This window comes from Vanessa atalanta, chromosome 25 (genome assembly GCF_905147765.1).
Source record: "Vanessa atalanta chromosome 25, ilVanAtal1.2, whole genome shotgun sequence".
Lineage (NCBI taxonomy): Eukaryota > Metazoa > Arthropoda > Insecta > Lepidoptera > Nymphalidae > Vanessa > Vanessa atalanta.
Genome location: NC_061895.1, coordinates 7,830,236 through 8,110,509, shown reverse-complemented (window position 1 = coordinate 8,110,509; position 280,274 = coordinate 7,830,236). Strand labels below are relative to the sequence as shown.

At 33.3% G+C, this 280,274-nt stretch overlaps 4 protein-coding genes, 1 long non-coding RNA gene and 10 other non-coding genes across 22 annotated transcripts; 7 read left to right on the top strand and 8 right to left on the bottom strand.

Moving 5' to 3' along the window:
- The first annotated feature begins 6,512 nt into the window (after positions 1-6,512).
- LOC125073759 (chloride channel protein 2) lies at positions 6,513-78,965 on the top strand. Of its 4 annotated transcripts, none has more exons than XM_047684790.1 (24): positions 6,513-6,877; positions 56,530-56,692; positions 57,280-57,402; positions 57,740-57,868; positions 58,487-58,620; positions 59,127-59,283; positions 61,521-61,609; positions 62,137-62,258; positions 62,365-62,466; positions 62,816-62,918; positions 63,072-63,200; positions 66,813-66,975; positions 67,553-67,644; positions 68,256-68,394; positions 73,104-73,207; positions 73,474-73,677; positions 73,756-73,849; positions 73,946-74,084; positions 74,738-74,858; positions 75,561-75,677; positions 76,028-76,123; positions 76,698-76,784; positions 76,867-77,049; positions 77,419-78,965. In XM_047684790.1, the coding sequence occupies exons 1-23, from the start codon at positions 6,809-6,811 to the stop codon at positions 77,035-77,037; spliced, it is 2,847 nt and encodes a 948-aa protein (XP_047540746.1). In that variant the 5' UTR covers positions 6,513-6,808; the 3' UTR covers positions 77,038-77,049; positions 77,419-78,965. The 4 variants fall into 4 exon arrangements, with proteins under 4 accessions (XP_047540746.1, XP_047540744.1, XP_047540745.1 ...); XM_047684788.1 differs by lacking the exon at positions 6,513-6,877 and adding an exon at positions 38,353-38,599 and having other exon boundaries at positions 76,867-77,047; positions 77,414-78,965; XM_047684789.1 differs by lacking the exon at positions 6,513-6,877 and adding an exon at positions 38,353-38,599 and having other exon boundaries at positions 76,867-77,047; positions 77,400-78,965.
- Positions 63,875-63,956, bottom strand: Trnas-gcu. Its single transcript has one exon. It is a non-coding gene; the product is annotated as a tRNA-Ser (tRNA).
- On the bottom strand, positions 65,432-65,513 carry Trnas-gcu. Its single transcript has one exon. It is a non-coding gene; the product is annotated as a tRNA-Ser (tRNA).
- Positions 69,007-69,088, top strand: Trnas-gcu. The gene has a single exon. It is a non-coding gene; the product is annotated as a tRNA-Ser (tRNA).
- Positions 70,267-70,348, bottom strand: Trnas-gcu. Its single transcript has one exon. It is a non-coding gene; the product is annotated as a tRNA-Ser (tRNA).
- Positions 71,768-71,849, bottom strand: Trnas-gcu. Its single transcript has one exon. It is a non-coding gene; the product is annotated as a tRNA-Ser (tRNA).
- Trnay-gua lies at positions 74,529-74,615 on the top strand. The gene is given in 2 exon segments: positions 74,529-74,565; positions 74,580-74,615. It is a non-coding gene; the product is annotated as a tRNA-Tyr (tRNA).
- Positions 78,966-82,121: 3,156 nt separating the features above from the next.
- Positions 82,122-88,091, top strand: LOC125073760. Of its 3 annotated transcripts, none has more exons than XR_007120063.1 (2): positions 82,122-82,214; positions 86,336-88,091. It is a non-coding gene; the product is annotated as an uncharacterized LOC125073760 (long non-coding RNA). The 3 variants fall into 3 exon arrangements; XR_007120062.1 differs by lacking the exon at positions 82,122-82,214 and adding an exon at positions 86,031-86,176; XR_007120061.1 differs by lacking the exon at positions 82,122-82,214 and adding an exon at positions 86,031-86,185.
- Positions 88,092-88,533: 442 nt separating this feature from the next.
- Positions 88,534-88,615, top strand: Trnas-gcu. The gene has a single exon. It is a non-coding gene; the product is annotated as a tRNA-Ser (tRNA).
- A 20,777-nt stretch (positions 88,616-109,392) lies between these two features.
- Trnas-gcu lies at positions 109,393-109,474 on the top strand. Its single transcript has one exon. It is a non-coding gene; the product is annotated as a tRNA-Ser (tRNA).
- Positions 109,475-115,520: 6,046 nt separating this feature from the next.
- Positions 115,521-135,373, bottom strand: LOC125073771 (inhibin beta B chain). The gene is made up of 5 exons (XM_047684805.1): positions 134,993-135,373; positions 121,568-121,674; positions 120,852-121,070; positions 119,938-120,213; positions 115,521-119,538 (listed from the first exon to the last, which is right to left on the bottom strand). Exons 1-5 carry the CDS (start codon positions 135,306-135,308, stop codon positions 119,377-119,379), a joined length of 1,080 nt encoding a protein of 359 aa, XP_047540761.1. The 5' UTR covers positions 135,309-135,373; the 3' UTR covers positions 115,521-119,376.
- Positions 135,374-140,065: 4,692 nt separating this feature from the next.
- Trnas-gcu lies at positions 140,066-140,147 on the bottom strand. Its single transcript has one exon. It is a non-coding gene; the product is annotated as a tRNA-Ser (tRNA).
- A 12,471-nt stretch (positions 140,148-152,618) lies between these two features.
- Positions 152,619-152,700, bottom strand: Trnas-gcu. Its single transcript has one exon. It is a non-coding gene; the product is annotated as a tRNA-Ser (tRNA).
- A 4,116-nt stretch (positions 152,701-156,816) lies between these two features.
- On the bottom strand, positions 156,817-244,662 carry LOC125073802 (ATP-binding cassette sub-family D member). Of its 3 annotated transcripts, XM_047684855.1 has the most exons (16): positions 244,369-244,662; positions 224,146-224,171; positions 180,618-181,033; positions 170,607-170,732; positions 169,708-169,909; positions 169,055-169,286; positions 167,188-167,327; positions 166,669-166,841; positions 165,459-165,633; positions 164,542-164,648; positions 164,283-164,442; positions 163,783-163,936; positions 163,221-163,364; positions 160,420-160,644; positions 160,063-160,188; positions 156,817-158,939 (listed from the first exon to the last, which is right to left on the bottom strand). In XM_047684855.1, exons 3-16 carry the CDS (start codon positions 180,774-180,776, stop codon positions 158,786-158,788), a joined length of 2,277 nt encoding a protein of 758 aa, XP_047540811.1. In that variant the 5' UTR covers positions 180,777-181,033; positions 224,146-224,171; positions 244,369-244,662; the 3' UTR covers positions 156,817-158,785. The 3 variants fall into 3 exon arrangements, with proteins under 3 accessions (XP_047540811.1, XP_047540813.1, XP_047540812.1); XM_047684857.1 differs by lacking the exon at positions 224,146-224,171; XM_047684856.1 differs by lacking the exons at positions 224,146-224,171; positions 244,369-244,662 and adding an exon at positions 205,639-205,778.
- A 1,283-nt stretch (positions 244,663-245,945) lies between these two features.
- Positions 245,946-271,012, top strand: LOC125073664 (guanine nucleotide-binding protein G(I)/G(S)/G(T) subunit beta-1). Its single transcript, XM_047684596.1, has 9 exons — positions 245,946-246,171; positions 262,932-263,048; positions 264,410-264,555; positions 266,531-266,701; positions 266,936-267,058; positions 267,252-267,453; positions 267,945-268,161; positions 268,659-269,662; positions 269,959-271,012. The coding sequence occupies exons 2-8, from the start codon at positions 262,992-262,994 to the stop codon at positions 268,763-268,765; spliced, it is 1,023 nt and encodes a 340-aa protein (XP_047540552.1). The 5' UTR covers positions 245,946-246,171; positions 262,932-262,991; the 3' UTR covers positions 268,766-269,662; positions 269,959-271,012.
- Positions 271,013-280,274: the final 9,262 nt, after the last annotated feature.

Below are 280,274 nucleotides of genomic sequence, written 5' to 3'. Positions count from 1 at the left end.
TCCTATCTTACTTTACAGAGACTCTTGGCGAATAAGAGAGGCGAATATAGATACGCGGACGCCCAAAGTAGCCAAACGATGATCACAACCTCCCATGTAACAAAATTTAACCATTCCGTAAATAGCCAATGCACCACCAGCCATGGGAACTAAGACGTTACGTCCCTTGAGCCAAGAATATTTTTTTACTAAAAAAAAATTGAACCGGAATACCCTATAAAAACCAGCGTTATCCACTCCGTCTTTGCGGGGTGCGTCACGGAATCACTTGAGCATACTGTGCCACCCGGCTTGGTCCTGTAGTTATACTGGCTCAATTACCTTTCAAACAATTTCCTTTTTACATTTCTCTCAAACATTATTAATGTATTTAATTGGTATTTAATGTATTATAGCGAAAGATATTTCATCCCCGTTGGGTGTGCCAGGACTGCTTGTCTTCACATGCAAACTCACAAATAATAATCTAAAAAATCTTGTACCTACATTCATTAAAAATTCGTCATATTCTATATAGGTAATATTGTATTCTTTTCAGTATGTTTATTTCTATTTGTTCATGTATATATTTACTACGTAGTCATTTTTAGATGCTCAAATACACAACGCTTAGTTTAAATGTAAAAAAAATATATTCTAAATAAATAGAATTTCGTTTAAATTTAAATCTTTAATGATGTTTTGTAAAGAAATTCTTATGTGATAATAATATATATGAAATGGCATCTGCTGGTATAAGTCTTATGTATATTGGTTTCGTAGTTTTGTTTAGTTTGGCATTACAAAAAATACGTCATTCATTAAAATAGATTTGGAATCTGCGTCTAGTTGTGGGTAGATTATATCTAGTGCTTTAATATATGTGACAAAACTTACATAGATTTTTTTTTTGATATAAATATCAGACACAGATCTAGAGATAAGGCAGACTAATAGTGAAATATAATATTAAGATTGCTATCGCTTGAATCTAACTTTAAGAATATCGATTTGTGCATTTACATTACATTACATACATTAGCAGCCCGTAAATGTCCCACTGCTGGGATAAAGGCCTCCTCTCCCTTTGAGGAGAAGGTTTGGAGCATATTCCACCACGCTGCTCCAATGCGGGTTGGCGGAATACACATGTGGCAGAATTTCGTTGAAATTAGACACATGCAGGTTTCCTCACGATGTTTTCCTTCACCGCCGAGCACGAGATGAATTATAAACACAAATTAAGCACATGAAAATTCAGTGGTGCCTGCCTGGGTTTGAACCCGAAATCATCAGTTAAGATGCACGCGTTCTAACCACTGGGCCATCTCGGCTCTTTTGTGCATTTATAATTAATTATTGTATCTGAAAATATTTAAAATAAAACGTAAGTGAGAGTTTGTTTGTCCTTCTTCCACAGATCCATAACTTAATAAATTATGTTAATTATTATATTTTGTGAAATTAGAACGTTATGAATATAACAATATTGTAATTTAAATATTTATAAGATTGCAAAGCTTTTTAATTAGCCTAATAAAATGCATGCATGTCCTCAGTGGAAGGGAAGAAAAGGCCTAAACGCCAAGATGGTATTTTTGAGAAATGAGATTTAAAGTTAAATAAGTAAACTTCATTTTTTAATTATACCATTTAGGCGCTTTTCCTTTCCACTTAAAATATTTAGTCTTTAACTAAAGAGCTGAGTTTTTATGTACTTTCTGAATTTGTTTGTATAATTATTCATCTCTTGCTCTCAGGTTTACCCCTCTTTTTAAGTCTGTTACATCGCACTTTTCCAGACAAAAATAGTTTTGTCGAATGTGTCAAAAATACTTTTGAAAGTCTGTATCGTAGTCAACGTAGACAAGATATCAAGTTCAGCTGAGGTTTATTGTCTAGAGAAATAGATTCAGAAACGTATCGCAACCGTTATAATTTAGTAGAATTTTCCCCTTTCCTTCATCGTTGACATGTTTTACTGATAATCCAATAAACTTTATTTATATATTACCGTAATAACATAGTTTATGATATATTTAATATCATTAAGTGTTGAAAACGAATATTATTCAAACTTTATAGCAGTAATTGTATTTCCTAATAATAAATAAAAAAATAAGTTCTTTGTAAATTATTTAAGTATTACTTACTAAACATCTATTAATACACCTATAGTACAATTTTTCTCGCTTGCGAAGTTACGACCATTGTACTCATAAAAACTGTCAATAAATAATTAATGAATATCATTATTACTTTTAATTATGAATTGAGTTTATTTTTAAATTGTGTATTTATAAGAGTTGTACTATAAAGTATGTAGATATGTTATTTTAGTCAATAAATTATTTTATTTGACAAAATGATAAAATATTATAATTATACATGATTTTGTTATATTATTTAAGTTGTTATCGCTCTTGTTATTATAATTTTAGTCTTAGAATTTTAATTGTGTTGATCATTTAAAAATATATAATTCGTTTGATTTTTTTTTTTATTTTCTGATCTCACCATGTACAGTCGGGGTAAGAAAAGGTTCGTCACCTTAAGATCTAGTTTCGTGTGCTCAGTATGAGCGATAATCGGCTTTACCGATCGAGTATGACATATTGCGTCGCAATGTACACTATTTTGAACCTAGTTATCATACTATGTTAGTTTAATTTTGTGTGCAGTTTTCTGTTTAATGCTTTAGTTTCAAAATGTACTAAGAGTTTACGACTTGATAAGGGAATGAATTTGAAAACTGACTCTGACTGTACATACCGACGACGAATCAAAAAGAAAGGTTTACAATACTAGCTTATCATATTTTAACACGAAAAGCCAATTATATGCGTACGCATGCGTAATTACGTACGTAGTTCAAACATGTTAAGATTCATATAATTGTTTTACGATAACAAAGCCACCGACTAAACTGTCGACCGGGCAAAAGTCTGTAGTCTGTTGGTGTCCTAAAATTTGTACACAATCAACGAAAGCCACAAGCGAACTGTTCACAATGGCGGCTACAAATCACAGCATATTTTCAATGATGCTGTTAGTAAAAAGTGCCAATCGCTTCTGCCATCAATCCAGTGCTCGACAAAATGTGGATGAACAGTTACAGACTAATTGTGTTTACCCTCTTTTTTTTTTTCAAATCCATGATTCATTTTTAATTTGATAAAAGTTGTTTATGTGTTGAAGAGGTGCTTTATACAGAAAAGTATTTTCATCAAGACCACACATAGGCATTAGGCACTTCATTTTCTACGAAAACATAACAAATCAAAAATCTGAATTGGAATTCGATTGATAATGCTCTATATATAATTGTTATTAATTGATAATTGTTATTTTGATACGTATTTACTTATTTAAATCCTAAACGATAATAATTGACTATTACGTATCTAATTTTATAAAATATTAATAAAGAAGATCGTAAAGTTTTTTTTTTTTTTGTTATAGCTTATGTCATTTCGAAATTTAAAACAAAATTAATCATTCATTATTCGACTGTAATGATGAGAACGTCAAAAGGCGTTTATTAAAAAACTCAAGGTCTATCATTGAGTAAAAATAACATTAACGTCAAATAAATATTTACTTACACCTTTTAAAAAAGTACTGCTTGACAAAAAACACTTCTCTTATTGTTTTGCTTTTTATTATCCGTTCCAATCAGCTTTCAAAGTGTGTCGGTGTGTTTTTATAAGTTATACTTCTTAAAAACGTTGTGATTTGGAACTTGAACAAATGAAAATGCGTCACGACAAAGACAAAAAAAAAAAAATTATTAAGTTACACTTCTACAGTGTGAAATTCACACATGTTAGAAGACACGCCTCTTATTACTGTAATTAGGGCAGAGTATATTTATATATTGTATATTTTAGAAATATTGGTTTACATTCGAAGATTGAAAGTTAAATCGACAACAGCTACAAACTAAGTATATTAAATAAAAGTGCTTCGATCGCTACAAGCACGTACTTGTTTCAGAATTGCTATCTTTGTTGTGAACCGAGACAACGCGACACCATATTTTTTGTGTTGTTAAGCATTAACACGGTCGCTACTCATTCAACACAAACAAAAGCCTTCTGGGAAATAGAGCAGGTGGCAATGTTACTTGATAAGAGCTGTCAGTAGCTATGATCTAAAATCTTGAATACCTAGTACACTTATGTCAGGCTTATTGAATTATAAAATCGGCACTAGGTTTGTTGTGTATATTCAATTTAATTCTTAGTTTAATGGCTTGTTCTTGTTATGTATATAATTTTAGCAATCAACTGCTTTAAATCACATTTTTTTTATGCCTACATCATAAAAAAAAGTCGACGAAAACATTGTATTCTGCCTAAGTTGAAAATCACTGGTCATTTACTTAAAAACGTATTAGACGTATTGAATTAAGTCTTGCAAGTCTTAAATTAAGCAATGTTTTTATCGTTAATTTGGTATGAAATTACAACTAAAGATAGAAAATGTAACAGTTTGTCGGTTTACTAAAAAGTTAAAATAGGCATGTGCCCTTGTCAATCTTCATTTTACGATATTAAATATCTTTGACACGGTTTTTTTTAGTCGATTTGGTTAAACAATACGTTTTTTTTTTATTAAGTTATTGAATCAACATTTTAAGAATGCAGCGTGTCTCTTTATTGGGAGCATTAACGGTGTTAAAATACTATACTATTATTATAAATGCGAAAGTAACTCTATCCACCAACTGTCTGTCTGTGTAACTGTGTGCTTACCTCAACCGATTGGTAGAGAGTAGTTTAAGTCTCGGATAAGGAACATGTGTACATACTATAGGTTATTTTTTAAACGCGTATGTAAAGCCGTAGGCTAATAATTTATATTTATTTTAGTACGTACCAAACCACTTACCTGTATCTAATATACGACGACAAGTTGACAACAGTACCATTATGTCATCTACCTTCTTAAAATAAAGTTAAAATATAAAACTAATTACAACCTTTCCACCACCGGGAGACCACTTATCGGGCATCCTCAGCTTAGATATCTCCTGTTGTGGCCACGACTATTTGGAAGATCGATAGGACGCATAAGGCAACCACCTTTTGGACTGACAGATCTCTAGGCCAACATGGCCTTGAACTTTTGGGTCAAAATAAATTAACACGGTAACCGAGGCTACTGTTAAGGAATTGCCCGGGTAAGGAGGCTAACCTCGATGCCCGTAACTCATCCTGACCTAGGCCAGGCAGGAAGACCCCACTGTTATAACCTTTCCTCATTTTAGTCCACGTCTCACTCTAAATTCATCACAATAAATAAACACAATTTTTAGTTACGCTTAACAAATATTGTAATTAACAATTTACGCGATCGGACGTAAAACTAATCTAACATACGATAAAGTTACTTCGTATTTAAGTTCGAATTATTATTTGTAGCATTTGATTACGTTTGAAATGTTTTGTTTCGCGTACATAACTAAATCATTTATCTAAATAATTACATAATCACGCGTGATAATAATATAAACAATTTATTGTATGAATAATGACAACTGATACAGATATAAAAGTTAAATAATCTTTGTGATTCAGTAATACAAACACGAACCATTAAAACAATGGTATGAATAACATTTGTTTTAGCAACTATTGTATTTTCACAGCTGTACGGTCACTTTTATATGTGACCGTTATAATTAAGTATAATATTATAGAGACACATCTTCATATTTGTTGAACAAATAATATTATTTTCAATTGTCTCATCGTGCTAAATATACACACTACACATATACAATATAATATAGCGTTATAATATTTGTTTATGATTCTATAACTTGTTAATCAAAATTAGTTAATTAACAATTCGATTCGATAATCACTTAATTCAAAATCGTTGATCTAACTTTTATTTATATTTATAATTATTATTATTGTAACAGTATTAAAACACTATCAGGAACCGAGGCCTAAATTATCTTATTTAATGGTTTCTTTATTTTAAAATTTTAATTAGCTGTATTTTAGTGAGTTCATAATGACTGCATAAAAATAATCAGTCCTCACATGTGTTTTACCTAATAATACAATTCATAACTATTGTTAAAATGTTTAACTTCCGGAGTAATACATCTTGTATGCATAAGCGTACTTATATTGTCATATGAAATCATTATGATAAAATCTTATCGCATATGGACTCTTTTCTATAAACAAAAAAATACAGCAAACTCAACACGGAACGAAACGTAATCAAATCAAGTGATAGGTCAAATATTTAGTTGCGTTCAAAATACGATAACGTTGATACCTACCTAAATGTTAGAGTAGAGAAGCCCTTAACAAAGAAGTCGTAATATGTATAATATTGATAAGATAATCAAAGATTGCAATCAATTGATAAGAAATAAGTTCATGTTCAGGGCCAGGGTCGAGTTTTAGCCCCGTTATGAACTTTGCATGCAATAAACTGTCACCGTCTATATTCGTATTTGTCAAGCAAGTCTGAAGTCACAACTCAGTCACAAGTGTCAGACTTGAGACTCAGTCGGTCACTGGACGGCTTATTATTTGAACGTGTGTAGACGTTTCCTGTAAGCTTACAAGCAATTTAAACGAAATCGAGTTTATTCAATTACAAAATAATCGTATAGCACACTGGACTATGAATGAAACGATGGTTATGTGCGAACTGACGTCGCAAGTCAGAGCCGGTTAAGTTTTTTTTTATTTATAAAAGATTATTCCTAACAAGTGAACAGCGCGCGCGAGTGTTGTGACTTTTCGCATTGTTTAGTGTTTTGGAACTCGATATAATTAAGTGAAGAGTTATTGCAAAAATGAAGGACGTGATCAAAAAAGAAGAAACTTCCGACGATGAATCAGGATTGGGGTATCAGAACACGTTGGTGAGTTTTAAGAATAGCGATACTTTCTATTTTCTAGAAAATTACCACAAACACGCCACTATGTTGTACCGTCTCTTTCTTATGACACCGCCTTCGCTTAAAAATAACATAAACATTTTATTATAACTATGAAATTTACACAATTATGTTTTAATTGCAATTATAAATATGGATACTTACTTAAAAATTAATCTATCAAAATGTTTTTAAATATTTTTATGCATATCAAATATTACACAGCAATGCGTTTAATTCTTAATAAATAAAAAATATATAATATGTAATTTAAAAAAAATCGATTGAAATAATTAATTATATATTTAAAAATAAAGTACATAGATAAATAGCAAATATTAACATTGTGTTGCAACAAGCAATTGAAATACCTTGGTGACACAAATAATTAAATAAATAAACATCAATGATTGCAAAACAAAAATTAGTATTAGTTTATTGATACTATAATTTAATAACATTTCTGAACTATAATGTTCTGAATTTAAAATGGGCATACATATCTTTTTAATGAAAGGAACGTCACTTTTTATTCAGATACTTAATACATTTTTATTTTATCATTTATATTTTTTTATAATCAGTAGTCATTGTTTGAATGTGGTGTTAATTTAAAATAGTATTTTATCCTTGTTAAATTACATTGACACCATTTACCTTTGTTTTTTTTTTTTAAATTCTATTTAAGATGTTATTGCCTTGGAATTCACAATTAATTTGTTCATGTGAAATTCTATTAACTGTAGTAAAATATTAGAATCTGCCCGTATATGTCTTACAGCTTGGTATATACGAAGAAAAATTTATAGAGTTAATACACCACACAGCTTCTCTGCCGCTTTGTGGATCTATCAACCGTAGTACCAATTAAACTGATTCGAAGATTAAAAATGCATCAGCATTCATTACGATCTAGGAGATAAATAATTTATGGATAAAATATATGTTCTATTGTCAATTTAAGATTATTCTTGTTATATTAAAATTCAAATTTGTCGCTTTACATTAAGAAAATATATTTCATTTATAATGTAAGAAAAACATCCGTTTTGACGATGGGGATGATAGTATACAGAAGGTATTTGTGATGTTTTAAGACAAAATATTGACAATTGATTATTAATACTACTTTATAAAGCAATTGCCATCAGATTTGTTTTACAAAAGTTAATATATCTTTTTAATACCAATATAGAACAGTAATTATTCTTTTAATGTGTGATTTTATACGGATAAGTATGAGTGTGTGCATAATGACAATTTCAGGTAGCAGTATTATTATGATTACATAGAAATATGCCACTTCAAAATAATTATATTATAAATGTTTTCAACATGACAATAACATTGATCTATTACATTATTACATATATATCATTTTTAAATTGAATCGATTACCTTAATTGAAAACTAACATCCACTTTATTATTAAGAAGATATAACAAACAATACATGTATGTGTTGATAACTTTAAAGACATATTTGATTTAAAAAATAATAAATATATATTTTCACACCTTTATATTATTTAGTTACATATACAAGTTTATTTCATTTTAAATATAATCATAATTACTTACCAAAACATAAAATTAATTTAAAAATGTGTTTACAAAGAAACAATTAAAATATTTGTTTTTTCTTTATTAATGCCAAATAATCTAAGCTGTTAATTCTACTTAATCTGTGTTATCATAATCCGGTGACTGTTTAAAACTGTCACCTACCACTAAATATCTAGACTAATTAGGTTTTAAACTCATTTGTTTGTTTTCATGTCTAGCTGGATTAGTGGATGCCCTAGTTCTTAGAAAATAGAAGTAGGTTTGACTATTATAGGCGCGTGGATTCGTCTTCAGATATTTTTTTTTTTTGTTAATTTTTTCGTCAGTTATATTACCCTGATCCAAATAGGTAGGTATGTTAACTATGATAAAAGGTGTTACTGAAAACAAAGAGTCATTTAAATATATTATTATTAAACTTTCGCCATCCTGATTTCTTATTTTCAGTAAAACATTGCATAACACTTTAATTTTGAATTTTTCAAAATCTTTTTAAATTTTCGGAGATATTGTTAAATGTTCTCGTTTTCTCTTTATTTTATTTCAATTCGGAATGTTTCTGACTTCTAAGCTATATATCCACCTATGTAAAAAAGTGGGGGGGCACCAAAAATTATATTAGTTTTTTTTTCTTTTGTATGCATAGCACAGATGCACTCAAATGTGATCACCAGATTTAATATTATTAATTTATGATTGTATGTAACATACCTTAATCACTAAATAGTAACAGGGTTCACACTGTACGGTTACTAAATACAAAATTACGTAAACCATGCGCGCGCAACGTGTAATGCACTTCGTACTGAATTCTCAACTAAGAAAATAAAATTTTGAAGATGAAATGAAAAACAATTCAGAAATTGTTGTTATTTATAATGAGATTTTAACAAGTATGTATGATATGTACCATACTTTTAATGCAGGTACAATTAAAAAAATTTGATAAATGTTTTTTGCGTGTTGGATTAAGTAAGGTATTTTGTTTCAAGGAGTATTTACGAGGGGTTTGTTATTTAATATTATTCTGGAGGGTTTTCAAATATGACCGTTCATGAGTTATTGTATAACTGATCATCAAAATACAAATCAAAAGTTTCTATTAGTTTCGATTGGGTGATCGGTAATTACATTTTAAGTCTATTCCACAGTAGCACAAAAGCCAAATAAACAAATTATTGGTCGAGCCGTTTTTCACGTCGAATTTTGAAACAAAAGAAGTTGTTATCGGAACTTTGGAAGTAAAACGAAAGTTTATATAACTATGCGCCACCAACCTTGGGAACTATGCCCCTTGTGCCTGTGATTACACTGGCTCACTCACCCTTCTAACCGGAACACAACAATACAGAGTCCTGTTATTTGGCGGTAGAATATTTGATGAGTGGGTGGAACCTACCCAGACGGGCTTGCACAATGCCCTACCACTAAGCCTACCCTACCAATATAGTTGAACTATTATAAAATCGCATGGCATGCCTAAATCTAAGGTTTATTAATTATCTTTATCCGTTCTTTGATTGGTATATATTATACAAGGGCAATACTAAACTATCATAAGATTATTAGACAAAAGCCAGATAAGAGAAAAACGAATACAAATTCTCATTAGTGCGAAACGACGTCTTTGTTGATATGTCAATTAATAAATAATCATATAAGTGACAGCTCACAGCACTATTGAATAATCAAGCCATCGCAGATGTGTCCGTGGACTTTGTAATTTTTCTGTTTTGATTGACTTAATTTTTTTATGCGTCTGCCTGTTTTTATTTTCAGATAGCGTTACAATACAAATCAATTTAAAAAATAAAAAAATTATTAGTACAATTCAACATGACAATTCGAAAGTGCTTTTATGAGCCTACTTAAAAAAAGAACATTTTGATTTTGACATAGATCACAATGAGATTCATTCACTTAAATAACCTTTGCTTACTATAATAAAATGTTAACTTAAACTACCTAAAAACAACGACAATAAACTCGGTAGGTAACCTATTCTGTTAATCAAATTACATATTATATGTACGAAGTATACAATTATATGTATATTGCTATGTCATTCCCTGTAATCGTGATCGAATATGATGTATTCATCATTCGCCGAGTATATTTTTTATATCATATATCATAATAAATGTCGCACACTTTAACACGAGACCAGCTCAAGTAGCGGTGTCCTATCATCAAATTACAGTAAAATTAACAATAATTTGTAATCCTTCAAAATTTAATTGACACTGTAATCTCGACCGTACCGTTCAATTTACATCGTGTCTTTTTCCATCGCACGTTACATTGGCGTAATATGTCTGTGCCCACGGCCAAATAAAATCCACAAAAAAAAAAGAATTTAATTGTAGCCTATTCCAATCGAAGTAGGAATAAAGGTAAACAAACCTTAGATTTACGTATTTCTTGCGATTTGCTAATAACTCGTCTGTTATGATTTAACTTTATTTATAATAAAAAAAACTATTACACTTAACTACTTATATCTACTTTAATTTTAGTCCCGAAATTCCGATAACAATTTCGTCGACATTCAAAATGCCATTTTTTCGCAAATCCATAGTGAATATCATAGATTAGTCAAGCTCTCGACCAATCATATGGCATCAATTAGCTATCAAATGTTGTTTTTTTGGCCCTTTTCCTGTTATGGTTGGAATAGAATATATGTATTTACATAGTTAAACTAGTACAATCGAAGAAGCAGTAATAATAAATAAATCTTTTTAATTGGTTTCACACATGTGATTTCGTAATAACGCCTGTGTTGCCTGCCTTGTTAAATTATTGGTTAACAATAATAATTATTATTTTTTAGGCATCGCCTTTTGCTCACCTATTGTATGTTCGTTCTTAAGTCTTCAAGCAACCGTCGATAACAATTGTACAGAGTCTCGGCTTATTGATAAAGCAACGCATAGACGTCATTTTTTTATATGTGTTGTTTGTATAACTGTCAAAAAATGTTGTCGCGTCATTAATGTCATTTGTCTTGTTTGCTAACTAATCATTTTCACTCCGACTACGTCGGCATATTAAACATTATCAGAAAATATGCAAATAAAAATAGGAGCAGTAGCTTCTGCGTGTAACCGGTAAAAACAAAACTTTACAAACAAATCTTTGATTATTATTATTATTATACTAAGAACACGCACGCTAGTAAAGTAGCATAACTTTTATCGAGCGTCAGGCGTAGGTATTACGCACAAGACGATAAAGTTAGCTCGTTTCTTTTAGTTCTTATCTAGATATACAAATAATCTAAGATTACTATGATTCAAAGCAAGCTCCAATAAATAATAAATACGTAAGCTAATATCTTCAAATCATATTTAATTAATTATCTTTACAACTGAATAATCACGGGCTTTATATTATTGTAGTAAAAATTATCTTTTTATTCGATTTTATATCGAATATTTTTTGTATACTATGCAATATTTATTATACAATACGCGAACATTACATATTTGTTGTAAATGTTTATGGAGTGTAGACTGTTTGTATCGTAAATGGAGGGAAATTAAACTTATAAATCGTTTAAATATTTCAAACACAATGTCATTATTAACTAAAGTAGTCCTTCAGATTTCTTATATCTACCAAAAACATTGGAGAGGAAACCCACCTAAATGCCACCTGATGATAAGTGGTCACCACCACCCAACACAATAGTGCTGATAGAAATGTTAACCATTCTTTACATTGCCATTGCGCCACCAACCTTGGGAACTAAGATGTTATGTTCCTTGTGCCTGTAGTTACACTGGCTCACTCAACTTTCAAGTTTGATTTGAGTTTGAGTTTGATTATATACTAATGGCACGTTATTCTAATGTATATGATAGTATACAAAAAGGGAATTCGAAAGTTGTTTTATTACCTCTAATTATAAATACGCAATAATTAAATACTCGCGGTTCGTTCAGTGAACCTACTTATGAAAGGAACCCGCCTGATTTATTGCTTACCTAACGACTAATCTTAGACAAATCTAAGACCTCAAGAACTCGTTTATAAGGAAACTGAATAGGTCCAGGAAATTATAATTTTACACTTATGTTTGCTCATGTTTTAAAATCATAAAAATGATTGGCTTAAAAAAATAATAATGTCTTGAAATATTGCGGTCATAGCAGTCATTCGCGGGAGAATCTTTCCAGCTGCTTGGGGTATATTATAGTGCAGTCCTCTTTCTTTGCCCTTATGGAAAGTTCGACATCACTGGAAAAGTTCAGACGCCAATTGCTTCGCATGCTTTCCAAGGCAGTATAACTATTGCCAATTTCTAGAATCCAAACTGCTACCGAAGATATCTCAAGAGAAAAAATAACAATTAATGTTTAATGGCTCGTCCAGGGTTTCCTATAATACAATACCTCTGAATCTGCGAGCTGATAAGCTAGATACTAGACCACCCACTTTAAACAGATCGGTAGGAACTTAATCAGTTCAATAATGTGCAAAATTTCTAGTGAAATTAACAGCTTAGTCAAGTTAATTTACTGGTCCAGCTAAAAAAATTATAACCATAATTTTTTTGGCAACGACTAAATTTCTTCGTTTGGTAGCTATTGCCGAGCTTTAGTGTTACCAATAAAATATTGGCAATAAGAACCATGCTAGTCGTTTATCCAAGTCTTCCATATGGATCACGATCAAATTTCGACCACAGTGCGAACGTTAGTATACCTAAATATACCAGCTTATTTTGTTAAATAAACCCTTTCTAAGGTATAATTCCACTGTCATCGATGCTATGACATCATTATAAATCGAATATAGCTAACGGTAGACGTAGAGTTATGTCTATACGTTTGCCGATTTAATATTCTGTTATTGTTTTTTTATTACATCTGAATGTATAATTAAAGGCTATTTACATAAATTAAATATCGATGGCGATAAGCGTTAATTATTAATGACGATTGCAACGGGATAGTTGGAAAGACTTCCAGCGACGTTTTATTCGAAACAGCATCCTGGCCTCTGTTATCTCTATTGCCACAAGCTTAACGCTAAAATTAAATGGATATATTTTTTGTAAAGAGTAATGTTAAAGCCTTTATCGCATAAATCCTCTAAATATACATATATAAGTATGATATGGGCGCAGACTCAACGGAAATAAATAATCTGATAATAATCCGTCACAAGTAATTAAAAACAAATAAACACCTGACTTTTCGTAAAATAAAACTAATACCAATTGGTCTATGGCTATGTGGTCTTTTGACTAATGATAGTCTAGACTATCGATAGTGGTTTCAAGCAGACCAATATATATATTTAATCCCATTCAAAATGTCGGCAACAATTCAAAGACACATTGTAATTTTTGAAAATAGTACATTGTAATATTTACGAATACGTTTTGCCAAAAAGGAAATTGGACGTCATGGAATGTTATAGTTGAAAATCGAAGTACATTCCATTATTCTTAAAAGTCATGTCATGTTCAATATGGGGTCAAAAACTTCAATAAAAATCGTCGCATTGCAATAATAACCATAATCCTTACACTTATCACAAAGAATTTTTACATCGCACAAATCGTTAGGCACATGACCGGCTTATCTTATAAAGTGTTATGATATAAGTCAATGTGATAGTGTCTTTGATAAGATAAGATTCAGATAATCCGTTGAAAGTCAATGTCGTGTGCCTTGAAGATCGTTCACTTCCTACTGTTTGAAAATAATGTTCAACCATAATTATGGATAGTTTTCTTCAGAAGAATATTGGTTTGATATCTTTTTTTTTATGTAATAGGCAAGTGTACTGGCAAATTGGCCACCTGATGGTAAGTAGTCACCACCACCCATCAACATATACTGTAAATATTAACCCTATCTCAAATCACACCAATACGGCAACATCCTTGGGAGCTAAGATGTTATGCTCACGGAACAAAACAATACATTGCTGTTTAGCGGTAGAATATCTGATGAGTGACTGGTACCTACCCTACCTAGATAGGCTTGCACAAATGCCTATCAAGTAAATGGTTCAAACCCTCTCTGACGTATCGCTAATTTGTCACAGCAACTTCACTGTCGCAATTTCAGATACTTTTTTTTATAAAACGTCATGAAACGCCATCATGTAAGGTTATATGAAACTACCCGTTCTGCGCGATTTTACCTTCTTTTAACCTTACGTAGTATGTTTACTAATTATGAATGCAAATGTAACTCTGTATGTTAATCTGTCTGTCTTTCTCTTTGTTTTTTACGGTCAAACCAAATTTGATCAAATTAGGTATGAAGCAAGTTTGAACTTCAAGGAACATTTGGACAACGACAAGGGCATTTGCCTAATACCTGAAAACCATAATCTGTTGTGTAATCACAGGCACAAGGGACATAAATACATAACATAATCTTAATGTTGTCTTAGATTTTCGCGATTATTACACATTGAAATAAAACTAGTTTTTAACGGATTTAATCGCGTATATTAATTATTTTAACATCCCGACGTTTCGAGCACTTTGCAGTGTTCGTGGTCACGGGCAGACTGACTGACTGAGTCGAGATGGCCCAGTGGTTAGAACGCGTGCATCTTAACCGATGATTTCGGGTTCAAACCCAGACAGGCACCACTGAAATTTCATGTGCTTAATTTGTGTTTATAATTCATCTCGTGCTCGGCGGTGAAGGAAAACATCGTGAGGAAACCTGCATGTGTCTAATTTCAACGAAATTCAGCCACATGTGTATTCCGCCAACCCGCATTGGAGCAGCGTGGTGGAATATGCTCCAAACCTTCTCCTCAAAGGAGAGGAGGCCTTTATCCCAGCAGTGGGACATTTACGGGCTGCTTATGCTAAAAAAAAAATGTAATGCTTTGTGTATGGGCGATGGTGACCACTTACCATCAGGTGGCCCATATGCTTGTCCGCCAACCAATGCAATAAAAAAAAAACCTACCTCTAAAACTCACGGAAAAATATTTTGTTAGGTATTCAGATTAGCTCGTACAAACAAACTCTTCAACCTTATAAAACACTTAGTCAAATATTTTTACGTTACTAAATATCTCAATTCAATATCAATTGATTGATTGGTTCACGAAGTAGACTTAGGTTTTTGATTGATTAATCCTTGGTTTAAATTATCAAATGTTTTCGTCATGATTCTCAATTAGGTCGAAATAATAAAAAAATGACCTAAAGGGGAATCTACAACAAATACTATACATCTATCAACCTACTTATACTCAAAATCAGAACGTGACGTGCTATAGAAAACTAGATTAATTTATACTTTTGTCTTATCTATAACCAGAACAGAAAAAGAAAATAATTTAGTAATAAATAAAGTATCAAAATGATCTATTATTATCTATTTGAAAATATATTTTTTTTTTGCTAACGTTACACGCAGTTATATCTTTCTAAAAATTTGCTATTTTCCTGTTCCAATTCCAATAATAATAATTATATAATTTGCATATATATGAAAAATAGAACAATATGTAAATTATTAACTTATGCCAACCGTACTAAGCAAATTATTATTATAATGCATTTCGTTTCTTTTAGATCTGCTGCGTCGTATCAAGTGAAAAATATTCTATATTTAAATGCTCATTTAACGTAACGTAGTTTAAAGTAAGCACTTAAATCGGCCAATAATATAATCCGAGCCAATCATATATTTTTTTAAATGGAAGCCGATTTATTTCCTTCTCTCTTACACTCGTTTGCACTTATGGCCGAACGGTTAGAAAAACAAGTATACGAATACTGAAGTTTGAATATGGAAATACATACTTTCATAAATATATAGGTATACATGTATATTTATTATAATAAAGAAAGTAAATATACATTTAAAACAAAGAGTTGACTTGCATAAGAATAATTTATATTGAAGGCTTAATATTAAATATTTAATTAAATAAACATTACATTGTATTGTAATTATTTTATTTCATTAAATCGCATAACCCGACTTAACATCTGCATAACAAGCACCAATTTATATAACTAATTAGTATTCATTCAATATTATTTATAAAGTAAGTTTACGAGAACAATATTTTTAATATCTTATCAACTTTACGAATTTAAACTGTTGTGTATGTATTTACACTTACAGTTTTTTTCTACCAACCTCATGTCATCCTTCATAAATAGGAAAATATATATAAATAATATTAGTATTAGTTGTAGTCAGTGGCGTAGCTAGGTGGGTAAGGGCCCCGGTGCAAAGAAAAAGAATCGGGCCCTCGCCCCCTCTTTAAAGTATATTGGCGTTCAAAATTATAGATAGTAATAAAAATGGGATACAGGATACAGTGAGTTGAATATATCATTAGTAAGTTAAATCCATAGTTCATCTCTATTCAAAGCTCTTTTCATAGCTTAGGTTAGAGGGCCCCCAGAGCTCAGGGGCCCTGGTGCACTGCACCACCTGGCCCTACGATAGCTACGCCACTGGTTGTAGTATTAGTATTGATGTATATTCGTAGGTGAGCCTATCGAAGACCGGCCGCGAACAAATTTTAGGTTAATTGTTGGTCATTCCTTAGTGAAGACGATAATCATGGCTGCCGTTTTCTTATGATGAAATCGAAATATCTAACCAAGTAATTGTCATTTTACATGAAGTTTATCAAAAAGACCTGTTAACAAAAGTTAGTGATACTTTAACTGCACTTAAATATATTCATAATATATAAGTAGATTGATAAGATACAATGATATTTGTGTATGTTGGCGTAAAATCAACAAATACTTATTCGGTTTTATCATCTATATAAGCTGGTATGCAACTTTATGCCTCATTTGTTAATGTGTTTTTTTAGCATGGCTTTATTGATTTTATAAATGATTATATCGGGTAATCGAAACATATATGATTTACATTTTGCATAATTTCATAGATTAAATATCACATATAAATCATAAAAATATATATTATATCTACGCCGCAACCATTTTTCCTTAAAAGTCTAAGGGGTAAGTACCGTACGAATAAAATTAACATCAATATCAGATACAGTTTTTTCTGCATTCCTCGAGATAAAATATTCAGCTTGTAGAGGTTTTCCCGTAGCAAAAATTTTATCTTCAAATATATTCATTCGTTGCAATGAAATTAGTTTAAGGGCGTGGCAATATGACAGACACAATGTGGGTAAATACATATCATACGTATTTTTAAAAAAAAATAGTTTGTATTTTTTTTTGCTGTCTTACTCTTTTGATAGTATCGTCGACTCACTCGCACTAAATACTAATGGACGCTGATAAATTTAATGTGGAGGGGCGCGCCGTCGTGAGTGAATAGACATTTCTATACCGTACTATGTGTTTCTTCGTTATTTACTAACGTCATATCTGCTTGTTATAATAATACTTATTAACATATCTTAATATTTAAAACGATTTTCATAAATAAACATTGGAACATTAAACTGACGAATGTTGAGGTCTAGTATGGACTTGACTATACTGATATGGGTCGCCTGACGAGGCTGACCATGAAACTCCCATAGTATTTCCATAAAAACCGAGTGTATTTATATAACTTATTTACATGTATTGGCATGATGACTGATGGCACCACTACCAATAGACATTTGCACTCTAATTCCTTGCATCGCCATTATGACCCTAACCTTGGAAACTACAATGTTATGTATCTTGTGCCTAACACTGGCTCAAAGTTAAATACCACAATCCATACAATCTAGACGAGCATGCAAAGGCCCTCCCCTCTCCCTCCAATATGATATACCATGCCTTATTATATATAATACCATATAAAGAGAGTACAAAGGAAGATCGAGTGATTCAACATCGTATAGAATATCCAGCATTGAACTCAATTAATTGTTCTATTTTAAGATCTGAGTACACGCAAAATGTCTAAATATAAACCGCTACTATAGCTTTCTTGATTCATGAAACATGACACTAAAATCGTAAGAATAATTGTAGGGATTAGAACCATAATGGTATAAGTGACAAAACAAAAATATTTCGATTTGTCAATTATTCCGTATAAGATCTGTTGCCTCGGTTATATTTTCCCTCTAAAATAATAAAATAAATGTAAATTTTTGCTCAATTGTTAATAGTTGGAAAGAAACTGTCAAAGTAATTGACATACGTGTTACGAGTACCATCGATCGTCGATACACCAAAATCATTTGACAACTACTTGCAATATCGTTTACAAGCACGAAAACAGTGCTGAATATCAAACCTTTAAAATATTAATGTTCTGCAATCAAAGTTTACAATAGCAATAAAATAATAATATATATATTTTTTAATTATTTATGCTTTTAAATATATTCTTAATTTAAGCAATTAAAATTTATGAATTTTGTTATTAATTCTCTCAAACTGATTTAGTCTTGTGTTTGAACCATTTTTTATTTAATTTAGCGTGTAACGATAGGGCTTACATATAGGCTGACTATAAAAGCCTCTTAAAAATACTAAAATAAAAAAAATACCAATAAATCAAAGACAAAACGAATGGCGAGGATGGAATTTTCTTTTGTTATCATTGATAGGAGTCTTATCATTTCCAACGAGTTTTTGCGATGGAAATTATGTTTATTTAATTTGTCTCAAGTCTTATAATTTGTCTGGCTAAATATTTTTACAATACAAATGACTTTAGTCATTGTCATTAAGATTGGTCCAAAAGTCGAACAAGGCTATCTAAGCTGCTTTGCGCCATTAAAAAGTACCAATACCCGATTTCCCAAAATACTTTCTTAAAGTCCTATATTAATAAACAAAAAATAGCCTTCCCTCAAAGGAGAAAGAACTTTTAACGTTTGTAATTAAAGCTGTGTATTGATTGACAAACGATCAGGACGTGGCATTCTATAGTCTTTTCCAACACAGGGATTGACGTGAAACTATTGATCGAGAGCTTGAATAAAATCTATGATAATAATTATGGATTTGCGAAAAAGATGTGTGTTCGAAGTCGACACAGCTGTTATCGGAACTGTGAAATGGATATAAGTAGTTAAATGGAACAGAATAATATTTTATATTATTTATTTATAAAGTTGTATTCATCAAGAACTGTTAACATTGTGCAATATAGCTGAGCCATTACCAGATTGCATGGAATCTGCGGATTGTTTGTCTACATTTTTTCTTGGATTCGAATTGGCTATATAGGTGCACAATATAAAAAGTGTAAGTGATGCTAGCTGAGTAATATTTCAATAATAATTCTTCAATATACGTATAGCTAAGATGAGTGTTTAGAACGCGTCCATCTTAATCGCTGATTGCAGATTCAAAACCCAGGAAAGCACCACTGAAATATCAGGGCCTTAATTTTTATTTATCTTGCTCGGCGGTGAAGGAAAGTAGCGTCAGGAAACAGGATACTGTAAGTGCTTAGTATCAATTTAAAAAAATCTGCCACATGTGTATCCACCAATAGCGCAACTGCGCAGCAGCAGTGTGGTGGAATAAGCTCCAAATACTTCTCCTAAAAAGGGAGAGGGCTGTTACTCTTTAATATACAAAACGATGGTATTTGCTTAGTACAAATGAATGCAAGGATGAAATGGATGTAACGAAAAGCTATTACAAAAGTCATGTCTTTTAAGATGTTAATTTACCGTCAAGTGTTTTGTTTTATTTATTTATTTATATGCTCTTTATTGCACACCAATATAGACAAAAATAATAGGAGTACAACAAAAACAAAGAAAAGAAAAATGTACAATAGGCGGCCTTATCGCTAAAACAGCGATCTCTTCCAGGCAACCTTTGGTAGAGGAGAGAGATAGGATGGTAGGGGTGTACAAAGTGTTTTGTTCGTTATTGATGTACTTATAAAAATAATTGGTTTTGAGATTGCCAATTAACGTTTCGAATAATTGGAGTTTTCTGAATTTTCGAAAATTTTGCAAATTCAACTTTGCCGAGCAAGTTAAGTATGCAACCTATTCCAAAAATAAATTTCCTTATCTTCTCTTTATTCTTCTACCGAATTCTATTGATATAAGCAATACATACGAATGTATTTTCGCAAACCGGGTTATTCATACATCCTTGGCACATGAAGTGGAATACGAGTCCATTTAATTAAGAAGCACTAAGTCAAATTTCACTATCGCTCCTTATCTCAAGTGTTTGTGCCACGGTAGCTTATCACGGAGTGTTTTATACTTTGATTATTAATCATACAGCCGAAACATGTGCAACTATATACTAGATTTTTTGAATATATTTTAATGTACTTTTGTTTGTCAAAATCAGGATAAACTTTATTGAATTATCCTCTTTCATGTACTTTTGAATTGTCAATTTAATTTATAACGATTCGATGTATATTCTTCCAAGTAAAGAAGTAAAAAAAATTTCAGTACATAGGTACTGAACAAGGTAGGGTTGAAGCTCGTCTAGGAAACAATTCCCTAATGTTATATATTTAAACATAAATAGTATATAGTACTGACTTCGTTACTAAAATTTCTTATTAACTCCCCTTAAAGTGGTACGTAGGAATAGATTATAAACCCGTTCAAGAATTTAATCTCGATTGTTTTTCCCAGTTATAAATAATAGATAAATTAAATAAGTACATTAAGACATCAAATAAACCTATGTCCGTGTTTTTTTATCAAACGTATCTAACATTTCTTTGATACCAATGGCATACGATTGATTGTTTTTCTAGTTTTATCAGCATTTATTGGCAATGTTCAACTTCGACAGCTCAATGGTATATAACGTCATCGTAATAATTATATCATAACGTATTAGGCTGAGAGCCGAGATGGCCCAGTGGTTAGAACGCGTGCATATTAACCGATGATTTCGGGTTCAAACCCAGGCAGGCACCACTGAATTTTCATGTGCTTAATTTGTGTTTATAATCCATCTCGTGCTCGGCGGTGAAGGAAAACATCTTAAGAAAACATGCATGTGTCTAATTTCAACGAAATTCTGCCACATGTGTATTCCACCAAACCGCATTAGAGCAGCGTGGTGGACTATGTTCCAAACCTTCTCCTCAAAGGGAGAGGACGCCTTAGCCCAGGAGTGGGAAATTTAAAGGCTAGTAATGTAAAAAAAAATATTGGGCTATTGGCCTTTTTGGCATAAGTTACATTCTAAGTTTGAGTAAAACCAAAAAATGCTATAAATTATCATATGGAATGAAATAGTCTTATTTGCTTATATTTATTTGTCCAAAAATATATTAGACTTAACGTCAAGCCCAATTGCTTTATAAATAATTTGATATATCGTTGCACGACGCGGTTTCATCTGCGATAAACATTGTCTCCATTACTGTTTCGGTCCCGCGAGTAGGAACTCATAGTCTACCCATATACTTTACGCAAAAGTTGGGCTATTAAATACAAAATTATTTCTTCAAATTATATATATACAAATCATCTGTACGTGTGTACAAATTTTAAATTTTTTTTGTGTATATTTGAGTGTCCCTGGGTGGTTTTGATTAGACCCGGTAGATGGCGGTACGATCAGGAAGTAAGGATTATTCTTTTTTCATTTGGACGAAATCGGGATTGGCGGATAGCATTACTGTAGAAAAGGGTGACAATCTAAATTAATGCACGTATATTAAACTCGAAACTAATGACGTCAATTATGCGGTCGCTGGGAAGGATGAACGGAGTCCGATTTATGTAAAGATCGCGAGATTTTATCTCTTGTGCTGCAGCTGAACAATGTAATAAAGAAAATGATCCATTGTCTATGTAAATAATTTAAAAAAAGGAATAAAATATAGAAGATTTGTTGACACAATATGTTCATAAAAAAAAAAAATTCATTACTATAACTAACTTTAGCAACTTATTTGTATAATGAAAGAAAGGATTTAGTTTACCATTCCTAACGGGGTTACCAATTTTTCTGTTTAGAAATTCTCAGCCCTGAGTAAAAGTTAGTTGGAGCGTTCGATAGCATTATAAGAGTATAGGCACAGAAAACATTTATACATATAAATATTTATATGTCTAGTATTTGGTCTTCCCTGAGAATGGTGGTTCTAGCCGAAATCGACCAGGACAATCTTCATTATCGGAATTTGTAATATATAACAGACCCAGAATATAAAACTGAAATTTTAGTAATTCTAATGCGAAATGACTCGTCTTTTTTCTAATCTATACTAATATTTAAAAAAAAAAACAAAAATGTTTTTTTTTTTTGTATGTAGGAGTACCCTCCTTAGTTTCTTCGAAACTAATGATCCAATTTCATTTACATATTTTTTTCAGATTTACTCAACTTATTGCTTTTTCTCTTAGGTGTTTTATTTATATAAGATACGAGTTGACGCCTGCGGCTGCGTTCGTGTTTTACGGCTTAGTCGGTGTTAGACGTAGCCTATGTCCTTACTTTGAGTTCAAGCTTGTTTCATACGAAATTTCATCAAATTCGGCTCAGTTGTTTGGCCGTGAAGAGCAACATAGTGTCAGATAAACAGAGTTTCTTTCGCATTTATAATATTAGTATAGAATAATGCACTATTCTTATCTACGAGCAGAGACAGCCTATATTGGTTGATGAAATCATATTATGTAACAAAAAAAACTAAACATTTATTTATATTCGGTCTGTCTTGAGTAATCACTCAAACCGAATGTTCATATTACTTAGAGTGTCAAGGTAACCTGACGGAATTTCAGGTGTTTAAATATTCAAGGTGAAATTCCCTGTAATTTTGTATTTGATACCAATAATGTAATTTAACGATTAATTATCTACAACAATGTTTATGTATTACGGCCATCGCTTTTTTTCATTTGTTCTTTTGAACTATATGTTCTTTTCGTTAAAGACGAGCGTTGCTTTATATCTATATACATATATATAAAAGCGAAATACCACTCAATCAATCAGAAACTATAACACCAACAAACTTAAAATTTGGCAAGTAGGTTCGTTATAGGGCGCAGACATACGCTAAGAACGGATTTTACGAAATTCCACCCCTAAGGGGGTAAATGGGGGTTGGAAGTTTGATTTTTTAAATTTCGCGCGAATAAAGCCGCAGACTTAGCTATCATTGTATAAATATTTACAGCAATTTTTGTGTTAGTTAATTTACCAATAATACCGAATTTATTTATTAAAATTATTTTAATATCGAATTTACTGCCAAACGTCACATTGTATTGGTTTAAATTGTAAATTGTATTGGAGTCAATGTACTGGACTAAGGACTATGTCATATTGGATTCAAAGGTTGGCAGTGTACTGTCTGAGTTACTTGTCGAGTCTTCCCGGTAGAATCTACATTACGAACTGATATTCTGTCAAATAACGATTTAAAAGTGGTTGTAAAATCCTACGTGAATAAAGTATATTTAGATTTTTAATGTTAGGAAAGATATATATTTTGTTAGCGTCAATGTCTATGACTTTGAGGTATTCTATCCTATCATAAAGTATTCTTGTCTAATATATTTCAAGTACATCTTAACAGTACTTATTCCGCTAAGGAATCGATATACAATCATATTTCCAATACCTAACAGAAGAGATGAATTCAGAAATGAACCCGCTACTTTCACATGACTAAGTAACTTGAGTACCTGTTCATGATAGGGGCTTAAATAATAGTTATAAAATTAAAATGAATAAAAAATTATGTTTGCCAGGTATTCTATAAAAAAACTGATTTCCGCAGTTTACCAGTGACACTGAAGTGTAATTAAAACTATTGTACATATTCTTAAAGCGGTAAACGCATACTCCTATACTTGTGACATTTTAGTGCGTTATAGTGATCACTTCCTAACGATAGGTAGTGTTTAATTTTGTGTATACGCGCAAATACAATAATTATATAAAAAATGTGAATTAATTTGTGTTGATCGGTTTGAGCAAAAAACATATCTAAAATACAATGAAAAAAAAGTGATTTTCCTTTAAATAGATGATATAAAAAAAAATAAAAGGCGTTTATATTACCATTTGTATATATAAAGTAAAATTATTTATATTATATCAAAAATACAACTAAATACATACTCAAACATTCGGGGAAAATCTTCGAGTTATATGTAATAGGTAGTAGAAAAATTCCATTTTCGCATTTTCTTTTGAAATTGCCATAGCACTGTGGGTGAAAAAGCCCCGCATCTTATGTGTTGGTTGCTGGTCACGTGTGGCAGAAATATGTGCACATGCATCTTACATTCCTGAGCACGGGATGAATTATAAACACAAATGAATCAATCATCGATTAGGATTCACACATTTTTGCGACTGGACCATCTAGGAACATAATATTTAAAAAGCCGAGCCATGGTGGTCCGCTGGATAATTGCGTGTTCAAACCCAGGCAAGTACCATGAAATTATTTATTCATCTCGTGCTCGACCTAGAAGGAAAACATACGAAGTGAACTTGTATGTGTCTAATTTCAATGAAATTGTTCCACGCGTGTATTCATCTACTTGCAAAGCTTCTCCTCAAAGGGAGTCGAGGCCTTAGTCCAGCAGTGGGACATTAACAAGTTTTCATCCCAATTTTACTTTTTTTTTAAAGTAGTACAAAATATATAATTTTATATTTGGATGAATATCCTCCTCAAAGAATAAGATGGTCATAATTTATCTAAAGTAAAATATAGTCAAGGACGCGACAAATGGTCTAAGTGGACACTTCCTCTTTATGGCAGTTTTATTGCTAGTGCCCGAGGGGATCTTGGGTAAAGATGGCTAGGTAAGGAAAGATGGTGTAAATTAAATAATAATAAGCCTTTATTTGCACATACTCTCTAACAATACCAACGCCAAAAATACAAACATAACTGAAATAACTTATTTTAAAGAAGAAACGAAATAATTGACTTGGTAGGGCTAAAACCCACTCATCACTAAACAGTTATACTTATACATTATAATTTTAGTTTGGAGAGTGAGTGATTCAGCCAACTACAGGCACAAGGGACATAACATCTTGGTTCCCAAGGTTACCAGGTAAGGTACCAGGTTGCATTTGCCAGAACGCCTACCTATATATAATAAAAATACGATAACCATTCAGCTTAAGTCGTCGTTAAAATCCTCATCCATCCAGTCCTCGAACTCCAATACTGATTTTCAGTAGTACAATCAAATAACGTCCACTATTATCTAGGTAAAAATAGGAGGAAGAAGTGAGGAGGGGGGGTAGGTAGTAGGTGTTAGGGTCAATAAAACAGATGAGTAATACACATGTACGATGGGATGATGGTGCAATTACAAAAATAATTGTCATCCTTATTGTGCAGTCTTTAATAATATTAAACTCTTAATGGAAATATAAGAGAAACCAAAAATTGACCTACTAAATTATTTGTCATGCTTGGTCAATGTTTGATCAACCACTCTGTGGAGTCAGCTTTCGTCGGCGATTTTTCTGAACCGATACAACTTGGGAACCTTAAAAAAAGAGCCTACGCCTTTCTTAAAACAACGCATCAGTATTGCAGATGTCCATAGTATTAACTATAGCATAGAAAATAAAAAAAATGTGGCGAGAATGTCTCGCTTAAAGAGCGGCAAGAGAGCCAGTATTTTAAATATCCCATTCCACAAGACAATTGAGCGTCGAAATCAGTTTAAATTGTCAAATGCCAAGTTACCTTTTGTTAAGAAGAAGTAGCCGTCTTACGCTTCTCCACTGCGAAATGATTATATTTTCTATCACTTAATTATTTTATTTATTTATGTATACAACGATTCCATACAATCACAAAGCATTTGTGTTATATTAGTGTATTATATTTATTTATTGATTGCCTGAAATATTTTGCCAAGAACAGTCGTTTGAGTCGGTCAATTTGTCGTTTTTTTTAAAGGTATGTCTTGATGATGATGACCTACCGACTGACTTCGCTCACGACGACAACCCATGTGATAAGTCAATAGTGCACGATATATTACAGTAATGAATTATGTGTTAGTAAACAAACGCACTTACTATCCCACACTCGCATAATTCAACATACATTCGCAAATTTGACATAGGTACGGTACCCCCATAGTTATCAATTTTAGAATGCGTTTGAATGTCCTAAATTTCATTCTCTTGTTCTTTGCTCCAATAATACCTTCTTTGAGCATGTATTTTCATAGTTAAAAATTCAGAGGGAACTTAAGTGTTTTCTATTTGCAAATTTTATCGAAGAACAACAAGTTGCTTATGACGTTTTTTCCGTAAATCTCGGTTTGTAAAGCGATGGTCTGCGCACGCATGCCTAACCGTTTACCGCACGCGAAGGAACAGACATAATGGGCAATTGTCTTGATCGTAAGGGGAGATATGGCTTGTGTCCATTATATTTGAAGATACGTTTTTGATCCGATATATTCTGAAAGACTGGAGTTATTTGATCAATATTAATTTTCTAAAAAGTAAAGCCTAGCACTAGTAGCCTATACCACTTGGTGAAAGCCTGTCTTGAGAAGGTGAAGTTTATTTACCAACACTACACTACGTGGTTTGGTTGTTATGTTTTACCAGACACATGCAGGTTTTCTCACGATATTTTCCTTTACCACCGAGAAGAGCTATCAGCATGTTGGGTTCTCCTACTATTAGTTCTTATATAGTCATTTGTTTATATCATATATCTTATTACTAATATAAATGCGGAATGTTGGGTGGAAATTGATGGATTTTTGTTTCGAAATCACGGTTGAACGGGTCTGAATTAAATTTGGCACAGAGAATAGTAATGGCATTATATAGAGGAGAAATGTTGACAAGCGTCAAAAGATTACTGGAATAAAATAAATTTGATTTGGTTTTTCTATTGACTTGTAATACAAGTACAATAAATAGGTTAAGTATTAAAATAGAAGGTCTTAGTATAATTTTTCGAGCACATTTATTTTAATTGTCATATCATCGTAACAGTAGTAAATTATCGAATCGAGTACCTTCTTGATAACACTTCATACAATTTCAATAGCGTAATAAATAAATTGACTATTGTTATTCAAACTATATAACATGTACGAACGTAGGATTATTTCTCAATTAAGCATTAATAGTGTTCTGTTTATTGGACGGAAATACAAAAATTATTTAATGTTTATTTGATTAATTAACACTCATAATTTGACATTATTTTTTAATGGCTTCAAGCAAATGCTTAAAGTGCGAGATGGTAAACTTTGCACCCAACCTCCTTTTAATTTTTATCTGATATACGGAAAATATTGTTGTTGTCTTGATTATAAAGTTTTCTAATCATATAGTTGGTACTATGAGTATGTCATTATACGTTACCGATTGCTATGACGATCAGTTGAACAGTATAGAAGTTGAAGTCGTCATTAGATATTTTTTCTCAATTAAAAAAAACGTGCATGCGATTCATCGGTCAAATAGTATTGAATTACATTAATCTTAAACAGATATACTACATAGTAAAAGTTTCAAAACAAAAAGTCCTTAAATCCAAGAAAATCCAAGGTCAAAATGAGACCTTTTCTTTTAATGACGTCATAATTTTACTACGTTTTAACCGAGTATCGATAAAATTTCCATCGACCTTGATTGTTTTTTTAAATCGATGCGTTATCTAGATTTGACGTACCTACCTACCTAATACTCGTCACGATTTTGCATCGTCCTTTCTAATGGGCTTACATAATTTGAATGAGTGACGTATAGTTCCTTATGAACTTATACTTAAATTTTCGGGTACTTATTTCGATTCAGGTCTTAATCTACAAATGCATAAATGTAATCCACAAATAAAAATAAACATACGACAAATACACGTACAAGATTTTTTTGCAAAAAGCGTTTAAATGTAGCACTATTTGCTATCAACGAACAATCTATAATTAATACCAAGGCTTACTCGTTGAATAGTTACCGTATCCCGAGACCTAGTTTCAAGATCGCCTTAAGATTAAACTGCTATTACATTATATATCATATTACATAAGTGTTTACGTTCATTTTGCTGTTTTTTCCACAATATCAGTACCCACTGTCATTTCCTATCGGTTACGTACGATATGCATGCAGAAAATCCTTCACCGTGACTAAATTCAATAAAATTTCATATCATTATATTTTTTGCGAATCTTTTATTGGACAATTTGTTCTGTGATTTGTTTAAATGTAATTGAAGAATGAATCATGAATAAAAGCTGCTTTTAATGAAAGCGTTTTGAGGAATAAAGACCTTTCTAGGCTTCTAAATATAATGTTCTATATACAATGTTAAGATGCTTCTTAATATATCGCGTATCGATATTCTTGGCTGTTTCTTCTATATCACTAAAAACTGCATTGTTTGGCAAATGTTAAATATCTTGGGATTCTGATAATGTACTGCTAGAATGAAGATAAAATTTAAAAATTGTACATTGAAAAGGTTTTATTTTGTTTGTTGTGGAATTTCGGCTTAATGCCCAAAAATTTAATAAGTTTATTTTAGTCCAAACCCAAAATGCATCATATGTCTGATCTGTCTCGGTATCTAGCAGCTAGCTTCTAAGGTCGTTGGGGCGTTGTTATTAGTTGTCGGGTTTTTCTGACTAGAATTTCTCATTAGCAGCCCATATTTTGTGAAAGAACTAACGAAAAAACCCTTGAGCTTGTGACTCGCTCCAGGGCGAGCGGGAGAATAAATAACGTATCTGTGTTCGCGCAAACCCTTTTACGGCGTAATCTTGCACAATGTGACATTATCATCATCGTCATCATCACCATAAATATATCTTGTGATATTGTGATTATCGAAATAATGGTAAATTCAATGAAATTATGTGACGTGATTTTGTCGTATCGCTCCATGATGATAAAAGTAATCTTCCCGAAACATGCCGATATTTGATAAATAATTTAAGAGAAGCCCTTAAATTTAATAATAACAATAATATTAAATTAACGGCATCATTAGCAGTAAAACTTATCGACGATAAAAAGCCGTCTGTAAGCAATTTCATTTCATTCTTAGTCTATTTATACTTTCGTTGATCTATTAATTTGATTGGTTCACAAATACATTGCCATCTACAAAAGGATCTCTATCAATTTGTCCTTCAATTATTCGTAGGGCAACACTAAGATATCGGTTTATATCGTACGAAGCGACAATGGGAACGCGGCTACAATCACGGCCGACCTCACTTCCGCACAGCTTGAGATCCGATACAGATCATACTTGAAGAATAAACTTATTGATTTAGACTAGCATTTGCTGGTAGTTCCACATAAGTTAACACGACCATATATTATCTAGCAATAGAGAAATCGTTTTTAATGAAACTAGTGGGAATGTACTATTTGTAAGCATGGAGGTAGACTCTCTTCGCAAAGTAGGTAGGTATACTTACGGTTGCATCACAATATATTTATAACTATGTTATGTATATTCACATTAACATCTATCACTGTGATAGAATCAGTGATAATGATTGTACGAACACGAGACGTAAGGATAACGCAAAGTTTCCGACTCCGCAAAGTCAATAAATCGTTCTTGGGTCAACAAATGCAAGGTATTCGTTTAGGTATACAGTAAATATCCGCAGATATTTTAAACTTTGCCGAGTCTAAATTCAAATCTTTTGTTAAGAAAACATCAATAAATAAGGCTTAGTTTTACATGATTACTATACATATTATATACAATTGTCCAGCTACCATATTGTTTTAAACGTTGAAAAGTAAAAGCTGTACTTTTGATATATTTCTATAAAATGACTAGTAATTTGCAAGATCAACTTAGATGGAAATCTTTTGTCTCGAAATGCATACCTACATAGCTATGATTTTATATCCTTACCTGTCATTTATAACAATTCGTTACTTGAATTTTAATTAAGAGCATACAAAGATATATAATATTATATCCTGCATGAAATTTTTATAAAAAATAACTATATAGACACCAGAAATATATCATAAAATAATAATGTCATGTACTTATTAAATTCGAATTTGATCCCAAGCCTCAATATAAACGGCAAAACAAGATTGTGTATCCTCTGTCAGTCCTCTTATTTAATTTTTTTTTTATTGATAACACTAAAATACGTCTATAACTATAAAGACAAAAGAAAGTTCTAGAAATTTAACTGCTTTGTTAACATTAAATTGAAGCAACAAAAGCGAATACAAATACTCGGAAATGCGAAACGACGAATCTATTTGTTAATACGTCTACAATCAACAATTAAAGTATACAGCCGTTCTGGATATATTCATTAGTTTTTTTTATTTTGTATTCGCTTTTTTTACTACTTTACTTTTTGTAATCAGGTTGATATTACAGAGATAAAAATGGCCTCGTGACCGGGTTTCAACCAACACGAGCTAACAACACTTGACTGATGACTCTTTCTCACTCCTTTAAACCGGAATATAAAGTTCATTGCTTTGTTCCGGTAGAATAATTATTGGATGAATACTCAACCAGGTGTGTCATTGTACAATGTCACAATGTCTTATCACCGATAGAAGTTTGTGTCAGAAAAGTAAAGTAAAGCTGAGTATGTCATACTATATGCTAGACTAACGTCTCTCCTTTTGAGGATATATTTTGGAGTTTAATTCACCACGCTACTCCAATGTGGGTTGGTGGGATACCCACGTGTCAGACTTTTACTTGACACATGCAGGATTTTCTCAGGATTTTTTTCTTAATCGACGACTTCGAGGGTATAAACAGGCAATAACCCTATGAGATGTTGTGGCGCTAACATGGCCTTAGCATCAATAGTATTAAGAGATATTTACTGGCTAGGGGTAAAATAATTAATAGTAAGTAAGAAACATCTTGTAAATATCCCACTTGTAGTCTAAGGCCTACTCACCTGTGAGGAGAATGTTTGGAGCTTATTCCACCACGCTGTTCCAGTGCGTCTCGTTAAAATTAGACACATGCAGGTTTCCTCACAAAGTTTTCCTTCGCCGCTGAGCAGGAGATGAATTATAAACACAAATTAAGCACATGACAATTCATTGGTGCCTGCCTGGGTTTGAACCCGCAATAATCAGTTAAGATTCACGTGTTAACCACTAGACCATCTCGGAAAGAATTAATATTTTTTTATAATTATAGGTACTTTTATTGATTTATGTCTTGTTTTCTACGTTCAATCGATTAAGATTGTACTATATACATCCAATAATTATTCTACCGGACCAAAGCAACCTTAAAATAGTCGTAATAAGTCAAGACCCTCCAACAGCTTAGTTACCCGGGACTTAAAATATAGTGTGTGACCTCAGACGCAGTGGGGTCCTCGCGTTTCTAGCTAAGATGTCGATCATTCTAACTCCTTGAGAAGGGCGGTGTACTTTGTGTCAGCAGACGCAAAAACGATTTCACGGGCTCCGAACTGTGTCGTAGAGATCATCATTACAAAGTTTTTACTGGGCGAGAATCCCTTATAAGCCGGTTTTTCCCCGGTTTTTCTCTGGAAAACAAACGCGTAAGACGATACTGATAAAATAAATAAATAAATAATCGACTCATTGTATTTCAGTTAGTATTTAATAAATTAAATTGATAAGATATTACATAATATAAAAAATCTTATATAATATACATTGCATATATCTAATTGAATCCAGACAATTGTAATCTTTGAAATATATATTGCATATCAATGTTTAGCGATAACTTTATCTGACCTTATACGTGCTCATTGTATTTCGCTGTTTTGATTGATTTTGTAATTCATTTTGTGTCTTAGATAATTAACGAAAATATTAAATTCACGCGTCACGTCATTAGTCTAAATTTAAGGACGATGAAACTGCGAAGCGTAACTTCATACCCACAACACCTTAATAACAAAAGAAATATCTCCTCATGGATATAGATCAACCACTAAAAACTCTAGAGTTTCCATTATCTTCAACTATGAAGATAATTCGTATCTTGAACTTACGGTTAGTAATGCATAGAAATCTTCATAATTAGACTAACTTCTATTTATTTTACCGATGGTATGATTCGAACAACCCTTCATTAGATGGAAAATCTAGGTAGAAAGAACTCATTCATACATTATTTTTTTAACATGGGTTTTTAAATATGACGTTAGAGGCAAAGATAGAAGAATGATAACAGAGAAAGATACGAAACGGAAAAAAGCATATTCAGACAATTAATGAGAGAACAATACAATCAGAAGCTTCGATGTTAAAGTGCCCCATATGCTTATCCATATGCTACCTTCACAATAACAATTAAAGAAAGATAATATTTATATTTCATTGTTGATTTTGTTTACGTTATTCATTTTTTTTCTTTCACAGACGTAGTACCGCTCTCATCCCAGCCAGTACCTTTTTTCATCTCTCTAAAATTAATACTTTGTTAAATTGTAACAATTTTGTAAATTACAAACAAGAATCCTCTTTATTTTCTGCACATTACGGTTGGAGCTCTTCAAAATGAGACCATAACCGGTTTTTTATGTGCAGCTATCGTCCCATAATCACAGGGACAAAAATCGGCTTACACTATTAATATCTATGAGTTATTAAGGATATTTGGGCTTTGGTTAAGCTCGACTTGGTGGGTACCACCATATACTCAGCAGTACTTGGTATTTGACGATGAGTGAGCTGTAACTACAGGCACAAGGGACGTAACATCTCTGTTCCCAAGGTTAGTGGCGCCAATTGGTTATGAAATGGTTAAAATTTAATATGGCGCTAATTCCAATGGGCAGAGGTGATCACTTACCATCAATTGCTCGTCCGACCGACCAACTCGATTTAAAAAAACCGCAAAAGCGTTTATTTTATCTTTCTTACTATTAAAACCGAATATTCCTCTTGAAATAAAACATTAATTTCGGCATAAATTAACTTATCATAGCAAAATAGTTATTTTATTTTTTTACTTCTAAATAGGTATAAGTAGATTCGTATGTTTACACGATTTTTTTCAATCTATACCCTATTACAACTACAATAAGATAAAAACCAAATATACAACATTTGATATCGACGCCGGTCGAGAGCTTGAATAATCTATCACATTCATTATGGTTTTGCGAAAACAGCGATTTGAACGTCAACGAAGATGTTATTGGAACGGAAGTAAAATTAAAGTGGATATAAGTAAATAAGTGGAACTGTGTTGTATTATATAAAAAAGATGGGAAGAGAATAGCTCAAAACGGAAAAAAGTGAAGTGAGATGGAGGAGGCCTATACTCGTCGAGAGGTCCTTAGTTAAAATTAGTTATAAAATCAAATCAATTTTATTCCAGTAAATTTCAAAATGAAGCGTTTTTGAATCGTCGATATTTAAATACTACCACCGTTTCGGAAAGCAGCTTTCAGCGAGAAGAAACGGCAAGAAACTCGCATAGTTGCTCTTTTCAAATAAACAGATTTACATTCCTGTTTTTTTACAATCATTACTGTCCTGTGATGGAATCCGAGCCTAAATCCAGGCGTTTTTTTCTAAAAAGTTTTCTTTTAATGAATAATAAGATTTATTTATTAATTTAGTCTTAATAGACTTTATAAATTTAGTAAATGTTAAATTGAGTATATTTCTTATTATAAACGCGTACATATACCATTGCCCAAAACGTTCATTGTACCGTATGCAAACTGAAAGTAAAGGTGATAAGTTTATTCTTATTTCTTGTATTAATAGTATGTATATCAGCATTTATGGAATATTTTTGTATATTCATCTGTGTAAATATTATATTGTCATAAATATATTGTGAAGCAGCCGTCAATACACCTTTTTCTTTAAAATTTTTGCGTAATTATGTCCTAGGGCTAATATTGTAAATAGTTCGGATAGCTATTTTCTGCAGAATAAATACTATTTCCATATCTGCTGCATTACTCCATAACAACATCCCATATGACACAAGACTGAAAATTACTAAAATAAACTTGTCTAGCAGTACTTATGTCCGTGAGTTTTCTAATTGTTTTAATTGCAATGATACTTAGTTTCCCTGCTACGGCATGCAAATGGATTAAAAAAAACTGTTATTATTATTACTAAAAAATTAAAGAGGCTTAAATAAATAAATATAAAAAGATATATTAATTAAGAACTGTTAGTAGTATACAATAAACAAATAATAATAAATAAACATTGAACAACATCACATACATTACACTGATCCCAAAGTAAGTAGCTAAAGCACTTGTGTTATGGAAATCAGAAGTAACGACGGTACCACAAACACCCAGACCCAAGACAATATAGAAAACTGATGAAATTTTTCTGCATCGACTCGGCCGGGAATCGAACCCGGGACCTCTGGGTACCCCCATGAAAACCGGTGTACACACTACTCGACCACGGAGGTCGCTGAACTGAACAATTAGCAAATCTAAGGGTTTTCTCGTCTTTATTCGTTTTTTCGATTAGAATAGGCTTCACAAATCGATGTAGTAAGATTTAGGTTAATATAACATTGAAGTTAATAATAAATAAAATAATTATATGCCGCTGCTACCTATCAACTTCCATAACGCCTAACCGATCGCCATTACAAATTTTATATACACTAAGAACGTCTGCCGGGTGTTACTAGTATTATCTAAACCCTAAATAAGCTTAGTTTGGTATAGCGATATAAGAAGAACAAAAAAGAGACATAAATTAAACGGAATTAATAAATAATTCTGAACTATTATAAAAAAAACACTAAGTATTTATGGTAAAAAAATAAGTGTATATATTTAAAAAAAAATCGAATATCACGTGAAAATATTCGGGCCCCAGTAATTATCGCGCAATTAGTGCTGGGAATGTCGATTAACATTATAGTTATCGATAGTGGAGGACGCGTTAAAGAGAAATACAAACATTAATATAATATGATGAGGCAATAATGGCAGTTAACAAGACATAAAGTTTAGTACATATTGCATAAATATATTTTAATATAATATAATATTAAAGAAAAAAATATAATATTGTTACAACAACATAATAATCTAAGTATTAAATCCGTTGACGTTAAAATCGTTTCACTCAAACGTTGCTCTCAAATTTAATTGAATTTGATATTTTTTCTAATTTCAAAAAGTATTTTATATTGTGATATAATCTTACTTGTATTATAAAATATATACAACATATATAAATTGCTTATACGTGAAATGTATAGTTAGGCAAGTACAGACTCGACCTAGCGTAGACCTAGCGTCCTTGACTGAAAGTACTTTTAACATCAATCTTGTTAAGATTACATTTTATGACATATTTTTGGTATTAAACAAAATCAATGTATACTTAATTCAAGAAGGCACATACAAGCCCTATTTAATCGTAACTCTACAAAGTTAATTTTAATTTAAATCTACTGTACTGTACTGGGAAGACCTGATAGTAATCATGATAATTGCTCTTTTCATCAATCAAATCAAAGTCCTATACCCAATATAGAAGCATTACACTTACTTGTTGATTGTCAAATAAAACACTGCCACCGGTTCGGAAAACAAAACACTCTGAACTAAGAAGAACCCGCCACAGAAACTCAGTTTCTTTTGTCATTACACAAATAAAATTACATTTAACATATTCGTATAAATATACACAGATAATCAAATAAAACGCCAAAATCTTCTATCATTTATATATTCCTTTACAGTGTTATAATATAACACGTATTTATTAATATGTTTTTACTCTGAGTTTAGTAAAGTATTATACATATTAAACTCATATGATAAGTGATAAAATAATCCCATGAAACGAGTATATGGGATATCCCATATACTGGTTACAAAGTATTAGATAATAAGAGGTTCAAGTTACACTATACATTATGTTAAATATGTAATGACCAAGTGTGAACTATTTCCTCTCGTGTAGCCGCGTCTTAAGTTTCAGATTTTCAGTGCATTTGCGCGGGAGTGGAGATGGTTATGATAGGTCAGTCTACCTGAACCGACACTCCGAGATCGTAGGCTCGGGAGTTAGGAATAAAAAAAATGAAAATAGTGTAATTTTAAAATTAATCGTAATATGTATAGTGTGTTGCTTTACGTGCGATAAAATAATTGTAGTAATCATTCTTACAATAAAATATTTATTTTACGTAAATTTTACATTATATTCATTATAAAAAAACAAATCGAAATTAAAAAACGCTGAAAATTTTCGACATCGATAAATAACTAATATTCTAAAAACAATAGCAAGGGCATCCCTAATCCAAACACAAATGTTTTTCAAATAAAATCGAGTGCTTAAAAAATATAAATTATAAGTGTCGATATTTAGTGAAAAATGAAATTAAAAAAACAAACCCTGGTTTCCGGAGATACGTCGGAGGAGGAGATCGGGCACAGCTACTTGGGGACCTTGGTGAGTAGACATTATGAAAAACTCAATTTCGAACTTCGCTGGTGATATCTACACTTTACATAGTTAAAGAGATAGTCTTTAATTCCGATTAGGTGTCTAATAAAATTAAAAAAAAGATTATAAAATTCTTTATAAAGGGTATAGACTATTTGATTAATAAATAAATAAATAAATATAGAGTATTTGACATCACGGTACGACCTAAGGTGATAAAACCGGGCGGAGTCAATAGTTAAAAAAGTTACAAAATAAAATAAATAGTTTTTAAACTAAAATTTATCTTTATGAAATTTTAAACGATAGTCACTTCTCAGTCACTCAGCTAATTCCTAGTCATTATAGTTCTCTATATTGAAATCTAAATAATTTTTTTTTTTATTAAAAAAAAAATATGGTTAAGTCGAAATATTTATTACATTGGCCGATGTTTAGTTCTCATATAAATCTATTATCACTAAATATTGTGAAACTAAGTCCCCTCACATGAATTCACAATAGATTATTATTTATTAACTCAAACTTCGAAATTAATTATCATAGTTTAATGGTGGTAAGAGGCACCATTGCCCTTAGGTATTGTAAGAGACATTAATCATACCTCATGGGAACTAAGATTTTATGTGTCTTGTGCCTGTAGTTACACTGGCTCACTCGTCCTTAAAACCGCAACAATCAAAAACTAAGTATTGCTGTTTTGGCGGTAGGATAAGGGATGAGTGGTTAGTGCCTACCAGGACAGGCTTTCAAAGCCTAACCACCACGAAAAAGGATGATCAATAATAATGATACATATACATTTATAGATTTATGTTCCTTAGGATTTTGTTTGCAAGAAAAATGTTGTATGTTGAAGGATATACATATGTGAACGATGTTGGCTTCGATCTTTGAAGTTTTTTATTCAACACAATTCCCAAAAGTAATAGTAATTGTTACTTTTATAAAACACTCTGAACTAAGAAGAACCCGCGACAGAAACTCAGTTTCTTTTGTCATTACACAAATAAAATTACATTTAACATATTCGTATAAATATACACAGATAATCAAATAAAACGCCAAAATCTTCTATCATTTATATATTCCTTTACAGTGTTATAATATAACACGTATTTATTAATATGTTTTTACTCTGAGTTTAGTAAAGTATTATACATATTAAACTCATATGATAAGTGATAAAATAATCCCATGAAACGAGTATATGGGATATCCCATATACTGGTTACAAAGTATTAGATAATAAGAGGTTCAAGTTACACTATACATTATGTTAAATATGTAATGACCAAGTGTGAACTATTTCCTCTCGTGTAGCCGCGTCTTAAGTTTCAGATTTTCAGTGCATTTGCGCGGGAGTGGAGATGGTTATGATAGGTCAGTCTACCTGAACCGACACTCCGAGATCGTAGGCTCGGGAGTTAGGAATAAAAAAAATGAAAATAGTGTAATTTTAAAATTAATCGTAATATGTATAGTGTGTTGCTTTACGTGCGATAAAATAATTGTAGTAATCATTCTTACAATAAAATATTTATTTTACGTAAATTTTACATTATATTCATTATAAAAAAACAAATCGAAATTAAAAAACGCTGAAAATTTTCGACATCGATAAATAACTAATATTCTAAAAACAATAGCAAGGGCATCCCTAATCCAAACACAAATGTTTTTCAAATAAAATCGAGTGCTTAAAAAATATAAATTATAAGTGTCGATATTTAGTGAAAAATGAAATTAAAAAAACAAACCCTGGTTTCCGGAGATACGTCGGAGGAGGAGATCGGGCACAGCTACTTGGGGACCTTGGTGAGTAGACATTATGAAAAACTCAATTTCGAACTTCGCTGGTGATATCTACACTTTACATAGTTAAAGAGATAGTCTTTAATTCCGATTAGGTGTCTAATAAAATTAAAAAAAAGATTATAAAATTCTTTATAAAGGGTATAGACTATTTGATTAATAAATAAATAAATAAATATAGAGTATTTGACATCACGGTACGACCTAAGGTGATAAAACCGGGCGGAGTCAATAGTTAAAAAAGTTACAAAATAAAATAAATAGTTTTTAAACTAAAATTTATCTTTATGAAATTTTAAACGATAGTCACTTCTCAGTCACTCAGCTAATTCCTAGTCATTATAGTTCTCTATATTGAAATCTAAATAATTTTTTTTTTTATTAAAAAAAAAATATGGTTAAGTCGAAATATTTATTACATTGGCCGATGTTTAGTTCTCATATAAATCTATTATCACTAAATATTGTGAAACTAAGTCCCCTCACATGAATTCACAATAGATTATTATTTATTAACTCAAACTTCGAAATTAATTATCATAGTTTAATGGTGGTAAGAGGCACCATTGCCCTTAGGTATTGTAAGAGACATTAATCATACCTCATGGGAACTAAGATTTTATGTGTCTTGTGCCTGTAGTTACACTGGCTCACTCGTCCTTAAAACCGCAACAATCAAAAACTAAGTATTGCTGTTTTGGCGGTAGGATAAGGGATGAGTGGTTAGTGCCTACCAGGACAGGCTTTCAAAGCCTAACCACCACGAAAAAGGATGATCAATAATAATGATACATATACATTTATAGATTTATGTTCCTTAGGATTTTGTTTGCAAGAAAAATGTTGTATGTTGAAGGATATACATATGTGAACGATGTTGGCTTCGATCTTTGAAGTTTTTTATTCAACACAATTCCCAAAAGTAATAGTAATTGTTACTTTTATACGTAATTATTTACAATAAATTAATTTATATATAAGTTACATTAAAAAATAAACTACTACTTTCATAAACATTACGGAATTTGTTTATATAATTACCTAGTTGGCCGTCCCGACTTTGTACGGGTTAAATTCATATAGAGTTTCGGACTACATTTCGCCCAAGTTTGAATTTCCAAAAATCCTTTCTTATTGAGCGTCGTATGTCGCGATTTTATTTTCTATGTTAAATTTCAGTCAGTCGGACCTATAGTTTCGGATGATTATTATTATTATTTTTTTTAAATAGAATATTAGCAATGTCCCGTATTAATTAAGGTATTAGTAATATTCCTATTTACCCCACCTTTTAAGCTTATCACTCTTAGGAGTGGGGACGTAGCCCAAGGGGTCAGGATAGATCTTGCCACTTTTTACATCGCTAGGCGGCCCGTAAACCGATGCGCTATTTCTCTTATAATTTTATTTCAATCTCCGTTAAATTGACTTTATCTGTGGGATAATTTTATGGCATCTGAAAGTAAAGATGATTTGAGCATGTGGTCGCCGTGGGTAGTGCGTACATGACTTAGTTTGAAGGTTCTTTCTTCACGCACTCTGTCTTAAAGTATGTTTCATATTTATATTGGTTAAGCATTTTTTTTTAGTAAGACATTACAAAAATACGGTTCCTCATTGATTAAAATAGATGTTTAATAAAAATAATATCAAATATTAACCAAAAATAACTGACTTCCATCGGGAAGTATACCTACCCAAAAAAAATGGCAACGTTCTGAGGCGCCGATCATAAAAAAATAAATACAATCAAATAACCTCCTTTTTTAAGTCGGTTAATAATGTTATTTCAAACGACGAAGCTAGATAAAAGTGGGAGTACTAGGGGGGTAGGTAGGCTTCCATTATTTCCAGCTGCCACGTGATTGTCTATTTGCACAAGCATTAAAGCCGAAGTGCGTTAAATCGGCGGTAATTTGTGCTCTAATGGTACTAATTATAATATTCGACGCTTTGATTGATCATGTGATGTTCAGCAACCGTGTTTGACTTCGACTTATTTGAAATTGATGTTAATTGTGATAAAAAAAAAGTAATTGGATATTGCGAGATTTAGTTTTTTACGTTACAATTGTAAAGTCCTTGAGTTTTATAAATAATTCTTTTGCTGGGCTTAAAAAAACTATTAAACGAAGACTTTCGCGTATTGTGTTTTTTCTGTTTACGATTTCGGTTTTTCTATTCTTGATATACGTGCAGGTGAACTCAGATAGTCTAGTGAGAGACTACTTGGAACTTAATCGAAGATAACCACTTCGAATCTGAGACATAACTGAGTTTTTTTGCTTAAATTGTAAAATAATTTAATATTTTTTTAATAAATTAATCTGGTGCTCACAGTAAACGAAAATATTTCTGATGAAATAAATCATAGTCGGCTCATATTGTGTTCACCAAACCGTACATTTACACGCATTCAAGCAGGAGTCTATAAGATTAAATACAACATTATATAGATGACAAAAATCGTTATTATTATTATAAATACTATAAGTAACTAAAAAGATTAATAACTGAGTTCTGTGCTGGTCAATTCAAATTGATGTATCCAATTTAAAAGCATAACACGTATATCTTAATAGTAACAGGAAGACCTACTAGTTAGGAAAAAAATACCTGTATGACTTATTACATTTTTTTTAAATAAGTGGGGACGATCGTGTTCGAAGAAAGAAAAAAGTCTGAACTATCATGGAATCGAATTTTACATAATTAGGATTTAGGAGGCATTAGGTTTCAGGAGGCAGGTGAACTGCCTCCTGAAACTATTTCCAATAAAAAATAATATTAATTAAATTATAAATTCTAAATAAAATAATTATTTACTATGCACGTTCTAGTCGGTTGTGACCGATACTGTATCGTATGCAAATAAACAATCACTAATTACGTAAACATACAACAAAACTCGTCACATGACTGGAAATGAATGATAATAATATTTAATAATCGTGGCATAATGTATGTACATTAAGTAAAGATATTCCACCGTAAAACACTTAGTATCGAGTTCCGGTTTGAAGGGTCAGTACAACTACAGGCACGAGGGACATAACATCTTAGTTCTAAAGGATGGTGGCACTAGTGATGTGAGGGACCGTTATAATAATCTACAGACGAAGTGTATGAGCGGTGTTGAAGACCATCAGGTGACCAATAAAAAAAGGAACAGTCTCTATATGTTCCCTCAGCAAAGATTCCCCCTCGTTTAACATGGTACCAGATCACATATATATTCTTACAATGAACAGGAATGACGCATATAATTTTTTGTCCATATGTTTAAAATTTATAAATACTTCTGCTAAGATTAAGTCGAAAAATAAAGATATTTAAATTGAATTACGATAAAATTTCATTATTGATTGTTAAACTATTTCTGTGTAGTGACTTTTTAAGAGCAACTGTAAGATTGGCTTATATTTTATACGAAAATTACTCTCGTTACTAAACCACAGACCTAATCGAAACTGAATACAGACATAGACAAATACATCGGGGGATTTACCGAAAAAATACAGGACCTAAACTTACAGGGAACATCTAAATCTCAATTGTTCATAACAAATCAGTTAAAACTACTTATTCCTTGGTTATAATGATTCATGTAAATCTATTATAACTTAAAAATTACTCAAGACCATTTCAGTTTTAGAGGCGGTGTATTTAGTTTTAACGACTCGGTAACCAGTCGAAATATATAACTTACACAGACTTAAATAGAGTAATATATTTAATGGTATACTTTATTAGGCTCATATGTCAAATGTATGTAAAAAAAACTAAGTGCATCGTGGTCTAGTGATTAGATTACATATATAAGTATAGTTCCCAAGGCCGAATTTACGTTGGGTCAAATAATTTAATGGCGTTTTATATCCAGATATCCGCAGCTATGAAAGATACACTCTAATGCACGCCGGTCAAACTATCGAATTATGGCCTCGATATTACCTTTCGTTTACATCTTATGGTTGTTTATGGTAGTAACTATAACTCATCAACTTACTCTCAATCACTTTTGCTCATGGTTGGCATAATGTGTCAACTAACTTGAAAGGATTTGGCAGACTGTAGGGGTACTAAGTTGATACTGGTTGTTAAGACGTTTATATTTTTAATTGCTAGTCTCTCAGAAGATAAATCTACATTACGCGGAAATATAAAGAATATTGGCCATTAGTATTTTAGAGTTTTCTCAGGTCATTTTGTGTTATTAAATAAGATAACTAAGTGGCTATAAAACTACGTATTATACATTCCATCTTCTAGTCAAGTCTATAACTTTCAAGGCCTCGTACATTAAGTTAATACATTTTTTGCTATCGTTGTATTCTTAGTATATTCGATCTTAAACAGCCGTTTCTTTAAACACTACAGGAAATTATTGACATATCTTATGACTATTTTTTTGTAGAGATTAAACGAAATACTGAAATCTCTAAACATATTTAAAGCATTATAATATGTTATGTCCCTTGTGCCTGTGATTACACTGGCTCACTCACCCTTCTAACCGGAACACAACAATACAGAGTACTGTTTTTTGGCGGTAGAATATCTGATGTGTGGGTGGTACCTACCCAGCCGGGCTTGCTCAAAGCCCTACCACCAAGTATCGTCAAAATTTTGGCTAAAAATCTATGAAAACCACATAAAGGGATAGCGATTGACTGTATCGATGTAGCCTAAAATATAATAACTGCTTAATAATCCTTCACCAGACGTTATATGCGATATCGTTATACGCGAGAAGACCGCCATTGTACACCTTTTTTCTTTTACTCTGAAGTCAACTCTAATTTACATGTTAAGCAATATTGTATAAATGAATAAAAATAATAAATAAATAGCATTAGAAGACTTCAGAGTTAAGGATAACGGGTCAGAATATCATAAGAGAAAAATAATATCTATGAGGTTTTTTGTAAATTATTATTTTAAACGCTGACAAAATTTCACTATTTTCTAGTCTTCTGTTCAACCATAAATTAACACAGTTATGTGTTGCTATAAAATGTAATCAACTGAAAATTCAAATTATAACGCTGCTTTACTAAAAATGTATATAAAATTAAACTTCATCTATAAAGTCCAGTAATGAACAAAGCGAGCCAAACTAATACTAGAAAAATGCTCTTTAGGTGTTCACTCGAATAAAATTCAATTATACTTCTTCAAAATCGGAATTTTATGGAGAAGTTTTACCAGGATATTAACCGAAAATATAAAAAAAAAATATTATATATATATTATATTCATACTAGCGACGATAACTGAAATATTTAAAATTACTTTATTTGGTACCACGTAGTTAGTAAAAATCATTTAAAATACAATCCTTATCAAAAGGACAAATTTAAGAGCAAAGTCAAGGCATCTTCGTGGTCACCTCATTATCGTTTCCTCAATGCGGTAATGCTTGGTGTTGCGTGCAGTGCACTGTCAAGAACATTAGACCTGACGAGACAGGGTCACACAGTGATCACAATGCTGAATTGGTTTCCTAAAGCAATCTACAGTTTGAAACCTTGCTTATATATAAATTTCTAAAACATCCATTTTTTATTCTTGAAGTTACGAAATTTTGATAAGTCGAAAAATTTTGATAAACATTCTGCAAAAGAATAGTCAGTCTAAAAACTATAACAGTCTTCAAAAATCTGATATACATTTCTGTTAAGTCATAGCACTTCCTGAAAACTATTTGCTGAATCATATAGGAAGTATTTATTTCGTTAATATTTCTTGAAACCTTCAAACTGTCGATTAAAAATAGGTAGAAAATAGCTGTGTACATTATTTAGTTGAATAATAATTGACTATATAAACTAGTGTAGGACGCTCTATGCCGAAATGGACGGACGATTTAAAAAAGGTGGCAGGTACGGGATAGATACGGGCTGTCCAAGATCGAGAGTTGGCATTCTATGTGAGAAGCTTTCGTCCAGCAGTGGACAGCAAAAGTCTTAAAATAATAATAATAATAATAATAATAACTAAGCTATAGATGTTCTCTATACAATGTCTAAAAAAGATCCACGTTATACAGATCCTGTCGATTAAATGGATTCAGTTGAACTTGAGAGTAATGAAGGATAACACGCGATGTCTGGGAGGCTACCTGCTTGCATGTTTCGTCACTGATGGCTAGGAAACTATAGCATTGTATATGCATTATTAGCTTAGACACTCAAATTGCAAGTTAGGTTACAATGTTTACAAGTAACTTAGAAACAAATAAACTTACAGAACTGTTCTCTGATAAATGACGTAAGTGTTAATACTACAGGATTGGTTCATAATAATAATATTAGAGTATTAAATTATTAAGTGAGCCGAGATGGTCCAGTGGTTAGAACGCGTGCATCTTAACCGATGATTTAGGGTTCAAACCCAGGCAGGCAACACTAAATTTTCATGTGCTTAATTTGTGTTTATAATTCATCTCGTGCTCGGCGGTGAAGGAAAACATCGCGAGGAAACCTGCATGTGTCTAATTTCAACGAAATTCTGCCACATGTGTATTCCACCAACCCGCATTGGAGCAGCGTGGTGGAATATGCTCCGTATGCCTTAGCCCAGCAGTGGGAAATTTACAGGCTGTTAATGTAGAGTATTAAAATCGAAGCGGGATTATTTTTTAATTATAATTTGGAGTATCACTGCCCGTAGAAATTGACGCTGTGGCAAATATAATTAATTCCTCACATCGCCAATACGCTACGCTACGCCACTTTGGGAACTAAGAAATGTCCCTTGTGCTTGTAACAACACTGGCTTACTTAACCTTCAAACCGGAACACAACAACACTAAGTAGTGCTTCTTAGTCGTAGTATAAGTAATAAGTTCCTAACCAGACGGGCTTGCACAAAGCAATTGTGCTCCAAATAAAAAATAGAGCCTAGTTATGGAACATTAATAATGTAGTGTTTTTATTTTATTAAACCTTTAAATGGTAAAAGTCTTGAACATTGAAAAATAACAGGGTAAATTAATATTAACGCATACTCACCATACGCACGTTATTGTCTAAATTCCTGACCACAAGACGTTATTTCCTGCTGACGCATGCGTAGTACAATTTAGTTTAGGTGGTTTAATTGAATGTTTTCCTTGTTTGGGATGAAAGAATGGCCCGACCTCCCGTGTTAAATTATAGTGCGACCATGATTACATTCATAAAGGTATTTTATAAATAATTCGAATCCACTTTTACTCAAAATCCACTCGTTACTAATAATTTAAATAAAACATGAATCAATAGCATACATATGTAATTACTAATTAAGTTCTTGCAAAAAATCATATTGTTATGTTGAGCACGCAGCGTTTTTTAAATAATTTTAACTTAATTTCATCTTCATAGAAGAACTTTGAGACATGATACGTTAAATGTCAGGATCGTTAACACCTGAGCCGTCTCGGTCCCTCATTAGTCAATTCACAGCATCGGCATCCCGTGGGAGGGAAGGATATACGGCGTGATGAGGTAAATTTCACAATTGCTCGAGCAATTGTCTTAAGCCGCTCACACGGTAAAGGATACGAGGCTTTGAAACTCGAGTGTGATTTAATTTAGTCGAGTTTCCCTTGAGTGATCCGGTGACACAATTACAGGTTATAATATTTAATTAATACAATTTACTTGAAACATTTAATCGGTGTTAATAATGATTAAAGCTAAAAGTGCTTTTCTGAATACCGTATTATAATGCGCAACTGTTTGTCTAAACATTTCATCTTCCGTTACTCTCATAATTCGATGGAATGGCATCTTATACGACTGAAAAGAGATCAGGCGCAGGCTACGCAGACGCCGACGCAGACGCCTTCCGAGGTGTGAAACTGTGCCAGTTTTAAAACTAGGATGCTGCTAAGAATATATTGACAGAAAAACCCAATAACAAAGCCGGATTCGCTGAAAAAAACTTCCTTTTTTTGTCCAACACATGACAATCAACCCCCTTAAACGCGAGTGAAGCCGCGGGCGGCAACTAGTATACTATAAAACAATCATTAAGTCTAGACGTTCTATCAACTGGTTTCGATACAAAACAATTACAACGAGATAAATCTTTGAGAATATTAATATACTGTCGTAATATGGTGTTAATTATTTTTACGATAGTACACGTCGTGAACGTGCCGTCTGTACGCCTCGCTAGTCGTGTGGAATGATTATAAATGTTTATTTAAATACGATATTCATAATCTATCAACTGAATTTAATTTGAATCTGTAAAATGAAAATTCTAAAGAGCTCCTATATAATTTGATTTGACGAAATCTTAATAGTGCTTGGTGGGGGGGGGGGGGTGCTCTGCGTAAGCCCGTCTAGACAGATACTACCATGACAAACAGCTTATTTAATATTATTCTGCCAGTGCAATTACAAGCACAGAGATAACATCATCATAGTTCTTTTCGTATTTATGATCTAAGATATGGTTAATTTTCACTATTTTTTTTTTATAAAATAGTTGAAACGGCTATATCAAAAATCAAAATATTTCTTTATTCATTAGGCTTTTACAAGCACTTTTGTATCGTCATACTACAAACTATATTAAGTGAAGCTACCACCGCTACGGAATTTAGATTAAATTATGGTTTTACTATACTAGGTAACACAATTGCCATACAAACAAATAAGCTCGTATTTATTTGTATTTATAAATTTAAATAGATCATAATAAGGTTATTCGTAATTTTCCAATCAGGTGCTTTTACTTAAATAAAGAAAAAACACAAACGTAATCCTTTATAACATTAACACGTTCAAATAATTACTAATAACGTGATATCGTCATCTCCGCATCGACATCTCGGTTATTAAGCAAGCGAACAAACAAATCGTGACTTACAAATTATATAACAACACATAATTTTCACAGCGATCGCAATATGATTGAAAAATACCAAAATATATAATTCTCCTTGTATTTTACAACGCAAACGACAAAATGGTAATGATATATATTGTCAAAAAAGTATCCATTGCAACTAAAAGGAACCAAGTACGGATGTTTGAGGGAGCATTGATTTTCAATGGTAAGTTTTGTGGTACAAACAGTACTCACAAACACATATCAACAAAAGAGATTTTTCAACAAAAAATATGGTTATTTTAGGGTTCCGTATGCAAAGGGTGAAACGAGACCCTATTACTAAGACTCCGCTGTCCGTCCGTCCGTCTATCCGCCTATCTCATGAACCGTGATAGTTAGACACTTAAAATTTTTACAGATACTAAAATTTCAGAAATACTGAAAACAGAATAAAATATATATTTAAGTGGTTACACAACAGACAGGATTATTTCTCGTGTTTATAGGTAATGGTACGGATCTATTCGTGCGCGAGTTCGACTCCCACTTGCCCATTATTTATGAGATGGAAGCAATATTTAAATATTGCACGTGCATCTCATTTGTAAGGTTTATTAATCGAATAACAACAAATACTTACTAAAACGATTTTAGTATTTGTAAAATGTTAAAAAGTTACACTCTCTAAAAAGTTTTTTATACGATGAATAAAAACAGAGGAAGGAGGTTCGATAATCTATTAGTTGCAAGGTAATTCAAGAGTGGATTAGTATTTAAGTCAGTGACAAATAAATTGTTTTATTATAGTAAGCTGTGCATGTGTGCATGTTACAAACTTTAATTTTTCTCTCTTGCTCGGCTTATAATTGTTGTAAGAATGACCAATGTAAAAATCGCTAACTAACTAATAAAATAATAATAAAAAATCTGGCGTTTTATTGGAGCGAATGCTATGTACCTATCTATATATCCTTCACCGCCGAGCACGAGATGAATTACAAACTCAAATTGAGCACATGAAAATTCAGCGGTGCTTGCCTGGGTTTGAAGCAGATACCACACCATGTATTTTTTTATCAAAATGATACGGTAGTAGGTACGACTTGAATAGTGAGCAAGGAAAATTTGTTTCTTCATTTACATATGCAGTCGTGACATCTACGTGACTTTAATTAGGAAAATCGTTAATTGATTCCGCATCCTGTAGTTTAGAGGTTGACATTCGGTTCATTTAAAGGATGCTAGACTTTCGTTTGTTTTTGTTTTTGATTCATTGTTACCGTTAGCTCTTAAATGTACACTACTATTATAAAGCGGAAAAATATGTATTTTTGTGTGTGTGTATGTTTGTAAAGAATAAACTCAAAAACTACTGCGCCGATTTAAAAAAATCTTTCACCAATGGAAAGCTACATTTACCCTGAGTAACATAGGTTTATATTTATTGGTAGAAATTATTAGGGTTCCTTACTAAAACTTAGTAACGTAACCCAAGTCGTAAAAAAGTGCCCTAAAACGACTTTCGTCGCATACGCTGCGGAAACTATTGATGATAGAACAAAAGTATGTTCTACAATATTAAAGAACATATCAATATAAACTTCGTGATACCATATGTCAAACTATTATCGTTGTGTCTTTATAATATTAAAAATAAGTTATAGTGTTGATTTACTTTTAAGTTTTTAAGAAGAAGATGTTATGTTTTATTTTTTTTATTTTTTTTTTTCTTTAATTTTTTTTTTTTTTTTAATTTTATTATGAACCATTATTTTTGTATTCTAAACAAAATGAGCGCGTCTCACCGTCAAGCCTAATAGCTTGGTGAGAACAAACAAAATTGCTAACAATATTGTATTATTACTAAGAAATAAATAAAAAAAAAATAATAATAATAACCACTTTTAACATTTTATAAGTTAATAGAAATACCGACCAAAATAAGACCATGCTATTCATCCTTATATTTAAATCCTTATCCAAATAAATCACATTGTTTTCGAGACTATTTCAATTAATATAGATTAGTTTTTGGATTGTTTAAATCGGTTATTCCGTTCTACAGATATTACGAAGTTAATAAGTCATAGGAATAACAAAAAAAAACTTTTTCCCTTAAGATTAAATACGTTACTTGAATAAACAAAAACGATGAACAAATTCGGATTGTAAGTATAAATATATAATGTGATACTGCATTTTAAAAAGAAATAAAAAAAAAACAGGTAATTATATATAAAAAAAATCTTATGTCCATCCGTGCGATGCCGGGACGGGCCGCTAGTAACACATAAAAATGTAATGACGTCATCGTGTAAGGTTACGGCGTCGTGACGTAGCACGTGGTGATGGACGTCGTTTCGTGGAAATTCGGAATATCCAACGTTGTATGGCCTGTAAGAAACCAATTTTAAGGTGAACATGTACACATTTTCAACCCCTTACGCCATCTCGAATATGTGTGATTACTTTTATCATAATTATATATAAATGTTTTGATTGTGTGTGTTAAGTATTGGTATTGATATTTTTTAGTATATTCTCTTTGGTTCATTTCACATTTGGTCAGCCTTTGCACTATATAAGCAAATATAACTATATGTATAACGATGACGCTTGACGCATATTTGTAATTTTAATACAATTTAAAGTGTTTACTTATCGTAGAATCACTCAAGATTTATCACAGCAATTCCTCAGCTAAACATTTGTGTATAAATAAGTTCCTGCTACAATGCTAATCTCTTGTCACGGAAAACTATTTCTCTGTCTCCAACGTGTACTGCCTAGTTTAAGTTAATACCTTATCAAGAAGTGCATCAGTAAATTAAACTCATCAAAAAATATATTTCAGAATAATAGTAAGCGACTATACAAGTTTATTTTTGTTTCGTTCGTCTATGCTACCTAAATATATATCTATTATAATAATTAGTTTCAAAAAGCCATATACACTACATCGCCTATTAATAACATTTTTTTTTATGATATATGTGGGTGGACTAGCAAATGGGCCACCTGATGGTAAGTGGTCACCACTGCCCATTAGATAATGGCGTTGTAAGAAATATTATCTATTCCTCACATCACCAATGCGCCACCGACCTTAGGAACCAAGATGTTACGTCCCTTGTGCCTGTAGTTACACTGGCTCACTCACCCTTTAAATCGGAACACCAGACGGGCTTGCACAATGCCCTACCACCAAGTATCCAAATAAATTCCATTAAATTAAGATTCCCTATAAAATTTTCACAAGAAACATACACACGATTAAAATTCATATTATAATTTTATACGCACACATACGTATAAAATTATAATATGCATTTATACAGAGGCTGTTTTAAAATTCACCACAAGCGCAACCTTTCATAAATCGAATGTGTCCTTCTGTCATATACGTTGAATTGGACAGGGTCTATAGATTTTCCTGCATCGATATTGCATCGATTTCCCACTAACGATTGAATTATGCATGTATCATTTAAATCGATATGAATACAATAGGTTAAACTGATGAGGTAAATTGAAAATCGTATTGAATTAAAACAGTGGCGTCAGCAGAATTAGGATGAAGTGCAGCGGAAGTAAACGATCTGGCTAAGGACGTTGCATCTGTAACTTAAGGCATTATGTATTGACAAGAGATGATAAGAGAATACTCACGTTATTGGGATAATTGCTAGTCTATATATACCAATTTAGTAGATGAAATTAAAATCAAAATATACTTTATTTACGAGCATTTGGGATCTTTTGAATCGTCATTTAACATGAATTTAAATTTCAAGCTGAAATCGGTATGGAATGTATATTCTACCGAGGTGAACGGGCAAGAAACTCAATAGATACGCTTTTCTGACAATCAAAGATTATTAAATACGATGGTTATAATATTATTTATCCTGTATGGTAATCATCGAATACTATGTGATATAAACTCATTTATAATTGCGTAATACAAAAATGTTAAACGATATTGCATTATATTCAGAGTTCGTCATTTAGTGCCGCTATTATTATAATCGTATGAGAAGTTTTAATATTATTTAAATATTTACATTAAGGCCTTAATTATATATAAATAATAATTAAAAATAGTTACCTTACAAATCAAGATCGCGTGGAATGGTGGCAAAAATGCTAGCAACATTTCCCTATCTTATAAAAGAAGTGAGAAAGAAATAGTATATTCTGTTGCCACATAAAACAGAAATAAACAAATAGGAGCATTTTGAAAAACGAATGGAGCCAGTGTGGAAGTTCCATAAAATAATCTCGTTTATAGGAAAAATGATTATCGTCCAGTAGCAATTAAGTATATCGTGGTTGAAAAAAACTACGCTCAGCGAAGTAAGTCTTACAGCTGCTACAATTTTAGTAAAAAATTCAAGCATTAATTATGAGAATTGGCCATTATTCGAATGATGGCGAAATTCTGTTCTTACAAATATTTAAACTTCTCGAAATAAGAGCTCTCGCCTAATTCAATCTAATAATCTTATCTGTTGTTTGACCATTCTCTGTTAATATTGTAAAATCAAATATTTGCCCATGCCTTACGTTTTCCCAAGGTGAACGAAGCATTTTAATCTGCCAGCTAATCTGGTATTACTTTTAAGTTCTGGTTAAACATTGCCTAAAGCCAATATCTTGTTAAAAACTAGTGACGTAGATTAAATCAATTGAGATAACGCAATTTATATGAACAGAACGTAAGGCCACAGATTCCGAGGTACTGAGTTAAAACCATTGAAAGTCATAAAAACATATGGGGTATTTCTGTCAAGAATTTCTCAGTAGACTCAGGGACTCTGGAGATTGCAGAGATGACACGTCAACGACAAAAACGAATAGCCGTTAGTGCACCCGACCCCTTTTGCGGTCTTGTCGAATTTGCCATCGAATTATCAGAGTGAGAGAATAAAGTGATCGAAATCCGTCAAGAGTATCGGGTATCTTGATGGCGGGAGTTAAAAGACATATACCCGGTAAGCACGTTTCTTCGTATACGGTGATGTTCACTCGCTGTACTCATTTTAAATTCCTCACAAAGTCGTCACTATAAGCTAGAATATTATTGTCATGTACTCTGAGATATTCTTGAGAATAAATACGGCAGGACATTTAAATTATAATAGGACGCTCATAACGTAAGACTATTAGCAGATATATTATAGTAAGTTTTAACAAAGAGCGTCTTTTACGTTTACGACTTGCTTTTTACTGTAGCCTTGAATTAATTTCACATTGAAGTCTTTAATAAAGGCACTACAAGTTATGTAAACAACGATTACAATCGGATAGTAACAGATTGACAATACTTAAAAATATATGTATTGTATAGTTAGACGGACGGGCCAATTACCATAAGGTGGTAAGTGCTCTACTGCCCATAGACAATGGTGCTGTAAGAAATACTAACCATTTCTTACATCGTCAACCAAACTTTGGAACCTAGATGTTATGTCCCCGTGCCTGCAGCCACAGTGAGTGAGCCAGCACTCACCGTTCAAATTGGAACAAAATCAAGTCAAAAATCTTTATTCAATATGGAAGTGATTACACTCGCTTATTGATAGTCAAAAATCTACCACCGGTTCGGAAATTAACACCTCGGACCCGAGAAGAACCGGCGAAAGAAACTCAACGGGATATTTTTTTTTTTTTGACAAGTATAGATTTCATGTTTTCATATACAATAATAATAAACAATACTGCGAACAGTGGCTTGGCGGCAAATATCTGACGAGTGAGTGGTACCTACCCAGACGGGCCTTCACAGAGTCCTGCCACCAAGAATATTTTGTACTTATATTATTTTATAGTCTGTCAATGCTAAGGCTTTCGGTTCATGGTTAAGTCTGCTTCAAGATACTGCTGTAATTCGAATTGGTGGATACGTACGGCTTACATCAAATACATGCAGGTTTCCTCGCCATGTTTCCCTCCAACGCCGAGCATGATATGTGTTATAAACGCTATTAGTAAACGCCGGCAACGCAGCTGCAAGCTCCCCGGTATTGCAGATATCCATGGGCGGTGGTCGTCACTTTCCACCAGGTGAGCCTTTTGCTCGTTTGCCATGAAAATGTGCCTGTAGTGCTTGTGGGTTTTAGCTCATAATCTCCGATTAATATTCAGTTTCGATTGAAGTAATGGTTTAGTAGTTATGAGACTACTAAGAATATTATTAATATTTTCGTATATATATTTGTATAATTTACAAAAAAATCTGATTAAATAATAGTTGTACAAGTCAAAGGTAATATTTACAATTGAAACTCTTCGTGCATCAACCCAATGACATTGGATAATGTTAATTTGTTTAACACCTTCGAAGATCATTGAAACTGTGTCTCTAAGGCTCGTTCACACTAGCAGTCCAGCTTCTCGTAAAAGTTTTATGCATGTTGGTTTTGAAGTCTTTCAATGAGGCGATGAACAAAAAAGCGTGCCCCTACTTGCATTTTTAATTTAGACTATTAAATATAACTATTAAATATTAAACATTAAACGGAATAGACGCGGGCTTCTCAAGATCTGGCGGGTTGGCGTTTTATAGGAGAGGATTTCGTGCAGCAGTGAACGGCAAAAGGCTGAAAGAATATCGTGAATTTTAGTCTCTAGATAAATTTATAAATATTACAATAATAATATATAAGATACTTACAATTTAGTTATTATATCACAGATGCAGACAGAGAACACTATACTTTTAAAATAAATTATCTGTTAAACTTTTTTTTAATAAACCGTTCTAACTGTACCGTGACTAATGCTCCAAATATTACGATAAATGGATTTATAACAAAATTATATACTTCGATAGCCTCATTACTCGAGGAATAATTAAAATATCAAATAATGAAAATCTGATAAGCATTTAATTTTAAAATTTGAATCATAATTAGAGAATGGACTTATTGCAGTTTCTAGCTTCCTTTCTACTTTTAATAAGAAATCAAATAATAATATGTATTAAAAATATTTATCTTTTGAGCGACTCAAAAACACGAAGGCTCTTTAGTTTCCGCGTATGTTTGTGTATGTAATTTATTCTGGAACTATTTCAATTTCTATCCTTACCGCTGTAGTCACTCTTCAACCCGAAATATAGTTATTTTGTTACAGTATATTGATATTTGGCATTAGACTTTTTAGAAAGTGCAGATAGGTCTACCTTTCCTAAATATAGTCCTACGTTGCAAAGGTTTATACCAAATTTTCTTTAAAATAACTACAAGGAGAGAAACTTTCCTGCTTGGAATCGACGATTTTATGACATAGGTAGGCGAACTGGCCACCTAATGTTAAATGGTCACCACCGCCTATAGACATCGGCGTCGTAAGAAATTTTAATCATTCCTTACATCTCCATAATGAGTGGTTGCTACCCAGACGGGGTTGCAAAGCCCTTGTAACTAAGTAAACTAAACGGAAATCCAGAAGTTTTAATTGTGATACTATCTGGAAATAAAAACAATAGGCACATAAATCTACCAAATTCCACCAAACAATAAGAAAATACACTAAAAGCACGAACAGTACTGACTGTGAATCTTATAAGACAGAATGGAAAAAGCACTAAATTTTAATTCAGGTGACATCGTAAAAATAGAAATCTTGATTTTTGAACTTTAGAACCTAAGTATGTTGTTTCAAAATAATAAAAAATTCTCACCTGATGGAAAGTGTAGATGAAGACGAAGGTGTTGGATGCCCATCCAAAAGAAACCTGTTCACTCTACTCTTAAAGGCTCCAGAGTTCAATTCATCAGGAAAAATATTAATATTAAATATTTTAAGTATAATAAAAACAGACATAATGCGGCATTCTGTTAAAATCTTCTATATCCACTTAATAATAGAATCTATTAAATCACAAGGATACATTATAAAAAAAACAATGCAGATTTTAATATTGGTCAATTCAAATTCAATACAAGAACTAAAAAGCGTTAAATTCGTATTCGTTATTTATCATAATCTAAAGCGAATTCAAAAATGCATGCATGCAATTATTGGGAACTAGTTGTCGTCTTCGGCTTCGCTAGGGTCGCTTCATCCACCAAATTTCATCAAATTTGATTCAGTGCTTCAGCCGTGAAAGAGCAACCGACAGACAGATTTACTGTTGCATTTATAATATTGTTATAGATATGTATGTCAACATATTTTCAATAATGACCGGTCCTGCCAAGTAATCCAAGTAAAGTTGAATCTTTGGAATACATGCTGATATCAGTGATGACCTTTAATCGTATTTATGAACGAAACCATTTTCCAAAAAAAAACATAAGTACTCGTAGATAATTGCCATAACGGTACTTTGATTTTAATTATCGTTCTTGGTCTTAGAGCTACTTGCTTAAGTAGCAATCATTTATCTTTCGTAAACACTTGCGATTATCTGGTTCATATCTATAGCAAACAGAGCCTGGATTCAAGGTTAGCTTACATTTCAGCCGCAGTTTCGAAATAATCTTCAGTTAGGGAGAGGAAATTCATACTGACCCTAGTTATTATGCTTATTTGCAAGTTTCTTTTAAATCATCATTAAATTAAATCATTATTCAAATTAATAATGATGAAGAATTAAAGTCATTAATTAATGATAATATGGATTATGAAGAGATAATAGAAAGAGGAAGGCGTGTTGTGGTATCAAATCCTCATTTCTTATATCAGAATAATTTATAATTAAAATTTAAATTGTGATTCAAGAAGAGATGATAGAGGATATGTTTGGTCAGTTTGGACACGTGAATATACGTCGAAGATTGGTTGTTAGTGGGTCCAAATCCGGACAAGTACAACTGCATTTTCTAGTGATTTATTTGTGTTTATAATTTAAATCTGCGCCAAAAAAAAACATCGCAGCAATCTTTAAATTTCGAATGACCCAAACAGAAGTGTATTAACTAGCTTTAAGCAGCATTATGTTAAATGAGCTCCAAACGCTCTTCTCAAAAGAAGATTACTAAGCCTAGCAGTAGCATTTAAGAAACTGTTACTTTCGTAATTTTCGTATATGTTGTTAACAAATAACACGTATTTTATTACTAGAAAACTAATTAATCTCAATTTTGTTTTAGATGTATGGTCGCTACCAACGCGACCTAAGTGAAGCGGCCAGAGAAGAAGCGAGAAGACTCAGGAGGCTTCGGAAAAGAAGACGGAAAGATGACAAACTCCGGCAGAAGGAACTCGAAGCGACGGGCAAACATCGACCTAGAGGGAAATTCTTCAAAGTAATAGGTGAGGCGTGAAGTAATGATAAATTGATAATTGTTTTGATGATGGTGATGTCTTAGTGATCAATTTCGGTAGCGATGGTCATTCTAGAGGATGACCACTTATGCATGGTATATTATATAACTAAAGTGTATACTCAAACACAAGGGCACTATCTATTTCCTCATTCTCGCAATCTGAATAGCCGATACGACCAGAAAGTGTTCAGACGCAGGACCAACTGCTATTCATGAGTGGCGAGGAACGGGTGCGTAAATAATACCAATGTCACAATTAATTCTACTTTTCCAGCGGAATTTGCGACAGAAAACCACTTTTGGATCTTTAAGGCAGTTAAATCTCTAGTTTTCATTAATTATATCTCCCCCTCTCTCACTTTCTTTCTCACTCTCTCTTGATTTAAACTTAATAAGCAACAAGTGACATTGTAAATTGTACCTACACTAAGTTTCAAACAATAATTATTTCAGTTTAGTCTGGTACCTTTTCATACTTATATATTTTAATAATCTTTCTTAACGTCATTAATGTATGAAATGTCTTTTATTAAAATCCTTATGGTAAATGATCAATGATATGAAGTTTGTTAGGGTACGTTTGGAGGCACACTTTCGCGAGGCTCGGTGAAGACTGGGTGTTCCTGGCATTGCTGGGCATCATCATGGCTGTTCTCAATTTCGCCATGGACAAGGGCATTGCTGTTTGTAATAATGGTAAGATCGCTATGTGTTAATAAAGCTACTGACTCATCAACCTATATTGCTATAGTCAAATTATTATAATCACATAAGTTTTTTACTTTAATTTTAATTAAATTTAAGAAAAAATTATATCAATTGATAATTATTAATTACTTATAAATATATAAATCTGCTTAATATTAAATGTTATGGTTAAAAAATATATACTTTTTTCACGCTGTCTCCAGGATAATCAGGTAAATTTACACTCGTACATTCAAAGACTTAATGTTGTAGAATCTATCATATATATAAATGTTTGGGTAAATAAAAATTTCAGCTACAGTCTTTGTAATATTAATATTTTCAGCTCGCATGTGGATGTACAAAGATTTAGCGACGTCAACATTTAGTCAATACATAGCGTGGGTTTCGTTACCCGTGTGTCTCATCCTATTCGCAGCTGGTTTTGTCCACATTGTTGCCGCACAGAGTATCGGTATGTTGTCCTTATTTGATAGTTCTTAAAGTACCAATCTACTTCACACAGCACTTCATGAATGATTACATAATTAGAAACAAAAATAAGACAAAGTTCAACGTATATTTTTAAGCTAAACCCATTTTTCGCATTAATGCAAATATTGTAAATAATGGGTCCAATAGTAAGTCCTAGTGGAACACTTTTTTTTTCGCGTTATTTGAAAAATGCGGCGATACGAAACATTTAATTACTTTGACGAAATAATTTATTAAATTGTATAATTTGATTGTGTAATGACAAAGTTAATTGTTCTGTTAAAAACACTAAATATTCTACCGCCTAGCAGCAGTACTCTGTATTGTTGTGTTCCGGTTTGAAGGGTGAGTGAGCCAGTGTAACTACAGGCACAAGGGACTTAACATCTTAGTTCCCAAGGTTGGTGGCGAATTGGTGATGTAAGGAATGGTTAATATTTGTTACAGCGTCATTATCTATGGGCGGTGGTGACAACTTACCATCAGGTGGCCCATTTGCTAGTCCGCCTACCGATATCATAAAAAAAAAAACTTAAAAATATACACAATAAAAGCGACGAAAAGTTTAATAATGTTGTATATTGTAATTTGTTTAAAGGTTCTGGTATACCAGAGATGAAGACTATATTAAGGGGGGTCCACCTCAAGGAGTATCTCACATTCAGGGCAATGATCTCAAAAGTTATCGGACTCACCGCTACCCTTGGATCTGGTCTACCACTCGGTAAAGAGGTACATACAATAAGTGTTTTCACCCGAAGAATAATTAATACAAATTCAACACAGCCTTCAGTATAAGGAGACAAGTCGCTGTTCAATTTCGATCATGTTTAAAAAACCACATTTTCTTACATTTATAAACTTACTATACTATAAGCATATATTACTTAATATTCAGGATGTTATGAATATGGATTATACCGGTTTCAGATACCGTTACGGATACGAAATTATTTCAGAATATCCGATTGTTTCGGGTGGTTTCGGTTACGAATATTTGATTATTTAGAATATTTATTTATTTTAATAAAAAAAATTCAAGGTATCTGTTGGATTTGATTTGTAGGCAAAATTTTGGTATTATGTATAATCACCGAAAAAAAAATTAAATTAGCTACTCTCTTTAAGTCTAATATCAATGGAAAAACTTTATATATAAAAGATATCGAATTTGATTACGGTTTCGGAGCTCCATAGCATCCTTTATCTCATCTTAATATATATTTTTACTTTTTCAGGGACCATCAGTTCACATAGCATCGATGGTGGCTACGTTATTATCAAAACTGGTGACCACCTTCCAAGGTATCTACAGCAACGAGTCCCGTACCACCGAAATGTTGGCAGCAGCCTGCGCTGTCGGAGTGGCTTCTTGTTTCGCGGCGCCTGTTGGGGGTAAGCGAGTTGACCAAGTTTTATTTACCTATTAAAACTAGTCAAAATATTCTAACATACACTAATTGCTGGTAGGGCTTTAAGCCAGCCCCTTTGTCTGTCACGTACTACCGCCCAACACCAATATTTAGAATTACTGTGTTCCTATTTGAAGGATAGGCCAGTGTAACTACAGGCACAAACGTAACATCTGAGCTGCCAAGGTTGGTGGCGCATTGGTGAGATATAAGCAATGGTTAATATATCTTCCAGCGCCAATGTATATGGTGGCTTCTTACCCTCAGGTGGCGTATTTGCTCGTCTGCCTATCTATGACCTATAAAAAAAAATGTTTTATTGGTTCAAATCATAAACTCTGACACGGAGTTACTCAGTACATACCCTATTTACACTTGTCACCTATTAAATTACATACCATAATTAATTATACCATATTATTATATATAATAATATAATCGAAACTATTTATTTTACATTATTGTTATAATTAGTTAAAGTTTAATTAATAAAATGTCATTTGACACACTGTTTAAGACTGGCACAAATACATTACTTTCATTTTTTTTTTAAAGATTGATCTGTCACGAGAAATAATGAGATGATTGCAAGAGATTGTAAAATATATTTGTTGGAGAATTATTGTAAAACGTGATTTTATTTTGTCATCTTAAACTACTAAAATTACACTACATAATAATATGTAAAAAAAATTAACATGTCATTTATGTTTATCAATTGGGAAAGCAGTAATTACTGTTTAATTATAGAAGCGAATACTTCCAAAGAAGACCGATTTTATTAACGACTGGAACATATGAATTTTATTTTTCTTTATGTCTCATTTCTTTTACATATATTTAATATTAACTCTGGATTATTAACCAAAAACTATGTGCGTCAAACGAAGTCCAGTTGTTGTTGACAAATGTTTTAAGATTCGGACGTAGTATTAGCAAGGAGAACGCGGGGTATATCCAGTAATAGGGTTAAGTACATTAGCTGGCCGTGGCCGAGGACTTGGCTAAGTGGTTAGGAAGCGTGAACCTTAACCGATGATTGCGGCTTAATGTTTGTAATTCATCTCTTGCGGCGAAGAAATCGTGCGAAAATGTACATGTGTCCAATTTCACAATAATTGTCATATCTGTACCAACACGCATTGGAGAAGCTGTATAAATAACGCAATTGTTTTGAAATATTTAACGGCTGTAAATAGCAACAACGCAGTTCCAATTAACCGTGCCACTAGTGCCGTCTAAAACGTTTCAGAAATGTCTAGAATATTCTGGATTTATTTTAAATTATAGATCTCTTCATTAGCTCTTGATTGAGCTATTTATGTCGTGTGACGAATCTTAACGAAGATTGTCATTTGTTTAAAATGTGTCAATTTTATTTAATTATCTTACATTTTATTATACGTAATAAAATAATGAAAATATGCTAAATATATCAAAGAGAATGCTTATCCCTTAAAGAGCTCAGAGATTACTTCAAGCTCATTCAGAAAGGAAAAAAATAATAATAAACACGGATCGTATTAATAGGTTGACACGTGCAAACTTACAAAATAACAATGTACATTTAATGCTATACATAAATATATATCATACATAGAAACATATACTCACTTTTAAATGAGAAATAAAATATAATTATATCATAGTGGTTGATGTTTACGGTTACCACTCTCTCTTCAATGTGTAGCGTCAGAAGAACATTATATATCATTATTAATTCCGAATTTTCTTAGTGTTAATGGCGGCCGTGAATCCCGTGTTTTTTTAGCTCTATAGTCTATATTTCCCGATTGATTAATTAATTATAATTTATTTATTACAACGAACAATTTAAAATATATATAAAAGAAGAACAAGTTCAATGTAAAGTATGTAAAGTACTTGGACTGATTAATTTGCTATGAAACACAAAAAAGATTTTTTCATTTTTGTCTCTGATACAAACGATAGTATACAAAATCTAGCTATAAAAATATAAACATATTTATGGATAAGCTTTCAATAACATTAACGTTTTGCATGTAATATAAAAACATTCATATGCTATCGGTACTTTCGATAGAATTATTGTTAAAAAACCTCAAAAGCGTTTTATTTTTTTAAAAGATTCTAATTTAGGCAACTGTTGCTTCACTTGAATGTTCAAACTTCAGAGTGCACTATACTTATATTTTTGATACAAGAAGTTATACTAATTTATTGTATTGTATATTGCAGGAGTTCTATTCTCGATCGAGGTAACGACGACATACTTCGCTGTCAGAAACTACTGGCGTGGATTCTTCGCGGCGTGCTGCAGCGCTATCGTAAGCAATACTTAAAAGATATTATAAGCACAGGAGAATCAATAAATCCGTAAGGAACAGTGTTGTGGAATACGCTCCAAACCAAACGCCAGAACAAGAGACCCAGTTGTGGGAAACATGAAGCATAGTCGACCTTACTATAAGTTTTAACTTAAAAAATTGCGCATAGTGATTTACTAACTTTAATATTACTATTATAACTTTTGTTACGGGGACAGTAATGTCTCCAGTGCGCTGAATCGAATTCGCAACTCTCACATTGCCAGCTGGCCTATAATGCCGCACGACTGTGATTTAAAGATTATGTTAAGATAAATTAAATTGAATTTCCGTTGTACCTGAGTCTCTAAATGAGGGAATGGAAAGGGCATCTGTCGTTTTGCATAAACAACTGCCCCATAACAGTCTCCCTCACAGGCTGGTTAGTCTCTAGTCGGCTTAAAAAATGTTAGCATAAGTGAATCGTACAGTACACGCCACGTACGGTCAGCAGTGAGCGCGAGTACAGGAGCTTGGTGGCGTTGCAGATGTTCCGGCTGCTGTCGGTGTGGTCGGGCGCGCTGCCCACCGTGAAGCCGCTGTTCCCCACCAACCTGCCGCAGGACTTCCCCTTCGACCCGCAGGAGTTCGCCGTCTTCGTGCTGCTCGGGTACGCGCACGCACACGCACGTACGCACACGCACACGCACACGCACGCACACACGCCCGCCCAGAGAAGTTAAACTGTCGTAACTCATGTCAAAATCTCTCTCCAGCATCGTATGCGGGCTGATGGCCGCCTTTTGGGTGTTCCTGCATCGCCAGTATGTGCTCTTCATGAGGAACACCAAGGTCCTCAGCAGCTTCCTGCAGAAGAAGTTTGTAAAGATCATATAACTAGAAGCTTGAAATTTATATATAACCGCTCATTATATATAAGAAACTATTCGTTAAAAAAATATTTTCATATGACGTAAGAATTAATATAAATAACTCTTTTCTTGAAAAATAATCGAAATCTTAAAAGATAATAATCAGCTAGCAAAGTAACGATTTCAATAAAGAACGAGTTTCAATAATTTTGAGTCACCCATGGCTTTTACACAATTGTTAAACTAAACTACAATCATATTATAAAAAGACATGCTATTGCTTTTAACTTCACACGTTAGAAAGAGACAGTGAAACATTTAATAGTGCTATAATGTTTGTGCTAATTTTTCACAGCCGTTTCATCTACCCGGGCTTCATGACATTGGCTGTGATGTCCATCCTCTTCCCGCCTGGTATTGGCAAATACATGGCAGCTGATCTTGGCAATCAGGAACAGGTATGGTTATACCAAAACGAGCTCTACTGCCATACATAATAGAGAACGCAATGTTCAGAGAATTTCTTCTTATTGAAAATGAATTCTTACATTAACATAATTTGTAAAATTAAAAAAAAAAAAAAATGAAACGAAGGCGTCCGCGTGCCGCAGGTGCTGTCGCTGTTCGCCAACTTCACGTGGTCGGACGAGCTGACGGCGGAGCAGGCGGCCGTGGTGTCCCACTGGCAGACCCCCGAGGTGGACCACTTCGGCTGTCTCGTCATATACTTCTGGTCTATCGTGAGTTTATTTTACTGTAGGGTTCCATAGTCAAATTTGAAAACTACATAAGTTGACTAAATTGAATTCCAAATAAGTAGTATCAAAATTAACAGAAAATTTACCGCTCCATTCTAATAGAAAAAAAAAATACTATTTATTATACTGGCAAACAGCATTCAGCCAGTATAGTGAGCCAGTGTAATTCCTAAAGTAAGTAATAACATCTTCTGGCCTTGGTTGGTGGCGCATTGGTAAGCCCGTATAATACTGCTTATAATTTAACGCATTATTTTTTAGTAGATCTATCGAAGTGAATTTCAGTTAAATCATAGAAATTCTAAACTTACCGTAAGAATATCAACTATTAAAAATGTTATAGTAAGTTGATTCACTGTTCACCATCTTTCGATAGTTTACAACGTCACGAGACAGATTTATTATAAAATAATTCAATAACATTTTTATAAGGATATACTAATATTACTGTTCACCCTTTAATTAAGCTTAAACCATCGCTATATTGACGCTTAATATAACTGTATTTACTTAATTAAGGAGACATACAGAAGAATATGACTAAGGCAATTTCAACATAATTTTTAAACCACCATGATATATAAACAATAACAATCCCTCAAATATCATCTATGCGTCAAATATATTCTAAAAGCCCAATGCTGGGCAAAATATTCCGACGAGGATGGGATTCGAACCCACGCGTGCAGAGCACATTGGATTAGCAGTCCAACGCCTTAACCACTCGGCCACCTCGTCTTGTTGTCTCCTCACTAATACTTTAGTGGTATATTATTTTTTATTACGAACATATAACTTATTTGCTCAACTGTTATTTTAATTGGTAATAATTCTTGAGCAATTATTTTTATGAAGTATTCATTGTCATATTCACTTTATGTGTAGTAAAAATTACTAAAACCACGATATACACATATATTTGTATGTATGAATGAATTGTTTATCTCTTGAATTAGTTAAATATTTTTGTACGCCTAAAGACGATCCTTCCTGCTCTTCCTATTGGCCTATTTTATACACTGACTGTTACGTCACGTTTAAACTACTGAAGCGATTTAGATGGAATTTGGTATTTAGATAGTTTGAGTCCCGGGAAAGGACTACTTTTTTAATTTATCCCTCGAAGGGCTGAAATAGGACGACGGTTTATGTGCTACAGTTAAAGTTTTATAAATTACGCCAAGGTAAAAGAAGTTCAGCTAGTGTTTTATAAAAATAAGTTAAATTTATGTTGACTAGATTTATATTTGTCGAAATTATACGTATACATACGTATATCGTTACAAAATAACTCCCTTATATCCACCACCTCGAAAAACTGTGTTCGGATCAAACTCCCCCGTTTCCAGACTTAGCAAGCTGGTTAATGATTACAGCGACGTATTTGATATTTATGACGACTCAACGAAAAGAATTCGGTCACTGTTAAACACCTTACCTCGGTCACCTTAAAATTGTATTTGTCCGTCTTATGGTTCACTTTTAGTTTTTAATTTAATCTTTTCATTGTTTATTTAATTTTTTTTTTTTTTTGTAACTTTACCTTTTTTTAATTTTTGTTTTTGTTTTTACTGCGGCTCGCGCTGGGAGGTCTAATTTAGATAGTAATTAAGCATGATGTATCTACCTATAAATGTTTGTCACACCTAGTTTTAAGTTATGTGTACCTATTGTATATTTTTCTTACGTATGTGATGATGTGAACAAATGTTGGTGGATCAAATAAATAAATAAAAATAAATTATCGACAACTCCATCTTGTAAAAATTAAGTTAACATTAACATGTTTACAAAATAATAGGTTTAAAGTGGTATTATTATATAAATTATTTTAATTTTGTTGATGCTTGAAAATTTACATTTTAGAGTTGGCATCTTTTTGCTTTTGGCTGGCGATGTTTATTTTTAAATTGATCACATTTTTTTTTGTAACGTTTTATAAATTGTTCGAAAACAAACAAAGAGTTAACAATAAAGTATTAATTGATAGAAATTAATATTAATAAAAAAAAATTAAACGACACTTGACTTAAATTCATACTGTATTATCACAATTTTAATATGAAATAACCGAAAAACCGTAAATCAAAGTTACAGGCTAGGTTTTTATTAATAAATATACATTTCATATATACGGATGACAGGTATACAGTTTATTAATTAATCGCGTCAAATAAAGTACGCAAGTATCAAATAGGATATTAAAAATACACCGACGAGGATGGGATTCGAACCCACGCGTGCAGAGCACATTGGATTAGCAGTCCAACGCCTTAACCACTCGGCCACCTCGTCTTATATATGCTCTTTCAAATTAGAGTTGACAATGAATGAATGATTTTTTTTTTATTGCACAAAATATGCAAAGGTAGACAAACATAATGCCAAAAGACATTTTCTTCACTTTCTCAGTCAATCCTAAGTTAAACATATAATAATTAAGCAAAAATACACAGTAGTACAGTACAGTACAGTACTGTACTGTACTTATATTTTATAAGAAAGAGAAAAGTTATATCAAATCTTTCAATACTAATAAATTCGTTTCTTATAATGCCTAACCGAAATACTTAACCATAAAAGGTGAAACTCATACTAAAGACAGCGTGTACCGGGGAAGGTTTGCGTAATAATAATATTTAATTTTAGATATATTATATACGAAGAACTATATCGAACTTATCGTGACAATGGTATATTCAAATTGTATAATGACAATGGTTTAAGTTGATATTAAAAACGTCATTATTTTAATATTTAAATTAAATTAAAAACGAATATTTATAGGCAAAGACGCATTTTTTTTATTTAATAATTAATTTAAAATTATTAATTTATTAAAAGGGAATATAAGTATATATTCTTAGTTTAACACTTGGCTGTTTGCACTGTTGATTCTGCCGAGAATAACCGTCAAGAAATTATATACCATCATCATCATCCTCCTGCCCTTATCCAAATTTTACTTGGGGTCGGCGCAGCATGTCTTCTTCTTCCATACTTCTCTGTCAGACGTCATCTCACAAGTAACATTCTTTCTAACCATATCGTCTTTCACACAATCCATCCATCGTTTCTTGGGTCGTCCCCTACCTCTATATCCGTCCACATCCATTCTCAAAACCTTTCACACATCTTGGTCCTCAATCCACCGCATAACATGCCCATACTAAGACATTATATATATATATATATATATATATATATATATATATATATATATATATATATATATATATATATATATATATATATATATATATATATTTACTATATATTATATAAATACTATTTTTTCAAAAAAAGAAAACAATGAAAAGTATATCAGTCGCGTTTTAGGGGGTGGTTGTCATATGTTAGAAAAAAGTTGCCTATGTCCTTCCTCCGAGTTCTGAGTGAAACAGCGACAGACAGACAGAGTTACTTTCACATTTATATAAATATAATTTTATTATTTCGTTTATATATTTGTAATTTTTACGTGAGACTACCTGTAAGTATTAGAGCATTTGCGAAGATAAGTTCGAAAAGTTTTGTCTACTGTTGGTTGTGCTAGTAAAATAAATAAATAGATCATCGCCATTTTCGTTTCAGTTCTTCCTGAGCCTGGTGTCGTGCACGCTGCCGGTGCCGGCGGGCATCTTCGTGCCGGCCTTCAAGATGGGCGCGTCGCTGGGGCGCTTCACCGGGGAGGTCATGCACTACTTCTGCCCCCTCGGCGTCGCCTACGGGGGACACATACAGAAAATCTTGCCAGGTCGGTTCACATTAAGCAAATGGAGACCTATATTTGTGAGTTATTCACGAGTTGAGAGACATGTGCGCGTGCGCAGCTTTGATTGTATGTGGTATACAGAAAATAATATTATTATCCTACGATGGTGGAGCTTCACTGCGGAAGAAATCACCTATATCTTAATTAGGAGTAGCTACTGATGATACATATCATTACTAGCTACCTGAATCTACATAAAACTTCTTCGTGAATAATTACTGGGGAAAAACATTCAATGAAATTCATTCGGTAGTTTTGACTTTATCGCGTTGAGACAGACCGACGGGACGTTATTATATATTATGTAGTAATGTAAGAGCCCGTAAATGTCCTACTGCTGGGCTAAGGACTCCTCTCCCTTTTAGAAGAACCTTTTTGGAGCTTATACATGTTCACGATGATTCCCTCCACCACCGCACGAGATGAATATAAATACAAATATTCAGTGGTGCTAGCTGGCTTGAATCCACCACCATTTAAGATGCGCGGTGGCTAGCCAGTGAGCCAGCTGGCGGCGAGTAGTGGGTAGTGGTGGTGTATAAAGTGGTGCTGTCGGCAGGCGGGTACGCCACGGTGGGCGCGGCCGCCTTCACGGGCGCCGTCACGCACACCGTGTCCACCATCGTCATCTGCATCGAGATGACGGGACAGGTAACTCATTTCGATTTTGTAATAGTGGTAAGTGGCGCAAATGGTAAGTATCTGATTCCCGCTCCCGGAGTTGAGATGCCCCCTGTGATGTAGTTACACTGTCTCACCCTTCAAAGATACTAAGAATTGCTGTTGGGTAGTTTAATCAAACTGAATACCTGATGAGTGAGTGGTACTTACCCAGGCGAGCTTATTCCACTATCTCGCTTAAATGTACATTGGTGGACACACATGGAGCAGAGTTTCTTTCATCACCTGCAGGGTTCTGTTATCTTAGATTTATGATTTAATCTACTAATGAGAATATCTTCACAAGATAACTTTTTTTTCGATGTTCAAACCCACGACCTTGGGTTCTGTTGCATTACAAGCTAGCAACTAGACCATCCCAGCAAATAAAGTAGTAATGTAGCTTGCACGGCTCATGAGAACAGATGGGCAATATTTGGGGCAAGTTCGCGCATGTACGATTTCGTCCAATAGACGACAAGCATCGACTGACGGACCAATCGCGTGCGTCGGCGCCCCCGGCTCCTTAATTCCTCCAAAGATACCTAAAAATGTACTGAACCACGACTCATGCCGCTTATTATATCTTTATGTACGTGCAGGTGACCCACCTGCTGCCCATCATGGCGGCGGTGCTGGCGGCCAACGCGACCGCCGCTCTGCTGCAGCCCTCGTGTTTCGACAGCATCATCCTGATCAAGAAGCTGCCCTACTTGCCGGACCTCTTGTCGTCCGCCAGCCGTAAGCACTCGTTTCTCATGACCATCCACCCATAAAAATATATCTCCAGCAAAAATATATATACTAAAATTATAAATACGAAAGTAACTCTGTCTTTGTGTATGTTGCTATTTGACGGCAAAACTCTTGAACCGAATTTGATGAAATATGATACAAGCTTGAACTCGATGGAAGTATAAAGGCTTTTTTTATGCCTAATATCGGGGGACCTTCATTAAACCCCAAATAAAAGCATCTAGTATATATATATATACTAGATGCTTTTATTTGTCGGGGTTTCTCAATATTAATAGTTTTCGCTAGAACTCGTCAACAAAATACAGTAATATCCTGTTACTATATTCGAAGAAATAAACTGTTTAATATTCGTAGCCCTTATATATCTCGCTTTAGCCTGAATGTTAACTGGCGGAGAATGTCTTAAGGAATTAAGGTGCATTTTGTACCAACTATTCTATATGGGTCAATACTTTGTCAATTTTTTTAAATCCGGGCTGTGTTGACCACTTTCCATGACAAAGATATGCTTATTTTAATTATCTTATTACCTTTAAGTATGAATATTTAATTAAAATTAACGCTCGATACGAAAATTGAATATCGTTAGAACAGGACGAGGTGGCCGAGTGGTTAAGGCGTTGGACTGCTAATCCAATGTGCTCTGCACGCGTGGGTTCGAATCCCATCCTCGTCGGTATATTTTGCAGATAGTTTAGATATTTTTTGATTAATTGCGGCTTTTGCGTACAAAGTTGTATCAGCGTTTTTACATAAATGAACTCAGTATTAATAGCTGTGTTTTGTATCGTATATGGTACATGTAATCTCTCATCACAGTCGCGTTGTTCGGGCCTTTCGTGTATGCTTCTATATTTGCGATAATTCCATAAGACATTAAATCTTTCTAGAACTAGTCGCTGTATATACTCCATTCAATCCACATTAATTATCTACTTAGTAATAACTATTACTCGTATAAACATACCAATATCATTTTGTGTAAATAAATAATGACTTAGTTCACCGGATCTTCTGTATTACATTTAATATGAACATTTTTAGACCCGTACGAGAATATTGGTTACAAATCTACGAAGACGCATGCGTGAGTGAGTGCGTTCGCGATAATTTATAATCGACGTTCATTTGTATCGAGTGAGGCTCGAGTTAATGTACAGACAGCAAAATAATACAAATAAGATTGTATGGTTACTTTAAGCTTTATTTGTAGATTGACGTGGAAAAATTCGTGAGAGAATAATCACGAGCCCATGTTCCTTTTAAAGATCTATAATGTATATTTTGATATTTTTTTTTTTTGATACGATTGTCGTGAGCATTCGTTAATCTGGTGCACAACTAAAAATGTTAATAAAGTTAATTTAAAAAAATGAATCTGTTTGAAATCATATTTTTGGCTCCAATTTTGAACTAAATGTTATATGGTGTACTAACTTTACGTACTCGGAGGTAGAATGTCTAAGTCCGTCTGGGTAGGAACCACTTACACATTTATTTTGCTGCTAAATAGCTCTAATTAGTTTTATTGTGTTCCGGTTTTAAGGGAAATGAGCAAGTGTAACTACAGTTGCAAGAGACATCTCATCTTTCCCAAAGTTTTGTTTGGCGGCGCATTGGCGTTGATGGAATGGTTAATATTTCTTACATGGACAGTCTGGCCGGTTGTGACCCGTTGCCAGTCCGCCTACATAATATCAATAAAAAAAGCTTGTATTATGACTAGCATTAATAAGATACAAGTACATAATCTAAGTAGTATATTTTGTGTCATATTTGTTCCACGAATCGCAAAATTTTTTTTATTGTATGTTTAAATTAAATGAACATAGCAACATATACAAAATAGTATACCGACGAGGATGGGATTCGAACCCACGCGTGCAGAGCACATTGGATTAGCAGTCCAACGCCTTAACCACTCGGCCACCTCGTCTTGTTATTATTACACTAATCCAAAAACCGATTTTGAGCATTCGCCTTCGATGGAGTCAGACATTTTTACAAAGTACAAATTGTATAATTACACATTCCGCACTCACTTTTGTAATGCTCGAATCTGAACTGTTATAATACAGACGAATGCTCCCGATAAGGGACAGCCCTTATACATAATAATACCTCAACTTTCCCATATTCCCTTAATTTAAAGCACATGGAAATCGATTTAGCATCTGCATAACTCAATAAACAGCCAACATAGGAATTATTAGTAATAACGCCTTGATTATACGCGTATAAAAATTAAAAATAGTTACTGTAGAAACCGCATCACGACCGCGTGGAACGCGCAATTCCAAAAATGAACCAGCCTTCCTCTCATGCATACCTAGTATCATCTGACTATAAACTTGTCCTGTATATGTTCACGTATTCAGATTCGTGATTAAGATTTGCAGTCAAAAGTTCTATTCTGTAAGATCTCACTTTCTATCTCACTCGTAAAATATTGAAACCGTACTTGCGGTGATACGATATTTTTAGCCAATGTCGCATCTAATATTCTGACAAGTCATAAGTCGCGATTTTGTTCAGCGGCAAATTGAGAGGTTGTTCTTTCATAACAGCTGTAATATTGGATTTGGATTTTCAAATGTAACGGCGCTAGACACGATTAAAAATTTAATGGTTTGAGAGATGGATCTGTATGCATAACATAATAACATAAGCAGCTCGTAAATGTCCCACTGCTGGGATAAAGGCCTCCTCTCCCTTTGAGGAGAAGGTTTGGAGCATATTCCACCACGCTGCTCCAATGCGGGTGGGCGTAATACACATGTGGCTGAATTTCGTTGAAATTAGACACATGCAGGTTTCCTCACGATGTTTTCCTTCACCGCCGAGCACGAGATGAATTATAAACACAAATTAAGCACATGAAATTTCAGTGGTGCCTGTCTGGGTTTGAACTCTTAATCATCGGTTAAGATGCACGCGTTCTAACCACTGGGCCATCTCGGCTCTCATGCCCTGGTTCTGTATGCCTTGTAAATAAATGTGCAAAACTGTTAAGTAATAACTTAAATTGCTGTATAAATACTAGAGGTAAAGGAAAACATCGTTCACTATACTTTCGTCAAAAAATTAAGAGCAAGGGCTACCCAATTTCATACTATTTGCGTAATGCAACGAGATTCTTACGTTCTTCTTTCTTCTCACTTCTAAATTCTCTCTTTTTTTTCGCAAACATAATATTATATACCTGATTTAAAATTGTTTGGTGTTAACTTATGTTACAAACATTGTTAGATATCCTTTGAATAAACAAGTTACTAATATTAATAATACACAAAAAATCAAGAAACATCTTACGTTTACATGGTCAAAAAATCGTAATAAATATAAAATAATATTCCGACGAGGATGGGATTCGAACCCACGCGTGCAGAGCACATTGGATTAGCAGTCCAACGCCTTAACCACTCGGCCACCTCGTCTTGTTGATGTACAGTTAATCTAGTAAAAAGTTAAATTATAAAAGAAGCACTACATTGACTTTATCTTACAGGATATTTTTGATGAAAAAGATTTATTATATTAAGTATGACCATTTAAAATGGCGATTCCAATTCCTTGGGAGATACTTTAAATAATTATACAATTGGTTTTTTTTTTAAATTAACATGGTTATTTTTATTACTAACAGTATTTAAAACGGGATATTTACCATGTTTTTTATTTTTATTTGTTGGAGCTCGATATTTCGACATTATCTACGAATATCTTGTTCACGAGACTGACGTTTGTCTCGTCAGTCTCGTGAACAAGACATTCGTTCCTGTTTTAAATACTGTTAGTAATTATACAATTGATTCATTGATTAAAACAAATATAATAATCATAAAATTATTAAGTGATACCATTTAACAATTATGGCTAAACGTGTTAGACTATATAACTCGAATGTTAGACAGAGAAAAAAATATGTTTTTCACACATCTCTCTCACACTTTAAATTCTTTGAAACAAAATATTTAATCTACTCTTATATTGATTGCAATTAATTGATATGTTAAATGTAGATCTGATTTGTATGTATGCTGTTATATAGTGAGAGTGTATTACGTGCTTAAGACGATTTGTCTACAAATTAAAGTATAAAACGAGCTCAACGTAGTCTTAGACAATATACTTGCACCTGTGCAAACAATCAGTACACTCAAAGATATGTCATACGTTGCCGTGGGCAGTAGACTTGCTGATACATTTTTGATCTTAAGAATAGTAATCAAACCAAAATAAAATATACCTTATTCAAGTAGGCTTTTACAAAGACTTTTAAATCGTCATTTAACAAACTATATTACGTGAAGCTACCACCAGTTCGGAATACCGAGATGAACGTCCAAGAAACTCAGTAGTTACTCTTTTTCACAAAAATATAATGTCATGTCAGTTAAATATAATTATATATGTATCATGTCTGGAAGTCAACAAGTGCTGTATACTATATTCTATATTCCATTCTTTTTAATAACTTTTCTGTAATTTCTCAATTTACTGTTACTTCGGTTCGATGTTCTGAATAGACTCTGTGAAAACTTCTTCGAATATAAATTGAGAAATGGTGAGGTCTTAAAATGGCCAAGGTATATTTTTCCATGTGAATATCATAATAAAATAATCTTTAAGGTGGTTTCCTTATTTATTTATATTTTATTTAAATGTGTTTAATGTGTTCTGTTTTATAGGTATGTACGATATTTGCGTGGAAGACTTCATGGTGCGTGACGTCAAATACATCTGGAATAGAATGACCTTCCAGCAATTGAAGGATATTTTAAAGGAGAATAGGGTAAGTCCAAAAGTTCAATTTTCCTCACAAACCTTTATTCAATAAAGTCGTATTGTTCTTCAAAAACAAAACCTTGCTGACCCGGAAAGACTTTCCTAAAACAATGAAGGTGCCTTTATTAACTTATATTAATAAAAAAACCACTGCGTGGAAACTTGTCAAAAAAAAATGAAAATGTGTAGGATCCAGAGGCCTGCTTACTCTTGAGCGAATAACGCCTTTGTTCAACAATGTTGCTGATATTATTTTTCACTCTTCATTTGCAGACAATCAAGAGCTTTCCACTAGTAGACAGCCCAGCATCCATGGTACTGCTCGGGTCCATTCACCGCTGGGAGCTGGTGAAGGTGATCGAGCAGCAGGTGGGACGCTCCAGGCGTTTGCAGGTCGCGGCTCTATGGCAGAGGGAGGCGGAACAGAGGAGACGAGACGAGGAAAAGCGAAAGACTAGAAGACCATCTAGATTTGAGGTGAGTTCGTCGACTGAGTGATCATCGGTGCTAGATTATATTTTTAAACAGCTCCATAAACGTTGCCGCGAATTTTAGGTCACACCAGCTCCAGACATGCTCCAGGTTCCCGTGTCGGGAATGACCAGGGGAGGTTCGTTGACCAGTCAAGACCAGGGCGGTCTCCTACCAGGTAATACGAAGTTAAATTCCCATATCGAATCTTAACAAAATTTGAAGTCACGTAAGAAGTCGTAAGGAAGTAACAACGGTCCCGCGCCGCCCGCAGCCCCGGGGCAGCTGTTCCGGCCGAAGTCCATCCTGAAGAAGACGAACTCGTTCACGCTGTCCCGCGGCGCGCCCTCCCCCGCGCCCGCGCCCGGCGCGCCCCTCCCCGTGTACTCCACCGTCACGGGCGCCGAGACCAGGTACGCGCGCCCCTTCCGGGGGTAAATGAATGACAATCATTAAAAGAACTTCGACACCACATTATTTACACATTTCCGAGTATTCCGACAGTAATATTGTATTTATAATTCAGGCCGGCACAGTTACAATATTTCAAGCATTTGTCGTATTAAAAAAAAGGTTGATACATTGTTTTTATTTTTTTATCTTTTAATATCATGAAATGTTTTTTCTTCGTGCATCAATCACGTGAAAACTACTGGACGTATCTGATTACTATTAGATTACTATTGGCGTACATCGGTGTGAGCGAGTGACTTAGTGTGCGTGAGACGACAAAAAAGAAGCCATAAAAAATAATGAGATATTATGATATAATACTAACGTACGCCGCTAATTTAACGCGGACGGACGCACGTATAACTATAATAAGAAATGTCGCCAATTTTCCCTTGATTCCAATACCTTCGATAGCTCAGTTGGTAGAGCGGTGGACTGTAGATGATGTAACTGATATCCATAGGTCGCTGGTTCAAATCCGGCTCGAAGGACTTTTGATTTGAAAAGTGTTTTAACAGATTTTTTTTTTTAATTTAAGCACTGGATATGGCTTAAAGTTAATTTAAAATGTTTGGATACCTATCTTAAAGACATAAATATTTTGATAATATAGAATCCGAGCAGCCTTCGAAGCTATTTTCAAGCGGTCGACTTTGTTACCTGACGTGGAGAGTGGGCTGACGGATCAACTCGGCCTGCCGAGGAGTCCCTCCATCAACAAGAAAGTTCAACTGGTGAGCCATTTTTTTTAACCTGAAAACTGAATCTATTTTATAAAATTATGACGATATACGGAAGAAAATCGTGTCGGTTTAACAGAATGAACTTTTTGAACGAGCTCCTTAAAGAGTTTAAGTAAGCATTAAGAGGATATTTCAAATTTATCTCCAAAGGAACTTCGTCATTTCAGATGTTGAAAATATGGTAACCGATATCTAAGCAGTTGTAAATGAGTTAAAGACTTTTTGAAACTTCATTACCTAAGGTGAAAATTAGGATGAAAGCTAGAAATGATTAGGCTTTACAAGACAAATTCTTATCGAATTTCGCCTTTTTTCTTTAAAATCGGTATTTATACTTTCGTTCTGAAAGTCTTAAATTGGGATATAAAATTTGTATGGAAGTTCGTCATTTCTTTGAGTTAAGTACATGGAAATCAGTGTTTAGTTTTTTGCTTATTTTTTATTATATAAATAAAGAACCCACGTTACGTTATTATCCGATGGGTAATTCCATCAGGTTTATAAGTTTCGTTATGTGTTGGTGTTAGCCATACATAGCCGATTTGTGGGACACTTGTAGGCTGATACTTCCCTTAACAAATAGTATTCTTCTCTTTTATCTTTTGTTTTATCTTAAATAGACAAATCCGTCGCCTTACTTAAAAAAACTACACGTTATAGATGTATAATATATAATGTATCATTGTGGGCCAGCCCCGCGAGCGAGTGTGTGACATGTCCCCGGAGGACCAACAGGCGTGGGAGCGGCTCGAGATGGCTAAGGAGGTGGACTTCGACCGAATGCTGGCCGTGGCGCGCAGGCGGGACCTCGTGAGTGTACACACATATCACACACACAGACACACACGTTCCTACCTACACGTATGGTTTGGTGTTTAATTAAAAAGTATTACTAGCTTATTTATTTATTGGCATTTTTGCCATAAATTATGCGTTTTCGATCCGAAAACTTTAACATTCAGGAAGTGAATTATTGTTGAGTGTGTGTGTTTTAAATTGTAATAAACCAAGGCAGTCAGGCAAATTGACCAATGAAACACATCCATAAAGTATTACTGTTAGTATTGCAATAGAATATTTAACCTAACATGTTTATATATATAATATTATAAACTTTATAAATATATATTTTTTATATTTTATCATTTGTTCGTTTTTAGAACTTGGACGATATTGAATATGAAGACGAAAACCTTTATATCTGTCACATCGACCCTGCGCCCTTCCAGCTCGTAGAGAGGACGTCGCTACTTAAGGTAACTAACAAACAATTAAAATGAGTCTTATACAGGAGCTTCTTAGTAGCAATCAGAAGATTAGAAGTTAGGTGTAATAACTCCGGTGCCTCGGTAAACCGTCGGTCCCGCACTTGAAGTCTCTCTGTCGTCAATCTGGTTATAACGTAACGAAGATTGCACGTGTGTTTGCCCACAATTGACCAATGATCCGATTCGGCAAATTATCCTTTTTTTACGTAGCCATTTTTATTTTTTAGTAACATATATATATTATACGACGCGAGGGCGAGGCTGCTTGAGTGTGTTCCGAACACTAATGTCGCTACTGATATTATAAAATTGCGAAAATAAGTTTGTTTACAAAACCCTACGCCATTACGATAGTATCGTCGTCGGTTGGTACGCTAGTGGAAAGTAAAAATTACAAGCAAAATCTACTTAAACAAGATCCTCTACCGCAGACCACTGTATACATCTCAAAGGGCCCCCAATCATTGTTTCGCTTACATGGAACCCCTCTAAGTCGTCGTCGATAGACTTATTTGGGTATCATTGGTATATACCAAGTCTACACTAACGAGGCCATTTGCAGGTACATTCGCTGTTCTCAACCCTAGGCGTGAGTCGTGCCTACGTGACTGCTATCGGCCGCCTCATTGGAGTCGTGTCTCTGAAAGAAGTAGGTGTTTTTGTTTAAAGATTTGAAGCCATCAGAATGAGTCAATGGACCAAATGACTACGATAACATTGCCCGTGCACAGCTCCGCAAGGCCATCGAGGACGTGAACTCGGGCGCGCTGACGCCCCTCACGCGGCCCGAGCCCCCCGCGACCCCCTGCAGCCCCGCCGCCTCCCCGCTGCTCATCAAGGTGCCGCGCTCCGAGCCCGCGCCCCCCTCCGACCGCGACACCGACAAGCTCACCACGCACTGACGCACTACCGGTACGAGTACCATCTAATTTTCAATTGAACACCACGCGTTTGCACACTTTCACGTTCCATAAACATGGCTCACGGCCATAATACCATTGATGAGTTCTAATAATCCATACTAATATTATAAATGAAAAAGTAACTCTGTCTGTCTGTCTTTTGCTCCTTCAAAGCCGAACCTCTGAACCGAATTTGATGGAAGCAAGCTTGAACTTCATGAAAAGATATAGGCTTTTTATGACTAACACCTGTCGACCAATCCCAAAAAGGCGGCCAAAGCCGCGGGCGACAACTGAGCTTATATCTTTACTAAAAAAAAAAAATTATCAAACAAAAAATAATTAAATAAATTTATCCATAGTTTGTTTGTAATAGGTAACAACGACTCGAAGGAGATAGAAGGTAGAAGAACGAGACAGCTATAGTCGATAGTATTTAAAAGACTAGCAAAATCGGAAATGATTGCTACAGTATTTTAATTTTAGTCAACTAACTGTATATATGGTGCTTCCGTATACGAAATAAATTATATTTTATTTATTTTTTAAACCAGTTCAAACTGGTTAAACGCCATCTTGTATTATCAAGGTCACAAAGGTTGTGCCTAAATATAAGCTAGAAAATAATATAGTACAATTGATTGAAACTATTTATTCTAACACCAGTTTTAGTATTATTTTTTTTTTATATAGAGTGTTGATGACGACGCTTTTATTTTTAATTAATGTTAGGAATTATATTTAATATACAATCCTTAAATGTAATTAATAATTAAAATTCAATTAATTTTGGTGTTGCACGATTACAAAATATTTTAACTGGTAACACTAAAATGCTACAGGACATTATATTGAAAGGCGTAATATAATTATTTAAAATTGAATGTTTGTATAATAAATTTTTCTTTGCTTGTGTTGCAACTCTGTATATTTATTTTTGACAAATTTGTCGTCACTGCCGTGAAACATGTATAAAGCCATTAAATTCTAGATTCTAGATATAAGCTGGTAATTTATTTATTCAAAAATGATATTTGCTTTATATTTTTGACTTTTACATAAGCTTGCATCAAAGTTACTAGAGTAGTACCAAATTTTTAGTTGTCATTAGCACTCTAAATTTTCCAAATTATTCTAATCAAGGCTTGTGATTGTTGAACTCATTCCAAAATAATGATTTTAGTTAATAAGTATTGAAAATTGTGCAAAAATATAAAGTCTAAAAGACATTAAAAAATTGTGCCATTCCATTTTCAACTTTCAAGTGAAATTAATTACTATATATATATTTTAAATTAGTTTTAGATTAAATATTTATAAAAATCAATTATAAGGCATTTTTCAGTTGTGTACGAAATCTGTGATGTTTAAAAATATGTAAATTTATCTGCCCTTATGTGTAATGTAATAGTTGTAAAATTTGTATTGTATTAGACGAAAATCTTTGGTTGAACAATAAATATGCATAATTTTTTGACTTTTACAAAAAAATTCTATACTTCGGAATATAATGTGTTTTAAAATAAAAAAATATATAATATATGGTTCAGCTGAGGCTTCCAATGCCTGTTAAAGTTAGTATTTAATCAAATGCATTGCATTTTTAATCTGTAGTTAGCGAAATTTGATTACCATATTTATAAATACAGCGACGGATTGATGTCCAAAATTTAAGTGTAGAATATAACAAAAATAATTGGACCTAAAAAAGAAATTCCATTTTATTTTTAAATGTTTTTATGGAACAATAGTAACCACCCATAATTCCTTGAACCTGATTATCAATAACAATGTATTTAAATTTCGCCGCCTACATCACTTTGAAAGAGTATTAAATATTTAATAATAAACAAATGCGAGGAGCTCGCATTAAGTTATAAGTGTATGTGATCTACTGCTTTGTGTAATAAAAGATGTGTTGTGCGTTACATTGTTTTATTTATTACTAATTATAAGATAATTTTCAAGTCTTAACCAAAATATATTTTATTCAAGCGGGCTTGTCAAGTACTTTTTATCACTTAGAAGTACCACCGGCTTAGAATGTAGATTCTACCAAGAAGTCATAATTATAAAGCCAATCACAAATAGGTACCTTATGGTCAGTAGTCCGCTTTGCTAATAAACATAAACACTAGAATAAGAATTGAAAGGTAGTCTAAATATTTGGGCATATAGCTCAATGACAGTTCAGATGTTATTCCATGAGGCCGTAACTATATCATAACATTAACCCTTAAAACTGAAACTGGTGATCTGGAATCCAGAGAGGCAGGCAGGCAAGCATCTTTCATATTCCTTCACATATATGCCAGCTATAGATAATTATACATTATCATAAAAACTATTTTTGATTTTATTTTAAAATGAAAAGTTAAGTTAATTTAAATATACAAACATTACAATTTTATTCATGTTAGTTGTTTTAAATTTTTCATTTTAAAATAAAATCAAAAATCGTTTTTATGATAATGTATAATTATCCATAGTGGGCATATATGTAAAAGAATATGAAAGATTTGATCACTAAAAACGCATTAATTCCTTACAACGTTTAAATAATTATTACTTCCAGTTTATCAAAATATACACGATTATTTTAAACAAAAATTCTTTTTAAGTTTTACCTTTATGACATACAAATGATTAAAAACTTATAGCAAGTTTATATACTATATTGACTTTAACACAATACTAAACAATTTATTTAATTAAATTATTATACAAATGCACAATAATATATAAAAAATACCAGACTTATAACACTATACTATACAATTTAATTGTCAATTGAGCGGCAAAGCAAAATATTGTTAAAATTTAACATCTCTCTGTCAGTGTCAGTTGTCATTAAAACGTAGCTAGTGATTGTATAAATTTATTTGACTCTAAACTAGTGATGTGCCTTAAGTATACTGTTTTTAAATTGATTACAATTAAATCATATTGTTATCATATACTCGTATATGACATTATGAAAAAAAAAAAAAAATTTTTTTTTTTGGCATAATATTATTCGGTGTAAGTTAACAAGCCTGGTTATTACTTTAGAAAACATTCTAACCAATCGCTTTTAATAATATGTATTTTTATTTCGAATGTGTTGAAAATTAAAACTAAGATTCTTTTTTCACACTGAATACGCCAATAGCATTGAATATGATACGTCTAAATAGTGCCATTTCAGCATCAGTTGATGAGCGATCGAATAATAAAGCCGATTTGTTCCGAAAAAAAATAATAATACTAGCAATGCACCAAATTAATTAAGGAATCACTAATATTCGTATTTACCCCTCCTTTTAAGTTTTTCACTTTTGTTAGGAGTGGGGACGTCAATAGCCCAAGGGGTCAGGATCGATCCTGCGACTTTTTACATCGCAAGGCGGCCCGTAAACAATTCCTCTAATGACGCTTCGAATTTTCGAATTCGATAAAATGCGAATAAAACTTCGAATAATCGTTTTTTTTTTTTTTAATATTTTACTCAACAACGGACATATAGGCCTATAATTACAACAATTGCTTATATTTCTACTTTTAAAAATTGTTAATACCTAATAATTTTAATAAATCAAGAAATCAGCCCGTTTCAGAACACTTCTTAAAAGTTAATGCAATATATATCAGGGATGGGTTTATGGGTTTTATATGAATACGGATATATGAACAATATTTAACCGGTTTCAGATACGGTTACGAATTTTCCGATGGTTTCGAATAGTTTCTGTTGCGAATATAAGATTGCTTAGAAATTGCAAATTATTTGGTATTGGGTACAATCACAGAACAAGCAAAGAGCATTAGAAAACAATTTTAGCTACTTTCTTTAAGCGTACACTACGTGAAAATATAATTACTATAAAAAAACATTTATCAGTTGCGGTTACGGATCTCATCAGATATTCTACCGCCAAACAGCAATACTTAGTACTGTTGTGTTCCGGTTAGAAGGGTGAGTGAGCCAGTGTAACTACAGGCACAAGGTACATAACATTTTAGTTCCCGAGGTTGGTTACACATTGGTTATGTAGGGTATGGTTAATATTTCTTGCAGCACCATTGTCTATGGGCAATGGTGACCACTAACCATCGGGTGGCCCATTTGCACGACCGCCTACCGATACCATAAAACAAATATGTATGTTAATTTCACATATTCGATAGTTTCGATTACGGTTACGGAGTTCCATAACATCCCTGCTATATATCGGGCGTCGTCATAAATAATATTATAGATCAGGTGCATGTAAATGCCTCATAGGACGTTATTTCGGTGAGTATTTTATCGAAAAAAGTTTCTGAAGTATTTGACACTTCCAAATCTAAATAGACATATTGTCTACTTCCAAAAGTTAATTCCATAGACAAATTATTCTCTATAGGTTCACAGTAAACACTGTACATCACGAGTAGTTTTGATTTTATCATCTTTTCCTTTATTATGTATTTCAAAGTAATATGACGGTGGAAGTACCTACATTTTGTTTTTAGATGTAGGAGTTTTATATAAACTGAAAACTGAAGATTCGCTAAAAAACACATGCGCCAGTCACTAGAATCTTATTATTGTATTGTAATTACATACCTATTCCAAACTATAGCACGCCCGTAGCAATACATAATTTTCCTACAACAAACCTTACACGTGGTACGATCGACGCAGCCGATAATGGACTCTCAAGGCGCCGATTCAGCGTTTTTGGGAAACTTTAACACTGAAATAGCAACGGCATAACACTTAGAGCCAAGCTCTTATTTTATTTATCATACACGTAACCTGTTTCTTTAGTGGTTTATAAGTTTTGAGTCGATTTAATGGAACTCGAAGTGATGCGGGGATGCTGCTCGTCTTATTTCTTCATAAGTCCTTTATGGTATAGAAAATATAAGTCATTTCTTTTATTATTATTCGATAAAAACTAATCATTTCCTTTTAAGCGATACGTTTATTTTATCTCATGTTTTAGTTAATTCAGAATATACTTCTCAAGGTTGAGTGCAATTTTCCGAACCGTTGCGAAATTTTAACGATCAATACGCAAAAGCAAATGTCACTGTTAACGACGAGACGAGAGACATTGTCGACATTTTGAAACGTGATTTAAATTAATAAATTCACTGGAAATTGTTTAAATTGCTTAGTATTTCGAGAAGAAGAGTGTTTTTGAAGCTTGGTAAGTGTTATTTCAAAATTTATGGTAAAGTATCATTATGTAAAATATATCGAGTTTTAAATACTCTTTTATAAATATTCAAAATGAAATAGCTTAAAATCTTATTTTTTTTGTGTATAAAAAAACAAATATCCCTTGGTCCACAGACGAAGAACTCACGAAACGACGACTTACGAAGTGAGCAAGGCGATTAAACCGAGTAAAAATCAGAAAATATTATATTAAAATAAATTAAGATAAAGTACGCTTGCGCAATGGCGGTCGGTGTTAACCAAAAAGGAGTGGCACCAGCGTCCGGCGTGATGAAGTATACTATACACGTGAACGAACATTCGAAAAAGGAACCGAAGGAGCTGGTGATGACGATCGGTCAAACGAAGAAAATTATAAAAATTCTATCTGTACAAAAAATTTTTCACGGATTTAAAGCTAAACCAAATTCCATGTAACTCGTTAAAAGGACCCTGGATGTAGGATAAGTCTCTATTTCTGTTACCTGTAAAGTCACAACACTTTTGAATTGAAACACCTCACTCACTGGGATTATGTAACCTTTACGACTGAGATTTCCTTTGTTAGATTTTTCGATGGTTTCCGCTTTAATTGGGACTTTGTCATTGAAGAGACAATGGAATTAAGCTCTACACACACGAGGACACGTCTGTCTGCGCAAAAACGAAACATCCGAACACAAATTTCTAGAAATCTTAACAGTTTATATAAGTTATGCTAAACTATTTTTACACTTGTATTTATTTACGAATTGTTTAATCATTGTATGTTTTATATTGTGTACAAACTATTCTTATGTTAGTGCCAAAATATTAGAGAAAGAACGAATATTTTGAACTGATACGTGTCGAAATACTTTTTATTAAATCAGACGACAGACAGTAACAGCTCGAAATCCCATCTCCCACTGCTGGGCAAACAACGGCTTAGGAGGAAATGCTGCGTTTATTCCACCACGTTTATCTTTATAATTGTTGTCGAATTTCATGGGAAACATCCGTGTGTCCACATTATGGTTTTACCTCAACGCGAATAGAAAAAGGATTGACAGATCTTCTGGGCCATCGCGGCTTCCAAACTTTTTTACAGACGTGATCAAAGTTACGGAATTTAAAGAAAATTGGACGAGGTTTTCTTGAAGTAGAAAGGTTTTTATAAGTTATCGAGTTAAAAAACTAGCAATGCTTGCCAGAATTTGATTGATTTTTGTTGTCGAAGATAAATAAAAGCTTCTTAAAACATCTGTACAATATACTTCTCTGTGTATGTTTATAGAGAATTATTTTATAATGAGTGCCAATAAACGTCATATTATTAGTGGTGCATACTAAGGCCACACGTGGGTATTTCTATAGATTAGACAACTTGCATGATAGAGTCAGTGTTATTGAGTTATCTTATTGTAAAATCTATGTTTTAATATGTGTCTGTATCTGCTCGGAACTAATCACAATAAATGTTGTCTATGAATAATATTCTGCATTTTGTCTGTGAGGAGTTGTTTCATGAGGAAAAACTACACATTTACTTATTTCCTAAAATATACAAAATATTTCAAAATAATGAAATTGAGAAAGAATATTAGTAGGGCTATTTTTTCCGAAAATGTTTCGATTTTATAAATATTTTATATTGAATATAATTGCGAAACGACACATCAAATAAAAGGAAGACCTACATGATATAAACCTACAAAGCCAATGCTACCCCAACCTTGGAAACTATGATATCTTCTCACCTGTAGCCACACTGGTGCACTCACCCTTAAGACCGGGACCCAACAAGTATTGCTGCTTAGCGGTAAAATATATGCTGAGTGAGTGGCAACTACCCAGACGGGCGTGTACAAAGTGCGCCCAAATAAACGAACGAGAAAGAAAATATAAACAAGAGATGGAAGATATAAAGATAGAAAACTGCAGGTGATTTTTATATACAGTTTATGCTATTATGTATCTGTTTTATCCAAATCGATTTACGTCGATACACCAGTTTTATGCTGGAATCCTTTAAATTTTATAACGATATTAGTCAATGTCACATATCACACTTTGACACTCACGCTCGTGTTCTGAGGTGAGTTTCGAGATTATTCTTATAGAATACCTCTGCAATATGTACTTAATAAAAACAATGGATGGGTTAAGATAAGATAAGATTAAGAGTTTTTATTACGGTTCATTTTCAATTTATTAACTTTTTTTAAATATCGTGTTAAAGGCATTTAGTATTATTATGGGCATGTTATGCGGAGGAATGAAGACCATGTTGTGAGGAGGGTCTTGAACATGGATGTGGATGGATTTAAAGGAAGGGGACGACCAAAGAAACGATGGATGGATTGTGTGAAAGACGATATGGCTGGAAAGAATGTTACTTGTGAGATGACGTCAGATAGAGAAGTATGGAAGAAGAAGACATGCTGCGCCGATCCCAAATAAAATTGGGATAAGGGCAAGAGGATGATGAGTTGTGTAACGTATGTATGCTGTCCGTTTTAGACTTACTTACACACAGTGGCACAGAACCTTAGTGTTATTATAGCTATAATAATTAGCCGTGATACACGGTTAGTTGTTTAATGATGTCGCCATTAAATATAGAATTAGTAAATTCGAAAAAAAATTATCAACTGACAAAACGAAACAAACATCGATTCTGTACGATTATCGATTCTGTGGGAATATCGACTCGGTACCGACAGATATACATTACATTTAGGTACAATTTCATTTGTCATGTTGTTTGAACTTATAGCTTTCTGCGGTTGGCAATGATTCTGATGCGAAATTGGACAAAAGTATAGTTATTTCTAACGTATGTAGGATGTGTCTCTTAATACGTAACGGTTGTGTACTCTGCCATTTAATCACAAGACCAAAGACACGGTCGAATTAATAAATAATACACCAGAATATAACAAAGAAATTAATAAACTTATTATTATTAGTATGAAATTTAAAATCGAAATAAATCATTTTATTCCATTAGACATTTTCGTATAGTGGTTTTTAATTTATATTTAAAGTTATACTGGGGCGCAGCAGTGTCTGCATATTGCGTACTGCGTTTGGTGGTAGAATATCTATATCGTGTGTAAGGCCACTAAATAAAATGTACACTATGCGAAAATAAAATTACAATAAAAAAATCGGTTACGGTTACGGATAGAAATTTTTTACTTCCTTTACTTGATGGTAGGGCTTTGTGCAAGCCCGTCTGGGTAGGTACCACCCACCCAACAGATATTCTTCCGCCGAACAGCGGTATTTAGTACTGTTGTGTTGCCGTTTGAAGGGTGAGTAAGCCAGTATAACTACAGGCACAAGGGACATAACATCTTAGTTCCCAAGGTCGGTAGCGTATAGGCGATGTAAAGAATGGTTAATATTTCTTACAGCGCCTTTGTCTATGGGCGGTGGTGACCACTTACCATCAGGTGGCCCATTTGCACGACCGCCTAACCGATACTATAGAACAAATATATATATGGGGCGACGTCATAAATAATGTATTGATCAGGTATATGTACATGCCCCATAGAATTTAATGGAACTCGATGTCATGCGGGGATGCTGCTCGTCTTATTTCTTCGTAGGACCTTTATGGTATAGAAAATAGAAGTCATTTCTTTTATTATGATTCGATAAAAACTAATCATTTCCTTTTAAGCGATATGTTTATTTTATCTCATGTTCTAGTTAACTCAGAATATCCTTCTCAAGGTTGAGTGCAATTTTCCGAACCAGTGCAAAATTTTAACGATCAATACGCAAAAGCAAATGTCACTGTAAACGACGAGTTTGGGGTGTGACACATTGTCGACATTTTGAAACGTGATTTAAATTAATAAATTCACTAGAAATTGTTTCAATTGCTTTGTTTTGTGTGTTTAGATTAAAACTGTGTTTATTTTGGAGGCATTTCCTAGAGAAAAGTGTTTTTGCTTGGTAAGCTTGGTAAGTGTTAATTGTAAATTTGTGGTAGAGTATCATTATGTAAAAAATATTGAGATTTGAATACTCTTTTATAAATATTCAAAACGAAATAGCTTAAAATCTTTATTATTTCTTTTGTGTACAAAATAACAAATATCCCTTGGTCCACAGACGAAGAACTCACGAAACGACGACTCACGAAAGTACGAAGTAAGCAACGCGATTAAACCGAGTAAAAATCAGAAAATATTATATTAAAATAAATTAATATAAAGTACGCTTGCGCAATGGCGGTCGGTGTTAACCAAAAAGGAGTGGCACCAGCGTCCGGCGTGATGAAGTATACTATACACGTGAACGAACATTCGAAAAAGGAACCGAAGGAGCTGGTGATGACGATCGGTCAAACGAAGAAAATTATAAAAATTCTATCTGTACAAAAAATTTTTCACGGATTTAAAGCTAAACCAAATTCCATGTAACTTGTTAAGAGGACCCTGGATGTAGGATAAGTCTCTATTTCTGTTAACTGTAAAGTCACAACACTTTTGAATTGAAACACCTCAGTCACTGGAATTATGTAACCTTTACGACTGAAATTTCCTTTGTTAAATTTTTCGATGGTTTCCGCTTTAATTGGGACTTTGTCATTGAAGAGACTCTCGACTAAATGAGACAACTATTATTATTTTATCATTTTGAATATTGTTCAGAACACGTCTAAACATATTAATAGTTCACAAACACTCGGCTTTTGCAAGCTGGAGTGGACTTAATGGCAATGGAATTAAGCTCTACACACACGAGGACACGTCTGTCTGCGCAAAAACGAAACATCCGAACACAAATTTCTAGAAATCTTAACAGTTTATATAAGTTATGCCAAAACTATTTTTACACTTGTATTTATTTACGAATTGTTTAATCATTGTATGTTTTATATTGTGTACAAACTATTCTTATGTTAGTGTCAAAATATTAGAGGATTAATATCAAAGAACGAATATTTTGAACTGACACGTGTCGAAATACTTTTTATTAAATCAGACGACGGACAGTAACAGCTCGAAATCCCATCTCCCACTGCTGGGCAAACAACGGCTTAGGAGAAAATGCTGCGTTTATTCTACCACGTTTATCTTTATAATTGTTGTCGAATTTCATGGGAAACATGCGTGTGTCCACATTATGGTTTTACCTCAACGCGAATAGAAAAAGGATTGTCAGATCTTCTGGGCCATCGCGGCTTCCAAACTTTTTTACAGACGTGACCCAAGTTACGGAATTTAAAGAAAATTGGACGAGGTTTTCTTGAAGTAGAAAGGTTTTTATTAGTTATCGAGTTAAAAAACTAGCAATGCTTGCCAGAATTTCGAAACTTCGGTTTAGATCAAATCGTTCTATCGCGGCGGTCGATCTTTTTTACATTCGTGATGGAAATGTGTCATCTTTGTTTGAGAGAGATAATAAAAATAAACTGGAGGGGGTTTCCTTGAAAAAGAAAAATGTTTCAAAACCAAGCTTTCGTGTATTAAATTAAAAAAAATATGAGTATGTTATATTATAATGTCACCGACACCAAAATATGCTCTAAATGACAGCTCGGTCCGTTGAGTGGGATTGGTTCGATATTTTGTTGAAACTTTGATTGATTGATTTTTGTTGTCGAAGATAAACAAATCTCCTTAAAACATCTATACTATATATTTCTCTGTATATGTTCATAGAGAATTATATTATAATGAGTGCCAATAAACGTCATATTATTAGTGGTGCACACTAAGGCCACACGTGGGTATGTCTATACATTAGACAACTTGCACGATAGAGTCAGTGTTATTGAGTTATCTTATTGTAAAATGTATGTTTTAATATGTGTCTGTATCTGCTCGGAACTAATCACAATAAATGTTGTCTATGAATAATATTCTGCATTTTGTCTGTAAGAGAAACTACACATTTACTTATTAATTAATTAATAATTTTGTTATTGTCATCATGTCCCGAGAATTTTGTTTATCTGGTATAATTCAAACCCAAGTTATATGGGTTCAAAAAAATTACGAAACTCTTCGAGAAACGGTAGACCCTGTTCGCTTGGCTCTTCTTGCTGGCGGTACTACCGAGAGCCGAGGTTAGAGGTAATGTGTCAATTGTATCAGAAATAGAGTCCATCCTTAGGATCGTCTGTGTACAATTTTACTAAGTGCCTACAATAATAATACATTTGTTAGTAATGAACAGAACAGAAACAGTTTATCTATAAAGTATATTATTAATATATTTTAAAGTTAATAAAATAAAAGTTTAGATTAATTATGGCAATTGATAGGTAACAAAGATCTTTTTTATTGGTGAAGTCATAACAAGACGAGGTGGCCGAGTGGTTAAGGCGTTGGACTGCTAATCCAATGTGCTCTGCACGCGTGGGTTCGAATCCCATCCTCGTCGGTGTATTTTGCGGCAGTATTTCTTAAATATGTATTAATATGTACGCTTTTTTTGGGGCAAACCGTTGAAGTAGGTGATCATAAAATTACTTGGATTTTGAGCGTAATATGCGTTGCGTTTATTAGATTTCATAATTCTTGGTGTTACCCAAAGCATTTCTGGCTTTCGACTTTTTAAACTAATTTACAACATATAATATCACTTGGTGGTTGGGCTCTGTGCAAGCCTGTTGGGGACGGTACCACCCTCTCATCGCATATTCTACCGCCAAAGAGCAATACTTAATATTGTCTTGTTTAGGTTTGAATAGATAGCCAGTGTAATAACTTGCACAAAAAACTCTGAGTTTCCAAAATTGAAGGCACATTAGTGATTTCACTAAGTTATTATTATGTACCTAGGTTGTTTTATGATGTACCCAGGTTTTTTATAATATAGGTGTCAGGTATGTGGCTATGTGTGGTGGTAACCACCTACCATCACGTAGCCAATTTTTTAGTTTGCCTGCCTATTTCAATAAAAAATATATAGAATTTGGAATGATCACCGAGAATCTGTTCTCAAGGAACCCTAAAATTCTCTATCATTCGATCTCTTTTCATGAAGGTCTGGAAATAGGTCAAGGCTGAACACGCAATCTATTAAATTATTCAATATTTGCGTGTGATTTCATCAGCATTTAATTGGGTGTATCATTGGCATTTCTATGTATCATTATTTTCTAAATTATTATTCCGATTCAATCTTCTATAGATTTTTTATTAGTATATGGTTAGGCGGACCAGCAAATGGGCCACCTGATGGTATTTTCGCATAATGTACACTTAAAGAAAGTAAGCTAAGAATGATCTAAGATATGAGAATCAATCAACCCTTTTTTTATTTAGTGGCCTTCCACACGATATAGATATTCTACCACCAAACAGCAGTACGCAGTATTGAAGGATGAGTAAGCCAGTGTAACTACAGGCACAAGGGACATAACATCTTAGTTCCCGAGGTTGGTGGCGCATCCGCAATGTAAGAAATGGTTAATATTTCTTGCAGCACCATTGTTTATGGGCGATGGTGACCACTAACCATCAGGTGGCCCATTTGCACGATACCATAAAACAAATATGTATGTTTATTTCGGATATTCGATAGTTTCGATTACGGTTACGGAGTTCCATAACATCCCTGCTATATATCGGGCGTCGTCATAAATAATATTATGGATCAGGTGCATGTACATGCCCCATAGGAAGTTATTTCGGTGAGTATTTTATCGAAAAAAAATCTAAAGTATTTGACACTTCCAAATCTAAATGTACATATTGTCTACTTCCAAAAGTTAATTCCATAGACAAATTATTCTCTATAGGTTCGCAGTAAACACTGTACATCCCAAGTAGCCTTGATTTTATAATCTTTTCCTTTATTATGTATTTAAAAGTAATATGACGGTGGAAGTACCTACATTTTGTTTTTAGATGTAATAGTTTTATATAAACTGAAAACTGAAGATTCGCTTAAAAACACATGCGCCAGTCACTAGAATCTTATTATTGTATTGTAATTACATAACTATTCCAAACTATAGCACGCCCGTAGCAATACATTCATTTTCCTACAATAAATCTTACACGTGGTACGATCGACGCAGCCGATAACGGACTCTCGAAGTAACTTCAACACTGAAGTAGCGACGGTGCAACACTAAGAGCCAACCTATTATTTTATTTATCATACACGTAACCTGTTTCTTTAGTGGTTTATAAGTTTTGAGTCGATTTAATGGAACTCGAAGTGATGCGGGGATGCTGCTCGTCTCATTTCTTCATAAGTCCTTTATGGTATAGAAAAATAGAAGTCATTTCATTTATTATGATTCGATAAAAACTAATCATTTCCTTTTAAGCGATACGTTTATTTTATCTCATGTTTTAGTTAATTCAGAATATCCTTCTCAAGGTTGAGTGCAATTTTCCGAACCGTTGCGAAATTTTAACGATCAATACGCAAAAGCAAATGTCACTACTAACGACGAGTTTGGGGTGTGACACATTGTCGACATTTTGAAACGTGATTTAAATTAATAAATTCACTGGAAATTGTTTCAATTGCTTAGTATTTCGTGAAGAAGAGTGTTTTTGAAGCTTGGTAAGTGTTATTTCAAAATTTATGGTAAACTATCATTATGTAAAATATATCGAGTTTTAAATACTCTTTTATAAATATTCAAAATGAAATAGCTTAAAATCTTATTTTTTTGGGAATAAAATAACAAATATCCCTTGGTCCACAGACGAAGAATTCACGAAACGCCGACTTACGAAGTGAGCAAGGCGATTAAACCGAGTAAAAATCAGAAAATATTATATTAAATTAAATTAATATAAAGTACGCTTGCGCAATGGCGGTCGGTGTTAACCAAAAAGGAGAGGCACCAGCGTCCGGCGTGATGAAGTATACTATACACGTGAACGAACATTCGAAAAAGGAACCGAAGGAGCTGGTGATGACGATCGGTCAAACGAAGAAAATTATAAAAATTCTATCTGTACAAAAAATTTTTCACGGATTTAAAGCTAAACCAAATACAGTGTAACTCGTTAAGAGGACCCTAGATGTAGGATAAGTCTCTATTTCTGTTAACTGTAAAGTCACAACACTTTTGAATTGAAACACCTCAGTCACTGGGATTATGTAACCTTTACCACTGAGATTTCCTTTGTTAGATTTTTCGATGGTTTCCGCTTAAATTGGGACTTTGTCATTGAATAGACTCTACTAAATGAGACAAATTTTATTAATTTATCATTTTGAATACTGTTCAGAACACGTCTAAACACATTAATTGTTCACAAACACTCGGCTTTTGCAAGCTGGAGTGGACTAATGGCGATGGAATTAAGCTCTACACACACGAGTACACGTCTGTCTGCGCAAAAACGAAACATCTGAACACAAATTTCTAGAAATCTTAACAGTTTATATAAGTTATGCTAAACTATCTTGTACACTTGTATTTATTTACGAATTGTTTAATCATTGTTTGTTTGATATTGTGTACAAACTATTCTTATGTTAGTGACAAAATATTAGAGGATTAATATCAAAGAACGAATATTTTGAACTGATACGTGTCTAAATACTTTTTATTAAATCAGACGACGGACAGTAACAGCTCGAAATCCCATCTCCCACTGCTGGGCAAACAACGGCTTAGGAGAAAATGCTGCGTTTATACCACCACGCTTACCTTAATAATTGTCGTCATATTTCATCGGAAACATGCGTGTGTCCTTTTACATTATGGTTTTCCTTCAGCGAATAGAAAAAGGATTGACAGATCTTCTGGGCCATCGCGGCTTCCAAACTTTTTACAGACGTGAACAAAGTTACGGAATTATTTTTTAATAAAAAACTAGCAATGCTTGTCAGAATTTCGAAACTTCGGTTTTGATCAAATCGTTCTATCGCGGCGGTCGATATTTTTTACATTCGTGATGGACATGTGTCATCTTTGTTTGAGATAGATAATAAAAACAAACTAGAGGTGATGGCCTTTGAAAAGAAAAATGTTTCAAAACCAAGCTTTCGTGTATTAAATTAAAAAAATATGAGTATGTTATGTTATAATGTCACCGACACCAAAATATGCTCTAAATGACAGCTCGGTCCGTTGAGTGGGATTGGTTCGATATTTAGTTGAAACTTTGATTGATTGATTTTTGTTGTCGAAGATAAATAAAAGCTTCTTAAAACATCTGTACTATATACTTCTCTGTGTATGTTCATAGAGAATTATATTATAATGAGTGCCAATAAACGTCATATTATTAGTGGTGCATACTAAGTCCACACGTGGGTATGTCTATACATTAGACAACTTGCACGATAGAGTCCGTGTTATTGAGTTATCTTATTGTAAAATGTATGTTTTAATATGTGTCTGTATCTGCTCGGAACTAATCACAATAAATGTTGTCTATGAATAATATTCTGCATTTTGTCTGTAGGAGAAACTACACATTTACTTATTAATTAATTAATAATTTTGTTATTGTCATCATGTCCCGAGAATTTTGTTTATCTGGTATAATTCAAACCCAAGTTATATGGGTTCAAAAAAATTACGAAACTCTTCGAGAAACGGTAGACCCTGTTCGCTTGGCTCTTCTTGCTGGCGGTACTACCGAGATCCGAGGTTAGAGGTAATGTGTCAATTGTATCAGAAATAGAGACCATCCTTAGGATCGTTTGTGTACAATTTGATTGAGTGCCTATACATTTGTTAGTAATGAACAGTCGTCGGTATATTTTGTGACAGTATTTTTTAAATATATATTAATGTGTACGCATTTTTTGGGGCAAACTGTTGTACTAGGTGATCATAAAATTACTTGGATTTTGAGCGTAATATGCGTTGCGTTTATTAGATTTCATAATTCTTGGTGTTACCCAAAGCATTTCTGGCTTTCGACTTTTTAAACTAATTTACAACATATAATATCACTTGGTGGTTGGGCTCTGTGCAAGCCTGTTGGGGACGGTACCACCCTCTCATCGCATATTCTACCGCCAAAGAGCAATACTTAGTATTGTCTTGTTTAGGTTTGAATAGTTAGCCAGTGTAATAACTTGCACAAAAAACTCTGAGTTTCCAAAATTGAAGGCACATTAGTGATTTCACTAAGTTATTATTATGTACCACCTACCATCACGTAGCCAATTTTTTAGTTTGCCTGCCTATTTCAATAAAAAATATATAGAATTTGGAATGATCACCGAGAATCTGTTCTCAAGGAACCCTAAAATTCTCTATCATTCGATCTCTTTTCATGAAGGTCTGGAAATAGGTCAAGGCTGAACACGAAGTCTATTTAATTATTCAATATTTGCGTGTGATTTCATCAGCATTTAATTGGGTGTATCATTGGCATTACTACGTATCATTATTTTCTTAAATTATTATTCCGATTCAATCTTCTATAGATTTTTTATTAGTATATGGTTAGGCGGACCAGCAAATGGGCCACCTGATGGTATTTTCGCATAGTGTACACTTAAAGAAAGTAAGCTAAGAATGATCTAAGATATGAGAATCAATCAACCCTTTTTTATTTAGTGGCCTTCCACACGATATAGATATTCTACCACCAAACAGCAGTACGCAGTATTGAAGGATGAGTAAGCCAGTGTAACTACAGGCACAAGGGACATAACATCTTTGTTCCCGAGGTTGGTGGCGTATCCGCAATGTAAGAAATGGTTAATGTTTCTTGCAGCACCATTGTTTATGGGCGATGGTGACCACTAACCATCAGGTGGCCCATTTGCGCGATACCATAAAACAAATATGTATGTTTATTTCGGATATTCGATAGTTTCGATTACGGTTACGGAGTTCCATAACATCCCTGCTATATATCGGGCGTCGTCATAAATAATATTATGGATCAGGTGCATGTACATGCCCCATAGGAAGTTATTTCGGTGAGTATTTTATCGAAAAAAAATCTAAAGTATTTGACACTTCCAAATCTAAATGTACATATTGTCTACTTCCAAAAGTTAATTCCATAGACAAATTATTCTCTATAGGTTCGCAGTAAACACTGTACATCCCAAGTAGCCTTGATTTTATAATCTTTTCCTTTATTATGTATTTAAAAGTAATATGACGGTGGAAGTACCTACATTTTGTTTTTAGATGTAATAGTTTTATATAAACTGAAAACTGAAGATTCGCTTAAAAACACATGCGCCAGTCACTAGAATCTTATTATTGTATTGTAATTACATAACTATTCCAAACTATAGCACGCCCGTAGCAATACATTCATTTTCCTACAATAAATCTTACACGTGGTACGATCGACGCAGCCGATAACGGACTCTCGAAGTAACTTCAACACTGAAGTAGCGACGGTGCAACACTAAGAGCCAACCTATTATTTTATTTATCATACACGTAACCTGTTTCTTTAGTGGTTTATAAGTTTTGAGTCGATTTAATGGAACTCGAAGTGATGCGGGGATGCTGCTCGTCTTATTTCTTCATAAGTCCTTTATGGTATAGAAAAATAGAAGTCATTTCATTTATTATGATTCGATAAAAACTAATCATTTCCTTTTAAGCGATACGTTTATTTTATCTCATGTTTTAGTTAATTCAGAATATCCTTCTCAAGGTTGAGTGCAATTTTCCGAACCGTTGCGAAATTTTAACGATCAATACGCAAAAGCAAATGTCACTACTAACGACGAGTTTGGGGTGTGACACATTGTCGACATTTTGAAACGTGATTTAAATTAATAAATTCACTGGAAATTGTTTCAATTGCTTAGTATTTCGTGAAGAAGAGTGTTTTTGAAGCTTGGTAAGTGTTATTTCAAAATTTATGGTAAACTATCATTATGTAAAATATATCGAGTTTTAAATACTCTTTTATAAATATTCAAAATGAAATAGCTTAAAATCTTATTTTTTTGGGAATAAAATAACAAATATCCCTTGGTCCACAGACGAAGAATTCACGAAACGCCGACTTACGAAGTGAGCAAGGCGATTAAACCGAGTAAAAATCAGAAAATATTATATTAAATTAAATTAATATAAAGTACGCTTGCGCAATGGCGGTCGGTGTTAACCAAAAAGGAGAGGCACCAGCGTCCGGCGTGATGAAGTATACTATACACGTGAACGAACATTCGAAAAAGGAACCGAAGGAGCTGGTGATGACGATCGGTCAAACGAAGAAAATTATAAAAATTCTATCTGTACAAAAAATTTTTCACGGATTTAAAGCTAAACCAAATACAGTGTAACTCGTTAAGAGGACCCTAGATGTAGGATAAGTCTCTATTTCTGTTAACTGTAAAGTCACAACACTTTTGAATTGAAACACCTCAGTCACTGGGATTATGTAACCTTTACCACTGAGATTTCCTTTGTTAGATTTTTCGATGGTTTCCGCTTAAATTGGGACTTTGTCATTGAATAGACTCTACTAAATGAGACAAATTTTATTAATTTATCATTTTGAATACTGTTCAGAACACGTCTAAACACATTAATTGTTCACAAACACTCGGCTTTTGCAAGCTGGAGTGGACTAATGGCGATGGAATTAAGCTCTACACACACGAGTACACGTCTGTCTGCGCAAAAACGAAACATCTGAACACAAATTTCTAGAAATCTTAACAGTTTATATAAGTTATGCTAAACTATCTTGTACACTTGTATTTATTTACGAATTGTTTAATCATTGTTTGTTTGATATTGTGTACAAACTATTCTTATGTTAGTGACAAAATATTAGAGGATTAATATCAAAGAACGAATATTTTGAACTGATACGTGTCTAAATACTTTTTATTAAATCAGACGACGGACAGTAACAGCTCGAAATCCCATCTCCCACTGCTGGGCAAACAACGGCTTAGGAGAAAATGCTGCGTTTATACCACCACGCTTACCTTAATAATTGTCGTCATATTTCATCGGAAACATGCGTGTGTCCTTTTACATTATGGTTTTCCTTCAGCGAATAGAAAAAGGATTGACAGATCTTCTGGGCCATCGCGGCTTCCAAACTTTTTACAGACGTGAACAAAGTTACGGAATTATTTTTTAATAAAAAACTAGCAATGCTTGTCAGAATTTCGAAACTTCGGTTTTGATCAAATCGTTCTATCGCGGCGGTCGATATTTTTTACATTCGTGATGGACATGTGTCATCTTTGTTTGAGATAGATAATAAAAACAAACTAGAGGTGATGGCCTTTGAAAAGAAAAATGTTTCAAAACCAAGCTTTCGTGTATTAAATTAAAAAAATATGAGTATGTTATGTTATAATGTCACCGACACCAAAATATGCTCTAAATGACAGCTCGGTCCGTTGAGTGGGATTGGTTCGATATTTAGTTGAAACTTTGATTGATTGATTTTTGTTGTCGAAGATAAATAAAAGCTTCTTAAAACATCTGTACTATATACTTCTCTGTGTATGTTCATAGAGAATTATATTATAATGAGTGCCAATAAACGTCATATTATTAGTGGTGCATACTAAGTCCACACGTGGGTATGTCTATACATTAGACAACTTGCACGATAGAGTCCGTGTTATTGAGTTATCTTATTGTAAAATGTATGTTTTAATATGTGTCTGTATCTGCTCGGAACTAATCACAATAAATGTTGTCTATGAATAATATTCTGCATTTTGTCTGTAGGAGAAACTACACATTTACTTATTAATTAATTAATAATTTTGTTATTGTCATCATGTCCCGAGAATTTTGTTTATCTGGTATAATTCAAACCCAAGTTATATGGGTTCAAAAAAATTACGAAACTCTTCGAGAAACGGTAGACCCTGTTCGCTTGGCTCTTCTTGCTGGCGGTACTACCGAGATCCGAGGTTAGAGGTAATGTGTCAATTGTATCAGAAATAGAGACCATCCTTAGGATCGTTTGTGTACAATTTGATTGAGTGCCTATACATTTGTTAGTAATGAACAGTCGTCGGTATATTTTGTGACAGTATTTTTTAAATATATATTAATGTGTACGCATTTTTTGGGGCAAACTGTTGTACTAGGTGATCATAAAATTACTTGGATTTTGAGCGTAATATGCGTTGCGTTTATTAGATTTCATAATTCTTGGTGTTACCCAAAGCATTTCTGGCTTTCGACTTTTTAAACTAATTTACAACATATAATATCACTTGGTGGTTGGGCTCTGTGCAAGCCTGTTGGGGACGGTACCACCCTCTCATCGCATATTCTACCGCCAAAGAGCAATACTTAGTATTGTCTTGTTTAGGTTTGAATAGTTAGCCAGTGTAATAACTTGCACAAAAAACTCTGAGTTTCCAAAATTGAAGGCACATTAGTGATTTCACTAAGTTATTATTATGTACCACCTACCATCACGTAGCCAATTTTTTAGTTTGCCTGCCTATTTCAATAAAAAATATATAGAATTTGGAATGATCACCGAGAATCTGTTCTCAAGGAACCCTAAAATTCTCTATCATTCGATCTCTTTTCATGAAGGTCTGGAAATAGGTCAAGGCTGAACACGAAGTCTATTTAATTATTCAATATTTGCGTGTGATTTCATCAGCATTTAATTGGGTGTATCATTGGCATTACTACGTATCATTATTTTCTTAAATTATTATTCCGATTCAATCTTCTATAGATTTTTTATTAGTATATGGTTAGGCGGACCAGCAAATGGGCCACCTGATGGTATTTTCGCATAGTGTACACTTAAAGAAAGTAAGCTAAGAATGATCTAAGATATGAGAATCAATCAACCCTTTTTTATTTAGTGGCCTTCCACACGATATAGATATTCTACCACCAAACAGCAGTACGCAGTATTGAAGGATGAGTAAGCCAGTGTAACTACAGGCACAAGGGACATAACATCTTTGTTCCCGAGGTTGGTGGCGTATCCGCAATGTAAGAAATGGTTAATGTTTCTTGCAGCACCATTGTTTATGGGCGATGGTGACCACTAACCATCAGGTGGCCCATTTGCGCGATACCATAAAACAAATATGTATGTTTATTTCGGATATTCGATAGTTTCGATTACGGTTACGGAGTTCCATAACATCCCTGCTATATATCGGGCGTCGTCATAAATAATATTATGGATCAGGTGCATGTACATGCCCCATAGGAAGTTATTTCGGTGAGTATTTTATCGAAAAAAAATCTAAAGTATTTGACACTTCCAAATCTAAATGTACATATTGTCTACTTCCAAAAGTTAATTCCATAGACAAATTATTCTCTATAGGTTCGCAGTAAACACTGTACATCCCAAGTAGCCTTGATTTTATAATCTTTTCCTTTATTATGTATTTAAAAGTAATATGACGGTGGAAGTACCTACATTTTGTTTTTAGATGTAATAGTTTTATATAAACTGAAAACTGAAGATTCGCTTAAAAACACATGCGCCAGTCACTAGAATCTTATTATTGTATTGTAATTACATAACTATTCCAAACTATAGCACGCCCGTAGCAATACATTCATTTTCCTACAATAAATCTTACACGTGGTACGATCGACGCAGCCGATAACGGACTCTCGAAGTAACTTCAACACTGAAGTAGCGACGGTGCAACACTAAGAGCCAACCTATTATTTTATTTATCATACACGTAACCTGTTTCTTTAGTGGTTTATAAGTTTTGAGTCGATTTAATGGAACTCGAAGTGATGCGGGGATGCTGCTCGTCTTATTTCTTCATAAGTCCTTTATGGTATAGAAAAATAGAAGTCATTTCATTTATTATGATTCGATAAAAACTAATCATTTCCTTTTAAGCGATACGTTTATTTTATCTCATGTTTTAGTTAATTCAGAATATCCTTCTCAAGGTTGAGTGCAATTTTCCGAACCGTTGCGAAATTTTAACGATCAATACGCAAAAGCAAATGTCACTACTAACGACGAGTTTGGGGTGTGACACATTGTCGACATTTTGAAACGTGATTTAAATTAATAAATTCACTGGAAATTGTTTCAATTGCTTAGTATTTCGTGAAGAAGAGTGTTTTTGAAGCTTGGTAAGTGTTATTTCAAAATTTATGGTAAACTATCATTATGTAAAATATATCGAGTTTTAAATACTCTTTTATAAATATTCAAAATGAAATAGCTTAAAATCTTATTTTTTTGGGAATAAAATAACAAATATCCCTTGGTCCACAGACGAAGAATTCACGAAACGCCGACTTACGAAGTGAGCAAGGCGATTAAACCGAGTAAAAATCAGAAAATATTATATTAAATTAAATTAATATAAAGTACGCTTGCGCAATGGCGGTCGGTGTTAACCAAAAAGGAGAGGCACCAGCGTCCGGCGTGATGAAGTATACTATACACGTGAACGAACATTCGAAAAAGGAACCGAAGGAGCTGGTGATGACGATCGGTCAAACGAAGAAAATTATAAAAATTCTATCTGTACAAAAAATTTTTCACGGATTTAAAGCTAAACCAAATACAGTGTAACTCGTTAAGAGGACCCTAGATGTAGGATAAGTCTCTATTTCTGTTAACTGTAAAGTCACAACACTTTTGAATTGAAACACCTCAGTCACTGGGATTATGTAACCTTTACCACTGAGATTTCCTTTGTTAGATTTTTCGATGGTTTCCGCTTAAATTGGGACTTTGTCATTGAATAGACTCTACTAAATGAGACAAATTTTATTAATTTATCATTTTGAATACTGTTCAGAACACGTCTAAACACATTAATTGTTCACAAACACTCGGCTTTTGCAAGCTGGAGTGGACTAATGGCGATGGAATTAAGCTCTACACACACGAGTACACGTCTGTCTGCGCAAAAACGAAACATCTGAACACAAATTTCTAGAAATCTTAACAGTTTATATAAGTTATGCTAAACTATCTTGTACACTTGTATTTATTTACGAATTGTTTAATCATTGTTTGTTTGATATTGTGTACAAACTATTCTTATGTTAGTGACAAAATATTAGAGGATTAATATCAAAGAACGAATATTTTGAACTGATACGTGTCTAAATACTTTTTATTAAATCAGACGACGGACAGTAACAGCTCGAAATCCCATCTCCCACTGCTGGGCAAACAACGGCTTAGGAGAAAATGCTGCGTTTATACCACCACGCTTACCTTAATAATTGTCGTCATATTTCATCGGAAACATGCGTGTGTCCTTTTACATTATGGTTTTCCTTCAGCGAATAGAAAAAGGATTGACAGATCTTCTGGGCCATCGCGGCTTCCAAACTTTTTACAGACGTGAACAAAGTTACGGAATTATTTTTTAATAAAAAACTAGCAATGCTTGTCAGAATTTCGAAACTTCGGTTTTGATCAAATCGTTCTATCGCGGCGGTCGATATTTTTTACATTCGTGATGGACATGTGTCATCTTTGTTTGAGATAGATAATAAAAACAAACTAGAGGTGATGGCCTTTGAAAAGAAAAATGTTTCAAAACCAAGCTTTCGTGTATTAAATTAAAAAAATATGAGTATGTTATGTTATAATGTCACCGACACCAAAATATGCTCTAAATGACAGCTCGGTCCGTTGAGTGGGATTGGTTCGATATTTAGTTGAAACTTTGATTGATTGATTTTTGTTGTCGAAGATAAATAAAAGCTTCTTAAAACATCTGTACTATATACTTCTCTGTGTATGTTCATAGAGAATTATATTATAATGAGTGCCAATAAACGTCATATTATTAGTGGTGCATACTAAGTCCACACGTGGGTATGTCTATACATTAGACAACTTGCACGATAGAGTCCGTGTTATTGAGTTATCTTATTGTAAAATGTATGTTTTAATATGTGTCTGTATCTGCTCGGAACTAATCACAATAAATGTTGTCTATGAATAATATTCTGCATTTTGTCTGTAGGAGAAACTACACATTTACTTATTAATTAATTAATAATTTTGTTATTGTCATCATGTCCCGAGAATTTTGTTTATCTGGTATAATTCAAACCCAAGTTATATGGGTTCAAAAAAATTACGAAACTCTTCGAGAAACGGTAGACCCTGTTCGCTTGGCTCTTCTTGCTGGCGGTACTACCGAGATCCGAGGTTAGAGGTAATGTGTCAATTGTATCAGAAATAGAGACCATCCTTAGGATCGTTTGTGTACAATTTGATTGAGTGCCTATACATTTGTTAGTAATGAACAGTCGTCGGTATATTTTGTGACAGTATTTTTTAAATATATATTAATGTGTACGCATTTTTTGGGGCAAACTGTTGTACTAGGTGATCATAAAATTACTTGGATTTTGAGCGTAATATGCGTTGCGTTTATTAGATTTCATAATTCTTGGTGTTACCCAAAGCATTTCTGGCTTTCGACTTTTTAAACTAATTTACAACATATAATATCACTTGGTGGTTGGGCTCTGTGCAAGCCTGTTGGGGACGGTACCACCCTCTCATCGCATATTCTACCGCCAAAGAGCAATACTTAGTATTGTCTTGTTTAGGTTTGAATAGTTAGCCAGTGTAATAACTTGCACAAAAAACTCTGAGTTTCCAAAATTGAAGGCACATTAGTGATTTCACTAAGTTATTATTATGTACCACCTACCATCACGTAGCCAATTTTTTAGTTTGCCTGCCTATTTCAATAAAAAATATATAGAATTTGGAATGATCACCGAGAATCTGTTCTCAAGGAACCCTAAAATTCTCTATCATTCGATCTCTTTTCATGAAGGTCTGGAAATAGGTCAAGGCTGAACACGAAGTCTATTTAATTATTCAATATTTGCGTGTGATTTCATCAGCATTTAATTGGGTGTATCATTGGCATTACTACGTATCATTATTTTCTTAAATTATTATTCCGATTCAATCTTCTATAGATTTTTTATTAGTATATGGTTAGGCGGACCAGCAAATGGGCCACCTGATGGTATTTTCGCATAGTGTACACTTAAAGAAAGTAAGCTAAGAATGATCTAAGATATGAGAATCAATCAACCCTTTTTTTATTTAGTGGCTTTCCACACGATATAGATATTCTACCACCAAACAGCAGTACGCAGTATTGAAGGATGAGTAAGCCAGTGTAACTACAGGCACAAGGGACATAACATCTTTGTTCCCGAGGTTGGTGGCGTATCCGCAATGTAAGAAATGGTTAATGTTTCTTGCAGCACCATTGTTTATGGGCGATGGTGACCACTAACCATCAGGTGGCCCATTTGCGCGATACCATAAAACAAATATGTATGTTTATTTCGGATATTCGATAGTTTCGATTACGGTTACGGAGTTCCATAACATCCCTGCTATATATCGGGCGTCGTCATAAATAATATTATGGATCAGGTGCATGTACATGCCCCATAGGAAGTTATTTCGGTGAGTATTTTATCGAAAAAAAATCTAAAGTATTTGACACTTCCAAATCTAAATGTACATATTGTCTACTTCCAAAAGTTAATTCCATAGACAAATTATTCTCTATAGGTTCGCAGTAAACACTGTACATCCCAAGTAGCCTTGATTTTATAATCTTTTCCTTTATTATGTATTTAAAAGTAATATGACGGTGGAAGTACCTACATTTTGTTTTTAGATGTAATAGTTTTATATAAACTGAAAACTGAAGATTCGCTTAAAAACACATGCGCCAGTCACTAGAATCTTATTATTGTATTGTAATTACATAACTATTCCAAACTATAGCACGCCCGTAGCAATACATTCATTTTCCTACAATAAATCTTACACGTGGTACGATCGACGCAGCCGATAACGGACTCTCGAAGTAACTTCAACACTGAAGTAGCGACGGTGCAACACTAAGAGCCAACCTATTATTTTATTTATCATACACGTAACCTGTTTCTTTAGTGGTTTATAAGTTTTGAGTCGATTTAATGGAACTCGAAGTGATGCGGGGATGCTGCTCGTCTTATTTCTTCATAAGTCCTTTATGGTATAGAAAATAGAAGTCATTTCTTTTATTATGATTCGATAAAAACTAATCATTTCCTTTTAAGCGATACGTTTATTTTATCTCATGTTTTAGTTAATTCAGAATATCCTTCTCAAGGTTGAGTGCAATTTTCCGAACCGTTGCGAAATTTTAACGATCAATACGCAAAAGCAAATGTCACTACTAACGACGAGTTTGGGGTGTGACACATTGTCGACATTTTGAAACGTGATTTAAATTAATAAATTCACTGGAAATTGTTTCAATTGCTTAGTATTTCGTGAAGAAGAGTGTTTTTGAAGCTTGGTAAGTGTTATTTCAAAATTTATGGTAAACTATCATTATGTAAAATATATCGAGTTTTAAATACTCTTTTATAAATATTCAAAATGAAATAGCTTAAAATCTTATTTTTTTGGGAATAAAATAACAAATATCCCTTGGTCCACAGACGAAGAATTCACGAAACGCCGACTTACGAAGTGAGCAAGGCGATTAAACCGAGTAAAAATCAGAAAATATTATATTAAATTAAATTAATATAAAGTACGCTTGCGCAATGGCGGTCGGTGTTAACCAAAAAGGAGTGGCACCAGCGTCCGGCGTGATGAAGTATACTATACACGTGAACGAACATTCGAAAAAGGAACCGAAGGAGCTGGTGATGACGATCGGTCAAACGAAGAAAATTATAAAAATTCTATCTGTACAAAAAATTTTTCACGGATTTAAAGCTAAACCAAATACAGTGTAACTCGTTAAGAGGACCCTGGATGTAGGATAAGTCTCTATTTCTGTTAACTGTAAAGTCACAACACTTAATGGCAATGGAATTAAGCTCTACACACACGAGGACACGTCTGTCTGCGCAAAAACGAAACATCCGAACACAAATTTCTAGAAATCTTAACAGTTTATATAAGTTACGCTAAACTATTTCTACACTTGTATTTATTTACGAATTGTTTAATAATTGTATGTTTTATATTGTGTATAAACTATTCTTATGTTAGTGTCAAAATATTAGAGGATTAATATCAAAGAACGAATATTTTGAACTGATACGTGTCTAAATACTTTTTATTAAATCAGACGACGGACAGTAACAGCTCGAAATCCCATCTCCCACTGCTGGGCAAACAACGGCTTAGGAGAAAATGCTGCGTTTATACCACCACGCTTATCTTAATAATTGTCGTCATATTTCATCGGAAACATGCGTGTGTCCTTTTACATTATGGTTTTCCTTCAGCGAATAGAAAAAGGATTGACAGATCTTCTGGGCCATCGCGGCTTCCAATCAAATCAACTTCGGTTTTGATCAAATCGTTCTATCGCGGCGGTCGATCTTTTTTACATTCGTGATGGAAATGTGTCATCTTTGTTTGAGAGAGATAATAAAAATAAACTGGAGGGGGTTTCCTTGAAAAAGAAAAATGTTTCAAAACCAAGCTTTCGTGTATTAAATTAAAAAAATACCTATAAGTATGTTATATTATAATGTCACCGACACCAAAATATGCTCTAAATGACAGCTCGGTCCGTTGAGTGGGATTGATTCGATATTTAGTTGAAACTTTGATTGATTGATTTTTGTTGTCGAAGATAAATAAAAGCTTCTTAAAACATCTGTACTATATACTTCTCTGTGTATGTTTATAGAGAATTATTTTATAATGAGTGCCAATAAACGTCATATTATTAGTGGTGCATACTAAGGCCACACGTGGGTATGTCTATACATTAGACAACTTGCATGATAGAGTCAGTGTTATTGAGTTATCTTATTTTAAAATCTATGTTTTAATATGTGTCTGTATCTGCTCGGAACTAATCACAATAAATGTTGTCTATGAATAATATTCTGGGTTTTGTCTGTAGGAGAAATTACACATTTACTTATTCGAAAATGTTTCGATTGTATAAATATTTTATATTGAATATAATTGCGAAACGACACACTAAATAAAAGGAAGACCTTTTTTTTTAACGAAGAGTAATGCATTTACATATGCCGCCCGGTCGGGGCACCGGGACGGGTATGTGGCTCACCCGGGAACTAATGCCCCGTACCAGGGCACGCTAGTGCTAATGCCCTGTCCTACCCACTGAAACCATTCTCGGATTTCCACCATGCAGGCCACGGGATCGCCAAGGGCATGCAACCGCGATCCCACCAGTGACAGCCGCCGTACGGCGGCTGAATATTCATGGAATGCGCGCCTAGTGCAGAACACAACACCAGTTTCATGCTGGAATCCTTTAAATTTTATAACGATATTAGTCAATGTCATATATCACATTTTGACACTCACGCTCGTGTTCTGAGGTGAGTTTTGAGATTCTTCTTATAGAATACCTCTGCAGTATGTATTTAATAAAAACAATGGATGGGTTTAAGAGTTTTTATTACGGTTCATTTTTAATTAGTTTCTTTTTTTAAAAATCATGCTAAAGACATTTAATATTATTATGGGCATGTTATGCAGAGGAATGAAGACCATGTTGTGAGGAGGGCCTTGAACATGGATGTGGATGGATTGTGTGAAAAACGATATGGCTGAAAATAATGTTACTTGTGAGAAGACGTCAGACAGAGAAGTATGGAAAAAGAAGACGTGCTGCGCGAAACTTTTTTTATCATCTGACAAAACGAAACAAATATCGAATCTGTGGGAATATCGACTCGGTACCGATATTCATATAGATAGGCAGCATTGCAGAACTATCGATAGTTAAACTATCGATAGTTGACCTCGAAAACTGTTCAAGATATCGATAGTACTATCGATAGTATCGTATTGATCAATACTATCGATACTAACGATAGTATCGCTAGCTCTCTGTAAGCAATACTATTGGTAGTAGCGATACTATGGCTACTATCGATAGTTTTGGACTATCGATAGCCAGCGATTTTTGGATAGTATTGGTTTTTTAATGTAATTAATGTATTCTAATCACTACACTCAAGATTTCTACATTTAAATTTTTACATTTAAATTGTTCATTATTCCTTATTCGGCACAAAAGTCTTAATTCTAAAAACAAATATTGTGGTATATTTAATTTAATTTATTTAAATATACACTATAGTTGTCCTACTAAATTACTTATTTTGAGAAAGTAATACTATCGGAAATGACTGGCTATCGATAGCACAAAACTATCGAAACTATCGATAGTATCAATAGTATTTCTTATGTGCAGCTATCGATAGTATCGATACTATCGATAGTATTGACACGTGACAATACTATCGATAGACTATCGATAGTATCGATACTATCGATAGTATTGACACGTGACAATACTATCGATAGACTATCGATAGTATTGATACTATCGATAGTATTGACACGTGACAATACTATCGATAGACTATCGATAGTATCGCTTACACCTTAACTATCGATAGTCTATCGATCGTCTATCGATAGTGGACTATCGATATGCATCACTACATTAAGGTACAATATTAATTGTCATGTTGATCGAACTTATAGCTTTCTGCGGTTGCCAATGATTCTGATGCGAAATTAGACAAAAGTATAGTTATTTCTAATGATGCAAAAGTATAGTTATTTCTAATGTATGTAGGATGTGTCTCTTAATACGTTACGGCTGTGTACTCTGCGATTTCATCACAAGACCAAAGACACGGTCGAACCAATATACAATACACCAGAATGTAACAAAGAAATTAAACTTATTATTATTATTAGTATGGAATTTATAATCGAAATAAAACATTTTATTCCATTAGGCATTTTCGTATAGTGGTTTTTAATTAATATTTAAAGTGATGGTGGGGCGCAGCGTATTCTATGTCGCAGAAGGAGGCTGCGGATCGGCAGCGGTTGGTGAACGCTGCTGCAGACCCGATCCGCTGAAGAAGACCGGGACTGTGCGCTCCTGCGCGCAGCGTATTCGCAGGGAAAGCGTCTCTCTGCCATGTTTGATCCGTTCATGTGGATAACCACAATTTTTTTATTATCTCTAAATTTAAATATTATGTATAAAATAACTATTCCAATCGATATTTTTTACTTTTTATGTTTATTTATTGGGACGCTTTTAAATCGCGCCTCGTAAACGCACTGACATCTAACAAAATGGAACGGGGAACGCGAATCTAATAATAAAAGACCTATTTCTTAACCGATCATTATGATTTTTTGTATACGCCTAGTTAAGGATACATAATATGACTTAGCATCTGGCTCCTCACGTGAGAGCTCAGCCGCGGCCGAAAATTAGTGGAAATATAAATATGGAACCTACTTTGGAAATATTTGCTTCCGTCGATACAATCAGTTAGCTCTATTTTAATTACAATTTTAAACGAACTGTAATAAATCAATTATTAAACTTTATTTTATTATTTATTGACAGAATTATTTATAATGTTTTTAATTAGTTATTATTGAAATAGTAACGAAACGCAATCAGCTAGATGAGAGTTCGTCGTACTCGACGAAGGAAGGTGAAAAAATGAATAATGTCGAACGTAGGAAAACCAAACAAATGTTTATTTTTAATATAATAATTGATTAATATCTTGATTTACGACTGTCATCATATATATGTTTATATTAAGTATATGTTATACTTGAATTAATTAATTCAAATATTAAAAATAGATTTTTATATTTTGAGGCTTAAATAGACGCATTATATATTATTAATATTTTTTATGATATCGGTTGGTGGACGAGCAAATGGGTCACCTGATGGTAAGTGGTCACCATCGCCAAACAGCCATTGGCGCTGTAAGAAATATTAACCATTCCTTACATCGCCTATACGCCACCAACCTCGAGAACTAAGATGTTATGTACATATACACTGGATCACTCAGCCTTCAAATCGGAACAACAGTACTGAGGACTGCTGTTTGGCGGTAGAATATCTGATGAGAGGGTGGTACCTACTCAGACGGGCTAGAACAAAGTCCTACCACCTGTGAATATGTGGACTGTGAGTTAGCTTTACAAATAAAATATGTTTAATAAAAAAATAAAACACTTACATTCATTGATATATTAAGACAGTTAGAGTTCCATGTAACGGTCAGAATAGTTCTACTAAACTACGTTTTTTTGATTCCTATTAAACTTAACTTTTTTCTAATTTATAATATGTAGGCGGACGGTAAATGGGTCGCCTTATTGCCACTTAATAAAATAAAATAATGGATATTATCGCTGATTAATAAATTAAAATTAATATTAATTTATTATTATTTTAATATTAACAGTTACTACATCGTTTATGGAGAGGAGGATAAAAGGGAAATAAAAGCTGGCGTGCCAGTTATCACATTGGCTTACCCTTCGAGTACACAAGCTTGCTTGCTTGTGACAAAATGTTTTTTTTTTTTTATTATATATACATTGTATGGAGCTTCGTTGTAAATTTTCTGATCTTTAGTAGAGACTAAAGATCAGACTCCGCAATTTAGAGAAATTGCGGAAGTCTCATACTAACTTTCAGCCCCTAGTTTAAGGGATTGAGGGATAAAGGTTTCACGCTTTGTAATAATAATAATATTTTTTTATATTATAGGTGGCAAACCAGCAGGAGGCTCATCTGATGGAATATGACTACCAGCGACCATAGCGAAGAAAGATCACATTGGCGTGCACTTGGAGAAGCCATGTCCAGCAGTGGACGAGTATGGGCTGCTGCTGATGATGATGATGACCATAGACATCTGCAACACCGGGGGGCTTGCAGGTGCAAACTAGTACTAGCTAACATACCAAATTTCAGTATTCTAGGACATTAGAAAATAACCTAGGAGTTTTGATGATCGTCAGCGAGGCAGTGACGAAATCAGGGTTATTTAGATATCAATAAAATCTAAATTATAAGAGCTTTGCTATTAAAACTGTATAGGTTTATTAATTTTGTTATTGTCAACATGTCTCGAGAATTTTGTTTATCTGGTATTCAATTTAACCCAAGTTGTAAAAACCTGTTCGTTCCCTGTTCGCTTGGCTCTTCTTGCTGGCGGTACTACCGAGCCCCGAGATTTAGATGTAGTGTGTCAAATGTTTCAGTAATAAAGACCATCCTTAGGATTGTTTGTGTACAATTTGACCGAGTGCCTATACATTTGTTAGTAATGAACAGAACAGAAACAGTTTATCTATAAAGTATATTATTAATTTATTTTAAAGTTAATAAAATAAAAGTTTAGATTAATTATGGCAATTGATAGTTAACAAAGACCTTTTTTATTGGTGAAGTCTTAACAAGACGAGGTGGCCGAGTGGTTAAGGCGTTGGACTGCTAATCCAATGTGCTCTGCACGCGTGGGTTCGAATCCCATCCTCGTCGGTATATTTTGCGACAGTATTTCTTAAATATATATTAATATGTACGCATTTTTTGGTACAAACCGTTGAAATAGGTGATCATAAAATTACTTTTTTTTTATGTTATTGGGGGCAAACGAGCACGAGGCTCACCTGATGGAAAGTGATTACCACCGCCCATGGACATCTGCAACACCAGGGAGGTTGCAAGTGCGTTGCCTTTGCCTTTTAGGAATAAGTACGCTCTTTTTTTGAAGGTTCCCAAATCGTATCGGTTCGGAAAAACCGCCGGCGAAAGCTGGTTCCACAGAGTGGTTGTGCGAGGCAGAAAAAGTCTTGGATATTGAGCGTAATATGCGTTCTGTCAAAACGAACCCGTAGATCCAATCCATGCAGGAAATTGGCATCGCAGGGACATTAGTTTATAAGTTTGCGGCCTAACCAGCAAGTTATGTGGGAATAATTTCCAGCGGTATTCAGTATTGCCAGCAATAAAACTAATGTCCCTGCGATGCCAATTTTCTGTTATTATTAATATAATTTTCTTTAGGTTTTTCTCATGCTGGAGACAGACTTTCTTCCAAGGGTCCGTAAATTTTCCTGACAGAAATTCTTAACAGCATCTTGTACTTCGATCTTGCACTTTGATTGCTGCCTCAGAAAACGTAAAGCCATTTTCTTGTCAGATTGTTGTCTCATTGGAAGATTACTATAGAGATGTTCTTATAATATGTGTGCACACATTTGAGGAATATATCCCACCTTAACAGTTTTTTTTCTTAAAGTTTCCTAACATATCGCTGCCATAGCGATAAGGCCGTGACTTGTACATTCCTCGTTGATATTCTGTGTTTTTAGTTTCATCGATTTATGATAAAGGTTATTTGTGTTGTGTGTTATATAAAACAAGAATTCCGAATTAAAACTGAAATCTATACGAAAGAGGCCGAGGACCGGAGCTAGTATTGTTATTAAGTACTTCAATAAAAAATAGCTTGTGATAATTAATATCCAAATTAGTTAATAAATGGTTAAAGACATCTACGATTTGGCGAAAAAGTAATTTGGTTTTTTTTTTCAAAGTTAAAGGTTAATTTTGTTTATTGTTTGAAGATAATGGCCACGCCAGCACCTAATGCTTGCGACTATTATTAGTTGAATGTAATTATAAAAAAAGGTTTTATTTGAAACAATTCTAAGGTACACGAACGAATTATTATGCCACGAAGATATTTTTTACAAAATACGTTTAATCCTATCTCATCACCCCTCTCCCCACCTAAGGGAATTCTTTTTAAGTACATCCATCAAATAGAGCAAATATTAACACTATAGTTTTATTAAAATTTTTCAAATTCGAATTTAAATTCCTTACGTAAAATTACTTATTAATCAACCACCAGTTCGGAAAGGAAATTATCCAGATCTGATAATGACTGGCGAATTCTGAAACTCGGTTTTATCTTATTTTATAACTGTGCATAATGTTAAATTTAATATAGATATAGGCAGGAGGTGATCGTTTTATTTCCAAGGTGTGCTATTATCTATATGAAGTCACTAATTATATTATCGAAAGGGTTATTCCTCTGAGTTTCTTCCGCCGATTTATTAGGCATTAAGATTAGCGACCGTGACAAAAAAAGATCATCGAACCTTATTTAAGAAAGAGTAAATGTTCATCAAATTAGATAGGATAGAGACATGGCTTACTTGGTGTTAGGTTAGGTTAGGTTAGGGCTTTGCGCGAGCCCAGACACTCGTCATACTCTACCGCCAAGCAGCAATGCTCAGTATTGTTGTGTTCTAGTTTGATGGGTGAACGTGGCAGTATTACTACAAGAAGGCACCTAAAATCTTACCTCCCAAGGTGAGTGGTGCATTGGCTAAGTACGGTGGACGATGGCTACAACTTACCACCAGGTCCATTTAGACGTATGTACTTTTTATCGATAAAATATAAATAAATGTGACAAAATTAAACGAATTTAGATGAATTTGTTATAGACTTCTTCTTCTATAATCCACTTGGATTGTGGTATATGTTTTTAGATTTCATAATTCTTGGGGCTAACCAAAGCAATTCTGGCTTTTAACTTTTTATTTGAATTAATTTACAACATTTAATATAACTTGGTGGTTGGGCTCTATGCAAGCCTGTTGGGGAATGTTTATGATGTACCCTGGTTTTAATAATATAGGTTTCAGGTATGCGGCTAAGTGCTTTGGTAACTGCCCACCATGACGTGGCCAATTTTCTAGGTTGCCTGCCTATTTCGATAAAAATATATAGAATATGGAAGAATCACCAAGAATCTGTTCTCAAGGAAACCTAAAATTATCTGACATTTGATCTCTTTTCATGAAGGTCTGGAAATAGGTCAAGGCTAAACACGCAGTCTATTAAATTACTCAATATTTGCGTGTGATTTCATCAGCATTTCATTGGGTGTATCTATCTATATCTATATTGGTATTACTGCGTATAATTATTTTCTTAAATTATTATTCCGATTCAATATTCTACAGATTTGATTTGAGTATATAGTTCGCCGTACGATGGGCCACCTGATGGTAAGTGATCACCACAGTTTATAGAAATTTCTTACATTTTCGATGCACAATGTAAGTGTATGTGAAGGGTGAGTGAGCCTGTGTAACTACAGGCACAAGGGACATAACATCTTAGTTCCTGAGGTTGGTGGTTATGTACGGAATGGTTATTATTTCTTGCAGCACCATTGTTTATGGGCGATGGTGACCACTAACCATCAGGTGGCCCATTTGCACGATACCATAAAACAAATATGTATGTTTATTTCGGATATTCGATAGTTTCGATTACGGTTACGGAGTTCCATAACATCCCTGCTATATATGGGGCGTCGTCCTAAATAATATTATGGATCAGGTGCATGTAAATGCCCCATAGGAAGTTATTTCGGTGAGTATTTTATCGAAAAAAAAATCTAAAGTATTTGACACTTCCAAATCTAAATAGACATATTGTCTACTTCCTAAAGTTAATTCCATAGACAAATTATTCTCTATAGGTTCACAGTAAACACTGTACATCCCAAGAAGCCTTGATTTTATCATCTTTTTCTTTATTATGAATATAAAAGTAATATGACAGTGGAAAGTACATTTAGTATTAATTTTATATTAACTGAAAACTAAAGATTGGTTTAAAAAAACTTCTCTTATTCTTCTATTTTTCTTTACCTAAGTCCTTTATGGTATAGAAAAATAGAAGTCATTTCTTTTATTATGATTCGATAAAAACTCATCATTTCCTTTTAAGCGATACGTTTATTTTATCTCATGTTTGAATTCATTCAGAATATCCTTCTCAAGGTTGAGTGCAATTTTCCGAACCGGTGCAAAATTTTAACGATCAATACGCAAAAGCAAACGTCACTACTAAGGACGAGTTTGGGGTGTGACACATTGTCGACATTTTGAAACGTGATTTAAATTATTAAATTCACTGGAAATTGTTTCAATTGCTTAGTCTTGTGTGTTTTGATCAAAACTGTGTTTTTATGGGAGCATTTCGTGAATAAAAGTGTTTTTGAAGCTTGGTAAGTGTTATTTCAAAATTTATGGTAAACTATCATTATGTAAAATATATCGAGTTTTAAATACTCTTTTATAAATATTCAAAATGAAATAGCTTAAAATCTTATTTTTTTGGGAATAAAATAACAAATATCCCTTGGTCCACAGACGAAGAACTCACGAAACAACGACTTACGAAGTGAGCAAGGCGATTAAACCGAGTAAAAATCAGAAAATATTATATTAAATTAAATTAATATAAAGTACGCTTGCGCAATGGCGGTCGGTGTTAACCAAAAAGGAGTGGCACCAGCGTCCGGCGTGATGAAGTATACTATACACGTGAACGAACATTCGAAAAAGGAACCGAAGGAGCTGGTGATGACGATCGGTCAAACGAAGAAAATTATAAAAATTCTATCTGTACAAAAAATTTTTCACGGATTTAAAGCTAAACCAAATTCCATGTAACTCGTTAAGAGGACCCTGGATGTAGGATAAGTCTCTATTTCTGTTAACTGTAAAGTCACAACACTTTTGAATTGAAACACCTCAGTCACTGGGATTATGTAACCTTTACTACTGAGATTTCCTTTGTTAGATTTTTCGATGGTTTCCGCTTTAATTGGGACTTTGTCATTGAATATACTCTCGACTAATTGAGACAACTTTTATTAATTTATCATTTTGAATATTGTTCAGAACACGTCTAAACATATTAATAATTCACAAACACTCGGCTTTTGCAAGCTGGAGTGGACTAATGGCGACGGAATTAAGCTCTACACACACGAGGACACGTCTGTCTGTGCAAAAACGAAACATTCGAACACAAATTTCTAGAAATCTTAACAGTTTATATAAGTTATGCTAATCTATTTTTTACACTTGTATTTATTTACGAATTGTTTAATAATTGTATGTTTTATATTGTGTACAAACTATTCTTGTGTTAATGCCAAAATATTAGAGGATTAAGATCAAAGAACGAATATTTTGAACTGATATGTGTTGAAATACTTTTTATTAAATCAGACGACGGACAGTAACAGCTTTAAATCCCATCTCCCACTGCTGGGCAAACAACGGCTTAGGAGAAAATGCTGCGTTTATTCCACCACGCTTATCTTAATAATTGTTGTCATATTTCATGGGAAACATCTGTGTGTCCACATTATGGTTTTCCTTCAGCGAATAGAAAAAGGATTGACAGATCTTCTGGGCCATCGCGGCTTCCAATCAAATCAACTTCGGTTTTGATCAAGTCGTTCTATCGCGGCGGTCGATCTTTTTTATATTCGTGATGTAAAATGTCTCATCTTTGTTTGAGAGAGATAATAAAAACAAACTGGAGGGGGTGTCCTTGAAAAAGAAAAATGTTTCAAAACCAAGCTTTCGTGTATTAAATTAAAAAAATATGAGTATGTTATGTTATAATGTCACCGACACCAAAATATGCTCTAAATGACAGCTCGGTCCGTTGAGTGGGATTGGTTCGATATTTAGTTGAAACTTTGATTGATTGATTTTTGTTGTCGAAGATAAACAAATCTCATTAAAACATTTATACTATATACTTCTCTGTGTATGTTCATAGAGAATTAGAATATAATGAGTGCCAATAAACGTCATATTATTAGTGGTGCATACTAAGGCCACACGTGGGTATGTCTATACATGAGACAACTTGCACGATAGAGTCAGTGTTATTGAGTTATCTTATGTATGTTTTAATATGTGTCTGTATCTGCTCGGAACTAATCACAATAAATGTTGTCTATGAATAATATTCTGCGTTTTGTCTGTAGGAGAAACTACACATTTACTTATTCCCTAAAATATACAAAATATTTCAAAATAATGAAATTGAGAATATATTATATTATTATATATATATTATTAGGGCTATTTTTCTGAAAATGTTTCGATTTTATAAATATTTTATATTGAATATAATTGCGAAACGACACATCAAATAAAAGGAAGACCTACATGATATAAACCTACAAAGCCAATGCTACCCCAACCTTGGAAACTATGATATCTTCTCACCTGTAGCCACACTGGTGCACTCACCCTTAAGACCGGGACCCAACAGGTATTGCTGCTTAGCGGTAAAATATATGCTGAGTGAGTGGCAACTACCCAGACGGGCGTGTACAAAGTTCGCCCAAATAAACGAACGAGAAAATGTTTTTAGTTTATAAATATTTTATATTAAACATAAATGTGAAACGACACACTTAATAAAAGGAAGACCTACCTATATAATATATATTCTGAATGAGACTAGGTTATGCAACTAATAATTAAAATAATTAATTTAAGCTTTTCCCCCATTTCACTGATACAAAAGATGAAAAAGGATTTGAGTGATAATGAAATGCGAAAAAATTAAAAAATAAGAAATGCATGGACGTAATACTGGAATTAAACAGACAACATAACATGTTTTAAGATGATCTTACTTTGAAAGTAATCTACAGTATTAGAAAATAATAAACATATTAACAGTTCGTTCATTTTTATTAAATTTGGTTTTCAATTACTCAACTTAAACTAATATGTTAAAGTATAATACTTAGGCACTGTCGTGATTGGTAATAATACAACCATTGGGCGTTGTGTTAAGTACAAAAAATCTACACCCACAGTAACAGTGACCTAGGCGACCTAGACTAGGTTAGTGTCATAGCGTATGTATAAAAATTGTCTTGTATACGGTAAACATACTCATTAATTTTGGCAAATATATCATGAAGATTACATATTTCAATAACAGTGTAGTTTAAATAGCATTTTGAAAATAATTTTACTTTATAATTTACTTGACAATATGACGTATACAACCATATTTGTTTTTATAATCTGTGTATCATGTCTTTCTGTCAAAATTGATTGACGTGCATCAATTAAAAAACATAAAAAAAACGTTCTTATAGTCATTGTTAAATTATTTAAATACAACAATAATAAAATTAAAGATTAACAAATTTATATAAACACTCAAAAGGTTATTGGGTTCAAATTTCTCATTTTCTTTTTTGACACTATACCAATATATAACCTTCGTATGTGTACAGAGTAACTTTCGTCCTTACGTAGAGAAATTTTAATAACTGGAACGATCGAAACAAATACATTACATACAACGCGATAGATCATATCGTTTATTATAAACAACGGACTCACCAACTATTAGATGAATTCAATAAATAAAGTTATATATTTTTCTAATTAACATTTTGTTTTTAATTAACATTAATATTTATTGTCAATTATTCTCTTTATAAATGAAAGTTCTTCTTCATAAATTTTTCACAAATTCAATAAAAGGGACGATGTGTATTTTTTTGACAGTTTGCATTAAAACATAAGTAAACAAATTCCCACAAACACACACTACTAAATACTACCAGACTCACACAAAATATATATTTTTTAATTAAAAATACAATATTTTATATAACCACACACAGATAATGTCTCACAAAAGGTAAGATTTTCTTTCTTGTTTTTGCAAGAATGTATTAAGTAATGTTTTTACTTTGTCTTTAAAAATATCTTATTCTTTGGAATAAATTCTTCATTTATCTCATGTAATATACAAATGATTTAATAGAAATATAATAGACGTGAATATAGTGACAGAAAAATCTGCTCGAACAATGGCGTCAGATCAAAGCGAACAAATTATATTTGAAAATATAAGCAGAGCGTTTAATAAATTATTAAACGCTTTGCTTATATTACGTACAATGTTTGGTTATTTTATGTGTATAAGTATCATTATTGCCCGGAGCGGATCCAGGATTATCGTTTGGCTTGACCTCGCTGAGGGTAGCTCACAACAATTTATTTTGCTTTAGACAGTGCAATGTTTGGTAAAAAGTTGAATTGACAATTTTACTTTAAGATTTGTCACGGAACACGAAATAATTGTCGCTATAAATAAATATTTAATACGTAATATTAAAATGTTGTAATAACTGTAAGTATTTGACCTTTAGTACATAGCAATATGTGTAGCAGAATCAGATTTAGGTATTTATACACAAATAACTAGACAAAAAAATTAATCACTAGTTTCACGCCCATAACGTAACACGTCTAGAAAAACTATTTGATAAGTTCTTAAACGAGGTATTTTGGTATTTACTTAGAAATAACATCGCTTATTAATAACTCATTAACTTAAAATCTTTAATTATACTAATTACAATTAACTGATAATTTATCATACTAAAAAATTCAATACACACTTTAATGAATGTTCAGAAATAATAACATATTTAATTAGTTGCGCATTAATAAATACCTAATATATATATATATATATATATATATATATATAATTTAATATAGGTAGATAGACTGACAAATGGACTACATGATGGTAAGTGGTCACCACCGGTCATGAAGTTTGATTCTGTATTAACTATCGCTTAACATCGCTTTGGTAAATTTTATTTTCTCTATATCTGTAATAACACTCGCCCTTTTATTAAAATTAATAAGCATTTCACGGGTACGACTTTCCGAGTTATATAATATAAATCTAAACATATCTTTGCTCTACTTGTGACAAATGTGAATGGATTGTATTTAATTGACTAGAAATATGACAATTATATTTAACCAATATGGCGACGTGGCATAATGTTGTCAAATTATTGTCACCTCATTTATCATAATTAATAAAAGCGTTTAGGTGATAACATTCAGAGTGATATATGTATCTGTGTTAATAGTAAAATTGGTTCTGTATATCTAAACTAATAAGGCATTTTTAGAGATATACACGCCCATTGTTTATCTCAGTATAATTATTTCTCAGTTTAGATCGGAGCTCTTAATTAAATGGTTACTGGTCGACCGAAGTCCTCTTTTTCATCGAACGAGACAAAACTTATCGCTTCAAGTTCGTTAAATTAATGTTGATTTATAAACGTCGATATGCATGTCATTAATGTATACACCTAGAGTATTTATCTTAAAATATAACGGTAAAGGATAGACGTTTCTAGAATTTGAAAAGCAAATAAAGAGGCGACTATTACTAGGCTAGACTATTCCAAGGGGCTATAAACTTAAAAACTGTCAATGTCATTATAATGTCAAAGTCAAAAGTCAAAATATTTATTATCTCTGAAACATTCAATTGAAGCTTGTACCAAACAAAGTTCCTTTTCAAAACAATAACATAAAATACTCTCTTTAAAAAGTAAAATAACAGCCCGTCAATGCTCCATTGCTAAGAAAATGCTTAAAGAATTCGCGTCTTAAGCGAAAGGCTATTTCCCAAATTTGCTCCAAACGCGTTGTTAAATACACAATGTAGAATTTCATTCAAGACAAAGATTACCTCACGATGTTTTCCTTAAATGATTTTAATCATTTTGATTACGGTTATAAATCTTCTTCTGATTTTCTTCAACATTTAATATGGAATAACAAAAACCTGGCTTCAAACTTTGAAAAGAAACTTCGACCTAACATAATAATATTAAATTAATTTATAATTAATTAAATAACGTAAATGCAATCGAATTAATCCTAATTATAAATACATCACAACAAAACATTTAACTATCAAAACATATCGAACAAGCTATATCACATTTAACTTAAGTAGAACTAAATCATATAACACCAAGTCTTATTGACTCACAGCAAGGTTAGTTCATTTCCCCGATGATTATCAGAACTGCGATTCAAAGGGGATAATTATGTTAATATTCTTTCGTCATGATTTATACATCTATTTTGATCGTATATTGTTGTCTCAATCGAAGTAATTCTTGTGTAAACAAATATTAATTGTGAAAAAGATGGTGAACATCAACATTAATCACCAATTTTTCAATTACAAAAAAAAATTATAACATTTAATAAATGATTTATTTGAATTATATGTCTTTATATGCAAAACTTATAGATTTTTCTAACTACAGATTAAGTTATGAAATATAGTTTTATGAATTTAATTTGGCCTCCATCAGAAAACAATTATAATTAGTATTTAGAACATTGTATCCGCGTTAAACTTTTGTGAATTACCATTTACTACATTCTAAGAGGATAGTCACTATCCCAGATTGCTTCTAACTCATTTCATTTATCTCTCCTTGTATTTTCAGCAACACAATATCAGTAAATCTTTTACATCTGCCTAGCACTCAAAATAGTTCCACTTGTCCAATTACGATTTTGATTGGAATAAGTGATTTAATAACCGACTTCATTGAGACAAATATGCAACTTGAAAAAGACAGCAACGAGCTTCTTCAATCAAGTAGCTGATCGTCTTATCCAATTTTTATTTCCACAAGGCCCTTAAATGTTTAGGTCATTGAATTCACCTCACATGCACCCACATGATTCTACCACCATATTTGGTAGAGTCTTCTGCGTCACCGTGTTATTTGAGTCCATGTAGAGTAATTGCAGTGAACTAAATGTTGTCGGAGCACAACATGGCTTGAACTCAGCTTTTCTTTCATTTGATACGGAATAGAAATATTTCTGTAAACGAAAAGAATGAAAATATCAATTAATATATTCAATTCCATCGAATTTTAGGATTCATATTAGGAATATTAGGTTCATATGGATGTTCTTCTTAAATTGTTTAGAGGATTACGAATTTGATTGCTTTTAAATATTCTATAAATGATTGTTAGTAAAATACGAGTTGTATAAGTAACTATTCTTTGTGATAGGATAAGATCAATATGATATAAAATCATGGTTATTTAAAAAAAAATTTAAAATATAAAAGTTAGTATTTATATTTGATTATCAATTAAATAGGACCTTATCCTTCTTCAATAAATTGGCTACTATATAAGTAGTTATTTTCTCATCACAAATATTTTTGTTTTAGCAACCACATAATACACAGTTTATAAATAGTTCACTCACCCTGATAATATTGTGGTGATAGCTATCTGCCTGCGATACAGCTGAAATTGGGGCACAGGTCCCTTTACAAAAGTAAGCGTGATAGCCCGCCGGTCTGATGATCCAGTCATCCCAGCCAAGTTCCTTAAAGCTGACGTAAAGAGGTTCCCTACAACATTCACTGGTGGTAGCTCCACACTCCAGTGTCCTGCCACGACGACGTTTGCCGGCATACTTGGTATATAGGACCAGGAATGGGCGGCGTTTTTCGTGGAAGGAAAGAGGAGCTCGGCGTAGCTGAAACAAACAATAATTATGATAAATTTAGGTTAAAATCTGAGCATCGTGAGTTTGATCAAGATCATCGTTGTACATATGTTAGCTATTAGTATTTTTAAAACACAATATGGGAAGGTATGATTTTCACGTAGCACGTAAAATGGACAAATTATTATGTTAGGGTAGAGAGACTTTGTTCTTTTTTTGTTTTACAATCATTTTGAATCAACAGCGTCGAAAATATTTTATGATTAATTTATCTTAATTCGAAGTAAAAAAATAACGATTTCCTGATCGAAGCTTGGCCTCAGTTGCCAGTTTTTAATGCATCAATTACATATGACCTTCTGAGATTAAGCGCAGTATTTGCAGTAATTGGCGAGGCATAGCAATGTAACATTGACAACTATACTATTTAACTCTGGACTGTTACTGTATTTTTTTTGTTAAATAAACCCTAATATTTTAATGGTCCAGTCGTGAATTCGGAAACGGTAACTTGCCAACTACAGCTGTCCAAGCGACCACCCCTAAATTAACGGTGCAGGCCAAAATGTTTCAGAAACATCTATCATCTAGATCTAAGAAAACCTTTGAACCCTAATATTATGTTTCTAAATTTAAATTTATTACTTGATCGCTGATATTCGACTCACCTGACATGTCCTACAAGCCACGTGTAATGTATGCAACCTCTCCCTCCCCTCGAGCCAGACCCTCACAGCCCAGGCCAACTCCACTCTCACCCAGCCTTCACCAATATCCGTCTCCTTGATTGCAATTGGCTTCGTCTTCTTAAACTGTTGCTGGCTGTCCCAATGCGCTGCTTCAGATATAACGAAGGTTTGATTGTATTCGTCTAGTGGATCACGCTCCTGTGAAAGTTATACGCATGTATAATAAGCTACCGGGAAATATAATCAATTTATCATTTACTAAATTTAAAAAGTTTATTAAGACTTACTATTTAATAAATAAATCTTATTATTCATTAAAAGAATACATTTTAGAAAAAAACGCCTGGATTTAGGCTCGGGTTCCATCACAGGACAGTAATTATTGTAAAAAACAGCATTGTAAATCTGTTTATTTGAAAAGAGCAACTATGCGAGTTTCTTGCCGTTTCTTCTCACTGGAAGCTGTTTTCCGAAACGGTGGTAGTATTTAAATATCGACGATTCAAAAACGTTTAATTGTGAAGTTTACTTAAATAACGTGTTAGAACACACGTAAACATTGGAATCATACATTTAATTCATGTTTCTAGCAAACCGAGATTGTACAAATGGACTTCTGCTATTCTGACTCGCTTGAAAGATAGGCCCTTTATAAAACGTAACTGTAAGCTGTTTCCTTATGTAAAAAAGAATACCTTATAGAACCAGAGCTCGACGACGGTTACTTCTTCCGGCTCAACGTCCGGCGGTAACTCGAACTGCAGACAGGTGAACGGATACCGTCCAGACGTGAGGCATTCACCTGAAACAATAACATTAATCTTTAAGGATTGTAAATTAATATATTGTGCATAAGTCGGCGTGTGTAACCAGGCGGCCAATATGACCTTTTTTTTCGTAGGAAAACCCGTTACGCGTTTCTCCCCACGTGGAAGTGGGGGGGGGGGGCATGTGGGACTCGCCGGTGCTCAAGATGTTGGTATCCCGGTGCACCGGGATACCCACTAAAAAACCAGCGGTAACCCTCTCCGTCTCATCGGCGGGCGCCACGGGAGACTATCGCAGGTTTAAAAATATTGCGTCAAAAATGTTCTCATACAACTACAGACAAAATAGTACACATATATCATTTAAATATCCTCAAATCATAAAATTTACCACATCGAACCCAAAGTTCACAACTTCACGTTTAAGTGAATCCAATAATTGTAGACTCACTGAGACAGTACCAGACAGGACACATTTGTGTAATTATCGTCGCGGGTAATACAAAGCATTACACTAATTACGATATAACTAAACTGCGACCTCACGTTAATTGGAGCAAGGCATGACCCGGGACTGCTCTGTGATAAATACTATCGTATCTCGTCTTATATTAGCGTTTTCAGATTGAATGTACTAAAATTAAGTCTTCATTTGTATTATAATGGCTAAATTTCATTGATGCACAATGGCCTTCTGTCATTGAACGAGAATCTAATTAAATATTATGCTGCTTTAATGCGCGTCCATAAAGACATACGTATGTGGCATAATTCCATTCAAACATACATTTCCTTATGATGTTTTAATTTTTTTCATGATATAGATAAGCGGACGGGCCACCTGATGGCGTAATGGTCCCCACCACCCGTTGACATTAGCACTGTGAGATATTAACCATTCCTTAGATCACCAATGCGCCACCAAGCTTCCGAAATAAGATGTTGATGTCCCTTGTCCCTTTAGTTACACTAACTCACTCACCCTTTATTCCAGAACACACAGACTTGCATAAAACCCTACGACCAAGTTCTTCACAGTCGAGCTCAAGGTGAATTATAAACACAAATAAAGTATATAAAAAGATGAATACGCTACGCAAGCCGTAGCAGTGTGTTGAGTCACGGTAGCGTGCGCAAAGTATCCTATTTTTATTGCCTATCCTAGTGCACTCGATGCTGGTCGGTAACGTATACCGACACCGATACGTTATTCTAGCCAAAAAAGGTGTGACGAAACAATCTCTAAGCCTTTTCCTCAAAAAGGAGAAATGGAAGGAGAGTATGCCTAGCCTATATTGAACTGTTAAATTATATTAGCTGCCGCGTTTGGCTTCAGGCTTCACATTCCCATACCTTCACTGGGTCCATATACAACTTTTAGGACAAGGAATCCTTAAAGAACAAACAAAAATAATGTTTTATTCTCGGCTATTCTCTACTAAAATATGCCTTTGTTATACATATAAACCTTCGTTTTGAATCACTCTGTTTATTGATTAAAGCGCATTAAAATCCATTGCGTAGTTTAAAAGATCGAAACATACAAACGGCTGGAAGCGACTTTGTTTTATACTGTGTAGAGTACATTCTTGGACTTATTTTGCGTGTATCAAAGTTGATTATGAATTACGAGATTTACGCGATCTGTGACTAAACCGTTTTGTTTAATAATAATCATTATCTGTGTAATAAACTTCCTTATTTATCTGTAATGCAAAAAAAAATTATCAGCCTCAGTTATTGTAAACATCGAGTTCCACGTCGTAAAAGCGTGATAACACGAACCGTAGGTAACGAAACGAGATACAAGTCAGGTTAAATAAAATCATGACTTTATAAAACTTTTATGACATTTTTACGCGTCATTTTTTATAGCATAATGTTGAATCACTTATTGTTTAATCCAAACTTTAAATATACAATAAAATCCACACATATACGAAATATATACGTGTGATTTGGATTTTAGCTGATTTATTTAGATTTTTTATTTAGGTGGTTTGGCAAATGTGCTACCTGATGGTAAGTGGTCGCCACTTTCTGTAGACATTGGCGCTGTAAGAAATATTAACTCACTGTAGTTCATATCGTTACCTAATTGAACTTTTCTTTTACGTATTATTATACATCAGAAAAACGAAAAATATTTATAAATAAATTACAGTTTCTTTTTTAATAATTGCAAAATGTTTAATACTTTCATTGTAACCTATTTATGACCAAATAATATATAACAATCAGATTAATTTAATATAAAAAAATACATTCTTATATTGTAACTTAATTATATTTAATAAATATCAAAGACAAACTCGTTAAAAGATTATAAATACATACTTATTTACTTAAGACGAGTAATTAAAATAATTATGTATTGATAAGCTGAGAGCGCGTGAACATTGCAACAGATATTCTGTAAGAGAAAATTTTAAAATCGACGTAGAATCCGGTCACAACCGATCATTTTTATTATATAGGTAGGCGGACGAGCGAATCAGCAACCTGATGTTAATTGGTCACCAACGTCCATAGACAATGACAAAGAAATATTAACTATTCCATACATCGCCAATGCGCCACCAACCTTGGGAACTAAGATGTTATGTCCCTTGTGCCTGTAGTTACACTGGCTTACTCACCCTTCAAACCCGAACACAACAATACTGGATACTGCTGTTTAGCGGTAGAATATCTGATGAGTGGGTGGTATTCCATCAAATCAAACTCAAAGTACGAGAGTATTTCAACAAAAAGTTCTGTTTAACCAAAGAGGTTTTATTGTTCTTAAGCTTTGGATAAATCTAAAGAAATATTGATCTTATTGGTAAATCAAATCATTTCACGTACTGCCTAAGGTATTGTTATCGTGAGGACTAGAACGAATTAATTTTATCGTTATGTAATAGTTTTCTGAAGTGAAATTATTATGCGGAATTGATATTTGTTATCTATTAATAGATGACTTATATAGATGATCTTTTCGTATTGATCTATCAATGAATCTAACCGAAAGCAGAGGTTTTTTCTATTCTTGCGTTTGATTGCTTCGTTGTCGCATACTTAAACAGTAGTTTTACTATAAATGTTTTGGGTGTTACAGCTTGAAAAATCTCATTGAATAAATTTGGAAATTATAAGGAAACCGTTGGTCCTACATCTGTTCCATTTGGCTATAATTCGAGCATGTCGAACTTTTATACTTGGAAGAGTTATTACAAATTAAACGGTCAAGTTCCGAAATATATAATATATACTATTGCGGGATGAATATAAGAAACCATTAGATATAAATTATCGAGACGGGTCGACCTTTTTTTCTCACAAAAAAAATAATTAGACTTGAGGTCGTGTTTTATCTTTGAACGCTGACATGTAGCGCTTGCGTGATTTTGTCTTGGATTAATCCAAAAAGATTCGACGTTAAGGATTCCCTATCATTATTTGTGCATACAATACGAACTTCTATTTTTTAATTGTTTAAAATTAAACAAGATAATATACCAAAAAAGCAATTATTCAAATTCGACTTGAAAACACTTTGGCTAGCAATGTCCACAACCGAAGAACACATATAATTTCATGAACTTTCCAAAATGAAGATATTTTAAGAAAAATAAATTCTATAATCAATTTATAGTAACATTACAAAGATAAATATTGTTTGATAAGACGAGCGTATCCGGTAAATTATTAGTTGTAGTTCATCGTGCCGGGGCAAGAATTAATTTTTTTAATTAGCCTATTTTACGATAAAGTTCCGTCTTACAAAATAACCGGATCTAGTCACGTTTAATGAAAACTCGGTACAATTATCAGGCAACTGATAGCGCTTGAATTTATTATTTTTAGAATATGTAGAGTTTTAACATAAAAATATTTTAAATATAGACACAATATAGACAAATAATAAAAAATATAGCTAATTTATTAAGATTAGAATAAACCGTAGAACGAAAATAGTAGAAATTTTAACAGCGAATCTCATTATATTTGAATTAAAAATGATATTTTTGAATTAATTCAGTTTATTTACTTATTTATCGTGATACGAATTTATTGTTTTCACGTGTAAAAAATTTTAAAAGAATTTTACAGGAAATATATTTCTTGCGAGTCCTTTAACTTCTTTAACAAAACATTGAAGGTTCCGCAAGTATCAATTCTTGGTCCACTTCTTTATATTGTTCATACAAATGAATATTATCCGATGCAAAGAACCTTATCCGGTACAATTTATTTAGCAGGATAATAATAATAGTAATTGACAATCTGACAGGCTGACTATGATGTATGATTAACTATGACTATCCTGAAAGTTCACCCTCAATATTTACGAAGTCGGATTATTAGCTTCGGAGTTTACAACATATATCTAAATTTCCAAACTTTACTTTTTATTATAACACAGAAGAATGATAAATTACGGTTCAAATACATATGATTTTACCCTGTTATAAGCTGTGCATTGGATATCGGGCCTAGTAAATTAAAATTCAGTCGCGTCATGCCTACACTAAAACAAGAGAATATCATTAAAACCAGGGCAAGTTCTCCTAGCAATACTTTGATTGGGGTAAATGCTACTTTTTCAAATATGAGATATTGACAAAATCAAAATATACTTTATTCAAGTAGGCTACAAGCACTTTTAACAGACAGACAAGAGTTCTCTGTATATATTGTTAGTAATTTATTTTTTAATTTGGCAACACAAATTTATTTGCAATTCTTTCTCACTCGATACTTGAAGTAATACAGAGGTCAATATTTTTTATTTCTGTCAAAATATTCAAGTAAATTGTCGGAAAATAAAATGTATAAAAAAATTATAAAACTTTCGTAGTGAAGGTATCGTGTAGTGATCACGTGAGTACGAATACGATGGTGTTATAGTAAAAAAAGTAAAGAAATATTAATATCCCACATTATGGATTACGGATTTATGTATTTTTGTGAAGCAAGTTTTCATCTTATTCACGTGAATAAATGTCATCTAACATGTGTGTCCCACAATTAATTTTATGAATTATAAAAAAAAATGATGTACATGAAAGTTCGATGATGCGGCCCGAAGGAAATACTTTAAACCGATATGAATTAAAATCATGAATGATATCCAAATATATATTGTAGAAATACTGTGAATGAATATATATATATATATTTATATATTGATATAATTAATACGATACGAAAATAATATTATGAATATTATCAACGCCAATTTTTAAGAAATCAGAGTCAAAAAACACATCGAGATGTTTACAAAATATTAAAATATGCGTAATAAAAGAAACCATTTTATATACAAAATCGCATGTACGGTATATAGGTCACGTAGCGTGCCTCTGGTGAGGTTATCTAATTAATAAAAGATAAATAAACTTAATTTCGTTGACTCGTAAACCTACCGTCATTGCGCCCCCACGTGTTACGATCACATTTTATCAGCGTTTTTTTTTTTTTGAATATCTAAATATTTACACAGCGCCATTGTCATATGATTTTATTATCTTTTAATTAGTTTCAACTGTAACATCGTGAACTAGATATAGTTGATTTCAGGCGTAAGTGCGTGATATTTTCTCGCTTATATTGCCTCTCATCATGAAAATGTTCTTGAGCGTTTTTGCGAAATTTTTTCGTGAGCGACCTTAACTTTAGATTTAATTTATTTTAATCCAAAAAGAGCCATTTTTGTATGTTATTACACTGGCTGACCCGCCCTTATAACTGGTAACGGAATAAAGTATGTTGAAGGTAGAATAAAATCGAGAAGGGTCTACAAGAAACTAGTTTTTGTAATTTGTTTCTACGTACTTAAAATTAAACAAACTTCTTGGTAATCAAAGCCATTTTAACATAATGATTTATTACTGATGTCGTCTTGCAGTTAAAATTTTTAGTGAACAAGATCTGTTTGTATATCTCTCTATTATGCTCGTACGACCTTGAACCCCTAGAAGGGATATAAGGTTTTTTTACACCTGGCGATAATTCCCTATAACGCGAGATAATCCGCGAGCTATGTCTAGAAATAACATAAAAAAAAAAATTATATAAATTTTTAACCAACAAGACACTTGATCAAGAAGCACTCATTTTAACCAAAACAATTAAAATAACATGATCAATTAGGTAGAATATTAACAATTAACTTATAGACACTTAATGCTCACACATATCCATTGGTTTCCGACTGGAAACATCGCTGTGCTTTGAGCACAGATGCCCGTGTGGAGAGAAGGTGGACATACATGGTCTCTCTTGAGGTAGACTTTTCCGCCTTCCGCTTTGCCATGGTGTGTCCACTCTTAATTATACGATAAAAGGATCCTTGCCACCATCGCGGAATTAGTCGTAATGATGGTAAGAGACCTAATGGATTGCCATGGTAAAATTGTAATGAAATGCAATAGTCCCCTGGGAACGAGGACGGGTCCTAGTGTGGGACGCGACATGCGTTGACCCGCTAGCCCCGACTCATATCAGAGAAACAATGTTAAGAGCCGGCGCCACTGCGTGGATAACTGAAGCGACCAAACGATCCAAATATTATGTTGTCTTATTCCGAATTATGTTTGTGTTCCATTTGCTGTAAAAACACTTGGACCTTAGAGTAGTAGCGCAAAAAGCATTAAAAGTGGTGAAAAGCGTGCTGGTTCGTTTTGCCCATAGGATCGGAATTGCGAATCAACGGGGAAATGCACGCGGTCAAGATTTATACAACAACTATTTTGAATTCATGTTTGTATACATTTAAGGACTTAATGTTAATAATTCTTATGTAAATAAAGATATGATTTTACGAATTAATATTTACAGATACGGGATTACTTTTTTAAAAATTATGTATATTGTAATAAACTCGTATATAACGCAGTAACATAAATAAAATGGTATATAATGGTAACACATGTGATAAAATATACACAAAATTATTATCTATATTGTTTGACATTTGTGATCTTTGAAAATAACACATTTCTGGTATTTATGTGTTTTATCAGTAAAGAAATTCACATTTTTGCCAATAATATTTCTCCTCTCTAGCAGAGAGCCTGGAGCTTATTACACCACGCTGCTCTTGGGGAAGCCTATTCCAATGGAAGTAGGGAAAAAGATAACTTATTTCCACTTTCATTTTACTTCCAAAATTCCGATAACGTTCAAAACGCTATTTATTCAAAAATCCATAGTGAATCATAGTTATAATTTTATCAAGCTCTCGACCAATGATATCCCTTCAATTTGCTCTCAAATTTTGTTTTGTTTATTTGGCTTTTTTCCGGTTCTTACGGGAATAGAGTATACGTTGGGTAAGTTTAGAAAGTTACTTAAAAAAGTTTATAGTTGCCAAGGCTGACTTTGTTATCTTTTTTTACTCAACCGTTTTTTGCGTGCGTGCCTTTTTTAGTTTCCGTTTCGTAATATATATATATTTATATGTAATGATTGTCACTGCTAATTAAATTAATGAAGTCTATATATAATAACACGCGACACTATTTAATAATTATCTTAATAATTTATACACGTTTAAGTTTCGTAATAAAGTCATGGATTAACCTCGTTGACCTTTTTGGTACTGCTCCGCGTTTTAATTTTGCAGTGTGAAGTTATACAAGGGCGAGTATAAAGACTCAGCCCGAATCAAAGGCTGAATAATTTAGGGGTCGAGAAAACCTGATTGGTCAATAATGTTTAATTCTTATAGGGAACAGAGGGTAACCTTGAATTGTTCCATAAGTCTAGGCCGTCGTATGAATTCAATTTGCCTATATACATATGAACACGCCACAATATAGAGAAAACAATTTATTAAAATGATACACACAAAAATAAATGTTATGATAGTCTAAGGGTCGATTTTGAGCATTGGGTTACAGTACTGCTTCAGTGACGACCAGTCGCTTATACGTAAGGACCGATTTTTAGCACTCGCCTGCCGTGGACTCAGTGGTTTTTCCAACGGACAAATTGTATTATTATAGCTCCTGTACTTTAATGCTCAGTACCTTTGGCTCCCCTTATGTTACAGTCGAATCTGAACTGTTACAAAACACACGGACCTTCTTAATTTATACATTTTTATTAATTATAAACGCTTTAAATAATAATAATAAAAATGCGATAAGAGAAACATTAAAACTTATGGTTATATAAATAATATTTAACGTCAACTAATATATAAATATTTAGTTAAATATGTAAAAGCATAGTTTCGTTAATGAAATTAATTATATTTTTAATTTAGTTTACGTAATATAATTAAACTTTAACTGTTTTATAATATTTTATACGTTCAGTTTTTGTTTTTATTTTTAATCTCAGTTGACATTTGTTTTTAATAATTTTAAGTGGTAACTTAATTGATTTATATTTTACTTAACTTTATTTTTTTACTATTAAGTGTTTCAAAACAATTATTTGTTTCCCAAATAAAATAAAATATACCAACGAAATACATAGTACTAGCGCTATGCACACGCCAACAGTAGAAGACTCGCGGCGGAGGGTATAAAAGAACCTCGCCGTTTGCCGTTACCGAGTTAAAAACGCATAAAACAAAAACATACAAATATATATCCGATCCGTCCGATCTGCTAGTTACTTAGATTAACATGTTAAACATACAATATAATATATATATTACATCATGATGATCAAAGGTCAAATTAATTTTAACAATGCAAGTAAAACGTTAAAAATCTGCTGATATAATATAACCGAACGGCACGTGAAAAGTCCAAGGTTCAATCCGAAATCAGGTGAATAGGTTAATGTTGTCGTTGTACGAAATTATTGCATCATTTTATAATTGTCTAATTAGTGATTACAACGGAACTCTGCTTGCTTGTTATGAAGTAGATCCGAGATGGCCCAGTGGTTAGAACCCGTGCATCTTAACCGATGATTTCGGGTTCAAACCCAGGCAGGCACCACTGAATTTTCATGTGCCTAATTTGTGTTTATAATTCATCTCGTGCTCGGCGGTGAAAGAAAACATCGTGAGGAAACCTGCATGTGTCTAATTTCAACGAAATTCTGCCACATGTGTATTCCACCAACCCGCATTGGAGCAGCGTGGTGGAATATACTCCATACCTTCTCCTCAAAGGGAGAGGAGGCCTTTAGCCCAGCAGTGGGAAGTTTACAGGCTGCTAATGTAAATGTAAATGTTATGAAGTAGATAGGGAGACGTGCAAATGAACCACCAGATGGTGTATGACCGATAACACGCTGTAAGAAATCCCTAACATCGCCAATGCGCCAAATGGGACCTCGGGAACTGATATGTTATATCCCTTGTGCCTGTTTTGGTTTTTGTAAGTTACTAGCTCTCTCTTTCTTCAAACCGGGATGGGTGATGAGTGGGTGGTACCTAAGCAGACGGGCTTCAACAAAGCCCTACCACCAAGCTCTATTTGGTTATCCCTGAGCATAAACTTTTTAACTTGAAACTTCTTAACATAACTTGAATGTTTTAATTAACTGCATATAAAAACCTAAGTACACGAAAAAAATAATCATAAATTCTCATAGTCGGGTTTTTATTTCTGAATTTATTTAAAACATCCAATAAACTTAGGTGGCGTATCAACGCTACCATTACTGCACTGTACTCATCTAAAACTTTTTAATAATTGAACAAAGCTATCAACTTAATAACATATTTTTATATGTTTAGGAGCAGCAGCCCGCGGACAAACATATAACGAACATAATCGCTAAAAGTATTTAATACCACAAAGCGTGTCTTTGATAAGTAATACTATCTTAATGAGTGACTCGCGGACGTCTGACAAACTGTTGATCTTAGAGTTAATGCTGCAGCCACATCACTGCGATAAGGTGAAAATATGCATGGTTTCGATATGTCTTCAACAATCGATTGAAGCCAAATCGCGGCTATCGATAAATTGCTATACATCATCATCCTCCTGCCCTTATCCAAATTTTATTTGAGGTCGGCGCAGCATGTCTTCTTGTTCCATACTTCTCTGTCTGACTTCATCTCTTTCACACAATCCATCCATTGTTTCATTGGTCCGTAAACTGCATCGAAATATTTTATCTGGACAAAATAAGTGCGGTTGTCTACACATGGGCAGTTTGAAATTCGTCTCCGCGACAATGTGACCGTAGCATAATAATACGCACATTTCTTTAGTATTAGTCAGTACGTTTTATTTATCGTAATTACTATCATACCACGCCGGGGGTTGGCACGCCGCTACTGCGTGCTTTGCACTGAGCTATTGTTAATTACGAGTATAATACAAAGTACTTAATTATGCACGAATGTATATTACTTGAAAAGTGCTTGTAAAAGACTACGTGAATAAAGTATATTTTAATTATAAAAGAATTCACATTAGGTGATAATATCCCTACTATCTTAACTCGTGACTCTATAACTTACAATATACAAAGTCGCTTCCCGCTGTCTGTACGCTAAGATCATTTAAATTTCGCAACAGATTTTAATGCAGTATTTAAAACGGGATATTTACCATGTTTTTTTATTTTTATTAGAAGTGTTTATGCAGCAAACGTACGAGAAAGGAGGTAGTCCGATATGGACACTTCTAATGCCGTCAATATCTACCCGCAAACGTCAGTCTCGCGAACAAGACTTTCGTAGATAATGTCGAAATATCGAGCTCCACCAAATAAAAATAAAAAACATGGTAAATATCCCGTTTTAAATACTGTTAGTGCTAAAAATAACCATGTTAATTTAAAATCTTATATAGATTTTAATGAAGTTTTCATCAATAAAAAGAGTCATTCAAGAGGAAGATTTATATGTAAATACATGCATGCGCATAATAGAGAAAAGCCTATAGTTTCAACTTTTCTAACCGGACAAAAAACAAAAATGTTTCTTATGATGCTTGTTTTTCAATTTAAAAGCTGTAGGTACATATGTATGTATGCTGTAGCTCTATAATCCCACGTTTTCCCCGTGTCAATTCGAGAGGGGTAGTTAGTTGTCTATAATAAAAACCTTATTTATTCAAGCGTCTAATTTATAACCTTTTCCGTGATCATGGATTCAAATTCCATATCAAGTCACCAAAAAGTTTGTTGACCTTTTTTTTCAAAATAAAATTTAAAAAAAGTAGGTTAACTCTGTTCCATTTTTATTTGTTTACTCAAAACTCCGTATATATATTTAAACTACTTCCGTTTGGTCCTAAAAAAGTTATACATATCCTTCCTTGGGATTCAAGCTTGTTTCAAACCAAAATGTCATCAAATTTGTTTCAGTGTTGTGTTCAGCCGTGAAAACCGAACAGACAGATAGACTTACTGTCGCAATTATAATATTAGTATAGACTTAATTCTTCACCTTTTTATAATCCTGCACATGGGACGGCAATTTCAACATGGCCGAAGGACATCTTGCCAGAAAAACTTTGACCATGATTTGAACGCAGGCCTTAGCCAGAAATTCGTTATACTAATCAATTATTATCCAAAAAAAATATTTAATTTTGTTTTTTGACATTTTTGAACGTTTTGTGGGATATTGTAAAAACGTATACACATTACATAGATTAAAAGAAAAATGTATCTTGTGTCGTTTCTGCAAAAAAACTTCTATATTTTCATGTAATCACAATACCAAATATATTATTGAGAGTCGTATAAATGAGCAAGGCAAGCCGTATCCACAACAATTTTCTTAACCGCGAATGCCACTAGCTTAGTCTACTTGCCATTCAAACGAGGGAACCATTTCAGCTTTGCATCTATGGTGATACTGAGCATTTTTATACTGTCAATAAAGCTATAATTACCAATACCTTTAAAACTGTTGATAATTAATGCATCGAATGTACAAATAAACAACATACTTCTAATTATTTACTAAATTCCGGTTACAATTAGTGATTACTGAACTTGAAGTTATCTCGTATCGTTATTATTTACTTGTAATTGTATATAAATATACTGAGAATTATGCTTAAACAACATATTACAATATTTACATGTGACAAAATGATTAATAAAATATATAAAGATTGAAATTAAAAATGTACTATTACAGCTTATGACCCAGTGGCGTGGCTATATTATTGCAAGTAATGCGGTCACTTGGGGCCCTAACAAGACGCAACCGATTATTTTATTTCGAAACTTTTTCCGTGGACATTTACATTTTTTTTCAGCCCGATAAGGCTGGTTATAAAACTGTAATGACCGCGTTATATGGCGACCAGATTTTTACTAGCATTTTCCTGTTATTATCCGAGAGAAATTACTAAACTTTCCCATTAACAATTACATTAACATTAACAGCCGGTAAATTTCCCACTGCTGGGCTAAGGCCTCCTCTCCCTTTAAGGAGAAGGTTTGGAGCATATTCCACCACGCTGCTCCAATGCGGGTTGGTGGATCCATTAACAATGCGACGTATTAATCTCAGAAGGCATCCATATCCTGCTCGGCATTGAAGAAAGTATCGAAATGCAATGGCACAGGTCTATTCACCAACCCGCATTGGAGCAACCTGATACAAATGTTCTATTTAATAGGAGTCGTGGGGACTTAAAGGATCTTATAATTTTTAAGCTCCAAGTGCTTTGAAGTTGACATAAGGAAAAATATTTGCACCGCTTGTTCACTTCAGTATTTTCCACTTCAGATTTCCTTTCCCTCAGAAAAAGCGTTGAAACAATTAAAGAACAATAACGAGGGTTCTAGAGGATCAGTACTAAAAAGTCAATGATAACAAGAACCCTTTTAATTGCGCTATTAAGTATATAATCAAGGTAACATCTTGCACATAAGAATTGTGTAATCCAAAGGACGTATTTACGCGTTCGAAACGATGATCCATTTCTATAGTCAAACTGTGTCTAAGATCGCACCGTTATGAAATAAATACTGGTTACCAAAAATAATACCATCATTTGAATTTTTTAAACAATAATAAATATCAACGAGTTTATATATAAAATGCATTAAATGTTTGGTGTACCTAAATGATGCAGATCAGATTATAATTTAATCGTGTTAAAGCTATGTAAAGAAAGTTTGGAAGCTGAATCTTCGGCTGTATTAGACGGATTTGTTAGTTGTTGTTGTTGTTAAATATTACAATGCAATACAACAATATGTATTTTTAGTATAATCTGCCTCAAAATTTTATGTTCCTATAATTATGGCAAACTTAAGCGTCCCTCTTTTACCGATTTAGTTGTAAGCTATGAATGCAGACTGCGTAGGATTGGAAAAAATCTTAAATGAATACTAATGTTTTTTCGTATTTTTGAAGATTTACATTTCTAGAATGCGATATCGTTTTGACATAATAGAAAAAAAGACAATTAATCTTACCTTCTACTGGAAATATAATCTTCTGTTCCGTCCGTCCATAATAATCGTCGAACTCCGGTGGTTTGTCGGACCCCTGGCTAAGCGTCTGCCCCTGTGCCACGGGCATCGGTAAGCTGTTCACCGGCACAGCCACCGTCGGCTTCTTACTCAGCCTCAACTTCTTCAATATCTGCTGCTTAACAAACTCTATCCTAGCCTCCGTCAGCTCAGTGACACTAAGCTCACCGTTCGCACAGTTCGCGCACGCCCCCATCTCGCCTAAACTAGAATAGTTTAAACTGACTAGAATAAAAGACACGATCACTCGCGTATTCATCGCGGCAGATTCCTTCTACGTAAGCAGTTAAAGTACGGTAGAAGATCGAGACACATGCGTGCAGCGACGGCCGGCGCGCGACTGGCGCCCGCGTTGCCTTCCCTCGCTAATATAATGCTCTCACACAAGGGGTGTTCCGTGAGAACGGACGAAAGATATCGTTCAAGCCCAGTATCGGAGGTCACTGTTTGTCGTTCTTGGACAATGGACCCGCGTGATACGAGATCGTAAATCAAATTGTACTAGACGCTAAATGTATTTGTTTTCGAACGTTTTGTGGATGTTTTGGTTTCATATTTATGACTATCAGGCATTCCTGAATTAAAGAATATATGTGTTTTGTTAAAATAGAAAAAACGTTGGACTTTTTCTCCATCCTGTTCTTCAATTTGTATGTCTAAATTACTCGTCTCAATAAAAAGAAAAAATTAGAAAGACCTCTTTGTTTATAGATATTTATAATGGAATATCTTCTTTTTTTAAATCCCATTTTATTGAGGATGTGATCGATAATCTAACGACCCAATTCCTGGCTATTTGCCTCGAGAAATTCGCCAGTTCGTTGAACCGGAGATAACTATTTATTTTTACCGCTTATAAACGACAGGGATCAACATACCACAAACAACTAACCCTATTATCTTTAGTACCTAATTATTTACATTATTTTTATAATTCGATTCTTAACGAACAATTTTTTTTGTTACAGACATTAACCTCACACACGCTTGGTTCATGATCAGGTCTTAGCCTTTTTAGTTCTCTCCCGTGAGTTTATATTGCGTTATATTTAATGGAATTGTCGTCGAAACTCGCCCATTTTTTCACCAAACCTATATGAAACTGCCTCTATATTTCCAGTAATGGTTACATATATTTTTAAGGACATATATCTATATGTCCCAAATCCTACAATCCTCCTTTCGCATAAAGTGCAAAGTGCTTGTATGAATAAAAAAATATATAAACTACAAATACATTATATAAAAAAAAATCAAACTTAAAAATCATTGACGCATTTACAAGCACTGGTTTTTTTATTGTAATAATGCGAAGGTAACGTCAAGCTGAGCCTAATATTTTCTATCTTTCGGATCAATGTTTTTATCTTATATTTATATTAGCAACGAATTGCGGTCGTAATTTGTCAAAGGGGCGTCTTCAAGGTACTATTGATGGTGTCTGTATGATAACAATATAAATATTAGTAGCGTCTTGTAAAGCGTTATTATTGCTGGTAGGGCTTTGTGCAAGCCTTTGAGTAGTTATTATCCACTCTTTCCTTCAGAACAAGTGTCTTCGAACGTCGTACCGTAACGAGTGGTTATCTATTATTATATATAATAAAATGGGGGTGTCTGTTTGTTATATTCAAATAAAACGCTTTTTACTAAATGCATATGTATACACAGTACATACACAAAAATATAATTTTTTTATAATTTTTATCCGTCTGTCTGTTTGTTCCGGCTAATGTTCAAAAACATTAATGGAACGGGTGGACCGATTTTGACGGGACTTTCACTAACTTACTTTTTTGCTTGCCTGGGCTAAAACTCGTAATCTTCGGTTAAAGTTCACGTGCTTTGACCTCTAGATCATCTCGACTATGTTTTTTTTGCTTATTTGCTTTTATTGATGATTAAAATTTTCTGTATGTCATGTTCAGTTTAGTCTAAATTAATTAACACGGACGCCAAGATATGAGAATCAATCAAATTCCCTTTTTTTACTTGATATACCACTAGATATAGATATTCTGCGGGGAGGCGAGACCATTCTTCGCCCTCCTGAGTCGTGCTCCGCCAGCCACGAGCGGAGCAACGCAAGGAAGGGGCAGCGGACGTGCTGCGAAAGCGATCCCGCAGCCTCTCCGTTTCCATGCTGATGGCGGCCATCGCAAGGGTTTTTAGTGGGTACAATCTCATATAACCCGACATCCCCCCCAGGAGTCGGATATCTATAAAGATTGACCCTGCGTCAACAAAAAAAAAAAAAAGATATAGATATTCTACCACCAAACAGCAGTACTGTTGTGTTTCGGTTTGAAGGATGAGTGGGCCAACTACAGGCACTTGGGATACAACATCTTAGTTCCCAAATGTGCTGGCGCACCCGCAATGTAAGGAATATCTATAAACCGTGGTGATCATCATGGTGGTGATTACTATCAGGTGGCCCAACGTCCGCCGAAATATACAAAAAAAAAAATTTATAGAAGATTGAATCGGAATAATAATTTAAGAAAATAATGATACGTAGTAATACCAATGATACACCCAATTAAATGCTGATGAAATCACACGCAAATATTGAATAATTTAATAGATTGCGTGTTCAGCCTTGACCTATTTCCAGACCTTCATGAAAAGAGATCAAATGTTAGAGAATTTTAGGGTTCCTTGAGAACAGATTCTTGGTGATCCTTCCATATTATATATATATTTTTATCGAAATAGCCAGGCAAACCAAAAAATTGACTACGTCATGGTGAGCATTTACCAAAGCATATAGCCGTACACATAATAATAATAACTTAGTGACATCACTAATGTGCCTCCAATTTTGGAAACTCAGAGTTTTTTGTGCAAGTTATTACACTGGCTAACTATTCAAACCTAAACAAGACAATACTAAGTATTGCTCTTTGATAGAATATGCGATGAGAGGGTGGTACCTGTTGGGGTCAACAGGCTTGCACAGAGCCCAACCACAAAGTGATATTATATGTTGTAAATTAATTCAAATATAAAGTCAAAAACAGAATTGCTTTGGGTAACACCAAGAATTATGAAATCTAAAAACATATACCACAATCCAAGTGGATTATAGAAGAAGAAGTATATATATATAACAAATTCATCTAAATTCGTTTAATTTTGTCACATTTATTTATATTTTATCGATAAAAAGTACATACGTCTAAATGGACCTGGTGGTAAGTTGTAGCCATCGTCCACCGTACTTAGCCAATGCACCACTCACCTTGGGAGGTAAGATTTTAGGTGCCTTCTTGTAGTAATACTGCCACGTTCACCCATCAAACTAGAACACAACAATACTGAGCATTGCTGCTTGGCGGTAGAGTATGACGAGTGTCTGGGCTCGCGCAAAGCCCTAACCTAACCTAACCTAACACCAAGTAAGCCATGTCTCTATCCTATCTAATTTGATGAACATTTACTCTTTCTTAAATAAGGTTCGATGATCTTTTTTTGTCACGGTCGCTAATCTTAATGCCTAATAAATCGGCGGAAGAAACTCAGAGGAATAACCCTTTCGATAATATAATTAGTGACTTCATATAGATAATAGCACACCTTGGAAATAAAACGATCACCTCCTGCCTATATCTATATTAAATTTAACATTATACACAGTTATAAAATACGATAAAACCGAGTTTCAGAATTCGCCAGTCATTATCAGCTCTGGATAATTTCCTTTCCGAACCGGTGGTTGATTAATAAGTAATTTTACGTAAGGAATTTAAATTCGAATTTGAAAAATGTTGAGAAAACTATTGTATTACTATTTGCTCTATTTGATGGATGTACTTAAAAAGAATTCCCTTAGGTGGGGAGAGGGGTGATGAGATAGGATTAAACGTATTTTGTAAAAAATATCTTCGTGGCATAATAATTCGTTCGTGTACCTTAGAATTGTTTCAAATAAAACCTTTTTATATAATTACATGTTCAACTAATAATAGTCGCAAGCATTAGGTGCTGGCGTGGCCATTATCTTCAAACAATAAACAAAATTAACCTTTAACTTTGAAAAAAACCACATTACTTTTTTGCCAAATCGTAGATGTCTTTAACCATTTATGAATTAATGTGGATATTAATTATCACAAGCTATTTTTTATTGAAGTACTTAATAACAATACTAGCTCCTCGGCCTTTTCCGTATAGATTTAAATTTTAATTCGGAATTCTTGTTTTATATAACATACAACACAAATAATCTTTATCATAAATCGATGAAACTAAAAACACAGAATATCAACGAGGAACGTACAAGTCACGGCCTTATCGCTATGGCAGCGATGTCTTAGGCAACTTTAAGAAAAATAAAACTGTTAAGGTGGGATAATTTCCTCAAATGTGTGCACACATATTATAAGAACATCTCTATAGTAATCTTCCAATGAGACAACAATCTGACAAGAAAATGGCTTTACGTTTTCTGAGGCAGCAATCAAAGTGCAAGATCGAAGTACAAGATGCTGTTAAGAATTTCTGTCAGGAAAATTTACGGACCCTTGGAAGAAAGGCTGTCTCCTCCAGCAATACTGAATACCGCTGGAAATTATGCCCACATAACTTTCTGGTTAGGCCGCAAACTTATAAACTAATGTCCCTGCGATGCCAATTTTCTGCATGGATTGGATCTACGGGTTCGTTTTGACAGAACGCATATTACGCTCAATATCCAAGACTTTTTCTGCCTCGCACAACCACTCTGTGGAACCAGCTTTCGCCGGCGGTTTTTCCGAACCGATACGATTTGGGAACCTTCAAAAAAAGAGCGTACTTATTCCTAAAAGGCAAAGGCAACGCACTTGCAACCTCCCTGGTGTTGCAGATGTCCATGGGCGGTGGTAATCACTTTCCATCAGGTGAGCCTCGTGCTCGTTTGCCCCCAATAACATAAAAAAAAAGTAATTTTATGATCACCTATTTCAACAGTTTGTACCAAAAAATGCGTACATATTAATATATATATTTAAGAAATACTGTCGCAAAATATACCGACGAGGATGGGATTCGAACCCACGCGTGCAGAGCACATTGGATTAGCAGTCCAACGCCTTAACCACTCGGCCACCTCGTCTTGTTATGACTTCACCAATAAAAGGTCTTTGTTAACTATCAATTGCCATGAATAATCTAAGCTTTTATTTTATTAACTTTAAAATTATTGATTACCTATTGACTTTATAGATAAACTATTTCTCCCATTACTAACAAATGCATAGGCACTCGGACAATCCTAAGGATGGTCATTATTACTGAAACATTTGGCACATTACATCCAAATCTCGGGGCTCGGTAGTACCACCAGCAAGAAGAGCCAAGCGAACAGGGGCCTACTTTTTCTCAAAGAGTTTCGTCATCTTTTTAAACCCATATAACTTGGGTTTAAATTGAATACCAGATAAACAAAATTCTCGAGACATGTTGACAATAACAAAATTAATAAACCTATACCGTTTTAATTCCATAGTTCTTGTACTTTCGATTTTATTATATCTAAAAATAACCCTGATTTCGTCACTGCCTCGCTGACGATCATCAAAACTCCTAGGTTATTTTCTAATGTCCTAGAATACTGAAATTTGGTATGTTAGCTAGTACTAGTTTGCACCTGCACGCCCCTCGGTGTTGCAGATGTCTGTGGTCATCATCATCATCAGCAGCAGCCCATACTCGTCCACTGCTGGACATGGCTTCTCCCATTGCACGCCAATGTGATCTTTCTTCGCTATGGTCGCTGGTAGCCATATTCCATCAGGTGAGCCTCCTGCTCGTTTGCCAACTATAATATAAAAAAAAATATTATTATAAAGCGTGAAACTTTTATCCCTCAATCCCTTAAACTAGGGGCTGAAAGTTAGTATGAGACTTCCGCAATTTCTCTATCTGATCTGATCTTTAGTCTCTACTAAAGATCAGACTCCGCAAAAAAGTTAAGTTTAATAGGAATCGAAAAAACGTAGTTTAGTAGAACTATTCTGAACATTACATGGAACTCTAACTGTCTTAATATATCAAAGAATGTGTTTTATTTTTTTCTTAAACATATTTTATTTGTAAAGCTAACTCACAGTCCACATATTCACAGGTAGGACTTTGTTCTAGCCCGTCTGAGTAGGTACCACCCACTCATCAGATATTCTACCGCCAAACAGCAGTCCTCAGTACTGTTGTTCCGATTTGAAGGCTGAGTGATCCAGTGTATATGTACATAACATCTTAGTTCTCGAGGTTGGTGGCGTATAGGCGATGTAAGGAATGGTTAATATTTCTTACAGCGCCAATGGCTGTTTGGCGATGGTGACCACTTACCATCAGGTGACCCATTTGCTCGTCCACCAACCGATATCATAAAAAAATATTAATAATATATAATGCGTCTATTTAAGCCTCAAAATATAAAAATCTATTTTTAATATTTGAATTAATTAATTCAAGTATAACATATACTTAATATAAACATATATATGATGACAGTCGTAAATCAAGATATTAATCAATTATTATATTAAAAATAAACATTTGTTTGGTTTTCCTACGTTCGACATTATTCATTTTTTCACCTTCCTTCGTCGAGTACGACGAACTCTCATCTAGCTGATTGCGTTTCGTTACTATTTCAATAATAACTAATTAAAAACATTATAAATAATTCAGTCAATAAATAATAAAATAAAGTTTAATAATTGATTTATTACAGTTCGTTTAAAATTGTAATTAAAATAGCGCTAACTGATTGTATCGACGGAAGCAAATATTTTCAAAGTTGGTTCCATATTTATATTTCCACTAATTTTCGGCCGCGGCTTAGCTCTCACGTGAGGAGCCAGATGCTAAGACATATTATGCATATACATATAACTAGGCGTATACAAAAAATCATAATGATCGGTTAAAAAATAGGTCTTTTATTATTTAAAGAATCATAATTCGCGTTCCCCGTTCCATTTTGTTAGATGTCAGTGCGTTTACGAGGCGCGATTTAAAAGCGTCCCAATAAATAAACATAAAAAGTAAAAAATATCGATTGGAATAGTTATTTTATACATAATATTTAAATTTAGAGATAATAAAAAAATTGTGGTTATCCACATGAACGGATCAAACATGGCAGAGAGACGCTTTCCCTGCGAATACGCTGCGCGCAGGAGCGCACAGTCCCGGTCTTCTTCAGCGGATCGGGTCTGCAGCAGCGTTCACCAACCGCTGCCGATCCGCAGCCTCCTTCTGCGACATAGAATACGCTGCGCCCCACCATCACTTTAAATATTAATTAAAACCACTATACGAAAATGCCTAATGGAATAAAGTGTTATATTTCGATTATAAATTCCATACTAATAATAATAAGTTTAATTTCTTTGTTACATTCTGGTGTATTGTATATTGGATCGACCGTGTCTTTGGTCTTGTGATGAAATCGCAGAGTACACAGCCGTAACGTATTAAGAGACACATCCTACATACATTAGAAATAACTATACTTTTGCATCATTAGAAATAACTATACTTTTGTCTAATTTCGCATCAGAATCATTGCCAACCGCAGAAAGCTATAAGTTCGATCAACATGACAATTAAAATTGTACCTTAATGTAGTGATGCATATTGATAGTCCACTATCGATAGTTAAGGTGTAAGCAATACTATCGATAGCCTATCGATAGTATTGTCACGTGTCAATACTATCGATAGTATCGATACTATCGATAGCTGCACATAAGAAATACTATTGATACTATCGATAGTTTCGATAGTTTTGTGCTATCGATAGCCAGTCATTTCCGATAGTATTACTTTCTCAAAATAAGTAATTTAGTAGGACAACTATAGTGTAATGTTGTCTTAGATTTTCGCGATTATTACACATTGAAATAAAACTAGTTTTTAACGGATTTTTAAATAAAATAATTAATATACGCGATTAAATCCGTTAAAAACTATAGTGTGTATTTAAATAATCGAAATTAAGTATACCACAATATTTGTTTTTAGAATTAAGACATTTTGTGCGGAATAAGGAATAATGAACAATTTAAATATGAAAAATGTTGTCAATTTGTGATTTATGAATAAACATTATAAATACTCATAACATTAAAAAACCTTTTAGGAGGACGGTGGCATTACAGAGAGCTAGCGATACTATCGATAGTATCGATAGTATTGATCAATACGATACTATCGATACTACTATCGATATCTTGAATAGTTTTCGAGGTCAACTATCGATAGTCAAACTATCGATAGTTCTGCAATGCTGCCTAAATGTACTATCGGTACCGAGTCGATATTCCCACAGATTCGATATTTGTTTCGTTTTGTCAGATGATAAAAAAAGTTTCGCGCAGCACGTCTTCTTCTTCCATACTTCTCTGTCTGACGTCTTCTCACAAGTAGCATTATTTTCAGCCATATCGTCTTTCACATAATCCATCCACGTCCATGTTCAAGACCCTCCTCACAACATGGTCCTCATTCCTCCGCATAACATGCCCATAATAATATTAAATGTCTTTAACGTGATATTTAAAAAAAGTGATTGAAAATGAAACACAATAAAAAGTCTTAAACCCATCAATTGTTTTTACTAAATATGTACTGCAAAGTATTCTATAAGAAGAAACTTGAAACTCACCTCAGAACACGAGCGTGAGTGTCAATATGTGATATGTGACATTGACTAATATCGTTATAAAATTTAAAGGATTCCAGCATGAAGCTGGTGTATGTGCACTGTAAATCGATTTTCTACATTTCACGAGTGAGATACGAAGTGTATTTGGATAAGACAGATACATAATAGCATAAACTGTATATCAAAATCACCTGCAGTTTTCTATCCTTATATCTTCCATCTCTTATTTATATATCTCTTTCTCATTCGTTTATTTTTGCGCACTTCGTACACGCCCGTCTGGGTAGTTGCCACTCAGCATATATTTTATCGCTAAGCAGCAATACCTGTTGGGTCCCGGTCTTAAGGGTGAGTGCACCAGTGTGGCTACAGGTGAGAAGATATCTTAGTTTCCAAGGTTGGGGTAACATTGGCTATGTAGGTTTATATCATGTAGGTCTTCCTTTTATTTGATGTGTCGTTTCGCAATTATATTCAATATAAAATATTTATAAAATCGAAACATTTTCAGAAAAATAGCCCTAATAATATTCTTCCTCAATTTCATTATTTTGAAATATTTTGTATATTTTAGGGAATAAGTAAATGTGTAGTTTCTCCTACAGACAAAACGCAGAATATTATTCATAGACAACATTTATTGTGATTAGTTCCGAGCAGATACAGACACATATTAAAACATAGATTTTACAATAAGATAACTCAATAACGCTGACTCTATCGTGCAAGTTGTCTAATCTATAGACATACTCACGTGTGGCCTTAGTATGCACCACTAATAATATGACGTTTATTGGCACTCTCATCACTCATATAATATATTTCTCTATGAACATACACAGAGAAGTATATAGTATAGATGTTTTAAGGAGATTTGTTTATCTTCGACAGCAAAAATCAATCAATAAAAGTTTCAACAAAATATCGAACCAATCCCACTCAACGGACCGAGCTGTCATTTAGAGCATATTTTGGTGTCGGTGACATTATAATATAACATACTCATATTATTTTAAATTTAATACACGAAAGCTTGGGTTAGAAACATTTTTCTTTTTCAAGGAAACCCCTTCCAGTTTGTTTTTATTATCTCTCTCAAACAAAGATGACACATTTCCATCACAAATGTAAAAAAGATCGACCGCCGCGATAGAACGATTTGATCAAAACCGAAGTTTCGAAATTCTGGCAAGCATTGCTAGTTTTTAACTCGATAACTTATAAAAACCTTTCTACTTCAAGAAAACCTCGTCCAATTTTCTTTAAATTCCGTAACTTTGATCACGTCTGTAAAAAAGTTTGGCAGCCGCGATGGCCCAGAAGATCTGTCAATCCTTTTTCTATTCGCGTTGAGGTAAAACCATAATGTGGACACACGGATGTTTCCCATGAAATTCGATAACAATTATAAAGATAAACGTGGTGGAATAAACGCAGCATTTTCTCCTAAGCCGTTGTTTGCCCAGCTGTGGAAGATGGGATTTCGAGCTGTTACTGTCTGTCGTCTGATTTAATAAAAAGTATTTCGACACGTATCAGTTCAAAATATTCGTTCTTTGATCTTAATCCTCTAATATTTTGGCACTAACATAAGAATAGTTTGTACACAATATCAAACATACAATGATTAAACAATTCGTAAATAAATACAAGTGTAAAAAATAGATTAACATAACTTATGTAAACTGTTAAGAGTTCTAGAAATTTGTGTTCGGATGTTTCGTTTTTGCGCAGACAGATGTGTCCTCGTGTGTGTAGAGCTTAATTCCGTCGCCATTAGTCCACTCCAGCTTGCAAAAGCCAAAAGTGTTTGTGAACTATTAATCTGTTTAGACGTGTTCTAAACAATATTCAAAATGATAAATTAATAATAGTTGTCTCATTTAGTCGAGAGTCTCTTCAATGACAAAGTCCCAATTAAAGCGGAAACCATCGAAAAATCTAACAAAGGAAATCTCAGTCGTAAAGGTTACATAATCCCAGTGAGTGAGGTGTTTCAATTCAAAAGTGTTGTGTCTTTACAGGTAACAGAAATAGAGACTTATCCTACATCCAGGGTCCTCTTAACGAGTTACATGGAATTTGGTTTAGCTTTAAATCCGTGAAAAATTTTTTGTACAGATAGAATTTTTATAATTTTCTTCGTTTGACCGATCGTCATCACCAGCTCCTTCGGTTCCTTTTTCGAATGTTCGTTCACGTGTATAGTATACTTCATCACGCCGGACGCTGGTGCCACTCCTTTTTGGTTAACACCGACCGCCATTGCGCAAGCGTACTTTATATTAATTTAATTTAATATAATATTTTCTGATTTTTACTCGGTTTAATCGCCTTGCTCACTTCGTAAGTCGGCGTTTCGTGAATTCTTCGTCTGTGGACCAAGGGATATTTGTCATTTTATTCCCAAAAAAATAAGATTTTAAGCTATTTCGTTTTGAATATTTATAAAAGAGTATTTAAAACTCGATATATTTTACATAATGATAGTTTACCATAAATTTTGAAATAACACTTACCAAGCTTCAAAAGCACTCTTTTTCACGAAAACTAAGCAATTGAAACAATTTCCAGTGAATTTATTAATTTAAATCACGTTTCAAAATGTCGACAATGTGTCACACCCCAAACTCGTCGTTAACAGTGACATTTGCTTTTGCGTATTGATCGTTAAAATTTCGCAACGGTTCGGAAAATTGCACTCAACCTTGAGAAGGATATTCTGAATTAACTAAAACATGAGATAAAATAAACAAATCGCTTAAAAGGAAATGATTAGTTTTTATCGAATAATAATAAAAGAAATGACTTCTATTTTTCTATACCATAAAGGACTTATGAAGAAATGAGACGAGCAGCATCCCCGCATCACTTCGAGTTCCATTAAATCGACTCAAAACTTATAAACCACTAAAGAAACAGGTTACGTGTATGATAAATAAAATAAGAGCTTGGCTCTTAGTGTTGCACCGTCGCTAGTTCAGTGTCGGCTGCGTCGATCGTACCACGTGTAAGGTTTAATGTAGGAAAATTATTTATTGCTACGGCGTGCTATAGTTTGGAATAGTTATGTAATTACAATACAATAATAATGTTTGTCGCATGTTTTTAAGCCAATCTTTAGTTATTAGTTAATATAAAATAATTACATCTAAAAACAAAATGTAGGTACCTCCACCGTCATATTACTTTTAAATACATGATGATAAAGGAAAAGATGATAAAATCAAGGCTACCTGGAATGTACAGTGTTTACTGCGAACCTATAGAGAATAATTTGTCTATGGAATTAACTTTTGGAAGTAGACAATATGTACATTTAGATTTGGAAGTGTCAAATACTTTAGAATTTTTTTCCGATAAAATACTCACCGAAATAACCTCCTATGGGGCATGTACATGCACCTGATCCATAATATTATTTATGACGACGCCCGATATATAGCAGGGATGTTATGGAACTCCGTAACCGTAATCGAAACTATCGAATATCCGAAATAAACATACATATTTGTTTTATGGTATCGCGCAAATGGGCCACCTGATGGTTAGTGGTCACCATCGCCCATAAACAATGGTGCTGCAAGAAACATTAACCATTTCTTACATTGCGGATGCGCCACCAACCTCGGGAACTAAGATGTTATGTCCCTTGTGCCTGTAGTTACACTGGCTTACTCATCCTTCAATACTGCGTACTGCTGTTTGGTGGTAGAATATCTATATCGTGTGGAAGGCCACTAAATAAAAAAGGGTTGATTGATTCTCATATCTTAGATCATTCTTAGCTTACTTTCTTTAAGTGTACATTATGCGAAAATACCATCAGGTGGCCCATTTGCTGGTCCGCCTAACCATATACTAATAAAAAATTTATAGAAGATTGAATCGGAATAACAATTTAAGAAAATAATGATACGTAGTAATGCCAATGATACACCCAATTAAATGCTGATGAAATCACACGCAAATATTGAATAATTTAATAGACTTCGTGTTCAGCCTTGACCTATTTCCAGACCTTCATGAGAAGAGATCAAATGATAGAGAATTTTAGGGTTCCTTGAGAACAGATTCTTGGTGATCCTTCCAAATTCTATATATTTTTTATTGAAATAGGCAGGCAAACTAGAAAATTGGCTACGTGATGGTAGGTGGTTACCACCACACATAGCCACATACCTGACACCTATATTATAAAAAACCTGGGTACATCATAAAACAACCTAGGTACATAATAATAACTTAGTGACATCACTAATGTGCCTTCAATTTTGGAAACTCAGAGTTTTTTGTGCAAGTTATTACACTGGCTAACTATTCAAACCTAAACAAGACAATACTAAGTATTGCTCTTTGGCGGTAGAATATGCGATGAGAGGGTGGTACCGTCCCCAACAGGCTTGCACAGAGCCCAACCACCAAGTGATATTATATGTTGTAAATTAGTTTAAAAAGTCGAAAGCCAGAAATGCTTTGGGTAACACCAAGAATTATGAAATCTAATAAACGCAACGCATATTACGCTCAAAATCCAAGTAATTTTATGATCACCTAGTACAACAGTTTGCCCCAAAAAATGCGTACATATTAATATATATTTAAAAAATACTGTCGCAAAATATACCGACGACTGTTCATTACTAACAAATGTATAGGCACTCAATCAAATTGTACACAAACGATCCTAAGGATGGTCTCTATTTCTGATACAATTGACACATTACCTCTAACCTCGGATCTCGGTAGTACCGCCAGCAAGAAGAGCCAAGCGAACAGGGTCTACCGTTTCTCGAAGAGTTTCGTAATTTTTTTGAACCCATATAACTTGGGTTTGAATTATACCAGATAAACAAAATTCTCGGGACATGATGACAATAACAAAATTATTAATTAATTAATAAGTAAATGTGTAGTTTCTCCTACAGACAAAATGCAGAATATTATTCATAGACAACATTTATTGTGATTAGTTCCGAGCAGATACAGACACATATTAAAACATACATTTTACAATAAGATAACTCAATAACACTGACTCTATCGTGCAAGTTGTCTAATGTATAGACATACCCACGTGTGGACTTAGTATGCACCACTAATAATATGACGTTTATTGGCACTCATTATAATATAATTCTCTATGAACATACACAGAGAAGTATATAGTACAGATGTTTTAAGAAGCTTTTATTTATCTTCGACAACAAAAATCAATCAATCAAAGTTTCAACTAAATATCGAATCAATCGCACTCAACGGACAGAGCTGTCATTTAGAGCATATTTTGGTGTCGGTGACATTATAACATAACATACTCATATTTTTTTAATTTAATACACGAAAGCTTGGTTTTGAAACATTTTTCTTTTTCAAGGAAACCCCCTCCAGTTTGTTTTTATTATCTCCCTCAAACAAAGATGACACATGTCCATCACGAATGTAAAAAAGATCGACCGCCGCGATAGAACGATTTGATCAAAACCGAAGTTTCGAAATTCTGACAAGCATTGCTAGTTTTTTATTAAAAAATAATTCCGTAACTTTGATCACGTCTGTAAAAAGTTTGGAAGCCGCGATGGCCCAGAAGATCTGTCAATCCTTTTTCTATTCGCTGAAGGAAAACCATAATGTAAAAGGACACACGCATGTTTCCGATGAAATATGACGACAATTATTAAGATAAGCGTGGTGGTATAAACGCAGCATTTTCTCCTAAGCCGTTGTTTGCCCAGCAGTGGGAGATGAGATTCCGAGCTGTTACTGTCCGTCGTCTGATTTAATAAAAAGTATTTAGACACGTATCAGTTCAAAATATTCGTTCTTTGATCTTAATCCTCTAATATTTTGTCACTAACATAAGAATAGTTTGTACACAATATCAAACAAACAATGATTAAACAATTCGTAAATAAATACAAGTGTACAAGATAGTTTAGCATAACTTATATAAACTGTTAAGATTTCTAGAAATTTGTGTTCAGATGTTTCGTTTTTGCGCAGACAGACGTGTACTCGTGTGTGTAGAGCTTAATTCCATCGCCATTAGTCCACTCCAGCTTGCAAAAGCCGAGTGTTTGTGAACAATTAATGTGTTTAGACGTGTTCTGAACAATATTCAAAATGATAAATTAATAAAATTTGTCTCATTTAGTAGAGAGTCTATTCAATGACAAAGTCCCAATTTAAGCGGAAACCATCGAAAAATCTAACAAAGGAAATCTCAGTGGTAAAGGTTACATAATCCCAATGACTGAGGTGTTTCAATTCAAAAGTGTTGTGACTTTACAGTTAACAGAAATAGAGACTTATCCTACATCCAGGGTCCTCTTAACGAGTTACATGGAATTTGGTTTAGCTTTAAATCCGTGAAAAATTTTTTGTACAGATAGAATTTTTATAATTTTCTTCGTTTGACCGATCGTCATCACCAGCTCCTTCGGTTCCTTTTTCGAATGTTCGTTCACGTGTATAGTATACTTCATCACGCCGGACGCTGGTGCCACTCCTTTTTGGTTAACACCGACCGCCATTGCGCAAGCGTACTTTATATTAATTTATTTTAATATAATATTTTCTGATTTTTACTCGGTTTAATCGCCTTGCTCACTTCGTAAGTCGGCGTTTCGTGAATTCTTCGTCTGTGGACCAAGGGATATTTGTTATTTTATTCCCAAAAAAATAAGATTTTAAGCTTTTTCATTTTGAATATTTATAAAAGAGTATTTAAAACTCGATATATTTTATATAATGATAGTTTACCATAAATTTTGAAATAACACTTACCAAGCTTCAAAAACACTCTTCTTCACGAAATACTAAGCAATTGAAACAATTTCTAGTGAATTTATTAATTTAAATCACGTTTCAAAATGTCGACAATGTGTCACACCCCAAACTCGTCGTTAGTAGTGACATTTGCTTTTACGTATTGATCGTTAAAATTTCGCAACGGTTCGGAAAATTGCACTCAACCTTGAGAAGGATATTCTGAATTAACTAAAACATGAGATAAAATAAACGTATCGCTTAAAAGGAAATGATTAGTTTTTATCGAATCATAATAAAAGAAATGACTTCTATTTTTCTATACCATAAAGGACTTATGAAGAAATGAGACGAGCAGCATCCCCGCATCACTTCGAGTTCCATTAAATCGACTCAAAACTTATAAACCACTAAAGAAACAGGTTACGTGTATGATAAATAAAATAAGAGCTTGGCTCTAAGTGTTATGCCGTTGCTATTTCAGTGTTAAAGTTTCACAAAAACGCTGAATCGGCGCCTCGAGAGTCCATTATCTGCTGCGTCAATCGTACCACGTGTAAGATTAATTGTAGGAAAATGTATGTATTGCTACGGGCGTGCTATAGTTTGGAATAGTTATGTAATTACAATACAATAATAAGATTCTAGTGACTGGCGCATGTGTTTTTAAGCGAATCTTCAGTTTTCTGTTTATATAAAACTATTACATCTAAAAACAAAATGTAGGTACTTCCACCGTCATATTACTTTTAAATACATAATAAAAGAAAGGATGATAAAATCAAGGCTACTTGGGATGTACAGTGTTTACTGTGAACCTATAGAGAATAATTTGTCTATGGAATTAACGTTTGGAAATAGACAATATGTCTATTTAGATTTGGAAGTGTCAAATACTTTAGAATTTTTTTTCGATAAAATACTCACCGAAATAACTTCCTATGGGGCATGTACATGCACCTGATCCATAATATTATTTATGACGACGCCCGATATATAGCAGGGATGTTATGGAACTCCGTAACCGTAATCGAAACTATCGAATATCCGAAATAAACATACATATTTGTTTTATGGTATCGTGCAAATGGGCCACCTGATGGTTAGTGGTCACCATCGCCCATAAACAATGGTGCTGCAAGAAATATTAACCATTTCTTACATTGCGGATGCGCCACCAACCTCGGGAACTAAGATGTTATGTCCCTTGTGCCTGTAGTTACACTGGCTTACTCATCCTTCAATACTGCGTACTGCTGTTTGGTGGTAGAATATCTATATCGTGTGGAAGGCCACTAAATAAAAAAAGGGTTGATTGATTCTCATATCTTAGATCATTCTTAGCTTACTTTCTTTAAGTGTACACTATGCGAAAATACCATCAGGTGGCCCATTTGCTGGTCCGCCTAACCATATACTAATAAAAAATCTATAGAAGATTGAATCGGAATAATAATTTAAGAAAATAATGATAGGTAGTAATGCCAATGATACACCCAATTAAATGCTGATGAAATCACACGCAAATATTGAATAATTTAATAGATTGCGTGTTCAGCCTTGACCTATTTCCAGACCTTCATGAGAAGAGATCAAATGATAGAGAATTTTAGGGTTCCTTGAGAACAGATTCTTGGTGATCCTTCCAAATTCTATATATTTTTTATTGAAATAGGCAGGCAAACTAGAAAATTGGCTACGTGATGGTAGGTGGTTACCACCACACATAGCCACATACCTGACACCTATATTATAAAAAACCTGGGTACATCATAAAACAACCTAGGTACATAATAATAACTTAGTGACATCACTAATGTGCCTTCAATTTTGGAAACTCAGAGTTTTTGTGCCAGTTACACTGGCTCACTATTCAATATAATATGCGATGAGAGGGTGGTACCTCCCCAATAGTCTTGCACAGAGCCCAAACACCAAGCGATATTATATGTTGTAAATTAGTTTTAAAAAAAGTCGAAAGCCAGAAATGCTTTGGGTAACACCAAGAATTATGAAATCTAAAAACGCAACGCATATTACGCTCAAAATCCAAGTAATTTTATGATCACCTACTTCAACAGTTTGCCCCAAAAAATGCGTACATATTAATACATATTTAAGAAATACTGTCGCAAAATACACCGACGAGGATGGGATTCGAACCCACGCGTGCAGAGCACATTGGATTAGCAGTCCAACGCCTTAACCACTCGGCCACCTCGTCTTGTTATGACTTCACCAATAAAAAAGATCTTTGTTAACTATCAACTGCCATAATTAATTTAAACTTTTATTTTATTAACATTAAAATTAATTAATAATATACTTTATAGATAAACTGTTTCTGTTCTGTTCATTAATAACAAATGTATTATTATTGTAGACACTTAGTCAAATTGTACACAGACGATCCTAAGGATGGACTCTATTTCTGATACCATTGACACATTACCTCTAACCTCGGATCTCGGTAGTACCGCCAGCAAGAAGAGCCAAGCGAACAGGGTCTACCGTTTCTCGAAGAGTTTCGTAATTTTTTTTAACAAAATTCTCGGGACATGATGACAATAACAAAATTATTAATTAATTAATAAGTAAATGTGTTATTTCTCCTACAGACAAAATGCAGAATATTATTCATAGACAACATTTATTGTGATTAGTTCCGAGCAGATACAGACACATATTAAAACATACATTTTACAATAAGATAACTCAATAACACTGACTCTATCGTGCAAGTTGTCTAATGTATAGACATACCCACGTGTGGACTTAGTATGCACCACTAATAATATGACGTTTATTGGCACTCATTATAATATAATTCTCTATGAACATACACAGAGAAGTATATAGTACAGATGTTTTAAGAAGCTTTTATTTATCTTCGACAACAAAAATCAATCAATCAAAGTTTCAACTAAATATCGAACCAATCCCACTCAACGGACAGAGCTGTCATTTAGAGCATATTTTGGTGTCGGTGACATTATAATATAACATACTTATAGGTATTTTTTTAATTTAATACACGAAAGCTTGGTTTTGAAACATTTTTCTTTTTCAAGGACACCCCCTCCAGTTTGTTTTTATTATCTATCTCAAACAAAGATGACACATGTCCATCACGAATGTAAAAAAGATCGACCGCCGCGATAGAACGATTTGATCAAAACCGAAGTTTCGAAATTCTGACAAGCATTGCTAGTTTTTTATTAAAAAATAATTCCGTAACTTTGATCACGTCTGTAAAAAGTTTGGAAGCCGCGATGGCCCAGAAGATCTGTCAATCCTTTTTCTATTCGCTGAAGGAAAACCATAATGTAAAAGGACACACGCATGTTTCCGATGAAATATGACGACAATTATTAAGATAAGCGTGGTGGTATAAACGCAGCATTTTCTCCTAAGCCGTTGTTTGCCCAGCAGTGGGAGATGAGATTCCGAGCTGTTACTGTCCGTCGTCTGATTTAATAAAAAGTATTTCGACACGTATCAGTTCAAAATATTCGTTCTTTGATCTTAATCCTCTAATATTTTGTCACTAACATAAGAATAGTTTGTACACAATATCAAACAAACAATGATTAAACAATTCGTAAATAAATACAAGTGTACAAGATAGTTTAGCATAACTTATATAAACTGTTAAGATTTCTAGAAATTTGTGTTCAGATGTTTCGTTTTTGCGCAGACAGACGTGTACTCGTGTGTGTAGAGCTTAATTCCATCGCCATTAGTCCACTCCAGCTTGCAAAAGCCGAGTGTTTGTGAACAATTAATGTGTTTAGACGTGTTCTGAACAATATTCAAAATGATAAATTAATAAAATTTGTCTCAATTAGTCGAGAGTCTATTCAATGACAAAGTCCCAATTAAAGCGGAAACCATCGAAAAATCTAACAAAGGAAATCTCAGTGGTAAAGAAGTTAACATAAAAGTTACATAATCCCAGTGACTGAGGTGTTTCAATTCAAAAGTGTTGTGACTTTACAGTTAACAGAAATAGAGACTTATCCTACATCCAGGGTCCTCTTATCGAGTTACATGGAATTTGGTTTAGCTTTAAATCCGTGAAAAATTTTTTGTACAGATAGAATTTTTATAATTTTCTTCGTTTGACCGATCGTCATCACCAGCTCCTTCGGTTCCTTTTTCGAATGTTCGTTCACGTGTATAGTATACTTCATCACGCCGGACGCTGGTGCCACTCCTTTTTGGTTAACACCGACCGCCATTGCGCAAGCGTACTTTATATTAATTTATTTTAATATAATATTTTCTGATTTTTACTCGTTTTAATAGCGTTCCGTACTTTTGCGAGTTCTTCGGCTGTGGACCAAGTATTATTTGTTAATATCCCGTTGCGTAATATTTGACATATTAAGAAAGATATTGAACAAATAAGCTCAATACAAAAACGAATTATTTTGAGATGGCAAAACATTTTATGCTATTTTATTTTGCACGTTTATAAATGAGTATCAGAATTACAAGATATTTTACAAAACGATACTTCACCACGAATTATCTATTAACACTTACCAAGTAATCTTCAAAAATCCTTTCCTTCGCGATATTCTTCCAAAATAACTATAGTACTGAGTAATTACAACAATTTCCAGTGAATTTATTAATTTAAATCCAGTTTTAAAATGGCGACACGCCTCTTAAACTCTTACACGATTTCAATGACATTTGCTTTTGCGTATCGATCGTTAAAATTTCCCAACGGTTCGGAAAGTCACACTCACCTTAAAAAATATATTATGAATAAACTCAAACGTGACATAAATTAATCATAGTATCACCTAAAATATGGTTTGATTGATTTACACGGTTATACTTACAAAATTCAAAGACACGAATAATGTCATTATAAAAATATTTTATGAAAGTGCTTTGATAAACAATAAAGAAAAATCTTTGAAAGACCTATTATTATGTAATAATAACTAAAAATTTATTAAAACAAAAAATGAAAAATGACTATTTAAAAAAAAAAAATCTTTCAAAGTCACATATCTGATAATATATCCTCATCATATATTTTACCGCCAATAACAATACTTACCATTATTGTGTTCCGGTTTGAAAGGTGAGCCAGTGTAACTACAGGCACAAGGGTCATAACATCTTATCTCCCAAGGTTAGTGTCGCATGTGCGCTGTGAGGACCATTCCTTAATAATATTTCTTGTAGCATAATATATTTATTGCCGGTCCGCTTACCTATATCATCAAAAATAAATATATAATGAGCCGAGAGGGCCCAGTGGTTAGAACGCATGCATCTTAACCGATGATTTCGGGTTCAAACCCAGGCAGGCCCCACTGAAATTTCATGTGCTTAATTTGTGTTTATAATTCATCTCGTGCTCGGCGGTGAAGGAAAACATCGTGAGGAAACCTGCATGTGTCTAATTTCAACGAAATTCAGCCACATGTGTATTCTGCCAACCCGCATTGGAGCAGCGTAGTGGAATATGCTCCAAAACCTTCTCCTCAAAGGGAGAGGAGGCCTTTATCCCAGCAGTGGGACATTTACGGGCTGCTTATGTTATGTTATGTATGTAAATATATAATAACGAAAATCTTATGAAGAAGACAAACAGAATTATATAATTACAGGCGCAACCGAAGTTGGCTGGACTGCAGTTAGTAACACCTGCGCACGCAGAAACTGACTGAACAAAAGTGCATGCTGTACTTAGGGTAGAGTTGCGAAAACGCTCGTAACGTTACTATCGATATATTCGATTATCGATATTATCGATTACGATTTAAGATCTATTTCTATCCTTCATTGCAATATTGGTGTGCAACTGCTGTATATTGTTCAAATAGGTTCATACAGATTGATTTATCATCATATCATATGTAACGAATAACTTTTTATGGGATTGACCTGGGATTTGGCGACCACTTATCACCAGGTGGCCCATTTGCCCGTCTTTAATAATGTAATCGTAAGACCTTTTCTAATATTTCCAATTTAGCTGGGATTCTAAAAAAAAATTGAAAAACACTATTGAAGTTTTTTTTTTATTCATACGTTCGTAACTCGCTACAAAACGTTACAAGGAAAAGTAACGTAAATTTGTAACCTAATCTCTAAGGACTATATTGCTAAAGATAGAAAGAGTAAGGCTGAGAATAGAATGAGATAAATGTAGTTTTTATTATTAATACATAATTACATATACATAAGAAATAGGTCATATTATAAGCAGACTCCGAAGTTATTTGGTTTTTCGTCGACTCAGGAGACGCCCGAAGTTTGTCAGTTGCCATGCGTGGCACCAGTCGAAGATGAAGATAAAATAAATAACACAAAATAATGATTCATACAAACCCCTTTATTTATCATCTAACATCACGGTGTCCTAACACTACAATATTTTACACTTTACAATATTAATATAACTTAAATTACCATAAAATAAATACAAAAAAAATACATTGATATGCATTTCTTAGAAAAATAATAATAAGAAAATATATAAAAGCAAGAAAAATAAATTTAAACAGCCATCTTTGATAATCTCGATCAAGAATACAATTAGAATACACCATACCTCTTTTTTCTTACTTTTAATCACCGATTTATATAACAAAAAAAATTTAAACAAATCTGACAGTTACATAAATAGTTGCCAGTGTAAAAAATAAAGTTGTCATAATTCAAAAACCTTTATTGGTATTCTTATTATGAATTTAAAAAAAAACATTCAAACGGAATTCCACGTTACAATTACGGTATAATTAAAAGAAAAAGTATAAAAAAATATATAATATATCAATTACTGGTATATAGAAATTTTAAAATCTAAAATTATAATTTTCAAAATGGCTTAAATTTTATCAATACTTAAGAATAACATTTGGATCGGATTGTTTAACTTTGAATATATCTCACTTTTTTAATGATTAAATGTAAAGTCCATTGCAATGGCAGGAGTAGCTAAATTAATAAACGACTTTCGTTTTGAATCGACGTGATATAATTGGTCGTGATATATAATTTGTGGTGATCATTATGGAATTATGAATGACTTTTTTGGTTAGTTGAAATTGTAATATAAATAAAGCTATATCAAACAGTGTGTTTCTGGTTCATAATATATTAGAGCAAGTAGCAAATCGTATGGAAAAGTTTAAGATCAAAAAGAGGTTTTTATTATCTAACTCCTTCTGCCATGGGAATATAGAATTTCAGCGGCTCATAAACATTTCAACTAAAATGTAATTAGGTACAAATATTTCTTTAAACTAGGTATTATCATTTAAATATACAATTTTGTTTTTGATACATAATAAAATCCCAGTTATCCGAAGATAAGATCTTATTCTATTTTTATTAAAATTTTATGAAGGGCCAAATCCCGCAGCTAAATTTTAAACCAACACTCAACATATGGAGCTTAAATAATCCACCCTATATCGTAATCTCGGAAAATTGATGATAACTTACGATAATAAAGATTTTTTTATACTATATTTATGCCTTCTGGCAAAACATTGTAATGCAAATACGTGCAGGGTTGACCATTTTCTAGAAATTCGTTTATTAGTTAAACATTCAAATAAAAATATATTTATCTGGTTATTTTAATTGATTATGAACGACATGAGCCACTATATACCACGTTCCTTAACAATTAAAAAAAGTTATTTTTTATTCTAACGGTACATATTGAAGTATGAAATAAAATTTATAGTTAATATATTTAAACTTAATAAATATTTATACGAATCTTTACAATGTAATATCAGTTCTCTTGTAGCATATAAGTATATTATGACCATAGCATTTGAAATTTAAGTTGGTCGTACAGTAATTGAATGTAAAAAAATGATTGAACAAATTAAAAAAAAAAAAAACGATTTCTATATACAAAGAACATGTATTGTTAATGTTTGAGGTAAATTCTCATTCGAATTTTAGTTCAGCGTTTAAAATGAATCATATTTAACGCATCTTACATCTGCTAAACGAAAGAGCATGCTCTTTAAATACATAAACACGTTTCATCTCAATCACGAGGGAACAATAGTTAGTTCAATACAAAGTATCAGACAAATAAATCATTAATACATTCAACATGTTCAAACACTCAGCGTTCAATTTTAAAGACGACATCGTTTACTAGAACTAGCGTCGATGTATTCACAATAGCGCGCATCTCCGCGTACATTAAAATTCTCGTTAGTAACAACGATTCATTAACAACAGTCATTGTTTATCTGTGGCGTCGATAATGTAATATTGGTGACGTCATTTACCGCTCGGGTCGCGTGCCATCGTCACTCGATTGTTTGTTCCTTTTCGTTGTCGGTGGTCGAACTCGTTTCCGTGATTCTCGGCAACGTCGGTGTGATGGCCGACACGTCCTTGTCCAAGGCCCTAAACGACCAGCTCCCCGCTCCGTCGAACTCAAGTACGTGCGTGTGGTATTTCCTGGAAATGTTACGATTTATTTAGAAACTAGTTTAAACAAACGTGTTCGGCAGCGCATTGGCGGTGAGAGGTTGTCATTCTGCTTGCAGTACTGGTATCAATGGGCGATGGTTAACATTTACCTGCTCAGTGGTTAGAACGCGTGCATTTTAACCCATGAATGCGGGTTCAAACCCAGGCAAGCACCACTGAAATTCATGTGCTTAATTTGTGTTTATAATTCATCTCGTGCTCGGCGGTGGAGGAAAACATCGTGAGGAAACCAGCATGTGTCTAATTTCAACGAAATTCTGCCACATGTGTATTCCACCAACCTGCATTGGAGCAGCGTGGTGGAATATGCCCCAAACCTTCTCCTCAAATGGAGAAGAGGCCTTAGCCCAGCAGTGGGATATTTACAGGCTGCTTATGTAACATTTACTGGTCACTTGTTTTTTTTTTAATAAATTGAAAATACTACTATGTATACTACTATACTATTAATTTAGTCATAAATTTCGCAATTTTCTATTTTAGAAGAATAAATTACACATACAAATCTTTAAATGATTACGACTGTGATTATTTCAGAGTGATATCACTTCATCTCAATTAGGTCATAAGAACCAACGAAATCATTTTGTTAAATGCATTATTCTATGAAAGCCTCAACCCATGAGTTCAAGAGGATTTCTAAACAGATGTAAGTATTTTGAAGACTACAATAATATTACGAATGCTATAGAAAACTATTTGGGACTGAATAGCCCCCAAAAAAAGTGCGAGAATTTAATTTTTTTTCTTCAAAAGTGTAAAAAAATATAATTTTTTGAAATTCTGACTTTATTTTAGTTACATGTAGAGCCTCAAGTCTCACAATTAAAATGGCGCTTAGTTTTTTGATTTCAAATAAGTAGAATAGCCGGAATCATGGCAGCAGTGGAGTACCATTTTATTCATATGTGTTCCTGTTGCCATGATACACAATGTTTGTTAAAATAATAATGAAACTGACACAAAATTTAGACATTTTTTTTTTATTTTAATAATTTGTCCAAAAAAATTCCCCAGGAAACATTAAAAAAATAACCTTCACACGACGACCCCCTTAAATAAGTAATTATTGTTTGTAAAGTTTACTCACCACACACTGGGTCGATGCGTGATGGATAGCAAGGTGATGCCCTCCTTGATGGCCTCCTCGTACATGACCACCTCCGTCTCCATCGACACCGCGCTCGTGCACTCGTCCAGCAACGCGTACACCGGCCTGAGGACACGGGGGCTCCGATTATTCAAATACAAGATAACGTCTTTTACTCACTCGCAAAGGCAGACCTTCCCCTAAACCTCGAGGCGAACGGAGAACATAAGGTGCAAACTAAATAAAAGAAAAAAATAAAAAGCGATAGCGGCACCAATGAATACATAAATTAAAAGAAAGATACTAACAAAAATTAACACACAAGTTTGTATAACGAGAGAGAGAGAGGGCGCTCACCGGTGGTAGAACATGCGCGCGCAGGCCACGCGCTGCTTCTCGCCGCCCGACAGCGTGCTGCGCCAGTCGCACACGGCGCGCAGCCCGCCGTGCCGCGCCGCGCACGCGTCCAGGCGCACCACGCGCAGGATGTGCGCCGCGCGCGCCTCGCCCGCCGCGTCCTGCGGCGCCACGCGCGACGGGTACGTGATCTGGTCGATGAGCGAGCCCTGCGACATGTACGGCCTGCGCCGACGCGCGCAAATCACAAATCAAGTTCGAGTAGGCTTTTACAGGCCCTTTTGAGTAGTCATTTAACAAAATATTTAAAGCAAAGCTACATCCGGAACCGGCAAGAAACTCAGTAGTTACTCTTTTTCAATATCTAGAAATACAGTCATGTCAGTTAAATACAATTATATATGTGTGTTATGTCTCCTGCCTGGAAGTCAACGAGCATTAACTCTACGCTTTTTTATCGTCAATATACTCTTGTATCAAATAACATGCCTTCTTTACCAATGTATTTTTTCCAATTGACTTGAATCTATGAAACGGCAAAGTTAAAAATGTCTGCGGAATTTTATTATAGAACCGGATACCTTGCCCCAAGAATGATTTATTGACTTTGCGAAGTCGGAAACTTGGCGTTCTAAGCTTATCCTTGCTTCTTGTGCACATACAATGCTTATGACTGATTTTATCAAAGTGATCAATGCTACTGTGACTATACATAATATTGTTGTAAATATACTGTGACGCAACAGTGAGTATTCCTACATTGTTAAAAATATCCCGAAGAAAGTCTCTAGCTCCAAGATTATAAATAGACCGGATTGCTCTCTTTTGTAAAATAAAAACAGATTCAATATCTTCAGCATTACCCCAAAGTAATATGCCATATGACATAATAGTCAGTTTTTTTCCTGTCTACCTTAAAAATTAGTAAAGTATCGTCAGTAAACAACACTATATCACAAATACCTTTAACATAAAAAGGAAAATCATTTATATATACTAGAAATAGAAAGGGACCTAAAATTGATCGTTGTGGAACACCCATTTTTAACATAAATCCAGAAGACTTTATGCCATTAATAAAAACTTGCTGGACTCTTTGACTTAAATATGAAGCAATGAGATTAAGAGCATTACCTTTAATATCGTAGTATTTGAGCTCATACAGAAGCGTCTTGCGTTCTACACAATCAAATGCTTTAGACAAATCACAGAATACTCCAATAGCCTTCTGTGATTTTTCCCAAGCATCGTAAATATGTTTAAGAAGTGCTATTCCCGCATCAGTTGTCGAGCGACCTCTTGTAAAACCGAATTGCTCACTATGAAAAATAGTATTTGTACCGAAATGAACGAGAAGTTGATTTAAAACTTTTTTTTCGAATATTTTACTTAAAGATGGGAGTATTGAAATAGGCCTGTAATTACTGGGATCGCTTCTGTTTCCAGTTTTAAAAAAATTGTAAAACTTTACTACATTTTAATAAGTTAGGAAATGAACACGTGTCTAAACTCTTGTTAAAAATTACTTCTATATACGGAGCAATATCGTATATGATGTTATTAATTTTTTAATATTGATCGTTTTAAATACTTTTATGATATCTATTGCGGAAACTGTTTCAAATGAACAATCAATAACGCATTTAGAAACATTATTATTTAATAATTTGCATCTAACGTAGATGATTTTTTATTATTATATTTTTTAATAATATATAAAATGACATGTTATTTTATTAGTATATTATTAAAAAATATTTCAAATAAAAATGAAACTTCTAATTCAGAATTTGAGTATCTACCTGTGTTCAATTTGATTGGTATCTTTTCCTTTTTAGGTTTTCCACAAACACTTCCAATAACATCCCATGTGGTCCAAAAAAAAGAAAATATCCCGCTGAGTTTCTTTCGCCGGTTTTTCTCAGGGCTGAGGTGCTAAATTCCGAACCGGTGGTAGATTTTTGACAATCAATAAGCAAGTGTAAACACTTCTATATTGAATAAAGATTTTTGACTTTGACTTTGGCCTTTAATCTATCATCGGAATTTAAGATTTTGTTCTTTATGTATAAAGACTTATAATTAATACATACTGTTTTTAAGGATTTTGGAATATTTATTGACGTATTCTAGGAAGGTTACGTTTCGATTCCACTGCTTCATACCATATAGGTCGTATAATTTATTTCTACTTCTATATATACCAATAGTGGCCCAATCACTAAACTTTAATTTTGAATTATTATATTAATTCAAAAAAATAATTATAAAGTTCATTTGAATCTTGTGCCGTTAGATCTAAATTAGGTAATTTACACGCCACAATTTTTAAAACAATTTAATTCATTGGCCGTTATTGGCTTGTATATAATTTCTTTGTGTTTCAAAGAAAACTTCTGACCACAGTGGTCAGAAGTTAAATTATTTATTACTGACACTTCATATATTTCACAGTCGCAAAACAAATTGTCAATAAACGTAGAAGTATCGTTGGTTACTCTTGTCGGTGCATTAACTCTGTGCGTTAAATTAAATGACTTAAACAAGGTGACCGACCGAACAATCGACGAAGTATCTTTTAAATAGTCGTTAAGACTCCGCGACACCGTCGTGGGCCCCGTGTAGTCGGGTACCAGGCGCACAAAATATTTCATAACTTAGGAAAATATCTTAAAGAATTAGGTCCAGTTTATATATCGCTCGACTGGCCTGATTCCAGAGCGGAATGCCGTGTTGTATTTTAAAAAAAAAAAGGAGGAGGAGCATGTCCTCGTCCAAAAAAGGCGGCGGGCGCGGCTCACCTTTGCGGGATGTAGAACATGACGGGGCGGGCGGCGCAGTGCGGCGCGGTGAGCTCGCCGGCGCAGTGCGCGCACTCGCACGGCCGCGGCACGCTCAGCTGGCCGCCGAACACGGGCCACAGGCCCGAGATTATGCGGAACAGGCTGCGCACACGACACAATTCTCGAGACTCATCATACCCCTTACCCGCTCTGTGCGAGCCCGTCTGGGTAGCTACCAGTAGAATATCTGATGAGTATCAGATATTCTACCGCCAAATAACAGTACACTGTATTGTTGTGTTGTAATCACAGGCACAGGGGACATAACATCTTAGTTGCCAAGGTTGGTGGCGCATAGGTGATGTAAGGAATGGTTAATATTTCTTACAGCGCCTTTGTCTATGGGCGGTGGTGACCACTTAACAATCAATGCCATAAAAAAGGGAATAAATAATAAACGCCGACCAATATAGGACCATTATACTGTTTAGAACAAACTTGTATCGTTCAAAATTAACGTGGAGATAACGGTGACCATAGAAATGTTTGTATTCAAGCAGGAAACAATATCGGTACTCACCTGGACTTCCCGCAGCCGTTGGGCCCGACGATGAGCAGATGCGTGCCCGGCTTCAGCTCCAGGGACACTCCGCTGGCGACCACGTCGCACGCCGGCGTCACGATGGGCACGTTCAGCAACCGAATCGAGAGGTCCGTCGTGTACGACACTTTGCCTGAAATATATATTTCGTTATATTATACCTATTGTTGAGAAGCGAGTTCGGCGTAGAATATGTGTACGTTAAACGACTAACGGTAGAAACGGCAAAGAAAGGTAAATTATTTTATATTTGGTAAATTTATTCTATATTCGCCTTCTCAAGTGAATAAACTTATACTTTTTAAATTACGAACAGGTCGAAAAATAGATCGTACTGTGAAAAACCGGCAGCAAATTCGTGAGGTACTCTCTATCTTCAGATAACACATGGAATGATCATATATGTTTACAGAGCTCGGCGACTAAACACGAAGTTATTAATGTAGTAAGTAATGCTTCAATAAAAACAAGCGACTCACCCATGGGCACGGGCTGGTTGTCGCGGAAGGTGACGGCGAACCCGCCGGGCGCGGCGGGCGCTGCGTGCACGGCGCGCACGCAGCGCCCGCGCGCCACCTCGCCGAACACCACCAGCATGTCCGACACGCGCGTGGCGTAGCCCGCCAGCGTCACCACCTCCTGCAACGCGGACCACTCGTCAGCGACGTTCCGGCGAACCCGAGATGGACGTGTGCCTTGCGAAATAAACGAGCGGGAACGTCACCAAGCCGGACGTACCTTGTAGCTGGACATGAGCCTCTCGATGGCGTCGGCGGCCGAGTTGAGCAGGTTTCGAGACGTCGTCATATATTCCGTCCTAGCGCTGATACCCTCTCCCGCTGAGCCTGTAATGATACGATGAGCTATCGTTCAGAATCCAACTTTAAACAATATTGCAAACTAAATTGAAATGGACCTAAATCATGGAGTTATTGCTTTTATTATACGTAACAGATGTGAAAAAATAAAAGAAAATGGTTTGCTATGTATAACAGGCACGGTAGTTCCTCAGAGGAGGCGATCGTTCCATTCCCATGGTGTGCTATCAATAATGAATTAACCTTACGCACACAAGCGTTCTTTAACTTTTTTTTTAATTTGGCAAAAGAGGCATTTTTAACGTTTTCTAGGAATTGTAAAACCATATGTACATTGCACCACAAAGTGACTGACATTATGCAGTCGAGTAAAAGGAGTAAGAATTAGAGTTAATTTCTTGGAATGAGTATCACACTTTCTCCCATAATATTAAAAAAAATAAGTACTAATAAATAAGAGGTACATACTTATAACAAAACAAAATTTGATAAAAGATTAAAAAACGCCCGAAATAAAAATACCTCACATAGAGTTTCCTTTTAAATTATATACAATTATTTTTATTTTTCGTTATTCATCTACGTATTTCATAATTTTTTGGAATATTAGCTAAAAAATTCGTAAAAATGTACTATAATTTTTTTTTTCATATTAATAATTATTTTTTACTTGGTGATAGGACTGGGGTACCATCCAAGCAACATATATTCTATTACGATTTCCAGTTTGTAGTTGTGTAAGCCAATGTAACTATAGGGACAAGAACTAATTGCCTATCAAGTGGTCGATTTACCAATTTTCCTAAAAATAAAACTTCATAAATAAATATAACTCACTATCGATCCTCGTTCCAGTGAGGATGGGTAACGCCAACATCACCATACCAGTGCCAGACCACACGTACTTCATGCAGAACTGCTCCAACATCACGTACCACAGCTTCTTGTTAAAGACCGACGTCATCTGAGTCACCAGCTCCTTATATGCTGACTGTAGCTGACCGAGTTCCACCTGGAAAGGAGGGTTACCATTTAAATATTAGTATTGGTTATTTCAAAGTTGTGAGTTTTAGTTCTTAACTTTATTTTCTAACCATCAAACTACTAGGACTAAAAAATCGTCGAGTAAAATTAAGAAGATATTATATAATTAAGGACGAACGAGGCTTAGTGATAGGATCAGAAATGAGGAAATCAGAAGAAAGACTAAAGTTACGGATATCATATCTCGCATAGAGCATCTAAAATGGAGCTGGACAGGACACATGTTGCGCTGCAAGTTAAACAAATGGAGCCAACAGGTGACTCTTTGGTATCCTAGTGTGAACACCAGAAAACCAGGGTGTCCAAAGAGTAGATGGAGTGACGATATCCGCCTAACCCTGGGACCATTTTGGACTAGAGTCGCGGAGGATCGAGCTCAATGGAGAGAGCTGGAGGAGGCCTATGCCAAGAGGCACGCCGAACTGCGTGACATTTTATAAATAAATAAATAAATAAATATTGTATTTTTTGGTATTTGTACTGTGGTTCGGAATAAAAGGGCTTTAATAAATAAATAAAAAATAAATATAATTAAGGGGAGATTGATTTCCTTTCACAATACAAGCAAAGTAAAACTTGTAACTGGTTCAGAAGGTTTTAAGTTTCCAAAAAAGCACCACCACCACGCTGTTCCATAACAGGTTTCCTTCGAACGACGTCTCACGACGTTTTACTTCACCACCGAGCATGATGCATTAAAAACACACTATAAACATGTAAAAATTCAGAAGACCAGAGGTATTTTTGGAAAAAAAATATCTAAAGGAAAGGTCTTGCCCATTTAAACGTCACTTTAATTATTGTGTTCGAATAATTTCTCTATTTTGGACTTCGTTTGGGCATGATTAGAGTAATATATCAAGGTCATATTTGATTGACTTTTAACGCAAATTTCTGCCATGTATGGCAAAAATACATACATAACTGCATTAAAATGTTACTATATTTTTTTACTTAAAGAATTAAGAATACATAATTAAAAATACATTTTTAAAATTCTTACCTTATGGCCACCATAAAATGCGACTTCCTCAGCATGAGCTATGAGTCTTGAATGGACGTGTCTCAGATTAGCCTTCATCCTCGCCTCCTCACCAGCTAAGGCTCCGAACCTTGGACTGAGGAGACGCAGAAGCTGACCAGTTAGGCAGATGACCACCGTTGACATACCGGGACCTGTGGAATGTCGATATGATTGGCAAATTTAAGGAGCGTTACTAGAAGTATGTAACATTTTCAGTTTGATTTATTGTTTTATTCTACCAATGAATACGTTAATATATTAATATGGCTTATTGTCTTAAAGATAATATTATTTTAAAACAGTCGCAGGTCAAAGTCTTTATAAATAAATAAAATAAAATAACTTGGTTTTTAATTAATAAAAATCTACCAGCGATAGGGAAAGAAATACTTTAGACCTGAGGAATTGACAAACAAAACTCGGTGAGATGAGAAAATTTTACAATAAAATAACATTATGTGTTTTCGTTTAAAATGAAACTAGTTTAGCAATATTTACCTAAGAAAATATTTCCCTTCATTTTACTGGAGTAACTGGCGAGAGTGAGTACAATGAGAAGTAGATCGAAGCAGGGCTTGGTCAGCGAGCTGTATAAGTGAGCAACTGATTGTGTGAACACTGATACATCTTCTGTTAACCTGGAAGTAGAAATAAGATGGATAAAGTGAGGATTTCCAATGCAAAGTTTACAAAGTCCGATTTGTAATTTACAATTTTCAACTATAACAATGAAAAAACGTTTGTAATCAATCAGAAATTTCATTTACAATAATTTGCTTTCGTTTCCAAAATAGATTGTTTCTTTGAATATTCGTAACAAAACAAAGCCGCACCTGCATTTTCACCGACATTACTCGACCGTTCAATTTACCCATTTAACATACCCACGTGATAATTTTTTTCCCGTAGCTGGTACAAAATTGGTTAATTGTCTTAAAACTAGGACCAAAAAAGTTTTCTTTTAAAAAAAAAAACAAATTCGAGAGACACGTTTCTTTTTGGATTAGATAAGTGTAAGATTGACCACATCAGCATGATATAGGAACAAGTAGTAGAAAATATATGCGAGATAAAATCTAACACTTGTCACCCAACTTTGGCATTCATGCAAAGCTCTAATACCGGCGCTAACTTCTGGGACAAGTTTGCATTTCCCAAGTTTGCTCTTCAACAGCATCAAAGTTGAAACGAGTTTGCGAATTAAATTGTCACCGTGCGGACAGCCGATTTGATAGACTTGGCAATTTAATTTGACAACATGTAAAGAGATTTGATAACACAATAGATGCCAAATCGTTTCGTATGTAATAATGCTGTTTTTTTCTTTTTTCATCTCAAGCAATCAAATCTCCATAGCTGTGATGTGTGATGACGTAATGCCGTTATTTTTTCTTTTGTTGCTTTACGTTATTTTAAGTTAACTATTTTCGTCAGTAATCTCAATCAAAATTTTAGGATTAATAATGACTATAAAATTTTTAATTAATCTCTACTCTTTAAAATGTTGTTGACTGCAGGTCTTCCGAAATTATTCAGTCTTAAACTCTTTAAAGCAATACACCAGAAACATCCAAGACCTTCAGTCAGTACCAATAAATGATCACGTAAAAGTCGTAGAACAAAATCACTTAATAGACAGGTATAAATGAAAGTATATCGAAAACATAACTAAGAAAGTCTGACTTTCACTATTAATGTAAGAGGAAAATAACCAGAGCGCAAACTTTGGCACAACGTTCTTTGATACGAATAAATCTTTCATTATAATATCATAGTTTTAGACAATTACCTCACAGAAGGTTTCTAAATGAAGATACATGTACGGATCCTCAATGTAACGAAGCCTTGAAAGAAATTTTATCAGGACAACATTTTTAGCAAAGCAGAAAATAGTAATATTTTTATACCTCTCACCTACCATACCTCAACAGCCTCTTTGCCTTGTGACTAGATTATGAACCGTCAGACAGGACAAAATTGAATTCAATATCTTATTCCAAGAAACTCTCAATAAAACAACCAATTTCTAAAGTGCCCGAAATTTGGTACATTCTCTTATTACAGTTATCATATGGGAGGCTTGAATTTTCTCAGGATTCAGATTGCCAATGATCCAATCGGTTGCAACCGGTAAAAAGATTGAAGGAATAAATTGTATCATAGTAGAGAATAAATAAGAGGAATAGCACTCGTGTGCTATCTCTTGCGCTGATAACTAATCTTCGTAAGAATAACTGCAGTGATCTAAATTGTCCAGGAGAAAATCATCATCTAATTTTGCAGTTTATAATACGATACTACAGGGCAAAAGTAGAAATTGTGTTAGACAGTCAGTCAAACTGATAGTCTTGTGATAATGGCTTACCTGTGATCTGCGTTTTCTATTCTGGCATCAAGATTGGCCACTCTGTAGTAGGTTTGGTTCTTGAAGTACAGCTCGTAGGCGTGATTCACGAGACGAGTCCTGAAGGCGAGTGCCAGTCTACTCTCCAGATATCTGATCATGGAGTTTATGAAGGTCGCTGGTATTGCGATACCAAACCACTGTATGAGGAGAGCGGAGAAAGCACGTAAATCCTTTTGGACTATGTGTTTTACTGAAACGAGATTTCATAATTTAGTTACATAAGTAATCTCAAAGAATTAATCTTTATTTAAAAAAAAAAAAACGCGATATGAATAGGATTGTAAATTAAGAGTTCTCTATACATGCGGTGGAATAAGTGGTGTACTCACTTATTCCACCACATGTATAGAGTTATAAAGTGCTTACGTAAGTATTAAAAAAATCAAAATAAGACAAAAGTAAAAAAATAAAAATCAGTATCCCGTTTAAGAGAATATTTCATTAATATTAATAATACTCATAACAACAATATTTGTATTCTTGTGAATTGAGTTTTCAATATACAGAGTTAAGGTATAATTTTCAAAAAAACACTTAATGAGCCAATTAAAAACTTAAAACTCGTAAACAAAATTTTATAACACAATTCCAGTATCATAATTATGACTCACCAATAGAACCCTCCAATGAGGCTACATATATCGACAGGAAGGTCCTAGAGAAGAGGCAGACTGTATGTGCAGACAGCAGTGCAACTTCATGGCTGCGGAACCCTGGAACCATGATCTTTGCAAGACTAACCAGCTGTCTGAGGAATTCCAAATTGAGACCTGGTACGTGCTCCTCGACAGATTGTGTTTCATCAGCATCTTCCTGAAATATCAAAACAGAACTCGCTATAATTATTTTTTGGACGTGAAGTTTCTTTCTTCTTCGAGCTGGTGTCAATTTTTTACTCAATAAGAGGCTCAATATTGTATCTAATTACTTTGAAATTTAACAAAAATAGATTAAAGTAAAGAAGGTTAAAAATGGGAAGTACTAAAGTCTGCTCTACTTTAATGGTGAAGATCAGTCCGCTATTTTGTGGCATTGCGATTTTCATTGGAATAAAGCGATGTTTTCCTATAGCGCCGAGTACGTAATATGTATCCGCCATCTTTAAGAATCACATCAATGTCCAATTAAGAGCCACTTCTTCCACCCACTCATCTTCTCGAATTTGGAACGATTGTCAGCAGTTGATTTAATTTCAAGAATAATACTAAACTATTCATCCCTCGTATTTAATTCACCGAATTTTCATGTGCTTAACTTGTGTTTATAATTCATCTCGTGCTCGGCGTTAAAAGAAAACATCGTAAGGAACTGCATGTTTCAAATCCTAATGAAATTCTGCCACATGTGCATCCACCAATCCGCATTGGAGCAGCTCCAAAACCTTCTCAAAGTTAAAAGGCCTTAGCTGGTAGTGAGACATTTACAGGATGTTACAGATGGTACAGGATCAAAACTAGACACGTTCCTTTTCTTTTGCTTTATTACAAGTTCGTTATATTACGTAACTTACAATGTTTTGCTTGTTATCTGTGTCCGCATCCCCCCTACACAGAGCGCACTGCTCGGCCCCACAGCGCCCTCCACACGTCTGCGTCCCACCATTCTCCACTGGTTGAAGCTGACCGTTCTTTGCGATCTGAAACAAATGGGAACTGTTTTAATAACTCTAATATGAATAGTTACATTTATGTCAAAATTCTTGTCGGTTTTTATAGTCTTACATAATTTTTTTGTAGCCCTACTTCACTTGGAATTTTTTGATGATGATTGATGAAAGTGGTACTAAATTTTATTTTGTTATTAATTTCTTCTGATCAAATTAAAAATAGGGATGAACAAAATATTAGGAAAACGGAGACAACTTTTCAAGTCGGTGGTCCGTACCATATGAATCTATTTTTGCAAGCCCGTCTAGAGTATGGGTAGATACTACCCATTCATTAGATATTCTACCGCCAAACATAGTTTTGTTACAGTTTGAAGGGTTAGTGAGCCAGTGTAACGATAGGAACAAAATATATAACATCTTAGTTACCAATATTGGTGAGGCATTGGCAAGGAATGGTTCATATTTCTTACAACGCCAATATCTATGGGCGACCATTTATTGGAATTTTACCAATCACCGATGGAATGGACAACGACGCAATGGAGAAAGAAGACGAGGGGCAACTACTCGCTTGATGTGTCCTCACCAGAATACAGCCATATATATCATTTAAACGATTAAGAAATACTCTGACATTTATAAACGGATATTTAAAAACGACATCGAATATTTTATATAAAATTAATTTATACACTGTACGGAAAAATCAGAATCAGGAAGCAATGTAGGATTGCTATTTGACCTTGAATAATCGACGGTAAAATATTTCATGCGTTAAGAGAGGAGAAAAAATATGCAATAATGTTTATCTTATAGCTAGTTGATGATAGGGCTTTGTGGAAGTCTGTCTGAGTTGGTGATATCCACACATCGGGAAGCGGTTCTACCAAGCGACAGTGCTCGGTTTGAAGGATGAGCCAGTGTAAATTCAGGCACAAGGGACATAACATCTTAGTTCCCAAGCGTGATTGTGTATTGTAGATGTAAGTGTTGGTTAATATTTCTTACATCGCCTATGTGTGTGGGCGGTGGTGACCACTTAAGATCAGGTGACCGAATTGCTCGTCCGCTTACTCATAAGAAAAAAGTATTAACCGTAAATTCGTCTCTGTAACATTCATTTATAAAATACTTGCTGATGGTTTACAAACGTTGTAATGCCTCTTCAAATACAATCCGATACGACTTGCGGTATAATATTATCTTTACTCAAACGTATACCAATTTAATCGGCTCAAAAGTATTTAAAGCGCCATCTATCGGCGAGTTGGAAGAAAACGAATAATATAAAACCTCCTTAGTAAAAAAATATAAATTGTTTCCATTTCTTTCTTAATTGATTCTATAATTTCTTTAAAGCGTTGTTATAAAGGTTTAAACAATAACTTCTTTACATAAAAAAAACATAACGTATCTATGTATACTCTTATATACATATAAGATACAGTTACTTGTTGGGAAGAGCCCGCTAATGGGGTTCGCTAATTATTAAAGACACATGGATGACATACTCGCGCAGAGGACGCAATATGACACCTTTTCATCGCTTAAAAACTATTGCGCGTGTTTCAATAGACAAAGGTGATCTGAGGAAAAATTCTACTAAAAAATTATGAATTACCGCAATCAAATATCAAATCGGAACATCAAAACAAAAAGACACAGTGTGATACTCTTATATTAATATATTTTGACCTATATTCCAGTCGAAGTAGGAATAAAGATAAACAAACCTTAAATTTACGTATTTCATGCGATTTGCTAATAACTCAGCCATAATTTTGCACTATTAATATTTTATGATTAAATATATTTATTTATAATACAACACCATTACACTTAACTAAGTAGTTAAATGTTATAGTATTGTATTATAAATAAATATATATTTTTATTATATATCCACTTTAATTTTACTTCCAAAATTCAACAATTTCGTCGACATTCTGAACGACATTTTTTCGTAAATCATAGACCAATGATATCGCGTCAATTTGCTGATAAATGTTGTTTATTTAGCTTTTCTCTTCCTATAGTTGGATTAGAGTACAAGTAATCACATTTCATAGTATTATATTGGGCGCCAATTCTACAAACAAAATGACACTTAATCGCAATCGAATCAGGCGCACTCGTTGCCATCTAGCCGTTCCTATTCTACAAACAACAATCCAGGTGCGGTTCGGTGGAAGTTGATAGGAAACAGATTCGGCAACGAATCGTTACATTTATAAATAAGTATATCTGGCGCCACAAGACCTAAATGTTTACGCAGGTTGCAATCGTTTACCTCAACAACGAATATCGATGCTAAACTAGTCATTCTATACTTTATAGCTAAATCAACATCTGGTTATATTGTATCATTGAACTAGTCCCATCCCTAGTTAGAAGTTTAGTTAGAAGAGTATGAAGTTTCTTAAAACCAAGATGGCCTAGTGGCACGTGAATCTTCGCCGATGATTACATAATCAAAATCGATCAAAGATAATATAATAAAAATAAATAATCATTATAAATTTATGTTGTTGGACTTATATGTTTAAGGTCATTGCGTAGCTTCTTGGGTTAGGTTAGGTTTGACATAAGAGAGATTTTAAGTATTATAGACACAATTTAAGCACATTAAAACGAAGTGGTGTATGCCCGGGTTTGAAATCACATACGTCGATTAATATTTACGTGTAAAAACCATCGTACCATCACGGTTTATTTGAAAAACTCACGTACTAGATCTCTATATTTCACTTTTAATAATTAATTTAAAACAGGCATAACATGTACTTTGTTTATATAAACACATTAGCAACACAAATAAAAAAAGCAAAATTTAGTGGCATGCGAGGTGAGGTCGGCCCTCACGTAATACTCTCGTAACGAGACACGTAACCACTCGCCGTATTCATAAAGACGTCATAATTACAAATCTTTATATGTTTTATTACCTTAATGTAAATAAAATTGTGATTTGTTTTCGTAAAATTTTAAACATACACAAAGTTGAGCTAAATATACTGACTTACTGCTACTGCTTATTTCTGTGTAAACGCTTATCTATGTGTGAAACGCGTGGTAGTGTGTGTAATTGTTTTTTTAAATATATTTTTAGCTTTCTCTGTTTCTTCTCGATATGAATCACTTTAATTTTACCAAAGTTCCAATAATAGCTTTGTCGACGTTCGACACGACGAAAACCCATAATGTACATCATAGTATATTCAAGCTCTCGACCAATGATATAGCGTCAATTCTATGTCCAATGTTATTTATTTGAGTTTTGACGTTTGTAGTGGGAACAGACTACATATTATACCTGTTATAGACCGATGTATCAAAAATATAATCGGTCAGGTTACATTGCAAATGCTTTATCTAACCAGTGTATCAACATTTTTTTTTAATATAACTATTATTTTCGAAACACACAATAGATCGAGATCGTTTCCGATCGTTTAACGCTTGCGCTTGTGGGTTTTCCGCAACCAAATACACGATTAATTAACAATAACATAATAGTATTTTTGTCATTTAGTGATTTAGTTTATTACAATACAAATGATTGCTATTGTAACTAATTTTATTATTATTATTAAGGAGGTCTATATATTTGTACGGCTAAATCCAGTTCAAAATTATTGAATGTTTAACCCTTGAAGTATAGTATAGGTAAGTATATTTTCAAGGGTTGTGTTTCGCGCGATTGTGTTTATGTTTGAAGGGCAGTGTGTAACTTCAGGCACAAGGGACATAACATCTTAGCCCCCAAGGTTGGTGGCACATTGGTGGTGTAAGGAATGGTCAATATGTCTTACAGCAAATGTGCCACATTTGTAAGGAATGATTAATATTAATGAACCCACTTGAATAAAGAATATTTAGATTTCGACTTTGATTTATTTAGTTGAAAATGAGGGACGGCCGGTACATATCAAACATCAAAATTGATAATTATTGAAATAATTCATAATTATATAAAATCCATAAATAAACATCGAATTAAATATAATAAAAGCATAGTCTTGTTACTATTTAAAATATTGTTATTACACAATACTATATACAAAACCACACACAGACACGTACACGCACACGCACGCACGCACGCACGCACGCACGCAAGTCGACGGATATGACGGACGGCTAAAAGATAGCCAGATATTTAGTATAGCAAATTATATCACATAAAAAAAACCAGCAACTTTAAGATTACGACAGAAACAACTGTTATAAATGATCTATCATTAAAATTACATCTAACGTAATGATGCGATCTTCTCATTTCTCAACTTAACCTTTACGCACAAGTCGTATTTGACCGACTTACTTGAACAAACAAATATTACATAAATACATCCGGGACAGCGATTTGCATAAAACTCTATGAAAAAATCTAAGGTATTGTATAACACAGTGAATGTATGTAAAATTTCAAAATATATATCAAAATAGACTTTATTCGAGTAGGCTTTTACAAGCACGCCTTTACAAGCACTTTTGAACCGTAATTTTACACAACTGTATTTGTTTATTATATTTTTAATTTATTTATTTATTTAGACACAACAGCATAACATATACAGCATTCACAATAAAATCTTAAACATCTAAGTCTTAAATACTAATATGTATGCCACTTACAGGCGTGTACAACATGCAAAAAATCTATGTTGTATAAAGATCTATATTTTTAAGTTTAATCTAGTGTGGATTATACAAAATGTTATATAACAGACAATAGGAGAAAACGCTTATTTTACACACCTAATTAGGAATCTTTTCCAGTCCAAGGGAGAAAATATCTCTAGGTTCGTTTGTGAGCCATGTATTAAATGGCTACACATGCGAGGTATTGGCGATCCTTTACCAAACACGGTGGTACGAAAGGGTGGTTGAAACGTAGAAATTGGATGTCGAGGAATCTTATATGGTATCCTAAATTTAAAAAGTTCAAGAAGCTGAGGGCAGTCAATGAGATTGTTGAAAATATTAAGTATTAAACGTAACACCGGTTCGGAATCTAGATTCTACCGAGAGCTGGCAAGAAACTCAGTTACTCTTTTCCAACATTTGAGATATAATTATGAATAATATATTCTGCTTGAAAGTCAACAAGTATTATCTCCACGCTTTTTTATCATCTATATAATATTGTGTTGAATAAATAACTATGTATTATTTATTAATTTGTTTTAACAAACGCATTGAATTTATTAATGGAACTTATTAATTGTTAGTGACATTCATAAATACAAATATATACCAAACTAAACAACAAACTTATAATTTATTTGATGAGACAAACTGAGTTGATAGATTTCCTGCCTGACTGGGTTTAACCCTGCTTCCTATGATTTAGATCCACGTCTTCAAAGACGTTCTAAAACTATTTTTGTTTACATTCACACCATCAAATTTGTCTCTCTAAATATACATTTTGATTTAACATTTAAGTTTTCCTTGTTTGATTGAATATTTATATATAATATTTATTTTATTTAACACACATATAACATGGCGGAGCGTGACAGTCACATGTGTGAAGTTCACATATTTAAATCGAAAACACATGAATCACGCAAAGCGCAGGTGACGTGGCTAAGCTCCAGCTAATACCACCCATCCATACCAGACTAGGAAGCCAGAAAACCATGGCGATCAATGACATACTTAAAAGAAAGCCAACCAGCTATAACACAGATAACAATTAAAATTTCAATCCTGAAATATCAATTGCGATACTACCTGGAAATAATGACAAGGCACATTCAAAGGCTTTATGCAAGTCCGTCTGTGTAAGTACCCCCCACATTCAACCGTGGAATGGCTATACTAAGTTTTGTTGTGTTTCGGTTTGAAGGTTTAAAGGCAGAGTGAGTGAATTTAACAAAAGGTATAAGGGACATAAGACTGTGAAAAATGGTTAATATCTCATCCAGTAACAATTTCTAATGATAGTCGTATGGTGGTGGTGGTAGTTAACATCAGGTTGGCTTTTACTAGTCTTAATATGACATGAGAAAATTTAAACTCAAACAAAACAACAACAAAAATACCAAAGGCACGAACATCACGTTTGAGGAGATATGATAATTAAAAAAAAGACGTTCCCGAGATTCGCGCGTACAAACAAACAACAAATTCTTAATTGGTTAAAAAACAATTTAATCATAATCAAAGGCGCATTAACATAGTAATAAAACATATACAACTTAACTTCAAAGCCAAACAATTTCACATAGTAATAAATATAAAAATAAAATACATATATCGCTTGGGTTATTGATATGATAATCGAATTTGAATATTTTATAAAAACAATTTTAAAATTGCATCTCTCGAGGAATGTACGAAACGAGTTTATACTGTTTTGAAGGCCGTGTTTATATATTATACTGGCTTCTCTACTTCGCTCTTCGACTTTGCTCAACTATATAACAGATTCCTGACACATATATTTGGGAAACTAACCGTTTACGTAAAGAACGAAACGAAAAATCTGAAAAGGAACAATTTTAGCCCGTTTTTGCATTTCTCATCAATACTCCGCACCTATTAGTCGCAAGAGGATGGTTTATTATAGCCTTCCTCGATAAAATAGGCTATCAAAAACTGTGTTTTTTTAATCGAACCAGTGGTTCTTGGTATTAGCGCGATTAACCAAACAAACAATCTCTTCAGCTTTATCATATTAGTATAGATTCCGATGCATAAAAACATACATAACGGCCTGAGCTGTTGAAACTAGACAACCTCGGGTAAAAATACATTTTAAAAAATATCTTTAAAATAATTTTAACAAAATATTGATGTCTTCAAACTTTTAGAAGTATTTCTGATTTTATAAATATTGCCAAAAATGTTTTTTTTTTCAACTCAACCGCCATACACCCCTAATAAAACCTAATAAATTATATCCTCCTAAGCGATCACAACAATATAAAGATAAGCTTCTTAGTGTAGGGCTTTGTGCAAGCTCATCTGAGTGAGTATGTACGCTTATTCTACGAGTTGTTACAAGGGTGGTTTTTGATCGCGCTGATTGAAAGCCGATGACCGACCGAACCGATCGATGTGTTCCCGTTTGAAGGGGAGTGTAACTGGCGCATAAGGGATTTAATACCGCAGGTCTATATGTGCGCCTGACTATATCATATTACAAAAAAAAAACCGGGATTTGAACGCAAAACTCTCAGGTATCATATAATCAAAGTTGTTCAAGATTCGTAGTAAAAATTTTCTATAACTCGCTACGCGACCGTGACCTTTATGGCATCGCTAAAGAATTCTCACATATTCATATTAGAATGAATTATTTACAAAAATATAAGCGTAAGCTAAGCATTTACATAATTTAGTATGCAGTATTTATACATTGTTATAATAGTTTTTTTGAAGCCGCATGTCATGAGGTCTTGGCTTCAAACCCCGGGTTAATGTATTATTCATATTTAATAGTCTGCAAATTTTCAGCTCTCACTCCCGTCACAATTGGGAAAGGCCAAAATCGGAGCTTCACCACGGGAGCCAACTCTACTCTAACTCATACCGGTTACGATACGTTATCGATTTATAATCCGATTGAACTTCCGAACCGCAATTAGGTGTAGTGTTAGAAGAGTAAGAAAACATCGATTCGAAAAGATTCGATTGCGATAAAATGACAATTTGTTAATACAATTGGACCCCTGGTTTCTGTATCGAAGAAATAATTATTCCATATCTGAAACCGATCGTTATTGAATGACGAAAAACAAGCCGCTATAGTTATTTATACAGCACATACACATGCAACTTAGAAATTTACGAAACGTTTTTATAGATACGCTTTAGATTACGCCTCATAGACCCTAATAGCCGTAAGCAAATCGAATCATATTTTTAAATATATTACCCCGAAGTCATATAGAACAAGAAAGAACTCAATTATTCGCACGTTACACGTATTAGTTGACGTACAGACAGGATATACATATATTAATATAAAAAATATATTTGTTTAAGGTTAACTTTACAACGGTGGAAATGTGTAACTACTGAGTTTGTTATTAGTTTTAAGGATGAACATACATTTAGATCCGACGGTAGATTTACATTTAATATAATCGTGTAAAGACACGTCTTCAGCTTACGTCTTTTACTACTATATGTGTGTGTGTTTAACTGTTACTGGAGCATTGTAATTTATTTTATTAAATTAATTCTTAATTAATTTCCTTCTTATAACATTTTAGTATCTTAAATATGTATAATAGAGAAATATTATATATACATATGTATATATGTAGTAAGTATAAGTATTAGTGTGTAAATATTTGTATGTAAGTTTATGACAGAACCGCCTACGCCGATGGTTTTAAAAATTCTCTCTCAGATTGGTTTGTCTGGAAGAGATGGCTAATTTGCCATAAGTCCGTCAACACTCGTAACCAACATTTATTTTTTAGTTTTTTTCGTTTTTTTATTTTACTAATTTTGTTTTACTTTTTTTTCTGTGTGTTTCGTGTTGTTTGTGGTGTACAATAGAATATATTTTATTTCATTCATTTCTTTGTACAGTACGTGTGTCAGCTAATATTTTCATAACCTATAAAAATACATATATTAAAAATACGATATTTTAATTTTTTAAGTAAATAATATAATATAAAATAAATAAGGATGTTTTTTTGTGTGAGAACACTGAAAAATCCACTAAGCCAATATACGTTAAACTTATACCAGAAGATGTAGCGCGTTTCGGAGAATATTTTAGTGTATACTACATAACGTACATACTATATAGCCGAGCCGAGATGACCCAGTGGTTAGCACGTGCAAACGCACCCGATTATTGCAGGTTCAAACCGAGGCAAGTACCGCTGAATTTTCATGTACTTTATAATTCATCATTCATAATTCATCTCGTACTCGTCGGTGAATAAAAACATCGTGGGACCTGCATATCTAATTACAATGAAAATTTTGCCACATGTGTTGTAACCGAACCAACCATCTCTTAATTAAGGAGAGGGGGCCTTAAGCACAGCCCTGGGACATAAGCAGGCTGTTACTTTACCTTACAATAAATAAACGGAACTTACCACCTAACCCACCAACCGGGTGTTCACACCTCTAGTTTTATTTTAAAGTCTGTACGCCTGCGCTGACGAGTACATGTATGATTGGGCGTGTTTTGTTTTGGGCGCAATTGCAAAATGTCAGCGAACAAAATCAATAAAGCTTACAGAATACCATGAAATAATTCACGTTCTGCTGTCTTTATTATAAATTTTCTACCAATTTTAATTTAACCGCGGGTAATGAACGTACATCTGATCTAAATGTTCATATTGGAATAACTTTTTCAATCGGATTCGATTCGAAACAAGTTGTAATATAACTAAAATGTACTTAATTTCAAATTAAAAGATTTCGATTTAAAAGTTGATCGACTAAAATCGAACGTGGTTTTAAAAATCTTATTAAAGTATATAAATTAGCAGAATTATCATTATAAAAAAAGTTCACTTATTTTAATGAGCTGTCTGCGGGATTTGATTTTTATAAAGCTAGAGCGTAACGATGACTCACTCACCCTAGATACCGATTTGAATTTAAAAAACAGTTTGTGGTAGAACGATAGACGATAGTGTAAGTGGTACAGTATCCTCCTAATCCTACCAATGAATATTTTAATATAAAACTTAACGCGTATAATTTTATTGTATTGATACCTGTCCCGACTTCGTGCGGGTAAACATCCAAAGTTGAAGAGAAGTTAGTTCTTAGCTTAAAGTTGGAATTCCTAAAAACCGCTTCTCAGCGGATGCTAAGATTATAAAATAAACCTAGGTTTTGTCTAGACTCATTATTTTTGAGTGTACGTTGATAAATATTAAATTAGCACAAATTAAGTCTAGATTTAAATCTCACCTTGTAATTATTATTATTATTGCACGGTGGTGTCTGCTTCTTCTCTCTGGTTCCGTAGACCGCACACGCCGCTAGCGCGACCCCCACGCCAACCCCCACGGCTATAGTGGGTTGAACTCTAAACGCTTGCTCCCTTATCTTCGTCAATATAGCCGGCATTTTGATTTATTTTTATCGTATTATTTTTATAAAAGTTTATTTTTAATCTATATTTTTTATACAATTATGTACATATATTTGAGCGTTTTTATTGTTTTGTCTATAATTTATTATTATAAAGAGATCGTATTCATACGTATTGTAATTGATCACAGACTGTCGGAACTGGTTAGATTATGTTTTTTTATTTAAATAATTATATTTATTTAATCTGTTACGTTGTTGTCAACTGCACGTGTTCTGTCGCCTCCATTTTTCTGAAACAAAAAAAAATGTTAATTAAAAACTAGATCAAACATATGATACCTAAAAATATTTTTCCAGATAAAACTAGATTTAACCGGAAACACGCTCGACGTTACACGTTTTAGATTCGGTTAGTTTTTACTAGGAAATATGACAAGGGGGACCGAGCTCTTTTTACTGTAATGGATATGAAGTCCGACAAAAGAACATTTTTCTTTCATAGACGAACAAATGTAAAACCTTTTTGTATTATGTACGTGTGTATGTCTAGATATACATTCTTCTAGAAGAGTCGATATTTATTATTGTTTATAATAAATTAATCTTGTGACAAACACTGTGAGGGCAAATGTCTTAAAAATCTACAATAGACGTTTACAATGAAGGACAAACAGACGAAGAAATAAATCTTATAGTTACTAGCCCTGTTACTTAAGAACCGTACGCAGAACACATCGCCAAAGTTTCATCAGAATCTAATAGATGTTAAAGAAACGCTCAGAGGACATAATACATTTTTATTTAACAAGATTAGATTAAATCATGATTCCCATTTGTACACGTAAATTAATTTAATTATTGTTGCATTGTTATTCAAACAAATTCACCGAATCGTTAATTACTTCATATTATAAAATAAAGTCCGCGATAAACTCAAAACCAAACGGATTTTAATGGACGGAGTGATTCAAGAGGAAGGTTTAGGTGTATAATTCTGATTAATAGCATTATGTTTGTCAAAAAAATGATGCTGACCAAAAGTTTTGTATATATTTTGTATTTATCCGTGCGAAGTAGTCTCTATTTAGTACTAAATAAATTCTAAAAACAATGCAATTCTAAAAGCATGGGAATAAGTTTTGTATTGTTCTTGTATTATATATCTTATCTGAATCGACGTTTAATAATGGCATATTTATCTAATGTGTCGAAAAAACGAAATCAAGGAAAATATTAATTAATTCCGTTGTATTTTGCTATGACACATACAATGAAGAGATTTGTTTTTTTTTTATATATTTATTGAAATTAGTAACTCGTGTTCACAATCCTTGTTCAGTTCCATTGTGAGTCACCAATAATCTCTGAGGATTCTTAGATAGTCCAAACCAAGTGCCAAATTTTATGACGATATTCTGTAAATTCCGCTATTCGGAAGTTAACCCCGATTTAAATTGGATTTTCTGGCAAAAACTACTCAGTAGCAGCCCAAAGTTTCGAAGTTCGATGTTTTCACGCCGTACCTGATACGCCATATTTACATATATTTGATGCGTGTTTCCTCTAAATGTCATAATTATCAGTTGATCAATTAGTGACATTTCACGATCCTGTTCATGGCTGAGTCGAGCTTTATATATATAATAGCTGTACATAATATATTACAGCTCTACAAAAATTTCCTTTGTGAAAAAATATTCTCTAACTTATGACGTAATAAGGCCAGGCTACCTCCCTCATTATGTGTAGGTTTATTTGTTGTTTTAATATTAATGTCAAAAATTTGGGTTTTTTGTAAAAACTCAAGAACAATTGCAAACTTAAGAAAAAACTGTGAGGCAATTAACCTATAGACCTTTACTTTTTTGTTTTACGTAAATACGTAGCGATAGTACCGATATCACAAAAAATATTACTTTAACAATGTAAATTACATTTTTCTTTTCATGTCACTTATATTTCCTTAAACTTGAATGTCACGTGCAACAAAAAACAATAACAATGAAGAAAAACAGAACAGTCAGAAAGAGCAGTATGATAAAAAGAATCAAAGAGGTACAGACAACAGAACAATAACGCCACTGTTGTTTACTTAACGAACTTCGCTCTTTTATCACAATTCGCATGGAGACAAAATACTAATTTCGCACATACATATATAGAATGTCAACTACGTGTACATATATAATAATAGTATTAAATTAATGTAGCAATATGTCTGAACCTACAAGATGAATATTTCTTCGTTTATATAGCAGTTAAACAAGTACAAGAATACTAAAAAAAAAAAATCTAAGTACCTATCATATTATTACATTTACTAACCATTACCCTTCTATCTATAAAACGTCTCGTTGAAAGCTCTACTGTCCGTAAGCCAAACGATTAATCTCTTGATTATAGCAACCGGATATACGTAAATATTATCTAAAGGATGAAAGATATTAATTCAATTATTTTTGTATTTATATAAATTCAAAACATTATACGAAAGGAAATATATCATTAATTCCTGTTTATTGCAAATACATACTAAAATCAGATAAACGACTAGCGACATATCAAACGAAACTCAAGGCTCTCTAAATCAAAGTCAAAGACTTGTTAAAATAAAAAAATAAAAAAACACCACCGACATGAAGTTCCTGGTGTCAAGTTAATGGTTAGAGAAAAAAAGTAACTCGTTTATCATTAGTAAATGTCAGTGGATTTTAGATATTTTTTTGGGTATAGTATATAACATATCAATGATATTATAATTATTGCTAGAATAGATTAAGCTACGTTCACACACACGAAAGGACATCGTATTTTATATGTACAATAGAATACTATATTTTTTTAATTTAATGCACATAAAGCCCTTAATCCTGCGCCTAATCTGTCTCTGGTCATATCATACCGAATCAAATTATAAGCCTAAGTGCCTATAATATTCCCTACGCGTTGATTAGTCTCCTTTGATAATGGCCGCCGTGACAGCTGGATCGAAATTATAATTCAAAAAAATCTTGTAGAATAGACAAATTTAAAAACAAGGACAGAAAAATCTTACGCATTCTCGCTAGCGACAGTAGCCAACCGATTATTTTAAGCCATTTCACTGCTTCATATAGTTAATTATATAATCATAATATTATACTTTATTCAAGTATGCTTTTGCAAGTACAAATGCGTTATTTCAATTAAAAGTGACTCCTTTCCCAATCCATATGTTCCTATCTTCTACGGGCTTCAGAATTATAATACAGAGATACCAGAGTTTCCAGTTATGATACAGATCAAAAAGATCTGAATTAACTAGTTTTATTGGCTCGCAGAAGATAGGAACATAAGTTGACCTAAAATTAAACCTAGAAGTTATAATATTAAAAACTAAGGCTAATTATTAACCTCTAAACGATGCTACAAAGATTTTCAATCACGATCGATACCAATTTATCACAGATAAAGCAAATCAATCTAATTATCATTCAGGCAGTATTTGTGAACGCATAATTACGATGGATTTATTGCGCATGTGTACACCTCAGACAAAAGAACATGATGTCGGTTAAATTTGAATGTTGTTTGAAAGTTAAGTAATAGCTGTTTAATAAGCAATAGGTGTATACAATAAAGTATTGTCGATTACAACATTGATTGACAATTCGGTAAAACATCACGCTAATCATACTAATATTATAAAGACGAAATTAACTCCGTCCGTCTGGCTGGCTTTTGCTCTTCCACGGCCAAACCACTGAACGGAATTTGAGGAAGTATCATGTCAAGCCTTACAAGTTGAATTAGAACCACTTGTTGATATATTTTTAAGATAAATTTATCCTGATTCTACCACCCAGACGATCAACAGCACAGAAAATAAATTTTGAGTATAAGCTTTGAATTTAATAATGATTTTGGAGTACTAATTTATTATTATCACCTTGAGAGCTAAGATTTTGTGTGAGAATAGTGTGTGAATTGTACGACTGTCGAGGATTTAAATAAATAACTTCTTCAGCAGAGTATAGCATATAAAAAAACGTTAATTCAATCCATTCCTTGTAAATAATCAAGTTATCTCTGAATGTTACAATAAAATATATTTTTTCAAGAGTCCGCTCATTACAAATCTCTCGGAATAAAGTAAGTCATATTTAATGTTAACCTGATATCACGACGTGGAAATGTGAAGCGAAAAAAATGTATAATTCGCCAGAACGAAGACATCTCCATAAAAATGCGAGTAAAATTACAGAAGACGTGATTGACCTCTTCAAAATATCACAGATGTTAATAAATTCTAACACAGATCTTTAAATGGTTACGAGGTAGACAACTTATTAATTTGCGTCGAGTATGAAGACTATTTATTTATACTCTCTATATCGCACAGTCACTTAAACTAAACTTTACATTGGGATTATGGTCTTATTGGCAGACGGATTGATCGATAACTGAAGATTATAATGGTGATATCGAGGAAACTATATGAATTAGAATTTTTTTAATTTGGCTCATAATATACTTCAATCTATGTGGCTATTAACACTTCCTAATTTTGGCTGGGAAAAAAGTGAAAAGAAAGAAATTCCCCCCTCTACACCGGATTCGTTTCTTTGAGATATAGAACAGTGATCTAAAACTCGAAGATAATATACATGTGTAATAAATTAACTCTAAGAAAGTTTTCCTGTGTCTTAAACAGATTTTCAGCTAGCGAAACTTTGTGATACACCTAGTAAAGTAACAGTCTGTAACTGTCCCACTAGTGGGCTAAGACCTCCTCTCCGTTTGAGGAGAGGTTTCAATGAGGGTTGATAGATACACATATGACAGAATTTCATTGAGATTAGACACACGATGTTTTCCTTCACCGCCGAGCACGAGATGAATTAAAAACACAACCAGTACTTAAAACATTTTTTATGCCAAAAATGTTCTCAAGTGAGTGTACGAAAATCGCACCACATCTAGCCTTCGCGTTAACGACGTCGTCGCAACTGATTATAGCCTTATATGCGGAATAATTGTCTTATTAGTCGTTTAACTGGTTCTTATATGTTTTTTTACATAAAGGTGACTAAGGTCAGTGTAGTGTTACATATCTTTGTCATATAATTACTATGAGAAATGATACATATTGTGTTCTGCGCTAAAGCAAAATCTATTTCGGTTTAATTTTGGTTCTCAATAGTCTGATTATTATATAATATACAAAAAAAATGTGATGAAACTGTCATGTTAAACTAAGAAAAATAAAATTTTAATTATTGCTAAATATATTGTACCTATATGCATTTGAATATAATAATAATAATACAATTTATTCAATTACAGAAAACTGCAATACAGAACACATTTAGAAAATGTATTCAGTCAGATAAAAAATTTAAATTAGAACCCAGATGACGCTCACTTGACTGGTCCTTGATCACTACTTACCGATGTATACCGAGATTTGCAAAATTTAAACAAAAATAATAATATTGTCAAAAACAAGTTTGTTGTGATTTATTGTATCCGTTTCACGCAAAAATTATGAACATGAAAAATATGTACAAGGATATTGTGCAAATTTTTTATTATCTGATAAACGAGATCTTAAATCTATATAAAAGCGAAATACCACTCACTTATTAATCACGAAATCTCAGATACGATAAAACCTACAAACTTGAAATTTGGTAGATAGGTTCCCTATATGGTGTATATTCGCTAAGAAATTCTGGATCAGGTCCCGAATCTGGAGTTTACGAAACTCCAACCATACGGAAATAAAACGGGGTATGGAAGTTAGTGTTTTATAAATTTCGCGTGTAAAGCCGCAGGTTCAGCTAGTTATTCATATAACTTAAGATCGCATTCATTTAAAATATTAATGTTATCAACTATTATTATAGTATATAATTAAATCCTAATCTTCCATTTTTGATTCACTACTAAGATTATTATTTCCTCCTAATTGTATTTATATAATAACTAATAAAAACAATATTAATCTTGCCATTTGGCGATTTTTTTGTATGAGAAATTAATACACACAATTATTTAATTATGCCTCGCACATTAATATCTCTGATGTTAAAACACAATAAGAATACTGAGATACATTTCGGAATGTCTCGCTTATAGTAACATCATTATAACGTATAGGTATTACAAGCAATTAAATTAATATATAATTAGAATAAAGATATAATTTATAACCGTCCGTTTTTATGATCGTCCTGTTTCATATCTCGTTTTCAATTACTTTACATCCTAGAACAAATCCTACTAAGAAATTGATCAGCTGCCGTCGTTGTATAATAGGAATAATTGCGACCTCAAACGTGCTCCTTGTGAAACTCCTCACGTGTTGGACGCCTGCACGCGACAAGTCGCCTTGACCCTGTGACTGACTGTATACTGCAGTTTCATCGTGTCTATCATGACATATAACAATCTGTTATAAATCTGCACTCAGTTATTACATGCATTTTTAATAAAAGAACATTCGAGAAGATATATTTTTATTAGTACTTTACGTCATTTTAAAACAATGATTCATTCATTATATATAATTGAATTAAAATCACGTAAACTTGGACAATTTTCGTAATTGGTTTATGACGAGATATTATATGCTTTACATCATGACGCTTCAATTATTGATTGAGACTAATTGAGTATTTCTTTTTTTGTCAGCAACACAGAAAGGATATATCTTCACTAAAAATTAATATAAAGTTAATTACATTACATTTTTTACTACCGACGAAGATTATCAAGAAATAAAGTTAATTTAATTTATGCTCACGTAACTGATGACGTGATGACATAAGCCATAAACCATTAAAAAAAAAGATTTAAGTCCGAGTGAAAATTAAGTATTAAAACAGCTACTTATATTCCATACAAACGATCGTTGATTATCCAACTAACGTCAGAAGGAGTTAAGCACTGAATTAGAGATGCACGACATGTACGATATACGAATGTAATAAAAGAATCTAAAGAAATAAATTAATCAATCGACTTGAACGTACGAATCTATACGGCGCCTAAAGCCTTGTCAATTTTGCGACACGTGCGCTGAATGTCAACAATCTCATAAAAGGATCTCGTTTAACCGCACATTACAGATTGTGCACATGCAAAAGAATGAAACCAGAAAAAAACATTCGAAAGCCCAGATGAATGAAAATTAAACGAAAATTAAAAAAAAAACATTTTTATGAACAACTATTCCAGCTTCCATAAAATTATTTCTCAAGGAACACTTGACATACATTAGGATGAGTTTGGGACGTCTAAATGTTTTTTCGTCGCATCGACTTAACTATGGTGGAGACTTTCTGGGACATGTTAAACATTCCTTGATAAACAACGTAAGTGAAATGAAACAGTTATATAAATAAATATCACAATAAATATTGGACAACATCACATACATTACTCTGATCCCAATGTAAGTAGCTAAAGCACTTGTGTTATGGAAAATCAGAAGTAACGACGGTACCACAAACACCCAGACCCAAGACAACATAGATAACTAATGAACTTTTTCTACACCGACTCGGCCGGTATCGAACCTGGGACCTCGGAGTGGCGTACCCATTACAACCGGTATACACACTACTCGACCACGGAGGTCGTTCAAATTAATATTAACAAAACAGGCGGCCATGAAACATTGCAGGAATATTTCCTTTGTTGTTTATGATAAAATACTGATAACAGATTAATCATAAAAATCTTTACTCGCATTATCGATTAAAAACAACGTAATAACTTATCGACCTATTTAAACAAATCAAACCCTATTACAAACAGAATAAGTACTATTATTAATAATACATGATGAAACTATTGTTACTCTTACTAATAACATTCAAAGCATTTTCTGTCCTATAATTGGGAGTACCTATGGGTTATATCTTTGATCATGTTTTCTTTTTAATATGTAATATAGACTCAAGTGGTCTCATTTAAAAAATGTATACAAATAAACCATTCATACAGGCACTTGACGAATGTTACGAAACCGTGACGTCATTGAACCTTGCACTTAATGACAGATAATGATCAAGTGGAAATTATTTTGTTAGCTACTAGTCTAATGTAATCACTTTTATATGATACGTTTATGATTTATTGAATATCAATTCGTTTTGCTTACGGATAGTAAATTTGTCAATGTAGTAGTTAAGCGGTGAGTACCATTAAATTATTGCTTCAATGATTTTGTGTAACAGTTATACAGAACCAGTGCTGTTGTTACATATACAATATTTTAGTTACACATAGTCGTACTATTTTAAAGAATATGCCGTATTATATATATATATATGTTAAGACATTAACGCTAACATTAACGGTACAGATATTTTATCACTGTCGTTTGACCCATAACATAAGACCTTAGGAATCATACATGATAAAATTAACCAGTTCAATAGCTGCGTATCAATTTTAAAAATAACAATTATTCTGACGTTTATCTTTAAGACTCGACTCAACTAAGGGTTATATTCATTTTGATCTTTTTGTCTATATGTGGTATCGTAGCTTCAAACCAATGGAACGAATACAATGCTCCTTTTTGAATGAAAATCGGTTTAAATCGGTAAGTTTTAAACTTTATTGAGGTAAAGATCATCAGCTTAGTAAAAAAAGCAAAAAAAAAAAAACGATCACTTGGTGGCAGGGCTTTGCGCAAGCCCATCTAGGTAAGTTCCACACACTCATCATATGTTCTTGCGCCAAATAATACTTAATACTGTTGGGTTCCGTACTTATTGAGAAGAAAGGAGATCGCCAGAACAGTTGTATTCGCTTGTTGTGCTTAAGACCGGGCTGCCCACCTCAAATTCAATGCATCAATTTCGTTTTCAAATAAAAACATTTTAAATGAATCGATCAACCCGGTTACAATTTCGTTGCCTTTGAATACACTATGCCCACGCACACAACTAAACAGACTTAAAATGTAGTACTGCAAAAGAGGCTTGCTCGCTTACGTATTTTAGATTAGTACTGAGAACAAATTTTATTCGTTCGCTTCGTTATCGCAAAAAAATTAATAGCATATAATCATACGAAAGATGCCGCGTCGATTGGTCCCAGTAACACACCGATGCATTCAGTAATTTTCACGTCACTGACGTACAAAGAAAAAAAAAACTAAAAAATAGATCAGGACGAATATCTTTTTATTTATTTTAATAACAAAGTCCTATACCCATAATTCATACTTGCAACAATTTATCATCGAAAAAAAGAGTGCTTGATATTTATACATACACAGTTTAAAGTCACAAAAGAAACTCGTTCCGCCTTGATCTGATGTCAAGGTGATTCCAGAATGTTTCGGTGACCGTCACTCGGCTCTGAATACATCACTAACATTTCGTAATAAACTATTTACAACAAATCTCATATTTATCTTCTTATCTTAATTCGTTTGAATTGAATTCCATTTTTATAGTGACATATAAAACGTGATGGCTCGGCAGGTAGAGCACGTGAATACTAACTATACATAGCGGGTTCAAACCCACACAAGCATTAATGATATTCATGTGTTAAAATTAAATACTACAATTTATCGGGGTTATTAATGATCTCGTGTCCAGCTATAAAGAAAAATATCGTGAGAAATCTGTATGTATCGCGTGAAAATCTACCACATACACTAAACTTTCTCCTTTAAAAAGAGGAGATGAGGCTTTAAAACATCAGTGAGGCAGTTACGGGCTGTTCGCTTGAGAGTATAGTTTAACTGTGTAGTTTATAATTGCCAACTGCTTCCCGTTATCACGTCGATCGCGGTCGCGTCGGTCTAATAAAAACCAATATATATATACATATATTGGTAATAAATATACGTTCCGTTGGGAAAGACAATATTTAATATACACTAAAAAATAAAATAGTTAGTTACAAGAAAAAAAAAACTAAATACATATAATTTACTACAGGAAACTACTAAATTAACTTTTTAGAAAGTCATGATGCGCAAAACTTTAAGCGTAATAATTAAAATACATACATTGAATTAAATTATATGCTTTTAGGAAAATTTACAAACGACCAGACAAGCCACTCGATGGTAAATAATCACGCCCATTAACATCTGCTCCATAAGGGGAGTTGCTGATTCGTTGCCGACCTTGAGATAACCTGTTTGTATTGAAATCACCGAGCTTTGGCAAATTATTAATTAAATAAAGTTTTAACAAAAAAAGTGCATACTATAATATATCTGCGTAATTATAAAACATTAGCAGTAACAATTACATTACATTAGCAGCCTCCATTTGAGGAGAAGGTTAGGAGCATATTCCACCACGCTGCTCCAATGCGGGTGTGTGGAATACACATGTGGCAGAATTTCGTTAAAATTAGCCACATGCAGGTTTCCTCACGATGTTTTCTTCACCGCCGAGCACGAGATGAATTATAAATACAAATTAAGCACATGAAAATTCAGTGATGCCTGCCTGTTTTGTTTGGGTTTGAACCCGAAATCATCGGTTAAGATGCACGCGTTCTAACCACTGGGCCATCTCGGCTCTCACAATCATAAGATTTATTTAATATTATTAATAAAATCCAGCTCGAAGGACCAAGTTTCGAAAAACTCATTGACATAACAATACAATGTCAATAGTTGATGAGCGGAATAATAAGAAAAAAAGAAACGTCACAATATTTTATTGTCAATGACGCACCTTGTACTTCCGTTCAAGGTTCACTTGAAATGTTGATGATAACTACCGCACGCACACCGACGATACCGGTGTATGATAAAAACAGTTATATTTATTTATTATTTGTATGATTGTTATGTACGCTCGCAACGACTCCAATCTATGTTTAACAACAATTTCATTAATACATTACAAGTGACTAAATTAAAATACACTTTATTCGAGTAGGCTCTCGAGACGATGGCCCGGCGGTGAAAACTCGTGAATATTAAACGACGATTGAGTTTCTAATCGAAGTCAATAAAAATGAGGTACTAAATTCGGTTGTATTTTTTTTTTTGTTTTTGAGATTCAACTTCATTTCGTTTGATACTAATTAAAAAAAAAAAAACAATCCGAGCCTAAGTGTTAATTTTTTTGTATAAGTTATGTTTGAAGTCCATTTTTTTTGGAAAAATTGTTATCATGTGCTTAATTTACGTTTAGAAATTCCTGCTCAGCGATTAAAGAGACTATAGTGCAAAAATGTCATATCAGATGAATTCTAAAAGATGTTTATCCACAAATCTGTATTAGCAACAGTAAGCATCTCCTCAATGAGAGACAGATGAAGAAGACGAGCAATGAGACATTCAAGTATTCTTGCTACAAACTTTGTATCATCACTTCACAAGTTCATAATACATTATATGTGTCAGTATGTTGATTCAATTGACTGTCGAGAGATTAATGAGCAAGAAATTTAAGGGTTCTACTTCTATGCATATGTGTAGTAAGCATATTATCCAATTACATAGTACATAGCAAATACATATTTAAAAATATGTATACAGTAGAAAAAAGCAATTATAACTAATAATAATTTTACGATTTTTATCATCAATATAATCATCGAAATGGCCTATCAGCCTATTGCCTTGGCTTTTAAGGTACCTATGGTTGATGACGCATTAGCGACATAAGGAACGGTTAATATTACAGCATCAATGTCTATGGACGGTGGTGACAACTTACCATCAGGTGGCCCATTTGCCCTTACACCAAAACTATAATCTATATCATAAAAAAGAGTCCCTGTAAAAAGTCGAGTTCGTTCTCAAATGCTGCTTAGGGATGATACATGAACATTTCTTCTAATTTTATTTCATTTTAATCTTAACTTTTAAACGAAACCATTCGATCGACGACCCTATTCGGTCGGTCACAAAAAGTGGGCTACAGTAAGTGGGTTCAAGAGAAACTTTTTATACGCAAGTGAAAAATGTACTTACACTTATAATGAGCGGTATTTACGAGTACGTCGATTGTATATTTTTTACCTTTCACTTCTTGTTTGTGTTTATTCTTTTAAACCGAATAAAATATTATTTTGCGTCGAACCCAGATTTATTTTTTAGGCAATAAGCACTTGAAAACAACAATAATAGCTTTTATTGCATATGGATTACAAGAGATTTACAACCTATAGTCGCTAAGCGTAAGGTCTTAAATTGAATACTATTAAAAATAACATTTTACAAACTTTATTTAATTATGTATTTTATTCATTAAACCCAAACACAATACAACACCACAGCAAGGAATGCTTAGCAGCATAAAAGCGTGCCAACTCTTATCGCTATAGCGATCCCTTCCACGCAACTTTCGAGACAGAAACTCGAATCTAAGAATTGAAGAAATAGACCAAAGAAGGTATTAAAATAACAAATGAAAATATTCTCATAAAAGCACTTTCTGGGACGTCATGTTGCAGTGATGAATTTAATTTAAAGCTACCACTAATAGTAAAGAACAATTAAATTTTTATACTACCTGCCTAGAAATCAATCTAGTCCACGCTTTTGTTTTTGTTACTCAATACACTATTATATTCGTCAAATATAATAGTGTATTGAGTAATATACTTAATGTATCAATTTTTCTTTGAGATATTTATTTAAATTTTTAATAGGCTAAATTAAAAAAAAACTGTGGAATCGATTTATTAAAAAAACCGCGCTACTGCGTGGTGTAATAAGATTACCTTTCTTTATTAATAATAAAAATATAGCAACACAGGGTGTTAAATGAAAACAGAGCATAAAAATTTAGTTAACACAATGTTGGTATCGAGTAGAAAGGTCGAGAGTAGTGACGAGGAAGCCGTTGTATGTTAACGATGCAAAGGTTCACTTTCACGAATAAATTATTCCTCGCTTTTATTGAACGATTAATAAACTCGATGTGAAAAACCAGTTCCATCGAAGAGCCGTTTAAGTTATTCGCGGTTTCCCTTGTAGCAAGAATCCTCACTGGATGGTTCAGTTTTCGTCTTCGTTATAAGCTGATTTGAGCTTACTCGGTCGGTCGGTTTTTGGATGGTATATGGTCACCTCTGCCCATAGACATTGATACCGTATTAAAAAAAATTATGTGGTCACCACTGACATTGGACCTTGGGAACTGAGATATTTTGCCACTTATATCTGTGAAACCAAAATACAAAACTACTAAGTATTAATCCTTAGCGGTAGAATGTATGAATGGGTGGTAACTTCCCAGAGGAGGTACGTCAGAGCTGTACCACCAAATGATAAGTTGGTAATAAATAGTTGATGATTCACATTATGCCTGTATTCACTATGCTCCTAAATATATCCAGTTAATACTGATCGGGAATTACAGACGACGGAAGAGTATTTAACAGACAATATCGACGAATCAAAAATGCTTCAATGTGAAGCTTACTTATATAAAATTGATTTGAATTGACTGAACTGTTCCTGTCGATGATATAGGGGTGCACTCTTACGAGTTTCGTCGCTTTCATAGGTGTGGATTTTTGGTACTGTATTTTCATAAGCATTACGGAACTTTTTCGCGAATGGATAGATCAAGGAATGAGTACATAAGAGGAAGTTTGAAAGTGGCATCGGTAACCGGGAAGTTATGTGGTAGCCGGCTGTCATGGTATGGGCATTTTACGCGGAGGAATGAGGACCATGTTGTGAGGAAGGTCTTGAGCATGGACGTGGATGGATATAGAGGAAGGGGACCACCAAGGAAATGATGGATGGATTGTGTGAAAAACTATATGGATGGAAATAATGTTACTTGTGAGATGACGTCAGACAGAGAAGAATGGAAGAAGAAAACATGCTCCTCCGACCCCAAATGCAATTGGGATAAGGGCATTAGGATGAGGATGAAACTTCTAGCAGATACACCACGTCACATCATATAACTTCATGTCATGTCACGTCACATCTCACTTCACGTCATTTGGATACCGTAATGATGATCCTTAATGATACACAGTTTTCTTATATTTATTATTCCGTATTTTCATAAAATTTACATACATATGTAAAAAAAAAACATTTCAAAAATAACCTATGACCTTGCTTTAATATGAACGCAATAGATTAAAGTTAAATAAAGCAACAAATTGAGTCATTAGCGTCACTTGAGTATATATAATTATACATAATATATGTTAATGTAAACATAATGAGGAGGGCTTGCGCATTGTTACAATACTGAGAATTTAAAAGTATTTTTATTCAACCACGGGTGCGCTCTATACCAGAACTGGTGTGAGATTAGTGAAACCAACACACACAGCACAAGTCTGAAAATCTTGTTACTATAATAAAACAAATAGCAAGCATCACAAATTATAAGTTAAATGAATCTGACATACATCTCTGTACACGCGTATCGAAATTAGATAAGTCAAATCCCCGCCCTAGGTCTGTACTAGTGAAATTTAGTTCCCCAATAGTACGAGATGGGTTTTTGGCAGCCACTTTATCATTTAACAAGAAGAATAAAAATAAATTGGATAAATTAAATACAAGCCATATTGGCATATCGGGTGATAAAACACCTATTTATGTGATGGAACATTTATCCCCGGCTATGAAAGCTCTTCATGCTGCTACCAGGATCAAAGCTAAAGCAAAAAATTACAGATATGTCTGGATTAAGTCAGGTCGTATCTACGTGCGAAAGAATGAGTCATCCGAACATAAACTTATAAAAAATCAAGACTCTGTTGATAAGTTAGAATAGTTACAACTTAATGTTTTTATTATTATTCAATTGATCTCAAATTTCTTTAAAAGTTGGTTATGTGTTATTAATTTCTTATAAAATAATTAAATTCGGTACTTTAAATATTTATTATCAAAATGTTAGGGGTCTTAGGTCTAACACTATGGATGTATCCCTAAAAATTTTAAATACGAACTACGATATAATTGTATTTACGGAAACTTGGTTAAACGGTACCATATTTGACAACGAAATATTCGACAGTAGATATAATGTTTATAGGACTGACAGAGCTGACGCTAGGCTCGGAGGAGGTGTATTAATAGCGGTTTCGACAAAATTCCCGTCATGTAAGATTTTAGGACATAGTAGCGATTATGAAGATCTATGGATTAGGGTAGAAGTAAATTCAGGCAAAAGTAAAGAATTTTTAAAAATCTGCGCTGTATATATTCCTCCTCCGATGAACCTAAGAACATTTAATAATTTTTTTGATGAAGCCAACAAATTATTTGAGCAGAATTCTTCTAAATATACCTTAATTCTAGGTGACTTTAATATCAATAATATTACATGGAATTCAAGCGAATCTGGTTCTAACTTAGTACCTGAATTTAATTCTGGTTGCGGCATACATAATGTCCTATCGGATTTTATGGAATTGAACGACATCCGGCAATTTAACTGCATTACTAACGAGAATGACCGAGTTTTAGATTTAGTTTTATTTGATTCGGATTTTCTTAAGATAAAACAATGCGAACCACCACTACGTAAAGTCGACTCACATCACCCTCCTTTAGAGATATTTGTTTCGTTTCCATTGAGTAAAGAAAATGCGAAAGCGAATCCTACGAGTATAAGGTTTAATTTTCGTAAAGCAGATTACGATAAAATTATATCAGCCTTGGACAAAATATCTTGGTTAGAGGAACTCCTCATTTATGACGATGTCAATCTTATGATAGATAAATTCTATAGTATATTAAGAGAAATAATCCAGCAGCATGTTCCTAAAAGTAAAAAATATAATAATAAGTATCCAACTTGGTTTAATTCTAATTTAATTTATCTGATTAAGCAAAAACATAAATATCACACTCGTTATAAAAAATATAAAAATCCTCTAGATTTACTTGAATTCCAATATCTTCGCGATGATTGTGAAAAACTTATGCATCACTGTTATAATAGCTATATTATGTCAATTGAGTCCGCTATAAGTAATAATCCAAGGTACTTCTGGACACACATAAAGAATAAACATAAGAATAGTTCCAACTATCCACCTATCATGTCATTTAATGAAAGTAAAACAACAGACAAAAAAGGCATATGCGATCTTTTTGCTCTTAACTTCTCAAGCGTATTTGAGACAAACCTTGGCCATTCGAGCTGTAGCTTAAGTAAATCGACATCTTGTAACGAAATGGAAAATATATTTATTTCTCAAAAAAGTGTTGCAATTAAATTAAAAAGACTTGATGTGCATCAAACTGCGGGACCGGATAATATACCACCTATATTTTTGAAAAACTGTTCTGATTCTATATCTTTACCACTAGCAATTATCTATAATACCTCTATTTACAGTGGAATATTCCCGGATAAGTGGAAAGAGGCCAGAATAGTACCAATATTTAAGGACGGTAATAAGGAGTGTGTACGCAATTACAGGCCAATTTCGATCCTATCAGCAATGTCGAAGGTTTTTGAATCCCTTATTTACCCGTTTATTTTTCATCATGTCAAACCTCTTCTATCACCCGATCAACATGGATTCATTACTATGCGGTCCACAAATACAAATTTATTAAACTACCTTTCAGATCTTATAGACGCAGTGGACAGTAATTTGCAAATTGATTCTATCTATACAGATTTTTCAAAGGCATTCGACAAAGTTGACCACGATCTATTGCTTCTTAAGCTGGCGCATCACGGAATTTCCAATCCTTTATTGACATGGTGTAAATCTTATCTTTGTAATAGGCCAGCGAAAGTCGTCATCGATGGCTATGAATCATATCCCTACATTGCCACCTCCGGGGTCCCTCAAGGCTCAAATTTGGGTCCACTCTTTTTTATATTGTTCATAAATGATCTCATGACGGTAATGAAGCACTCACGTGTATACATGTTTGCAGACGATCTCAAAATCACTAAGATTATTAAGCAACAGTCTGATGTCTTGGAGCTTCAAGAGGACCTAAATAATCTAGTAATCTGGTGTCAGAAAAATAAAGTGTATTTGAATCCCTTGAAGTGCTGTTTCATTAGATTCACAAGAAAAAGAAATCCAATAATTAGTTCATATACAATCTCCGAAAAACATCTAAAGGAGTCAAAAACGGTTCGTGATTTAGGCGTTATATTTGACAGTAATCTCCGCTTCGATGCTCACGTTGATGTCATTGTCACTTCTGCGTTGAAATCACTGGGTTTTATTATAAGACAATCTAAAGACTTCAGGAGGACATCCACCATGATTCGACTTTATAATTGTTATGTTAGGAGTAAACTTGAGTATTGTTGTCAAGTATGGTCACCGTTATATAAGGTATATGATGATCGTATTGAAAATGTGCAAAAACGATTATTGAGACACTTGTGTTACAAAATGAGGGTACACGTAAAAAGCTATAGCGATAGACTTAAGTACTTCGAAATGCAACCTCTTCGTGTGCGAAGATCCTTATTAGATTTAGCCTTTTTGTATAAGCTTTTTCATAATAAAGTGGACAGTAATTATTTGCTCGAAAAACTTAATATAAACGTGCCACGAAGACCACCTCGAAACCCATGTCCACTGTTCAAAATGAGTAAGAATCGAACCAATCTTGGGAAAAATTCACCATTAGCCCGAATGACACGCTTATATAACGCAATACCAACTATCGACATGGGTTTCGACACTTTTAGCACTTTCAAGAAGAAATGTTATGCCTTTTATGCAAATTGTTAGTCAAAGTTAGTCAAAGTAAATTTGTTTCTATAATTTGTTTCTGAACTTATTTTCATTTTGTTTAGTTTACATTTTGTTTAGTTTAGATTTGTTAAATAGTTTTCGATAAATTATTTTATTTCATTGTTTTGTAATTATTAGTTTTAGCTTTTCTTTTTTTTTCTTTTATTTTTATTTCTTAAGTTTTGTTTTAGAGTTCAATACTTTATAAGTGCATGTTGTGTTCTCCTATAATTGGAGGTACATTTAATATTTCATTGTCTATACTTGTATTTTTTGTATTACATATGTACCTGTGTTGGAGTTCCATATTAAATAAATAAATAAATAAATAAAACCAACGGTGCTCCGAGGCATGGAAATATAGGTTTTTTTTTTTTTAAATTAAAATAGATTAAGTATACCGGAACACCAGCGGTACCCTCTTCGTCCCTTCGATAGGCATCACGGGATCGCTTTCGCATGCTACCATGACGCATGGAAATATACCTGTGTCAACTTCCCAGCATCCAAAATCATAATAAGTCAGGACGGATTTGAACCGAGCACCTCGGTATCTCTAGCCTTACAAGCACCTCGGTACCACCAGACTATCGCGGCAGATGAGATGAACAAATTTCCGTGTTTGTGCTTTTTACAAAGCTTCCGTTCGGTCACTAGGCACACAACGTCAATTTTTTTTTTATGATATTGGTGGACGTGCAGATGGGCTACCTGGAGATGATTAGCCACCCATGGTATTGGTAAGAAATATTAACCAATCCACTTTCCATTTCCGTTATTAACAATTTTTATTAAACGATTAAAATTAATTAATTAGCAGTTAAAACTTTAAAACATTTTTTATAATATTAATTAACCTAATTGACCGAATAATAAAAAAAAAACATTTTCATATAAACACGGCAAAAATAACATCAACACTATAACTAAATGATAATTTTAAAAATATATATTTTCGTAACGCATTAGTGACATACGATTTCGTAACGATCCGGTTCCAACGCTCGTCTAGCCGGTCCGAGTATATAACGATTAAACGCATATATTTATGCGTTAAGTATGAATAAATTTGAACTTAAAAGTCGAAAAACAGTTTTCCAAAAATATATGAGTCGTCGGACTCCTGTGGTTGGAACGCTATTTCTTTCAAACTCAAATTCCTTTACTCAATATTAGACTTTCTTATTGATAGTCAAATGAAACACTACAACCGGTTCGGAAAAGAAAATACCCTGACATGAGAAGAACCGGCGAAAGAAACTCAGCAATTATATTACGCTATTATATATTTAATAAAGACAATCACATAAATGAACCACGTTTGAGAAGAATTAAATAACAAAAATTAATCGTATATAAACCTGTATATATCAGAGAACCCGAAAAGATAGTGTAAGTTCGCCTGGATATGGCATGACGTTTTTACCCAACGCGAGAATTTCCGCCAGTTCACTCTACTGGAAGACGCGTCAAAGAACATCATTCCAGTAAGGGGTTATTTGAAAACTGTTTCAAAGTCTAGATCAGATTGTTGTGATATTATAAATGCAAAAATGTAGTAAATCACTTTAATTCATTTCCTTTATATAACATTTTAGTATCTTAAATATGTATTAGTGTATAATAGAGATATATATTATATATACATATGTATATGTTGTAAGTGTAAGTATTTGTATGTAAGTTTATGACAGCACCGCCTACGCCGATGGTTTTAAAAATTCTCTCTCAGATTGGGTTGTCTGGAAGAGATGGCTAATTAGCCATAAGTCCGTGAACACTCGTAACCAATATTTATATTTTTATTTTTAGTTTTTTTATTTAATAATTTTGTTTTACTTTTTTTTCTGTGTGTTTCGTGTTGTTTGTGGTGTACAATAAAGTATATTTTATTTATTCATTCATAAATGAATACTGCAACTAGGTTTGTTTGTGTGTTACCTCTTCACGACTAACTAAACCGATTTTAATAAAAATGATATATACGAATTTCAAATTACGAGATTTGTGTGTGATTGTTTGGAAAATACAGGAATAAATAAATTTTACACGAACAGAGTCACGCGGAAAAGCTTGTTTATATGATGAATGCGATTGTAAATAATACCGTTGTTTTTTTTTTTTTTTAAATAACATTAAAGTCGATGACAAGTGTAAAATTTGCATATTGAATACGGAGACGTACAAAATCCAATTAATATATATTTTTTATACAAGCTGATTCTATCATATAGTTTTATGATAATAATATAGCAACTCAAAATGTTTTTAAGTGGTTATATCTTAAGTTTTATGGACGTAAAGTTAAAAAAATTTATATACGTAATGAATGCACATATAAATGTCATTTAGATGATTTAATGGAGGTCAGTTTTTTTTTAATCAAAACAAACAGTATAATGTAACTAATTTCTTAAATATACATAATTAAATATAATCGAAAATCTAACAAAAAAAATCCAGCTCAGGCTTATACCACTATGATTCTAGGACGCGGGTTGGTGGATACACATAGCAGAATATATAATTCGAAACATGCAGGTTTTCTCACGAGATTTTGCCTTTCCGCGCTCAGCACATGATCTTGTAAGATAAACGTGTTCTAGATTATAAGAAATTTAAATTAGAACCTACTACTTTCACCGCATATTAGCCCGTTTACCGTTGAGCTATTGAGGCGAAAGAATTTATTTAAAATATTTGGTATAACGTTAATAATTATATCAAAGAATTCAAGACATCTTTGTGATCAGGTCTGTCGTACCTATGGAACATAAACACTAGGAGCCTTTAGATACGAATGTTTCTTAACAATTGTTTGGTACAATACTGATTTAGAGCGCAGGAAGAGCTCTTCCAAACCTCGGAGTAGGCGTACCCATGAAAACCGGTGTACACACTACTCGACCACGGAGGTCGACAAAGAGTTTTAACTCATTCAATTATTAATGACTGCACATTATACTAAGCATTTGAACTATTACTAATAAATCTTATCTAGGTACTAGCACGTGCCGATTTGATCACTTTAAATCGTCCGAGATCATATCAAGTCCATTAACCCAAAATTTGTTTGCTTGTATGTAGAAGGTAATCTCCAGAACTAAAGGTCGATTTCTAAATAAAAATTCACTGGTATGAAGCTACATTTTTCCTGAGTTCTATATTTTTTTTTTTTAGCATTAGCAGCCCGTAAATGTCCCACTGCTGGGATAAAGGCCTCCTCTCCCTTTGAGGAGAAGGTTTGGAGCATATTCCACCACGCTGCTCCAATGCGGGTTGGCGGAATACACATGTGGCAGAATTTCGTTGAAATTAGACACATGCAGGTTTCCTTACGATGTTTTTCTTCACCGCCGAGCACGAGATGAATTATAAACACAATTAAGCACATGAAATTACAGTGGTGCCTGCCTGGGTTTGAACCCGAAATCATCGGTTAAGATGCACGTTCTAACCACTGGGCCATCTATCATAACATTTATATAATATCTTTATTATTAATAAATAGCTCCCGGTCGAAATCAAAGCCGGGGCGAATCGTTAGTAGCTTATAAACGCATATTAAACAAATGAAGAATGAGTTTAAAACTGCAGTAACATTAAGTAAGTTAAGTACAGTACAGTAGACACAATAGCCAAATAACCGTTGTAACGTCCATAGGGTTCATTGTCCCAGAAAGTGTTATAATCTACTAAGTCATTCAAATTCTCCCTAATTCATACTAATAATATTATATATACTAACTATTTATCGACGGGGAAAGACGTAGGCATGTTATTTTTATTAATTAAATATATATATGGACAGTTGTGGTCAGAAAAGATCTTGGTTCCTGCAATGTTACTGAAAACTGAAAACGATACGTCAAATAGAACGATGTTGAATCAAAAGACTAGGTAGGCAGACCCCACCATCAGATGGGAATAATATTAGCACAGGAGAGAGAGTGAGAGAGAGTGAGAGAGAGAGTGAGAGAGAGAGAGAGAGAGAGAGATATATGTATGACATGTGTGGAACGGTACGGAAATTTATCTTGTATAATAAGAGTATACAAACCTTTTACATTTTTCATAAATAATACATACATACATAGTACCAACTTTCACGGTGATCGTTCAAACGTTATTAACACATTTTGACTTCAAACAGCATACCGACCCCAATTTTATATATAAGCGAAAATTTCAATTAAAAAAAAATAGTCAATTCGTAAATAATAAAATGAATACACGTTACAAATAACATATTAAATAAATAATATAATATTTAATCAAGGCTCGTTGCGAATCGAGAACAAAATCCAGCACAGTAATGTATTTAATAACTGGGCTCGTGGCTGTTGTCTGCCAAAATCGACCATCACAAACTCCCACTCGCCTCTCGCTTAGAAAGTTATACTTGATAATTTCAAACGCTATCACACTTCTTCGCGGCCATTGTTGTCATATTATTTTCTAAGTTTTAAATTTTTACATTAAATGCAACGTATAATTGTTACGTTTCGAATGAATTTTCTTTTGAAGGTTTTTCTAACGTTATCTTCGATGACACATGTTTTTTAATAGCAACATAAAAGCTTATATCATCCATTATTCAAATTAAAGATTTTTAAATAACAATTACTTTAATCAATCTGTGATAATATCTGATAATTGTTCTCAAATCCTTTATAAAAAGTATGCGTTGTTTTGAATTAAATTTAAATTTAAATAAACTTAACAAAGCGCTTTTTAACTTTCCCACGGTCACAAAACTAACTTCAATCATTATTATATATTCATTATTATGTATTTAGACTTGGTTATATATAAAACCTTTTTCAATCGAGTAGAGTTAGATAAATCTTCATCAATTTATAAAAATTATATATCAAAATTGCAATAACGATTTCGACGACATTTGTATGATTTTTTTTCACGAATCCATTTTGAATACCATAGATTATTCTAGATCTCGACCAATGGTATCATGACCTGACGTCATCCACGTCCATTCGAATCATTTATATAAACCCGTGTTTGACACTTTATTAAAGTTCAATACGATTACTAATTAACCATCACGAATGCCCTTAAATTTGCATAAATTCATAGAGATATAAGCTCATCATCGGCAGCCCATATCTTAAATTGCACGGCACTATGATCTATCTTCGGCAACTCGCATCCAGCTCCTGCCAGCCGTCTTGCGCAAATCGTCACTCCACCGCGCCTGAGGACGTCCTACACTACGTTTGCCGAGACGCGGTCTCCACTCTAGAACACGTCATCCGATCATATGTCGATCCGTCAGAGAACCAAACACGACAAAGCCCACCGTATTAGTAAGCTGAAGTGGCAGTGGGTCGGCCATATTTGTCGTAGAACCGATAACCGATATAAGCTCAAAAAAATAATATTGCTACATATTATATTTATATAAAAAATATTCGCCATAAAGTAAATATAAATTAAATTAAATTGTTATCAGACGATGTAACTGATTTTTTCAGTTAATTAAACACGTTCATAGCTTGTATTATTACCATATTCGTCTAAAATAAAATAAGAAAAAAACATTAATACAAGGAATACCAATTATTATCTAATTTCCTACAACCTTGTACAAACGTATGCGGATTATTTGATTACAATTCTTAACGATTGCCATCTAAAATTTAATTTATCATAATTTACCGATTTGTCATTATTAAGATTAATATGTACCCATTTTGAATATTCCATACCTATATTTATGTACCGTGTAGTTGTGTCAGAGGGTAGTCTATACGTTTGGTTAGTTTGTCGGTCTTAATCCGGGGGGCATTGGATAAAATAATCCAGGGCACAACGGATTGGGGAGCCTCGCGGATATGGCCAAGTCTTGGACTATCAGTGATGCGCCCCAGTAAATCTCTTAAAATTATTTTTTGGGGGAAGAAAAAATCGATAGAACCTTTGACCTTAATACCATTAAAATCTCTCCAGCTGTTTTTCCGTCTAACAAACAACCATTAGTAGGATAATTCACACACTATATAAAGAAGGTATGTTATTATTAATGGGAAGGTATTTAACTTATTGTATTAAAACCCGAGACCTTTTAGACTCAAGTGTTCACCGGGTCACCTCGGCTCGTAATCGTTTACAGTACACGTCATTTCACGGTTAAGATAACAAAAACATCGTGAGGAAAACTGTTTATTTTGAAGGAAATTCCTGAGGCTATTTACAATTTTTCGCCAATCAAATATATGCAGCTGGGTATATAATTATATCTATATAGGTAGGCATTGACAAACAAGGACCTTTTTCTCCTGTTTTGCAACATTTTTTTATTGTGTCGTAGCTATTGACGTACTTTAGTTAATCAATAAAAATAAATTAAATAAAATACGAAAAACGAATCTAAGAAACGTGCACACGTAAATGTTTCTTCATATTTTGGAATGTTTATGGTTTCGACTACGGTGCGAACACTAATAAACATACTACATGAAAATCTGTTCTTATACATCTCATGACATATAAACAATTTCTACCTACTACCATAATATATAATATAATTTATATTCTGTTGTAAGATATACTAAAAATCGTAATGTCTTTATGAATGTCGAACGAACGAACATCAAATGCTTCCCACTAGATCATACACATTACAAATACAAGATACCGTTATATATAATGTGAACATCATAATAACAATCCATTTACAATTCTAAGAAAATCCGTTCAGACATTATTTTGATATACCTAGTACAAAACTAATATCATATTTAACTTTTTGTACATTTATTACACTATGAATATAGTAGTTACTGATTGCGTATAAAACTGTTAATACTTCCTCTAAATAAATATATATTGCAGAACAATAATCATATAACACAAATATAGAGCTGACGTAAATATCTGTTGAGCTATTTATAGTATTCAAATGTAAATAAATTAATTTTTCGAAGTTAAGACTATCCGTATATATTATAGAACGAAGAAGAATTAAGTTAGAATGTATAAAAAATATTTTTTATTTTTTTATTTTCATATATATTTTCTGTAATCGGTAGGAAAATCTAACGGTTTAATTAACAAATAAAATAAGCGTTTTAAACGAAACAAAATGGAACAAAGAACGCCGCATTCGATCAGAACCATCGACCTTCTATTTCCAAACCAAGCAAAACACTTCAGAATACATAAAATAAAAAATAAAAACTGCACTTACCGAAAAAAAAAATCCTATCCAATCACTTTATCACCCACATTCACAAAAAACACAACGTAATCTTAATATTTAAATGCTTTATCTTAATCAATTTTTAAATTAAATCGTAAATTAAAAAATGATCGCAAAACACGTGCGTCGCATTCGACGGTCAATCTTATACTGAGTGATTCTTATTTCTGAATCAGACCGTATAGCAGAAGACATTCTCTAAGATATTTGAAATCATACATAGGATTGTAGATCATAGTCGATTGATATACGGACTAAAATTACATGCGTGTACATTAAAATAATAAAAAGTGCCGGTGTGTACACGTTTTGCGTGCGAACGTCTGTAAAGCTATTGTACACTTTGATTTAGTGTTTTTGCTACTAGCATTTGATGATGCCTTAATGTAACTTGGCCTAATTTTCGTTTGCAAGAACGCGATTACTATAATCTTTTAAAAAGTAACTGACTTGAAAAACATTAAACCTCATACCTATTTATATTTATACCAGCTATCGTCCCAACTTCCCACAGGTAGAATAATGTTTATATTGATCTTGCTTTTTGGGAGCCAGGACCTTCGCTTGCTTACGCAGAACATTTCTCAGGTCACGATATGAATAGATTAGGAACTCATGGAGGCCATACATTTTGTATGTATTGATTTTTTATTAAGAATGTTAGGGTTGGATTGAATAATCGTTTCACATCTTTTTTTCACTTGTTAACTGATTTCATTTTAAAAAAAGGTATTCAATCTTCAGAACTCCGTCAAATATGAACCGATTTGGAAAATACTTGTGTCGTTGCGTAGTTGATTTCTCATTTAAATGTAAAGGAAACATTTGAAGTCGGTTATTATTTTGTTAAAATTGTATTCTTCTACTTCGAATAGTTTAACCTAAAACTTAATATAAACTATTAACAGAACAGCTTTATGACAAATCCAAACATTTTAAAGCGACCAATCTCAGACTTAGTGCACTATTGTGCACAGAGATAAGTGCGTTCTCTATTCCAATTTCCCTAAAGCGATCAGGAGATTTCTTAATAGGGCATTAGGCGCATGAACAACAGGTTTACGCATACATACGTATCTCTGAGGTTAGGGAATGTAAACTTGACAACTTCATCCAATAACCAATTTTCCTATGGATTTCCCTACAGCCACTTATACACAAGAGACAGTACCTCATGTTTACGAAAAATGACTCAGTAATTAACGGACGCGAATCTTGACTTAAGTTTTCAACTTCAAACCTCTGAATTTTAATGCCCTAAATATGCGTTTAAATTTAATTTCATACAGATATATGGAGGAAAACATCGTGTGGAACATATGTCGGATGAAATCAGTTCCATGTGTATTTAAGTCCAAACCTCTTGCCAGCCCACCAGTGGGAAAATACAAGCTGTGTTACTTATTAAAATATTATGTAGCTAGTAGTCATTACAAGCGGTGATCTAAGCAATAAATAAATAATACTTATGGGGTATAAATGGCTGCATGCACAGTGACATATTGGGTTTCCATAGACCACGTCATTGTAAGATTTACTATTATAATTTTTACGTATTTAGGCCAAAGTGGCCAATCTAAAGAAACAAGCCAAATTAACTTTGATTAAAACAATTATTCTTGACTTGTCTTCGTTGCCTCACAGTCTGAAAGAATTGAGTAAAAAAAATTAGTTTAAATCTCGTCCAATGAGAGTTCAACTATGTGAGAGAATATGTGAGATTTCTTTTAATTATCTCCGCATAGTCATTCCATTATCGTCCTAACTTTTTCTGAATTAATATGTAACAAAAGCGATGCAAGATTTCATAACCAACTACATATTAAACACTCATTGGTCGCCTATCGTATCATTGGCTGCCACCGACCAATGACAGTTCAGTTTAGTCAAATTAGTTAATCCGAATTTAATCAGCGTTTCAAAAAGAGAGGGTCTTTAAATTATAAAGATACTCTTGATTCGTAATGGAAATACTAAGATAATGTTATCTTGGAAAAGTTAACTAAGAAAGCATTTTAAAAGATTTTAACATTTGACATGGTTTCTTCTTCGTCTATTTCCTTCAATCAATGAAACATTGATGGTTAGTGGTACATATTAGCTCGTACATTTATCTAATCTAAAAAAAATAGGCAAACATTGTGGCGATCTTTGGGGGAGGCCTATGTCCAGCAGTGGACGTCCTTTGGCTGACATGAATGAATGAATGAACTGTAAACGCTGCCAGATTGTTCGTTACCTCATCAATAAGAAACCAGTGGACTGATCGCAATTATAAATATAGGGTTAACCTGGGACCTGATTTTATAAATGACGGAATGGTTGGAAAAAATAAAAACGAAGCGGATACAGTCGAGGATAACAGCGAGCGCAGAGTTCTTTTTTTTTTCTTTATATAATTAACTTGTTTAAAAGGCACAGCGGAGAGGCAGACGTAAAATCTAACCATCGTCAGCGAACCGGAAAACATCTGAGTGACCTGGAGTGAAGTCAAGCATGCGACCGCCGACGGTACGCGATGGAATACTACTGTGTCAGCCCTTTGCCTTGCGATGGGAAATTAGGAACAAGGCGAGTGTGAGAGAGACAGAGAGAAGGCATTATCCTGACTGACGGACCATCAACGCACATATTAAACTAAAACACGTAGATACTCCAAATTTAAAGGAGATTTTAATTTTCTGCTCCAAGTCAAAAGCCAAATTTTGTCCCCTTGGGTGGATACTCAAGGATACTAAAGTCGATGTCAGTCGAGGCAAGGTAAACTAGACGTATAAATGTCATATGATCGATTATCCACATATAAAAGGATTTGCGTTGTGTCTCTTTACCTGATATAGGCAAAAATAAATATATCTATTTGTCCTTATATGCAAGTTTTTCAACGTAGCCAAAGTACTGCTTTAAATTAGTTTTCATTTTTTTTGAAATATTTTGTTGTTTATATCTTCGGTGCCAAATCCTGTCAATTTCAAACAAAAACTTATTATTTATGTATACTAGTAGTAGTACCTACTAGACCCAGGTTACCAACCTCGGGCCGGCAAATGTAGGCATGCCCCGCGTGAAACGCAAATAGAAAGATCCTGGTCCATGAGGTCGGACGAGATCTCTGCCTGCGAGCAATCGGCATCCTCTCACCAGAAGCTCTTTCCAATGTGTGAAAGAGAAAAGACAAATATTCCTACCTGGGTCAGCTCATTACCAATTACTTCGAGGTAACACCGTCGTAACACAAAATATACTTTATATTCAAGCAGGCTTTTAAAAGCACTTTTGAACCATCATTTTACAAAACTACATATATCAAGTGAAGCTGCCACCGGTTCGCAATGTAGATTCTAACGAGAAGAACCGGCAATAAACTCAGTAGTTACACTTTTCCGACATTTAAAATATAAAGTTATGTTAGTTAACATATATGTATATAACATATCCTGCATAGATGTCAACAAGTATTTATACGATTCTATTTGATACAGCTTACAACCGATCAGCTTCTAACTAAGTGTAATTGTTACGCAGCCATTATCAGGGCACAATGTCCATCGCTTATCAAATTTGTAGATACTTGCAACTAATTGTAATGACATTTATCGCCGCGTTGTATTTGCGTAATAACTCATTACGAGAATTGTAATCCTGTAATCATTATAATTATGTTCTCCTGACCGACTTCGGTCATGGTTCCCATTATCAAGAATGGCAAGAGAATTATTGTTTGATGTAGAACATCATTACATTACATTTTTTACTTTAACAACCTGTAAATTACCCCCTGCTGGGCTAAGGCTTCCTCTCCCTTTGAGAAGAAGGTTTGGAGCATATTCCACCACGCTGCTCCAATGCGGGTTGGTGGATATCATTACATATTACATATTATAAAACAAAGTCGCTTACCGCTGTCTGTCTGTCCCTATGTATGCTTAAATCTTTACTACTCCACGGATTTTTATGTAGTTTTGTTTTAATAGATGGAATGAATCAAGAGGTTTATGTATATGTATAATACAAGCATAACATAGTAGAGAAACACTGATAATTTTAGAGGTTTCTAATGTGAATGTAAATAAACACATATTTTTGAGCTTATATTGCAAACGCTGGCTAAACCCAAAGATACAGATCAAAATAATGTACTTCAGTATTGTAAGTACACCTTAAAAAGGTCTACAAAAAAGTCCGCGATATATGTATGTCTAAAGGATAACCCACTATAATCATTTTTTTTACCTTTACTTTTTACGATAAATAATGGCTTATTTTCGAAGCGATTTTATGCAATACAGCATTAATCCTTATCCAATAAAGTATGACAAAAAACTATGAACTTTGTATATAATGACATTGTGTAGTATATTTAGTATTAGTATGCGAAGCCGGGGGGGGCGCTAGTGATACACGTTAGCGTCTTTGTAATACAGATAGATATAACACTAGCGATAGTCCCGGATCTGAACGGCTAATGATCCTAGGGTGCAGTTTACAAATAGAAAAATATATATGATACGAATATAATCTGTGTATATAATATAAAATATAATATTTGCAGCTTTCTACCTCTGAAAACATTTCTAGAATTGGATCATAAGTTATATATTACCCCCCACAATAAACTTTATTAATTAGATATAAAATACATATTTAAATCAAGTCATTATTATTATACGTGGTTTTTCTCGGTGCTCACAAAACTGTCATACTTAATTATTTGTACCTACTTATGTTTTGGTGATATCTAAAGAGGATAGCTAATCTATTCCGCCAACGATACTGAAGGAAGATATTTTATAATAAGTTACTGTATGTTACCTTTATATAGCTTAATATATACATAAGTACATAGTTGTCGCACGCATGGCTTTTACGCATTTTAACGGTTGGTTGTTAGGCGTTAGGCATTAAAAAGTATGTCCGTCCTGCTTGCTCGATACAAATTTCCTCAAGTTCGGTTCGGTGAAAGAGCAACAGATAGACTGAATTACTTTCACATTCATATATAATTTAATAAATAGTCAAATCAACTATAGTCAAAATTGAAATATTCAAAAAAATAACATAATTAAAGTTTTTAGAAAATTAGTAAATGACAATTTCAGTTAAACAATAATTATATCGATATTCGATTTAATTATTATCGATTAATCGATTGCATGTAATATTATAAAAAATACCATCAAGGTACAAAATTAAATGTCACTAATCTAATACATCAGACTCCAACATAGGTATGTATGTATACATTTACAACACACTTATACAAAGAAGTGACATAAGTCCTGAACAAGTTATGTCAAGTTATAGTAAAAGTAAGGTGTCACGAAGTATGCCATGGGGCTGAATAAGAACAACACGAGACGAAAGCAAAAGCTTTACAAATTATGTTTCATAATTCATCGCTAGTGATGTTACCGTTACTTATAAACATCGATAAAAAATATATTTTCAAAAAAAAAATCTATTTTAAAAAAATATTGACTATCTTTACAACTCGTAGTTTATTAATATATTATTGTCATAATGAAATGCCGGGACCGATGCTATTAAAAATGAAGAATGAAACTATTCAAAACAAATGGATTACTACATCAAAAAAGTGTAAGATATCTGTAAAGGATGTTGTTGTAAATACAGGTACAAAGTCCGGTCAACAAATAGTATATATACGAGAATCCCTAACACCGTATAATAAAAATTTATTATGGAATGCAAAACAACAACTTAAGGATAAGTACAAGTTTATATGGTGTAAAAAGGGTGTTATTCGTGTACGTAAGGACAGTGATAGTGTACCTATCATACTAAGATCAATAAAGGACATAAGTCGCTTAGTTGATAATTAAAACTTACTTGTAATAAGAAAAAGTATTTCTCAATTTTTTTATTTATTTTATCCTTTTTCTTTAAGTGTTTACGGTTTATAGTTTATAGTCTTTTATAGTTTACAATTTATAATATCTCACAATTAACTAAAATGGAAGTAATGAATGATGATTTACTGGAATTATCTAATTGTACGAACATACAGGATTTTGTTTTTAATATACCACATAGTAATAATATCCAACTGTTTTGCGTCCATATAAACATAAGATCTATGATAAAAAACTTTTCTGCCTTAGAACAATGTATTAACTTATCTCAGAAATCAATCGATGTTGTTGTAGTAACTGAGGCAAATATCTCCGACTCATTAAGTTGTATGTATGGTTTGGATGGATTTCAAATGTACACAGAGTTGCGTAAGGCGCGCAGAGGTGGCGGTATAATTATATATATCAACAAAAAACATAAATATAGCATATCTAAATCACAAACAAAACACTTTGAATGTATTCTGGGCACCTTAGTTACACCGAACAGATACGTCGCTAATCTGTGTGCACTTTACCGCCCTCCGAACTTAAGTAAACATCTGTTTATTGAGGAACTCGAACAACTTATTAAAAACACTAAATTATCTAATGACTTGTTTTTGTTGGGAGATATAAACATTGACTTAAAAATAAATAATCCTGTCAAACATAAATATAACAATATGATGTACGGTTTGGGTCTGGTGTGTGGGATTTCAGATTATACACGTATTGGATTACGTAATAATAAAATAGTAAAATCATGCATAGACCACATATACGCGAGATCTCATTCACTAGACATATACACCTCGACGCTCGACACTGTACTGGCCGACCATCGAATGGTTGCCTTAGCATGTGTTGGCTCAACCGCTATACAGAATGATGATAAATATAAAACTATTTTAAATTATAAACATTTGCAACAGCTTTTAAACGATATCGATTGGACACCAATCGATCGTATGACATGCCCTGATGATATCTACATGTATATTAAAAATAAAATAAATAAATGCTATAACAACTCAAAAACTAAAATAAAAATAAAAAACAATCCAAATCGTTCATCCAATCATTGGATGAACAAAAGTATAATCAGAGCATGTAAATATAGAGATGAATTGTTTAAAAAATGGAAGAAAGATATAGGAAATGAAATATTAAAACTTAAATATAATAAAGCAAGAAATTTTGCAAATAAAATAATAAATATTACTAAAAATAACTATTATAAAAGCGAAATATATAAATATAAAAATGACTATAGAAAATTATGGCAAATAGTAAATAGATTAACTGGCAAAGTTAAAAACTCCTTGGATAAAATTATTATAAAAGCTTTTAACAAAAATAGCATCCCAATGAAGGATATTGCAAATAACTTTGCAATATCTTTTAAAAACAGTGTTAGAAATATTATACCCACATGTACAATACCATTACTAAAAATAAATGATTATGAAAGACATGTTAATATGTCATGTAGATTTAAAAAGGCTAGTGTGTATAATGTTTCTAATATTATTAAGTCACTTGACAATAACAAATCTCCAGGCATAGACAATATACGTGTCATAGATCTCAAAAAATTAAATGATAAAATTGCTCCAATAATAGCAAAATTGATTAATGACTGTATAACTGCAGGTAAGTATCCGAAAGATTTAAAATTTGGATTAGTCAGGCCTTTATTTAAAAAAGGTAAAAGTGATGACTACGAAAACTATCGACCTATTACAGTACTACCAACAATAGATAAAATAGTAGAAAAATATATTTGTCAACAAATACAATGTTTTTATAAAGAGAATAATATTTTATCTCATAAGCAATTTGGTTTTCAACCGAAAAAGAGTACCACGCAGTTATTATCTAAATTTACCGACTCTGTCAATAAGCATTTAAATGATAAAAAACATGTAATAGTTGTATTTATAGATTATAGTAAGGCTTTTGACACGCTCAGACATACTGTTTTAATGCAAAAGCTCGAAAATAATGGAATTAGAGGACCTTTGTTAAAATGGTGTCAAAACTATTTAAAAGACAGAGCATACAGTGTTAAAATCGGTGAATCGCTTAGTGATGAAGTATACGTCTCACACGGAACGGCACAAGGATCGGTACTAGGACCATTGCACTACATAACGTACGTCAATGATTTAGAAAATGCTATTAAAAGCTGTGAAATGTATCAGTTTGCAGACGACACATGTCTCCTGTCAGCGCACAATAACATAGACGAAGCATTAAAACAAATTCAATCGGATTTTGACGTACTTACGAAGTGGTCACATGATGTAGGTCTTGTAATAAATGTCACAAAGACAAATTCTATGTACATTAGTTCAAGTCACAACAGATATAATGGTAGTTTAAAGATCATTGCCCATAGTCATACATGTTTACACAGAAATAGTAATAATTATTGTAAATGTCCCTCATTAGATATGGTCCAAAACCAGCGATATCTTGGTTTAATTATTGATAACTGTCTTAAATGGAAAGACCATATAAATAGTGTCTGTGATAAGTTACGAGCCCTTTTAGCAAAATTTAGTCTATTACGTAATAAAATTCCATATTCAATTTTATTGATGTTGTATAAAACTCTCGGCGAATCTATAATTTCATACGGACTCAGCAGCTATGGTTTAACAGGGAGAACACATATTAATCAAATTTATCAACTGCAGCTAAGATTGTTAAAAACAATTGTACCAAAAAAAATTAAAGACTTATATAAAACTAATTATCACAACTTATTTATTTATTGCAAGGTAATGCCAGTTAATATTAAAATTGAGTTCATGCTACTAACAGACCAATATTTTAATTTTAATGTAAATCAAACAATAAATACTAATAATTATAACATGCAATTAAGAAATGTCAGTAATCAAAAATTAAATATTCCTAAATACAATAATAACTACGGCAAGCGAGTATTGGAATATGTTATTCCTACTTTAATTAATAAAATCCCTAATGATATAAAAAAACAATTAAACATAAAAAATTATAAAAACAAATTAAAAAAATTCTATGTGGAACATGCTGTATAGTGTAGCTATTCAAATTGTAAATTCCTGGAACTAGTTCAGTGCGCGAGCGTCGACCATTATTACAAAGCTATTATTTTAGTTCTACCCTCAATTTTGTATTTCTGTTACACTTATTATTTTTACTCATACTCATTGTTAATTCGTTATCATTTTAATATGTTGTTATCGTCTTTTGAATCCGCGGTGCGCAGGAAAACCGTCTGTGGTTTTTGTTGTACCGTTTTGTGTATTATTAATGTATTGTTCTTTTGGTTTAATAAATAAATAAAAAAAAAAAATAAAATAAAATTAAATATAAAATCGCATCAAGTTTGAGCTTTGAGCTATTCCGTACGTAATTGGATTATTATCGAAGTCAGATATCAGATAATTTAATTTCGTATAATTCGATTATTATTTCAATTTTTTTTATCTTTGTTGTGAATTATGTTACATCGCTTTAAATACTATTATTTAAGCGGCTCCTTCACGCAGTTTCACATAAGTTCTGCTTCCGTGGTTTGCAATATGATGTTAATATAGTCCTTATATAACCGGATATCCGTTTTATGCCTAATTCACGTATAACTTTACGATAATTACGTGTATAAAATTAGATAAAAGATATTAAAATAAATACATAGAATACTTTTAAAAAAAATGTTTACGTTAACAGTGTTTATTATCCACATACATTAAAAAAAGATAACAATTAGGAAATATAACAATGATAACGTACGTAAGATTAAATCAAATTATTAATTTTCCACGTTTAGATAAAGATAATCCGTCATAGAATTTAGAATCGAAATATTTAATCGATATTTGTTACATTATTTTAATGACAAACAACACTACGAAGTGAGGAGCGGAACGAAAGTGGCGATCATTGTGCGCAGTGACTGGACGTAACGGCAGCCATCTTGGATTCAATAGCAAACTATGTGTCACTGTTACGTAATATGTAGGGCAGGAGCCGAAGGCACCATTTTTCAAATTTCGAATCATTAATTATAATTAAACGGCATTTTTGCTGATTAATTCGCCTATTCGAGTCTTGAGAATTTAATTTGCTGGATAGATTTTACCAGAATGATTCCAAGAAACAGACATTTAATAAAATGACGATATAATAGTACAAGAGACAGTTAAAAAATATAGTTCTATAATAATGGGCATAAATAAAACAATACCGAAACTCGCAGAGAATACTATCCTGAAATAACAGTATGTGACGTGCGATATTGACTATAATAATGATAGCATTAAAAGGATACACGGATCTAATTAGCGTGTCGCCGTAAGTTGGTTTACGGCATTTCACAAGATACGACGTGAGTGACTGCCGGTTCAAAATCAAATCAAATCAAAATCAACTTTATTGGAGAAAGCTAGTGACAAACAAACCAAAAAAAATAAAAAATAATACCACCCTTCATTCAAGCCTATAAAAAATGGAATACTAGTTTTCCTCATAAACGTAGGTTTCTTTGTATATTTCAGAAAATCGTACCAAAAAATTTCGAAATCGGTTCATAAACAAAAAGTAAAAAAAAAAACCACCGAATTAAGAACCTCCTTCTTTTTAAAGACGTTAAAAACATAATGTGTTTTTGTTTGACGTCTAGTATTATAGATTTGTTAATTTGTTTGTTACGCCTTCACATCATAACGAACGATCATCCTGAAATTCAGTAGTACAGATAAAGAAATAGGCTACCTTACCTGTGACTTCCGAGAATTTCAACATTCCTAGCCGGAAAAAAAACAAGAAAATTATCTTTGTTCTTCAATCTAAAGTCTGTATATAAACCATTATCGTACCCATATGAAGCCGAGACGGATAGCTAGTCGGGTAGCTAGCTAAGAGTTTATAAATCTTGTATGCGAGTGTATGTGACTGCTCTCCTCATAAATGATTGGACCGATTACGGTTCGCATTTGTGTATATTTGAATCCCTTGGTTTAGATTGGCAGATGGCGCTGCATTCGGAAAGTAAATATAATTCTCATTTCACCCGAACGAAGTCGGGACTAGTAGCTAGTATATGTCAATATTGAATGTCTGTGTAACGCTATATCGTTAGTAGGTACTTGTATATCGAGTAGGTATTAAATTACATTTCCTTACGATAAATCAAACAAACAGTGTCTTAATTCTTAACGCCGCTATGAAATCATTTAGAGACCGAAATGGTCCAGAACAAATAAATCTTAACCAACGGAAACTGGTTCAAATCCAGACAGAGTTTAGTTTTCATATCTAATTCTTTTTTTTTAACAATAATTTCGTGCAGGTCTACGATAGACTCGATCGAAAGTTATCGACATTTATAAATCGTTAAAATATAAAGATTTTTAGTCGACAGCAGACATAATAGTCGCTAAAATCATATAATCGCAATATTTCGATATTAAATCCATGAAATTCAATAACATGACAGTTCAACGGGCGGCCATGTTTGACGTTTACGTTAAGGGTGCGTTCAAAAAGCCTTGTAAAGAATGATTATTGTTATTTTTACCACCTAAATATAAAATATAGATGATTGATAAATGATATATAAAAATAATAATTATATATTTGTTAAATTCTATTTATTTCACCAGAACGAAGCCGGGTGTCTTGTATTTAAGTAATTAATTGTGAAAAACATCGCGATGAAACCTGCTAGGAATAGCTTAGAAGAAATTATCTCACATATGTATCTCTATGTATGTTATGGTGGAATACATATATGCCAAACACAGAAATAAAAACAGCTAAGATGGCCCAGTGGTTAGAACGCGTGCATCTTAACCGATGATTTCGGGTTCAAGCCCAGGCAAGCACCACTGAATTTTTATGTGCTTAATTTGTGTTTATAATAAATCTCGTGCTCGGCGGTGAAGGAAAACATCGTGAGGGAACCTGCATGTGTCTAATTTCAACGAAATTCTGCCACATGTGTATTACACCAACCCGCATTGAAGCAGCGTGGTGGAATATGCTCCAAACATTCTCCTCAAAGGGAAAGGAGGCCTTGGCCCAGCAGTGGGAAATTTACAGGCTGTTTATGTATGTATGTTATGTAAACACAGAAATAAGATCAAGCCTTTACACTAAAGTGTAACCCCAACATTTACTCGATGTTTCATTATAACAAAACGTAATAAAGCTACGGTCGCTAGACGAAACAAAACGAACGAACTTTCTGATGCGTGACGCAGTTCTTATCTACAATATTTCATCTACAAGCAACCTTTACAATCGTTCACACTCATTACGAATGCATTTCACGTAATTATACAATTTACAAAGCATCAGTTCAAGTTAATTTCATTATAATATTATGATTTTGATACCTTTTCTGAATAAGATTACTACACTAGATAAGTGGACGAGCAAATTTTGACGACCTCCGTGATCGAGTATTGTGTACACCGCTTTTCATGGGTTCCCGAGTTCCCGGGTTCGATTGCCGTGTCGATGTAGATAAAGTTCAATAGTTTTCTATGTCTGTGTCTTGTCTTGGGTCTGGGTGTTTGTGGTACCGTCGTTACTTCTGATTTTACATAACACAAGTGCTTTAGCTACAACACATTGGGATCAGAGTAATGTATGTGATGTTGTCCAATATTTATTAATTGAGCGACCTGATGGTAAGTAGTCAAAGCATGAACAATATCGCCGTTAAAAGTTAATCATTCCTTAATCTCCAATGCGCCAACAATCTTGAGAACTAAGTTATTATGTACCTTGTGTCGGAACTTACAGTAGTTCATTCAACCCTGCAAACCAAAACACAACAATACAAAGTATAACTGCTTGGTCTAAAAATATATAGTCCATTCCAATCGTAGAACAAATAAAGATAAACAAACCTTAGATTTACGGACATTTTTCGTACGATTGGCTAATAGCTCTGCTATATTGTTAAATATGGCATTATTTATACGATATTATTCCACTTAAAGACTTATATCCACTTTGATTTACTTCCATAGTTCCGATAACAGCTTCGTCGACGTTCAAAACTCCATATTATCGAAAATCCATAATGATTATCATATTTTTCAATAATATCGCGTCAAATCAATGTTATATGTTTTTTAATTGGTTATTGTCCTCTTGTGGTTGCAATAGTATATACACGTCTTCACTCACACACTCTTCGTTAAATTATTTACATGCATATAATCTAATTAGACTTTTTTTGCTGTCTTCTATTCTTAAATTAGTCATCTAATTCACACTTAGACATCCGGCAAACAGGACCGTCACTCGTAATAATGAGTGATAACTTTTCCTAAATTTAAACAACAACTAAAAGTAATAACAAATCGGAATAGTATAATCTATACTAAAATAATCTCTGTGAGTATTAAGTCGGATTTGAAAATATAATTTAATATTTTATAAAACAATTCTTGACAAAGACCAAGAAACTATAATATAATTCCGCAGACATTTTTGATTTTGCCGATCGATAAATTGAAATCATTTATAAAAAATACACTGGTAAAGAAGGCATATTATCCGATACAAGATTATATAGATGATAAAAAAGCGTGGAGTTAATGCTCGTTGACTTCCAGGCAGGATATATAACATACATATATAATTGTATTTAACTATCATGACTGTACTTTTAGATGTTGAAAAAGAGCAACTACTGAGTTTCTTGCCGGTTCTTCTCGGTAGAATTTACATTCCGAACCGGTGGTAACTTTACTTAATATAGTATGTTAAATGACGATTCAAAAGCCTACTTGGATGAAATATATTTAGATTTTGATGCTTTGTAATTTAATTATATAATTATACTGTCCCGTCACACAGAACAGTTTTTATAAAAACGATGATAAAATCATACATAATTAATAACTCATTAGAATTCCTGCAGGAAAATATTACGGAAAACCCGTCACGTTTCGATACAAAATCGGAAAACTGATGTATGACCGATGATCTAACCACACTAACAGTTTACCTACGACATCGGCTAGCTTACTCGAAGCCTCGGTTCTAATTACACCTAAATATGAAATTATCATTCTGATATTAATTTTCAGGCATGATATATAAATTAGTTACTTATTAAAGATCATAATATTATTTATTCAAGTAGGCTTATCTAAGCACTTTTGAATAGTCATGTTACAGTATTAAATTAAATGTAAACTCCGCCATTTTAATAATAGTTTTTATGTCAAGTGAATGCAATGAAATTGATATATACAATATCCTGTTTACATTAACAGCCTGTAAATTTCCCACTGCTGGGCTAGGGCCTCTTCGCCTTTTTGGGGAGAAGGTTTGGAGCATATCAACCACGCTCCTCCAATGCGGGTTGGTGGAATACACATGTGGCTGAATTTCGTTGAAATTAGACACATACAGGTTTCCTCACGATGTTATCCTGTTTGGAAATCAAGAAATACTAAGTCGACGCTTTTTTATAATAAACGATGTTATTTGATTGTTGGAAAAATGTAACTCCTGAGTTTTTTGCCGGTTGTTCTCCGCAGATTCTATTTATCGAACAAGTGACAGCTCTAAATTAAATGTAGTCACAAGCGATACAAAAGTGCTTGTAAGAGCCTACTCGTGTTAAGTATATTTTGATTAGATCAAGTAATTCTTAACCCAGAGTAGGGCGTAGGCTGTCAGCTTGAATGTAGAGTTTCATGTCGATCGGTTAAGTAGTTAAGACGAGAAAGCGTAACAAACAAACAGTCACTTTCGTATTTATATTAGTTGATGTGCTCAGTGTACCAGAAGGTGAATAAAAAAGGCCCAGTCTATTTCGACCAATCATAAAATAATGTTTTTTGTACATTACAAGTGTCATAATATGATTAATTTTAAGACATATCTGAACGTAGACTTGAATTGAAAATTAAATAAGTTTGATTAATTGCAGAACTCGCAGGGCTGCAAACCATACGATTTGTTTCGTTCAATAAAATTATGGACTCTTTCGCTTGAATCCACGGGGCTCTGGGCTGAAGCCCAAAAAGCCATATGGTAGATCAGCCCCTGCTTAACACATTATAAACTCACGGACCATCCTATCAAAACTCTAGAAGGGATTATCTCTCTTCTTGGCTGCGAGCGAACAGCCCGAAATCCCAGCCGCTTCATAATCATTATTTCACGCAAAACGACCTAACCATATTATAGATATTGTATTGTTTCACCTAAATATCAACGAAATATATTCTGACATTCATATTTTTATTCCAAATAACATAAAACATTTTTAATCCATTTTCCAAATTTCACCGAAACAAATCCGGGCTTTCATTTTAAAATTCACAGCTTTTTCGTTTCAAAAAGAATTTAGATCAATTTTTATTTGAAAATATTTTTTAAATAATCCTTTTGATATGAGTTTCGGCTTTTAATTAAAATATTGCAAAATATTGCAGTTTTAATGGCCGTTCAAATCTACACACACGAGTAGTCTATGATTTTAGTTTTTTTATTGAGTTTAGTTCGATGTGCCTGCATGTTTTTATTACCAGAGAGTCGAGATCCATTTTAAAATTATAAATAAGTAAATAAATAAATATTGGACAACATCACATACATTACTATGATCCCAATGTAAGTAGCTAAAGCACTTGTGTCATGAAAAATCATAAGTAACGATATGACCACAAACACACCAAGACAACATAAAAAACTAATGAACTTTTCTACATCTTGATAGGTTCTACGTTTGTTAATAGGCTAATTTATAACTGATCCCATATATCTCTTTCATATTAAAAAAATATATCTTAATTATCCAGTTTGAGCTGGTTTTAATAAAAACAGAAATTGTAATATTACCAATGTTTAGTTATCATTCATTATAATAGAAAGGCAGATGAACGAACTAATGGATGGTGCACGAATGAGTAAGTGGGAACGAGAACAAAGATATACCCTTCTTTCTCTCTCTCCCTTTTGTCAAACCGAAACACAACAATATAGTATTTGGCGGTCTTTTAAGTGATGTAAAGACAAAGTTATATAAGCAGTTAACATCTTGTAATGATGTTTTGTAATACATTTGACAATAGGAGTAACTTAAATGTACTATCGCCGTTATTGTACTTAATATAATACAGAGATATTGCTTAGATTATTTATGGGTATATATAGAGAGAGTGTCGTATTACAAAAGAACTAAAACGAACGAACTAACTTCGATATCTTGGTTTGCGTCACAGATACGCTTGACATTCGCCAAACGTCATATCTTTTTTCTAGTGCGTGAGTACTTAGTGGACAACTTTTGGCCACTATTTTTACGACGCGTTCTCTGCTTCGAAAGATATTAATCTATCTATGTATATATCAAATAAAATTTGTTCTATAGTTAAGACTATCTATGTAGCTTGATTAGGCTAAATTAGACATAGATTACATTTTTATCTACATAATTATAATTATCTTTGCAAACTTGTACTTTTTCCCCCTTTCCGAAATGAAACCATTGCCAAAGAACAGATAACAAACAATAAGCCAACAATTACAATCATGAAAAAAATAATTAAAAAGCCATTATTCAATACAACAGTCTACGTCCGAGTCATTTGATTTATGTTCATTTTTTAAGAATATCTTTTGAGAGCGATGGTTTTTATAATTCCATTAGAATATTCTAAGGAAGTCCCACATATTCACAGCCATGCTTGACCTGAAGCATATTTTATGCAATGTTTGGGAACAAAGCTGTTAACGTATCCAGCGGACCATTGCGTTCGTTCAGCGCACGCGCAATCTATATACACACGTGAACTAATACAGACAAAAAAGCACTTTATCTATAGTACTTAAGTGCTATTCTCGTTTGCATTAAATTTGATTGCAATAATCTCATCGGATATGTTAACGCAACATCCTTTATGCAAGTTCTACTGATTAAGTTATGGTTTGTATTTGTTCAGTTAGTTAGTCAGTTAGTTAGTTAGTCATGTGTGTATTTAATTTTAATAAATATTGAGGTATTATTGTGTTGTTTCGCAAAACACCTATACTCTATTCCAATAAAAGGAAAAAGGCCAAATAAACAACATTTGACAGCAAACTGATGCGAAATCATTGGTTGAGAGCTTGATTAATCTATGATATTCACTATGGATTTGCGAAAGAAATTCGTTTTGAACGTCGCCGAAACTGTTATCGGAATCTTGGAAGTAAAATTAAAGTGGAAATAAGTAGTTTAGTGTAATAGTGTTGTATTATAAATAAAGATATATTAATAATAAACTCTTAGTAGCGTTTGTTTATCTTTTTTCCTACTTCCACTGGAATAGGCTACACTGTTGCAACTGATATGCTATTATATTGATCGACATACAATCATAAACCGCAAATGCTTTATAACAAACATGATATAGTTTTTATTAGGCAATATATATGTATTGACATATATTGACACACACACACATACAAGACAATAAAGATATATTATATATGTATCGAGAGAAATTTCGATAAATTAATAGACTATATACATCTACTAATGAAAATAATTGTACTATTGATACTAGTAGTAAGTCTCCCTTGAGATTTTTGTAATACTTTTATCTCCTGCGCAGTCCTTGACATTTGTTGACGTGGTCGAATATCGGTCAGGAGGACTTCATTATCAACGGAAACCGACACAATTAATCGGTGATGACATCGTTATAATTGACGATTATTAATTGCCAATTTAAAATATATTAATTGAAAAAAAAAAAGTTTATTTTCTTTTTTTTTTAATTCCGTAACAAATAGAATAGAACTGGTTCCCTAGAATAATACTGAAGCCGTACCATGTGTCTGAGCACAAATATTTGTCTACCAACTCCAAATACACTTGGTGTTGTTTTTGAAACGGTTGGAGTAATGATGATGATATCGTCCTGACCGATTTCGGCCACGGAACCAATTATGGGAGACCATGCCCGCATGATATATTATAGTGTACTAGTATATGCGCAAAAACAAATGCACCTTCTATTGTACTCCACAAGCGCAGGAGCAACGCTTTACGTGCACTCCGACATTGGAGTGAACACTCTTCCAACTTCCAACTTTTATTTGGTGGTTGGGCTTTGTGCAAGCCCGTTTGAGTAGATACCACCCACTTATCAGATATTCTACCGGCAAACAGCAGTACTCAGTATTGTTGTGTTCCGGTTTGAAGGGTGAGCGAGCCAGTGTAACTACAGGCACAAGGGACGTAGCATCTTAGTTGCCAAGGTTGGTGGCGCATTGGTGATGTAAGGAATGGTTTTAATATTTCTTACAACGCCATTGTCTATGGGCGGTCGTGACCACTTACCATCAGGTGGCCTATTTGCTCGTACGCCAACCAAACCAACAAAAAACTAGGAGCTGTTATTACAAATATTTTTACGGCAGAACACCCAATAATCTTATTACTAAATGACGTTAGAATATAATACTATTAGAAACTAGATTTGCAACAATCAGTTTGATGTTTACTGAAATACAAATAAAATTATTTTGAGGAGTATATGACCATTTTATTTACCAGAGGGTACCAGCGTAGCCTAGCCTTGCATATACTACTCTGTAATTGGTGTTTTTATAGTACACTTACCTATTATATCAAGACATCTGTGATATCTGCAAAAGAAATACTTCTATTATTTACCATAAATAACATAAAATACATGGATGGATATAAACATAGAATATATACAAAAATCTAGTAAGGCTGAAGAGTTGTTTATTTCTTTAGTTTAAACAAACTAGGCTCAGATTAGCTAAACTCAGAAAACCGGAGGAGACACCCTTCAAGCTGATAAAAACGAGCTTAGTACTAAAATATTAGGTAAATAAATCACATCCAACATATATGTTATGTATTTGTATACTATACTTACTAATGCTATAAATGTGAAAGTTTTGATGGATGTATGTTTGTTACGAAATCTCGCTGGAACGGCTAAACGAATCTGAATGAAATTTTGGCACAGTGATACTCGTACATTATCTGGAATTGCACATAGGTTTCTTCGGAAACATGTATCTAGCCACTGCAAACACCGCCACGTCAGAAACTTGTAAGTATTGAATTCGAACGAATGCTTATTTTCTGTAATCGGTCACGTCCGTCGTTCAAAAATATACCTGCTTCATATAAGGCTCTATGTACAAACAACATCGCCGTCAATCAATTTGTAATGGAATATATAATAATTAATAACGCATTATAGGTTTTATTTATTAATTAAACAAACTGAAGAGTTAACAAGTTTCTTTATCATTAAATTTTAAGCTTATATAGCTGCAATCCAGATGTTCAGCGACCAAACGACTAGACGCGAAAAAGAACTCAAATCTGTTCCACGAAAACAGTAAATATTCTGAACACAGAAAAGTCAGTTGCGCGGGAAATATTATATTACACAAGTACGTAAACCACGACTGTATAGATTTCAGAGAGCTATATTACATGCAATTTTGTAAGATAATCTAATGTATAAACAAATCTAAATTATAAATGTATTTTCTTACAAGAATTAAATATACTTATAACGATAGACGTGCCAAAAAACACCTCATAAATACTTTAAAATTTATCCGTAACCGATATAACATAGAACAACCAAATATTAATCTCAGTAGATATTATAATCACATTTTCAAATCACAAATGTTCTGTTAAAGAGAAAGGTGCTTAAATTCGTACTGTCGCTACTACGTCATATTACAAAAGATTTCTAACGGTGAGCCTTGGATTTCAGTAATTTCAATGTGTCGCGCCACGCGATGCGTACTTGTATACTGGAGGTTGACCAACAAAGATATTTTCATTAGGTGACTGTCAATTATTAAAAAATTAAAGCAATTTCGAAATAAAATAGAGTCGCCGTCCATTTATCCAATAAAGTTATATTATTTTTATATTAAAAATGAGAATTTATAAAAAAATAATATATTTGAATATTAATAAGATTTGATGAATAAATGATGAATATTATTTTATAAATAACCAAAGAAACAATGAAAGTTAGTATGATAAAATAAATACAAGACTCTCAAAAAATATAAATTGTCGCAATATTGACTTCAATAATAATATATATTCTATTCATTAGAAAATAACATTTAAAATACTTAAAGTGTTTAAGTAAGAAAAAAAACATTAAGTCTTAAACATATAGTTAGATAACATAATATAATTAAATTAAAATCTAAACTACAGTTTATTTATTTGTAAGAGGCAGGCACGTTTTAAGCCATTTTGCCTTCAAACTGCTAAGGAAGTTTAACCTAGATTAGCCGTAGGTAATGCTTTAAGCCCTAAACTACTATATTTTGCAAGATCTGTTGAAATGACCCGTTTGTCAAGGCTTCGGAGCTTGGAGAATGAACGTTAATGTTACAACTTTATAGCGACACACAGACATCAATATAGTCACACACACACACATACATAAAACAGTGTTGAAAAGCGCAACGCTTCAACATGTACGAACAAGATTCCGTTTTTCACACATTCGTTTAAATGTGTGAAAAAGTACTCGGGAGCATTACACTTGATGACGTATAACACTTAGGCAAATCGTTTGGTGAATGTTTATAAGTATGCCACTGGTTAAAAAAAATAATTTTTAACTCATACGGAGACATTATGTGGTCTGTATATATTACTAGCCGCCCCGATTTTTATTTATTTACTAGCTGTGCCCGCGACATCGTGCGCGTTGTTTGAATTTAAGTTATTTGGATATTGTATCGTGATTTTATTTTTATTATATATATAAGTCTAAAATAAAAGTAAGCCGTAAGGCCTAAGTTACTCCTTATTACATCCGCTATCTGGCAGTGAAAGTCCCGTCGAAATCGGTTTAACCGTTCCAGAGATTAGATTCTGTTACGCGTTAGACTGAACTGACTGCTGAACCGATTCCAAGAAATTTGATATGAAATAGCAAGAATTAGGCTACTTTTTTCAATTAACTCCTCGAGGGGGTAAAATCCCCATTTTACGACGGTTTGTGTGATATAGCTAATGTTTTATAAATCTCGAGCAGGTAACGCCGCAGGGTCAGCTAGTATTAGAATTAAAATAAACTACAAGTGAGTTTTAAGAAATTAACCTCTAAATCTCGATAAAAGATTATATATTTATAACGTACCCGAACGGTACCACGGTATTGGTAGCGTAATAGTAGGTACTGGAGGTAAACCTTTCGTTTCTAGTCGATAACATGACTGAATACAAAGTATTTAATAAAAATGATATACGTGTGTGTTGGCAGCAAATAATTATCAATAAACATTGAACAACATCACATACATTACTCTGATCCCAATGTAAGTAGCGAAAGCACTTGTGTTATGGAAAATTCGAAGTAACGACAGTACCACAAACACCCAGATCCAAGACAACATAGAAAACTTTTTCTACATCGACTAGGCCGGGAATCGAACCCATGAAACTCATGAAAACCGGTGTACGCACTATTCGACCACGTAGATAGTAGTAGTAGGCATAGACTGAAAAGCAGCTAAGCTGAGTCTAAGACCTTTTCCCCAAATTGTTAAGATAATGTTTTATCTTTGTAATTATCTGTTTCTATTTTATGCGTTTTTATTAAATATAATATCTTCGTTATTATTAAACAAACATTTAGCGATAAAGCAAAAAAAAAAAATGTACTAAGTTTTTTTTGCCACTCATATCACGTAAAGTAATTTTTCTAGAGACGTATAGAAGGTCAGAAGTTTGACAAATTGAAATCATGATCAATTTGATCAAAAAACCGAAATCGAATCGATCGAAAAACCGTTGAATACAAAGTAAAAATATACCATAACATATTCATGTGATTGTTTTTCTGACGCTACACACAACCAACGCCTCGTAACGCAGTTTCGAAAGGTCCCATTTGAACATTTGTAATAATAATACCTATAAACAAAGACTTGCTTATGACATTGACTTTGAAAATCATGTATAAAATATTATTCATACTTGTTGCGGTTTGAGGCACGCCTGCTTAGGTATATCAACACGAAATTTGGCAAAAGGCCAGTCCGTTAACCACTCAGCTTGAATGACAAAAAACATTTGAACAAGCTTCTTAATATACGGAAATAAAGAAACTGACAAGAATTTAAAGAAAATATTCCATTAAAATCCCTCACAGCGGAGCAAAAGCTCTTATTTATTTTTGCACATTATTGCACGCCAGGTACTAAAAACTAAATATATTATATACGTGACAAGGTAACGTACAATGTACATAATAAATTATCAGAATGTACAAACTAACATTAGTTGCAACAGCCGGCCTCTTAGCAGGCAACCTTTGGGCAGAGGACCAATTGTAAAATATGTGTGAAATGCCACTATTAATTTTAATACATGTAAGTATAGTTTAGTCAGTTGTGTAGCTATCATAGGGCAAGGTGTTGCAAGCACCAGGGCTCTTTAGGAGAGGACAATGATTTATTAATTAAACTGAATCATATTTACACACTGGCCAAATTACCACAATGGCCACTGGCACAACGACGACTAAATGTATATTATTATTTATTAATTTTTTTTTTATAAGTAATAATAGCACTAAAAAAAAATCAATGCAACCCAACACTGGGGCCGTCATCCGCATAGCTACATCACTGAGTTAAATATAAATTAAAATACAAATAAAATAATAATATTAAAAATACATACATAATATATAAAGTCATAAATAATGTGCATAGCATTAAATTAATCTTATATATAAAAACTAGCTATGTCCGCGACTTCGTGCGCGTTTGAATTTAACAAAAAAGTTATTATTGTAGCCTAAGTTACTCCTTATTACATCAACTATCTACCAGTGAAAGTCCCGTCAAAATCGATCCAGCCGTTCCAGAGATTAGCCGGAACAAACAGACAGACAAAAATTGAAAAAATGTTATTTTGGTATATGTACCGTGTATACATACATATATGCATTTAGTAAAAAGCGATTATTTTAATATTACAAACAGACACTTCAATTTTATTATATGTATGTATGTATAGATTAATATCACTTTGAGATTCATAGACACTGTACGATTGAGCACCATGAATGCTTATTGGTTTATAGTGTATTTTTATGATACAAATTAATTAATAATAATTAAATATCTCTATAAAAAAAGATTAGCAGTTGTACATAAGTGACGCATTACTTTAACGGCTCCTCGTAATTTAAAAATGATCGACTTCAGATAAGCAACAATGATGTGTTAAACACCTGAACTATTACTACTACTAGAAGCCCTATTTTGCTAACAAATTCAGATTTTATAGTAAGCGTTGCCGTTTGGATTTCCTAGTCTACTACTAGAACGATCGAGTTACGGTTTAGTTGAATATGAATCGATATAGAATCGGAAGCGTATTGTAAACGTTATTAATAAGTAAAGCAAGCCCAGTTACGTTTAAGCTGATGTTTATTTTTGTAAGAAATAGAATCAGGAACATATCTTAATTGTTTTAAATACAACTGTTCCCCAGCTATTGATACTGTCTAAATTGTTGTAACTCGCCGCTAGATGGCGTACCGTGCACATGCTACATCCAACAGGTACTAAAGGTGTATGCTTACTTTCAAAACATATAAGCAATACGATCGTAACAGAAGTAAACCCAAAAGTGATGAAAAGAGAGACAAACATTCGAGACATACAAACTTGTATTGCAATTTGCAACATAGTTATACTCACATTTCCAAGATAATGCAACGTAATGAAGTAATTAAAAATTAACAGACAATTAACCAGATAATAATATAAACAAAACCAAATTAAATCCAGTTCATGCAACTCGGCTATTACAAAATTCTCTGAAAAATGAGACCATCTCAATAAGTTAACAGCATATGCGCCAGGTATGAAACATTTGTCAGCTATCTCATTATTATTTTTTTTAATAATAGATAGTCGAAGAAAATGGCCTACCTCATGGTAAGTGATCACCATCACCCAAAGATATTGGCGCTGTAAGAAATAATATCTATTCCTTACATCACACCGATGTGCCACCAACCTTGGGAGATAAGATGTTATGTCCCTTGTGCCTGTAGTTAAACTATCTAACTTAGCCGTTCAAACCAGAACACAACAATACATTATTGTTTGGCGGTAGAAAATCTGATAGCTCAGAGGTCCCTGGTCCGACGAGCTTGCACAAAGTCCTTCCACCGAGGATAAAGACTGTTAAAATCCACATGTCCTATCGTTTGGGCCATAAAGACTATGCATTGAGTACTTTTGCAACCTTTTATAACATATACAATGCACAAAAGCAATTAACACAACAGTTAAATTGTGTCCCAATAGGAGCTTAGAGAATACACTGTTTCAAAATTCAGCGCGAAACGACAAATCGGTGTTAGTGTGTCAAAAACATTTGCTTAAGCCTGAGAGCTTCACACCTGTTTGATTTCTCACAGGTCTTCAATAACCGATGAATATTGTGTTTGAGGTACATACACATCGTCAGTGAAAAGAAGAAACGCTTAAGCGCCAAAATTGCAATTTTGGAATATGAACTTTAGTCACTAAACTTTAAACATAACTTCCCAAGACCACCATACCGGCGTATCAGCCTTTCGAAGATATGTTGTCGTCCTTACCGTTTTCGATCGCGTATGTGATTTTCAAGAGGCTAGCCTGCAATGGACATAGTGCACACATGTGTGTATATATTTAAATATTATATGGCCGAGATGGCCTAGTGGTTAGAACGCGTGCATCTTAACCGATGATTTCGGGTTCAAGCCCAGGCAAGCACCACTGAATTTTCATATGCTTAATTTGTGTTTATAATTCATCTCGTGCTCGGTGGTGAAGGAAAACATCGTGAGGAAACCTGCCGGTGTCTAATTTCAACGAAATTCTGCCACATGTGTATTCCACCAATCCGCGCATTGCAATCCGCAATGGTGGAATATGCTTCTCCTAGAAGGGAGAGGAGGCCTTAGCCCAGCAGTGGGAAATTTACAGGCTGCTAATGTAAAAATGTAATATAAGTGCACCCTCCATTTTCACAGACGACAACAGACGCAGACGCAGGACAAACGACTTCCCCTTGCACGGAAATGTAAACGCTGCCAAATTCTAGACTACCTGCTAATGCGAATTTTTCGTCGGCAAAACTCAAAAACTTCTTAATAACCAGCCTCGAGATCGGAACCCAGAACCCAAGATATATGATCTTATAAGATTACTACCACGAAAAGGAGACAATCAGATAAAACTTCATAGGGTTTACCTTAACCCTATATTCTAACTTTACGATTATTGAAAAATATACATGTATCAATAAACTCAACATTTGCATATTCACAGCTAGACGAGAGTTTTCATTCGGTATGTTTACAAAAGCGTATTACAAATCATTAATGTTATAACCATATTTAAGTTTACGAATAAACATATTCACTCACGACGACGCGCCCCCCTACGTTACATTATCGACAATCATTTGTATCGACGTGCTTACAAGATGTCTTCGTGTGCGTGAGGCGAACACACGAGTAAATACAGGAAAAAAAATGTAAATTAGCTTATATGATTTTTTTTACGTGTCGTTAAACGTGGGGAAGGCACATTCGTAAGAGCTTAAACATCTATAAATAAGGATAACAAAAATAATAAAAGATAAAACACTAGTACTGATGTAAGATATATTAGTACAGGTGGTATTTACAGACAGATAGATCGTTATGACTGTTTTCTAAGTAATTTACTCGGTTGTTAATTACAAATTGCAATATCGTTTAATGCTTAACTCAACTCAAAGCTAAACTAACAAACTCAACTAATAAGATAACTTTAATTGCTATAATAATTACATTACGGATAAAGCAACTTTTTTATACCATAATCTTTCACTTGGTGGTAGGGTTTTGCAAGCACGTCTGGCCACCACCGAACAGCAATACTTGTTAGTATTAGTATTGTTGTGTTTCAGATTGAATAATCAGTGAGCCAGTGGAACCGCAGGCACAATAGACAAAATCTAAGTTCTCGAGGTTGGTGGCGTATTGTTCTGATGTAAGGAATGGTTAATATTTCTTACAGCGCCATCGTATATATGGTATATTTGGCCATCTGCCTACCTATATTTTATACAATATTTTTATCGAATTCGGTTTCTTATAGATTTTTATTTGGGATATCAGATGTTCTCCGCTATATTCGGAGTTCCATACCTTCTCCTCGAAGGGAAAGGAAGAATTTTAGAGGCTGTTAATGTAATGTAATGTAACGTCCCTGATATATATCGAGATGATTCGAAATCGCAAGGGTGTTTACGTACATACTATGTATTAAAAGGAGCGAAATTAAACCAAGCATTTTTCGTCTGCAGTTTGCGTTAGTCCTAACGATACGTAAAAGCCATAACATCCATTTTCATTTCATTCTCACGCTTTAAACTAAACAGTCACAAACGTTGTAGATTTTATCAGGATTAATTTTTGCATATGTTTTTTTAATGTCATTACACTTGAAACGTGATAATTATGAACGCATATGTAATCGTCGTTGTTATTTTAATGTAATATATAAACGAACAAAGTAAGCTATTTATAGTTACAAATACATACATATTCTTCTGTGAACGCTGTAGTTATAGTTAATTTTGATACTTGATATGATCTAGTGACTCTGTTGGTTGTTACTACTAGAGGAACAACCTTGTTAACATTCGTAAATCGTAACCCGACACAGGGTTAATAAAATTGTTGTTCACGTTAAACACGAGTCTGAAAAACGTCCAAAATTATTCAATTGGTAGAAAAAAAACATCGTCAAGGAACGTTAGTGCGCTTAAGAATATCATATAACTAAATGTTTTTTAGATAATAATACACATTGAAAATGAAACTATCGCCTCCAGGTCAAGTCAGGCAAACGATCTGAAGGCGCACTTGATGGAAAATGACTACTACCGCCCTTGGACATTTGCAACATCTGGGGCTTGGAGGTGCATTGCCGGCTTTAAAAATTGTGTACACTCTTTTCTTGAAGGTTCCCAAGTCGTATCGGTCCGGAAAAACCGCCGACGAAAGCTGGTTCCTCATAGAGGTTGCGCGAAACAGAAAATGCCTTAAAATCGCGCTGTTATAGATTTTCGGCCTTGTGTGCGGATAACCATATCTTTCATATTTATATTACATATAAAGATTAGATTAATGATTTTTTGTTCACAAAAACATCCTAAACAATCTTCCTTAGATAGATATATGCTATTAATTTTAATTCCGATGATCCTTCCCCCTTTTTTTAAATACACACAATCATCAGTTTAGATTCGAATGTTTGATCCTCTGAGATCCGAACCGGAAATTAATGTCACGATATCAGAATCTGTAGTCTTGGAAAACTCACCACTAATTAAAGCTGTTAAATAACGTTTCTCATTAAAAAATTGGATTCGTTAACACACGATCCAAGACATGAAAGTGTTTTTGAATAAAGGTTTAAATGCCTAGAAATTCTAGTTCTATCATTAGTCTTAGTAAAGTGTGTTTATTGGTTATACATAATGAAGTTGGAGAAATCATTCACTCGGAGAGAGGTGCTAAATGTTTGGTGACACTAGTTACATTAGTAGGGTTCGCACTTCTGTTATTAATTTATTTTTCTCTCTTTAGCTTGTAAATGTCCCATTACTGAGCTAATACCTCCTCTACCTTTGAGAAGGTTTGGATATTGTTCCACCACCCTGGACGTGGACACATTTGACAGAATTTTATTAAAATTAGACACATACAGGTTTCCTCGCGATGTTTTCCTTCACTGCCGAGATGAGTTATAAACACATATTAAGCATATGTATATTCAGTGGTGCTTGCCGGCTCGTTAAATCGCAATCATCGTTTAAGATAGACGCGTTCTAACCACTGGGCCATCTCGATTCATAATTAATTTACATTTATTAAAATACTTAGAATTAAACAGCGTTTTCTGTACCGAATAAAAAAATTAAATTTATATAGACATACTGGCAAATGTACCATCTGATAGTAACCACCACCTACATTGTAACTGTGAGATATATTAACAATTCCTTACTTCGCCAATGCGCCACCTATCATAGGAGCTGAAATAGTTATCTCTTGTGCCTGAGTTGCAACAATACGAAGTATTGCTGTTTGGAGGTAGAATGTGATGAGTGGGATAGACCTACCCCAGTAAAGTGTTAACAAAAAAAAAAGAGTCTACAAATAGTCTCTTACAACTACTTTCAAATCATCGGTCGCTATCAATAGATTTGAATTTCGATCATATTTTTCTCATATTAAATGTAGTCATGTACAATGATAAAAATAATGGTGCTATGGTCAGATAATGTGTGCACGACACTTAAATTTATATTTACATTATTACAATTCCATAATGTTGTCTGGAAGAGATGTACTTAGCGATTATTCTGCATTATTATATGGTTTATGGTATTTTTATTATAAAAAATATATCTTTGTGCAATAAAGAATATAATATTAGCTATCCTGCATGAAAAACAACGAACAAGACACCACGCCTTTTGCTTGTGTACATGTATAATTGAACACAATGGCATGACGAATTTATTCATAAAAACAAAAATTATATATATAAATGTGTCAAAGACAAAACCAATAACATATATTTAAATATAGGTGATATATCATCGAAATTTTATTGAAATGATATATAATAATAATAATTTCACTATAAGATAGAAGTATTATATTATATTCATAATAAAAACCTGGGGAATTTGTATGGTCGAAAGCGTCCGTCTCAAAAACTCAAAGGGCTAAACTTACTTATAACTTAGTATGGAAGTTATAACATAAAGATCACCTTACATACGTGACATCTAAATTAAATCGGCTGAAACCGCGGGTCAAAGCTACCTAAGTACTAAAACTTGGTATTTGTTTAAACAAAACGAACTACTACAGTTTTGTTAAGTTTATAAAATAAATATTTAAAGAATAGTAGGTGCATTGTTTGACGAATAATTACGTTGTGCAAATATTTTAAGCGCATCGCTTTGCAACAAGACATTTTGAGCATTGACTTAAGTATCACTAGAGACATATGTTCCTTTTTAAAAACAGCAACAAAAATTAATACTTACTTAGCGGTAAGGCTTTGTGCAAGCCCGTCTGGGTAGGTACCACCCTCTTATTGTACCGCAAAACAGCAGTACTCAATATTATTATCATCCGGTTGAAAGGGTGAGTAAGCCATTGTCCCTAGAGGCACAAGGGACATAACATCTTAGTTCCCAAGATTGCGCATTGGCGATTTAAGGAATGGATCATTTTACTTGGAACGCAATTGTCTATGGGCGATGGTGACCACTTACTTGAGGCAAGCCATTTTCTCGTCCGCCTATATATATCATTAAAAGTAATAACTTTAAAATAATCGAATCGCTAACACGATTATTACATCGTGAGAGCGAAATCAAAATATTTTATATTTCTAACGGGCTTGAAATTACAACATCAGTAAAAACTCGAGTCGACAACCCTAGACGTAACGTCACAAATAGAAAGTAACAGGTACATGAGCTGATTGAAGTCCATTAACAAGACCTTGTTTTATAATTTCTTGAATGTACTACTCGTAACTTCTCCATAATAACGTAAAACGGGTAGTAATAATATAAAGAGTCGAGTAGGTTTACAAGTGTGATGGTTGTTGAAGATTAAGACAATATTTCGTTGCTATCAGTATTTAAAACGGGATATTTAACATGTTTTATTGTACGAATGTCTCGTGAACAAGACATTCGTAGATAATGTCGAAATATCGAGCTCAACCAAATAAAATATTAAAAAACACTATGTGATGTTTTTAATGAATAAAAATAACCATGTTAATTTAAAATCTAATATTTAGTTGTTATTTATTTATTTATTTATTAAGGACCATCAGCAGTCACTACACTTACACATGTTATATTTTCATTTGTTCATACATACATTCACTCTTTAAGACGGCCACAGCATGCATTTTTAGGTACAATTCACAGGTATATTTTTTTACTAAAATAATTTTACAATACTAAAATACTAGAGATTAACTACTAATTAGATTAAATAAAGCAATAAATATTATAATTAACAAGTTCAGTAATATTATTGATCACGTTTATAACATACAACAAAATAAATTCAATAAAAAATGAAGAAAATTAGTAAATAGTAATAACTTAAAAATTTGAATTAATTAATAAATTTAAAATAAAATAATAATAATAACTTTAAATAAATTTTTCATTGATATCTTAAACTAACATGCTTACAATAAATTGTTTTGTAATTAAGATTCTAAAAATAATTCAATAACTATTTTTCTGTATTTATTTATGGAATCCCCGAAAATCTCAAGTGATTTTCGAGTCTTTTTCATAAGTTTCAATGTGAAACATCTATTCGCACCTTGGGCGTAAGACTCGTATGCCGTAACGGCAAACGGCATGACGCTCTCGTATGACGTCATAACCCCACTCCGCCCGCTCTCTCCTACCCTATATGTGCGTGGCAAATATACTATATTCTTGAACACCAGAAGTGAAAATTCCTTTTTAATCACTAGGCTTATATCTATTTTACTTTAAAATAACAAATGGCAATCAATATTAAGATTTGAAAATGTTTATTATTCCAAAAAGAAATATTAAAATATTAGCATTAGTTACTTTAAGTAAATAATAATTACGGCAATTTTCTATGTCTGAGAAATTACATACCCGAAGCACTCAAATTTCGCGCCAAAAAGTAAACTCAAGCCTCTGTGACAGGCGATCGCGCCCTTTTTTTTTAATCATTACGCTACAAGGTATTCATGTATTAATCGGTAAAAATATAAAATTACTCGCTGCCTGTCCTGACTCCGTCTGGCTGAAATAAGAATTTAGTTTGTGATCATAGTCTAATCGAAACCATCCAAGAACACAAAAAAAATAATGGGATTCTTACAGGTTAAAACCCTACGACGGCTTTACACGAAGGTGGTCGAAGGTTGTGGGATCATACTATCATTTTTTTTTATTCAAAAGTATGTATAGACTATTCAAACCACAAGAGGATTTAAGAAAAATAAACAAATTTGACATTAAATTGTCGTGATTGACGCGCAACTTTGACATTGAATAAAATAGAAAATCCTCTTGGCACAATGAAAGGCCAAAACAAAAAAAAAACTAATAGAATATTCGAGATCTTGAATAATTAATTAATCTATTACATTAATTACGGATTCACGAAAGATTTTTGAATGAAGTTTTCATCTGTAGTAAAAATATTTTTTGATTATGTCAAGTGGAACATTGTTGTATTGTAAATACATATGTATATATTTGTCAAGAATTGTTAGTATATACCAGAGTAGTAGAGTATATATAGCATAGTATTGTATATAGCAGAATTTAAAGAAAACCGCATGGAATATGTAAATCTAAGGTTTGTTTATTCATCAAATACATAATCAACTTTCCTCGTATATAAATTAATTTATGGCATTAGCATTAGCAGCCTGTAAATTTCCCACTACTGGGCTAAAGGCCTCCTCTCCCTAAAGGAGAAGGTTTGGAGCATATTCCACCACGCTGCTCCAATGCGGGTCGGTGGAATACACATGTGGCAGAATTTCGTTAAAATTAGACACATGCAGGTTTCCTCACGACGTTTTCCTTCACCGCCGAGCACGAGATGAATTATAAACACAAATTAAGCACATGAAAATTCAGTGGTGCTTGCCTAGGTTTGAACCCGAAATCATAGGTTAAGATGCACGCGTTCTAACCACTGGGCCATATCGACTCTTAAATAATTTATGGATATTATGAAAATTTGCTTTCATAATGGAGTTATCGACATCGATACGATGTGTATGCAGATAGCATTGTTTCGAAATATATGTTCGAAACCAAATGGGATACGCATTAATATTTGGAATAATATTATATTAAACTAAGGTAACTTCGTACAGGTCGGGGATCGATGTAATTGTATAAACACATTTGTAGTATTTAAAATAACAATCAGTTTATGCAAACAATATCTATTACACTTCTAAATTAATTCTAAGGATTTAAATTGTAATTTTTAATTACGGCATAAATTGCGAGTTTCGGCTAAGAATTCGATAATTACTATCGAAGTGATTTCTTATCGCGTCCTCAACATCGTCTTAAAACCACGTTTGCAAAAAAAAATAGCATTTTATAAATAGCATTTTTTGTATAAAACCTGTTGAACAATTTGTAATTATTTAAACATGCTGGCCTCCGTAATTCAAAATAAACAATTGTCAATTGACTTATTCATTTGCCTACGAGGCATGTATGACATGCATGTACTCCCATACATCTACGTAAAATTAGAGTTAGAGATCACTCTTTGTGTGAATGTGGCCTAGGCGAATGTTCCTTATCCCATATACTTCCCAAACTCCTCCATCCCAAATACGACACTTTCCCTGTTAAATTTCTTCGCCCTATTAAGGTTGAATGATTGTTAATAATTGTATTTAGTCCACTTTGTAAATTTTTATGTAAATACATTAAACGTAATAAAATTACTTGTAAATAGTTTTGTGATTTTTTCTTATATGTTATTTTATTTTTAGCTAATTATTTATTATTGTGTTGTTTAAGGTTTTGAGTTCACAAATCTACAACTATTATGCCTTCAAAATTAAATTGAACCTGTTATCTCGACCGTAACGTTCAATCGCCATGTGAAGTTGGCGAAATAATCTGTGCCCTCTCGTACACCACAAATTGTATATGTTACCTATTTGACTTTAAGTATGTTAAGTCTTTGTTTAATTTTAATAATTGTGTAATTAGTATTAGTGGAAACTTAGCTGATATATGTTATATTGTATATTATTGTACCATAAGTGTCATCTCATTGTTTGTTTCCCTAAAATAAAATGATAATAAAAAATATATCATAACATGACCCGTAAACTTCCATTTTTAATTTAAACTACCCTTCCCATAGAATTACAATATGTAAAGATATTGAAAGATTATTTTTAAAATAAAAGCCTTTCACTACTTACCTATGCGCCACCAACCTCGGGAACTAAGATGTTATGTCCCCTGTGCCTGTGATTACACTGGCTCACTCACCCTTCTAACCGGAACACAACAATACAGAGCACTGTTATTTGGCGGTAGAATATCTGATGAGTGGGTGGTACCTACCCAGACGGGCTTGCACAAAGCCCTACCACCAAGTGATGCCTCTGTAACTCTCAAACACTTTTACATTTGAACAATACTTGATTGCGCAGTCGGCTAAAAATACCGATCATAATATTCAGTCCACGTGAACATAATCAATATTAAGATGGACAAATGATCTCATTACCATCAAATCAAGGCTAATGCACGACAATTTGGTTCAGAAGTCTCGAGACAGTTGCGTAACATACATCACTAATGATCGAGAAATTTCAGACGGCTTTATAACTAAAGTAAAATATAATAACCGACGCAATTAATATATTATATGTCTTTTCTAACTTGACGATCTGTGTAATTATTGTGTTATTATTTCAAGAAATTGTTCGCAGAACTTCGGAATTAGGCAGATGGCTGAGTTTATACACCCATTCTAAGAAAAAACGGTGTTGCCGTATGTCCTGCGTCTAATCCATTTCAGGTCGTGACGGAACGGTTAGGTTAGGTTCTTAAAAATCAATTTTGGCTGGTGGAGAAATCGTCAGAACACTGCTGATAAAATAATAAGTTAATAAGACTCTATAATTTTCGTTAGCTATCTGATACAGTAACATACACTTAAAGTAAATGATAGAAAATAACGATAGCACACTTCCGCTATCAAAGTAATGGTGATGGCCAACCGTGAAACATGGAACGCCTTGTAAATTGATGACACGCACGCGAGCTCAAGTGTTATTATGTGTTCACGTGATCTCACGGATATCAAGTGTCATAGATCGCAGGTGGCACACATTGAAATCGTATGAGTTTTTTTTATGTAGAAAAACAAATGAATATGCAAAAGTGCGCAAACTGTGAGAAACATTTCCTACCCTAATCCTCACAAAAATAAACCTCAGCTAAATCGCAACTTGGGAAATTCCACTAATTTCTAACCGTTATACGTCCTCGACTCTATACAGATCCACTACCAAACCGCAACTAGAAGTAGAATGGGAAAACGTCTAAATAACGATTACATTTCCATTCGATAATACAAATATTTCTTGACTTTTCGGCGAGATATTATATAGATTAAATTGTACTTAACTGACCTAACTTTATATCTCAAACGTTGGAAAATAATAACTACTGAGTTTCACTTATCACTTCCGGTAGAAGCTACATTTCAAGCCAGTGGTAGCTTTCCGTTTAATACAGTTATGTATAATAACGATTCCAGAGTTTTTCTAAAAGCTTTAGCTCGAATAAAGTATATTTTGATTTTGGTTGTTATAAGCTGACAATTTATTAACAGAACTGACCTCCTATTACAACCCCATCCTTGAACAATCTCGTATCAAAGTCTACTTACTTCAACGGTAAGACCTTAATTATTTTGTCCTTTATATTAATAATGGTGTAATTTATACAATACAATACAATTTTTTTATTGTTCATAAAATAGCACACAGAGATAAAATAATTGTTACAAAAGTATGTATGTACTAAGATGTTTATACTTAGACAAAGACTAGCAATAGGTACCAACATTAAATAAGTAGTACTTTGTAGTATATTAAAGGTCTAGTAAGGGTCCACCTGATGGTAAAACGTCACTGTAATGTTCACATGTAAAGTCGATCTACCAATAAAATAAAATAAAATAAATACATATTATATTTAAATATCAGCTCGCTGTGCACACACACCGTCTTCACCGCGCGCCCATTTTATATATCCTATTTTCCCGCGCTTTTACCTTTTTAAAAAAATTACTTTGACCATTACCAATATTTGTTTGAAATCATTTATCACTGAAAGGTTCTGGAAGTGATCGTTTTGCTTCCAATCTTTGCATCATGTCGTAAAAACGAACAAAGACTTAAATTAAAAATACAAAATATAGGATCGGAACTATTATGCTCATTATTTTGATACGACGAGACAACATCTTGTAAATTTTGCACAGCTACGGAAAGGGATTTTCTCATCTTTAACAATCTTTAACCAAAGAAGGAGGTTCTCAATTTTTTTATGTTTGTTACTTAAGGACTCCGTAAGTTTCGAACAAATTTGATTTTCTTTTAGATTGGGAGGGTATATATACTCCCTTTGGTCCCATTTAAATATTTAATATTTCGGAATAACCTTTTCTATGAGATAAATCCGATCAGTAGTTGTTGAAAATAGAGGTGATCTTTTTTGAACTTGGTTAAAAACACATGTCCTATGGCACGGTATAATCGACTTCAAAACCAAGTAGAAATACGATCCATCTTTCCACATAAATATAGTCGATTCAATTACTCTATTATTTGTTTAATCTCTTTGTTGCACAGATTTATCATCAAAGTCTCATAACTTAATATATTGCATCATATTAATGCTCAACCACTTTAAACATCAGGTCAAATGTGGAGTATTATTGTCAACAGCAGCATGCCTAGACTTTGCACCTGGTAATTGTATCAACGTTGACAAGACTTAATTAATCAAAATAATTATTCAGATTATTTTACACTTTAAATTACATAATTATATTTTTACATATAATGTAGAATCGGCCTTGGCCATCACCATCGCCCATAGACATTTGCGTCGTGAGAAATTTTAACCTTACATCGTCAATGAACCACCAACCTTGAGAACTATAGTCTCTTATGCCAGTTGCTTATCAGCAAATACAGGCACTCCTTCAAATCTAATTACAAAAAATACTAAGAATTGTTGTTTGGCAATAGAATATCTGATGAGTGGGTGGAACCAACACGAGCTTGCACAAAGCTCTACCACCAAATAAAACATACAGAAATCCTTGGTAATATGTTATAAGAGGTAACTTTAAATAAGTTTCTTTAATGTTTTTCATTTTCTTACACAACTACTACGTTATACGATTAAAGCCTCGTAGTTTACATTGTAGCAAATCCCGAGCCAGACTAATAAAATATGGTATTGTTATACAACCAAGCCTTGAAAAACGCATGAAACCGTTGGTTCGATCTCGATCTCTATCATGTCGGAGCGGTTTCATCAGACTATGATAGTAAGGAGATAGGAAATGCAGCTGTGTTTGCACACATGGTCCCGCAAAATAAAATCTCCTGCACTTGGCCAACATCACCAACATTTAGCCAACATTTCGACAGGAGGCATTATTGTACTATAAATACGACTGACGTAGAACGTTCATAAATCGCTCATGGTATACATGAGCGATTTATGATATTTGTGATTACGTTAATATCGTCGGAGAGAAAATCGTCGAACTGCAACATCTGGCTTTGCATTTTTGTTCATAACAACTTCTTCAGCGCATCCACTCGTGAATAATTTCTGACCGGTGAACACGAATGTTATCAAAACAAATGACGAAAGGTTTTCTATTATTCTTCGCCACTCAAAATATTGTAACCAATACAAAAGTTTGGAGAACATTATAGGTGAAAACACATTCCAATATGTGAGACATAGATTACAAACCATTGGATGATCAGATCAATGGCTCACAAGCAGCAGCCTTTCACGACTCAAATAGGTATAAATGAAATAGCCATAAGACATTTGCTAAATACGAAACACGAAAGCGGTTCCATTGCGGAATCCGCAATAGAGCGACCTTCGACGGAATCCCTTCACTGCACCCGAAATGCGGTTAAGCATTACAACCCGATGTCTAAACTACGTTGATTTTAAATTACAGGTAGCTATTTACAATCGTGACTATCATTATACGCGAAATAATAAACTCATAACTTTGTCCATCTGAACATCAGTTTTCTGGACCCATCTGTGTCTGGACCTTCGCGAGAGGGTTATACTTGCACTGGAAGTGTCAACCACTTACCTGGTCAATGCACCACCAATCTCCATCAATACTCAATCATAAAACTAAGAATTCTGTGAAGCCGTCCAGATAAAAGGAGTATAAAATATCTGTATACATGAGAATAAACATAATAAGTTTTGTGATCAATAGGAATATTTGTTCATATCGATTTTTTACAAATAAAGCTTATAGACCCCCCCCCTTCCATTTATATATACCTATATTTTTCATCACCTGAAAAAAAAATATTTTTCTGAGCTAAGTCCTTAAAATACTTTCATCCTATAATGAAATAATAGATCTTTGAATAAAAATTTAGTTTATATCTAATCACCACACAAGCGATATATTTTAACGAGATTATAGGTACTACTTATTATAATGATTGGAGTAAAATATGCAAGGAAACATTAATATGTTATAAAAAAAAAATTAATCATTTTTAAAGTATTGCTTTCTTTAATACAATCAACATGCAAGATAGATTTGTCTTAACAAATCTAAAATTTATAAAGAAATTAAACAATCAATGAGAATTTAATTACTACCTGAATATTAAAAACTTAACAAATAAATACAAGCTAAAAGTCAACAAAAAAGATCAACCCTAAATCAACAAGCATGACTAAGTTAATCAAACACAAAGAAACTCTTTGTCATTTGTAAATGATTCATGTCCTGTAGACAGTTCAATTCTTTAGTAAAAACATAGCCTAAAAGTGATAAGACATTTTGTATAAAAACACAATAAATGAATTCTTAGTTACCAGTTACAGACAAATATTTATTATCCGCCTATACAAGTTGTTGAAAACAATATAATTTATCAATTTAATTGTAATCATTCGTTTTTATGAAACAATCAGTCACATAAAGATTTATCACAGCTCTATTCATTAGTTATGGATGTTAAAAAATGTAAATAAAAAAACATTATTGTTGTCTTATTGCAAATTTGCAACATTGAATAAAGTTAAAATAATTTAAAAAAAAAAACATTTTTTTGCATACTTATATAAATTTAAAAATAAAACATAATACAACAATAACTATTAATAGTTAATTAGCTATGAATATATATTAACTTTATGTATATGTATAACAAACACAAGGTCATAAATAATAGCAGGACAAGTGTATGTAGGCTACTGATACTTATTTATTGGAAAAAATGCATCATAGACACATGAAATTTATAAAATTTATAAAGTTGTTAAAGTGTCAGAATCCCAGATAATTATTTCTACCTTTAACATTATTTTTCTATAAAATATACAGTAAAAAAAAAAATAGACATTTAGCCTATAAAATCGAAGATTTTTTTTTTTCAATATGCAATATTAAAATAACAATTAAGAGGCAAAGACAGATGGTTAATTAAATTAATCAAAATGTGATTAACAAAGATCATTAGAGAAAGAATGATGTAAATTTTCTTCTATTGACCTTTTTTTTATTTAAATGTATTTTATCCTTTATTTTTGTTTATGTCTATTTTTATAATAAACATTAATTAATATCGTTTTATTCAATAGATATATAAATTAATTACTACTAATGTAAGTACCTAATCAATGAATTACTAAATAATCTATATGTTACGCGTATTTAACAGTTATAATGTTATTGTTTAATGGAAATATTAAGACTCAAGTGCGAATATGAAAATTAAAGGAAAATCTTATACGATTCTTATCAGAACAGTAACGATGTCTTCAAGGTAAAATCAATTACTATCGACTTCAAAATAGATTTCCCATATTCAAGAATAAAGTAACGTCTATTAAATAAAGGTATATACTTACCAAAAAATCATGTGAATATTCACTAAACACAAATCACGACAAAAATAAATATCGAATTAAGCGCAAAATAAACTACTGCGAAATCCTACAAAATTAGGATTTTGAGAGTACCAAGCACTATTATTATATTTTTAGTGATAATCAGTTCTTAAAACAACAAATAAAACACTCATAAAGTGCTCACTGCGAAGAACTTATTTTTTCGCGAAATTTTTAATTATTGTAAACAACTCTATAATGTAAACAACTTATCGAAAACAACAAAGACGACCGGTTACCAACATTCGCAAAATGCGTCAGCCGTCAAATCAAATGTCAACTTACAAATTAAAAACAGCTTCTCCAGTTCAGAATATGAAAAGGCGATATTGCTATTTCATGAGTTTTGTATCTTGATAGCACAGTCTATAAAAGCGGAAGAATTTTTCACCATTACCAACGCAAGAGAGAAATAATTGACCAATGACAACTGTGTGATTTGATCGATTTTATTTTATCAGCCAATCATATGTCACTCGTAATTACCACATATAAAATTTGATTTTCTCTATATTGCCAGTACAAAAAAGTACAGAATTACTAGACAGAGCTACCAGATTGAGCAACCACAATTATAGACCATGAATGTATTATTTAATAAATTTTGGACGTTTAGATGGATTTCAACATAGAAAATATTCTACTATTATTTATATTTATTGTGTTGAAAAAATACAACAGATTTAATTAAAAAATAAAGATTGATCTACAAGTGATTAAACGAAAATTTTATGTCAGCCATAAAAAAAATAACATATTTTAATCAAATTTCAAAGACATTTTGTTAAGTGTTTGTAGTTTATTACTTTTATTTTTATTTAAGTTTTTAAGAAAGTAATTTAAATAAAATAAGGATAATCATCAAACATAAGTATGTCATTAAAATATAATTAAATTTTGAAAAATTACATTTTATGAATAAAATAAATATTTATTTATAAACAAATATAAATTAAAAATAGTTATATCACCAATCATGGTAATAAGAATCCTAAAAGCAATTCTATTACCTTTTTTTATAAGTTTAGTTTATTTGAGGTAACTTATTTCAAGGTTATCAATTCTTCTGCCAGAAAATAATAATTCTGCTCAATCATAATTAGCTCTTTCCATTGTAAAAAATCTCTTAAAATAACACTTTTTATATGATCAGATATAGGAGTTTGATCACTGGAGTGTGTAATAATTTAAAGATAAATGAATATATATTTATATTGTGACTAAAAAAACTTTTGAAAATTATTGGCAGTAGAGTATTCTATCATAAAATTAAGTTAATGTTTTGAATTGACCGCGTTTTTCATCTCACGCCCAGTTTGACGTCACGATACGGGGTTCTCGAACAAACCTTACCGCACCCTATTTTATTTTTTCCAAAACAGTGTAAGTGCAATCAATAAAATGCTTAGTATACCCTATGACCTAGCAGTAAAGTAAATTTTTGTATAGCAACAGATTTAGTTCCTTATTTTACCTCCAGAGAGCGCAATCGAATCTATCTACACTAGCGCAGAACGCACCAATAGGACAGAAGGGACTTTGACGCAATTTGCAAATGGCCGTGAAAAGGATTGAGCTTGAGGGTGTATGAAGTACTAAATGGTGGAAGAGGCCGTGCTAAAAACTTGTGATTAATCCCTAGTTCAGTGTAGTGTTATCGGAAAGATACAAAATGTGCCAAAAGGATAGGATCCAGTCTTAATGGTGGTTTAGGAAGCGCCGAAAACCACTGGAGGAACTACCGAAGTGATCGCTGATTGTGGGGTAAAATCCTTGCTTTATTCATTTTCGTAAAGCTTATTTTTTGTTCATATATTTGACTCCTTATAATAAATCGTGACTTATGATATTAGGGTGTGACAAATGTATAGTCGATGAACTCTGAAATGGTCGCCGGCCGAATGCGTGGTAGGTACACCCTATGTCTGAAATTATTGTTACTAGGATGAATTAATCAATTCAGTGGTTACGATACATCAGTAGTATCGCTTAGGGGCCTACTTTACGGAAGGATATCCTGAATTTGTCGAAAAATAGAGGTAACTAATTGACTATATTGTTATATGTATAGAAAATTGAAAGGCACGGCCCTCTAATATGGAGAACATCGATTTATGCGTTTGCCTTATCAATATGTAATTTTCCCCCATGTTTTTGGGCGTTATGTGCTATTTATTTGTTTCTTCTTTCCCGTTTTCTGTTAATATTCAATTCTTTTTGCAAATTTCGCTTATATGTAATTATGATATAGATGAATGATGATTAATGTTTTAATTGTACGTACTGTAATATGGAATGTATTCTACCTGGACAATATTTAGTAAAACTGGTAATTTATTTTGAAAAATCTTTAAATCTTTTTTAACATAATCAATTATCTGGTTGTGTTAATTGTGATGGTTTAAGATTAATTTCAACTAATTTAAATATGCCTGCTGTTGTCATATTTGTAATGGCTTAGCAAGGTGCAAGACTTCAATAATTGACTGATACCACTTCTGCCATGACATGCCAATTCTTTTCTACATATTCTCTAAAATATTCTATACCAGGAAAGGGTGATTTTGTTTTTTATTGCTTCAATATTAGTTTAGTCATTTTGTACAGCAGATTTATGAACAATGTAAAATATAGTAAAATTAATGGTAACGGCTTAACTAAAGTCACAAAATAGAACATATTTATATATATTTTCTGAAACTTAAATTAAAAAGTAATAAATTTGTTAAGTCATCATCATAATCATCACAATAAGTTGTTTAAGTACGATTATGATGAAATAATTGTCGACAATCATTGATTTAATTGTTCTTGCTTTATTACAAACGAATATGATTAACGCAACACTATATTTCAATTCATAACTAAAATCTTACCTTACCAAGAATATTTATTGTTTTAAATGAACATTAACAAATATATTTTGAGTCATTGAGGAAAAACATTTAATTTTCTAAGTACATGTTGTAAATATAAATGTCAGTGGTTCATGTATGCAAGTCTTTTAGTTAATTTGACAAGGCCTAAAGGTTTCCTGTCTCTTTTAATTCTATGTATACAAATGAAATAGAAATATATGATAAAATTATGAATATTTTACACCTGCTATTAAATTTGTTTTCAAAATCTAATTGATTTTGGAATAATAAAAAATAATTTATACGCCTTAAACTCTCTTCTTCCTTTATTGGCTTATACAAGATATTGTTGAATCTCTGCGCTGCTGAAGACTAAACTAGACTCACTTAATCCAGCCAGGAATATTATTAGTTAAAGAATTTTTTTTCGTGTTGCCATATTATTTTTAGTCTGTTTCTGAGATGACATTGCACTTTGTCACGTCTGAATCCTTCATTATGTATTCAATTCTCTTTCAGTATCTGTCAAAATTAGTGTTGCTTGTTAATGTTAAGTCATTTCTGAGTGTATTATGACATAATATGTTATTAGTGTAAATGTGTGTAAAGTTGTTATAGAAAATTTGGATATTTGTTATCAGTATTAATTCACGCTATAATGTTTCTTTAACACAGTAAAGGTATTTTATTTTAATAGAAACTATGCCATTGAAACTTATTTTTCATAAAAATAATTGAGATTTAACTCACCACGACCTTTGACCAGTAACAATATCTTTGTAACCTTTAATGTAATAAACTTTAATTTTCCCTCAATTTTAGTTATTTTTCATATGATAGTGAATATTTTCAATAATTTATTCAAAGTATAACATGACATGACTTAAATTTAATTGTTATTTAACCTGTATAGGACGAGTTAGTAATAGCGTTTATAGAAAAGACAACTGGGTCAAGAAACATGAGCTACAGCTTCTGCAATATCACTATTGATGTTGAAAAACACAAACTTCGTAATTATATCAATATAGTACAAGTTTAAATTCAATTAATCGTGTTTTCATACAGATTAAAAATAAAAAACAATAACAAAGAGGCCAGTACTAAAGACATAATTGTATCTATATTCATTTGTTATTTTATAACATCACACCTGAACGCATCATCAAAACAGACAGGTAGAAACAAGCATATACGTATGATAACTGAATTGAGTCTAGATTGAATCTTGAACAATGTTATCTTTATGATAATTTTAAAAATTTGAAATTTAAAATACTTGAAGTGTCATTAGGATTGTCTTAAAGAATATTGCTTTCGGTTTTTTATCACATCAAACAACAACATTAGATAACATTAATCAATTGTATGTTTATCTGGGAATGTACTTATTAATGTTTTTAGCAAGTGCTTAGTTGAACTCTTTTTATCATTATTAATTTGACATTCAAATGCACTATACACATATACAGCATAATTTAGCTAATTGTTTTAAAAAATAATACTTATTTTGACATTTTTGGTATTGACAGCAAAGAGAATAGAATAAGATATATATAAATTTCTCTCTTTCTATCATCAGTAAATTGATATTTGTAATGAGACGGCGCATTTTTGTTCTAATATACTAGCAAATACTTCTAAATTAATATAAATTGTGAATAGCAAATTGGGCTGTATCTATTCACTTTTACACATAAAAGAGATAAGAAGATAGCGCTTACGATACTACATTCTTATCAGGGAATTGTAGATTTGAATCTGTGCAGAGTAAAATTTGTATATGTCAAGAAATACAATTTTAACACATTGTAATAATTTATCATCATTGTCATAACATTATACTATTTATTAGAGGATCTGTCTACCTTTAGTAACATTCTCGTTGATCCCTTCTAGAATACATTATCACCCTATATCAGAAGTACTAAAAATGTATAAGTTGTTGTATTTATATAACTTTTAAGTTTTCAGTTATTACTGTAAAACAAAATGCCTAAATTGTGGAAAGATTTACGATAGCTTCAACATGAGAATATTTTCTCAAATATGGTATTAAAATATTCATAATAGTTATAAGTAATGGTCATATTGTTCATTGTTATGAATAAAACAATTAAATTACATTTAGAGCATTTATTATGTTAATGTTTGACTCCTAAATAATAGATTATCATAATTTTTTTATGTAGGTTTTAAATGTTGGTCGTAACTCTATTTTTTAAAGTTGGTTTTGATATGTTTGTCTTTATACTGTCTAGTAATCTATATACATATTGATGTAAAAGCTTAACAGTCTCAGTTTGACCCAAATAGGTTTCTGAAGTGTTCTGAAGTCACCAATGACTTTCCTGTTGTTCAAAATTTTGACCTATAGAAATAGGTCAAATATTGTATTTAAAAAAACTATATCCATTCGGTATTTGATTGAATAATAAATGGTGGTATGGCTTTGTTCTAACCTGTCTGGGTAGGTGTCACCCACTCATCAGATATTCTACAATATTGTTGTATTTCGGTTTTAAGAGTGAGCTCACCAGTGTAACTACAGGATAAGGTAGTTTAGTTTTTGCATTTTAAGGAATGGTTAATATTTCTTACAGCGCCATTTTCTATGGGCGGTGGCCACTTACCATCAGGTGGCCCATATGCTTGTCCGCCTACCTATATCATTAAAAAATCCAATCTTTAAAGTTATAATATTAATATGATTAAGATAAAGTCGCTTCAATTAGGTGGTTCACAACGATCCAAGAGTTTAATTTAAAGGCCGACAGCCAATTTATAATACGTCGCCATATTATGGAATTTTAATAAAGCTTCGTTTTAAAGCTAATGTTATTTCTTTGTCCTTAGTCCCTGCGGCGCATTGTATCGATTTTTTTTAAGTTTTTTTTAAGACATATATAGTCAAAGGTTCATATAGTCAAAGGTTCGTGTATTTGTTTCTACTTTGTGGTAGGGCCCTTTGTGCAAGCTTGTCTATAGGCACCCACCACTCGCTCATGTCAATCTACCGTCGAAAAGCAATACTTTTTGTATTGTTCCGGTTTGAAGAAAGAGTGAGCCAGGGTAACTACAGGCATAAGGGGTATAATATCTTAATTCTTAAGGTTACTGGCTAATTGACTATCACCTAATCACCCCGGTTTACAAATGTCTTCGGTCGGTAGTGATCACCAATCTATCAGGTAGTCTGTCAGGTACCCAATAAATAGTAGTTAATAAATAAAAAATATTTGTTCAATTTTTGAATATGACAATATTAATTTTGAACGTAAAAAATTGGACGCGTTTTGTTTGCGTGGTCGTAGCTCCGTTGCTAACGTATAGGAAATACCCAATTTATTGAATAGTCAATTTGTTTGTACTTATCTAGGATTATAAATATATATTTAATATGGCATGTAATTATTACTAAACGTATATAACGTTTGAACATTATTTAGTAATTAATTTGGATTAGTCCAATTCATTTGTCTAATACGTGACAAAATAACGTGATTGTGGTCATTTTTATTAGAAACTTAAAGTTTGATCCTTGTTTATTAATAATGCTGTAAGTTGTGACGTTTTTTTTATAGAATTTACTAAATTACATGCAGTAACACAAATTATGTAACGATACATAAAGTCCATTAAGACTCGGACAAAATAAGAAAACGTAAATATTTCATTTTTCAAACGATGGATATAAGCATTGGAATTTGGTCAAAGGCTTAATGATTGTCAAGATGAGCATAAGCCAAAATTTATATCGATAGCATAGCACTTAATACTTTGTAAAGCAACAGGTGCTTTTTATGAGCCAACGTGTATTATATGCAATATTATAAACGAGATGTATTGCTACCTACTATCTATACTTTGTTTTGAAATAAGATTATTCAATGAAATGATTTAGCTTTAATTTGAACATGAAACATTTAATTTCAACATTTAATTTCAACATTAATGAGAAATAATTAATCGAAAATATCATATTTTTAACATCTCAATGTATTCCTGACTGTTTCGAACGGGCTTAGCAGATAATTATATTCTATCAAATAGGTATTGTATCTTATTCGATTCCAATGGGCAGTATCCATGAACATTGCCAATATCACGTGACAGCTATACATCAGAATCTGATGACTTGCCAATCGGAAGCCGAAATCTGATATCGTGGATAATTGATAGATGTTCCAAGTTTTAGGTCATTGTTGTAAATGTACATATATCTTGAGTTTGTCGTATCTTTAATGGAATTTGGTTTGCTTTGAATTATTTCATACATAAGTCACAACTTTTTACTAATCTTTCACTGTTGTCATTTATGAGCGTTGTTACCAAAATTAGAGGATGTTTAATTTATTTAAGCATTAAATACGTCATATTGGGTGTAAAGGCAAGACTATCCTCATTGAAGCGTGGTGGAATATGGTCCAACGTTTCTCAAAAGAGGAACCCCTTTTGCAGTTTGCCAAAAATGTTTTAACAAGTAATCTAATATACAATAAACTTTCAAGGATATTTTTTTACCTTTTATTGCTTAAAAATTGGTATGGGCATAAAAACAAAGCATGCTGAACTTTGTCCTTCCATGTTTCCCCGCCGGGCCTCCCAAACGTTTATACATCGGTTCTGGTTATAAGCAATGTGATCGCCGTTAAAGTCTCGATATATGAATTATTCCAACCGAATATTTTGTTACTAGTCGTGACAGAGTAGTTTTCAAGCCAGATCTCCATGCTCCGCACAAAGACTTGCAATTTCGAAGTGCGGTTCGTTAGAAGAGTGCTTTTGCATATTAATGTCTCTTTGAATTAGCCATCTAATATATTGTAGATTAATTATACTAACTCATCTTGTGTCTTCATCCCGGGTCATATTCTCCATAAAAAATTGCAATTTGCAAGTGCGTTTCAGTAAAAGAGTTTTCAAATTACTTTCTCTTTGATGTAATCATGTCGTATGTATATGAAAATGTCAACGTTTGTAGTAGGTGCGTCTGTCTAGTGCTCGAGAAGGAAAGCCATGAGTTTGCGTCTTTCGATGACCATTTCAAGTATTCCTCGTCGTTTTTGTTTCTGCGTCATAGCGTGTTAATTTCCGTTAGAATTTAAATTTTATAAAGGTTTAAAATTCCTAATCACGTCAACTGAATAAATTGTTTGCTGGAACTATAATCCCTACGACCATTTGATTATATATGTCGAATACATATCACGATTCAATATTTCTATAAAATCTAATTCGCAAGAGGGTGTTATCTTGTAAATTTCAATTATCCCGATGGAAGATTACATGATTCGTATCAAAATCATTTGCTTTTCCTATAAAACGTGTCAGCAGCTGTCGAACGATATATATAACTCATATAAACCCATCTCTGATTGGACGGAACGGGACGCACGGCGACCACAGTCCCAGACGGATCAATATAACAGTAACTTTCACCGATGAATCATAAGGGAAGTCCCATAGTCATATTTTAGCAAGATTATAATGCACTATAACCCTACAACGTATTTGTTACCGTCAAAAATTTCTTACGAATAATTTCCACCTACGTAGCATTTGAATTTATCGTGTAAATATGTTGTGTAAAAGGCAGATCTTTGTGCATTCGTAATAAAGTCTATATTCCGATGAGTTATTTATTCTGTATAGAAGCCGGACATACTTTTCTAGCTGTAAAGTAGACTCCTAGCATAATCGATTTATCCTAGCACGTGTGTATATCAGGGTGTACTCGGGACAGTTTCGGGCGTTACTAAATCTATCCATTGTGCATTGCTCGTTCTAGATTATAATAGTTGCTAATAAAATTATATTTTAAGCATACGGTATTTTTAAATTGAGGTCAATGTTTCTATTTTTATGTTCTTGGTGTTATAGGAAAATTACCAAACCGATAATTTCAGTGAAACATAAACTTCTCAAAGTGCAGCCCAGTCTGATTGTGGTTTCTGTTAGGTAGATACGAAATTAATACGCTTCGAATAGGTTTTAATGAGTTTAAATAGATATTATAAAAAAATATTGTCGGCTATAGAAGAGGATTTACCCGGAAAACTATTGCCTGTTTTAAATATTGTTTCTCTCGATAAGAGCACGAAGTAATTGCTGAATTTGTCTGCCGTTTATTTTCTGTTTGAGTATATTCGATCTGATAGCTTCAATTGAGCGATCTAAAAGATTTTTTAAAGGACGAATTCGAAAAACGTCTAAAATCTTACTTAAAAAATAAATTTGGAACTGGAATTAATCAAGTAATCTGTAAAATATTTTTCTACAGTGTATATATTTTTTAAAGATTTAACTATGAATTTAACTATACTATTAAAACTTGGTTTTTATGTTTTTTAACTAGTCTTAACATAAAACATTCATCTGATCATTTAATTTCTAAAACTACCTAGACATTATTTGCGTTTATTTTAAACGATAGTATCCCAACAAATCTGCTATTTGATGTATAAAAATATAAGGGCTTATTTTTGTTATTCAGACTATATTGACTTTATAAATTAATACTAATAAAATATATAAGTATAAGGTTTACCTTACCATACTATACCATATAGGGTAGTTCATATCAATCGAATTAGAAACGAATGTGTATTTAGAAAAATACAAACACATGTTTTTAAACCATATAGTCATGATTTCACGGTCATTTATTTACCTTAAAATACAATTTTGTCACCTGTACAATTCATTTAACCTTTTAAAATATTCAGCTGCAGAATGCTTACCCGATATAGTAAAAGTGAGATATTTTAAGACTTATTTCGTAACACTCGAGAATCGAACAATTTTGTTTATAGAAACGAAGTTTGAGGCGCGTTTAAAATCGCTTAATAGATACTGTTGCTGAGTAATTTTACGCTTGTTACTTGCCATCAACGTACAATTTGGTTCAGTTTTTTACATATTTAAGCCTAACATCAGATTTATTAATCAATTGAATTCAAGACCTTCTCATTTAAAACATCGTCTACTTCAAGGGCCACCTTAAAGTAGACGATCATATAATATTTAAGTACATTTTCATTTTTAACCCTGCTAAAAGGTTTTTTTTAATATTCACATTTGGGGACATTTTGTACGGCCAATTGGTTGTAAATTACTGGAGCCGGAGGATTTCTACATATTTATACAAAATATTTAGAAATATCAGTAATTGTAAATGTGTGTGCGTTGAATATTTGTCTGCGCACGCATCTCACGTGTACCTAATTGAATATAAATCAAACCAGATATTGATAATATTCCAGTTTAAAATTTGATAGATTACAAAGTGAACTAAGTCTAGGATAAAATTTGAAATCCAATCCAATCCAAATCATATTTTTTCATTGAGACTTATGGGTAAGTAGTCAATAACACCATATTCGATGCTTTAATAAACTGTTTCACTTTACTGATTTTCTGTAAAGAAAAGTTAAAGTTTCTTCTAAAAACTTTTTAAATTGCAACATCGAAAGTTGCTAGTTTTTACTGTAGTTGCGCACTTACGTCTTAAAGTTGTGTCTCCTTATGTCGTTTGCTGGCTCAGACACAAGAACACGAAATAGTCCTGGCAACTATTAAAATTACAATTAAGCCTTAAGCTCTACATATAAATTTTACATACCGTAAAAGGCGTACGAGGAAAAATATATTGGAGACGAGTTAAGTACATATTTATGTGTATATTTAATACAGAAATATGCACAGATGAACAAAATAATTATAGCCTGTTTTTATATCCTCGTTATGTTTCACTGAAATTGTCGTTTATCTTATAAGTGAAAACGTATATAGCGTCGTATCTGTATGTAATTATAATCTCGTCTTATGGAATGTTAAAATTATTTCCTTATGATATTTTCTTTTTTATATATTGGTATTTATGAATTGTCCTGTCAACTATAAAGGCACTCAAAACTATTGAGTAGAGGCTGAAATTTAGATAGGTTTATTTTATAACGTAGGCATCCTTTAAGAAATTTATGAAATTTTCAACTTAGAATGGGAGGAAATGGGTGGAAGGGGTAACTTTGTATGAATATTAATGGTATGAAGTCGGAACGGACATCTTGTTATTACATATATGTAGGTATATATCGGATCATAATCTAACATCAACATAATCATATCCTACCATTCCAGATTTAGTCGAATTGATTCCGAGAGCGAGTACTAAAGTTAACATGTAAGTTTCAAAAATAAACACGTTTGTGATTACGAGTGGTATTTTTGTATAGGAAAAAAATATCCTTTTTGGCTATCTTGATTTCATTCCGGGGATAAAATATATTTAAAACTATAACTTTAACTTTATAACTTAACGAGGTTAAGTTAAGTATTATTAGAATTAATTTTCTTAGTTTTCGGTAAGATGCGAAGAGAACAGTAATAAATATTTTAAAGAAACTCAAAGGAAAAGGCAACGATTATATGTGACGTTAGAATTAAAGGTTTTTATTTTCATTAAAATATGAACTTGTTTTATGGCAGTCAAAGTATTTATTTAAAATGTTAAGAGATGTATTACATTTGGTTGTACAAATAAAATACATCCAACCGAACAGAACCGGTGAACTAAAAATGACATAGTATATTAAGCAGTAGGGATAGTGAACCCTTCAAGCCGGAACACAACAGCGAATGTAACAATTGATATATTCTCTTCATTCCTGAGAAAATACTTTTTTTTTTAATATGAAAATCACGCGAAATCAAAATATATCAATTTTCTGTAATACTGTAATTTCTGACGTAATCGAATAATGCATCAACAAGATGCAGTCTGAATCCACACCAAAAAAAAATCAAAGCGAATAGGATTATTTTTTTATTCATATACAAATTATAACAATCTAATTATGATCTTAAAGGATGTTTTTGTATCAAAGAAAAACCTATTAAAAAAAAAAGTGTGACTAACGTCTTATATAAGTAATAATAATGACACCTTCATTGTCCGTTTGTTTATAATTACGGCGAGTCACGTCATGCAAAAATTTTATTATGAACTGCGAAGTTAAGTTTCTGCATGTTTTTATCCTTTACTTAGGATTATTCGATTACGTCAGAAATTACAGTATTACAGAAAATTGATATATTTTGATTTCGCGTGATTTTCATATTAAAAAAAAAGTATTTTTTACAAAAATATATATTAAATTCAGTCTTTCATGCGTAAGAATGCTCTTATCTAGTAATAATAATGTACCTGACAAACTCATAGTAATGTATACGAATATCTGTTTTTCATTTGTTTTTGTCTTGATTTTTTTAAGCCTATTTAGATAGGTCCCACCCCTTCATCAGATTTCTAGTATTGTGATTTTGTAACCCGTTGTCTATGGATGATGGTGACGACTTCAGGTGGCTCATCTGCCTGCCGCCTATATCATAATAAAACCTCTTACAAACAATTTTTATAAGGATCACTATAGCTTTCAAAATTAAAAATTATCTTGTAAAATATGGGGTTCGTCTAGTGTATTATAGTCGGAGATACACTGCCCAATAGGAACACATAAAAAAGATGCTCAGCTGCTGCCCTGATTCTGGTCTTTCTGCTTAGCTGAAATCAGCGTGGAACAAAGTTGTAGATGTGATTTATGAAAAAAGAAAAATCGTTTCTTTTTTAATCTGTCATTAAACGATCCTCTTAAAAACAAAAATTCCACCATACCTTTAAAATTATCTATATTTTATGTTCTATTAATATATATATATATATATATAGGTATTTGTTTAGCATTACGCTATCGATATTCGATATCATTTATATAACTAAAATGTTGTTTTCTACGATAAGTTAATGTTTAGTTTGGCATTGAGATAAAGTCGACGAGAAATCATTAGTGATATCTTTAATGTGTATACGTTAATTGATTTATAATACGCGCAATGTAAGTCGGCCGGCCGAAAGTTGGTTCAAACGTTTGCGCCTGTAAAACAATTGACAAATGCTTATAAGCAACGATAATAGAATATTTGTTTAACAACGCGATTAAGCTATTCGTGTCACTAGTATGAGTATATCTGCGCAGGCACTCGCGACTGGTTTCTTTCCAGCAGTCTTGGATGACGCGTGTCCATTTTCTGTTGAACGTTATCAATTTTTAACTCTATTGTAAAGTTGTATAGACTGAGACAGATTAGGACTTATGATGACAACATTTATGTAATTGTTTTTTTTTTTTTAAATTTAATAAATGATCCATGACACCACATATGTCTTGTCATGTCATATCATGGTAGGGCATGAAGAAGAATGAAGAGGAATAGCCATGTTGTGAGGAAGGTGTTGAGCATGGATGTGGATGGATATAGAGGTAGGGGACGACCCAAGAAACGATAAATGGATTGCGTAAAAGACGATATGGCTGGAATTAATGTTACTTGTGAGATGACGTCAGACAGAAGTATGGAAGAAGATATGCTGCTACGACCCCAAATAAAATTGGGACTCTAATGACATATGACCCAAAGTTCTTACAAACAAAAAAAAAAGCAACTAAACCATACGATCTAGTAAAACCGCCTAAGCAGGTCAATGATCGATAAGCCGCACTTTTAAGTTTGCTCGAGTTACCGCTTACGAGCTTACCTGCGCAAACTGTTTTGTACGGGTTTGCGCGCAGGCGCAGACGAAACATTGAATCCTGTGGTTAGCGGCGTATTAACATTTTAAGCTGTGGTTTATACTTACTGCAGTACCTGTGCTTGTGGGAGAAGGTGACCACTTACAGGTAGGCTGATTTACTTGTTCTAAAATAAATTTAAAAAATAAATCCTAAACATATGTAGCTCTGTTCTATATTTTTTGTTTCAAAAACGTTATTTTTTTAGATAATAATTGGGCTAGCCTGGGTAGGTACTTACTCATCAGATATTGTACCGCCAAACAGCAATACTTAGTATTGTCGTGTTCTGGTTTGAAGGGTGAGCGAACCAGTGTCTAACCAATATCTGAGCTCCCCAGGTTAGTGGTGCATATAAAAATGGCTATTATTTCTGACTTTGCTAATAACCATGAGCCGTGGTGGCTACTTACCATCAGGTTGTCTACTGGCCCGGCCGCCTACCTTATACATTAAAGAAAAAAAGAAAAATCAACTTTTTATAACACCAAAGCGATTTTCTACTAAAGCAATAAAGCAATATTGGTAACAAAATTTAGTATCACCTGGACAATGTAAGAGAAAATCGACTCCTCTTGCAAATGAAGCTTTATGATCTGATGATAAATCTGTATATTATTATCATACATATACTTCTATATAATTATATTTTTGAATATCGTGTCACCTGCCCTAAACAACCCTCTATATCCGGTATCCGGTAACAAAATATCCTAAAATAAAATTAAGTACAATTATAACATTCGTATTTTCAATAGATTTAGCGTTATATATTCTTTGTACTCTTCACTCTAGTGTGTGTGTTTGTATGTCCGAAAGTGACAAACAAAGGTTCAACTAAACAGTTGTTAGTATATACTGAGTTTATAAATAGTACGTCAGACTCAGAACTAAGACAATGGGCCAGTGTTAATAGAAACTGCACGATTGTAATTTATTTAAAGCTATTTCATCATACTTTTATTATAAAGTGGTTTGTTTGTTTTGGTTTTTTTTCGTGGATCATGAGAAATTCATTAATTGAAATGGAAGTTTAGCGATTTCTTAGTTTTCAAATGAGATTTGAGATTTACTCAATCTTACGAATGTTAGCAAACTCTTCAACTATCACGGGAAGAGAGTAAAGCAAACCAATTTCAAAATATTTTTCAATGTATTATGTACGGGGTAAATTATTAAAAAGCAAATGGTCTTCCTGATAGTTAGTCTCCTTCGCCTTTAGATGCTTTCAGAGGCCTGCAACGCACCTTCAAGGACCCGGTCTTGCGGATGTCCAAAGGTGGTAGTCGTTTTCTATCAGGTGAGCCTCCTGCCCGTTTGCCACCTATAGCATGAAATAAAAGCAATATAAACCACTTCACTTTCCGGCAATGAACCGCTAATCATTCCATTCAAGGATTTCAAGGTGCTTAATTCTAAATAAATAATAACGATCGTCTAATAACATGTCTATTGACGATCTTGTTCCTGTATTATTCTCTAAAACCACGAGAACTGAAATAGAAGTCAAATTAATGGTTTCATTGAAGAATGTATTCAAGTAGTTATTTCACTCCATCTGTACAATAACACTCAAAACTAAACATATCAACTCATTTAAACAAATAACATAGATTCTTGATAGATGCTAGTTAGTACTCAATGTAAATGTAAATAAAGTTTATGCTTTGGATATCTATGAACTGAGATAACCTCCACGAGATCATTAGGAGCTTATTTAGTAAAGAAATAGCACGTAAATGTACCAATGCTGGGCAAATGAGTTGGGAAGGTGTGGGGTTTATTACATCATGCTGGGCCAATGCGTGTTAGTCGGTTGAGATCTTATTTACTTGTCTTATTTCTAGATATTTATAAATAATTAGCATATAATACTTAATTGCACAAAATATGCTATACAAGTGTATTTTCCACAAAATGCTTCCGCAAAATCCTTCCTTTGATGAAATAGATTTAAGGAATTCTTTGCAATCCATTTAAAATTTTGAGAAATGAAGAAAGGAAAAAACAATGCTTTTCTCACCTTTACGACGTTGTAACGTAGATATAAATCCAGTGTGAATAAAAAATAACCGAATTCTTAATTATATTAGTGATGATTATTCAATTGTATCATTGGTGGTATAATATTAACTTGAGTTTTTTTTTTGTAGGTTCTCGATGTAATCGACATTTTGAACCCATGGTGGTTTTGCATTTCACTTAAAATTTAAATTAAAATGTTTTGATTTTAATATTTGGTGCTCTTTTTATCCATCACTTGTGTTAAACAATAACCCGTAAAGCGAAGTATGATCTTATGTTAGAAACAACACAAGAAGACCACGTTTAAAAATATATGTTACGGCATGGTATATAAGTGAAATTGATTTCCCTACAAAATTCATCTATTGGATAAAATACTAAGTATTTATTTTTAATGGAATCTACTAAAAGGTTAGACTTTTTAATCAATTTAGTATTTTTACGAGCAGTAAAAGTTAAAAAATCCATCGCATCGTTTGATCTACATCGCTGAACGTTTGCAACACATAATCGCAATAGAGGTGAAACTCGGTGCACTGTCGTCATTCAAACGTTGCAAATACAAACGTTGTATACAAATTCGTACCATTAATGTAAATTTATTTGTAAATAAAAATTAATAAAGGTTTTCACATCAATATATCGTATAATCAGCGAGCCATTGCTAAAAGTAAAACGTAATTGTTCGGCGTGTATTTGAATACATCATTGTGCTATATACGGTGATCGGTTATGGTATATCAATTGTGAAGTCACATGGCTATGTGTAGGGAAATTCAATGTGTATTTATAAAGTGAAACTAGCTGGGTACGTCTCACAGTCGGATATATATCACAGTCAAATCTACTTTTGCTAATAATATTAGTTAAAAGTTCAATTGACAAAGTTTTTATAAAATTTTACTTGGTGGTAGGGCAAGACCTTATGGGTCCTTCACACCCACTTAACGGATATTCTACGCCAAACAATAATAATATGTATTGTTGCGTTCCGGTTTGAAGGATGAGTTAGCCAGTGTAACTACAGGCACAAGGGTCATAACATCTTAGTTCCCAATATTGGTGGCGCATTGGCGATGTAAGGAATGGCTAATATTTCTTACAGCGACATTGTATATGGGTGGTGGACACCACTTACCATCAAGTGACAAATTTGGTCGTACTCCATCCTATATCATAAAAAAGTTGCGTTCTGTCCCTCGTATATCATAAAAAAGTCGTGTCGTCACAAAATTGTACTCTGTGTTTCTGCTGTGTCTATTATATGATTTGGATTTCCTAATAGTTATTTTATGTGATTTTTATATCGAGGCAGCAGCCCTATCTAGAATGAAAAAGGTTAAGTTCGTTTTATTTTTGTAATTGTACTATGTGACATGCTAGTTTTATCTCAGTAAATACGGTCATGTCAAAGCCATTTTTTTCAAATGATAAGCTTACGGAAATTAAACTTACCTTCACAGTGTTATCGGTGAAAGTACTTTTAATTGGATTGCCACTTAACTACTTAAGAGTAAGACTAATATTTACAATTAATCGGAAACGTACGTCCAGTTAAAACAATTTTGTAAACAAGCTACCCAACCCGACTTTGCACGGGTGCGATTATTAATAAAGAAATTATATATTATTATATTATATAAGCATGATGTAGGTATACCCTATATGACTCATGAATAATGAATCTTTCTACCAGTGAAAATAAAAATAGAATTGGATCATTACCACATATTAGTTTAGGTATTGTCTTTACTAATATGTGGTGAGCTTGTCCAAGCCCGTCTGGATTGGTACTCATATATTGTACCGCCAAACAGTAATACTTAGTATCGTTGTGTTCCGGTTTGAAAGGTGAGTACCAACTAGGAGCCACTGTAACTACAGGCACAGACACACCAAACTTGATAACTGATATAACATCTTGGTTACCAAAGTTGGTGGTGCGTTGGCGATAGTTGGACTGAATGGGCCGTAATTGACACTGTAAGAAATTAAAAAAATAAAATATTTATAAATTAATATTTTAATCGTTAATATTTCTTACAGCGGATGACATAACCAAAATGCCCATTTGTCCGTCTCCCTATGTTATATTTATGTATATATATTTGAATTTCATGTATTGGTGTATATATACATATCTATATATATACACTAACACATGTAATTCGTCCAATATACTAATAGTGTAATTAATGAATTTATTCAAGTAAACTTTACAATCAATTAAGCATTTTTGTATCGTCGATATTTCAACTCTAGTAGAGTTGCTTTACCATCTATGTGATTCATAATTCAAGTCTTATCGTAATTTAAAATAATCCTGTGATAATTTTATCTAAATATTATGCAAATAGAAATGAAAATAAAAGCAAAACATAAAAACCTCTAGCGTTTCGCTTAAATTCTTGTAAATTTAAACGGATGGGTAAAAATATATTTGACGACGTCACAATTAAAACGCTTCAATCAAGCGAAGCGAAAGCGCTCATGACGCGGAGTCATCTGTGTGTGTACGACCTGGGCGTTCAAGTGAACGTTTATCGTAGTTCTAGTCTTTAAATGTAGTTCTAGATTTTTTGCTGATTTTCATAAAATATACGTAATTTCCTAAAAAATTAACGCCTTAAAAAAATCTCAGGTTCCAATGATTTATTTATAAATTGGTAACTTCCTTGATGATTATTTTGTCAGGGTTCTGCATTTCATGACTTATTTACTTTGTATTTAATTACATATATATAGACAATAATAAATACTCTTTTTTTTCTCATGTTTGGCAAGCGTTTATGTTATTTATAGTTTGGTAACTGTAAATGTGGTTTAGTGTTGATAACACTCTAAATAAATTAGAAAACAAGCAAATACTCAATAATTATTATGATATTTCGACTATCAGACGAACACCAAACCATGTCACATTTCGAGTGTGAAATCATGTTGTCACAGTCGTATAAGACTTGTTTTTTTTTTTCAATTGTATCATTAACTAGTGATTCTCTCTTTGCAGCTTGGTGCCGAGTGCGTAGCAAGAGTCTAACGTAAGCAAGAAAAAGTTTCTACGCCAAAAATGAACGAGTTAGACAGCCTGCGCCAGGAGGCGGAAACTCTTAAGAATGCTATCCGGGTATGTCGAAACTATAAAACGAAACATTTCAAGAAATAAATCTCTTTCTGCCGCTAAATATCAGTACTTTGTATGAGTGTTTGTACATAACGTGCACAAATGACAAAAAAATTGCAATTTATTATGCTTGATTTATACATTCCGCCAGTTTTTGCAGCGTATATGGCCAATCTGGTGTGGCATATGCTTAATATGTTCCCAGGATACACGGTTTTAACTTTGTATTAAGTTTGTCGGTTACCCTGACTGCTAAATATACCATACGCCACGAGTAATTATATCAGTTAATAATTTAACGACCTTGTGTCCCTAAGGAAGTCACGTGTAGGCGTTCGATACTGCGACGTGACTATTCCCTCGGTATTATAATTCTATTGCTTGGTAATATTTTCATGTAGAGTTAATGAGTTTTTCTAAGAGATTGTCTGTGGCTGCGCGGAGTTAGGGAGGTTTTCCGAGTTTACATTCTCGTGCCTCGGAAAACACATAAAGCTATTGATTCAGCGCTTATAAGATTCTCGTCTTACAAGATTTCAGTCCAATTGGTTTATGAGAGTTTGGAGTGCAATCGTGTTTATGTACACATTTTAATATTTCATCACATCAAAACAGATGATGTAAAGCATTTTAGGTTAATTTATTGGTAGAAATGGTCAAGCCTACACGACTCCAGTAAATATATTTTATCTATGGCATTTTCCAATTCAAAGGCCAAATGTAAGAATTCGCGTGTTACAAATTGATTTATTATGTCCAAGTCAACACTATAAAATCATAGATTGATGTCTACGGACAGAAACTTGTGAAAAAAATGCCAAAGTAGTCATCACAGTGAATATGCCTGCACGAAATGGTCTGGTCAGTTTTTCTTGACTACCTTATTGAGGTTTGCAATTAGTGCGCAGGTGTTGCATTAAAAATTATAATTAGACACTCTCTGCCAAAAAATACGTCCAATACATAAGTATATTGAGTGATTCGAATCATACGCGCTACGTAGGCACAATATTCGCAAGGTCGATTAAATCCGGCGGTCACGGACGTTCTGCGAGTTTTCTCGGGAAATGTTTTAATCTTAGTAAGTTTTCGTGTGAAACGGTGCGTGAATGGGTCGTTTAGTGAGTGCTCAATTGTCGGTCCGAGATTCTGGAAACTAATCGTCGTTAAAGTTTTAAGGTGAAAGCTTCGCATTCGAATCGGTTTGATTTATTAATTCATAGAAGCGACCTGAAAGCTGTCAATAATTTGTACTGAATCACGTCAAAATCATTGAAATTTATCTCAGTTGCTCAATAAACAAGAATAAACAAATTTTTGTTAATGGTATTTGCCAGAAATACAATGTATTTTACTTCATGCAGGATGCCCGTAAAGCGGCATGCGACACGTCGCTCGCGCAGGCGACGGCCAACCTGGAGCCGATCGGGCGCATCCAGATGCGCACGCGCCGCACGCTGCGCGGACACCTCGCCAAGATCTACGCGATGCACTGGGGCAGCGATTCTAGGTAACTGATGGCGGAAACATGCACATTGCACATACGCGTTGATAGATGTTTGTCTCCTTCTCAGAGTCTTAGGAATCCTGGAAACCATGGCTCATAGGTTTTCCAGTATCTGTAGTTAATTAAGAATTTCTTTACGAGTTTTGTGTCAATATTCAAAAAGTTATATTATAATATGACGCTGGTATGAGTGCAATATATTTCAAAATACAAACTGGCAAACTTGAGATTAGTATTGAAACTCATGATTTATATATGGAAATGGAACTACTGTTTACTTTGATCGTCATGTGAGTTATGCTTCTACGTTGATCGATTGAATGAGAGAAACATGTTGAACTGGGGTATTTGAATTCAAATTACATAAATGCCGAAGGCGTTGTAATAAATCTGAGTGTCTGGTGATAGATACATTTATGTCTACGGTTAGTCAATTAGAATTTGGGTGTGCGTTCGACAGATTTGTGTCTTGCAAAGTAGGCTTTTTAATTCAAACATTTCTCTAAGATTCAAGTTATATGTAGAATCAATAAAACAATAGAAAGCGTGTACTTTCGAATTAAGATTAGTTGATTTACACGCAGGATATATAATAATCTAACTGACGTTACTTTGAGTTAAGAGTCGAATAGCTCTGTTATAAAATTAACCATTACATAACTAAATAATCTATCGATATTTCCTCAAGACGATCGATAGAAGGAACGAATTCGAGATTGTACGAATAACAATAACAATGGTTTCCGGTGAAATCGGCTCATTTCACGTGTAAATAGGTCGTATTTATTTATTTTGTATCTATTAAGAGTCGTGTATAGAAAAATAACAAAATTTAAATACAGGGACACAATTGGAGAGATATTTAAATATCTGCGTTTCGATTGGTTAATCCAGATTTAGGATAAGAATTGTCTTGCAAGCACAATTGTTGTGCATAAATGTTCCAAGTTCCAACCCACACAAACACAAAAGTTATTAATTTACTAATTAAATTAAAAAGATAAAACTATTTATATAGATACAGAACCTGCTATGAAATGAAATGTCTTTAAAATAATTTGTTACAAGTTTTAATTGAGCGTCATTAATGTTTCTATTGGTCGGAAGATTTCTGCACAAGACTGTAAAATATTTTCGTAATAAGTAATCAAGCTGTTAGACGTATTACGACTACTTTAAAAACTATAGAAATCCTCTTAACTAAAATTAAATATTTAAAAAAAAACCTTAATATCTAAAATATGAGCTTATTAGTAAGATTTCGTTCGTTCCTTGTATAAAAATGCATATACATAGTAATAGTTTTAATGAGACTGCGAATTGGTACAAATAAGTTGTCTGTAAGGTGTCCACGTGTGTCGTACACCTTACTACCACTAATTACAGTTACACTTGAAATAAATATATTTCACATTGACGATTCAAAAATACTTTATTGTAAATTTTACTTGAATATAATACATCTGATTCGATTTTCAACGATTTGAAATTTTCTCTAGAGATCTATTTTTATTACCCACTCCGTTTGTTGTATACGTTATCGATTGTTGAAGAAATCGTTGACAGAATTAGTTTTCTTTTTAAAGATGAGATAAATAATGACGAACGAGGAGTCCTGAAAACTACTGAAATTTCATGTGCTTAATTTGTGTTTATAATTCATCTCGTGCTCGGCGGTGAAGAAAAACATCGTGAGGAAACCTGCATGTGTCTAATTTCAACGAAATTCTGCCACATGTGTATTCCGCCAACCCGCATTGGAGCAGCGTGGTGGAATATGCTCCAAACCTTCTCCTCAAAAGGAGAGGAGGCCTTTATCCCAGCAGTGGGACATTTACGGGCTGCTAATGAGGAGTCCTTTTCCGCCATATTTGAATACATATAGATTTTTATAATTACTGACCATCTATATGTAAAAAAGTTGCAAAAAACAAGCGTGCGCTTCAAATACGTCACTAAGCGTAACTACGTCCGCCAGGAACCTAGTGTCGGCCAGCCAGGACGGCAAGCTGATCGTGTGGGACAGCCACACGACGAACAAGGTGCACGCCATCCCGCTGCGCTCGTCGTGGGTCATGACGTGCGCGTACGCCCCGTCCGGCTCCTACGTCGCGTGCGGCGGCCTCGACAACATCTGCTCCATTTACAGGTGACACCTCGAAGCGATTACATTTTGATAAATTCATTTCAAGAAATAAGCAGACATTGAATGACGTGCCTAACTGCCTAGTAGTATGTGGTCACGTGGCACGAAATATTTCACCGTAAAGTATCCTTAGTTCAAAATGACATTGTAGTCATTGATCCCCTTTAACTGAAACTCATATTGTAGGAGTTTCGTCTTGGTCTGATCGAATCACTAGTTACTGCTCTGTCTGTTCAGCCTCAAGACACGTGAGGGTAACGTGCGCGTATCGCGCGAGCTGCCGGGACACTCGGGATACCTGTCCTGCTGCCGCTTCCTCGACGACAACCAGATCCTCACCAGCTCCGGTGACATGACTTGGTGAGTTTTCCATTTAAATATGTATGTCTCGAAACAAATCAGTGTCATTTGTATAGTGTGTAAGTATAACGTTTTCCCGTTATACTATATATCCCGTGCAAATTGAAAGCAATTTATTTATGATTGTTTGGATATCGAATGTTTCGGATCGTAGTCTGCCCTGTGTGTGAATACTAAAGGCCGCCCCCCACAGCGCCCTCTGGGACATCGAGACGGGCCAGCAGTGCGGGCAGTTCACGGGCCACACGGGCGACGTGATGTCGCTGTCGCTGGCGCCCGACCAGCGCACCTTCGTGTCCGGCGCCTGCGACGCCTCCGCCAAGCTGTGGGACATCCGCGACTGCCAGTGCAAGCAGACCTTCCCGGGACACGAGAGCGACATCAACGCCGTCACGGTGAGTGCCGGAGACTTATCTAGTGGACCCAGGTGGGATCCTTGAGGTATCCCATTTATGACGTGCCATCGAATTGGAACAAAATGTACTGGAATTATAAGAAAAAATGAAGTGTTTTCCGATAATTCAGATAATTTGACATTGGTTTATTATCATAAACAATGAATATGTCTTAATTAACATATCACAGAAAACATTTATTTTACAACATAACTTTGATTTTATGATACAATAGCTAATTAAACAATAAATACATAGTTTATCTTCTTATCACATAGAATACAAAATACACACTGATTTTATGAACGAAGTCTAGCATTTTTAAGTTAATTCAATTCAACAATATTTATAATTTCAACCAACAACCTTGACCAACGTGTTTTTTTATTGACAACCACTATAGTGATTAATGACTAACATTCGCCACTGTGGTCTGAAACAAACAAATTGAAAAAATAACTCACGTACAAGTTGGGCCGGCCGCCTTCCAGTTCTTCCCGTCCGGCTTCGCGTTCGCGACGGGCTCGGACGACGCCACGTGCCGCATGTTCGACATCCGCGCCGACCAGGAGCTGGCCATGTACTCGCACGACAACATCATCTGCGGCATCACGTCCGTCGCCTTCTCCAAGTCCGGCCGCCTGCTGCTCGCCGGCTACGACGACTTCAACTGCAACGTGTGGGACTCCATGAAGAGCGAGCGCGCCGGTCTGTACTCCTCTACTCCTCTACTCCTCTACTCCTCTACTCGACCTGCGCAATCCACTCGCATGTGGATCGCACTCTGACGCTGATCTACCTCCACTAGGGAGGGAACATGTAGTGTACACAATATGCCACATTATCATAATTATTACACAAACGATTAGGAGGATATTTTTAAACATATGATTTATTAAAAAAACAACTAATAACTAATGTGTTGTGCAATAAAGTATTTAAAATAAATAAATAAATAATAACACATTCAACTGCCAAGCGACAATACATAAAAATCGTAAATATGTACCAAAATGCTCTTGTTTAAAAAAATATACTATATATCGACATATGCTGCTGCTATATGAGCACTTTTAATCTTTTAATTAAATATTATAAAATTACAAATAAGCTAAGCGATTATATTTTTTTTTAGTATTAAAATATAAATACTCTGTAATTGATAATGCTGTTCAATGTCTAACTTTAAGTTTTTTTGTCACCAGGTATCCTTGCCGGCCACGACAACCGCGTGTCGTGCCTCGGTGTGACGGAGAACGGCATGGCTGTCGCCACCGGCTCCTGGGACTCGTTCCTTCGCATCTGGAACTAAGCTCCCCCACACCCCACACCGCCAACACCCGCCCCCCCTATTTGTGCTGTGCGTCAACTTTGAAACGAGCATACGATTGAACTAAATAAATACATCTAAAGATGAAAGAAATTTAAACCGTTATCGTTATAATGTATCGGTAAAATATTCGGAAAATTGTGTTCAACGCTTACGAATCGATGAGATTGTTGCAATCGATTCGTTTAAGAATATAAACGAATCGATTGTTTCGAACGATCGACGTGTAATATTATCGCTCAAATATAAAAAAAACAAATTTTGTATGTTAGATCGAAAAAATACGAGTCGAATTTCAAACTTGATGCACACCACGCACGACGCGCGCTTCGCTATCCGAACAAAATGGCCGAACACACAAAATGGCGTCTGATTTATAATTTTATATGAATATCGTAAGCGCGCGTCATTTCATCCAATATGATTGATGCGGTGCGTGAATGGGTCGCGTAAATGCTTTTTCTATGCGAATATATTTTTTTTATTTGATGAACCTACCGCGTCCCACTCATTTAAAATAAACCTTACCTCTTAATATATAAAGGTCGTATTCGAACGCTTCTGTGTTTAATTTCGCGGGGCGGTACTAAGCTGTAAGCTCGATGCTACTCTGATCTGATTACCAGTTCGACGCAATTTTAAACCCTGTCGCGACGTAATAGAGTCGTTTTAACAGGGCACGACTTTCTTCGCTTATTTATTGTATACATAGGTAACTTCTAACAAGGATGAAGCATTTAAGGGAGAGTATAGTTAACTAAGTGTGAGAGATGTGTGTTTGTCGATCCACTGTTCATGATATATTTATATGTACTATAGAATAGACTTCGGAGTCCGTCTGCGGACGGCTAGCGCGGTCCTTCTTGTTTCTTTTGATTGGTGAGTCTTTCTTTGATTTATTTTAATCTTAATGTATATTGCATTATAAAAAGGCTCCTCAATTTAAAGTTGAATTTGAATATATTATAAATTAAATATATTTCCTGTAAAGTTAAGTCATTTTAATCTAAATTTTAAACTATAAAGTAAAAAAGTATCTTTTGTTAATGTTTAAGTCGGAAACTGTTCTGATGCATTGTTGAGATCTGTTCACATGTTTCGAAATTCGTACAAAACGCTGAAGAGAAAACTGGAAATTCTTAAAATAATACCAAAAAATATGTTTTCCTTTTCAGATACAAACATCGCACAAAAAAACGTGAGTGCATAAAGTATCGTCTCTTACTAAAGAACCAAATATTAATATAATCAATGTGTAATTTATTGTATGGGAATTTGTTTGTCGCTATATACTATATATATATACATATATTTATATTAAATGATTAATTCTGGGCTAATTTATGATTTTGATTACTTTTTATTAGATAAGATTTACTCCGTTTATGTAACAGATCGAATTCATGTAAAGATCTCTGTTTGAAATAAATTTTGCTCGTATCTTGGTTTTTGTATGAATATTTTTTAATAATATCGGTTATCCGACTCTCGATTGGTCATTAACTTCGTAACGATGGCGGAGCACTATGTTGCCAACACGATTCAGGGTGACCATATTAAAAAATATTCGTATGAAAACGTTGAAATTCAGTATAGACGTAAGTAGGGCGATTTGTATCTCGTTTACAATAAACAGTTTTAATAATTGGTATCGTTTGTTATCTTTCTACAATATCCATATTTAATATGTAAATTATAACGGAAATTGTTCAATTGAAGTTTTGAACAATTTTCGTAATTGAAAATTGAGACGATTGTCAGTAATTATGTATATGTGTAAAATGATATTTAATAAAAAAAAAAAAATAGTCACAGGACCTATAACTAAGTGAAATTAATTATCAATGTCGGAGATAATGAGATTAGAAAAAAAAAATATCGCTGTAATTATTTTCATGAACATCGTTAAAAGAAATTTTCCACTTTTCTGAACTTAATGTTTATACCAGTGTATGTCAATATCGACTTTACGTCAGTTGAAATACAGTATATATTAGTATGAGCTCACACGTGTACTATTCAATCGTGTTTTATACTTACGCTTCTCTGACTTGCACGTGGAAATAAATCACAACAAAATAGTACTTATGTTCACTTAAATACGATTGATTATTGAACTCCTCATGTTATAATAGGATCGTTTAAAAAAAAAACACCGTGCAAGTGTCAAGAGGAAGTATAACAATATTTATCGGGACGTAACATCGTGTCTCCGAGTTAATTTTACTAGACTAAGCTAGATATAGGAATGTAAGCGTTATTTCTAGGAATTTTTAACTTCAACATTCTGTGTTGCTATTTAAAAAAAAAATCGTGAACGGTTGACGCCATTTTTTTGTTGTTGTAACAATTTCGGTGAGTAATGTAACCTCTGTCGCAGTATTTGTTTGGATTAAGCAGTAAGCACAAATGTTTTTTTTTTTTTTAAATGTAGGTTGGCTTTTTTAGTCGATGGATGGTTGTCGCGCGTTTATTTTTATTTTCATTTTAACTTAAGCCTTTTTGTCTAGATAGGTTACAATGTAAAGTGTAGGTGTTTATTGTTAAGGCAAGCGCGGACGGACACGTCTACACACCAAACGGTTTACGTGGATATAATATATGCTTATAATTTATCGCACATATAATAACCAACCTTTTGGTATGTAGGTTCAAATATATCATGCTCAATTGTAAAACTTCTCGTCATAGCACAATATTTTTGAAAAAATTACTGGTTTCTATATAGTTTATAAATTCCCTACTCACTTTTTTATTCATTGAACTAAGACTTCTAAAGACAAGAGTGGTTATTAGAATGGCATATCAAACGAAACGCACCGCCATTTTGTAATAAAACATTTCTCACTGACATGTTCGTGACATTCTTTTTTTAATTTTTTTCTATACTCTTTCCATTCAACAGATAGATTTATATTACGCATGAATATATTTGTCTATGTGTAAGGATGTTTTGCATTATGGACGATGTTTTTTTTATCTGTCCAATTCGAGAACTGTCAAAAAAGGCGGGAAAAATGTTACCAAACGAGCCGTCACGTTGGACAGATAAAGAAAGGCCATTATTTAAAGTTAGTTCTGGTCTGCTAGAATACGCCTAGGAAATAAGACTTTTTTAAAAATAAAAAAAATTGTTTTCTACTGTATTGGCTTCTTTTCAGATCGGTATAAGATAACTTACGGTAACACTATTATTATTAATATATATATATGAATATTTAATGGATAGTTTTTATGGCTCCTATTTGGTTTATATTTTCTATTATGACCAATTTTTCTCACTTTTACATCGTCGTATTGGAATGGACTGCCATATTTTAACCTGTTACTATATAACTATAATATAAATCTTAATTAAAAACGGGGCTGACGTGAGTCCACCTCGGATAGTCTTAATACGAGGTAGATTATCGGTCATTCAATAATAACCTTTATTGATACGGTAATAAGGTTCATTATATACTGATTGTGAAATTAATTCGATATATATGATATGGAAATTGTATGTCCCGAAACGTAAGACCTAATCCTTTGACACTTAATATTTAAAAAAAATATGGAATTTTTTTTTGTATAAGTTAACTTTTATTTGCTAGTCCACGTCTTGATATGTTTAAAAATAATTATTCTTAGTGGTGTAATACTAATTATAATGTATTGTGTAATATATTTTTTTTAGTTATTATTATCAATAAATTAAAATTTGTTTATTTTATTTGGTCTTTTTCTGTGATTACCTTGAGTGAATTAAATAATTTAATTACCTGTTATATACTAATTATATACTAGCGACCCGCCCCAGATTAGCAAGACGATATTGAGGTGGTTTGTCATAAATGAAAAATGTGAATAATTATTTTTTTGTGCAGCACAGACAAAATTTCTGGAGGATTCAAATTGGAATATTTTTTAACTGCCAATCTGCCATTTGTACGGCCAGTTATCCGACCTCCCGTTTGAAGCGAACAAATTTTATTTATGTTGCATATAGTTTGGAAACGGTGATATTTTCTAAAATATTCATTCGAACGTTATAGTGTACGAGACAATTTTAATGTATATGAAAAGCCCAAGATAACTAACATATTTATGTGAATAAAGATTAATAGTGAATTGGATAAAATAGCTTCGCGAATAAGCTTTTTTTATTGATTTTAGTAAGATAAAAACAGTTCTTATGATCGTGTGTACCGGAGAAGATAAACGTCTTATTTTAAGGCCTAAAATAGACCTTAATTTTTTTTTATATAATATGTCCTAAGGCTTAGCTACAATTATCTATGTTTAAGACGTAAACAGTTGTTTTGGATAAAACATCGTCACAAGTCAGCCATTTTGTACAAAATATATACATACGTTCCTCGTTTAAAGCTCGTTATATTAGTGTAAAAGCACATCAAATGCCGTTGAGTGATTTAGAAGAGCGGAGATACAGTTCATGTACTCATTTGATATGATAACTAAAATATACCTTATTGTGTTTACCCGTAAAGTCGAATTTTGTTTATACTGTTTTTAAATGTAACGACGGTAATTATTATTGTTTTATTTTTGTACGGATAAGTTACTATATATTTCAGGAATGTTCTAGAAATTAAATAAAAGTCGGTTCCGCGACGGCATAGACACATAGTTTACTTTCGGAAGCGATATCGAATATATATCTGCGAAACGAAATACAAGGAAGATATCTGCATCTGAAGCGAAGAGTGGATCTCTGTGAAGAAGCGATTTGCTATATTGCTATTAACTATTGTATTTTGTGTTCTTCGGTAATGGAACATTTCTTGTTTTCACCGAAAGCGTTTTAACAAGTAACATTTGGTGTTAGAAGGAATATGCCGGCGTTTCAGTCTGAAGAAATGTACCAGAACTCCACGTAACATAACCATTTTCTGAAGCCAATTATCAATGAACATTGATAACTGCCTGGTCCTCGTTATTGAGCTTTCGTTGACGCGTAGCGTCCATTTCTAGTTGCCTTCCATTTCGAAATGCTATATTACCACAGCAAATCAGCTAGCCGTTCCCAGAGGTCCAGAGATTTCGCTATATCCGCAGATGTCTTCCCTGTGCTTCGCTTTGCAGAGATATATCAGTATCGCTTCCGAAATTAAACTGACAACGCCATCACGAAACTGCTCTTTTATACTGCTATTATTTACAATCGCGATCATTCCTGTAATATTTAGAAACATAATGAATATAACAATAAACAACAATGATTAATTATGACCTTCCGTGAGTTCGAATTATATAACGCACTTTAAAAACATCTTAAAAGGACAGACGAAACTCAACTTTATCTTATATACGATAAGATATATTTTAGTCTTCATCTCTAATGGTCATTGAACTTTGTGAAACTACAAGTAGATCGTTTGAGTTTTGTTCTAGATTTTACTGGATGGATCGATAGAATACCTTAAAACTATTTATGCGTTCTTACCAAATACCTGTTGATCCTTGGATACAGAATCTACAAAACGTTTTAGTCGCACACGTACATATACCTCTCAGGATCTGCATACGCGGTAAACAGGTACCGAGAGTTGCAGACCGACTGATTTTGTAAAGCAGTATTATAGTAGGTATTTGTCATACAGCAAAGTTATAGAGAACTGGACATTTGCCTGTAATTCTATTACAATACAAACTATTTCTGATATACTCGTAATCGTAAATATTATATCGGGCGATAGTTCAAAAGACGAAAATTATAACTAACTTTTTAAAACATACCAAAATGATTGATACATAGAATAAAATGACTATACTCAGTCAGAGATCAACGCCAGTAAATATAAGTACGCCAAATAAACTAGCTTCTGGAAAGAAACTTTATAAGTAAATTCGTGGGTCTCCCGGGAAATTTCGCGTTTAATCATAGGATATTTTAAGAATTTCGAAACCTATGATAGGTTTGTTTTGATTTCATTTCATTATAAATCCTCTTCTAAATGTTTTTTTTTAAAATATCAAATAGTATACATTCAGTTCAGTTATAATGTTAACGTTTTTTATTTTTTTTTCTCATCCAGCCATAGTACTGCTCTCTAGCCGGCCAGTAACTTTTTACCGCTCTCAAAAATTAATTCTTTGTTAAATCGTAACAATTTAGTAAATTGCAATCAAGAATCCTCTTTTCTGCACATCTACCGCTGGAGCTCTTCTAAATGAGATTAACCGAATTATTATATGCAGCCATTATCTCATAAATCATAATCACTGGGACAAAAACCGAAAAATCATCGCACCCTGAAAAAAAGACAAGAAATGGTCCAAGGAATGTGCAACAATTAATCGAAGCGTATTATTGATCGAGATCTTGAATAATCTGTGGTATTCATTATGGTATCCCGAAAAAATGGCGTCTTAATACTCGCGAAGTTATCGGAACTTTGGAAGTAATTAAAATTAATAAGGAGTAAGTGGAATACCTGTTGTATTATAAATAAATATATATTAGTCAAAAACTACATGATGCGATAGAGCTGTTAGCAAATCAAACGGAATAAATTAATCAAAGATTTGGTTAATTTATTGTTTCTTCAATTGAAATATGGTCCAAATGATTATATTACTTTCAAGGGTTGAATAGAAAATATAATATGTAATTTGCGTTCTAATATTAATTTACAGTTTACATGTAAATTGTTTTGTACGTATCGATAGCGTTAAATATGTGAAACAAATGTTGGCAGAGATTCATGAATTTTCGGATGCATGACTTTTTAATATTACTGAGGAACTTCGATCTTATGGCTATTGTAATAAGAAATAATACTCAATGTTAGAACAGCAAGTCTACTAAGTTTCGGCCAAGAGCAATAATTTGTTCTAATTTGTATGCTGAAAACAAGGTTGTAACCGTCTGCATATTATGAAGTATGGGATGCATGCTTTCTATTGGCAATTCGTCAAGGTTAACCGTAAATTATAAAACATAACATCTATATATTGCTTAAATAAAGTTGGAGTTTGTTTGTTTTAATAAACTCAGGATCCGATTCCGATATGATAAAAGATTTTGCTTTAAATAACCCATTTATTGATAAAGATTTTAAGACTACAGTTTCGGGCTACGACCCACGGAACGGAGCGGTAATATTTAACGCGGTTAAAACCGCTCGGAGCTGTTAGTAAGAGTGAGGTCACGCGGGCGTTGCCAGTGCATTGCGTTTTTAGCTACGTTACTCTTTCAACGCATTGAGTTCCACACCAGCATTGGGGTGTTGCAACGCAATGTCGTTTCTATGGCGCGTCAGTTTTCGAACGAGAATGACCCCGACTCCATACATATTTTTACAAATGACATGTATCTAAGTAGAACAGAAATGAGGAGTGTTTACATTTTGTTGAGTTTCTTTCGCCGGTTCTTCTCAGGTCAGGGTATTTTATTTTCCGAAACGGCGGTATTGTTTTTTTTGACAATCAATAAGTTAGTATAATGCTTCTATATTGAATAAAGCAATTTGAGTTTGTGCATTGAAAATCACGAAAAGCCTCTGTTCATGTGCCTGATTTACTTCCGGTATGTCAGATTTGTCTTCCTATCGGATGACGAGAATGAGCTGAACTGAGACTTGTGTTTGCGCTCCTATATGTGCACTATTATATGCCCTGTACAGTTCGCTAGTGTCTCTTGAGGTTGACCCAGGCCCATATCGATAGAGCGGCCTCGATCGTATTCGATCGAATTATTAGACGTAGGGGGAGACTGGGTACGGTTGAAATAATTTAGCTTATATCGCTTATAATTTTGTTATTTATTAACTAAGTGACGATTATAGCACGTGAAATTCAAAGGTAGGTATACTTTTAGCTACAATATGGTTTTATCATTATAGTTCACGGATTACTATTTTTTAGAAATATAAGAAATCTAAGATATATTTAGATATATTTGTTTCAACAGTCCTTATGGCAGGGGTGGTATTGGACCTGCTGTCCATTCCGTTTCCCCTTTGAACCCTTCACTCCTTGCGTAACCGTTTACGAGATATTCGCTCTGTTTCAACGGTACCCAGTCTACCCTACCTTCGTATCGATCAGGTTTGCCTTGCTGTATCAAATTGTCATAGCAAACTGGCCATCTCGGTTAAAGAGCGCTCTAAAAAGGAAGATGGGAAATTACGATGTTTTGTTACTTTTACGTAATTAATCTAACACATCCTTCAAACTGAACACATAGTTCTCTCTAAAATTATCTATGTCTAATCTATTGCTCCATATCAGATGTCAGTCTGCTCATACAGGTTTGCTCACGATGTTTTCACTGTATAACTGTTGTGCACAATGAATTATTGTTAGAAATATAACAATAAGTAAAAAGTAGTAAATTTGTCTATGTCTAAATGTCTTTGATTAGTATCTATTATATTTAGGGTATATAGGGTCTATGCAGGATTATTTTATAATGATTAGTATTTAGTAAATAAATATTTAGGCAAGACTTACGAGTATAATCTCAAAAGTATGAACAAAACAGTTTGGCGATAAAGCGAACAACACAACAGAACAGTTCGACTCTTTAGTTTATATATCGACAGGTGACAGATTTTATGGTGAATTGATCCTGAAGACTAAGAACATTGAAGATGACTTATCCATAATAATTATTTATTATCTCTAATCTAAACCGAGTTCTATGTAGAACTTCACGACTTGTAAATCGCTGATTAAATAAACTTGAATATATTAACTAATTTTTATTTAATTTGAATTTACTTTGTAAGTTGCTGAAACATACCTACTGGTTCTACTTTAATTATGTTACCAGTAAATTAGTGATAAGTAACATTTGTATCAAACTTCCAGTCCAAAGTTAATTCGTTTTATCTGGTTTATTTAAAAACAATACGCACAAATGAATCATTATAGTTCTTCAGGTGTTGCTGATACGATCGTGTGTCATGTCGGAGGCGTGACGTGAAGCACGTAGGACGGTCTTTCTTTCGAGATGAGCATGACATACAGTTTCGTAATACAAAAATAATTTAAAAAAACATTGATAAAATAAGATTATTATGTAATTATAATATTGTATAGAGTATAATATATTATATGAGAAACTTTTCGGAAAAGAAAAAGTTATCAAATGTCAAAATATTTTTATTCAAATACGGTGTTTTGTTTGTTTAAATGTATCTCGCGGGATTTAGCCAGCGATAGCCATGTAGACTTACTTAAACAGTTTTTTTTAATCAAAACATCGTCCAAGTTCAGCCATTTTGTACAAATTGTAAAAACCTTCCTTGTTAATATTTTTTTATTGTTAGTTAAAACCGAATAAAAAATGTCTCAATCTTCTTTTTCTATGTCTCAATCTCTTTGTCTTCGAAACCAGAGGACTTTGACATAGAAGCTCTGTAGTAATAATCAATATATAGTATTTAAACAATACAATTAAAAACATAAATTAAGCGTCAATAAATCCGTAATCTGAACACAAAATCTTCGGTTAAGATTTGCGTGTCCCGGTCTCGGGGCCATTACGGCTCTCGGTGTGTAGGTAATGTGAGTATCTCGTATATACATTGTTTTACGAACACTACTGCTGTAATGTACTGTTTTGGAAAACAATAAAAAAGTGAACCGTGTCGTAACCTTGTGTATACCTAATTACTCCGCAAACAGAACTGACAGAGAAAGTCGTGATTCACGGTTTGCGACACCGCTTCATGTATTGTCTTCAAGAGTTTACCTGATAATTATTAATTCATCGTCATTTAGAGTAGGGTATAAATGTACTTGGAAAGTAATGCTGTTTATTATATTTAGATACATAAACTTTATATATATATTATACAATAATTATACCGATAAAATCATGCAAAAAATATTTGAAGATACATACATTAAAAATCATTACTTTATAAATAGTAAAATATCGATATTCTTCGTAACTTATCAGGAGTCGTCTTGAAAAACTGGACACTTACTTATATATACATTGAGTATAATATACAGCGCTCTTTAGATAGAATAATAGTTCGCAAATATCTTCGAAAGACGTTTTCTAGGTCAGCATTGGGAAGTGACCAGACCTCTCTCCTTAGGATGAGTGTTTGGGCCTAATCCACCACGTTGCTCCAACAAGAGTTAGTTGGTACACATTGACGTCATAGAGATAAATAATTATGACTATTGAGTTCTTAGTTTTGTTTGGTTACTATTTATACTATTTACTCTATAATGCCAAGATGGCCCAGAAGGCCCAGGGGTTACTATGTTTTTATAATTCATCTCGACCTCGGCGGTGCAGGAAAACATCGCGAGGAAACCTGCATGTGTCTAATTTCAACGAAATTCTGCCACATGTGTATTCCACCAACACGCATTGGAGCAGCGTGGTGGAATATGCTCCAAACCTTCTCCTCAAAGGGAGAGGAGGCCTTAGCTCAGCAGTGGTAAATTTACAGGTTGCCAATGTAAAAAAAAAATAATAGAACAAATAGAGTACACAAACCGTCAGCCACATTTTTAAAAAGGCCGATGTCCTACCTTGGTAAGACTCAAATTATCTTGATACCAACTTTCATCTAAATCGGTTCAACAGTTTAAGCGTAAAGAGGTTACAGATAGTAACTTTCGCATTTATAATATTAGCATAGAATATTACGAAGTCCTCCGGCACTTACCCTATAACCTATTCCAATGGAAATAGGAAAAAAGATAAATTTACCTTAGAATTAGGTATTTCATACGATTTGCTAATTCCACTTTAATTTTCCTTCCAAAATTCCGATAACAGTTTCGTTTCGTTTTTTATTAAAGTATTCTTTACAAATGATTTAAATATTCGAATCGGCAAAGTTAAAAATATCTTTAGAAATATAAATAAATTAAAGTTGTACAAGAAAAATCAATGATGCTCTTCTTAGTACACGAGTATATGTTCGAAGAGATAGCCTCTACGTGAAAGAAATACTTAGCGAGTAACACGAGGCTAAATTCGACAGCTAGATGTATTGGTTATGAGTCATTGCCCTTTTTCAAGACGATACAATAACAATTGTAAATGGAAATCGAAATTTTTTACATAAAACGCCCGTAACTTTATTTACTCGGTAGACCTTTGAGCAGACGCGACTCGGTGTACCACTTAGTTTAACGTTAATCTGTAGAACAATAATATTCTGACATGTGTTTGAGTTTGAAGGATGAGTGAGCCAGTGTGGTTATAGGCTGGCCCGCTTTATAAGATCTTAGATCGTATATTTGGTGTAAGGAGTCGTTTACACGTCTCGTAAAGTGTAAACGGCTCTTTAGACCGATGCAAGCTGCTCGTTTGATGTTTCAAAAAGCTATTATATATTGATAGTAAATTACCACTGATGAAAAAAAACGGATATGGCTTATCATAGTCACAGATTATATATAATAGAATGACTAGTTTAGCTACATACGGCTATCGTAGTCATAGACGAAGGATATGGCTCATTTTGCGAGAGTGAGCTTTTGACTAAGTGTAGATAATTAATCACAG

Coding starts and splice junctions, on each gene's coding strand:
- LOC125073759 (XM_047684788.1), top strand. CDS start 38,522: ATGAAATTAAAAAAACAAACCCTGGTTTCCGGAGATACGTCGGAGGAG. Junction 62,919..63,071: donor ATCTTGGCAATCAGGAACAG/GTATGGTTATAC, acceptor CGCGTGCCGCAG/GTGCTGTCGCTGTTCGCCAA. Junction 73,208..73,473: donor ATATTTTAAAGGAGAATAGG/GTAAGTCCAAAA, acceptor CTTCATTTGCAG/ACAATCAAGAGCTTTCCACT.
- LOC125073771 (XM_047684805.1), bottom strand. CDS start 135,308: ATGAATACGCGAGTGATCGTGTCTTTTATTCTAGTCAGTTTAAACTAT. Junction 120,214..120,851: donor TGGCTTGTAGGACATGTCAG/GTGAGTCGAATA, acceptor TGTTTGTTTCAG/CTACGCCGAGCTCCTCTTTC. Junction 119,539..119,937: donor ATCACCACAATATTATCAGG/GTGAGTGAACTA, acceptor TTTCGTTTACAG/AAATATTTCTATTCCGTATC.
- LOC125073802 (XM_047684855.1), bottom strand. CDS start 180,776: ATGCCGGCTATATTGACGAAGATAAGGGAGCAAGCGTTTAGAGTTCAA. Junction 163,365..163,782: donor AACGGCTGCGGGAAGTCCAG/GTGAGTACCGAT, acceptor TCGTGTGCGCAG/CCTGTTCCGCATAATCTCGG. Junction 160,189..160,419: donor GCGCGCATGTTCTACCACCG/GTGAGCGCCCTC, acceptor CCGTGTCCTCAG/GCCGGTGTACGCGTTGCTGG.
- LOC125073664 (XM_047684596.1), top strand. CDS start 262,992: ATGAACGAGTTAGACAGCCTGCGCCAGGAGGCGGAAACTCTTAAGAAT. Junction 267,454..267,944: donor GCGACATCAACGCCGTCACG/GTGAGTGCCGGA, acceptor GCCGCCTTCCAG/TTCTTCCCGTCCGGCTTCGC. Junction 268,162..268,658: donor CATGAAGAGCGAGCGCGCCG/GTCTGTACTCCT, acceptor TTTTGTCACCAG/GTATCCTTGCCGGCCACGAC.